Source organism: Tachypleus tridentatus, chromosome 1, assembly GCF_004210375.1.
Source record: "Tachypleus tridentatus isolate NWPU-2018 chromosome 1, ASM421037v1, whole genome shotgun sequence".
Lineage (NCBI taxonomy): Eukaryota > Metazoa > Arthropoda > Merostomata > Xiphosura > Limulidae > Tachypleus > Tachypleus tridentatus.
This window is the reverse complement of record NC_134825.1, coordinates 46,739,637-47,027,994: the sequence shown is the minus strand read 5'-3', so window position 1 is coordinate 47,027,994 and position 288,358 is coordinate 46,739,637. Positions and strand designations below refer to the sequence as shown.

At 32.5% G+C, this 288,358-nt stretch overlaps 3 protein-coding genes across 8 annotated transcripts; 2 read left to right on the top strand and 1 right to left on the bottom strand.

Moving 5' to 3' along the window:
- The first annotated feature begins 23,757 nt into the window (after nucleotides 1–23,757).
- On the top strand, nucleotides 23,758–34,629 carry LOC143247586 (superoxide dismutase [Mn], mitochondrial-like). Its single transcript, XM_076495900.1, has 5 exons — nucleotides 23,758–23,890; nucleotides 29,438–29,634; nucleotides 31,684–31,800; nucleotides 33,033–33,212; nucleotides 34,282–34,629. Exons 1-5 carry the CDS (start codon nucleotides 23,856–23,858, stop codon nucleotides 34,437–34,439), a joined length of 687 nt encoding a protein of 228 aa, XP_076352015.1. The 5' UTR covers nucleotides 23,758–23,855; the 3' UTR covers nucleotides 34,440–34,629.
- Nucleotides 34,630–44,770: 10,141 nt separating this feature from the next.
- On the top strand, nucleotides 44,771–203,026 carry LOC143247576 (glutamate receptor ionotropic, kainate 2-like). Of its 2 annotated transcripts, XM_076495878.1 has the most exons (15): nucleotides 44,772–45,116; nucleotides 120,536–120,691; nucleotides 127,631–127,882; nucleotides 135,749–135,933; nucleotides 153,287–153,340; nucleotides 153,811–153,978; nucleotides 165,640–165,795; nucleotides 170,031–170,135; nucleotides 171,999–172,112; nucleotides 174,880–175,080; nucleotides 176,245–176,606; nucleotides 179,219–179,417; nucleotides 184,207–184,432; nucleotides 200,365–200,630; nucleotides 201,510–203,026. In XM_076495878.1, the coding sequence occupies exons 1-15, from the start codon at nucleotides 45,032–45,034 to the stop codon at nucleotides 201,669–201,671; spliced, it is 2,691 nt and encodes an 896-aa protein (XP_076351993.1). In that variant the 5' UTR covers nucleotides 44,772–45,031; the 3' UTR covers nucleotides 201,672–203,026. The 2 variants fall into 2 exon arrangements, with proteins under 2 accessions (XP_076352002.1, XP_076351993.1); XM_076495887.1 differs by lacking the exon at nucleotides 165,640–165,795 and having other exon boundaries at nucleotides 44,771–45,116.
- A 7,757-nt stretch (nucleotides 203,027–210,783) lies between these two features.
- On the bottom strand, nucleotides 210,784–287,876 carry LOC143247553 (phosphatidylinositol-binding clathrin assembly protein LAP-like). Of its 5 annotated transcripts, none has more exons than XM_076495847.1 (21): nucleotides 287,523–287,876; nucleotides 276,736–276,878; nucleotides 274,184–274,259; nucleotides 272,595–272,697; nucleotides 272,156–272,195; nucleotides 269,265–269,321; nucleotides 265,941–266,052; nucleotides 257,157–257,263; nucleotides 256,584–256,625; nucleotides 251,207–251,289; nucleotides 242,925–243,030; nucleotides 236,082–236,126; nucleotides 231,422–231,722; nucleotides 228,084–228,167; nucleotides 224,776–224,820; nucleotides 219,883–220,764; nucleotides 218,715–218,904; nucleotides 218,052–218,199; nucleotides 216,491–216,586; nucleotides 214,983–215,192; nucleotides 210,784–213,283 (listed from the first exon to the last, which is right to left on the bottom strand). In XM_076495847.1, exons 1-20 carry the CDS (start codon nucleotides 287,656–287,658, stop codon nucleotides 214,986–214,988), a joined length of 3,003 nt encoding a protein of 1,000 aa, XP_076351962.1. In that variant the 5' UTR covers nucleotides 287,659–287,876; the 3' UTR covers nucleotides 210,784–213,283; nucleotides 214,983–214,985. The 5 variants fall into 5 exon arrangements, with proteins under 5 accessions (XP_076351962.1, XP_076351945.1, XP_076351981.1 ...); XM_076495830.1 differs by having other exon boundaries at nucleotides 242,925–243,078; nucleotides 287,523–287,855; XM_076495866.1 differs by having other exon boundaries at nucleotides 220,657–220,764; nucleotides 242,925–243,078; nucleotides 287,523–287,855.
- Nucleotides 287,877–288,358: the final 482 nt, after the last annotated feature.

Below are 288,358 nucleotides of genomic sequence, written 5' to 3'. Positions count from 1 at the left end.
CGGAACACGTGCGTTACCTTAGCAACTTAAACCTCAACAAATCGCTTCAATGCATGAAAAGGTTCGTGATGAACCAAAATGTAGCAATATAATTATTTAAAAAATTATATATTCCATTCACATTGGAAGTTGCGAGTTTTAATGTAGGCCATACGTTATTATTTTAATGAAAGGATAAAAATATTACGTTGTATTTTGTGAAATAATCTAATCTGTAAACGTTCATTTGAGTTTTATTAAAAACACAAACACTAATTTTTTAAATAACCTGTTACATATTCACTTGCAAATGTGATTGCTATAATTTACAGTTTTATTTTTTTTTTAAATGCGTATATTTTATTATCTGTTAATTTGTTGAAAACAAAAATAGCTGTATCAAACATAACTTTTCTTTATCAGTTCAATAAAGATGTGAATCACTTGCATACATTTTATCGCATAAGGTTTGTCAGTTAAATATATTTTGTCTGAAAACTTTTGTGAAAATCTGGTATTAAAAAAAAGTGTTCTCACTTCACAGATGTCTCGTACAAGATCATCATTTAACTGTCCACGATTCGCTTAGACAAGAAAAACCCAAAAGTTATCGGAGTGTGCTGTTGACCAGACCCATTTAAAAACTTAAGACTGCTATGTGGAAATAATCTTTATTTATCTTGTAGCTTCGTCTATTGTTCTGAAACGAACTAATCGTTCTAAATTGAAACTCTTCGCGTTTTCTTTATTGTGAATAGCGAGCAGAAAGTGAGGTAAAACGTTTCCTTTCTGTAGAACGTCTACCCATGGACATCAACTGTTATGACGTGCTGCCATCTAAAGAGAATTATACGTAACTATTATTCACGTCACTTAGTGCATAAATACACTGGTGTACGGGCGCGGATGTGAATAACAGAAGAGCGACTTCATGTATATATATTTGTTTGGTTTCAATAATTATGAAATAAGGAAGGAACCTCGAAATTTTTATAGTTACGTAATAAATATTTAATGTAATTTTACTTCGTTAATTTAAAATAAAACGAGGAATTATAGACAGGTGAATATGTTGTAGAAATAACATAATTCAAGTTCATTGATTTTCTTACGACGTGCGATTCTTCTGCGCCGAGTTTCTGGATAGCAAAGGCATGCGGTCCATACAAGCAAGTGAAGCAGTGCTTCCCCGATATGTGTTTTAAAAATATTTCATTTTTAAGTATCAGCTAAATATAACATTATGAACTTGCAATTGATTCATATGGTTTGATTTGAATTTTGCGCAAAGCTACACGAGGGCTATCTGCGTTAGCCCTCTCTAAATTAGCAGTGTAAAAGTAGATGGGAGGTAACTAGTCATCACCACCCACCATTAACTCTTGGGCTACTCTTTTACCATCGAATAGTGGGATTGACCGTCACCTTATAACGCCCCCATGGCTGAAAGGGCGAGTATGGTTGGTGTGACAGGGATTTGAACCCGTGACCCACAGATTACGAATCGAGTGCCTTAACCACCTACATTAAGAACATTTATAGAAAAAAATTCATTGTTGTTTAGTGAGCACTCATTAACAGCCGTATTAAAACAGAACACCATATTTTATTTATATTTTTACGATCTTTTTCTTGAAAAATATAATGAAATTCGACAGCATTCGAAAAAATGTTGTAAAATAAACTTCGTAATTACGTAGTTGTTACTTATAACAATTAAAATTTGTTCATAAATTACGAAAGAATTAGATACTAAACATCACTTGCATCATTTGGCTCCATAAAATGAAGCTTGTGAACTGGTAAGTACTTTTTTGGATGTTTAAAATGACATAATTAAAAAAAAGGTTAAGAATTTGGGTAAAACACGTTTTATTGGTATAGTTTTGGTCATTGTTACGTGCAGGGGCGTAGATCCTGGGGAGATGGGGGGTATACATCCCTCTCTTCATTTTAGGTGGGTGGTATGGTGCATACAATCATCCCCTCCTACAGTTTGGCCTGTTGAATTGTGTTATTGCATCACAGGCCTACAAATTGTGTGTTTGTTCTTGTGATTCTCGTGTTCTTACCAATCAAATTACATAATTAGGCCTAGATGCAGGCTTTTTCAGTAGCCGAAATGTACATTTTTAATATAGGCGTACTTCTAAGCTTTTCCATCTAAGCGATAGTTCGTAAGTATCAGTCAGTAGGCCTAAGTATACATCAAAATATCGTGGCAACAAGATTACTCTGTGACTGCATGTTTACAGCTTTCAGGTTCACGTAATCAAAGATTACCAATTTGCAAATTGAACAGTCCACATAAGTGGTTGCAAAAATCATCCCCCCCATCGGGTGTAAAAATCTACGCCCCTGGTTACGTAACTATAATATAGAAGAAAGAAGTAAAATTTAGAGATGGAGGGATTCCCTTTCTTTCAGCCTCCAACCATGGAAGACATTCTTCCATTTATTACTTTAACTCTTCAAACTATTCGCTTCTTTCGTCTTCTTTCCCAACTGCTCAGAGATAAGTCTGAAGACTTATAACACTAAAACATGAGTTTCTATATGTGTCATCACATGCTTGCCCTTGTGTGAATTTGAAATTGACAACAAAAAAGAAAAAAGAAATTCTCCCATTTCAAAGAGTCTTTGTTCTGGACAGCATCCGCCGTTTATCTTTAAACTCAATATACAGATTTCATATTATGTATTCAGCATACGCTGTAATCTTCTTCACTTATCAAATTCTAAAGAGCGAGAATACATGAGACCACTTGTTAAAACGTTTAATTGTTAACGTCCTCTGCTTCCTAGCAAACCAGCAATTTTTTTTTAACTACTAGGTGATTAATCTTATGATTGCATTCTCTTCAACGAGACCTTCCTTAGACTTATACAAAAAACAAAACTATTTCCATCACTGTGAACACTCTTAAGGGAGGATGGCAATCTGTAATCATATTCAAAGGTTGAGTAGTTATCTATAAGCATATTCAAAGGAAGAATAGAAATCTGTAATTATGCTCAAAGGTAGGATGGAACTGTAATCATATTCAAAGGTAGCGTTATCAATATGTAATTATATTCAAAGATAAGGTTGGCAGTTTGTATACACATCCTATAGTTTTTAACGACATACCCTAAAAATAGTTTTCAACATTTTACTTCCCAATTTTCCTGAGGAGCTGAACGATGAAAACGCTTTTCCTCCTACACTTTCATATCTACTGCAACTTTACAACAACTGTGTTAAACGTATATGTAATATTTTCTTATATTCTCAACAATAATATTCATCCTACAAGGAAATTATAACCATCAATTTACCATATTTTAAAATTTTCTGTTAAGCGACTTTCATTTGAAGATCTTAACCATTAGGATATCCCAATTTCAAAGTTACCTAGTGATGTATATTAGTTCCCCGCTAGTACAGCGGTAAGTCTATGGATTTACAATGCTATAATTAGGGTTTCGATTCCCCTCGGTGGACTCAGAAGATAGCACGATGTGGCTTTGCTATACGAAAACACACATATACACATTAAATATCGAAATTACTCTCTTTTTTCTACTTTTCTTCATTTTGTTTTGTCTTTGAAAAAGAAAAGACATTTTCTTTCCAAATCACAGCTTCATCCACATAAAAGTCTTCAGATTCGATACACTTACATGACGATTACACGCTATCAATCATGACTCAGAGATGGCACAGTCTTCTAATATCTCAAGGTAAAACAAAAATAGAGTTAGTTGTAGAAGTTTAATATGCTTGATAGGTAGTATGTAAAACTGATACAGCTTCCTTAATCAAACCAGTATTTTTAACGAAAGACTTTCTGTGTATATTTGTCCGATAATAACTGTAGAACCGCTAACTCGAGTGTTCCCGAACCGCGGATGTACTCTACAGTAACCCTTCGAAGTTTAAAAGCCAGTATTACATTTGGATTTAATCCCAAGTGTTTTCCTTTAGAGTTTCTATTTCTTCTTCGCAAGTTGAACGGGTACGTAAACTGGTGATAGAAGTGATAAGAAATAAGAAAGCTGTTTACATTTTCTTTGACATTGACTTGCCCCCCGCTAGTACAGCGGTATGTCTACGGATTTACAACGCTAAAATCAGGGTTCGATTCCCCTCGGTGGGCTCAGCAGATAGCCCAACGTGGCTTTGCTATAAGAAAACACACACACACATACACAGATATTAACTTAGCACAACTTAGTAACTTGTATAAAAGGGCCATAAAAAAAATCAAGTGATTTTAGTCTTCTTACAAAATTTTACAGTTGTATTTAAGTAATAAATAGTTTTCTTTTTCAAATAAATATATAATAAAAATAATTTGTGTGAATGTGTGTTGTTATGGCACATCCAGCCCGAATCCAACGAGGGGAATTGACCGCCTGACTTCAATGTTGTAAAAACTTATTGTTGCTCCATCGTTGAACATAGAAAAATAAGCAATGACTGGCATAATTATTCAAAGTACAATTTGAGAAAATATTTACAAATCACACCTCGTTCAAAAATATTTGATTTATTTCGCATATCAGTATACTGACCTATGATCCATAAAATTAATGTTTGAGCGAAGCCAAAAAAAAACCATAAAAAAGAATGAAAAAACGGTCTTATATATGACAGTCAAGTTTAACGGATCAGAAACCAATATATCATATCATATAAATCTATGCTTTCTGAAAAGGGAAGAATGAAAGGTACTGCGCTTACTGTTGAAGTAGTGAATAAGTTGCCAAAAAATACATGTGTATTTTATAACGAGTATATTTAATGTACTATACTTAAATAACCTATTTTTCTGAATGGTTTAGAACTCTAACTAACTAGATGTTATGAACTCACACTTAAAATTTATCGTTTTTATCTATGACAGAAAACATTTTTAAAATAATCTCTCATTGTGTGACCGGAATTAATATTTACTTTTCTTATCTCTAAATAATTTACTTGCTTAAGAGAAACCATCATTAAATACATTATTTCAGTAAACTGGAATTCAACACGACCAAATGAGCTAAAATTAGTTATATAGTACAGTATCAAGAGATTTCTCGAAGAGACCTATTTTCTATAAGTTATTGTTCTTTTCGCCTCCGATTTCATTTGTATTCTATGAATGTTTGACCAACCATGTTTAACTAGCCATTTCTACTCAAGTAAAGGATTGAAAAACACATTTAATATAAAACTCAACGCTAATATATCTTCATGAAATACACGTTCCTTACTAAACACGGTAAAACTATAAAGGTATTACCGTAGTCACTATCCGGAACGGCACTATAATCTAGAAGTTAATGCAATACAATAACACGATAAAGCAGATTACTTGTAAGGTTTTACGACGTGCACGACGCATAAACATTATAACTGTATTTACTTCATTATAACCCTGTGAGGTTATATGGGCAATAAAAATAGAATCTTAAGTATCGCTGGTGGCTTTACCTTTTTATAACATATTAAACAGTAATACAAGTTGGTTCTATAGTTTTATTAATTAGTTATTAGTTCCTTGGTTTGGTTAGTTTCTTTAATCAACGAATTGAAAAATGTAAGGCATACTTATTTTAGATTTGTCATAATGTTTTAATCGTGATGCTAGTTAGGAATACGTTTCTACTTTTTGTATCACTGAAAATTATTCGAAACGAAACCCTAAACAGTAAGTTAGAGTGTTATGTGAAAATTATCTCAGAAGCTACATTGTTCTTTCAAGAAATACTTCCATTAAAACAGTGTAAAATATAAATTTACATTTACTACAGAGATTACTACAAGAGAATTATTGTAGATGATCAAACAACAAAATAAAAGCTTATAAAAATAAGGGTTTTCCATTTGTTTATGAAGGGTATTTCCTCATATGGAAGTCCTGAACTGCAAGGTAAAAAAAAACATCCCATTTCGTAAGTGCTCGTATAGTATAATATCTCGTATGTTTAAACTGTACAAAAAATGTTTCTAATTTTAGGGATTACTTTATGAATAGCTATTAGTTAATGTGTTAATAGATGTGATTTTAAAAATCAAAATTAATTGATGTGTTTGTTTCATAGCAGTCACTTGATTGTCAATTTGAAGATTTGTACTAAATACGCAAAAGTCACATTAGTGTTACTGTACCTTGAATATTATAAATCCATAACAATAAAATACTTTATATTAAGATAGACTTCTCTTGAATCCGAATTTAAAATTTACTTGCGCCATATTTTCTGAACTTCTGTAAGTATCAAATAATTACATTAAGTAATTATTAAAATATTATCTTGTACATACGAGATGAGACCTTCATTTTTGTTCTTAACTTGGAGGTTAGGGCTTCCGTATTCACATAACAAAGCCAATGGGATTATAACTAGAAAATATTATAACATTACGACAGTAATTTACAAATATTAAATCTCAAAATTGTGAAAGAAACCACACAGAAATGGATAATGATTATATCTACGATTCCTAATTCGTCGCTTTGCTTGATTTACACTGAATAATCTTGATTTAAAGCTTAGTGTTACGTGTTGCTTTAGAGGTAAACATTGATCCCTATCTCTGGAGATAATCAATTTTTACATTTTTGATGTCAAGTCTATACGAGTGCAGCTATAATATTCTTTATGTGTGTAAATAAAAGAACGGCCTTGAGACTTGTGGAAAACTGTGATATGGGAATATTTCACAAAATTACGCTTTACGTATAACAACAATGATTTTACGAATCATTAAAATACTCTTTCACACTAGACTTATAACTTTCACCGGTGTCCAAAACAAGATAAACATTATCAGTAGGCCTGGTGGCTGGAGTAGTCGAATCGATATATGTAGATCGCAGGTTCGAATTAACGTTACCGAATAAGCTCGCCCTTTCAACCTTGGGGTCTTTATAATAACGACCAATCCTACTACGCATATGTAAAGAGTAGCCTAAAAGTTGGTGGTAGGTGTAGGTGGTATTTACTAGTTGTTTTCCCTTTGGTCTTTCACTTCAACAATTAGGAACGGCTAGCTCAAATAGTCATCGACTAACTTTTCGCGAAATTCAGCAAACAAAGAAACCTTACTAGTATTAGTTTGAGTACTAGTTAATTACAGATTGTCTGCAAAAAAACAAACAATAAATCAAATTATTTAATATAACTAAAAAGATATTTGATCTGACCCACCTGTCAACAATCTTCTCTTTTCACAGTTGTAATTTAGCTTCCACCTACAGAACTAAAAGAGTTTCTATGAGTCTCATATAACGAGCTCAGTTTGTTAGTCTGTTGTAGAAATCGTTACGATTCTGTATGTTTCGTGTCATTAACCTCTGAGAGTTGAACTTCATAAAAACCGCTAGTAGTTACATGGCACGGTCGTGAACTAGAAACGACTGAAATATCTGTCGATACATGAGCTATTAAACTTCTGTTACTTGTGCTACTATAGGAAACAGTTATTTTAAATAACAACTTTGGTTTTGTGAACATATACGTTCTTCAAGAAGGTACCAAAATGGTATGAACATAATAATGTTGTTATTTTGTTTTCGGAAACCATAGCAACTGATTTTTTTTTTTTTAACTTCCTCCTTGACTTAGACGTGTATAAAGACTCTTGTTGTTGTGGTGATGAAGTTTACAATAATTTTACTAATATTATCGAATAAACTATAACAATATATATTAATAGTAATGTTGATTTCCTAATAAAAAATACCTACCGTAATAATAATAGCATTCATATTCTACTAACGTTGTTATAACAAGCTGTAGTAACCTAAACGTAGTACATTGTTAATATCTTTAATTTATGATAACTATTTTCAGAGCAAAGTTACACAACAGGCTACTTACGACCTGTCTACTACGAGAAATCAAACTAGGAATTTTAGTGTTGTTTAACCCTTAAACTTACCTTCGATCTACCAGGGAACAATTTGTAAAAAGATCTAATTCTTTTAATAATACAAACTTTGTTTGTTTATAATTAAGTACAAAACTGCACAATGAGCTATTTGTGTTGTGCCCTCCAGGGTTATCAAAACCCTATCCATAGTATTATAAGTTCGGAGACTCACTACCTTGTCACTGTGGATTGTATTTAGGGCTTTCTGCACAAATCAACCGAGCTATCTGTGCTAAACAGTCTATTAATACGAGATAAAAAACAAAAAAGAAATATAAAATACGACAAGACAAATTAAAAAGTAACTAAAACGTGTCAGGCTTATGTTGTATTGTGAAACGTGGTTAATACTCTAAATAGAATTAATGTGGTAAATAACCAGTAAAAAAAAAAAAAACACGATCAGCCTAAACAGTGTTACTACTGCTAATAACATTTTTCTACGTCATATATAAGCTCTGAGAAAAAAAAGTCTAAAATAGTGTCCCTCTGATATTCATAACAATAGCGTGAAAGTAAAATGTGAGCATTTGTGACTTGAGCGAAATTAGAAAATCTGACCCTTGTAAAGGAAAACAAAGAGTGATGAAACCATAACAAAACAACACTCCCTCTCCGATTTTAACATAAGTTAAACGGCCAAATAACAACAATAGGTTTTAGTTGGAAAAGACTTATGAAGTCGCTCACATTAATTCGAGTGCCAACTGACATGAAGCTTTACCTTGAGGATAAGTCTGTAGTCCACATAGGCAGGATTGTAAGAATGTCAGAGCAGACAGATTCAGCTGCGATGTGAGCCAGTCAGGTTTTTATGAGTACTAACACGGCCAAGAATCCAAAAAAATTTAATACATACAGATAAAGAGAAGTGGACCAGTCATTTCTGTACATCCAAGACACTTGGGTGAAAACTCACATTAAGATATTTCAGAGCCTTCAAAAACTAAATGATTCAGAATCGGTAGTACACTTAGTTTCCTACCTAGCATCAACATTATCCAAAACAAACGAAATAGCATTCAACACATGAATGAACACAGAATATATAAAATGGTACCAATGAGCCACAGCAAACTGTGGTAGAGGCCACAAAGTCATTAGATTTCGAATCACCCATAAAAACAGGAGTATGTGAATAATTAAAAAGTCACAAGTTGGAATAATAACAAGCATTGGCAAGATAGCCTGATCATTAGACTCAGATCATCAGAATGTTAGCCCAAATTCAATCACCATATCTGGGTACAAAGATCGAATACACAGAATACTTATTTCCTAAAAACACAGCCCACCAAAGCATGAAGGAACATTGCCAAATGAGATTCTGTGGTAAGGATTGATTATAAATGTTTGAGGTGAAATGCAGGTTCATAGGACTCAGTCTACAAACTCTGGGCTGAGATAGCGCAGATAGCCCTGAGCAGAGCTAAAGACCCTGATAATATACAGTAGTTCAGCATTCTTGAGGCAGAGACTCTGGCTGAACCATATGGATCATAGATCCATAGTCTACCTTTCATCAAATAATGTCAATATAGATCTTAAACATAGATTATCTATCTGTGAAAGAGAGGATTGTAGAGGACAATCAGTGCTCTAGATCCATAGTCCAACTTTGGTCAAATAAGGTCAATATAGATCTTAAACATAGATTATTTATCTGTGAAAAAGAGGATTGTAGAGGACACTCAGTGCTTTTGTACACTTGACAAGGAGCTGCTTAATGTGAGGAATAACTGTCAGCTTAGAGTCATAAAGAAGTCCTAAGAACTTTGCTCAGCCACCACAAAAATAATAGCACCAGCGAGGCAAAGTTCTAAATCAGGGTACAACCCAACTGATAGCAAAAATGCATACAAATGATCTTAGATAATGAGAAGACGAAACCATTAGCAGTGATCCATCCTCACTAGTGCTGCCACTCAATAAACCCCATATTTGATGGCTGACAGTAAATCTGTTTGTAACAGTAGGATGAAGTTGTTCAGTGATAAAATTGATCTTAACCCTGAAAATTATGACACCCAAATCAATGCCATGAGAAACTTCAAAATCCTTTGTGAAGGATTGACACCATCTGTCATTTTAAAATCTTGAATAAAAATGGTTAAATGGCCACGTAACTTACATAAACAGAGATCTTATAATGTGCTAAATCTCCATTAGTATCTTAAGCCATCTCAGTATTTAAAAAAATCGATCAGATAAGCCTCTATCTTGAAAAAGAGTTACATAATTGATGTTGCATATAAAATCTGGAAAGAGCGTTAAACTGAAGATGACCCAGGAAGGTCAAAACGTTGTTCTCTTCTTTTCAGTAAAAGTGTTAATACCAATGCCAGCCGTTCTGAGATACATTTTTATTTCAAGGGGATTTCTCGTCATCAAGAATAATGTTTTGTTGTACAGGTTTGAAAAATCAATTATAGTCATAGAGAATATTGGCTCAAAAAATGGTGGTGATAGTTTGGCTGGTAACTTGATGATCAAACAGGAAAGAGGTAAAGTGCTAGAATGGCCAGAAAAGCACTTCAATTGTCATTGAAATGCAAGATCGAAATATGATGGAAACCAAACTTCCTGATAACCGTTTGAAGCTTGTTCCAAACGATTTTGGAATCGGTGGCAAAAAAAGTACTTGAAGTGAACTTAACTCGAGATTCCTTCTGGTTTTGTCGTTTCACAGATTGGGCATGGACACGATCCTCTTGAAAAGCCATACAATTGTGAAAACTAGAACATATGTGGATGACACCCCAGGTTTCTGAGCCTTCTGTGCCTGTTGGTAGTCAGGGGTTCACTATGAAAGATGATATAGTAGCAAACGTATGGAAGTTTTAGGATTCGTAATAACAGCTGTCAGAACAATACATTCAGTAACTGCTTCCACGTAATCAGTAATGCGGGAATATTACTGACAGCAACATTAAGTTTTCAACGCCAATAAAAATTCCTATATTTTGGGAAGTATATATATAGTAACTCTTTGCACTACAAAATCTTCAAATATCCAGACTGGAAATTTAGAATAGCCAAGGCGAAGACATACTTGTACTTATTGGCATTGAAAATTAAAAGAATATGAAAAGAGACTTGCAAAAATTCATACCTCAGTTATGATTAACAAATCATGACGTAACAAATGAGAATTCAAGAATACAAAGATCGATGACGAAAGCCGTTCTCTTAACCAAGACAACGGTATTCAACGCAACAAAATGGATCTTCGTTTGGAAACAAGACCAATGGTAAGAATTCGCGAAGATAAGACTTCCAGTTATAACTCCTATTCAACCTCTGCAAATTTCAAACAGCTGTAGGATAAAATGGGTGTTAACTACATTTCATACGAAGACGTATCCGTCAACTTGTCAGATGTAATGTCTTAAGATTTCTGTGTGGTTAGACTGTTGTAACAAGTATAGAAAAAGCATTCTCCATGTGTACTTCGTGAAGTATGGAAAGCTATCAGTATATTCTGCAATTCAATGTGATCTTTGAACTGAGTAATAATAGTCTCACAGTTTGCTTAGCAACTCAGTATATTCTGCAGTCATCATTTTTTCTGACTTAATGCTTCCTAAAGAAAGGTTGTTGTTTTAAATTAAGCACAAAGCTACACAATGGGCTACTGTGCTCTGCCCACCACGGGTATCAAAACCCGGTTTTTAGCATTATAAGTCCGCGGACATACCGCTGAGCCACTGGGGGCCCTAAAGAAAGGAAAACATGTTTTTTCTTACTTTTGTGTATGGCTATTTCAGTCTATTAGCACAAAGAAATTAAACATAAAAACGTGTCTGACGTTATTATTTAGTTAGTAAGTATTCGAAGGTTAATACATCACGATCGGCGTAAAGACACAGACTGTAACGACGTAGTAAGACTCCAAAATCGTTTTAACATAACACAGTTAATCTACTTATATAATCAATGATACATAATCATCATGCATATATATCAATGGCTAATAAAATGTTAGATATGCATGTATATGAAAACAGCTTTTGTGTTATTATAAGGGTAAATGACTCCTAAGATACTTACAAAGACTCGACATTTTCTCATGGGAACAACAAAGATAAAATAGGTGTGAACAAAAATAACGACTTGATGAACAAGTCCATAAAAAACGTGCTGCAGCACGTGAAAAAGAAAAGGATACGTTTGATGTAACTATAATCAAATGGAAATATGAAACTCCTAATTGAGAAGTGAGTCAAAATTAGATGAAGCATGTATTTCTTTTTTATTACTTCCGTTAATTAGTTGTATATGATTATTACCCTTGGGTTCTTGAAATGTATAAATCAGCCGACGAAAGCGTAATAAGTTTTAATCTACGGTGAAGAACAAAACTCTGTTTGCATAAGTTTAAAGTTTACTATAGTTGTTTGGTTTTCTTCCTTTGTAAAACTATCGTGTTCTTTAGGGACCGCTATATCACTTACAAAGATTTTACGAGCACTACAATAACAAATTCAACAAAATGTCTTTCACTAAGTGATAAAAAAAACAAAGCATGCATAAAAAGTGGATAAACAAACATGTAAAAGTAACGTGTAATGTACTCATATACTTTATATTTTTTTATGTTTTTACACCAGCAGATATCCAGAACATTTCCCTGGATTTTAACTGATAAAGAAAAAGTACAAATTTACATTCAGCGCAGCCACAATAAAAGAGTGACTGAAATCATGCATAAAACATTTCTCATATCAGAACAGGTCATTAACCCTTTGTTTTTATAGCTTCAATTATGCGATTCACGTCTAGTTTTTTTTTATAGGGTTATCCAATTATTTTTGTTCCTAAAATGTAATGTGTTTATGTATAATTAAGGACAAAGCTACACAAGGGGTTATCTCTGCTCTGCTCACCGCGGGTATCAAAACTTGGTTTATGGCGTTGTAAATCCGCAGACATTCCACTGTGCTGCTGGGATGGCTCCTAAAATCTAAAAAGGTATCACATTACTGTAAACTTTGTATAATATTATGAAAATCATTAAAATATTAATTTCATCCTAACGGAAAAACACCTACTATATCCTTCTTTTTCTCCAGTTTAATTACAATTAAAAACAACAGAGAAAATGGTAAACCAGTTTATATTACTATTCTCCTATAGTCTTCTAGCCTTTTAACACACGAGCAAAATTACTAAAGCTAGAACGAGTGATTTTTCTTCTATTAACTCTAACATAGAATTATTATATTATATTTTATTCGGTGTAGCAGTAAAAATTGGTTATCTCAGAATATTAAACATCTCCATAATCATATGGTTTAGCAGTTATATAGATATACATATATACAGTTATCCTTTTTATTTCAACGCATCATTAAAGATCTCTTATTTATAGTTATTATTTCCGTATCAGTCTTGTTCTATAAGTTGCTAATAATAGCGAGATAATAACGGTTTAAAGAACTGTACACTTGGAGCTGACACGTATTTTATTATTCACTACATTACATGAATTCCGATTTTTTAAAGAAATTGTTGAAAGTTTTATTGCAGCTTTACCAACACCACAGACGCTTGTAAGTTATTATGTTCCTAAATTCTAACTTTTATAATTTTTAACCAAAGTATTAGAGTCCAAATTCACTAAGAATACTATAAATGGCGTTTTTACTATCTATTGGATCATTGTGTGGTTTTGTACGTAGTAATTACAATCATACTGTGTAGTGACATTTGAATATTGTTCTGAGTTTATACTGTTCGCATATCCACTGTATGTTTCGAACCTATGGATGTGTCTCTTTCATTTTCTTCCTGCTAATTCGTGGAATTTCTCTTCTCTGTTTTCAACTTAATCAAATATTTAAGATATACGCGGGACGTTTTTGTTAAATATTCAGTGATCGGGGAGGGAGTGGGGGGGTGAGGATAAAAATATTTTGTTTTTTGTTTCGAAGATCATACAAAGCTACACGAGGGCTATCTGTGCTGGCTGTCCCTAATTTAGCAGTGTAAGACTAGAGGGAAGGCAGCTAGTCACCACCACCTAATACCAACTCTTGTACTACTCTTTCACCAAAGAATAGTGGGATTGATCGTCACATAATGACCCCACGGCTGAAAGAGAGAGCATGTTTGGTGTGACATGGATGAAAACCCGCGACCATCATATTACGAGCCGATCGCCCGCCCTAACCACCTGGCCATGTCGGGGCCCAAAAAATCTTTTATTTTAGTTAATACTATTAATATATTTTTTCTTTTTTATCTATCTGGAAAGAGGTGCGCTATGCTTTAGAGTGTATTCTTCACTGTTGAATTTTGTTATGCATCGACGATTTTCCGATTTTTCATGTTATGTACGTTATGTAGTATTATTTCAAATAATCGGAGATTTGAAGTTATAAGTTAATTAAATGTTAATATGTATCAAATTTGTTATATTTACCAAAAAGCTTGATGTACACAATTTTCTTTTTTAACACAAGTATATATTAATATACAAACAAACAAAAAACAAAAATACAATTTATAATAACGGTTATTACAAATGATGTTTTATATACAAGAGTTTTACAAACTTACAACTAATACTGAGTCATATGTTTGGTCTAGGACTGAATATTTCATCGACGATAAAATGGACGTCAGGTCCATGACGGTCAAATCAATGCTGAGTTGATATTGTTACACCTCGCTTAAGCTAGCTAGCTTGATTGGCCTCACACCACTGACTTTTACTGATGAAGATATCTAATATCTTTGAAGAAATTCTAACATCTGAAGTTAATTCACTGAAGCTGAATGGATGGTAATGTTCAAAATCTATAAACTTTTCTGGTCCAGTTCTATGGTTTCCGATTAATAAGCATTAATTACAATCATACCTACCGAGGCCTATAACACAGTGACTTACAATTATATCTACCGAAGCCTATAACACGGTGACTTACAATTATACCTGCCGAGGCCTATAACACAGTGACTTACAATTATACCTACCGAGGCCTATAACACAGTGACTTACAATTATACCTACCGAGGCCTATAACACAGTGACTTACAATTACAGTGGTGCCTTGGTTCTCGAACTTAATCCGTTCCAGAAGGCTGTTCGAAAACAGATTTTTTCGAAAACCGAATCTGTTTTTCCCATAAGAAATACTGTACATTAAATTAATCCGTTAGAGACTTCCAAAAATTACGCATTAAGGAGCATTTTAAGTAAAAAGAATGCTTATTTATACCTGTATAATAATACTTACATGCATAAAATCAACCACAAAACTATAAACACAATAAAAAAACAATAAATGAAAATTTAACTGCACTTTACCTGTGCTGAGGAGAGCTGATGGCGTAAGTGAAAGGTGGTGAGGAACGTGGAGAGTGGGAGGGTTATTACTGTTTGGAAGGGGAGTCACCTTCCATAAAAACGTCAGGTAACTCTTCTTCTGGGGTTCTTTCTCTTTTCTCTTTGCACCGCTACAACCTGTTTGAGATTCACTGGACCTATTTCTCACTAAAAACTTGTCTTATGAGGTTTGTTTCTGCCTGCATTTTAAAATCTTTCTACAGTAAGGCATGGCATTGTCATTTAAAAGGTTTATGCTTCGGTTTGCTACAGTTTTGTCAGAGTGAAATTTTTCCACAAAACTTTGTAACTCTCCCATTTTCCACACATTTCCTTGATTAGTGAACTACGAACATCCTCCCTTCCCTCCTCCTCATCTGAAGACACTTCCTCAGTTGCCTTCTGTTGCTGGTCCTTCTGAAGGTCTTGGAGTTCTTCCGTGGTGAGCTCAGTGTTGTGGTCTTCCACCAACTCCTCCACATCATCACCACTCACATTCAAACGCATACACTTGCCTAGTGAGACAATATCCTCGACAACAGGCTCAGTCTCAAAGCCTTCAAAGTCTCTATCTGCTACTAAGTCTGGCCACAATTTCTTCCAGACTGAGTTCATGGTCCTCAAAGACACTTCCCTCCAGGCTTTGTCTATGTACCTCAAGCAATGAAGGATATTAAAGTGATTTTTCCAGAACTCTCTGAGGGTTAACTCTGTGTCAGAGGTCACTTCAAAGCACTTTTGAAACAGTGCTTTGGTGTAGAGTTTCTTAAAGTTCGATATGACCTCCTGGTCCATGGGCTGAATGAGAGGAGTCGTGTTAGGGGGGCAAGAGCTTTACCGTAATGAAACTGTACTCCTCCACCAACCCGTCCTCCAGGTGCATTGTCCATCACAAGAATGGCCTTGAGTGGCAACTGTTTTTTCCATGAGGTAATTCTTTACACTTGGGGCAAACACTTCATGGACCCACTCCATAAAAATTTGCCAGGTTACCCATGCTTTACTATTAGCCCTCCACATGACATTTAATTTACTTTTCAGAACATTATTTTTCTAAAAAACCCTCGGGTTCTCAGAATGGTACACAAGCAAATGCTTAAGTTTTAAGACCCCACTTGCATTACTACATAACAATAGAGTTAGCCTGTCCTTCATTGGCTTGTATCCTAGCAGTGACTTCTCCTCCCTGGTGATGTAGGCTCTCTTTGGCATTTTCTTCCAAAAGAGGCCTGTCTCATCACAGTTGAACACTTATTGGAAAATAAAACCCTCAGCTTCTACATAATCCTTAAATTCCCTAACAAGTTTACCAGCAGCGTCTTTGTTAGAACTGGCAGCCTCCTCATGTCTCACCACACTATGTATGCCACTTCTCTTCCTAAAGTTTTCAAACTACCCCTACTAACCTTAAAGGCATCACTTGTATCAGTACTCGTTCCAGGGGTGTTTTTCAGGAGGTCAGCATGCAACTGCTTTGCTTTCTCACAAATGATGGTCTCAAAAATGCTATCACCAGCTAACTGTTTTTCGTTTACCCAAATCAACAACAATTTTTCTACCTCTTCCATTGTTTGTGATCTTTGTTTCATAAGCACTGTTACTTCTTTTGCAGCATCAGCTCCTTTGATGACCTCTCTATTTTTCAGTATGGTGCAGACTGTAGACTTTGCCATACCAAACTGTGTAGCAAGATCAGACACGCGAACACCACTCTCATACTTCACTATGAGATCTTTTTCACCTCTATTGTGGCTCTAACAACTTTTATTTTTGGTTTGCTGCTTTTATTATCCTTCTTTGACCCTATGGTGTCTTATTTAATCAGAATATTTAGAAAAACCAAAACAACGAGAACGTTCACAGCAGATTTTAGCGGGGATGTGGACTGAGTGACAGGTGTTGGGGGTAAGCTTGGCGTGGACCGAAAATGGTTGAAGAGTCGTTTGAGTCATCAGTCGGGTTATTTCGGGGGTTCGGGCCACGACAGCTTGGTTCGGAAACCGAGTTTATATTCGACAACCGAGACATTTTTTTCTCAAACAATATGTTCGAAAACTCAAATGTTCGAGAAGGGAGTCGTTCGAGAATCGAGGTACCACTGTATACCTTCCGAGGCTTATAACACAGTGACTTACAATTATACCTCCCGAGGCCTATAACACAGTGACTGCATCTGACTAATAATAATATTATTATTATTTTCTCGGCTAGCCGCTTTTATACGACTCACGCAAAATTCTAGAAGTTTCAACAATGTTTGAAAACGAGCTTGCGTTTTCGCAAAAAAATATTGTTCATTTTTACTCTCAAGAATCTTCTACAAATTTAGAGAACATATGAGACTTGTACAATACATAGCCAACAATATACATCACATTCAAAAACGAAAACTGCTGAAGCAAATGTAGACAGTAAAATAAACATACAACAATAGATCTGTTACACCTTCAACCTTAGAGAATTAAACATTGGCATTAGACAATTTTTGACTGAGATATTACACACAAACACACACACACACATATGTATACTGATAACAATTTATTAAATGCAATACATTGGCAAAGAATTATATGATTTTAAAAAATCATGACAATATATAAAACAATTAATACAGATAATCTCATGATTATAAAATTACATGGCACGTGAAGTGCTTAAACACAAATATTACACTTTTGGCTTAAAACAATCAGTAATTACACGACTGGGGAGTTATTTGAAAGTTGGAATAGATTTTTAAAGAAGTAACAGAAATTTTCTTATTAGGTTTTCTAGCCAATTGACATACATGACAAGTTTAAAAAAATTGAGGAATATCATGCCTAATATTTGCCCATAATGTCGCATAATTCTGTCACATACCTTGTTGACTTAAAGCGTAATCTCTCATGGGGAATTCTTGGGCCACTTTCAATATATTGCAATGACACGATTTTGGAATAATGATTTGATAAACTACAGCCCAGACCTCTGAAGCTGGTACAGTTGGTAGTCTCCATGAGAACACCATTTTTGAAAAAGTAATAATTTGGAATTTTCTCCATTTCATTTTTTGGAGTGCACATTTAAATAGTGATGATATTTTATAGATCCATTTCTTGTTCATTGGTCAGTTTGCTTCTAGCAAACAGAGCTACACCAGGCGAAACAGATCCCTCATGTTTATTATTATCACTCACCAGTGAATTGTCAGTAGGACATTCATTTGCAAAATCCATGTCAGACCCAAAAAAATGTCTGAGACAAGTCCATAACATCATCCTCTGAACAAGTGTCTATTATTTCTTTTTTTTAGCTTAATTCCTTCGCATGAGCTCGAGTCACAGCACACGAGGGAAACACGTTTGGATTCTCCTGATAAATAATATCATCCTTAGATGAAACAGTGATCAGCTGGCTAACCACCTTGGTTATTAATGTCACAGCCTTTAGTTATACAGCTAATTTTAGATGAGAAATTTCCATCTGGCTGGAAATGTATCAAAGTATCTTTTAAACACTGTAACAGTTATTAACTTTAAATGTGACATTACCAGGTAGCTTAAAATCTAGTCTTGATTTTAATATTTAAAGTCAGTTTTAAACTGTAAGTAAAGTGTACAACTGATTTAGTTTACAAATATTTTGTAAAATTTCTAAAATAAAAAAATATTATTTGTTAAGCTGAATATTCATTAGAGTTTGCTATTATAAAATTATTATAGTAAATAATATTAAGTATGTGTATAACAAGCTCTAACTTGTATAATTCATGTTATCAAAACTTTAATCATTTGGTCCTTGTACCAAATAGCCAATTATTATAAAATAGACTTGGTCATCCTCATATATATTCTTAACCAAAGTGGTCAGAGGCTGTGAATATTAAACACGTTGAATGGTCATCTTTCTCTCTTTTTCGGTTATTTTAAATGTAGACGATGATGGCGCCAGTATTTCCATAATTGTTTTCTGTGTGTATTTCCGACCATTGATGACCTTTGTAGTTCTGTATCTAAATTAAATGCGCGTGAAATAAAGTTAAACATTATCAAGGTTTGACACTTCTAACCTGATGATTTTTCTAAAATTGTATATTTCTTAACTAAGATTGTCAGTGACCTGCAGTTATTCAGACTTGGTAATGAGTAGTGTTTCAAAATGTAATTGTAAAAGTAGCTTGAATGTAATTTATTGATCCAAACTGTTGTTACTCATGTTTTTGCTCTGGTTATGAAGCAAAAGAAAAAATCGGAACTGCAAAGAAGTGTTTGTTTGTTTTTGAATTTCGTGCAAAGCTTCACGAGGGCTATTTGCGCTAGCCGTCCCTAATTTAGCAGTGTAAGACTAGAGGGAAGACAACTAGTCATCACTACCCACCGCCAACTTTTGGGCTACTCTTTTACCAACGAATAGTGGGATTGACCGTCACATTATAACGGCCCCACGGTTGAAAGGGCGAGCATGTTTGGTGTGACGGGGATTCGAACCTGAGACCCTCAGATTACGAGTTGAGTGCCTTAACCCACCTGACCATGCCGGGCCACAAGTGATAAACTAGTTTACAAACTCTAAACATACCTGTTTTCCTTTTATTTCAAATGTCCCCGGCGTAGTCAGGTGGTTAAGGCACACGAGTCGTAATCTGAGAGTCGCGGGTTCGCATCCCTTTGTACCAAACTTTCTCCCTCTTTCACCCTCGAGGAGCTTTGTACGAAATTCAAACTATTTGCCGTGGGTACAGTTTTTGAATTGGGAGACAGATGAACGCTCAGACAAACACCGTGGTTCAAAATATATGTATGTATGTGTACATACTCATGAGTATTAAAACGGCACGATAAAACTAACACACTTATTGAGGAAATAGATTACCTTTTGTACAAATTACAGAAAGTCGTTTTTCTGATAATCATATTAATGCTTCATATTAATTGTCCTTGCGCTGAAACACCAGTAATGAAAAACCACTTTTCAAGTATTATTTGATTGTACGCAGTCCAAACCATAAATAAAAATATTACTTTCAAGCGTAATTAATAATAATATAAAAATTTAACAGAATGAACATTATTAGAATATCTTAGTAAAATATAATGTCGCTTTCTTAATTACAGTAACTTTCTAGAACTCGTTTCCATGTCTTTAGTGTCAAATTGCACAATAACCTATCTACGCTCTGTACATCACAAGGGATCAAAACCTGGATTTGTGCGTTGTAAGTCCGTAAACATACAACTGACTCACAGTGAACAACTTTATTCTATTCAATACGTTTTTACGAAAAAAAATTTGCATGAATAAGCTGTCAGAGAAATGAAAGCTAATGCACTAATGCTTTTTAATCGACCTAAATAAATTGCTTAATAAATGTATTAAAATATCTCAATACCTCATCTTTATTTCCTGCTTAACCTTGACAAAAACTCACACCAATCATGATTTTTATAATAATAGTGTTTACATTTTGCCTTTAAGTTTGGCCTCCCTCCGTGCTAGTAAAGGGGTAAGTCTACGGATTTACAACACTAAAATCAGGGTTCAATTCCCTTTGGTAGACTCAGCAGATAACGCGATGTGGCTTTGCTATAAGAAAACACACACGTTTTTCATTTTAAAGTAGTCTGTGTTACAGCGTATTGTATTTCCTAGAAATAGTAGATACACTTACATTATTTGTTATTATTTTAAATTTCGGGTTTATACAATTACAGAGAGGGAAGATTTTTTTATCTTTCCATGACTTTTGTTCTCTGTTGTTATTAAGCATATGGATGCACAATGGCATATCTGTACTGTTTCCATCATAAGTATAGATACCTAAGTTCTAATGTTATAAGTCACATAAGACGCTTTAACAAAACCAGAAATTTATTCACTGTGCTGCTTGTTCGTCTGTGGTCTATGGACTGGGATCGTGGTTTTTATGTTATTGTAATGAACAACATTATAATCAAATAAACTTCGTCAGAATGATTCTATGATTTAATGTTAGAAAGAGAACTTGGCAATTAGTTAGTTTCTAATTATTAAATAATGATGTATTTCAGTGGTGGAAAAATATTATTGTATCACCTAACTTTTTTCTTGGTTCCTGTAACTTTTTATAAGATTATATCTTGTGTCGCAACAAATCTAAAACAGTTATGAACATTGTGTAGTGTAAACTAACTCAAATTTTAGTCATCCATACACTTGTATGCAACGTTATCAACAGAACAACCGTGAGAAAAGTATTAAACCAGATGTTCATCAAGTATTTGGCAAATGCGAAAATGCTCTCAGATTTAACCTACATTTGAAGATCACTCCATTATTATAATTGACAAAAAAATGATCACAGAATCTGTTTCTTGTCTTAATATGTGACTGTGGTCCCTCTGGCCCTCATGACTGCTTGACAGCGCCGTGACATAAAATATACAAGGAAATGATGTAAGTAGAGGGTGAGTTCATGATGTAATGTGTGGATTAAGCTTTTCTATAGATCTAAGATAGTCCTCAATTACTTCTGTTACACTTACTAAATTATCTGTTACCTTCTAATGTTTTTTGTTGGGGTTAAGATCTTGGCTATTACCTGGCCAGCGTATCTCTTTGAAGATTGTTCTCCAGCTATATATAGTGCATGAATATTGCTAACCATTTTAGCCTTGTTGCATGCAGCAAAGTCATCCTGGATTGTGCACTGGTCAGATCTATAGAATGGATCTCGAATTGTTGGCTTTAACCGGGACTTGAAGAACTCGAAATACTTGTAGGCATTAACAGTGCCTTTCACAAAATACAGACGTCCCATACCCTGACCAGTACTGCATACCTTTATCATCTGGCCCTTTGAATGCTTTACAGTTGCAATCAAATACGTTAAATGAAACTCTTCTTTACACTGACGTTGTACAAAGTGTATCTCATCATACCCGTGCAAGCTGGACTTCGAGACGATCCTTTTACTCCACATGACCTCAGTCCAGTCAGCATGCTCTTTGGCTCAGTTGAGCCTCCTCTTCCTTATTTTGTTGATGAGGAAGAATTTCTTTGTTGGCCATTTTGCTAGGAATCCAGCATTACAAAGGCGAACTCAGGCTGTATAAATGATTAAAGTGACTCATGAAGTTTTCTTTCGAGAGTTGTGTTCGACAGTAGACGATCTTGCAGACTCAAGCGTTTTAGCTGCTGTGAAAGCATTCTTCCTACCTCTTCCTTTATGCCGCTTCGCACAGACAGTCTCTCTATATCTTTGCAGCCAGAGGCTTACAAGAAAATGCCTGAAATTAATTTCTCTATCAATCTCAAAAGCAATGACTGTTTGGGTGGAATTTAAAATCTTTGACCATGGTAGCATTACACGCATCTTAAGGCAGGTAGACCTCTAAATTGAGTTTCAGTCAGAGCCTCTATTTATAGCCAGACAAAAAAAAGGTTGATGTAATACCCAGAGAGCCCGTAAAGTTGCTGATGTAATGATTACACAGTATTTGTATCATCAACGAAACACGTTTGCAGACACATGTATTACAGCTTCAAAACAGACGACGATTCTGAAGAAAATCGCAAACACATTAGGTGATGCAAAAAAATGTTCCGCCTCTGTAGCACTATGTTTTATTGAAATTATGTATTTATTATTTAATTTTTCACTATTGTATCACATTTATTTCACTTAGTTGATTTTTGTATTTGTACCTATTGATGAACATAAAGGTATGATTATTGTTTAAATATCTCCTTAAGTGCCAGTTTTTTACAGTATGGGTTAGCTTATTTTGTTAATTTAGAGTTTTCATGAAAAACTACACATCAACCAATTAAGTCTTTGTCTGTATGTGTGTGTGTTTTTTTATAGCAAAGCCACATCGGGCTATCTATTGAAACCACCGAGGGGAATCGAACCCCTGATTTTATCGTTGTAAATCCGTAGACTTACCGCTGTACTAGCGGGAGGTGGACTTTATGTCTCGTTCTGTTTTGTGTTACGGCCCGGCATGGCCATGTGGGTTAAGGCGTTCGACTCGTAATCTAAGGGTCGCGAGTTCGAATCCCCGTCGCACCAATCATGCTCGCCCTTTCAGCCGCGAGTCCGTTATAATGTGACGGTCAATCCCCCTATTCTTTGGTAAAAGAGTAGCTCAAGAGTTGGCGGTGGGTGGTGATGACCTTTCCTCTAGTTCTACACTGCTAAATTAGTGACGGTTAGCGCAGATAGCTCTTGAGCAGCTTTGCATGAAATTCAAGAAACAAGCAAACCGTTTTGTGTTTTGTAATATCGAGCTAATAATAAAAGTGATGAACATACATGATGGAAAAGGCTTTAGATGATTTTTTTTTTTTTACATCCACCGGAAAATGAGCTAAAAACAATGATTACTTGTTTTATTTCAGAGATCTTTAAGAAAAGAAGCTTTCATGATTTCTAATTTCATTCAATTTATGATGAATTAATTCAACTAAGTTTTTTAAACATTTCGCTTTTAAAGTCTAACTGAATACTGATTAAAGTTTGCTTCTTCTTCCTTTTTTGCCATAATTTTAATTATAAAAGCGTCCTCTAATGTTATATGCCTATATTTTAAAACATAACAAATCACGTGCGTTTAAATATTGTCATAGGTGAATAGTGTGTAAGACGTGGTTTCAGTGTATTGAAGTAACATCATGCTGGCGATAAGAAATTTAAGATTATTTAAAAGGTAGTAGTTTTGTTTATTAATATTTTTTCTGAAACAAAGAATGTTTGATATATAACTGTACATGTTTTATAATTGTTAAGTTACAATTTTTAATGGACTTTATAAATTATTGTCGGAAGACTTGATCGTGCACATGACATTGAAGAGAACTTTCAATTTCACGCAACGTTTTTCGATTGTACATAGTAGAACTTTTGTTTGCTTTGTTCACAACGTTTCACCAGATTTACTGGCATCATAAGTTGAAGTGCAAAACTACAAGAATTTAAGCTAAAGTGTTATTTTACCTGATGATGCCAAAGAAACGTGGTGAAACGTTGTGAACAAATTAAAAAATTTTACTGTGTTAGTTGTATGTACAACCGATAAAAACTTGTGCGAGTGAAAACATAGATGTTTTAATTATTTCATCCGTTTCAAGCGTGTGTGCAAAATCAGATAACTTGTATATTACGTATAGTTGTACTGCTCATTACAGTGTAGCCCTGTACCATGGACATATTAAATCTAACATGACTGAAACGTAAATTTAGTACCTTTAGTCCTTATTACAATTCTGAAGTAGCTAAGCTACCATTCGAATTTATCCTCGAAGCTAGTCAAAAAATCATGTGGCTAGCTTTCCACATTGACCATCACATATTTAGTTTATAATTTAAAACTGTAAATTTAGCCATTTCATCAGTGTGAAGTAACTATTTAATATTGTTTTAAGTCCCACATTAAGACCCTATCAGGAGGAATTTTACATGAAAACATTTTAAGTTTAGAAATAATTAAGATATTATAACTTAAAGCCAACATTTATACTTGAAAAAAAAATGTATTGAAATGAAAAATAGGGAGACATCCATTAATTCATGATGACAAAAAACCCACTTGAAGTGAAAATGTATCTCAGGATGGCTGGTATGGGTATTGACACTTTTACTAATAAGCAGATAACAATGTTTTGACTTTTTCAGGTCATCTTCAGGTAAAGAAAGTCAAATGCAAACTGCCTCTTTGTTAATCTGAAGATGATCTAAAAAGTCAAAACATTGCTCTCTGTTTTTTTTAGTAAGAGTGTTAGTAACCACACTAGCTGTTCTCAGATACTTCTCCATTAAAGTAAACGTATTGTATATGTAGTTTTGTCATGTCTTAGGGTTTGCTGTATTTTGTGATGCATATTAATAATAATTCATGGTATTGCTAATAATATCAACTTTCTTTCTTCAGACTTTTCAAGTATAGTTTGTTGTAGACCATGCAATAGCTGCTACCTAGAGAAAGTATTGCATTTATCTGCAAACTGTACCCATTCTGCTGCAAACATTTTGTACTATTAACAATAAACATTTAGATATGGGAACATAACATACAGCAACGAACAATGTGGTCTTTCAAGACTGTCTGTGCATACTCATTCATGAGAAAAGTAAAAATTAAAAACCTCCCTTTATTTTTTGAGAAAATTATTGATTTCACTTCTAATCTCCTGTATAGTATTGGCTTCCATTGCTTCTGATGGCAAGTAGTTCTGTGAGTCAATTACCCTGTTAGAAAAATAAAGCTGTTTTAACTGAAGCCTAGTGTATCTTTTCTGGGTTTTAAAGTTGTCTTCTATTTTCTTCATAATATTGTAGAAGTAAATCAAAGGCATTTGTTCTGTTAAACTCCAGATAATCAGATAAATTTTAATATAAGAACACCTGTTTTCTTCTCAAGTTAAAATAAGTTGAGAAAAGCTAACTCTTTCACACAACATCCAGTCTTGGAATCAGTCTAATAGTGGTATCCCTCTCTTTGAATTTTTATCAATAAGTCAATATCCTTTATTAAATAGAGATGAAAACTGTACATGATATTTCATGTGAGTCCTACTTAGTTTTTTTGTAGAAAAAGGTAATAAACTCTGTTTTATAGTCAGTATGTTGGAAAATCTATCCTAAAATTCTTTTAGCTTTACCACTAAGAACATATTGGTTCAATGGCTTAAGTGACTTATTCATCACCATTACAAACTCCTATTAATTAATTGCACTACCTGGTAGATTCCTATCTATTTAAAATATTTAACCTAAGTTATGATAATCAAAATACTTAACCTTATTACTGTAATTAAAGGTAATATCTCAAAAAGGACCAATTTATTCAAGTCATTTTAAAATATCCATAATCTGCAATACAGCTAAGAATACCCAAGAGTTTAATATCATTAGCAAACTTTAATAACTCACCTTTTCAATATTGTTAATGAAGATAAGTCAAAACAAAAGTCCAAGCACTGATCTCTAAGGTACTCTACTAATAACAAGAATCCAGTTTGATTGGTCTGTCCATCCCCCATTCCAATGTCAACTGTCTTATAATTCAATTTACTAGTATTTCCCCAACTATAGATAACATAATTTTCTTTATCTTGTGTGGCACATTATGAAAAGCATTTTGAAGTCCACTGAGTCCATACCATTTTCATCATCAAGATGGCATCTTTGAAAGAAAAGGAAATTGGTTGGTAAGAGAAGATTTATGTTTGGTTAATCTGTTTCACCTCCAAAAATCAGTTTTTGCTGCAATCACTAGATGGCAGTAGCTTTTAATCAGTCAACATTGAATGACAAAGAACATTATTAATCTTAAAATTAACTGTTTCAGCTTACTAAAGTGTAAGTCATCATAAGGAGAAATACAGAATACATTTTTATTTTAATACCCTTCAAACTTGTGTATACGTTTATACACTCAATGGGTTTCAATATGCTGAAAAGTTAGTTTTTGAGAAGATTATCAAATTAACATAAGTGTGTAGGATGAAAAGAAGCCTTTATAGATTGGGGACAATGTGAGGAGATAAGAATGGGGAAACCAAAGAAATGTGAAAAATTATCATGCGTCAAGAACACAGTTGGATAATGCTTAAAAATTTGTGATTATAAATAGAAAATTACAATTTATTCCCTTGAATTAGTATAAAACAGTTAATATTTTGTAAACATAATTATAAGTGTTTTTAATACATTTATATTTTAAACATCTGCAGAACAATGTTTTAGTGGTTAGTTGCATGCACTGTCAATGCTTGAACATTGACAGTCAAGTTATGAAAGTATGATGTTTTAATAAATACTAGACTACAAATAATTATTTATATTTAATATATTTACTAAAACATTTAAAATATCACTTCTTAAGGTATGCTAATACTAGAAAGTAAACATCATTTGTTAAAATGATCACTTTACATTTTTAGCAAATATATATTGCCCTGTTTAATTTGTGTTGAATTTTTCATACATCAAAATTAGATGGTGTATTTTGTATTTGATTTTACAAGCAATTATTTTTTGCTAAACTTTTCAAAATGAAGAACTTCCATTTCTTAATTTGTTACTGTGTTGATACATTTCACTTACAGCAGATTAAAATGAAACTTTTAGTTTTAACCACACTATGATACTTGTCAAGCCACAATTTAAGGTTTGTAATAATCATTCACTAAACTGAGTTTGTTGATAGATATACACTGTATGAAAAAATAAAAGGATAACTGGAATTTATAATTCTAAATTCTATAAATATGAAAAGGTTATACATTGTTATACAATCCACTGCCTTAGTTATTTTTTTAAGTAAATGAGTCTTAATGGTTATTTAGTGTGTATACTTGTAAATGAGCAGTTTAAATATACAAGTGTTGCATTTTTATAGTACACAATATTTCAGTACAAGTCATAGTCATCAGGAAGGTTGTGTGCAGCTTGGTATTATTGGTGCATGGTTAAAATCAGTGTGTTGTTAAGTTGCTAAGTTAGGCTTGATCAGTCTTCTGAAAAAAAAAACATTTTGAAAGCTTCTTTAGCATCACAATCACTTGATGGAATGAAATGAGAAATCTGAGAGCTTCCCACATATCTTAAATCTGGTAAGAATGAAGGTAGCACACACTTTAAAGATGTTTATTAGTATGGCATGTTTGAAATCTTTATCACTCATTAGGCTGAGATCAAGGTCATATGCATAAGCTTAAGGTAATACAGAGTGGATCATGTGATAAGGTCTTATATTCTATGCTGTTTTTGATACTGTTATGCTACTTGTAAAGATCTGCATGTCTTCCAGTGCTTAATTTTTCTTACCATATTTCTACCACAGCCATATGTGACAAATATCTCTATTAAAATTGCTTGGATTTGTTTCTAGATTCTGTACAGACAAGTTTTAGTATTACCTGGCAACATGGTGATGTTTTATTCATTTATAAAAAAATAGTATTAATTTACTTGTTCTAAATACCATGTTTGTGTGTGAACATGTATAGGCTCAGTTGTCAATCATTTGCACTTCAGAACATGCAACTGTTCATCAAAGGACTAATTTTCATAACAAGAACTGGGGAATAAGATAACTAATGGTATATTATAAGGATTTAGTTGGTACATAACCAACAAAAAGTTCTGTACATTGTACACTCATGGCCCTCCCTGAAAACTAATATTTTATATTAATATTGCATCTTAAATATTTAACATAATGCATAACTAAAGGGGGGGGGAAGCTGCTCATGATAGATTAGTCTTAATTTCTCATTCACAGCTACACATCTTTTTTTGTTTTCCAGGGCCTACATTACTGTGCAGTACTAAATCATTTAACACACAATGGTAATTTCTGTTATCCTTTTAAAAATAAGTTATTTTGATAGACTTGGAAGCATGTGGACCTTTCATGGTATTTCTACTAAATTAATACAACTAGTGTGGGTAGAGCTTCCCATTTAAAATCTTAACATTTTTTTGGAACTACTCTTGTCATGTCATACAAATTGTATTAGATACAAAATAAACATCAGTTAGATGTGTTACTACAGCTAAGCTTTAGTTTGTGTTGAGTTGTATCTCAAATTGGCCAATTTTGCCTTCTAAAAAGCTATTAATATCATTTCTGATTTTAACTTTTTATATTGTAGAATCTTAATTTTAACCAGGTGTGTACAACATGGTCTAATAATTTATTTGAAGAAATTTCACTGGCTGTAAAACATTGTATGACACATCCTTATAATGTACTGGTAAGTTGTGTGCAATAAGATATTTTTAATATTTGGTATACAATTAAATTTCATTTACCATTCTGTACTAAATCATTTTTTACACCTGGATATAAAATTCTAGGTATTAAAAGTGAATTTCTACAGTGTTCATTTTAAATTATTTTATAGTAAATTTTAAGCAGTTTGATAGACCATGAAGTATTTTAAGATCTGTATTTAATGAAGGAAGTGAATAAATAGTATATGGTTAGTGACAGTTATGTTTAAAATATACCAAGATTAAAGGTATGATGAAAACTTGGTGAACAGACATTTTAAGAGTCAAAATATTTAATAACAAAGCACTTTAAGAATTTATAAATGAGGATGTAGAACGTGTGTTGATTTGAAGGTAACTGAATAAAGTTTCGTTGAGTGGATGATAAAGGTCAAAGGTTATCCAGGTCTGACAACTAGCATTTTATGCACAAGTTTTTAGTTTGAATTATTACTGTATCATGTTTTTGTTTCAGTGGTTTTAGCTTGGTGTCAGCTGCTTGTGGCCAACACTGTGCAAAACACACTCTGCCAGATTTGCCATATGATTACAATGCTCTTGAACCAGTGATTTCAGCAGAAATAATGCATCTTCATCATCAGAAACACCATGCAACATATGTGAACAATCTTAACATTGCAGAAGAAAAATTAGCTGAAGCACAAGCTAAAAGTAAGTATTTAAGTTTTCAGTGAAATAAGGCAACAGGTTCTTTTTAATTTGATATCTGGATTATATAACATTTTGTGCAAGTGTCTGCTAAGAAAAATTTTGTAAATGACATATTGACATACGCACATGAATTTTCATTAGTTTCTGGTAAAGATCCATAAAAGTGCACTGAAAGGTCACCATTAAAATTCTGAAACAGGTTTTTCTATCTGTCATTTCATATATCAAGAACTCTATTTTAATTATTAAAACTGACAGTTAGTAGAATTGATAACTTATTTGTCAGGCTCATTAGTTTTTTATTCCCATGAGACTTGGATAGTTGGAATAATGGAAAAGTGATAATTGAAAACTAATTTTAATGAGTTGATTGTTTATTGTGAGTCATATTAAAGCTAAACAATCTTCAAATAATCAAAAATAAGAAATCGTAATGTCAGTATTTTAATTGTAACATTGAATTAATTGATGTTTATAGATTCTGTTAATTGAGTTAATTACCCAACTTTATTAATAACTGTTGCTAATGTTTGCTATCAAATGTGTTCTAAAGAGTTGGACTGTTCCTTGTTTAGTAAAGGATTGGTGATACATAAAAGGAGTCTAATTGTAAAAGACTGGTGACAACTATTTGTTAAGTTACATTCATAATTTAAGTCCAATTTATCTTAAGACTAAAATGCATTAAATCATTTAAATATAATTTCTATTCCTGACTATTGCATAAGCATTAATATCAATAATGCTGTTAAAGGGTGAAATTAATGCAAAACTTAAATTTATTATTTGCTTTTTGAAAATTAACCACACTGCAGTGTTTTCTTTATTTTTGTGTGCATCTTAAACATAACCATTCTGTAGCACAACTGTGCTTCTTTGCCTTTAAAAATTTGAATACTTATCAATTAATACTGTAAATCTTCAAAGTGGAGTGAGTAAAGTACCATGACACTGTCTATAAACTGGCTAGGTGTGCAGTTAATAGTTGTACATAATTTGGTAACAGGTGTGACATCAATATGTTGATGTTGAAACCATGTCAGTATGACCTTTTTTGTAATATTGATTTCCATTTTATGGTACTTGAATAATGTATTGGATTTTATTAAATTGCTCCCTAAAAAGTGAACTGTTGTTGTTGTTTGTTACCCTACTTGATGATATGCCTCAACTGTGTTCTGTTCCATATATATATTACCTCTCCAGTTTCATTTTACAAATTTTTCACTGTATTTCTACATTTTCCTCCATACATTAATACAGTTGTTTTGTAGTTGTATGACAAACTTGTTTGCATATTCTTTTTCTTTATTTAAGAGCACCGATCTGTATTTGTTTTTTACTGTGATTTTTGAGTATCACACTGTTTTTGTGTAACATCAATAACTTATCTGGAGGACCAAAAACTTAAAAAAAAATAAAAACTCAGAAAATCTGTTAATTATTAATTCTTTGTATCCCAGGCAACATATTTTATTTAATAAATATTGGCATCTGTAAATCTACAGATATTTTGAAATATAGTTTGAAATTCAAAAATAGTTCACTGCAACATGTGTAGTCATCTTGTTTGTGGATTATGGTTTCAGTTGTATGTAAAAATATCTTGGTTTTGATGTATTGACATATGAATGTGAATTTGCATTAGTTTCTGGAAAGGATCCATAAAAGCAATATTTGTGGTTGCTTTCTGATTCAGGTAATATAAAAATACATAGGAATATGCTTTGATCATTTTTAACAAAACTACAAATGTTTCTTGAGAAATGTTTTAGAGCCACATGAAGTGGAAGAGGATCAGGATGAGTGGAAGAAAGCAGTGAACCAACGAGTAATATACTGTGATTATTCTCTTTCATTTCTGTATAAATATACCATTTATTGTGGTAAAGAATAGAAATGCTTAAAATTGTATTTTCTCAAGTCTTGTCTTTTGACATGCTCCTTGTATTCATAGTTGTGCTACGTATAAAATATTTGTGCTTTTCCCCCTGTAGGTATTCTTTGATTATATACTGAACTTAAAACAATTTTCCCCTCCTAATGCAGGTGACATAACAAGCATAATTGCTTTGCAGCCAGCTTTAAGATTTAATGGAGGGGGACACATCAACCACTCCATCTTTTGGCAAAATTTGTCACCAAATGGAGGAGGTGAACCAGATGGTGAGGGAGTTTTCTCAAGTTTCTTGTTTGCTAGATTGTATATTTTAATTCATTTATTTATTTTGTTATAATTAGCTTTAATGTTTTCACTCTCAAAGTAATGTTTAGTCCCTATATAGAAATTTCTTTTTGTAACATTGTTTTTGCTACATTGCTTCGAAACCACTAAAACAAGTTATTTATGTCTTGATGAAATATGTTTGGTAAGTGCATTTACCTTTCTGTAAAACTCAAAAATAATGTGTGAACAAGATATTTAGGCTTACTGCATCCATGTATATTATTTATTTATCTTAATATAAGTATGTGAAACATACTTTACAGGTGTTAAGTATTCTCCAACATCCATTGTTTTAACTTTTCTAGAATATTAGAGAGAAAATCCTTTTATACAAGTAAAAGCATAATTTATACTAGTTCTTCCTTTTTTGCAGTTCTATGTGAAGGGTTAGATGTGAATATATAGCCAAGGAAAATGCATCTGTTCCACATTATTGAGGATTAGTATATACTTTTGTTCTAAGGCACAATGTACACATACATCAATCATTATTTTTGTGTGATATTTTTGTACAATGTAATTTGATGTATGAAACAATAAAAATTACAAATTGTATAATGTTTTATTTCATGTTTTAAAACATAAATATACCATTATAATTATGAAAATGTTTCCATAACAATTGCTGAGTTATTCCTTCAAAGGGTTATCAGTTTCTCCACAAGTTTTGAGGTACTTAAAGTATAGTTTATTTAGATTTGTAAGCTTTTTTTCTTTCATCAATCTGACCAAAATGGTGGAGATTATATAGCAACAATGATGTCCATCCTTCTGCAGCAATCCATTTTGGTGCTGTAAATAGTTTAAAACAGAAGGTCTTACTCAAACTCAATAGGTCACTATTTGAAAAAACAAATTTTGTTTGTCAAAAAAAAAACAACAAAAAAACTTAATTGTCAAATCCACATACTCATGAACTGTATTGCCACACAAGTGTCAAACTAAAAAAAGTAAATTGTTGGGGATATGTTTTACTGATTGTTTTTTATAATGTGTGTTGAGTGATTTATAATGTTGTCTGTAATTAATGAATTTTGGGACAAAAAATATTACAGTTGTTAAAATTGAGTGCTGTTTAAACCTACAGAATGCCTTTAGTTGTTACAACATTACTGTTATTCTAGTGGCTGAGCAAATTGTTTCATTTTCTTATACCTCCGATATTTTGTAGGTGATTTGATGCATTTAATTAAATCTGATTTTGGAAGTTTTGAGAACTTTAAAACTCGGATGTCAAATATGGCTGTGACTGTTCAAGGTTCAGGATGGGCATGGCTTGGTTTCAATACAATCACAAATAACTTACAACTTTCATCATCTGCTAATCAAGATCCACTCCAGGCTACAACAGGTATCTAATTATCACTTTTAAGGTGTATCTGAAAACATTAATTAAATGAAAAGATATTTAATGTTTTTTAATAATTGATAGCAATAAATTCAATTAATTATTATAAAGTTTTCCTCTCTTTACATGTGTTTCTTAGTGCCCTAACTTAAAATTGATTTGGTGTAGGTAAATGTTTTTAGTTATTCTAGGTGATCATGAAAGTACAGGATTGGTAAAAAATAATCGTATGAGAAACTTTAAATTTCACTGCATATGTAAGCCTTAAATGCTTACTGTCATCAAAATGGTTATTTCCTGAATGAAACTGGTATCTGTATAGTGGAAATAGTTTTAGATCTAAATGGTACTACATACATTACATACCCTACTGTGATCCAGTTTTCAGTCTGCATATCTGCAACAAATATATTTTAACATTTAAGATGTCAAATTATATATACAACTTTTTGTAACTAAACAAACGTTTTGGAATATTATTATACCTGAAATAATACCAAGTGAGGTTTAGTAAGGAAACCTTTACTTTGTTCAAGAATTGAGCTAGGAATGTCTGCTCTTTGTCAAACTATTTGTTTTCTCAACTTGTTTACTCAGGGCTGTAGGTAACTGTAGACTGTATCCTATTAGTGTCATATGTAATACTATTAAACAATAGCTGTTCACTCAAAAACTGCTTAGCACAGCTTAATCAGTGTTTTAGATACTTTAATATGAGTAGTAATGTATATTGCATCACAAAAAATTATTTTAAGTTTACAGCTATGTTACATTTATTAGAGGTTTTGTTGAGTGGATACACTCCTTGTAATTTATGTGGCATAATATTTTTCTTAAAGTGTTTCTAGTGGTTAATAAGAGTGCATGTCCCATGTTCTGTTTTATGGGTTGCATATGATCATAGAAATGGATTTTCATAAAATATTTTAAAATAATTCCATATCATTCTTAAAACCATAAGTAGATGTTAGAATGTCTCTTACTCTGTTTTGATTTCTTTTTTTAGTTTTCTTCCCTTGTAATTTTATTCTATTTAAAACAAGATTTTGAAGTAATTTTTTTTCCTTAATAGGCATAATACCTCTGTTTGGAATAGATGTATGGGAGCATGCTTATTATTTGCAGTATAAGAATGCCAGACCAGATTATGTAAAAGCTTTGTGGAATATTGTCAACTGGAAGGATATTTCTGAAAGGTTGGTTGAAGCTCAACGGAATGCTGGAGTTTAAAGTTTGTCAAGATGGATGGTATAAAAACATTGAATATAAACATGTTTACTTAGCAGGTGTTGCTTCTAACTATCACTTATGTACTTTAAAATTTGTTAAAGTTGGTCTTTCCACCAAAGGCATCAATATGTGTACTTAAGAACCAGAATGATAGTAAGATAACATGAATAAAGCTGTTTTTAAACATTTAGTGGTTTCATTGGATAATGTTATTTGCTAAAAATGAGATTTTCTACAGTACATCAAATAACCCTAAAGAACCAATAACAACAAAAAAAGGACAAGTGAAAATACTTATTAGGTTGTGAGAAAATATTTACTTATTTTAAAACTTCTAATAAATTAATATATAAATATAAAAAATTATAAATGTGTATATTGTTTTAACTAATCAATGTAAGACTGAATGGAAGTTGATTGACTAGAAAAAGTATTTTGAAAACATTTTTTATTATTCTATTGCAAGAGTTTTTTAAGTTATTGTAGCTGTAAAAAGCTTTAGATATTTTGCATGTTATTTGTAAAAATTTTGATATTGTCACTTTTTAGATTTACATCAGGAAAAGTTTTGCAGTCACAAAATTCCAATATGGTTGAGTTACAGACTGTACCAAGATATAATAGCACATTCACAGAAAAGTTTTAACTAAAAGATGCAAAATCCATATTTAGATTTGAAATTCAGTTAACTGAATGAGCATAGTCAGTCCAGTGTGACTTTCCAGCAATTTGGTTGTTGCATCAATGTTTCATAAAATTAGTGAAAAACAAAAGCATTTGATGTGCTTTGTATATTTATATATTCATTTATTTGCATGTATTTAAGTGAAAGTTATGATTTTTTTTATTTATTTCATTAGTTAACAAATATAATTTTCAATGAAAAATCTATGAAGCCATCTTTGTCTTTTGGGTCCGTTTCATAACAATGTCATTCATATGTGGTTTCTAAAAGTTGTTTATAATTAAACTACAATATTAGAAACAATTATAATTTGTAATATTATCTCTCTCTCAAGAGTCAAAGTAAATGTTATACAAGGTTGATTGCCCACTAAGTTAATTTTTACTCAAAGGTAGCATCTGATAATGTCATGTGATCTGAAATGCAGTGGGAGTGAGTATTATCCATTCATTTGAAGTTACAGCCAATTGCACCAGTTTTGTGTGTGTAACAGTAATGGTATAGTATTAAGCAGGATGCAGGTGAGTTGGATCTGGTTTCAGATTCATATCTGGCAGCATGGTGAAGTACAAACCATCTGTAACAAGAAAATATTGCTTGACACTTTATCAAATGTGCAAGTCTTGGCTAATGGCAGACTAGTTTTATGTGTTGATGTTAATCTATTGCATCTCATTATTCATCTGGCACAGAGACAAGCATGCAAAGTCTGTAACAGTCTACTCTGCAGCTACTCCTGAATGCCATATCAAACATCTGAATTGTTTTTGGAGCAATACTGTATGTTTGTTTTAAGTCTGCTAGTGTTGTTGATTATGGTCTTTCTTTCATAGATGTTTGAACTACTTCATTACTAGGTTAGAAAGTATTGTTCATTTGGTAAATGTCACTCTAAGACATTTGTTGTCAATTTTCAATATCAGTTTGTGGTTATCCATAAGATTGGAATATCCAGATATCTACTCTGAGGTACAGTCATAGTTGATGAATAATTAAGGTCACATTTAACACTTTTAGTTTGAAATGACAACAGAGACAAAATTGTAAGACCTTTATATAGCGTAGAGTGAAACCCATTTTTTTTCCTTTTCAAATCATGTGCCCGATTATTATAACAAATAAACGGTACGACATCGACATTAAATCAAAACACTTGTTACAGCAATAAAATTACAGATTTCATTTGTCCGAATTTTGTTTCAGAAAAGAATTAATGTGTAATGTTTTCATTGAATTCTAAGATTGCTAAAACCAAGTAAATTTAAGGCATGGTGGTTAGGGCATTCAACTGTCATCCTGAACAACATGTTCACCCTTTCAGCTGTGGAGGCATTGTAAAGTCGCAATCAGTATCACAAGTCATAAGTAAAAGAGTAGCCCAAGAGTTGATGCTGGGTGGTGTCAACTAACTACCTTCCATCTAGTCTACCACTGCCAAATTGAGGAGGTAAACCTGGAATAGCTTTGTGCTAAGTTAAAAACAAACCAAAAGTAAAATTAGAAGTACCATGGTTCAAACACTACCATTAGTAAGTGTTTAATGCTAATTGTTGAAAGCATGTTTATAATTTCGATTCACTTCTAATTAAATATCGCAGGAGTTTTGGTCTTTCACTGTTTCACAAAATATCTAGTACCCTCTCTACAACTGTTATTAAAATGGCGTCACCTTAATAGTGTCTACACATTCTCAAGAAAAAGACATCCTATCTTGTTAGTAGTGAAGATTTCATTGAATTACATTACACATCATAAACACCTTTCAAGTCTTGTTTTTTTACGTACAAAGCTGCACAACTATCTTGATTGCCCTAACATTACTGCAAGCAGCGTGAAAATCAAAAACGTAAAACCATTCTATAACATGTTTTTATTTAAATTAATGCACATTAGAAACAATATGTAATATAAAACTGTTGCCTTTGTGGTTAAGACACTCGACTCGAAATCTGTAGGTCGCGGGTTCGAATCCCCGTCATACCAAACATGCTCACCCTTTCAGCCGTGGGGGCGTTATAATGAGATAATCAATCCCACTATTCGTTAATAAGAGTTTGCGGTGGGTGGTGGTGACTAGCTGCTTTCCTTCTAGTCTTACACTGCTAAATTAGGGACGGCTAGCGCAGATAGCCCTCATGTAGCTTTACACGAAATTAAAAAAAACAACAAAACTGTTTTTAAAGTCGGATAGCATCACGGATTTCTGTTACTAGGTATAAATCTGATAAAACTGAAACCTGGTAGATATTACATATTTTTCAATATTTTCATACAAACAGTATAAAAGATATAACTTGATTCCAGAATAAAATTAATCAATTGAATAGATGAAGGCAAAATAAATTAGGTAAAAATTAATAAATAATTATGCGAGGTAACAACTTGTACACGTACGAAGCGTGTTAAGATTTAAAGTATTTTTCCAGCGTTTAAGAAAAATAGATATTAAACGCACGTCTATGTTTTAGGTTAGATATCGATTATTCTCGCAGTACTACCAAATTTCTATAGTCTATTTAAAAGATCATTAGCAAGCCCTCATGCCTACATCCTTACGGATTATAAACACCACAGAATTGCTTTTAAATAGACCATCCTCCTATAGTCACACAGTCGGGAAGGTCGTGAGCAAACCACCACGATTACATTCTTACAAATTTTGTATCGCCCTTGGAGTGGTGCCAGGATATGAACAACGGTGGTTAACTTTACACTAGTTTCTAACTCAAGTCAGAATCAGAGAGTTATGGACCGGTGACGCTTACTTTTCTCACTATAGCTTGGACAAGACCTTTAACTTTGTAGTCTGAGGAGGAAGCCGTCTGTATGCAACGGCAATTTCATGGTGTGAAAGTATGCAACGTGCGATTGAATTTGGAGCACGTTCATCTTAGTGGTTAAATTCTTTAAGAAACCCATAAATAACGTATGACAGAGAACCCTACCGATCATTATGAAAGAGGAATTTTTAATGAAATAATCTTCATACAAGATAGTATTACTATGCACAGACGATAAAAATATTTCTTGAACACACTTACAGCGATCGAGCTACCAAATGACATTTTTATACGTACGACCAACTCGGACTTCGTATCTCACCTTGTTGATTTTTTGCCATGAAATTACTAAAATGAACGTGAAATGCTCTTATCTCGTCAAACCTGAAAAATAATACTAAGTAAAGCGCAACTGCTCAAAAATTTTCGATACTGTTTAGCTGTATATCAAATTCTCTCACGAATGCTAAGTGATAGAAGACATGAATGATGACTATATTAAACTGTTAACATGTTTGTTTTGCAAGCATTATGATAAACGCCATTTGACTATAATTATGTTTTACACTGGAGAAACATTTTCAATCGTCTAATTTGTTTATCTATCATATATCATAGCCCTCTAATAAGTAGTTTCTAAACTACAGACGCAAAAACAGGCCAGCTAATTTTATAGTAATGAAATAGAAAAAATTACATTTAAGAACAGCTATGTTGTAAAATCACTTTAAAAATGCGTGAATTGAAAAAAGCCTTGAAGTTTCCAATATTTGGTAAAATTAGTGAAAAGATACAATACCTTATATAGAGTATCATGTTCTGTTGTTGTCCATTGCTGATTTTAAAAAATAAGCATTCTCTGCAATGCTTTTATCCTCTTCCATGATTTATATCCGTTTAAGCAGCTGTATATGCGTCACGCAGCTGTAGTATCAATCGGATATTCATGCTATTGCATAAATATAAATTGCTGGTCAAATCTTTTGGTACAGTACCTGTGGATTTATACTCCATTGAATTGTTGGAGTGGGCGCTGGGATTACGCCATCCGCTATTTACACTAAATAGATGGACTATGGAAGGCAGAAGCCATGTGTGCTTTGGACATGACACTTGTATAACGGAACCTTTAGCAATAGAAGGTATGGTGTAGGACTACTATCAAGTACATGGTTGTCAGATAAAGCATAACTGGACGTGACGACATGGATTGTAACAACATTGTCGAGATACAAATTAATTTTGATATAATGTACTCAGCCTTCTGCTTAACTATAAACAGCAAACACAATTATGTTGTACTTTAAAATACGTTTCTTCTTCATTTGTTACGCTTCACACAAAGCTACGCGAGGGCTATCAGCATTAGCCGTTCGTAATTTTGAAATGGTAGAACAGAAGGAAGTCAATCAACATGATTTACCGCTAACTTAAACCGAATAGTGGCATTCGAGAGTCATTCTTATAACGTATACACAGCCCCAAGTAGCGGAGTGCCGTCTTCTTGCTTTCTTTTTTAAGAAAACAGGACACAAATCATGAAACCTCAGTTCCGTCGTCTGGTACGCTAACAAGTGAATCCATTAGGCTCAATATATTAATATTTGAACCAATTGTTTGTCAGGCTAAGTCAGTTTTTCCAAAATCATTTTACAGAATGACCTAGATAGCGCTTTACAATCTTTAATATAGTTCTTAAAATGTATTGATATTCAAATAAAAAAATACTTCTTTTAGTTATTAAAATGCATATTATTCTCATTTTAAAAAATCTCTTTTTTGGCACCAATCGAAAGTTAGATGATTAGGGATCGATCAGAATCCTTATCTTTCGATTCCATACGTTATTCTTTATAATGGACAATTTACATATATATATATATATATATAACTTACGTAAAGTCTTATGTACTTAATGTTACGTACCGATGCGGATGTCGTTACTCATCTGCTGTTAATCACAGTTTATGACAGTAGTAAATGAACAGCATCCTATTTCTTGATACGTAATTTTTACTTTATTTTCCCCTTCGTTAGGTTATATACACCTTGGTGTTTACTGTATACTAGGTTTTCTTTTTAACAGGCTCTTACTTCCTTTCTGGTATAGTATCTTTATTGCTCTTTTCTCAAATTATTTCTCTTGTATGAAACTAACACCTAAAATACCAATAAAGTCATTATCAACTTAGATTCCAATGTATTTGATTGAAAACAATACTTTTATTTTCTATTCGCACCATTTAAATTTATTTAAACAAGTGTTTATTTCTTGTTAAGCACAAGGCTATGCAATGGGTTAACTCTGCTTTGACTACCTCGGGTATCGAAACCCGATTATTAGTGTTATAAGCCGTCAGACGTGTTACTGAACCGCCGCGAGGGGACTGTTTAAACGAATAATTAAGAAATAATTATTATTAGGTGGTAATATACAGAAGATGCCAATCTACAAAATATTAATGCTTTGTCAGTTCTAGTTACAGCTGTGTTGTTTACTCACAATCATTACAGATCCTTTGATCTGGTTGTTTACTTGTATTTATCAATCATTGTTGTGGATTTATTGAGCTGAGATTTCTTCCAGATTGCATTCTTTTTAATGTACTGAAACTCACCTCAGGTTTTTCTGACACTGAAAGCTGTCTCAGAATGTATTTATAATGAGCAGTATCGTGTATTTACTGGTTTGGTACTATCAGTAATTTTTCCATACATTTTTCTGTTGAAATACCCAAGAGTTCCAGTTTGGTTATTTTGTACTTTGTTTCAGAATGGTATTTAAGTCTTTTTATAAATCATTTTGGAAATGAAAATGAATGGTAAAGTCTAGGACTTACGAAATATCGTTAAACGTGGTTAATTTCAAGAAATATTGTAAAAATAACCATCATTGTTATATGCATACAAAAAAACAGGAACTATTTATGCAACCTAATAAATATTCTATAGTATTTATGTTATATTGTATGATATATTTGCTATTTGAAATAATAGAAATAAATTATTATCACAAAAATATTTAATTTCGTTCCATGTTAGGCGCGGCATGGCGGGTAGGTTAAGGCGTGTGACTCGTAATCTGAGGGTCGCGGGTTCGCATCCCCATCGCACCTAACATGCTCGCCTTTTCAGCCGTGGGCGCGTTATAATGTAACGGTCAATCCCACTATTCGTTGGTAAAAGAGTTGGCGGTGGGTGGTGATGACTAGCTGCCTTCCCTCTAGTCTTACACTGCTAAATTAGGGACGGCTAGCACAGATAGCCCTCGAGTAACTTTGCGCGAAATTCAAAAAAACAAATAATCGTTTCATATTATTTATATTGAACGTTGGTCTAAGTGTGTTGAATTTTTTTTCCTCATATCATGCCAGTCAGTTTTAAAATAAAATTGTCCCAGATTTACAGTAAAGACTTGATAAGATTGATTTTATCCAGCATTGATCAGTTTTGTTTTTACATATTCAAGGATATCTGAGACTGATTATACATAACAGATTCTGAGAGCTCATGACAAATACGCTTCTCATGTTGTTAAAGTGAAAATCAGTCTTGCCAGTGTTTTTATTATAGGTTTATTTTTTAGAATACGTATTTGTTATATATCTTGCTGTTATATATAAATTAACTCATGCAACATTGTCCCCACTTACTTCCAAAATAAGAAATACCCCTTTTGTTTGTCATTTTTTACTAGTTGACTGATCGCAAACTTATGTTTCATAAATCGTTGAATACAGCTTATTCTAATTTCTGTTTTATGTCTGTATATAATTATTTAGCTACATATATTATCTCACACTTTGATCGAAATACCCAGCGTATGAAAAATCGTGTTTATTTATTGGTTACGTTATCTACAAAATAAGCAAAGGCAGTTTACAAGATATTGTATGTAGTGTTTTGTAAAATGTTACGCAATAATGTTTCGGTGCGCTCTTCAGTTTTGTTTTGTTCCAGAATAGCAAAACCTTTGCTAAGGTTTTATTGTCTCCTGGATAATAGGTGGAAGATAAAATAAGATAAAATATTCTAATTATTTCATATTCATATTGCTTTTGCGCCTGTTAGCGAAATATCTATTAGGATTTCAACAAATCTCAGTATATCGTTTCCTTTACTTGAAAGACGTGTTTGAAAAGAAATTCAAGTTCACAGTTAGCATGTTACTTTATTTACGTATTTTCAAACTTAGTAATAGAGGAATATTACTGAGATATGGAAGCTGCTACAGGGCGAGAGATATTGGATGAACGAAGTAGGCAACTGTTTGGGGCTGCAAAGTAAAAATGATTTTAACGATGAATTCATTCGCTCAGATCGCTGCGCATTTATAGTATCATTTGTTGTTAAAATTCATGTTGAATTTCATCGAGCTGAAAATCACTGCTCTAAACAGCCAAGGGAATAGCAGAGACGTAATGTTTACTTTCTCGTCCTATTTTGTACAAATAAACAATTTTTGTTCTTTGGAGAAAACACAGAATAAAAATATTCTTGGAATATTTTTTTAAGTTTGTAAAAAGAAACGTAATTACAAAAGTAACAATTAAAACAGTAGTATAGCAAGATAAGTTAGAAGTGAACTTAGGGAAAGTGTGAACAACAGAGAGCATCGTTTTTCTATTATTCAAGTTTGTAAAAGGAAAATAGGAAAAATACAAGGACGTCTTATTAAACGTTTCAAAGATCTTTATTAAAAGCCCACTACTACATCCTGCCATGCTGTACCTGAAACCACAGTTTCTTATGACAAAGACGACAATAAAGAGGAGAGGCATATGCGAAGCAAAATACACTTCTGTAATTGACACGTGTAATCTAGTCAACTGCTCATAAATCAATTCAAGGCTGGAAAGTTGTTGGTAAAATAGGCCCAGTAGTGGTAGGCATCATACTTTATCAAAGATGGTAAAAGTAGGAAATTCACAACGTGGTACCACATACGATAACTTGTCAACTGAGGATTGTCAAAATCGTTGTCAGTAATCAATCAAGAGCGATTCAGTGTTTAGTTTTCGTTACAATATTTTAAGCATAGCTATCTTCACTTTAGTCAAACTAAAGAAAGGACAGGGCATTTTTGTCAGCACTTTTAAGATGACATTATCAAAAGTCATTAAGTCGCCTAGAAGCTTTCAGCAATGCAAAACTATTAGGATACCAATTGAAAATCAATCAAACCATTTGCTATAGAAAAGCAGTGCCTGATTAGAAACAAGAGACAAAGGCATTGGTGATAAGCATTTGAAATATTTACTTCCTTCTTAACAGTTTATGAAACTCAAAATATTGGATATGTTGGAAGTAATGAGAATTTCTTTACACGTAGACGTTCCTTGTAATGTGTGGCCAAATTTGAGTTTTTCATGAAGTTCTTCTTAAAAGAATTACCAATCAATACTATTTCAAAGCACTGTCTGAGAAATAATATCCAGAATGATTTGATCCAAGATTATGCATCTGTTGACTGCTACTAGAAATGTTAAGTATACTCAATTGTATCCGGATGTTCTTCAGATGTAAGTTATACATAATAATTTGGTTTGCCATGACCATTGAGGCAACTGCGACTGAAAAAGTTAAGATCAGAGTCAAATATATTACTTTGTATTTTTACCACTGAAAGCAGCACCAGTTTAACTACAGTTGAGTTCGAGATGGGTACTGAAGTTTTCTTAGGGAGTAAAATATGTAACAATGAGCCTGTAATACCATCAACAGAACAGTTTCTAAACTGTTTAAAAATCATAATTATGTCTACTTTGAAAGTTAATAAACATTGTTTCGACAAAAATGAATTGTACAAACAATAGTTTGTCTAAAACAAACCTGTTTAAAATAATTCTGTAATCGTGAGAGACATCTTAAGATATGGCAATAACCAGTTCTCTGTAAAACTAAAAATGCTATAAAAGTGAAAGAAATAGCAGATTATTACTAACTCGTGTACATGTATATATACCCTTCTGAGATTTCCAACAATCTATCATCATTTCAAATCGATTCACGACCGAGAATCTAACAGACATAAAAGAAACGCGAAGGCCACTAGAATATACAAAAAATACATGATCATTATAACATACGCTTGCTTCCCAGTTACACGTCAAACTCTATAAAAAATACATGATCATTATAACATACGCTTGCTTCCCAGTTACACGTCAAACTCTATAAAAAATACATGATCATTATAACATACGCTTGCTTCCCAGTTACACGTCAAACTCTATAAAAAAATACATGATCATTATAACATACGCTTGCTTCCCAGTTACACGTCAAACTATAAAAAATACATGATCATTATAACATACGCTTGCTTCCCAGTTACACGTCAAACTCTATAAAATACATGATCATTATAACATACGCTTGCTTCCCAGTTACACGTCAAACTCTATAAAAATACATGATCATTATAACATACGCTTGCTTCCCAGTTACACGTCAAACTCTATAAAAAATACATGATCATTATAACATACGCTTGCTTCCCAGTTACACGTCAAACTCTACTACCAAAATATTAGTTAAATGATGGCAAAAATACAATAGGTGAATACATCATTTAAAAAAAACCGGTAGTTTAGTAGTATAAAACAAAAGAAAATATGCATGTTTAACATCTTACAAAACTACATTTCGATTATACTATGGAAATTCGTGGGTTTAATATAATGATAATATTTCTTAGTTTCTGTGGCTCGTGTAAATGAAAGCGTTTCGGTCTACCGTAACTCGTTGTTCTCGCCTGTTATTTTTTCTTTCCTTTTTTTTACTGTGATCCTGTCTGCATGAATTCCTGTTGCGACTCCGGCGCGTGCTGGGAACAGCTGCTGTGCTATCTTGCGGTTCGCTTCTTGTGCAGTTGAGGAAAGAAGCGCGTGTGGCTCGCGTGCACGTGAATTTTCTCGTTCATTTGGTGTTGAACAATATAGTTCTGTAAATCATTTTCTCTCTAAGCGTACAGTCATATCTTCGCGAGTTAACGTATTTGTTACTAATGGCAAAATCATCATAACAAAAACGTCAGAGAACCAAACCGAAGTTGCAAGTTCAAAGGGCTGAATGTTGTCTTGATAGCATGCAAGCACAGAGTCAAACGTCTTTCCTCCACTAATATGCGTGCTAACTGGGTAATTGTGTTGACGGCGTGGTTATCTTCATTTCTTGGTAGCAAGGCCCTACCGGAGGTAATCAAATTAGGTAAGGTTGCTTTCACTGCATTGCAGAAAAGTATCATATTTGTGTTAAATTTCAATAAGATTCAGTTTTGTTTTATCACAACGTTATTTGTGATGAATAAGGTCTCTCAGACAAAAGAATTATAATAATACTAGTATTTTTATTCCCAACCCCCTAAAGAACAGCGGTTAGCGAAAGAGGATCGTTAACAGTGAGATACTTGTATTAGGAAAACTGTAAGAAGCGATGCATATCAGGCCTAGTAACCTAGATTATATTTCATAAGACGTATAGTATAGCGCTTTTTCGGAAAAAAAAAATAAGTTATTTAACACTCTAAGGTTGCTAAGTTACAAATTATTTTATTCTATAAAAGTTTAACTAGATATTAACTTAAAGAAAACTACACTGCAAATACTGGTATAACAAACGTTTGCAGTTCTAGCAAAAGAAATGAGTTTTGACGTTTATTTTAATTTATAACAAATCCGTAAAACGCATTGTTCTAAACACCTGTAAGAATTAGTTGTCATGCTTTTATTAAATGTAATTCTTTCTATCACAAAGCTCTCATATAAGATAATACACTGCACTAAACAAAGAACGATTGGAACTTGAAATATTCCAGTTATGATGAGGTACAAGTATTGTTATAAAATTATGTCATCCACTACCACTCCTTCAGTTCCTTTTCATCAAAATTGGGCACTCGAAGATCCTCCAAGTGATTTAAAATGCAAATAATTTGTTGTCCAACATCAACGAACATTTGGTGGAAATGACTTACACAGGTACAGTTTATTAAACTTCAATTTATGCGGAATATGTTTTTACAAACTACCAAAACGCCAAAGAATCGCTGCTCTGTGGTTAAAATCAGAGTGTATTGATAATGTCCTGCATATTTTCGTTCAGTCCTCTGAAAGAACTCTTCTCAATCATCTTTAGTGACACTTGATAGAGTGCAGTGTGTTTCCTCAGATCATCCATTTTACGCCTGATGTGAATGAAGACCACAGTGTATATGCCACTTCTTTTGGCTAGTCTTATTCGAGCAACGTGCCGAACGGTTTAGCAGAGGAATATCCATTATCGTTCATTATGCTAAAGTCAGATACGCTAGTAGGGTTCCATTTGCCAGTATGATGTTTGTCCAGTTTCCAACGCTGAATAACTCTAACAGTATATTTCAAAATATACAACGAGTTAACAGCAGAGAGCATTGCAAACAGTTCAATATCAACAATAACTAAAACTGAAGTGATTATCATACAGTTAACTAGCAAGTCTGTAGAAAATAACCTCTGGGTACTAACAATCCATGACAGATAGTTCGTTCAAAATGTACAGAAACAGCTATGCATTCTCATTGTATGTGACATAAAATGTAATGTCAATTTTACATAAAGTGCGAAGATTGATGATAAATTTTCATTTTGAGAAAAGTGTACCAAAATAGATATATTAAAACAATGTATACAAAATAAGTTCAATTTTATTTTACCAGTTTCAAAGAATCAAACTTGCATAAGCGAATGAATTTCTAAACATCAAGAATAGATGACCCAAGTAGACTTGTCTTATAGATGGCTACTTTTTTTTAATTAGAAATATTAGATATTTCAGTATGTACCATACACTGGCTCGGCATGGCCAGGTGGCTAGGGAGCTCAACTTAATCGGAGAGTTGCGGATTCGAGTCCCTGTCACACCAACCATGCTCGCCCTTTCAGCCGTTTGGGCGTTACAATGTGACGGTTAATTCCACAGTTAGTTGGTAAAAGAGTAGCCAAAGAGTTGGAGGTGGATGGTGATGATTAACTGCCTTTCCTCTAGTCTTACACTGCTAATTTAGGGACGGCTACCGCAGATAGTCCTCGAGTAGCTTTGCGAGAAATTCAAAACAAACAAGCAAAATACTTTGAATTCAAGTGTGTTACCTCATAATATCATCAAGACAAATGAAACATACAAACTCGTTAACTATAATTTGACGTTTTGGATACATAAAAAACCACTAAAATCTTCTGGTCCGAATGTTTGCAAATAATTTAGGAAATACAGGGGTAGGTTAAGTTAAAAAAAAAAGACTCAAAAGTATTCAAATATGGGGCACTTCTCGGTCAATTTTTCCCCACATAGTTGCTGTGACAACGGTTTGCGACTATACTGATTTGTCAGTAAATATTCTGAGATGATGAACACAAAAAACATGAATTAAGATAAATTTCAGGTTGTCTACTGTGTCCACCGAGGGGAATCAAATCCCTGATTGTAGGGTTGCAACTCCTTAGGCTTACCGCTATTCCAACAGGGTGCATTTAAATATCTTACTACTAAACAAACTTTTGTATTCAATAAATCTTACGACTCCAGTCGAATGTAGGTGTGGTATGAATTTTGAGCAAAGCTACACGAGGGTTATCTGCGCTGGCTGTCCCTAATTTATAAGTGTAAGACTAGAGGGAATGCGGTTACTCATCGCCATCCACCACCAACCTTGGGCTACTCTTTTACCTACGAATAGTGGGTTTGAACCGTCACATTATAACACCCCCACAGCTAAAAAAGCGAGCATGTTTGGTGCGATGGGGATTCAAACCCGCAACCATCGGATTAGGAGTCGAGTGCTTTAACTACGTAGCTACGCAGTCGTATTTATGCTGATGGATAAGATAATAGAAATTGTATATATAACATAGTACAAAGTAGCTAAATCGATGAATTTAAAAGTTTGAAAAAAGGTGAAAATAAATCAAATTTACCCCAATAAAATACAGAAGCATGGTTAAATTTGAATAATTTCAAAACTTATACTTAATAAAACTAAGCAAATATTTTTTAGAAGTTTGTTTATTTGTTTTTTGAATTTCGCACAAAGCTACTCGAGGCTATATACGCTAGCTGTCTCTAATTTAGCAGTGTAAGACTAGAAGGAAGACAGCTTGTCATCACCACCCACCGCCAACTCTTGGACTACTCTTTTACCAACTAATAGTGGGATTGATCGTCACATTATAACGTCCCCACGGCTGAAAGGGCGAGCATGTTTGGCGCGACCGGGATGCGAACCCGCGACCCTCAGATTACGATTTTATTTATTTATTTTTAGGAAATACATGTTATATCTTACTGCTTTGACATAGTTAATACTTGTTTTTACTATTAGGAAAACAACCACGACTACTTTCTCGAATTCAAGATGCTTTAAGAAAAATATAAGTTTGATGTACTATATATCTGTAAAGAATGATCTAAGTCGATCTTCTCTCGCATAATCTATTATGGAAACGAAAAGTGGTTCATCTGCCACGTCGATATCACAGCCGTTGCGGTACCGATCGATATGCAACTTGCACGAAACGACATCGTTTTCTGTCACGACAAGCAGGTTTAACTTTTTGTTTTTCAACCATATATATATATATATATATCAAACGTACGGTGCGCTATTTTGGGTGTATAGTTGGATTTGAGTGAGGGTAGGTTATTAGCGATCGTGATGAGTAATAACGTGGAATCGGGTATGCTCGCACCACATGTTTGTTAATTCTGGCTGAAATTTCACATTACGTTTGTTTGTTTATCAAGGAGAAACGCTGACGCAACATCACCCAATTTTGTCCAATCGGAACCGTCGAGTACTACTTCAAAACAACCCGCTTGCTTTACCCGCAACGCATTTCAGTTTTTAAAATACCAAACGAAAGCGCAATTCTTCAGTTCAGCAGGCTAACAAAGCCAAAACCAGGAAGACAATCCAAAGAGAACACCACGAAACGTAAAGTTCACTGGCTTTATCATCATCATAAGTAATTTTCAGTCATGCAGGTGACCAAGCAGAAACACGCCTTTGATAATCAGTTTTTTGCATGCCTCAATTATATAAATTTGTTAAGATGATTAGTTTTGTTTGTGTGATTAAAGTTACGCACAAAGCTACACAATGAGTTCGTGATGACAAGAAACCAACTTGAAGTAAAAATGTATTCTCAAGACTAGTCGTTTTGAGAATACATTTCTACACAATGGGTGTTCTGCCTAACTCGAGTACAGAAACCTGGTTTCTAACGTTGTAAGTCCTCGGACAAACCACTGTGCTAAACGAATATTTGAACACAGCTTAAAAATAAACACAAGTGAAACTGCTAATCAAGCAACACTTAACCAAATATACGTAAATATGTTGTTTTTGTGAAGTATTAGAAATAAGATAATCATTCTCTATACATACATTGTCACTGGATTATAATTATGTTTTAAGTTATACGTTTATATAATATAGTTTATATAAAAACTACGTTTTTGAGATCGTATTCATAAAAAACATTTATTTAGGTATAATTTTGAGAAGTAAAATTGGTCATTATTTCCCGTCATATGATGAGCATTCGGCTTGTTCAGTGATAAAATTATTAGTTATTTTAAACTTATATTTAGGTTATGATTATTATGAAACAATATATTCTAGAGAAATATGTTTGTATTGTTTTCGAACACTGATCTTTGATCCTGTGTCATCAAAATTAAATTTCCTGATCTCTTTGCGAAACTCAGTTGTTCAACCAAACTTGGTTCAGCTCTGTTTTTTGAGATGTACATTCAAATATGTTTTACACTTATTTCGCTGACGCTTCAAGGCCATCAAACACTGTTAGTTCTAACTTTCTCTAATATGTACTGCTCTTTTCACCTAAATAGTTTTATTCAGAAGTTGAGTAAACAGACATACTGCCTGGTCTGTACCGAGAAACTGTAGATAGACTCATCTCGCGATGGTTCACACCGTAGTGAGTCCACTGAAATCGTTTATTCAACCGTAAAATACAGAGACTTGAAGTGTGCTCTAGTTATTCAGGGAGAAATATCCGATAAGATGTGCTGGAATACTTGAGTTTAATAGGTTTCAAGCTACATAATCGACAAACATTACACGTGTGAATGGAAGCGCATGATACAAACATTCCATCGGGATGGCGGTCGTTCCACCAAAGAAATGTTATTCGGAAATTGAAAACATATTATAATGAATCTTGTAATAAAAACTCCAATATGTTCATATACTGAAGTATATTTTACTCATTATATGAAATACAAAAATATAAACGGGCTTTTGTAGTAGTTTTTAGGAATCGTGTCAGTTGTAGATGTAATTTTAAACCTGAATACATTTTGTGGTAAAAAGACTAGACACACTATCAGCTATAAACTACAAGTGTTCGTTTAATATCCAAAGTCCAATTCTATATTATATTCATCATGTACCAGATTGAACGTATTTTAAGTACATTCTATGTAGCAACTGTTATGTATAGAATTATGAAATGTACTTTTTGTTTATCTTACTTAACCATATGAAATATCTCTCGTGTAGTAAATATCATATCACATAACTATAAATTATCTAAAGTACTTCTATGAACTTAGTATTAACCAAAATATTGAAAGTAGTTTCTGTGCCCAATATCTTATAGTTAATTAAGATGTATGTAATATATTGTCTATCTAGAAACTATATTATTTGTTACTTAGACATTATTCAAATTAATTTAATTATTATAATTATAATCTGTACCAGTTAACCAGTACGAAAATTGCCTTTTACATATTATCTATCTTATTAATATCAACCTGAAAGTATCCAAAGTACATAAAGTGTACCAAGTATCTTACATAACCACCAAAAAGTCCACATATAACTAATTATGCATAAAGTAGTCTGTGTAACTACCATAAGATCCACATACAATTAACTTTGCACCATCTATTCTATATAACCACCAGAAAGTTTGTATAAAACTAATAACGTACCAAGTAGTCTGTATAACCACCAGAAAGTTTGTGTAAAACTAATAACGAACCAAGTAATCTGTATAACCACCAGAAAGTCTAGATAAAGCTAATACCGTACCAACTAGTCTATATAACCATCAGAAAGTCTAGGTGAAACTAATAATGTATCACGTATCACGTAATCTATATAACCACCAGAAAGGCCACATATAACTAAGTAGTCTATATAATTACCATAAAGTCTACATACAATTACTTTTTGCACTACGTATTCTATATAACCGCCAAAAAGGCTAGGTAAAATTAATACCGTACCATGTAGCTTATATAACCAACAGAAAGTCCAGGTAAAACTATAACGTACCGAGTGATCTGTATAACTACATGAAAGTCCAAACATGACTAATTATTTACCAAGTAGTCTATAAAACCATAAGAATCCACACATAACTTACTAAACATTATGTATTTTTATATAACCACAGTAAGGTACATTCATCATAGTCTATATACCAATGATTAAAAGTTGAAAGTTGAAAATTCACAAATTACCACCTATTACCTGCCACATTAGTTTACTACCTAAATATTTTATTTTTATTAACTGCTACTGACATTTTATCTAATTACTAGAAGTCCAACGTTTTTAGGTACGTATCAGGTATTATATCTAACCCTAGAATAATCACACTCTGTCACCTACATATGAAATATTTTATCTAATCAATAGCAGACCCACACATTGTGAATCACATACCAAATTTTGGATCCAAACTCTATAAAACCATTCTTTTAACAATTACTAAGTTTGTATCTAATTACCCAGAATTCCCCAAATCTCTACTTACATTATCAAGTCTTTTAGCTACCCTTGATAAGGTCCACTTATTACTACCTGTAAACAAGCTGCTATCTGCAGATAAAATATTATATGTAACCGCCAGAAAGCTGACATTTTACCACGTATGAACTAAGTATCGAACCTAACTACTAGAAGACTTACCATTACCGCCTCTGAACCAAATATTATATTTAACTATTAGGAATCCATACATTTTCATATTCATGCTGTATGTCAAATTAAATTGCCAATTTGTTTATTTTATAATTTCTTGCTAAGCTGCACGAGGTTGATCTATGGTAGCCGTCTTTAACTCTTGGGATACTTTTTTACCAACGAATAGTGGGATTGGCTATAACATTATAACACCGCCACAATTAAAAGGATAAGCATGTTTGGTGTAACGGGGATTTGAACCCGTGACTGTCAGCTTACGAGACGAGCGCCCTGACCACCTGGCGATGCCGGGCCGAACTGTCAGACATACAGAAATGATGAAATACATGCTAGATGATACATATAAACATCATATATGAATTTTTAATCCCCAAAATTATTTTTAAATTAATTAATTCTCTATTAATTATGCTCTGGTCCACTTGTGATACGGTATAAGTTCACCCAGTCCATCTTTTGATATGTAAACGTTACTTAAGAACATTCTAGCGCAGATTCACTACTATGGTATCTAGTAGCATCATTTATAGATTTTCGGTTTCCCTGTTAAACACGCTAAAACTCAAGGGACGTGAGCTATGAAAGCACACGCACATTTATAAATATATATTTATATAAAGAGAGATATGGTAAGAGACAGCAAGACTCACGTCCTTTACGGTCTCTCTTAACTTGTTTCCTTTGAGTCTTATGTGTTTAGCATTAACAAAGTAGAAAACACACACAGTGGTATAGATATAAGTTTTCGTTAGCAGGAGAAAACCAATAAGTTATTTTAAGGAATTAAATAAAAAACAATATCACCATTCAGGAATAAAGACCAGCAATATGTTGACATTTACTTTAGTATTACTGAACAGTTTTTAAATATTTTACAGTATTCTTTTTTACATTTCCAAACACATATACACTATGTTTTCCATGTTTCATCATCAGCTTGAAAACATGTGTTCACTTTTTATTGATTGATTATGAACATAATATATTAATATATTTATGATATATATAACATATATATATATATGTGTGGACATGGATATTTATAGTATAGAAATATATATATATGTGTGTGTACATGGATATGTATTATATATATACACATATATATGTGTGTACATAGATATGTATTATATATATATATATATATGTAAGTGTGGACATTTCACATTCTCGTGATGGGGAGCATGAAAATAAAACTAATTTTAGTCATATAAAAAACACATAAAGTACTTTTAACACTTTTATTTTAAAATTAATTTAACATTTATTTGATCACACGTGATGAGGACGAAGTGTGTTTTTCAGCGTTTCTTTAAACCAGTTTATCTTAATAATTAAATATTCTTCAACCTTTTGTTTCTGATTCTGACTGGAACAGTAACTTCTCACAAGGTAGAGTCCATGCTATTTGTCGTGTCTTGTTTGTTCTGTATTAAGATTGAACGGTTAATTTAAAAATATATATATAATCATTATTGTTATTGCTGATTTTATTGTCGATATTTTATTTTTCAATTTATATTTTTAATTAAGTATGAAGTCTGTTATCACAAACCTTAAAATTTATTAAAGTAATCTGATTTCCCGTATTGATAGTTCTTTGTACACATATTACTGTGAAAGAACTTGTAATGTGAAACCTTTCTCCAGCTGGAAAAGCATGATCATGGATGTCTTATAAAATAAGTTAATTATCAACTTCCCAAGCACTGATACACGAACTGTTGAAGGTTTCATGGGAAAAATAACACAATCATTAATTCATGAAACGCAGGTATATTCACGTTGTACTTAGATTTTACAATCTATTTACTTTGTAACTATATTCTTAAATATTCAATTTTACATTCATCGTTTACATAGTTCTACTAATAAATACGTGAAACATGAGAAAGCAAAATATTGAAAATAACATAATTTCATATTCCGTAATTTATAGATGGCCATACTCTAAATCTAAAAAAAAAAACACTGTTTTTATTTCTTTTCAAAAATACTCAGTATTTCCAAGTGTAGAACAACCATTTCGTAGAGTAAATTTGCAGTCTTGATTTGGAAACAAATTACGTTCATTATTTCAGTAAAAAGCAACGTAAGAAGAGGCAAATAAAATTATTTTATTTAAAAAGTGTATGTATGATAATAACATTGTATATCTGAATGCACGTAAAGTGAAATGTGTTGAAGATTTGAAATAGGAAACATTATATAACCAACGTCGACACGAGTTCAGATTATGTGGGTATGGTGTCATCCAGGAAAATAATAAACTGTTAGAATTTCATGTATTGGCTGCTATTAAAAGTACGAGGATAAGATTATTGAAGTTATTTGTACTAATTGGAACACAAATGGTTCGTCTATTGTGTTGTATTTTATAAACATCAAGGCTTTTGTTTTTGGCAAGTGCTTCAAGATTTAAGTTAAAAAAAATTATGATTTTATTTTCATCAGTTAATTTCCATAACAATGTTTATTTTTCTGGTTGGATTGTGAATCTCTATTTCTGTCTAAACTTCTTACTGAAACTATATATATATGAACTTGGAATTAATTTTATATTTTAAACACGTTAATATAAGACAGAGAATTCCAAGGCGCTTGATTATTGAACTAATGGAGCTCAAAGTGAAGAATTCGGTTTCTTTCTTTAATGAAATAGTTTTATTTTAGAGTAATTATATTATATTATATTATTATATATATATTATATATATTATATTATATTATATATATATATTATATAATTATATTATATTATTATATATATATTATATATATATTATATAATTATATTATATTATCTCCTACACTAGCTCGTACTTTTGTTACCTTAAACAAAACTTGCTTCAAGAACGCCCTCAGATTTATAGCTCTTATATCATTCCAGAATTAATTAATATACTATTGTAAATAATGTTGAACTTATTTGTTTCTTTGAGACAACAATAAAACATAGTATTTTTAAAGGATGTTCTCCAAACCTTAAGACGTGCAAGGCGAAAAATCGAAGTACATTTGTTCTCTCCCCGTCGTACCAAAACATACTCGCCCTTTCAGCCGTGGGGGAGTTATAATGTGACGGTCAATCCCACTATTCGTTGGTAAAAGAGTAGTCCAACAGTTGGCGGTGGGTAGTGATGACTAGCTGCCTTCCCTCTAGTCTTACACTGCAAAATTAGGGACGGCTAGCGCAGATAGCTCTCATGTAGCTTTGAGCAAAATTTAAAAAAAACAAACACTTGTTCTCTTCATCAACTGGATAATCAGACATAACCTGTAAATAAAGGTTAATTATATGTATAACCACCTAAGTATTGTCTTCGAATAAAACTAACATTTTCTAATATCACCTAACTCAACATCGATTGACGTCAGGCAGGCATTAAGGCACTGTGATATTATTCAATCTATATACAGGACGATCAAAGTCACCAGCTTTAACATGAATGCCTTTGTCCCTAGTGACACAGCATAAAGCCTGGTGTAGCTTTGTTCTTAATAACTAACAAAGAAATCTTTAGACAGAAAGCGCATCACTTATTATATAGTAAAACATTATAACTGATATATTTCTTCAGTAAATCGTAGAGAGAAATCGACCATTACCATCTTCTTTATTTTCACGTGCACATGAAACTATTAAATAAGTAAAAATGCATGTTAGTTTTCATGCTTTGAAACAAATTCTGCTAGTTTGTTATAAACACTGTACGATAGAGTGTACGACCTTCATTAATGGTATAAAGTCAACTGGAGAGAACCATCGTATTGCTATTCCTTCACTTTAGTTAATGACTTGATTTTGTGGGCGTTCATTAACTGGACTAGAACAGTTGTTCTCACTAGAACTAATGCTTGTGAGGTTCTAGAACTATAGTTAAGTGACCTGAACCATCGTCTTCTATCTTTTTAACTTTCACTTGCGACTGTAATATATATGTAAATTTAAGAGAACAGAACTGACCTACATTCTTGACCCCCTGTAACGACTGTCAACCAAACAGTGACACTGTCATCTGTGTCAATAATCCTTGTTAGTGATTATCTACAACAAATAAAAATACTTTAACCCATATTAACTTTTACTAACAATATTAATAGGCAGAATTATTGTGACTTATGTCGTTAACCTTTATTATCAATTGTCTAATAGAACAAAGTACTTATATCTATTATGCTTTTGGACTTGGCTAATGAAATTCATTTTGGTCAAACTTTTAAAACGTAAATAATTAGCTAAAACAAGTAAATTGACATTAGCCTACACTACCTTAATTTATTACAACCAACAGAGCAATAATGACTTATGTTATTTATTTACATGAACTTGTAAAAATTGTGTCCATCTATTGTAAAGTATGACTCTAAAATTTAATTATGTTGCACACGATAATATATTTATTTAATCGTAAGACTGGTAATATACCATGATATGATTTTTCATATCTTGTTTCTCTATAAACAAACTTAATTGATCACACATTGTTGTGTTTTCACACAAAATAGAAAACAGCAGCCTAATTATTTAACAAAACAGTTTCACTTGCTGTAAAGCTGTGCTGTTCCAGTTTGGTTATGTTCGAATAGTTTTAATGCTGAAAGTAGAAATAGAGAAATATGCGTAATGGCCGTTCTCCCCTTCTACCCTGTGACAGAAGAACCTAATTGTTTTAATTATTGTTTATACTCGTTTACTTTCATTCTTAATATTGGGTTTAATACTATCTAATTACATATAAAAAGATGTGAAGAATTTGAATAAAACTGACTACGTTAGTTACCTAGTAGAATGTTTCAACTATAGATGGCCCTTTATTTTATTTGTCCCTAACCAAAGAGTATTTTATCATATGTAAAATTAACATTCCAGAAATGAATAACTTTAATATAGTCCGAGATATGCAGATCTTTTAATTAAAGACTAAATCGAGAAATGTTATACACTAAACTAACCTGACATTGTATCACAAACAGACGTGTGATGCAACATGAAATGTAGATTGAAAATCAAATTCAGTTTATCCGAAACATGTTTAAGTATTTAAGATGTTTGGCTTCATTATGAAGATGGTGAATTCTAGATGACGGCGAGAAACTTTAGTTCTCTCTTACCCAACTTGTTAACTTGATTTTTTACGCCCACTAGTCGTGTGTGAATTGTTTATTTAAGTCTTGGAATATATTTTTGTTGTTTTTTTCTTTGTTTGTTGGTAATTATTATACGTGAAACATATCGTTGTTTACTAAATCTGAGGAGTTGGTTTTATTTAATGATGAAAACATTTCAGATTGAAGCAAAATCATAAAAACTTTTGTACCTGTTACTGTGTTTTCAAGTGATGGATTTGGAGAAACCATAAAGATGTCGCTGGATGAAATAAATCTAACAACATATCACTATATATCACTGTTAAATAAATCTAACAACATAATATATCACTGTTAAATAAATCTAACAACATAATATATCACTGTTAAAGAACATATTATCATTCATAAACAATACTGCTTCCTCTTTTCATTTGAATCTGGATTATTGGTAAGTTTACGAACTTACAATGCTAAAATCTGGGGTTTGATTCTACCTGGTGGATAGAGTATAAGTAACTCATTATAAAATTTTTGCTCCAAAAATACGTAACCAAAACAATTTTTCATAACGTGGGCTAGAATTTCGATTCATTTGAGAAGTATAGAAAATCAACATAGTAAAAGAGCAATGTAACTTATTAAGATAGAGTTTATCTCCTTCGTTTACGTTTTTGTTTATTTCATATTACTTATATTGAAGTTTAATGTTCACACTGTTTTCGCCTTACACATAATGTACAATGAACAACAAGGTAACGGATATCTCTTCACTTATATATTTTTATTATTTCTATCTCCTTTAATATAACATTCACTTTTTCACACTGTGAACATTTGAGTTATGTTTCTGAATCCTTTTTGTTTTCCAGCAGTTACATATAAATTTGTTGTTGGTGATAAAATGATAAGTACTACGAAACCTGTTATTTAAAAACAAAATCTTTCAAAAACCAGCTGTGCTCATAATGGTAATTAATTGGCTGCTTTCATTAAATATGTGAGAACTATCAGTAATGAGCACTATCTCCATATGAAAAATAACCTTTATAGTGGTTCATTAGATTCTTTTTTACAAGAAATCCCAGCTGCATTTCGTCCTTTCAATTGACTTTAAAATTAAGTGTTAGAATGACAGGTTCCTGCAAACCACAATAATTTTATTTAATTTAGAGACCTGCAATGAGGAAATCCTTTATATTAGCACATTTGTGAACACCTACTAGAGGCTAAAACATCTGCAATTGTACAATATTATTTGAAATAATGTGTTGTTTATATGTTGTACTTTGTTCAACTAAAACTGCCATCAAATATTTGGTTTTATCCCCAAAGTAAGGTTATATATGTTTGTTCAAGCCTATTGGTACTATAATAACTTAGTAACAAGTCGTTTGAATATTACACACACATTTATTGTTAAACACTACTGTATCTTTCGCCAGTATCCTGATAATATGTTGTTTAAATGCCATACATACAAACACAAAAACATACACATATTTATATATGTGTGTGTGTGTGTGTGTTTGTGTTATAATGTGTAACATGCGTCAGTATCAGTAAAATATTACACGTCACATATATTTCTGATAAATCCTGTCACAGTATTCTGGTAAAATATATCTAAGCGTTACACCTGTATTCTGCATTAATATCCCGACAAAATCATATACTTTTACTCCTGCAAAACACTGTGTGTAATGTACCCTGATAATAAAACGCCCACATATACAAGAACATATAGTTCCCTCAATATCTTTAAGTTCAGATTTTGATATCAAAATGCCATTTAAATATTGGTCAGAACATACGATCTGAATATATATATATATGTAAACTATTGACATAAAACAACGAAAAATCATTCACATATGTACTTGAACTTAGATTACCTACATGATCTATTATCTTGGTAAAGCATAAATTGAAAATCGTAAAAGCATGTGCATTCTAATTCTTGGTATATCATCGGTTAAAAGCCAAGCACAGAAACAATTACCCAAATCCTATACGTATAACATCCCAACAAAAGTCGATTAACATTCACACTACGTAACAATACACATGGCTGTGCCAAAACTTGTATGCGCCCTACCTCGACATGATAATAATTAAAATTCATACACTCGAATAGACTCTGAAATCCTGTAGACATAGTATAGTGATAAGTCAATTAAAATTTACACAAACTTATAATGCTGTCAAGACTTGTATGAATAATATTCTAATTAGATAGGAGCTATTAATGAACACATCTAGACTATTGCCCATCACTTTCGGTTTAAATCTCATACATACGCGTCGCAATTACCTTATGTAATTAAGCTCAGGCTTCTGATTGTTTAATCTGCTGAAGGCAAACATGAAAAAGAATAAGCATTCTGTTATCCTACATGAATTAATCTATTACTCTATGGGATCTCTGACAACATTCTAAGCTGGGATTTTGTTAAGAAACAGAAGTCCTAACTTGACGAAGAAAACAGCTTCGTTTCGGTAAAGCTTTCAAATAAGGCTTTTGGTGCGACGTTCGGAGCTATTAGAAGTGATCGCTGTCAGTATACGTCTTGTGAAAGTGAGAAGAGCCGCATGTTGAAAAATAATTCAAAATGTTATTTTTCTTCTCTGTTATTTCATAAATTAGACTACAGATGCAGTGAATAGTTCAGCTATCAACGAGTTAATCTAATCAAACGCAAAATATGCTTTAAGCACCCCAATGTCTTAAAATATACTGTCAGTTAGATGCCATATCTGGACGTTGTTAGCGCATCAGACTTGGTTAAGAGAGTTAATACGCTGGACTATAGTCGTGTTTGTTCTGTATCGGCCTTTGTGTGAAACATAAAGTGAAACGTTTTTGTTGTTGTTCTGAATGAGTGGACCAACCAATTTATGGAGAGCGCTTCACAGAAACAAATTAAGGCAGTACGTTTTACATGTTTAGTTATTTCCTAACTTTTCTCGACAAATTTCAGTCTTACCTTCGTAAACTATGCTACGAAAGAAACTGTCCTTATAGGATCCTACTTTAAGAGAAACAGCTAGTTGGAGTTTAGAATCATTATTAGAACTCCGCTAAAAAAGTGGTTGATTTGTATGTAAAATCAGTAAAAAACAAAAAAATTGAGTTGTACTTTTACAGAGTTTACTGTAATTCTCTTCTGCACTAAATACCTTATTAGCATTCATTTGGTCTGGTCAAAATTTGCTCTCAATTTATCGACTTTGTATTTATCCGTAAACTTCTTTCTAATAAAAAAATATTACGAATACATTTAAAGATAACGGAATGAAGTTTTGTTAAACGTGTCTTGTGATAGGGAAAACGTCTTCACTATTAACATTGGTCTGCTGAAAGTTTGAACACAATTTGTCGACTTCGTAGTTATTATTAAATATTTCCATAAGAAAAAAGGTGACCAAAATTTTAAAAGACGACAGATTGAGGCTCCGATAAACACCTTTTGTGACAGGGAAAATTTCTTTCTTTTTTTTCAAAATTTAATTTCGAATTACCTCTAGGTTCTTCAGTTTTCATTTATTGTTTAAAATATAAAAAAAAAAAACATTTTTCTTCAAAACTTTTACTATTCTGTTGCTACGATAACTTTGACATCACTTTGTTACGATTGTGTTATTCTTATAAATTCATAGCACAAAAATATTACGGAATTATTTCAAAGGCAACAGACTGAGTTTATGATAAATACGTTTTGTACCAGAGAAACTTCCTTCTTCCTAAATATCATTTTGAACTTCTTTTAATTTTCCAATTTTTTCTTTTCTTGGTTAAAATAATAAATTATATTTTCACTTTAAAACTTTTATCACCCTATATTAACCTAAAAATATTTTTTGTAGTTTTGTTTTGATGTTGTAATTATTAAAACAACAACAGTTGAGCAGCTAGACCTTTTTTCCTGAAGAGTCAATTACGGCAGTTGGTATTATTTTTAGTAGATGTTCATTACTGCCAGTAGGAGGGCAATTGTTCCAAACCACAGATTCTATGAGGACCCTCACTGCTTTTTATCGTTGTTGTTTTTTCCAACCGGGACTTATCTTAGGTGATGTTAAATCAGACAGTTGGATTATATTAAAATTTGACTTGTTACCACCACCATCACTACTAGCGCCACAGACGATAAAGAATTTGTAGTATGTAGCAAAATAATTTAAACATGTGTGGTCGGCCTTAATGAAAACCTGCTTGCAGTCAACCGTTAAGAAAGATCCTCTACCTGATGAACAGAGACATGATTCCCAGTCTATCACTTACTGAGCTCCTAAAGTCTTCCTTGGACACTAATGCCGGAATTATGCTAAACCACTAAATGACTCGGTATTGTATACTGTAGTGTTGAAATACAGCTATTCATTGTTACAGGAGACTCAACGATTTGTTTTGTTTTTTGTCTTCATCAGATTCGCTCCGGTACTCACTGTCCCACATGGTCAAGTTGAAAAATACTGGTGTTATCCTTATAAATAAATAAAAAAAACCTATTCCCACTACTTCTCGCTCCTCTGCATAACATCTTGAAATGGCCAGGATCTGTACCAGTGTAACAGTCCTTAATAATATAGTTAGATATACAACAACGTTTTTAATTTCTCAACAATAAGAATCCTTTTATGGTCATAAATAACACGCAGCGATAAAGTTGAAACATATAAACACTTTTAAGTTCCAAATATTTAAATTAAAAACGTGTGCGATTCTGAGAGTAATTATTTAGAAATGTTCTACCTAGACCTCTAGCTTCTTACAGCAAAACGATAATGTTATTTTATGGAACAATAAATTCTCTGACTCGTTTTTTAAGAAGTAAGTACAAAGCTACACAAAACGATATCGGTGTTTTGCCTGGTTGTTGGCAGTATAAGTCCGCAGACATACCGCTATGCTATAGGGAGGAGGCACTCGGTTTTGAGAGATGATAGCTATATTAAGCACTCTTACCTACACAGTTCTATAATTAAATTTCGAAATTAATTTTGGTGTAAAATATAACTTTGTTTTTTTGTAAATAGATATTATATATTATAATTGATTATGTCGAACTGATTAAAAATTATTATCCAACATCAAATGGTTTGGTTTGTTTTGAATTTTGCGCAAAGCTACACGAGGGTTATCTGTGCTAGCCGTCCCTAATTTAGTAGTGTAAGACTAGAGAGAAGGCAGCTAGTCATCACCACCCACCGGCTAATTCTTTGGCTACTCTTTTACCAACATCAAATGAATAACGTAAGTCTAGTAAAAAGAGCATGTAAACCTGAGAACGTGTTTATGATATAGTTCAATTTTAAAGTTTCTATCGTTGTTATAAACTGAAATATCAGTAAGGAGCAAATTGAATGCAAACACGTATAAGAGGTATCTATTCAGAACACTTAGAAACATAAGTCATCACCATACACCATACACGAACGTTTTGATTCGTTGTGTATTTATTTCTATACCCCAGTACTGTATACTGAGCTGTGATGAAACAACCACGTCACACACGACATTAGAATAGATTCACTGTTTTGACAACTGTGAATATAGATTTATTGTTTACACGACATTTGATATAAGAAATCCACCAACTTTTACTCTATCTTGAAAGTCCTTATATATTATAAGGATATAACTACCAACATAGATGGTTCCGTTAAAGAACAGTATGACAATGTGGACGTCTAGTTCAAGCCCCCCACATTTTTTTTATTATTATTATTTCACCACACGATCTAATCATGTAACAAGGGTAGCTGGATGAGGTAAAATATGATTTCTGTTTTCAATAGATTGAAGTATTGATAATTTAGAGAGGAATCTTTTCCTCAAATGTATATGTTTTTATGGACGTGTATAACTGAGACTTATCACTATTCAGTCTGATGAGACTTATCACTATTCAGTCTGATCAGATTTCTCTCTCTTCCGTTCATTGTTACAACTTACAACTTTCGTGGTGGATATGTTCTGTTGCATAACAAATAAAAGTTAGTTCGTCGTAGTAATGATTATATCAAGCCAGACACTTTGAATTTGATAAGTTAAGAATGAGTATTTCTAATATGTTTCTCTTGTCACAGTGATTATATGAAGGTTTCAGTTATTTATGGTAATTTATTTATTTCTAAAATTAAGTATTACTTGTTTTTTATTAATCACAAAGCTGTATATGCAGTAGTCATTGCGGGCAACGAAACCCGATTTTAGCTTTATAAATAACCAGACTTAGCTAGTCGAGCCTGAAATTATGTGTATATTAATGTAATTGATAATTGGTTCACAAAATTAGAAAGGAAAGGCTACTTCAAGCAGTTGGACTTATCACAATTTGCCTCTTACTATTACTTAATCATTCGTTTTGTGATTTAATTAGCATATACCTTTTCTGAGTGGGGGCCCGGCATGGCCAGGTGGGTTAAGGCGTTCGGCTCGTAATCTGAGGGTCACGGGTTCAAATCCTCGTCACACGAAACATGCTCGCCCTTTCAGCCGTGGGGGCGTTATAATGTGATGATCAATCCCATTATTCATTGGTAAAAGAGTAGCCCAAGAGTTGGCGGTGGATGGTTATGACTAGCTGCCTTCCATCTAGTCCTACACTACTAAATTAGGGACGGTTAGTGCAGATAGCCCTCGTATAGCTTTGCGTAAAATACAAAACAAACCAAACCATTCTGAGTGGGCACTTTTAGTTTATAGTGGACCGGAGACTTCTAAATCTATAATTTTTATAAAGTGATTTCCACTAATATAGATGGAATTTAAATTTTCGAATAGTAAGTGTATTTCTAGTATAACTATTAATAGGTATAATCGTTTCACTTTATTTTTTATAGAGAAAAAGTTATGTTTTAAGTGTTAAAACAAATTTCTCGAATAATGTAAAACACATAATGTGACATCTACGTTTAGTAAATTTTAAAACATCTTTTTCTTTCATTATTTGAGACAATGTATACAATTTAAAAAACAATTGTTAGTAAAATAAAAACTAAAATTAATCGAACGACAAGAAAGAGAACATGTCGCATTGAAATTTTATTTGTCAAATTTCGTGCGAAGCTACGCGAGAACTGTTTTCACCAGCTGTCCAGAATTTAGAAGGGATAGGCTAGAGATAATGAAGCGGATGAACGCCTCCGATTCTTGGACTACTTTTAACCAGCGAAAGGTGGAATTAATTGTAATCTTTGAACCGCCCTATGGCTGAAAAAATGAGCACGTTCAGTGATGGAATTCGAACCCGCGAATTTTTATTTAAGTGCACTAACAACAAGCCCTCTCACTGTTAGAAAAACAATTCAGTAAATTAGATTGTACTCATTTGTTTAATTAGATAAGTACATAAAATGATAAAAGAACTCATTTATACCAGCATATTAATAAATGAGATGGTAAGTTTTATGAAAATAACAAGGAAGAAATGCGATTTTCTAGGCATGTGTTTCAAAAACTCGTGAGATTTGGCATATACTCTATTCTTCTAGTTAACAATAACCAAGTTGATTTTTTTGTTGTTGCGAGATCTGAATTAGTTTTTTTTTTAATTTCGAACAAAACTACATGAGGGCTATCTGCGCTAGCCGTCTCTAGTTTAGCAGTGTAAGACTAGAAAGAAGGAAGCTAGTCATCACCACCCGCCGCCAACTCTTGGGCTACTCTTTTACCAACGAATAATGGGATTGACCGTCACATTATAACGTCCCCACGGCTCAAAGGGCGAGCATTTTTGGTGTGACGGGGATTCGAACACAAAATATTCAGATTACGAGTCGAGTGCCTTAACCACCTGGCCATGCCGGGGCTCTAAATTAGTTCGGTCATTCACTAATTTATTCCTTTGTCACCAATGTGAAAAACGTTTGCTTGAAGAATGTCTTTCTCAGTTTAAAATGAATTAATATAGGAAAATAAAAGAACTGTTAAAACTATCCTAACATTAGACTTCTTAAATGCTAAATTCACTTTTGAACATAAAAGAACCACCAGCTTCTTTATAATAACATTGGTAAACTTGGATGAGACATTTTCATAATAAGACCTTCACTTGTTTGGATTTCAACGTGTACAGTTTTATACCGGCGTCTCTTACGAAATATCTGGTTGAAATATTGGTTCATTGGATCTGTAAATTCATTAGTAAGTACGATTTATTTCACGTTATTCATGACCATTTAAACAATAAATTCGTTATTTCTGTACAGGGAAACAGACAATGTTGATTAGAAACTAGTTACGAAAGTTATGTCTTAGTGAATACTTTCATGTTAAAACGAAATGTGTTTTTGAATCTGTAATGTGGACTGCAGAATTCTTTTTCAGGTTTATGGACTGAATACCGAAACTTTTAAAGTGGTACACTAATATCAAAGTCTAAATATTTTTTATTGTGTATTGGGCTCACTGCTAGTTGGTTAGCAGTTCCTGTACAAAAAACATTCAAATTTAAGGCTTATCTCATTTTCAAGCATTAAAAAACGTGTGCTGCGTAAGTGTAAAGAACGATTTAAAATCCTCACAACAAGTGACACGGAACTACGTAGTAAGGAAATTGTAGTGGTCAGTATAGCTAAATTAAGATTGAATGGACAGAATAGTATAGTTCTTATAAGATATATATATATATATAGAGAGAGAGAGAGAGAAAATGGCGGTAAAGTCGTAATTTTTTTAAGAAAACCAATTTCACGTAATGTATTTAGATTAATAAAAATTAGTTTATCATTAAACACACATTTATTTCAGTGGAATGCGTTCACCCACAACGAATGTTTTTCCTTCACTCGTGATCATTTATCTTTCCATTATTTACGCATGAAAAGTCTCATTTTTAAAATAAACGTAAAAAAAGCGATTAAGGACGTAAATGAGAAAGCTTATCTTAGTCAATACAAAATAAAATTATGTTTACTTAACGGATGAGGAAGAGAAACGATAAGGAAGAAGAACCCAAAAGTAACGGGTAAAGGAAAGAGTAAAGAAATCAAACAAAATATTGATGATATAAAGATTATAATTAAAAATATAAATTAGAACATAATGTAAAGAAGAAAACGAGGGCTATGGGATGAACAGAAATTAGGATAGGTGAAAGAGAAGGAAAGATGAAGAAATTATATAAATAAAATAGATCGAAATGGAAGAAACACATAAAGAAAGGAAAGGAAATGATAAGTGCATGGACTAAAGAAGGAATGAACAGATCATAAGTGAAAGAAAACTAGGAAATAGAAAGAAGAGAAGTTAGAAAATTTTAGATAGAGGAATAAAATATAAGAATAAAAAGAAGGAATCGTAGATACATACGAAAGACAGAGTGATAAAAGATACAACTCGGGCAAGACGGTAAAAATAGGAAAAAAAATTGGATAGATGGAGGAGGTAAACGATAGTAAATACATATTTGAAGGGGTAATAAAAAATACCCTAACATAAAAGGAAACAGTATTTGACAATAATTTATGAAAACCAGAAGTAGCAGATAGTAAATACGAAAATACATGTAAGGTAAATAAATCCTGCAAGTGAACTGTGAACAAAGAAAGAAGTGGTAAATGTTCTTATGGCTACTTGTATCACCGGTCGAAGAAACATTATCAAAACCAGATTTACCGTAAGCCTTACGTAGCAAATACAAAAACAAACAAACTATAGCTCGGAGCAAACTTTTGTGTCGAGTTTTTCAATAACGTTGGATTTTTTTTTTTTTTTTGTGATCCTGTAACTATTCCTGCATGGATCAATGAGTTGACGATACAAGACGCTTAAGATTTAGCCTATGAACATTTGGACAGAAAGAAATAAAAGGTACGCTATACAGAAGCAGATTATAGTTGTAGTATTCAATTTTTAATCAAAACATTTAGACAGAGAATATATTTTCTGGTGATAATAATGCTACTGACATCGACAAAATATAAAATGCAACCAGTTGTTTCCTTATCTTATGGACAAAGAAAAGGAATTTGTCCATTAACTGGAAAATAGATATATGAATGTACCATGTAAAAGAGAAAGTTTTGAGAAATATACTCAGAAAGTTAATGAGAATAACAACGTATGGTATTTCTAAACAAAAGAAGTGATGAATCTGTAAGTAAAACATGGTAAATACAGGTGTATCTGTTTAACTTGAGGCACACAAAATCGTTTTTCATAGGGCAGTATGAACTATCAACCATCCGAGGACAGTGCAGTTGAAAGCAATAATTAATTTCAACAGACGACACCTTGAAGCTGCAGCGTATAACAGGATTGTGTATGCATAAAAAAGAGGGAAGGTGAACGATCTGACAGAAGATAAAAGTGGAACACAAAAGCAGAGACCTTAAAATTGCCAAAGATGATAACCAGATGGCGCTTTCATATTAGATTCTCTGTTAACGTTTACTTTCCACGGTGAGTGGAAGCTCTACACATTCGCTCTCTGAACACGTTACTATTTTAAAAAGTGCTGCTAATGTATATATGCACTTACTTGATATTTGATGATCAAATTGAACAGTTTTCTATTTTAGTTGCTACACGTTGCCCTGCTTCTTATGACGACAAAAAAGAGCTTTATTGGAAAGTTAAGATTCTGAAAGAAACTTAAAATGTTATGGCAAACGTACTAGCAAAAGGAAAACCTAAAAAATGAAAATCAGTGCAGAGTCTAATTTACTTAATAACCTCAGAGAATGGGAAGGTATTATATCGTTAACAATGAAATGAAATTTTTGAGTATTTTTTTAATAAAGAAACGAAATTTTATGTCTCTTCTGGGGAATAAAAGGCTCAAATCCAGCGTAATGTGTGTTAATCTTATTGTTTTCAATGTTTCCCAGCTTATAATGTTTAACACTGCTACAGTTTTTTCTTATTGCATATCAATTAAATTTCAACAGAATTTTCAATCTTCAAGAGCCCGGCATGGCCAGGTGGTTAAGACGATCGACTCGTAATCCGAGGGTCGCGGATTCGAACCCCCGTCACGCCAAATATTCTCGCTCTTTCAGCCGTGGGGGTGTTATAATGTTACGGTCAATCCCACTATTTGTTGGTTAAATAGTAGCCCAAGAGTTGGCGGTGGGTCGTGACGACTAGCTGCCTTCCCTCTAGTCTTACACTGCTAAATTAGAGACGGCTAGCGCAGATAGCCCTCATGTAGCTTTGCACGAAATTCAGAAACAAACAAACTGTCTTCATGATCTATCAGTAAATTGTGACAAGTACTAGATGAAGATGAAATACTGTTTTTACGTATCCCTAATGTGAAATATGTAACATTAATTAAGAGGAGAAACGGAAAAAAATATCTCAGAGCACAGCATTGTTAAAACTAGGGCGTTTTAGATATGGAATTTGTTATTTATTTGTTAAGGAAGATAAGGATTCATAGTTAGTGGGAAAGAAATGGTAACACCTGTTATGGTGGCATAAATCTTATAGTTAGTTATTCATGTACTAAAGCAATAACAGAAACAAAAATGGCTGTTACAGAAGTAAAATTGGTTATTTGTTTCTTTGGTAAAAAGAACAAAACAGAAAACTGTCTTATTACTAATATAATAATATATTACTTATGAAAACAGATGAAAAGATTGCTTCATGTAGTGTCTTTCAGATTTTGAAAGATTGTTAACCTGAAGATGATCTAAGAAAGTTGAAACGTTGTTTTATATTTTAATTAGAGTGTTAATACCAATACCAGCCGTCTTGAGGATACATTTTTACTTTAACTGGGTTTCTCGTCATTTCGAATCAGTACTTATATTATGCTTCACATTGATGGTAAATGATAATGGCTTTTATATACACCATATCGTCTATAAAATTATTCATAAACAGTAAATTTATACTGACAATACCCTATACATAAAACAGAGTGCATGCATATACAAGTTAATACTGTTCTTGCTCACTAGAAGTATTTACATAAAAACTATCCTGAACAATATTATTATTATCTAACTTAATTTTTAAAATGTAACAACAAGGAGTGGAACGAGTTGGAAGACATTTTAAGACGGTAAAATGCCTAAAGAATTTGATTTGCTTTTCTTCAAATAATAATAAACTACAACTAATAAACAATAAATAACTGCAACTAATAAAATGTATGATCTTCCAATACGTGTTTTATTTGTTCCGCCTTGTAAATTAGGTATTGTAATTGTTCATGTGTGTGTATATTTCCACAACATTTATTCAGAGTACATATTTTACGGTTTACACATTTATCAACACGAGTATATTTCTGTTATTTTCAGCTCTGAAAATTGATAAACAGTAATATAATTACTCTCGATATCAGGAATAGAATCAGAATATAGACTATTCTGTAAATAGTGCAAACTGGTAAAAATATCTCACTGTTGTGTGTGTTTTCTTATAGAAAAGCCACATTGTGCTATCTGCTGAATCCACCGAGGGTAATCGAACCCCTGGTTTTAGCGTTGTAAATCCGTAGACTTACCACTGTACCAGCGGGGGACATTTTCTAATATAATTTCATTATAAACCTATTTCTGACTTCAAACTGTATGTGTACTGTTGTTTTGTGTTTTACACAAGATATTATCATCGTGATTGACCGAGAAGTTCTAATAAACAACACTGAAATACAAGTAGAAGAGACCCAAATAGGAACTTTGTCAATTTTTAGATGTTGTGATGGACCACATATTGGCAATGCCTGCACGTGCTCATCATCTGAAAGAGAAATAAATATACCGCAGCTCAGAAAATGCAGCAAATGAGTCTCATCAATTTGATGAGAGAAATAAGCTTGGCCAGAATGGAGTATGGAACCCACTTGTGATTATCAGTGACCAGTAATGGCCAGGTTACGTAATGAGGAGGAAAAGGTCAGAAATAGACAGCACAACTGAAGTCGTGAAATAGATAAACGAGCAAAGACAAACACAGATCATAACAATGAATACCTCATTCAAGAAAGATGTGATTGAATGGACAGGATTCTAGTAGAGAGATAGACAACTAGTTCTTAACTGGTCTGTAGCAAAAACTAAGCGATTAGTTTTATTCAGAGCCGTTTTGAAACATAAAGAGTGCAATTTTTGATTGACCTATCATAATGAAGATCATGACAGATCCATTGTCCTGACAGTCTACCTAAACCTAGTTAGAAGACTGTAAGCAGATGTTGTCCAGAGAATATAGGTAAAGCAGTTGAAATGTTTAAAAGCTCATTTAATAACAACCTATTTTCAAGGCCACTACGGTGTATCATTCAATGAGAAACTGTACCATCTAGATGGTCTGGTAAGATCCTAGAATGATGTCATAAAAGAAATCGAGTGTAGACTAGGAAACAGGAAGAGATGACCAGATTTCATACTTACAAACAGAAATAATGGGAAATAATATGGAAGAATGGAAAAGAAACGAGTACGAATGTATGAGGGAAGTACAAGTGCTATTTAAATGAGATCGAATTGGGCCTTATAACTAGAATAACATCAAGAAAATAATTGGAAGCAAAAGAGCCTGTGCCAAACATCCAAAGGGTAAAATAGTAATGAAAGAAACATTAAAATAATCTTATTTACCTCGGTTACCTTGAGTTGAAGAAAAAATAATAATAATAAGAATAAAATTAGTACACAATGACTATTAATAATAAGGAATAGAGTAAAAGAAGTTTCTAACGGACGATTACCTTTCTGTGGTTGGGGGTTCGAACGTCGCAACACTACTTTGTATGCTCATTGATAAACGTACTGTGATGTAACCACGCAACTGCAAGGAGTGGGGTCTTTGCTTTGTACAATATCAAACTCCCTTAGGTCCAGCATGGCCAGGTGGGTTAAAGCGTTCGACTTGTAATCTGAGGGTAGCGGGTTTGAATCCCCGTCGCACCAAACATATTCGCCCTTTCAGCCGTGGGGACGTCATAAGGTTACGACCAATCCTACTATTCGTTGGTAAAAAAGTAGCTCAAGAGTTGGCGATGGATGGTGATGACTTACACTACTACATTAGGGACGGCTAGCGCAGATAGCCCTTGTGTAGCTTTGCGCGAAATTCGAAAAGCAAAACAAAAAGCAACAAACTCTCTTAGCGTGTGAATAAACAAACTATATTATTAACATAAATATAATTAGTAAATTTTGAGTTTTGTATGTTTCTTCTAATCAGAAAAAAATATTCAGGAATATCAAACCAAAATTCTTCTGTTCTGATGTTTGTGAATATGGATACTGTGCAAAAAGTCAAACATTTTTTTCACATTTACATACTAAATAACGAGCAGTACGTTTTTAAATTTGATATTAGTGTCTAAGTGTGCACTTTCTTAGTTGTGACTGTACTATGTGTTTAAGTGTGTATGATGTTAGAAGAGGCATTACGTTTAAAAGTGTTCTAAAACAATGTAAATGAAATATGAAAGGATGGCCTTTAGAAACATATCAAAATATACTAATAATTGTTTGTTGGAAGTGTAAAATTTGCCTAAAAATATTACACTAATCGTAGTTAATTTCTTTCCATTGTCGACGAGCAATTGTTGCAATTAGAAAAATAGACGAGTTCCATAATAATTTTCAGAGTGAAGACCATCAGACATGGTCATTTGACATAGACTTTATTTGACAAATAAAATACGAAATGTACAAAATCGTCTGCAAACTCATGTTATGCAGGCAATGTTGTTAAAATAATATGGATCAATATAAATAATACGTCAAGTGATTAAATCTGAAGATGAAACATTAATTTTCCAGTTCCTCTACAAATAAAATGACATTATCTTTATCAATATCTAATACTATTTTAAAACTTGCAGAATATTGATCATCTAAGTTTGATTGTAAAAAATTGCACTAAAGCTGAGCGCAGAAGTAAATATCCTATTACAGCAATTCAAGTTACTAGCGACCTCTACCACAAATGTGTAGTGCACTAGAGGTCGCAATGCCAAAAGTCCCCCTAAAACTTTTTAATGTTCAAACCTTAATGTTTTACAAACTTCTTTTCATTTCTGTACTTAATTTAAATATCTCTTTGTATATACATGTGCCAGAACCACTGAATGCTTGGCACTGGACCTGCTGGCTGCAACTAAAAAGTAATCTACGTCCTTTTATAAAGGCCCGGCATGGCTAAGCGTGTTAAGGCGTGCGACTCGTAATCTGAAGGTCAAGAGTTCCTATCACCGTCGCGCCAAATATGCTCGCCCTCCCAGCCGTGGGGGCGTTGTAATGTGATGGTCAATCCCACTATTCGTGGTAAAAGAGTAGCCCAAGAGTTGGCAGTGGGTGGTGATGACTAGCTGCCTTCTCTCTTGTCTTACACTGCTAAATTAGGGACGGCTAGCACAGATAACCCTCGAGTAGCTTTGTGTGAAATTCAAAAACAAACAAACCTTTTATAAAGCTATAAAATACATAGTGCTGTATATACACACAAACACGCATATATATATAATTCATGATCCTTTAGAGATAATGGATAAAACAAAGTTTGAGAAAGTGATACGTATTAAATACTTCCCACTTGACCAACCAGGTTATTAGTTTCTTATAGGAAAAGTGCTTTATAACCTTTTAAGTATAGGTTATCTATTCTAGATCAGTATCGTAAGTTACAAAGGTGAGAACGGAGGCTGAGAAAATAGATGAATTTCTCATTTTAAAGCTGATAAGATAATGCTAACAGGCAATGCTATGTGTTAGATTGGTATAGAACCAACATGTAATGGATTTTAGTGGAATTTAGTTTTGACCACTTTAGAATTTCTTGAAGTTTTAAAAGACTGTAATGATATATTTGTTATATTTAAAACAGTATTAGAGGTCCGTGTATCAAGTGTTTGGGATTATACTTTCTACAAATTTCTGTTGTGTGGGCATAAAAAAAATGGCTGGGGCTTGTATATAATGAGAATGATGAGATAAGTGTTCTTATATACTATTTTTCAAAATACAAATTGTGTTGCAAAGGTTTATTTAGAGGTTAATCACCATTGTTCCATCTACGTATTGAACTGAAGGATTAAAGTATTGAAATAAGTGTAAAGTTAATTTATGATACTTGACATAAAATAATAATAATACTTTTGTTTCCTACTAGCGTAGGTACTCAGAGAAGGAAATATATAACAATGTTTAAGGTAAACATGGATAACATTGAGTATTAAAAACGCAGATTCTTCACAACCTTCAGGTATTTATATCATGCCGTGTTCAGAATCGTATACTCCTAGATCTCGATTATATATTGGGCTCATATGTTATTTAATAATCCACAACCTAATGAAAAAGTGGCCAGTATTTTAAAGTTCAGGAGCTGAAAAGACGTAGTTCGTAACTGACAAAGAGATACTAATTCCAAAACTATTAGTAACCAACAGTAATGATTCTCGGTTTCATTTTACCTTTAACCACGTACGTTTAACTGTTCAACGGTTGACCCATCGGTGACGAATACGGCTCTGTCACATTGCATTAAAACGAATGGATAAAAATAAACAAAATAGGTACTGCCTATCCCAGGAAGTAAACACATTCAAGAGTCGTTAAGCAACTACTGATCGAGAGTTACATTTCGCTCAGGAGATAACAATTGGTCATCTTTGGATTCACGTTTTAAAGAGTAACTAAGTTTTTGTGGTACTGATTTTTAAACAAATTGAAGTAACTTGTAACACGTTTGTTACAGTTTTACAGTAAAGTTTTTCCGTCAACTGTAGGGATAACAATATCTTATTTCTTAATCAGTAATAACATCAGCTCATCAACAGGAAACAAGGTTTAGGAAGTTTATCGAGAATGTAATTTTTCATGCGTAGACACGCTTCTCAAGAGCACAACCTTCAGATACTTCAGATTAACTTGCTTTCTCATTTGGTAAAGTAATAGAAAATTTTCAGAAGACAAGTAACTGGTTTATATATCGTTTTACTGCACCTTGTGATATGATACTTTTAAGCTGCCTCACACATGCTGTTTTTTAACTAAGCCCATCATCGGAAGAGTGAGATGATGTTTATAGAAAATTAACTTGGTTCACCTTTCAAACTTTATTTATTTTCTGATTTATCATACCCAATTTTGGGGCTTTGTTCGCCTCTCAGCTTTTGTATTCTCTGACTTATCACACTCATTCTTCGGGCTTTGTTTACCTATCCGGTTTTCTTTATTCTCTGATTTATAGCACCCGTTTTTAAGGCTTTCTGAATGAGTTTTCATCGATATATTTATCCACTCGTACTGTTGTTTTCCATTTATTCCTCTGCGTTACCCCATTACTACTCTGTAGTAATGACTTTTTTGCATAATCTTAATTCTTTATTGATTTGTTATCTTAAAAAGGAAAAATTCATTGTAAATTGTTTTCTTCTAAGTGTTGATCAAGTCGTGTCACATATTTTTACAAGTATCTGGCATCTCTGTAAAGATTTAAGTTTGTTGTTTTTGTTCAAAATATTTCACGTGAGTTTTTTTTCGGTTTTGCTTGACAAAAATTAACTAATCTTCAGTTAGATTAGATTTATTTCTAAAACTTAAATTCAAGAGTTCAAGATATTAAGATCGACGCTTTGAAAGTTGAACGTACAGTGAAATTAAATCTTATCAATATTTTTATTTCATTTAAAAAGTCAAAACTTAGTTATGACATAAATATTATTTAACATGACTGGTAAAGATATGTAACAATATCGTTTTCATATTAACGCCTAAAAAAGAAGAAATTAATAAGTTTTATTTCATTTTAATATCAACACAATGTTCTCAAGTTTAGCCTTAAGTTCGGTGGTATTGTTGTTTTTATTATGATGGAAAAATTTACAATTTTCATCTTGATGCAATCATAATCAAACATGTACTTAGTGACGCTCTTGTAGAACTAAACGACATAGTGCTGATATTACTTAGTAACGTCTTATGCATTTCTGTTGCCTTTCCGAGAATTTCAAAGACAAATCGACAATTACATAATATAATCATGATTGTTATGTTCCGGTTGATCAACTGCAAGTTTACTTACTGTCTTACAATGTTAAAATCCAATTCTCGATCCCTCGCGGTGAATAGAGGGCAGGTAGTCCACTATGCTGCCTTGCGCTAAGAAAACTACACACAAACTAACCACTGAGTGAATCAATTTTAAAATATATTTGATGAGGAATCATAAGGAAGTTTCGATTTCTAGCTGAAGAAAAATACACTATTGGCAATAAATAAATGTATTAGTATCATATTTAGTTATACTTCATAGTGTTGTCATGAGTAATGATTCTTAGTTATAGAACAAAAGATGTCCTTTACTACAAATATGGCTAATTTCAGTTTAATTGAGCTTATGCTGAAATAATTAACTGTGTAGGAACGTTATTTAAATGATATAATGACTTTGCAATGTAATTACAGGAGTTCCTTCGTCTTAGAACTAATTTGTTTAGATACAAGTTCCAAGTACGAAATTAAGTGAATGGATTGGTTTATTTGGAATTTCGCGCAAAGCTACGTGAGGCCGTCTCTAATTTAGCAGTGTAAGACTAGGAAAGGCAATTAGTCACCAACACCCATGTCAACTCTTGGGCTAATTTTTTACCAACGAATAGTGGGATTGACCGAACTTTATAACGCCCTCACTGCTGAAAGGGCGAGCATGTTTAGTGTGACGGAAATTAGAAATTGCAATCTTAAGATTATGCCGGGACATATAAGTAAATGATCGGAAATAAATTTTATATTTCGTAAACACCGTATACATTATGCATCACTGCTGCTTCATTTGAAAATAAACATAAATAAATAAACATAACCCAAAGTCATGAAAATCTAGCAGTTTTAAGACTAAATGTGGTTTGATATCGTTCCAGCAGTTACTCTTCTCAGCCAATACCTGTTTCATTTTTATTCCATTGCTGGTATCAGAGTTTTGCTTCGACCTGTTGTTGCTATGGAGAGTTATGTCAATGGTAACAAAAGAAGGCTTAGCTGCAGGATCATCAAACGTAATTTCTGTCATATGAAAACTTTTATCTCCCAAGAGTATAAGTTAATGTCATTTCACAAGACAAGAAATTACATACAGAATAAAAATGAACTGTTCTTTGTGGTCGTATGAGAAATTATTCTTACTTGTACAATGTTTCAGTGAGAGGATAACACCAATTATTACGTGGATATATTAATAATGTAGCACATCATTATTGAAAAAAAACATACCGTTGTTAACCTGAAGATGACCTAAGAAGGTCAAAACGTTGTTCTCTGAAATAATATATGGAATGTAATTACCTAGAATAATAACAAATGTACCATGGTCTGCTGTGAGAAAGAATCTGAAATAATATATGGAATATAGTTACCAAGAATAATAACAAACGTACTATGGTCAGGTGTAGAAAAGAATCTGAAATAATATATGGAATGTAATTACCCAGAATAATAACAAAAGTATCATCGTCTGCCATAGGAAAGCATCTGAAATAATATATGGAATGTAATTACCCAGAATAATAACAAAAGTCTCACGGTCTGCTGTAGGAAAGAATCTGAAATAATATATAGAATGTAATTACCCAGAATAATAACAAAAGTCTCACAGTCTGCTGTAGTACCTGCAAAAAAATAGGGGGACGTAACAATTCAAGGAAGTACTGAATGAAACTTGAAAGATAAAAAAGATCAAAGTAAAGTTATGAAGAGAATGAAAGAACAAAACTAAAAGTGGGAGAGAATTGAAAGAAGACAGGAAAGAGTTTGAAGTGCACGCAGTAAGCAGACATCGATCGGAAGAAACACAAGAAAGATTGGTATATAATATGAAATAAATATGATATTGAAAGTTCATATAAGTTAAAAAAAAAGAATTGTGAGAGAATCTACAAGAAGAAAAGACAGATTGAGAAACTGAAGGAACTGTAAATAAAAAATGTAAAGAGTCTGAACAAATAAAAAAAACGTTTGGTAGACTTTCCGAAGATCACAGATACAAGAAAGATAATGTGTGGTATAACAATTAGTGTTATAAATATTGAAAATTCTAATAGTATTTACAAAGAATTTGAAATGACACACACAGAGACGTATAAAGTATTAAAAACAACAATAGTTAATCTTAACAAACACAGAAAGGCTAGACGGAAGTACAACAGGACAATAGGATATGTCAGGAGTCTAAGACGAATATCAGATTTATAAAGAGAATAAAAATAACCTGAAAGAATACAAGAAAACTGAAAAATTGTTTTAAAAATAGAATCAGTTTGTAACTTATTTAATTTCTGAAGTAGTGTGAGGAAGACATTAGTACTAGAAATAAACAACCTTATAACCTTAACAAGGGTTAACTAAAACACAAACTGAAATTGACAGTAATAAACTTGAAAATGTGTTTTAATGAATACTCCTGAAGAAGCTTTAAAGCAAAACTTTGAGCGTCTAATTAAAACAACAATTATTGGTGTGTTAAGTAAGTTTATTTCCAGTTTGGAAATTGCCTAAAAGAACACATAAGAAGGTTGAAAAGTGTCTGAAAGAACATATAAGAAGACTGGTAAGTGTCTAGAAGAACACATTAGAATACTGGTAAGTGTCTAAAAGAACAAGCAAGAAGATTGAAAAGTCTCTAAAAGAGTACACAAGAAGACTAGAAAGTGTCTAAAACAATACACAATAAAATTGCAAAGTGTCTAAAAGAACACACAAAAAGAATGGTACGTGTCTAGAAGAACACAAAAATACTGGTAAGTGTCTAAGAGAAAACACAAGAAAATTGAAAAGTGTCTAAAAGAACACACGAGAAGACTAGAAAGTGTCTATAAGAACACACAAGAAAATTGGAAAGTGTTTAAAATAACACAAGAAAACTGTAAAGTGTCTAAAAGAGCACACAAAAGGATTGGAAACTATCTGAATGAACTCAAAATTCTTCTAAAACTTTCTAGAAAGAAAAGAATATTAAAATGATTTGGAACACAAGAAGGTAGAAAAAGTGTAAAAGAACACAAGATGATTAGGAAAGAGTCTGGAAGACGCAAATAGTTGGGGAAAAGTTTGAAAGAACGCTAAGATGAAAGAAGTGAATGAAAATTTACAAATAGGTTGGAAAAGTGTTTGGAATAATACGAGAAGATTAAATAAAGAGTCCAGAAAGAAAAAGAATGCCAGAAAATGTGAAATGATTTTGAAACAACAAAATAACAAATAATACCATATATACTGCAGTTGTAATAAGAAAACTATCTGTAATATAATTAACTGAAATTCCACCAGTTTTAAGTTCGTTAACTCAGAATTCTGTTTAAAAAACGCATACAGCGTTTGGGCAGCACGGCAGCTATTATCGGGTGTAGAATGATTATTCTTACTTCTAAGTTTCTTTCAGTTAGCTACGACATGGCCAGGTGGTTAAGGTGCTCGCAATCTGAGAGTTTCGAGTTCGAAACCCTGCCACACCAATCAAACTCGACCTTTCAGCCGTTAGGACGTTATAATGTGACGGTCAATCCCACTATTTGTTGGTAAAAGATTAGTCCAAAAGTGGGTGATGATGACTAGCTGCCTTCTCTCTAGTCTTACACTACTAATATAGGGCCAGCTAGCGCAGATAGCCCTCGTGTAGCTTTGCGCAAAATTCAAAACAAACAAAACCTTTCAGTTGTTCAGTGCTTAGTTCTTATGAGAGTTAACGTCGTTTCTAATTATCGACCTTAATTAATCAAAGTATAACAAATGTTGCTAAGAGAAAGATTTTCTAACAATTCAAAATGTAAGAGTATTTATAAAAAAAGAAGCTAAAGCTATAGTTCTGTGGCTTAATTAGACCAAAATGTTGGTCGTATAGTTTCCGGAGTACACGACACGTCAGGTTCTAGTTACGCTATCTAATCCTGGAACACAATGTTTCGTTTTTGCTTTCGTCTATAAACTTTAACAAGTGTGCATTAGATACGTAAATACTCCCAGCATTGCATTTATATTTCGTGAACTTGTTTAAGCTTCTAATACTATCTGTTTTTGTTGCTGTTATTTGTCAGAGTATTCTTTATTTGATAAAAAGTATCTCGATTATTATAACGAAAAATAGAAAATATCAGCAGAAAAGTAGCGCTTTTATCGAACATAATAGCAACAAAATTGATAAATCGCGACAGTGAAAATTTTTGCTGTGTATTCTACTCTTTATTTTCTTCCTAACTATATCTTTATCACCTCATTCTTTCATCTAACATGGTTAATTTTGACCCAGCTGTTATCTTTAAGGGGCTAGCAGTTGGTTCAATGAAAAACTATATATCAATGTATATTATTAACATCGATACAATATAATGAAAATTTTAAAATTCACAAGTAATAAAATCAAAATGCTTTATTTATTTGCTTTGTAAGCAAATATACTTGTAGTAAAAACTATTAATGTACATTAAACAAAATCAAACCTTCAGGCCTATGAGATATTTGCCTACTGTTCCCAAAATCTCTAAATATTGTTATCTGAACGTTTTTAGTTTCCTGACGAGAAATAAATTATAGTTTCTTGTTGCTGTTTTGTGGAAAACAAGCAGGGACGAGTGATGTGTTTCAAACATGACAGATTTACGACGAAGCCTTTTGCAATAGAAACTACGCCTCAGAGCTATCGTCAAGATACAAGGTCGTCGGATAGAACCTGACCGAAAGTGTAGACATAGATTGTAACGTTGTTCTAAGGTTCAAAATCGTTTTAATATTACAAACTCAACGTCTGTAAAGTAACCATAGACACATACAAGGTGAAACTATGGAAGTCTTTGACACAAGCTCCAAGTTTTTTATTGTTAAACTGTCATACTTGCTACTAGCTTTCGTGTCATATCTCACGTGCAATATATTTAGAAAATATTTGTACATTTTTCGTCATATACTCACCGTGCACTTCGATAATTGTTAAAACTTTTACTCAGAATAACGCATACATATATTCCATTCAAAATGTTATAGTTTCAATTTTAAAAAAATCTATGTTTAAAATTGGATGGAAAATCTTTAATAACATTCATTTAATTTAATTAGTATAATTGAAACATCTTGATAATAAATACATAAATAAAATCAACTTCTTCACAGACACTACATCAGCCTCCAACAGCTGATCTTTAGGGTTTTTCTCAACAATCTCATGTACAATTTTCTTTTATTGGCTGTCGTTTCTGTAAAATTATACATGACATTACTAACGTTAATATTTTGTTCTCTGAGTAACACTACTAATGGGCTCGGCATGGCCAGGTGGGATACGGCGTTCGACTGGTATCTGAGGGTCGTGGGTTCGAGTCCCCGTCACACCAAACAGCCGTAGGGGCGTTATAATGTGACGGTCAATATCACTATTCGTTGGTAAAAGAGTAGCCCAAGAGTTGGCGGTGGGTGATGATGACTAGCTGCCTTCCCTCTAGTCTTACACTTCTAAATTAGGGACGGCTATCGCAGATAGCCCTTGTGTAACTCAGCGCGATATTCAAAACAAACCAAACACTACTAGTAACGTTCCTGTACGAATTATTTATTCAGTGTATTACTACAACATTGCTGTAATTTGACTCGTGAGTTTTCAAAAACATATGTATCCGTTTTCTAGTACTAGCGGTTCGTCTAATACATTCAATATAAGAATAATAATGGTGTGTAAAAACTTGGTAAACAGTGTTCAGACACTGGCTATCGGATCAGTAAGGCATTTCCCAAGCTATTTATACAACACTACCAACCACTTTTTGTTACTTACTGGTTATTCAGTACAAAACATTACAATAGCTTAGGTTTTAATGTTTTTCGAGGAGCTGACTTAAAAATGACAATACTAGCCGAATAATTTTTGTAACACCAATACAACAATACAAAAATGCCAAGCACTAGTTCTCTTCAACAACATATGTACTTGGACACAAATTATCTTTTGGAAAAATACACTTCATTAAAACTTAGGTAAATGATCATTTTAGTGGCAAAAGTAAAAATATTTTAAACTGTAAGATTTATTATTTAATTATTTATGACAGAAGCTCAAAGTGTAAACGATATAGTGCCTTACTTTAACATGGTTTACTTTTACATTTAAAATGCATTCATTTATATATCTTTAATAAAACTTTACTTAATTAAAATTTCAACACAAAACACTTACGATAGTATACCTTTTTACATTGTAAAACATTACGAGAAAAATTATATTTATTGCGGCAACACACACAGTTAAATGTAATTTAAAATGGACAGTGTTCTATCTTTAATGTGAAGCATAACTTTGTTTAGAATGTATTAAATTAAACATGAAGTTATTCATTTGATTTTAGAAACTAATGGTTGCGTAGTTTTTTATGGTGAGATAGCTGTCGATATATTTAGTTAAATTAGATAATTTATCGTGATACTTGTATTATTTTATAAAGAACAGTTATTGATTAGCTATGAGGACAACAAATGATCTATTGACCAAAATTATTAGTCAAGAATTATATAATTCGTCCCTCTTCTATTCTCGTGTTTTCAGTTTAAATGAACAAATTTAAGTGATTATACCGTCTACCACGCCCTCCTTCCCGAACTTACAGGTAAGTCTTGAATCTTAAGATTTCATTAATGGTTTTCATCACATTTTAAGAATTAATAATAAATCAATAACATTTAAAACTTGTTTAATTTTTATTTATCTGTAGTTGAGTACAAATCTATTCAATGGGTTATTTGTGCTGTGCCCACCATTGGTATTGAAGTTCGGTTTCTAGTATTGTAAGTCTGCAAACAAAGCGTTGTACCACTAGGGATGTTTAGTTTTAAAAATATGACAGCTCATCATTGTGTGGTAATACCAACAAATGTGGAAAGTATGCACGTGTTTAACTTCAACAAAAATGTGCTTAGAAGCCGGTAAGACTTTCAAAGTTGTCTATAAGCGAGACCTAAATGAATCAGAATGTTTTCACTGTGCTGTAATAAATTATCATCTACAAAGTTGCACTAACCGAATGACTCCACAGCTCTTCATTTGTGAGTAACTGGAATCTTATGTCGTAATATATGTCCGTATTCATTTTATGGACTTGAACTATTGCTGTAAGTATAATCTGTCATTTTAAAACCATACTAAATACTCTCAAACAAATAATATAATCGTAACAGACACACCCTTTTCCATGTTTATTTTTATGATTATTTTCAAATGAAGCAGCAGTTATGCATGATGTATAACATGCTTATGAAATATAAAATTTATTTCCCATCATTCACTTATATGTTCTGGTAAAATCTGAGGGTCGCGAGTTCGAATGCCCGTTACACCAAACATTATCGCCCTTTCAGCCGTAGGGGGCGTTATAATGGGATAAGCAATCCCACTGTTCGTTAGTAAAAGAGTAGCTCAAGAGTTAGTGGTGGCTGGTGATGACTAGTTGCCTTCCCTCTAGTCTTACACTACTAAATTAGGGAAGGCTAACGCAGATAGCCCTCGTGTAGCTTTGCACAAAATTAAAATAAACCAAAGCAATTCTATACTTTATTTAAATAAAGTTTTAATACCCACACCAGCCATCTTGAGAATACATTTGTACTTAAAGTGGGCTTTTTTATTATCAAGAATTTTAAGATCAATTTAAAATCAGCTAAAAATAACATACTTTTATCAAAGTGTATTGGTTAATGAAACCTCAAACGTCCAAAATGAAATCAAAATCAAAATTATGAATTAGCGAAATTAAATTTTAATTTTTTAATTTAATTACTGATATTTAAAAACAATAGTTTTTACTCGGAAGAATATTTTCAATATTTCATTCATTGTTATCGTCCCAAAACTCATCAGTTCTTCATATTTTCTTACAATAGCATATATAATACAACCTAATGCACTTCGGTGTAACAAAACAAAAAGTACAGTAGTATACACAGTAGGATTTGCTCCACCAATTGTGTTTATTAATTAATTTAAACGAATAAGATTAATTCCTTATTTATTTGATCCTTCCGTATCCAGTGTTTATTAAGCCTAAAAGTAAATGTGAATTGATTCTAGTTTAGGAAAAATGTTCCACACGTAGATAAAGTCGGAAAAAAAAACACCTAATGTTTCATTTAGTTTCATGCTCAGGTCACTTCAGTTATGTTGTTGCAACATTCCAGAACGAAGAGAAACTACGACGGTCACATTGTCTGTTAGATTTTCACATGTTTTTCAGACGAGACCCAAAACCCGAGTGCTTTCGAAGAATTCACCATTTTACTTTGTTATTCTCCTGAAGAAGAATAGTGAACTATTCTTAAGAGCTGGCGTTCTGGATCCTGTTAGAAAACCATAGAACTTTTAAATGTGATCACATTTTCATATACTTGTGGTTGCATTTGAATACAGGGTGCTGTAAAGAAATCTATATTTGTTGTTAAAAAGTAAAAAAAAGGGGGAACTAAAATGTTCTTCCGGCTCCTAAAATAAGTGCCGGTTCAACGTTCCGGTGCGTTTCGCTACGACTAGAGCACTGAATATTTAAAACGTAGTATGTAATATAATGGAATTGTGACTGCCTGATAAAACGCAAACTTACAGTAAGAGGTAACCGTATTTGAAATACCAATGACAACAATATTTGAAAAACTGTACCCTTTATTTATAGTTATCATACTATAATTATATTGTTATCTACAAGTATAATATTCAAAATGTATAGATCTGCATGTAAAAATATCATGTTGTTTATTCCCTTTATATTTAGTACCGAACCTTCTTGCTAATTTATTTAGTACAAAGAATTATGAAAACAAAAACTGAAATTATTGAAGAGAAACTTTCCTGCAAGACCCCCAAAACCAATCCTGCAGTTAGAGAGCACATAAAAAACAAAAAAAGGAAAAGAGCTGAAAAGTCTCGTGTCATTTTAGTTTATATATCAATACAAATGACTCACACTCAGTTCACACCTGGAGGCAAAGCGCTTCAAGTGTATTGTCTCTTATGCTGATATGTTTACTTGAAGGAGTACATATATATGTACGTGTTTTAATTGTAAATTACACAATCATTATTTTTCACTTGGTCGAAGCTTTCTATAAATTTTCGTCTTTCTACTTGCACTTTATTAATATTACGTTTTTTTCTTCCAGTGTGCATACTTTGTTACACTCTAATGTTATATACTTAGATCTTTACATTTGCTGCGACTCATTTTTGTGTAAAGATGTATCCTAAATCAATAAATAATAATGCTCGTCAAAATAACGTGTTTGTATATAATAAAGATACTTCCTTTTTGAAAGTGGACTAGTGTTTTGAACTGGGCAAGGAGCTAGTATTTCAATAAACGAAGTAACTAAATGTGTATAGAGGAGCCCCATAAAACGTAAAGATCTCACGCTCCCAACAACGTTAACCCATTCCTCGATGTCAGCCACATAAAGAGGAGAAACATATATATGTTAAGGGGACCAAGTTACATAAAATTGTAAACCCTCTAAAGATGTTGTAAAAGTGGATAAGTTAAACAATAACAAAAATTAGGAATATTTCAACTCCTTTTTTATTACAACTGGAACAAACAATGTATTCCCCAATGTATTCCCTTTCATATAATTTGACTCTTTCATTTATATGATACATTATATGGCTGACACCTTTATTGTAACTTGGCTGTTTACTTACGTGTGAACATTTTTTACCAGATTACTATTGCAGAACAATAGTTGACTGAATTATCGTCAATAGAGAAAAGTGGAAATAAAACGTAGAGTATTTCTCCTGTGTGTAAAGTCTCCTTCAATTCAAGTAATTATTCAGTAAATCAGTTAATTTAGATAATAACTGAAATCAGAGTTGCCTCTCTGGAGCTTTATATGCTTAACAATACAAATGACATAAAAATTTAATCTATTATATAAGTTTTTTTCTAATTAATGTAAGTAACAAGCTCACTCTAAAGTAGATATATTAAAATCACAACTTTTGAATGTAAAAAACAACAACATATTAATTTGGAGAAATGTTTCAGACTAAAGAAGTTAATATTAATATCTAAACGTGGCATGTTCAGTTTCACTTAGTGAATTATATTGTTCTATTACATAAAAACATGGTTCTGGGAATGTAACATCAGTTAATATAATAAAACAACTTAAATTTGTTAAATATGTTGTCATTATAACATACAAACTTGATTTTTATTCACCATTTACATAGCAGATGGCATTATAATATTAATCATTATGCATGGGACAAAACATGATAGAACTTACTAAATATATCATATGCACGTGGTATACAGTGTTTTTGTCTCCGTTTGTTACTGATTTTTACAGATTATATTTAGAAGGAAAAAAAAGGAAATCTTATATTTTCAGTCGTAAATACCTTTTTTTTAATTTGTATCGATTTTTAAGGGTGAATGTTTTTCTTACAATATGGTGAGGCATTGTAATAACCAACTATACTTGTCGCAAGATATTATGTTAGATCTATTATTTTTAACGTTACATCCTTAATGTAGTCCCTTAGGGCTTTTTAAGAACTTTCTATAACTTTCTATACTTTATTATAATGATATTTCAACACACTTTATTCGTCGTAACTATTATCCACTATGCGTTTCGCTCAACTCAGAGATTTTATATTCATGCTTCAACAGCTTGTAAAAGGCGTTCACGATATAAGATTTCTTGTTATAAAGAGTGTTTATGTAAATAGTATTCCAGTCACTACTCAGTTAGTCGTAAACCAGCCAAACTGAAGAACACCTAGACTGAGGGAAACGAGACGTTAGCAATGGATATGACAAATATAGTGTGATTGAAAATACCGTTATTATACTCTCTTCTAATTCTAGAAAATTCCTAAAGGACTAGATTAAAATGTAATGTTAAAAACACAATAGACCTAAGATGGCGTCTTCTTACAAGTTTCTAGCACACACAAAATATACATTAAAAACTAATAGAAGAAAAGTATGGAAGCATTTGTAAGAAAAACGTGAACACCTCTTTTTTTATTTGTTCCTTTTCACCAATGACTGTAATATACGTAAAAAACCGAAGTTTTTAAACACAGTTAAACTTCTAAATACCACTAAATTTCGAACTTAAAAAGAAACGTTTAATAAAATTGTAAGTTATGTTGAATTCTAATCATTCATAATATTAACGCTGAAACAGTCCTAAACGAACGTTTTTAGCTGTTCGGTATCACAGGTTATTAAAGTGTTAAATTGTTTGTTTTATTTTTGAATTTCGCGCAAAGTTACTCGAGGGCTATCTGCGTTAGCCGTCCCTAATTTAGCAGTGTAAGACTAGAGGGAAGGCAGCTGGTCATCACCACCCACCGCCAACTCTTGGACTACTCTTTTAGCAACGAATAGTAGAATTGGACAAAACATTATAACGCCCCAACGGCTGAAAGGTTGAGCATGTTGGGTGTGACGGAGATTCGAGCCCGCGACCCTCAGGTGAAGAGTCGAGAGCCTAAACCCCCTGGCTATGCCGGGCCTATGTAATAAAATATTGTAATTCATAAGGCATACCGTTAAGCACACATTCGTAAGTGAGACATAAAGTTTTCTTTTAAGCAGAGATATGGAGAAATTAGTACTTACAGTAGAATCATAGGGTTCGACGTAACTAGTTGAAAATTTTCATGAAATGGAGTGGACTAAGATTCGATCCTGGTTTTTTTTATTAAAACAATATAATGTGTTATCAGCTCATTTTAATATACATATGTATATCAAAAGTTTAGTTACATTTAAGTATTTTTTTTGCTTTGTTTGTTGTCTGTGAATCATACATTATTAAATTGTGGTTTTAAACTTTTAAAGGAATTATAATGTTTCTGTATTGTTGAGCGCCTTCCTCAAAACTATTTTAATGCATATAGCTGCATGTGGAATGGTGACGTATATTTCTAGAATAATCGATTTACGTTTCACACTTTATGCCCCTACTCACTGTAGTTCCACGATAAGTCTTGGAGCATGTAACATTATAAGTCAGGTTTCAGCACTCACTACGGGTAGAGCGCAGCTTGGTCATTGTGTACTTAGTGCTTAGCAGGAAACATAGTTTATGTTCATTGAAACTAATTCATATTGCACTTTATTGTGCAAATCAAATTGTATGTCGACGATCAAATATTTAAATAAGAAGATGTTGTTTTGAATTAAGCACAAAGATACACAATGGGCTATCTGTGCTCTGCCCACCACGGGTATCAAAACCCAGTTTTTAGTGTTATATGTCCGCAGACAAACCGCTGAGCCACTGGGGGGCGTAAATAAGAAAAGAAAAAGGGAACAATTCACTACAAATGATCAACTAGTTGTAAACGAGTGTTCTGACGAACCAAACATTTCAATAAGCAGAAACAGAAACGTAAATAGATACAGAAAACAGATCACTCTTTGTACTGGTTAACTAACTTTTCCTCGTGTTGACAAGAAACACAGCTGAAGTAAAAATGTATTCTTAAGCCTGCTGGTATTGGTATTAAAACTTTCGTTAAAATAAAGTAGATAACAACATTTATTAACCTGAAAATGATCTATGAAGGTCGAAACGTTGTTCTCTAGTTCATTTTAATTAAAGTTCTAATGCCCATACTAACCGTCTTGAGAATAAATTTTAATAGTCCTCAATACAATAACTTTAGCGTTCGAGTCGAATTCCAGCGTTTTGGTAATTCTTCAAGTGTATTTCACAGACACACGACAACATCACCTCAAGTTTTGTCAAGGAGACAGGTCCTGGCTTGCAATAGAAAGATTAACTCTATTTTCTTTTTCGCTACTGCTAAAACAAAGAAATGCTTTGGAGAACAGGCACATAAATCGTGTCTGAAAGAAACCTAAAAACAAAGGCTAAAATGTACAAGTTAGACTGTAAACCGAATGTGGTGTTCGTTTAGAGAAAAAAACAAAAAGGTTCTATGGTGTACTGTCACTTAAGTCCAGTATATATTACTAACACTGATAGGAATCCGTATTATTTAAAATAATAATAATAACAAGCATATAGTACGATGTAGTATCCTCAGCAGATTTAATCATTGTTGGCCCAGCATGGTCAGGTGTATAAGGCACTTGACTCGTAATTTGAGGGTCGCAGGTTCGAATCTCTGTCGCACTAAACATGCTCGCCCCTTCAGCAGTAGTGGCGTTATAATGTGACAGTCAATCCCACTATTCGTTGGTAAAAGAGTTGGCGGTGGGTGGCCTTCTCTCTAGTCTTACACTGCTAAATTAGAAACGGCTAGTGCAGGTAGCCCTCGTGTAGCTTTGCGCAAAATTCAAAACAAACAAACATCACCTTCTTTTCTTTGTATTATTTTGGTGGCACCAAGTTCTCACATAAGTATTCTAAGACTTGGTGGATTGTGAAAACAAATTACACGGTAACTTAACGGAATCTGAATCATTTCAAGCGACAAACATGCCTTTGTGAAATATCAGATTAGTTCAACTGATAAACACGTTATATATTTATCTACAACCATAGACCTAATCAATAATGCTAGGGAAAATGTTTTTCTATTTTTAGATTTATATAACGCCCATCATAAGCTTGGGAATGAACAAAACACGGCTTCATAATTGGTTTTAGAAGACTACAATGTGTCTCATGGAGTAATACGTTTAACGTGTCATGTAATGCATTTAATATAAAGCCACCTCAAAAGTCAGTTATCTGGTCTCACTCTGTCTCTTCGATGTCCAACTATTCTATAATCTGGAAATGGTGTCAATATATTTCTCCTTTTTTTAAAATATTGTTTAAACCTTAAACTTATTTGTCAGCTGTTAACTTGTTACTATATACTCATTTAAACAAAAGGGAATCTTCAACAGCCGCGTCACTTCAAATTCTTGTAGGTATCGTTAGAGGAAATTAATAAACCTAAGAAATTTATATGCAAAAACGGCTCGTTTGGGTTGAGAAAATATTTTACATAGAAGAGCGAACAACGTTTCGACCTTCTATGTAAAATATTTTCTCAACCCAAACGAGCCGTTTTTGCATATAAATTTCTCAACAAGTGGGTTTCTCGACATCACTGATTGAAACCTAAGAAATCTTTGTTTTCCTTCTTTTTATTTGGTATATTTTTGTGCGCTAATAATACCAAGCGTTATGCGCACGTATGTGAGACTCGACTTTATTACTCATTAAGATCTATATCAGGTACCCTCGAATTGAAATTATTTTAGGCAGGATTAGAGTAAATTAGTTTATTAACCCTTGGGCATACATTAATCGAAAAGGTTTGACCTCCTGAGTCCAAAACTGTCATTAGATCTCAAATCGGTCAAAAGGTGTAGAAGATATGAGCTAAAAGTTTGTACTTCCTATGAGCCGCTATGCCGCAGCTAAAATAATTTAAACCTTTCAGGCAAGACAAGTTCAATATTGTAAAGTTGAAATAATTATGTGTAATTACTGTTCTTTATGTTCTCCTCTGGTATAGCGATAAGTCTACGGATTTGCAACACTAAACTCAGGGGCTTGATGGACTCAAGAGATAACTCGATGTGACTTTGCTATAAGAAAAACACAAAAACACACACTGTTTTTATAGCCACTATTTTTGACCCCTTTAAAAATAATCAAAATGAACTTGTTAATCGTGTTAATATCAGGTTTTGTTTACAAATATAATACTCCAAATCTAGCTGTATTGGCTGTAGCGTTTTCAGTATTTTTAAACAAATTCAACTATTGGTGCAGTGTTCTTAACAGCTTTGTTAAACTGGGGCTCTGATAATGTTTGTCGGGGTTTAGTTTTAGCTGTGCTGTAGTGATAATATATCGATGGATTTTTTGTTTCTTTGTTGTTAAGCCCTAAGATTGCCCACCACAGGTATCGTAACCCAAATGTTGGCGTGAGGAGCCACCAATACGTATTTACCAGTGAGTCTGCTTGTGTTGATATAGATAATTAACTTGCAATGCGATTTTCGTTTTGTGCTTGTGGGTAATATTAAACAAACAAATAAAAAACATTCTCCCAGTATTTAAAATGTTAAAATAGCTAAAATGGGATAGAAATACATCATTTAAAGAATAACGTTTCGGCACTTTTAACGTGGCATCATTAGATACACCAGATACTTGATGATGCCACGTTAACAGTGGCGAAACGTCATTTTTAAAAACACTTTTAGGTTAATTGTTTTTGGGTATGCCATTATATGTATATTTAATTTTGCTATACATCCTTTTATATTGTCTAGTATATACAAAAGAACCAGCAAATAAAACCAAATTTACATATATTTTAAGCATCAAGAACAGACAGACCTGTGTAATTACGTAATCAGATTTTACAGCTCATTAAATAAATAACAGAAAAAAACCTACATACGTCATTATATACTTTTATGTAAAATATAGTAACAAGTCACATTTATCAAAACAAGATAAATAAGACGCCTAATTACCCCTGAACACTAGAATATTCTGATATAATGAACTGATTTTACGGAAGACTGACGTTAGGTTATCGAGAGTTGAAAAAGACGCCCGAGTGATTTAATCTTCTTTACGAGAAAAAATAAATAAACAATCTAATTAAGTAAAACAACTTTATGGTAGAAAATTAAAAAAAGGATAAACAAAAGATTCTTCCCTACCCACCTACCCCACGGTCGAAAACCTAGAATGTAAACGTATATTCATTAGGAGGTTATTGTTGAATCAGTGTTGTCTTTCTTCGTTGATAAGGCTAAATATAAATATTTTCTTACTGAACACTTTGTTCGCACTGAATCGGACTCTTCCTTATTAATCTACATAGTCACATTATCATTACACGTGCTTATTAAGTTTAATGACGTCGGAAAGTATATTCCACTAATGTATCTTTCTTCGATGTATTCGCAAAGTCTCTTTAATGGTTCAATTATTATACACATTTTAATTAAAAGTAGTCTTTAGCGTTCATCAAAAAAATAAACAAGAATTTTCAACTCTAGCACATAAAGCATCTAGAAGAAAATTAGGGTTCGTCTAAAAGAAATTAATTAACATTTATGGTATATAAAATACTATTTCGCTTTAATTTAAACATATACCAGTTTATTTTTTTAATATTATTGACTGCCTTCTTCTTTTCTTGGTATTTTTTTTACTTCCTTTAGTACAACTGAAGATGGACAGTATAACTGGTTTCAGGAAAGATGGGATAAAACACACACCATAACTTGTAAAGTGGTTCTAACTGATAAAGACGAATGTCAATTAAAAAAAAAAAATGAACCTTTGCTTTATTATAACTGTCATTTCCTGTTAGATCAAAGGATACACTTCTCGTGATTAGGGCCCGTACACACATGTAGTTCTATTATTACTATCATAGTTGATTTCTAATTTATTTAATTATTTGAAATTAATATGAGAATAGGATTTAACCAAAATTTAAAAGTCATGTTGCGGATTGAAAGTTTTTCACCATTAATGTGAAAAAATAACTTAATACATAATTTCACATGAATTAAATAATTATCAAACTGACCATTTCGCTATTACAGCTTTACAAACGTTAAACATCAATGTAAGTTAATAGATAAACATTGAAAAAACTATTTTAATTAGCTGATGTGTATTTTTTTATCAACACAGACTTTGATCCAATAAACGTGTTACTGTTGTTAGTTGCCAAGAATTGTTTTTTCTCACGTATGATGCAGACTTGTATTCTAAACAATATGATCCGGAATTACAATCGTGAAATGGAAACATTATAATTATAAAAACCAAACGTCGGTTGGTCAGTCAGTAGATCACGCTCGATTTCTCCGAATTTCGTAAGTTACAGGAATCCAATTTCACCTTTCTCTTATGATATTTCCTTTTTCATTACTTGATCCTATATTACTTGGATTCAACCGCTAACACAGGTGTAAATAGCTTGTAAGTTTCGGTACTTCCTTCTGCTACGTAAAAGCCTGTCTGGGTGGGAGTTTTTATACAGTGTATTAATTTAGCACCGAGTGAAATTAATTTGCCGTTTGTTATGAAGAGAAGTCTTAGAACGATGATTGAGTACTGGCATGAGGTGCAGTCTCAACAGAACTATTGTGCTTATTTAACTGATGTGATTACAATATAATTCTGATTAATGAGCGCTGGAACAAAGATCAAGCTGAGAAGAGACACTCTTTTACGTAAAGGAAATATTGCTCATGATTGGCTCTGATTTTCCGAAGCAAGAAGGCCATTTATTTTCTTATATCTGTTTACAAGCGACAAGTTGTAGATACATATTGCAGAATTCAAATATGAGAGGCTTTGGTTTCCTGTCATTTTTAACAGAATTTTATACAGGTTTAATTACATCATTTGGTCAACTGTGTTAGGCGATTACTGAAGATATTTGAGGCGCTGAGCATAATCGTTACTGGAGCTCTGTAATTAAAATTATGCGAACCGTTGTATTTGCAGCACTTGTAGAGGGTATGTATATTGTAATATCTGAAACTTTACGTTTGAGTTTTAGTTAATATGTCTATATTATATTCTTGAGGTCTTCCAGTAAGTCAGTGGAAACTTCATGAAATTAAAATGATATAATCCGAGGTTCGATTCCCCGAAGAACTCACAATGTAAAGAATCATGAATTAGAGTTTCTGTGGTGGACATAGCATAAATAGCGCACTGTGCAGTTTTGCGTTTAAATGTGATACACTTTGTGTTAAAAACGTAAAAACATCGAGTTTAAAAAAAAAATAGCTCGAGTTTCTCAAGGAAATTTGGACTTCTCGTGGGATAACGGTAAGTTTTTCGATTAACAACGCTAAAATCCGGGATTTGATTCTCCAAGATAGACAGGATGCATTTAGGCCGATGTGTTCCATCGCGCTAATAAATCAAGTGTTCTGGGGGTTCAAGAAAAATTAGCAATCGCTGTCTTATAATAAGGTCAACATCTTGCTCATATTATGTACATGAGGTGAGAACCCGGCATGTAAATAATATAAAGGTGAACTTGTTTTTCATGTCGTAATATGAATTCTATATATCCCTTAACTTCTCGAAAAAATCTTATATTGAAGCAGTTTTAAGAAAGGTCTATATATTTGAGATTTTAACGTTTTTATTACATTATATTTTTTATTAATATCCTACAAATTCTTTCATCATAGTATGATTTAACAGGCAACTTTTAACAGCTTTTGGTTATTATATCTACTCTAGGATTAACAACAATCTCAACGAATTTTAATTTAACAGTTGTGTGAGCTGAACTGTACAAAAGCATGTTACTGGTATAGTTTAGGAACGCAGTCCTGTTAACATTCATTTTTATACATCTGTATCACTATACATTTTCTCATACATTCAAATGCTCTTCCATACAGTTATGTATCCTGAGAAACTTCTGACCAGTGTGATGTAAAAACAACAGAACTTTAATTTCGTTTTTTTTCTCTATTGGTATGTATTCGTAAAATCATTTCGGAATTACCTGACATGAAAAACGTTTCCGTGCTAAATATATTACAATTATCTGGATTATATTATTTTCCTCTCTGCTGGTTATTCTAAAACTTTCTTACTTACGTTCTCTCAACTTGTTGTTCTGCAGCTGTCTTTCTCTACTTGTTCTTGTTGTTCTCTCTATTTGTTCTTCTACAGCTGTCTTGTTATGTTCTCTCTACTTATTGTTCTTCAGCTGCCTTTCTTATGTTCTCTCTACTTGTTCTTCTACAGCTGTCTTGTTATGTTCTCTCTACTTGTTCTTCTACAGCTGCAGAACAATAAGTAGAGAGAACATAACAAGACAGCTGTAGAAGAACAAGTAGAACAGCTGTTTTGTTATGTTCTCTCTACTTATTGTTCTGCAGCTCTTTCTTATGTTCCCTTTGGTGGTTATTCTACAGCTGCATCCTCTCACTTTTTATTGTTCTGCTGGCTGTTACTGTACTTCTGCCTTAGCTATGTACATCTCTCTATAGGCTACTTTACAGCTATTTCGTTTATCTTACTCTTTCTGCTGGTCATTTTATATCTCTCTTCTTTATGTTCTTTTCCTTTCTACTGACTACTCTAAAGTTCTATTGTTTATATCATTTCCCTGTCTTATGGTTATTCTACTTTATCTTGTTTATGTTCTTTCTCTTTCTCTTGGTTATTTACAAGTTTTCTTGTTTATGGGTGTTTTGTTTTTCTCCACGTACAATGTCTTATAGTTTTACGAAGATTCTCTCTCTGTTGCTTCTTGAAAAACTTTGGTTTATAATGTTTCCCTCCCTACTGATTATTCTACAGTTATCTAGTTTATGTTCTTGCTTTTACTTTATAGACCTTGCTTTGTTACAGGTCTTTCTATAGTCAGTTTATTCAAGTTCTGTTCTTCTTTATTAGTTATACACCAATTTATTAGTTTACGAAGATAAACTTTCTCTATTATGCAGTAAAATTCATTATGTATAATCTCTAAATTCTCAAAAAAACCATGTTTTCATATGTTAACAGAAGCAGCTGTAATTTATGTAAGTTAATTCGGTTTCAGTCTATTTGAAAATACGAATAATATTGAGTTTTCTTTCTATCTGGTTTGTAACTGAATATTTTATCGATGAACAAATTAATTCGAGTTGATATTGCTACAGTTCGCTAGCTAGCTGCTTCACTATGCACACAAGTTTTTCACCATCGAAAATATTTAATGTTCTCGTAGAAACGCTAACGTCAGAAGTTAATTATCTGAAGTTAAACGGTTTATATTGTTTAAATTCTACAAACGTCCCTGATCAACTATCTGTAGTTTTCCGTTTAATAAGCGTTTGTCACAGTTATGGTTTCCGAGGTTTATAGTGTACTGACTGCAGCAAATCAACAATATTAAAACTGTCTCTCCGCTTTGCGTCAGTTACTTTTTATAAGCTTGAGAAGACATTTTCTAGAAATTTCAGCTGAAACAACAATACTGGTAGTTTACATACACAGATAGTACATTGTTAAGTCTTACGCGCTAGAATCTTTTACAAATTTTGGGAATAAGTAGAAATTTCGCAATACACGATTAACAGTATAAGTTATAAGCATTTCTAAATATATATTAAACTGAAATAAACATAGCTAATAAAATGAATATAAAACAGTAAAACCTGTCTAAGCCAGAAACTGCATAAGGCGAAAACCTGAAGAAGCCGGAAACATAAAAATTTGGAAGCATAATCTTAAGATTTCCCTTATAAAAGGCACTCTATATGGCAGAACCTGCACAAAACGGACGGAAAACTATCTTTCACCTACCTCATCTATCAACAAGTAGGATTAGAACCTGAGTAAGGTGCAAAAAAATGTTTTTGATTAAATATTAGTTTCTTATTAAATTAATAATTTCTTTAAATATTAATAAATTCTCGGACATTTTGTTATAGTACGTATTGGTTAAATATACTCTGTTATTTTTTTCTGCCGCCATTGTTTTTCAGTTACATTAAACAAAAGAATGGAACAAAAAATAGGAATATTCTACATTTCCTAGATAATGCAAGTTGTCACCCAAAAGTTCAGCTTTCAAATGTTTGTTTAGTCTTTCTACCTCTATGTAGATCATTAGTTCTACAGCCACTAGATAATGAAATTATACAGTGTATAAAATTGAAATACAGAAAATTGATGCTTCAGCATATTATTGCAAACATGGACAACTGTCAGAGAGCATCTGAAATGACCATGAAAATTGACGTGTTAGATGCAATTGCATTTTTATTTTAAGTCATTCAATCAAATGTGTTAAAGATGAATGCGTAATAAAGTGCTTTCGAAACTGTGGATTTAATTTTGATAATGGCGGAGATTGTGGAGAAGTTGTTTGTTATGACAATTCTAGTGAAATCCAAATTTTGATTTAGAGGATTGATGCAGATGATTCTCTGAACGCGGAAAGTTTTGTGAACGTTGAGAAGAATGTTTTAACAGAAACTGATGAAATTGATTTTTAAATCTATAATAGAATGGAAGATGGTAACAGTGTGAGAGATTCAGAAGATGAACAAAATGGAAAAAAATAGTGAGGAAATACAAATTTCTACTTTCACAAGTGTTAAATCATATTAACGCAAAAATGAAAGGGGAAAATGAACTTCATGAAAAGGCCGTAGAATTGGTGTTCTCTTTTAACCGCATGAGAAAGCCTATTATGAAAACAAAACAGTTGAAATTGCACACTTTCTTCGAATAAATGTTATTAAGATTTTGTATACTTATGTATATTTTGAATGTCTATTTTTGTTCTTATTCTAATAAATATAGCATAAACAGTATAATAACTTTATTTACAAACGTCTTATTTCCCTTGAGTCAAACAAGTATAATGTTCAGCCCAAAATTTATGTATAATTAAGGAACTGCACGTTCACTGTGTCTAAGCCGGAAAACATGCTTTAGCCGGATATTTTACTCGGTCCCTTGCGATTCCGCCTTATACAGGTTTTACTGTAGTAAATCCTTACATTGTGTTTATAATACTTTCTAAAGCTAGTATATTTATGTTTTGTGCTCTTCTATTAGTTACTTATTTGACACTTTCTTAGTGTATATGCTTATAATACTTTCTAAAGCTAGTATATTTATGTTTTGTGCTCTTCTATTAGTTACTTATTTGACACTTTCTTAGTGTATATGCTTTTCCCTCTACTTGTTAGTTAACAGTTCTGAAATTTATAATCACATAAATTTCCCAGTTTTTGACACTTATCCGGGTTATATAATTCATTAGTACCGGATATTTTATACCCACTTCATGTGTGTTTATTGTTTGCCATCTATTTGGACTGTATTCGCTTCATCTCTCCTTGATACTTTACAGCTGCTTTTTCATATTTACCAAATGCCTGAAAACTGTATAAATATAGAGATGACTCATCACATTGTATTGTGTCCTCTTTAAGTGGACCATTTCATATGGATCATTCAGTATTCATCACACTCTATGGTAATCTCTTGAAAACCGAACTGATCATTAATATTCAGGGCCACCTGCATATTTCAGCAAAGTTAGTCATAGTTTTACTGTATTTCACTAACTCTGAATACACTATCACAAATGTCATTCATAAATCACCAGCTAATGCTACATAATACTCGATATCTCTCAAATAACTACTTTATGGAAGAGAATCTGTGAGAACTCAGTAATCTTCGTAGACCTTACTCAGAGGCAACCATCTTAGAAAAAGAAAAGATTGTCTTCTTCCTTCGACTTCAAACCGCATTTCCAGAAGTTTTATTATAGCGTGAGTGCACATAAAAGTAACATTATTGATCTGAAATAACACTCAGAAAGTAACTTTACCAGAAGTGTTACAATGACAGTGTGTTGGATACCATTAAGCTCGAGTCCAAGTACGTCAATATAATAACTACCTATTTTTCCGTAGGAATCAGAAAACTCGTTTACCGACTGAAAGACAAATAAAATATGGCATTTATCTCGAACTTTTAAACTAAAATGAAGTATTTATTATTCTAGAGGTTTTCTTTAATTATAATTTAAAATAAACTTCAATCTTAAACTCTGCCCAGCTTTATATCTCCGACTAGACAAATACCCGGACAAACTAAATATGATTTATTTGACATTTATCGGCTTAATTACTAAACAGTTGTTTTTATGTATTTTACTTAATATCGATTATTAATGACAGTTTCAACAATGCTGTCAGAAAAAAATAAATTCTAAAAATGTTTTAATTAAACACATGAAAACGTGTTTTTGTGAGAACTATATAATTAACTCAGCAAAATGCCTCAATGCTTCTAAGTTCGTTCAATTTATTTTAGAACCCAAGCCACATTGGACTCACTGCTGTATCTACTGTGTTTCAGCGTTATAAGCCTTCAGACTAACTAATTAACCTCTGAAAGAGAAAGTAAAAATGATTCTAACCTTTATTTCACCCTTTGTTTAATCATGATGCACACGTATATTAATTTTTTTTCTGTGATGAATTGAGTTTATCTAGTTTATAAATAAAGGATATAACAATAAGAATCTCACAACCTTCTTGGAAGTCACAGCTTTCCTATAAAACAAAAAATAGAAATTAATCCGTTCATTTTTATTTTCAGAAGTATTTCTAACAAACGCAACATACATATTAAACATTTGGCTATGCAACGAACGCAAAAATAAAACAAAACAAAAAGAACACAACAGTGTTTTCTGTTGTGAAGTATGTAAAAAAACACAAAGAACATACATTGTAGATTGTCGATATTTGTGTTTACAAGCTAAAGTTCAATATTTTTGAGTGAATTTGATGAGGATAAAACATAGATTCATAAGGGTTTTCTTATTACTTACTTGGTACACAACTTTAATGTTAAGTTCATTGTTATTCACCTTCTTCTAAGTTATAATTTCTATTCTTTCTCTCTCTTATAGTTATTTGGGTGTTAGTGTTAATATACCCAGGAGGGTCAGGTTTAGTTGACCTCTTTCTCCTTCCTTTGTATTTGTTTCAGCATCTGTTAAGTGTATTTATACATTGTACACGAGGTCCAGAGTAACCTGCACTTACTCAGCCCCCTACCAGGGCAATGTTCATACACTATCTACATATACACTTGGTGTAAATATATAATTTCTCTTTATAGTTCCATAACAATATGCACTATCATTAGATAAGTATATACCATAAAACATTCACTTCACATAAATCCCTTTCAATGTTTATTAGTCAATCCCTAAACTAATGTGGAGTCTAGTTTATAGGTGGCCATTTTGTTTTATTTGGAAATATATATTTAGTGGGGAAAGGTGTTTAGGACTATCCCCATCATGTATGCAGTACCTGTTTAATTCGCTTACTAGTTAATTTTTTCTCTAATTTTTGTCAAAATAATGTATCGTACTATGTTGGAGTCTATCTGCTATTGTTTCTATGTTGGCATATTTATGCAGAAAATGTCCCATTTTTCTTGTTTTAATCATTTAATTTCTACTCTGATTTGGTTTATTATTTTATTTATTTGTGTTTTTAATTCTCTGTTTCTTGTTTCCACGAATTGTCTTCTCAATTGTCATCTTTGCGTGATTAATGTTATTAATTGTTTATGCGGTCTCCATGCATTATTTGAGGTTTCATGTTGTTGTTTTGGTATTGCTTTATTGGCTGCTGTTCGAAGGTACTCCGTGATTATTTGACAATATTTATCAATATCTGTTTTATTTTTAGCTGTTTTCATAATTTTGTTTGGTAGCCGATGGTCTAGTTCTTTTTGGTATTCCTTCCTATTTGCATTTTTGTTGTCAGTTTTTTCTTTTCTATTTTTATGGGAGGGGGTTAAAGGATCACTGTCTACATCTTTTCCCACATTAAATTTTGATAGTTTTTGGCTCATATTGTACAAACTTAGACATATGTCTAGTATGCCACTAGTATATTAGTGGCATACGTGGTGTATACCATGATGGGCGTGTCATCATTCAAGAAGCGTATGTTATATTCATCTATGAATTAGAGGAGGAGTCTTCCATTTGTATTTGTGGAATTGCATCCAAAGTTCATGTGTTTACTGCTTAAATATCCTAACAAAATTGTGTTTTGATTGTGGAAAAAGATGATGTTAAATGAATTTAAGTCTATTTGTTTTGTGGGTGAGCAATAAATTCCTGCTATTGTAACAGTTGAACGATTATTTAACAGAATATTGTCAGCTATATATATATTTGTTATTGCTCCTGATTTGACTTTCTCTTACAATGCTAGAAATAGGGCTTCGATACCTGTGTCGGGTAGAGTACAGATAGCCCATTGTGTAGCTTTTTAATCACAAAGTTAAAAAAACATACAAAAATACTATTTTCAAATTTATGGGAAGCTGAATTATTAAAAAAAATACAATAAGAGAAACTTTTAATGATTTTATTGTCTTGAAAGTTGTTATATGTTTTACAGTAATTTCTTTGAGATAAATCCGAAAATCTATGTCACATACAGATTTCTCACAGAACATCATACGTAATTTTACATAAGTGAATCATTTTCATCGAAATCGCGTCACATTTCGTTATGCTTAAAATGTTGACAACCAATGGCTGTATATTTCTCTAGACCAATCGCGACGTGAGAATCTTATCGATCATTCTTAAATCCACAAAAAGCTTACCGCTAACGTATAAGTGGCTAACGGGCCGCGTGATCTGTCATTTCTGGATAGTATTTGTTTGTGCGTGCACTTTAATATTTTTTTTCTTTTCATTATTTTATATTCGTCATTATGACAACAAAACGTTGTGTAAATGATCCAAATATATTCTGTTATATTCATTGTAAATTTTATCTAAGTAAGAGTTTCTAGTACTTTTCCATTTGATAGAAAAAAATGAATATTATTTTCGAAATCTGTATAGCTGAATTATAGAAAATCCGTCATTAAAACTAAAACAACTTTTATGAAGATTAAATTCACAGGCCCATGTAATCAACCTACAAGATCAGTAATCTTTAAAAGTATTATAGGTTCAAAGTATAAAGTTTTATATTAACAAAACAATAACTATATCAAACCCAACTGGGCCCAGTGTGGCCAGGTAAGCTAAGGCGTGCGACTCCTAATCTGAGGGTTGTAGGTTCGCATCCCCGTCGCACCAAACATGTTCGCCTTTTCAGCCGGGGGGCGTTATAATGTGACGATCAATACCACTATTCGTTGGTCAAAGAGTAGCTCAAGAGCTGGAAGTAGCTGGTGATGTCTAGCTGCCTTACCTCTAGTCTTACACTGCTAAATTAGGGACGGCTAGCGCAGATAGCCCTCGACTAGCTTTGCGCGAAATTCAAAAAACAAACAAACAAATCCAATTTTTCTTTTTTAGGCTTCTAAATTAGGCTTATTAGGTTCTTAACAAGCGTAATATTTAGAGCATTGCAACAGGTATCATTCTGACCTGTCCCCACCTATTACAGCGGCAAGTTTACGGATTTACAACGCTGAAATCAGGGGATTCGATTTCCTTCGGTGGTCTCAGCAGATAGCCCGATGTAGCTTCGCTATAAGGAAACACACGCACACCATCCTGACATGTTTCTTTTTTTTTAGTAAAAACGTGATAGAGATAATTTAAGAACGGAAAAGGAAAAAAAAAGTGTTAAGAATTTCTAAAATAATTATAGATACAAACTGTATCAGTGTCAGTCCGTTTTATTCAATAGGCATCGGATTTCTGCCCCTCTCTTTTCTCTCTAGATCCTATTGTGGAGACCTTAGTCAATATATTTTAATATTGCTCGAAATAAACCAAAAGTTTCAGTGTCTGTTAAGTGTTTTTTATAGAATTTAAATTTTATACATATGTAAAAACGGCTCGTTTGGGTTGAGAAAATATTTTTCGACATCACTAAATTTTATACAGTACATTTTTTTAAAAATGCCATTGACCATTTAAATATGAAAAACAAATAGCCAATTTCAGTAACGAACACGTAGCTTTCTACGTTTATTTCAAGTAATTTGTGCAATGTTATTTTTATGTTTATTACTTCGTTAATTGGTAGAAATCTTTGGATTACAGTCATATCTGTTTTCAATTTACTTGATACGCATGTTGGTAGACAACCAGACATTTTTATCAAGCACTTATACAAAATAATAACCCAATGAGCATTTATTATATATATTTATAGCATTGAATTACTTTACAAAAACATTTTTGTACAACATTATGAAATCAGGGCTCAGCTACACGTTTTTTAGATAAAATCAATAGATGTAAAACTGAATGGTAAACAGAGTAAATCATAGCAAACCCCCCAATAAAGGAAAACAAAACAATAAGTAACACAACAGTCCTTTCTTCATGATTAAACTGCACTTACGTTTAAAGTTATAAATGTTCAAAATGTGAACATTCGATCAAACAAATATACTCACAGTGATGTCGAGAAAACCCACTTGTAGAGAAATATATATGCAAAAACGGCTCGTTTGGGTTGATAAAATATTTTACGTAGAAGAGCGAACAACGTTTCGACCTTCTTCGGTCATCGTCAGGTTCACAAAGAAAGAAAGAGGTAACTGACCGGAAGCTGACCACATGTTTGAAAGGGGTTGTGTAACTAAGTGTCGGAATATAGAGGGCGTGCTTAGATGTTTGATTATTTTTATTAATGTAGGTATAAAGGTGAACCTGACGATGACCGAAGAAGGTCGAAACGTTGTTCACTCTTCTACGTAAAATATTTTCTCAACCCAAACGAGCCGTTTTTGCATATATATTTAAATATACTCACACAGAAAAGTCACATGAAATACAATAGGACTGGTATCATTAGTATAGTAAACGATGTTATGGTCGTTATTTGGTTCACCCTGATATCTTGTTTTAATATTTTATTAAATTTCATGTCGTAATATATATATATATATATAATTTCTTTACAGTAATTAAATAATGTCCTATAATGAAATATATAAAGTTTGAAAAATTATAATTAATTTCAGGAAACAATAGGACAATACTTGCAGACTTGTTCTAAAACGTCCATTGTGCTTATTGTATTTTTAAGTACAATGATCTTTATCTGATCCCTTAAAATTTTGAACAAGAGCATATAATAATAATATTTTAACCACACTGCATTTTGTACATCCTTCAGATATGTATATTTATAGTGCTGAAATATTATTATACAAAAATAAAGACTAACAGGCAGAAGCAAACAATCACACACCCTATACTAATATGACGTACAAACCATCACACATCACCAAAGTAATTCATAAACAGAAGAAACCAGACTTGGGCAAACAAGATTGGTTCTTTGTAAGATTTAACTGTGTGTGCGTTTTAACAGTAATAGTCAATATCTTAGCATGGTTGGTGGGTGATATAGTACTGCTAACTAATAGCTTTCCGTATGACCTGTAGTTCAAAACTAAGATAGCAGAAGGAAGCCCTGCCAAAAATTCAAAATATCAATAAAAACAAGTATCGAACAAGCACATGTGTATCAAAACTAAGACCAATTAGAAACGAATGTGCAACAAAAACATCGCCTAAACATAGAGGTTTGAATATTTGAACCAAATAATAGAGCAACGTTCACTGTGAAGTCATGGGGATTTCACCATGCATTTTCCCCTTCTCCCGGGGCAACAGCGGTAAGTTTACGGAGTTACAACTCTAAAGTCCTGAATTCGATTCACGCAGTGGGCATAGCAAGTAGCTCGATGTGGTTTTGCTCTAAAACAAACAAACAAACAAAAATGACCCAAACAATGGAACAACTAGAAAACCAAACTGATATGAAACAGAAAAAGATCTTACACCAGTAAATTAGCTCAGACAAAGTTGGGCATTCAGCAAAGTTTAAAAATATAAAAAGGTATTTCATGTGAGAATATGCAGTGATTCCACGTTTCAATAGGAATTGTACGCAATCTTTTGAAAAAAACAAATGAATTAGGTACTGTTCGTTTGTTTGTTTTTGAATTTCGCGCAAAACTACACGAGAGCTATCTGCGCTTAGGTACTGTTAGTAGTAAATATGGTAAAGATAGAAAACCTGAAACTCTAAAAGTAATGTTAAGTAGATTATAGTTTGTTCTGTATGAGAAAGACGACAATCGAGTACAGATCTTTCCATTGACCTTGCTATATAAAAGGGTTAATCTTACCTCGAAAACATTAAAATACTAGTACGAAGTGGTCACGATGGACATGTTACAAGTAGAACACTGTTGCTGCAGACGTAAGTAGTTATCAAACAAAGCGAAATGACTAAATCTGGATTAATCTAAGTTCTAACAATCAGTACAAGTTCTGGACTGTATCTCAACCAATGGTAACGATGATCTACACAACACTGATGGCACCTTGAATGCTGACGGGTAGATTCTGTTTCATTATGTCATTCCTTGGAGAACACTACTCGCTAGGCGAGATTTCATCTTTTAGCAAGACAGCGATCCCAAGCCTGTAGTAAATGATGTGAAAGAATATCACGACGGTAAAGGGTAACATGTAACACATGCAACCCGGGATTAGCCTGCACAAAGTCTTAGTACAAACACTCATAAGTTTGCAAGTGCTTACATAAAACTGAGAAGGTCATCATGCATCTTTAATTAGTTATGGCGAGTGTTTCAGGATATTTGAAACCATTTTCATGAATTGTCCATTAACATTTTTTTATGACAGCGATGAAACAAGGTTTAATGATATCTGTGAAGTAAAAAAATTACATATGTAATACTAGTTCGTTACACAAAATATATTCGATTTTCTGTAATAATGTTTCTATACCACTAGTACATTTAACACCTACCTGTCATTAACTTCTGTGTGTGCAACACTTGAGCGTTTCATTATTATTTCCATTACTGTACACGGCTGAAAGTCGTAAGTTTATGTCTTTCATAAGTCATCAGGAAAACGCGTAGGTTGAAAAACTCAAGGACAAATGCAAGGCCCTTCAATTCGAGCGCTTTCAAAAGGTGGACCTTTCTTCACCAAGGATAAACTCATTAAGAAGAATCTGTCTTTCCCAGATTGCTCTTTTATACTTGTCTTCAGTAAAGTAGGAATATAAACTTGCTGATAATTTAGTCTCCACAAACAGATAGTTTTCCTAGTGTTTCATTAGTGCACGTTCATAAATAAAGCAGTTCATTTTGGTATAGCCAGCAAATTTGATGTTTTATCTAATACAGAATTTTATTGCCATCAGATAACTTGCTGGCACAGCATGTAAAGAAACTTAATATTTCTTAAAAGCAATTATTCTGCAGTGTGAATTTTTTACTTTTTACCAATATCCCATCGAAACAGTTTAAGAGCGAAACAGTAAATAAAAAACATAGTTTATTTTTTAATAACACATTTCGTATTTCGTTTACAGGTGAAATTGCTATTAAAATATTTTATACCAAATTAGTTTACAGATTTAGTAAAGATCTGAAGAAGGTAAAACAATGTTAGTAAGTTTCTTGTTCTTCTTTACTTCCTGTAATAACATTTTGACTTTCAACTTTCAACTTGCTCTCTATCTTGGCATGAATGCATAATTCAGTCTTTTCCAGTTTTCTTTATATTTAGAATCTCTTGTTTTACTTGTATTTAAAACAAAACAAAACAATAACAACATTAAACATGTGTAAATACATTCATTGTGTGTATGTGTGTGCATGCAAACTCTTACATGAAATAGTTCAGTTGTTTAAAAAATTGCTTTTAAATTTATCGGTGAATGCAAAGCTACACAAGAGCTAACTGTGCTAGCCGTCTCTAATTTAGCAGTGTAAGACCAGAGGGAAGGCAGCTAGTCTTCACCATCCACTGCCAACTCTAGGGCTACTCTTTTACCAACAAATAGTGAGACTGACCGTCACATTATAACATCCCCACGGCCAAAAGGGCGAGCATGTTTGATGTGACGGGGATTCGAACCCGTGACCCTCAGATTACGCGTCGAGTACCTTAACCACCTGACCATGCCGGGCCGTATCTTTCAACACCTACTATTTTTCAATTGTACCATCGCACTACAATTAAAAATAATTAGCAAGTTATACCAAGTGATTTTTTTACTTATTGTACAGATACGTGTGTCCTTACTTCGTAACTTCTAGAACGTAACTCTCTTGAAGATAGCCAATGGTAGGGAAGCGTATAAAAACACACACTGACTCGATGTGGATATTAAAATTTCTTGTTCTCTGTTATTTACAACGTGACTTAATAAATTATAAGCTACATTCTTAAGCTTTATTAGTCGTAAACACTTGGGAATTTTTTCGGGGATTGAAAATCTGGAGAACGAGACTTCAAGTGATAAGTTTGACAAATTAAATGATGCGTTCTGGAAAAAAGTTTCGCAAAATTGTAAATTTATGAGATTTTCTGAAAGCAGTTTGGATACAAAATATGAAGTTCATGATAAATCAATATTTTTGATATTATCAAGATTTCACGGTTGTTAGGAAAAGAAACTGTAAAATTACATTAATTAACAACCAGCATAGCCAGTGTTGTGGCCATCAATATATATAAAGTAATCCAACGAGAGACACTCCACTAACGACACAAAAGTGCATTACTGAAATAGGACACTTGGTCTGTAACAATACCAATTAGAACACCTAGGATACTTCACCTGAAAACAAAATGAAATAAGATTACTCAAAAATGTTAGTCCATTATAACCTTCTCATAATAAACCATAATTAACGTTATAAAAGATTGTGACATGTGCAATTTGATCTTTCTCTCTGAAAAGATTAAGTCTGGATAAATATACAATAATTATTTTTGGATATCGGAAAAGGCACAGATAAAGATAAATAACTAAAACACAATGAGAGCCGTTGGAAGTCTAGTGTGCGTCACATGATTCAAATAATTTTATCACACCTCATTGGCCACCATGTAATGAAACAATACTTCAGAATCACATGTGCCTGCATTCGTTGAATTCCGGTACGTTTGCTCCTTTCTCTTGTTGGAACCTTCTGAACAATTCGTACTTGTTTATTTAAATACTCTGAGACTAAAACGTGGATACCACTTCCTAAAAATCGATAACATTTCGGAAAACGCTTGGACGTGGATTTATGATTCTGTAAAAAGCAAATGAAAACAGACAGAAACTCTTTCAGCAGTAACAGTGTACATCTACTCAGTAAACCTGGGTGTCAGTAAATCTTTCACCAGTAACAGTATATATCTATTCAGTAACAGTGTACATCTACTCTGTAAACCTGGCTGTCAGTAAATCTTTCACCAGTAACAGTATATATCTATTCAGTAACAGTGTACATCTACTTTGTAAACCTGTCTGTCAGTAAATCTTTCACCAGTAACAGTATATATCTATTCAGTAACAGTGTACATCTACTCAGTAAACCTGGCTGTCAGAAAATCTTTCACCGATAACAGTATATATCTTTTCAACAACCTGTCAAAGGGAAGTTCTAAGTCGTTTTAGATTTAAACATCAGTTGTATTAAATAGATTTGGAGTGCTAATGTTTAATCACTACAGCTCTAGGGGAAAATTACTTTTTTAAATGTGGAAGATCACACTTGTAAATACTATTTTAAAACATTACATCTCACATTTGAATGTGTGGATTTAGTGTTTTGTAAACAAAAAGCTAAAAAAATCGCTCTTTGTTAAAATGTTAAGGTAACAACGTCATTTTTTACAACAAAATTAATACGTTTTGACTCTACACTTATAACTTACTTTTAACTGAGTTATTCAGTTTCAAACGTTGGTATATTCTGGTATAAATCTCTATCAAGAGCCGAAGCGAAGTTCGTACAGTGGAGAGTACCGACATAACGAATTTACTGGCATACATTGATAATGAAATTCTTTAATTAAACTTGATGTAATAACATAAAACGGTTGTTACATGTGAAATTTAACCCTTCTATATGAAAAGGTTAAATTTGGATAAAGAGATACAGTATAAGTAATTATTTTTGGATATTTTTAATCGGAAAAGGAAAAATAAAGATAAAAAACAAAAACTATCAGAGCCAATGAGAGTCTGGTGTGAGTTATATGATTCAAATAATAATATTATCGCCTATCGAAGGACATTTCCCGAATTTTTCCTTGCTTGTCTAAATATTCGTCGCAACAATGGTTTGTTAGTTTGAAGTTAAGCACAAAACTACACACAATGGGCTATCTGTGATCTGCCTATCATGGGTAATGAAATCGGTTTCCAACGTTGTAAGTCCGCAGACATGCCGCTGTGCCACTAGGGGAGATCAACGATGATTTAGATTTGGTGTATCTGGATTTTACAATAATTATCTCTTTAGGTGTGAGGGATAACGTAAGATAAGTTAGTAAATGAATTGAAGAGTGACTCGATGAAAGAAACCAGAGAGTTGTAACAAATGAAGTTCAGTGAGACTAGATTAATGTCACAAGTGGGATACCTCGGGGCTCAGCCATAGGACATTTACTATTTTTTTTAGATTTACATCAATGGTAGTTGAAGGAATAGTCAATAAATTACTTAAATCTTCTGATGACATTAAGGTTTTGGGTGTTGCTGGCTGTGAAGATGATGATGCTGATTTACAAAAAGATTTACAGTGCTGTGCAAGGGTTAGAACAAATTCAAAAATTAGATTTCAGATTACTTTCAAAGAACAATGGAAAGTAAATCACAAGTTAAACATCAAAATGTTATTAATATCCATATTTAGAAGAACGGAAACTCAGTGGATAAGTGTAAGTTGAGTAAATATTTAATATTTTGTGTGGCCCCTTCTGCAGCCAGTCTTTCAGGCATTGTTGCAATACATTTAATCAAAGTATCGTTTTAATACAGTCCCAAAAAGTTTCTGTGAAAGTAACTTTTGATTTGTTAAGTGTTTTGATTTATTAAATCCCAGATCTTCTCAATTGGGTTGAGATCAGGGCTCTGTGGGGGCCATTGTATCATACGAATGACTCCAGCAGCTTCTTTTTTTTCTGCATAGGTTGAATGAGTGTTTGGGGTCATTTCCTTTTTGGTATACCATGACGCGTCAGTATCTAATGGTACTTGGAATGGTACATTATTCCATTTATTTTACAAATATCTCCTGTCGCCTTTGCATAAAACACTTTAAACCATCACCCTGTCGCCCCAGTGCTTCAGTGTAGGTGCTGTGCATTAAGGTATAACTTAACTTTCTTCCGCGCGATATAAAACCTGCGCTTTAACCAAATATTTAAATTTTAGTCTCATCCATCCACAACACACTTTTCCAATCATCAACAGTCCGGTTTTTTACCTTTTATCAAGTTTCAGTCTTTTGACAATATTAAGATATCAAAATAAATATTTCTTAAACTGCTATATAACTAAATATTCCATTCTCATTAAGTCTTCTTAATACTGTAGATCTGGACACTTTCTGTCATTTGGTACAGGTTTGTTTATTTGCTACTTGAGATCAGTGACAGACTCCTTCTGTCCTGAAGTCTCCATAAACGAAGATATCTAACATTAGTATCACACAGTTTAGGTGTTCTACCTCTTCCTTTCCTATTTTTAAATTTACCTGTCTCTGTCTCACGATCTATGATGTACGTGACAGTGTTTGAGGAGCATTTCAAGTCTGCAGCCATTTGCTGAAGAGTCCAACCAGCATCACGTAAAGTTTTCATGCGAACTTCAAGCCATACTGACAATTCTCTACGCTTTTTTGGAGGTGGCATGACAATAAAACTTAATATACAGTGTTAAACACTGTCTTTGCTAAGGTTTATTTGTGGAGTAGTATTAAACTGATTTATTTTAGCATAAACCAGTGGCATATGCTAGCTCCTTGCTTGCTTCTTTCTTTATAATTAAGACACTTCACTGCAGTTATTTCAAACCCTACATTTCATCAGTATGTTCATTCAAAAAGAACCCTTGTGACATGCTCTTGGTAAAGGTATATGAGAATTCTAAAGAATGATAAGTATTCTCGTCTTGGTTCATTTAACTGCCAACAGAGATCATTGAAACATTACCATAATGTTGAAATTTACATTTAGTAATGATATGGAAGAATTAGCTCATAAAATGGAAAGAATAACAAAATATTCTCTTGTCCTAATACTTTTATACAGTAATGTAGATCATTCAATTAGTGAGGAAAATAAATGGCAGGAAGGTTTTAATTATAATAAATGCAAACTAATGTATGTGAGCTATCATAATTTGAATTATAAATGTAACTTTGACAGAGAATAACCTTGACATGTCACGAAAGAAAGTGATATCGGTGTAATAGTTGATCAGTCCGTTAAACAATCCAAGCTGTGAGCTGTTGCTAGTGGCAGGGCAAAAGGGTTGTATCTACGGAAATAGTGAATACAAATGTAAAGATATTATAAATTCCTTATATAGTTCGTTGGTTAGCCCACATTTGGAGCATCATGTTGAATCTTGGGCTCCTTAGCTTACAAAAGACGGTGAACTGTTGGAAATGATTCAGAGGAGGGTTACCAGAATGTTGCTTGAGATGGAGAGGTTATCATATAAAGAGAGTCTGAAATATTTTAAATTGTTTTTCTTGATGTAGTTAAGGTGTTTAATATTGTAAAGAGGATCGATAGTGTTGATGCATCATATTTTCCCACACTTAACATTGAGAACAGTAGGACTATGGGACACAAATATACATTGTAGCAGAGTAGGAATTACCTTCAGCTAAGACAGTGCTATTTTTCTTACAAAGTGATTTGCCTCAAGGATCGGTTTCGTTCGCATGTCATAAAGGCAGTAAATTTAAGTGAGTTTAAGAGAAGTGTTGATAATTATATGAGTAATAAGTACAGGATTTAAGATTTGTAATTTATTTATATCATAGTTTTAGTTTATTTTTGAGGAGGAGACAGCCGAGATGCGTCAATAAGCCCGTTGTTGTCTCTAAACACTTTGTCTTGTTATTTTTCTCTACAGATTTACCTAAGAACATAGATAACTACCTGCCGACAGAGTATATATGTCTGTGTTTTTCTTATAGCAAAGCTACATCGGGTTACCTTCTATGTCCGCAGGGAATTGAAACCCTGATTTTAGCGTTGTAAATCCCTAGACTTGCCTCTATCCAGGCGGGGGACTTTGCCAACAGAATTTACAGAAAATGGAATATTGGGGTGCTGTACCCTCTGAATCCCATCCTTCACTACGTCCCTGATCTCGTCTCGTACGGAGTTGACGCATTTGTCAACTGATGTTAATATAAACAACTCCACATTTTTATCTGGGATACATATTTATAAAGAGATAAGAATTAAAGCAAACCTTTTGCTTTATCTAGAACTTATATTAACAAACTGGTGATAACTAACGAAACTCGACTGATTTATCTAGAACTGATATCTACAGACTAGTGACAACTTAAGCAACCCTATTGTTTCTTCGTAACGTACATACATTTATAAGCGAATGGTTCTTACGCTTCTAATATGGCTTTTATTTAAACAATGAAGTTAATTGACTGCTTGGTCTATTTATCTTTTCTAAACCTATGGGTCGCGACCCAATGTTGAGTCATCACAATCTGTGAAAGAATCGTGAATATATATATATATATATTTATTTATTTTTTGAAAATAGAAAGTAGTTCAATTACATATTTAGTAATTCAGACGTTTTTGGTACCAAACGTATTTACTAGGTCACGACAGGTCATCAATGTTTATAAATGGACAGTCGTGACCTGCTCGAGAATTTCATCCCAGCGTGACAGACATGACAAGATGGTTAGGGCAATGCTTTTGCAAGTAGCCTTTTATAGGTTTGAATCCCGTCATCAAACATATTCACACTTTAGGTCCACTTTTCGTTGATAAAAGAGAAGCCCAAGAGTTGGAGGTTTATAGTGTTAACTGGCTGCCTTCCTTCAAGTTTATCACTTGTAAATTAGGGACAGCTAACATATACATAGTCCTCGAGTAGCTTTCCGAAAAATTCCCAAATCAAATATTAACATCTAACATTAATAAAGGTTATTTGTTCCCTTGTTTCATTATACTTTTTTTTTATATATATATATACTCTTCAAAAAAAGAAACTCAAAAGGCAAAATATGAGACACATTGTTAACAATGTTTATTCCGGGTAGTTCTGTATGACATGTGTGAAACTTTCCATATCCACTGCTGAACATCCAAAGTCTGCAAAGGCGAAGTCCACGCTCACTAGTTGAAGTTTAACGTCACTCAACGTCAATAACGAGTATGCTCCCCGTGAGCACCAATAACTGCTTGGCATCTCCTGCCAATGGAAGCGATGAGATGACGAATCACATACTGTGGAATGGCTGTCCACTCAGCCTGCAAAGCTGCTGCAAGCTGAGGTAGAGTCTGCGATTGAGGTTGTCGCCGTCGCAGACGTCGGTCCAACTCGTCCCAAAGATGTTCGATGGGGTTTAAATCTGGTGATCTGGAGGGCCAGGGAAGAACGTTGATGTTATGGTGTCTCAAGAAGACAGTGGTGAGTCGGGCTGTGTGAGGACAGGCGTTGTCATGTTGAAAAACGTCGTTGACGTTCACCATGATGGGTTGCACATGGGGCCTAAGAATCTCGTCGACGTATCGACGGTCCGATCGGAAATCCTACGCAGCCCTGGTATGGTTGAGGCAGTAGACGTCGCAGTGGTTGTCCTATCCCGAAGGTGACGTAACCGGATGTTGCAATTTTGTGCGGGCGTGGTCACACGAGGTCTGCCAGATCGTGGACGGTCACAAGTTAATCCATATTGTTGGTGACGATTCCATAGCCTTGTGATGGTGCTTGGGTGGACATTCACAGCTCTGGCAACATCTGATCGAGATTCGCCTGCTTCCAAGCGACCAATGGCGTTGTTGTGTTGTGCTTCAGTCAGTCTTGGCGTAACTGTATTGCGTGTTGGTGGCTTAACACTGAGCTATGGAAACCGAGAACCCGTCACTTTTATAGGGATTTTGCACATGTTGCAGTTGCAGAACATGCAGATCTCTCAAACAATTTTATTGGACACGAATGCGTTTTGGCGAAAAATCCGATGTTTTCCTCCGTTTTCAAAGTGCACAACTTTTATTGTCATTTTGGTCTGACAATTAGTGCCTTAACACGTGTAACATCACATATTCTGAGCTTGTAACGTTATTACGTATATTTCTCTATAAAATAACAAAAATATCCCTTTTGCGTTTCTTTTTTTGAAGAGTATATTTCAGTATCGATCTGTTTAAATCAAGCTATGTATTAAAAAAAACCGATTTAACTAAACTTTATTCCAAGACCTTTACATTATCTTGTTGATGTATGTGTACACAGCAGTATAGGCGGTTTGTTGAAGAGTTACTGGATCAAACGCTTCTTAGTTCACAAAATGAAATTCTACGCATGTCAGTCTCCGAAAGTTGTCAACACTGAGGTTTTCAGATTTTCAGTAGCTATCTGAGCGCCATCTACCACGATATCACCAAGGTTACACTGACATCAGCAGTAGACTTTATTTTGTTATTCCTTTGATAATCTACTTAAACATTCTCGATTAAAGTTATTTTTATCAGTGTACATTGTATCAGTTCAACCTAATGCTATAAAACAAATTTTAATTTTATTAAAATTTAAAAATGATGCATCTTTATTTTATCCTTACCGCCTACATTGTAGATAAGAAATGATTCCGATTAAAAACGTTCACAATTTGTAATTAGAGAAAGAGATGTAGGGTTAAAGAAGTGTCTCAAACTCTACAGCTTTTATTGATGTTTTTTACATTCGTGGATTTCATTAGATTTAAGATTATTTTTTTTAAATAACAAAATTTATTGAAAATATAACGGTTTGTAAAGTGTTAATTTAGTATCCTGTTTGTTTGTTGAATTTCACACAAAGCTACATGAGGGTTATTTGCGCTAGCCATCCCTAATTTAGCAGTGTAAGACTAGAGAGAAGGCAGCTAGTCATCACCACCCACCGCCAAATCTTGGGCTACTCTTTTACCAACGAATAGTGGAATTGACCGTTACATTATAACATCCTCATGCCTGAAAGGGCGATCATGTTTGGTGCTACGGGGATTCGAACCCTTGACCCTCAGATTACTCGTCGAGTTCCTTAACCCACCTAGCTATGATGGACCAATTAGTAGCCTGACTAAATTATATTTTATTAACTTGGAATTTGATAAATAACTAGTTGGGTCGAACATAGCTTTGCGCTTGCACTTTGAATTTGAGAACCTATTGTTCAAGTCCAGTCATTGCAAAAAAAATGTGCCTTTTTCTTGGGGCCGTGGGTATGCTTTAAGAATCAATGGTAAAATTCCAGTGTTCGGTCAGACAAGAGTAGTCCCTGTGTTGAAAGTGCAACATTACTTACGACTGTGTTTAGAAAACGTTCAAATTATAGGGCCAATTGGCTTGGCTTTAATATTACATTACTACCTTTCTTGCCATCAAAGCTGCTTTTTGAAGGGTGGTTTCATTTGAAAATTAGTAAAAATCAAAACAAAGATCAAAATTATCAAACATAAGTTGATGCTTGTAAGAATAATATAAATAACGAATAATTCTGAAAATAAAAACATTTTATTCACTTTAAATTATTTCATTTAGAGTATGTTTGTTTCCTAAAATTTCGAATAACTAAATTTGTTAAGTTTATCAAACTTTGAACTCGAAACTAAGATAAACAAAATAATAGGTTATCAAAACAGCTTGCCTTTCGAAACGCACCGGTATGTTTGTCTTCCTGTACTGTTACATTACTAAAAATTACGGAACTCAGAGAAATAAACTAAGAACAAAATAAATTATTTAATTATAAAACTTCTCGTGCGAATACCTAAGTATTTTAAGCTTAAATTCACTAACAATACTGAAACACGCTGTTTAAAACATCATGCCACAATAATAAATGTATGCACGTAATACCCAATTATAGAGCTAATAGCGCTTATTTACGAAACTCTGTGATTCAAATTTATAAGTATCAAATGTTTAGAGCAAAATTAAATACAATATGATAAAAATGTTTGTTTGTTTTTCAAAATATAACCTCATGCTTAAAACTTAAAACCAAAGAACCACTGTCAATAAAGACCTAAAACTGATCTTATCAGAATTGGATGAAATTGTAAGTTTACCATGTTATGTCTTCACCACTTGAAAATTTCCAAGATAGCAGTAATTATCGAGTGGAACACTACAGACTAATTACTTTTGAAACATAAAATCATACATATACTTATTGAAAAATTCGATAATATATATTGGGTCACGTCATCAGATGAAGTCACATCCACCATCACATGAGAGCAAAACAAACAAGTGAGATGTCAGTAATATTAGCTGTACATTATACGACATCCGCAGCATTTGACCAAATCATCCTTATCATCGACATGTGGTTGTTTGCATCTTGTGCGTCATTCTCTTCAACAGAAACACAGTCATAATAGTTGCATCTAGTTCATACTACCTATGTAGTATTTGATGAAATATGAATTTGTCTCCTGATAAAAGTATTGAAGTGTGGATAACAAACAGTAGATGAAACATTGTTACATTTTTCTTGTAATACAAGTCTCGTAGTGAATGACAAACTGATGCTCTGTCAATAAAGTTCTATAGCAAGTAAATTATTTGTTCCACATGCCGTAATTGCAATGTGATATATAGAAGATTAATGTTCTTTTTATTGCACTTAAGATAAGGTAGTAGTGATGGAAACTACTTATTATCATGGTAAGTAACTTGTTAGCTTATACGATTATCTAAGTCTAATTACTAATCACTTACTAATATTTCTTAAGGTATGTATAGACACGTTAGTGGTATATATGTGTTTGTTATCGAATCACAGTTTTCAACAAATTTCTCCATTAACAAAATTACGGGCCCGGCATGGCCAGGTGGTTAAGGCATTTGACATGAAATCTGAGGGTCACGTGTTCGAATCCCCTTCACACCAAACATGACCACCCTTTTAGCCATGGGAAATCTTTATGTGAAGGTCAATCCCACTATTCGCTGGTAAAAGACTAGCCCATGAGTTGTTGGGGGGTGAGGAAGACTAGTTGCCTTTCATCTCGTCTTACACTGATAAATTAGGGACAGCTAGCACAAATAGCCCTCGTGTAGCTTTGTGCGAAATTTCAAACAAACAAAATTACAACTTCATTGCGTTTCGGGATATTTGTGTGTCTCGCACTTCTCGGATTAACCATATAGAGGATATAATGAACCCTACTGCAGTTCACCTCTAGTGTTTTGCCATTAAATTTGTTTGAAATCAAACTGTCTGCAAAGTATTGTACCCCGAAAGCCAGGTTAAAAATTACGAATAACCCAGAATTTTTGTTTCCACGAAACGGGGAGACTTATGACCGCATCTGTAAATGCTTCTAGAAACATCAATCGATGCCAATTATGTTAATGAGTCTTTTATGAACGAAACCGTAAACCTCCTCAATGTGTTTGCACTTGTTTTGAGACAATATCGTTAAGGAGTATAGAGTTGAAACTTGGCACCAATTAAATCATACCTTTTGTTCTTTACGAGTTACGTGAGAATAGCTTTTAAATATATTACATACGTGTACGACATGCTATTATTTATTATAGATGTTCAAGATTACCTCCAATGAATATTTTCATCTAATTTTAGTTTCTTAAGATATCCATTCTTTACAACCAAAACTTGAAACGCTTAATGACATTCCCAAATGAGCATAATAAAAAATGGAATATTTTCAAATACATTTTATATTAACAGCTCACATGATGCAGTTGTTTAACCTTTGAAAATAACTTAAAACGTCAACATGCATCACAGCACATGTATCTTAATTTCTGAAAAATAAAGATAATTAACAACCAGAAAGATGAATTTCACAGAGAATTATATGAAAGTGACAAATAAAAAAAAATTAATACCTTCATTTGATTTTTCCTTACATCAGAAAGACACAACACGTAAAATATATCGGCTAAAGAACAAAAACAAAAAGAAACAACCTTGAGTATCTGTTGGGTGTTTTGTTGTTGTTGTTGTTGCTGTTCTTTATGATTATCTTTGACGAGTTTTCTGGCCTGTCAGAAGAAACAAATATAATAATGCTCATTAACTATTTTGGCCATTTATAATGGAATTCCTTTAGCTATTGTGTAAATAAATATATAAATGAAGTACAATAAAAAACAATTTCACAACGCAGTATTCGTTTAGCACTGACTTTCGACTTTATATGTGATATTTTTTTCTTTCATATTTCTATGATATTCATAGAGAACTACTTTCACAAAGATTCCATCTCTCATAAATGAGCCTCCCTTCAATAGCACAGCGGCATGTCTCTAGACTCCCAGTACTAGAAGCCGCGTTTCGATACCCGTTGTTGGCAGAGTACCGATAGAACTTCTTGTAAGTTTGTGCTTAACTACAAACAAATAAGCCCATAAATGAACAAATATTCAATCATTAAATGTGATTCTTCAAACCCTGGAAGAAACAGAAATTATATTACGTTACAGTAACTTTATTAGCAAGTTTGAATCCTATTTCAGATATTCTGTTAGACTGATGATGATTCAAAATTTGGATCAAAATATTGATATTAAAATACTTTCGAACTCGAGTAATCCCCTTTCTATATATCTTAATACTAATCCAAAATTTAGTTTGTAAAATGTGAACCCTGTTCCTAAAAAGAATTAAACTTAACTAACTAGTGACAGAAAAATTCACCTAAGAAATGAGATGCATGGGACTCCTCCAAATTCATCAAAAGATTCGTGACCAATCACGAACAGCAAGAGTAAGAAAACCCGAGACAGAAGCACACAAATGACTAGTTAGAGCACAATGTCATAAAACTCATATCATCTACCAACAGCATTCTATAATACCTGCAACAGTTGTAATGTTTGTGTAGTACCTAAAGGCGATATACTAGCACATTTCAAATATTCACAACACAAAGTGACTATATATATAATGACAAACATGAACTCATATTTGTCTTTTTACAGATAAATATGTGCTGTGTTATTTTTAAACACATCATTTTCAGTTCAAAGTACAAATGCTGACGCTGTTTAAGTTTTCTACTAAATAATGAACAAAAACAAGTACAATGTGTGTGGTTGAGAATTAAATATTGGGTACAAATTTGATTAAATAAGAGGAAATGACTCCAGTTATATGAAATCTAATTTTCTGTGTACGAAAGGTATAATATAATAAACTGCTAGTAGCTCACATATTTAGTATATCTCAATATTTTATAATATAATACAAAAATAACAAAGCTTTGTTTAAAGCAATGAAAAGATAGCAAAATGAAGTTGAATGTACATTATTTTCACTCTATATTTATACCTATGGAGATAAACTACCTAAGGGTCTTCGTTTTCCGCTTGTTAAAATCTGTGAAAAAAATTATAATAGATATACATATATGTACTTATAATCTTTAAGAACAAGGTATAATGAAGATAAATTATATATCAAAAATGTAAAGTATGTTTTTCAGTATTACAATACATCTTCCTACCCTTCCTATCATTCTTACTGAAAACGGTAAGTCATTATATTCAAAGTGTATGATAATCTTGTACAGAATTATTTGAAAATTAGAGATTTAAGTGCTTTTGATTGTTTGAGAAATCATTAAATGTTTTACCTATTCCACATACAATCCTTGTATGCCGTACAAGTTTGCTACAATTTTTAATAAACTTTGTTGGATTTAAGTACACAGACACACTATGGGTTATCAACCTATAGAAATACAGTTTTTAGCATTTTATTCTGAATATGCATGACACATTGTGACGATACAGTGGTAACTTGAAGAATGGGGCCCGGCATGGCCAAGCATGTTAAGGCGTTCGACTCGTAATCCGAGAGTCGCGGGTTCGAATCCCAGTCGCACCAAACATGCTCGCCCTTTCAGCCATGGGGGCGTTATAATGTTACGGTAAATCCCACTATTCATTGGCAAAAGAGTAGTCCAAGAGTTTTCGGTGGGTGGTGATGACTAGTTGCCTTCCCTCTAGTCTTACCCTGCTAAATTAGGGACGGCTAGTGCAGATAGCCCTCGAGTAGCTTTGTGCAAAATTCAAAACAAACAAACATCTTGAAAAATGTGTCTGTGTGGATGGTTTTAAATGTATTCTGCTTGTTTATCTATTTTGTTAAATGTCACACAATAATAGCCTTTCACAAGGTTTAAAATGGTTAACGTACTACGCACAGACATTAATATAAGAGCTTTTCTTAGTTTGTTTTAGAATATCCTCGAGAAAGAAATGGAGTTTTAAAATATAAGAAATATTTTATTTTTTGAATACATGAAAAAACAATTTGTATAATAAATATATTGTTAAAATTAATATTTGTTATTTTTTTATTTATTTTATTTAGCTTCAAATTAGAAATAACGCATTCAACATCATTCTTGTAATATGAATAAAACATTTTTGAAAAGTAAAGGAGAAAAAAATCATCTGAGATGTCATTGACCTGGTTGCGGTTAAGAATGTATAAAAAAACAAACCTCTATTTCGTATGTAATTATTTACTTATTTATAACGTTTTCTACTTCAATGCTTTCTTGAAAACTAAATACAAGAACTAAGTTGAATTATTCATGAATGGTTTTGTGCAAACGTGATGCTTTAAACTTCACGTTAACTGGTACAATTGTGTGCATTTTTAGCACAAGCCAGTGCGTAAACAAAATTGCTAGTTAACTATGAAAAATGGTAGTAATAGTGATAAGTTGATTATTATATAAAAATTCTTGTTTTATACTTGGTATTCTGTATACCTATTAACTAAATTTATATAAACTCTCACATTATAGTTGTATATTATGGATTTTATGTAATTTAAAATAAGTACAAATTTAATGAGAGCTCACTTTTAACTATACGAAAAGATATTTAATTCACAATTGCGTTTTGAGTGTTGTGTCTTATGATAAAATGTAAATCCAGATATAAACGTAATTTCATAAGTATAGGAAAAGTAAACTCTTTATGGTTGAAAGTGATGACGTGTCTGATGTCGTCATATGCGAGTGACTTAACCATGACAACAGTAGATGCATTTTAAAAGTTACGAAAGATGACAAAGAACTGAAAACCAGTTTGTTTCTCGTTTCTTTATCACCTTCCTATTAATTTAATCATTTCGTTTGTTTGTTTTGAATTTCGCGCAAAACTACTTGAGAGCTATCTGCGTTAGCCGTCCCTAATTTAGCAGTGTAAGACTAGAGAGAAGGCGACTAGTTATCACCACCAACCGCCAACTTTTGGGCTACTGTTTTACCAACGAATAGATAGTGGGATTCAACATCACTTTATAACGCCCCCACGGTTGAAAGAGCGAGAATATTTGGTGCGACCAAGATTCGAACCCGAGACCCTCGGACTACGAGTCGAACGCCTTAACACACTTGGCCATGTCGGGCCCTTAATCATTTCATATTCAAAACCAAACATGCGTAAAAATGTCATTTCAGATCTATCTTTTGTCTTCAAAAGTTTTCTTGATTTTAATGTTTCAAATAACTAAATACAAAACGTCTAAACATGCCTGTTTAACCAATGTGGCAAAACTTAGGATGTCGCTATTTTATATTGACCAGTTTTCTAAAGTAGTGAACAATTAGTAAAACATACGTAGTGAAAAAAGTATTAATCAGATGCTAGTTTTGAATATTAATGATATTTTTCTGAAAGCTAAAAAAATGCGTTGCTTATTAAATTAGGCAATACAAATATATTTACTTGATGAAATGGATAAAAATTATTTTATTAAGAAGCTGTTTTATTTAAAATAAACTTATTTTTCAAGAAATCCTTCGTTGACTTCCTAACACCAAATCACTAATTTTATACGTTCTGTGAGTTTCGTTAAGAATAGCTAGTATTTTGAATATCCTTACGCCATTCTTCTTTATTTTTATAATGTTCATATTTCCTTTGGAAGCCTTTTATCAAGTTTTAAACAATGAAAATTAATAATAAAACCTGGTATTTTAAGCATCCCTACAGCATTGTTTGCATTTTTTATGATTTTCTTTTTACTTCTTTAATTAGGAGGTCTTTTTGAATCTGGGAACGAAGTATTGCAGTCAGCATTTCGTTACGCCATAGACCGAATAAACTCAGACAATTCTTTACTACCCAACTCTCGGCTTTCTGCTAACGTCCAGCAACTCGAATACAAAGACAGCTTCCAGGCGTCCCGCAAAGGTGTGTGCAGTCTCAGAGACAATTAAACTTAAATCGGTTAAAAGGAGTACATGTAATTACTTTTCTGGAGTTTAATTCTTGCTATAACTGAATAAAAATAAATATTTTAAGACACCTCAGCGAGAGTTTTTAAACAAAATAAGGTATAAAGTTTCAATCGTAGGGTAGACTTTAAACAAATTAGTAAATTCCATAATCGAAAATAAAATGAAATTATAATTATGTCCATTTATAAAATAACGTAGCTTGTTGGCTCAAACTATGATATTATGTGACAGTGGTTTCCGATCTGTTTCACTCCAGAAAATCTTTACAAAACTGTTACGGACTGTTAGCAGTGTAAAGGCTTACAATATAGAATACGACTTCTAAATGTGAAATACAAAAATGTAGGTAGTTATACAAATGGCTGTAAATATTAGTTCGTAAAGATTTACAATTTTAACAAAGAGAACATTTATTCAAAACTACAAAAACGTGTCCTCGAATAAAACCAGTGGTGTATAGTTTATCATCAGCTCAAACAACTGATTGTCCATTTCTTTCAGTTGTCTCTAACATCATCACTTTTAATAACTAATCGAGTATTTTGTTTTTGCTTTCTCTTTTTGAATACGTTTATAATCAATACAAGAAAAAATATATCTTGACTTTTCTTCATTTATAAAGCGTTCATTAGTCGGCGTTTTATGCAAGTTTTAGTATTTATCTTCATAAACTCAGTAACTTATGATCCGTCCTGTTGATTTCTTTTCCCAAGATTCATAAATAGTAAATATATTATTAAATATGTATTTATATCCAGCTTCACTTTCTTTAAAAATGGCTTCGTGCATCTATACTAAACACCGCTTACTGGATTGGGAACCAGTGGCTTAGCGGTAAGTCTAAAGGCTTATAACGCTGAACACCTGTTTTCGATACCCGGGGTAGGCATAGCACAGATAGTTTATTGTGTAACTTTGCACTTAAAAACAAACAACCGGACAAACTAGAGGAAAAAATATTAAATATATTTGTGATGTGTCTACTTATTTTTACAATAAAATATAGATCCCTTGTGGATGAACGGGAAAATTTCCGGACTTATCACACTGAAGTCCCAAATTTGATTATTCACAATGGACAGAGAGCACACTACCTATGTGTAACTATTGTTAAAAAAAAACATTGTAATAAACTAGAAAGTTACTACATTTTCAATTGAAGAAAGAAAAAGATGTTCTCTTAAAAGTACATTATGTGTCTTAGAGCTATGTAAAATATATTTCTGTGTTAAGAAAGAAATAACTGTACATAAAATATGTTTTATAGTTCTATCAATAACGATTTTCTCTTCTGTTTAAAAATCTTGGTCATCGTTTATGTGTAGATATATATGTATGATCACATTGATGGTGTAGGTATGGGTTGTAACTGCCTCCCACTTTTATAGTTTTTTTCTCTGTGAACATAAAACAACAAAGCTGTTAGAATTTTGTCCTCCCAAGCCTAAAAAAGAAATAAAAAATTACCAACACAAAAACACAGAGTATTACAGAAATGAAAAATGCAGTTCTACAATTCGTCTATAATAGTGTTTGAAATACTTTTGAAAATATATTGTAAAACGCATATGTACTCCTATTGTACTTATGTACAAGCTAAACATGTACATCCACGTCAAAATAAAACATAAACTCAAAAATCTTCACGCTGCAAGACATTCGTATGATAATTGTTAGCTATTTATTATAAACGTTTATTGAAATGTTTCGATCATTTCTTCATAGCTATAAATCGTCCAAAAATCGATAATTTATAAAATTGGCTAAAAATTGTGTGTGTAAACCTTCCTAATATAACCCCACGTACCTTTTTGCTAATGTTAATGGTGCCTCCTTATATAGTATAAATCAATACTACAATATATATATATACATATATATATATAATGCATACGACTTAATCAAATACGTAACGAATTACGTCATTATTTACAACACCGAATACAAAAATAGCTATAAATTCACTTCTGATCCTTTGTTTAACTTATGAGCAATTTTAATTATTCAATTAATATATTGTATATAATATTAATCCAATTAATGGTTTTAACCCTTGGAGACAAAGCTGGTTTAAATGTCTGTTTTCTTCTACCACATTTCTAATTTATTTGAAAATATATTACTAGTTTTATCGTGCAGGCTCATTTCTTTAAATTAGCACTTCAAGTGAGCTTTTCTTTTTAGTCCTAATATTTTGAATATACAAGAAACATGCATTAAAATTAACTAAGAATGTTTAACTTAAACTTTAAAAGGTACGTTTGACTCATATTGTGATTTTAGTTTTCACACTTTAAAATATTTCATTAACGCTGCGCGATTAAAACGGTTTAACTACCTTTTACTGGTGAACTCGCAAACTGTGGAAAACGTTCTCGTCCTGCTAAGTCGAGGAATTAATGTTAGATCTATGTATTCGGCATTTTCAAGTAAGTAATTAATCTAACGTTTTATAACGAATAGAAAATAAAAATCACATATTTCAACACGCGGCTAAGAGAATATTCTTGAAAACAAAGTATGAAGACTGATAACATTGTCAATGTTAAAAGCTAAGATTAGTCAGTCGACAGCTTCTCACAAAGCTAATACAAAATCTAAAAGTTGTGAGAATATTTTTCGAACTACTTGTTCAGGACCGAGAGCCACGTAACTGACATCTACAGATGCTTTAACTGCAGCTGTAACAACACAGTCTAAAAGATAAAGTGCTTTTAGTGTCACTACATACTGCTATATATGAGCATTCAACTAGATTTTTTTAAGATTGACACATGACGTGCCGATCTGTTGAGTTGAAAAATTGATGTAGTTGCATTTTTTTTAATATTTTGAAACCATTTGATGATTTTCGTCCAAATAATAATATTTTATATTAAATCCAATATAAATTGATTTTTTTTCCAATTTTTCACTTCTGTCTAATTACATTGTTCGCAAATGCTGCTGAATTTACTTATTTTCACTTTGGAGTTATGGGTCTTTTTAAACGATGCTACGATTTTATCTTGATGCATTGTATATATAATGGTTAAAATTCGCATTCAATGAAGTAGATACTTAGGTGCTAAACATATAGCACCGATGTAGATACACCACTAGTAAGCTCTGCATCTTACTACTTAAAGAATGCCGCCTCACGCTGATTGGCTGCCTCAGGGTAGGGGAAAGAGGATAGGCGACTATAATGGATGATTACATAATAATCCCACAAAGCAGAAAACGTGTTTCTAGGTCATTATAAAGGCAATCATGACTCATACAATACATGTTTTATCATGTGAATAATCAATCATTAATTACTTAAATCATTCCAAAAAAGAATGTTTATGTTTATTCATTAATTCATATATAATTAATTCGTCCCGTAAAGGACACTTACACTAATTCATTAGTTAATTAAGTCGTCATAAAACGACACTTAATGCTAATTAATTATTAAATTAAACTTCCTGTCCTGAAAGAATGATGTCTTAATTAAAACTTACTATTCTAATTATTAACCACGTGTCTCTAGATTTTCAGTGATATGATATGTTTAAAAATTATATAATTTACTTTTAAATATTAGTAATTAACATACAATGTACATACATAGAGTTTTAGACAGTCTGAAAGTTGCGATATGTTAAATAATAGTACACTAAGTAAATTACTCATTTATTGTACTTAGTGGTAGGACGAATAGTGGTTACATTATAATAACTGTGTCATTCAAATAATATGTATGATTTGTGAAACATTGAAAGAAGTTATGTATTCCATGCTTTCAATGTCAGATAAAAATTGTCCAAATTCTAAGACAGATGGTACTGATATTTCTTTATATGCATAAATAATTACACCTTCAAAAAGTTAGGACTGTGTGTCTATCTTTTTATTTTGTGTTTAAACGACAAATATGCGAGTTTCAGATCGAAACTTAGTACAATTGATGTTACAACTTATTTCGGTTGTAAACAAACTAGATTTATAAAACATGAAAAAAAGTATGCGTTATATTTTACCATAAGTATAAAGTGAATGTTTATTAAAGTTTATTATTATAGTAATCGATGTTTTTGTTATAAACACTGAATTATTATCAAAACTTTAATCACGTTTTCCTTGGACTAATTATGTAGCATCGTCAAATATTTTGTTCTTTTTAGACTGATTTTCTCAGTGAGTTGTAATCTCATTCAAACATTTCACATTAAATAATGATTTTGACAACTTATTATATCACTGACAATCTTTAAACGCCTGGTTAATAATTAAAATAGTAAGTTTTAATTGAGACATCATTATTTTAGGACAGGAAGTTTAAGTTAACGGATGTATTCACGTTAAGTGTCTTTCATTATGACGATCTGATTGACTAATGAAACAATGTTGTGTCATTTTTAGGATGAATTAAATATAACTCTTCTTATAATGATTTAATTATAAACCAGTTAGTGTTAGCATCATTCTTAGAACGAAGTAATTAAATAATGAATTTTTACAATGTACTTTTTATGATGATTTAATTATGAATGATTTAATAAACTATCGAATTATTGATTAATTTTATTCTTCTTGAGACATATATTGTATAAGTCATGGCTGCCTAGAAACATGTTTCTACTTTGTGGTATAATTATTTAATTAATAATTAATGAACTAGTAAATTAGCATTCATTCTTATTTTTAGGATTAACCAGTTAATTGATATTAAGCGTCCTTCTTGGAATGATTTAATTATAAATAATTTAATTGTTTGTTTGTTTTGGAATTTCGCACAAAGCTACTCGAGGGCTATCTGTGCTAGCCGTCCTTAATTTAGTAGTGTAAGACTAGAGGGAAGGCAGCTAGTCATCACCACCCACCGCCAACTCTTGGGCTACTCTTTTACCAACGAATAGTGAGATTGACCGTCACGTTATAACGCCCCACGGCTGAAAGGGCGAGCATGTTTGGTGCGATGGGGATGCGAACCCGCGACCCTCAGATTACGAGTTGCACGCCTTAACACGCTTCGCCATGCTGGGCCTGAATAATTTAATGAATTAGTCTGAAGTATCCTTTTTAGAAATGATTTAAATAAATAATGATTAATTATCGACATAATGAGAGGTATTGTGTGAGTCATGGTCTCATGTCATGGCAATCTAGAAACACGTTATGTACTTTGTGATACAATTATGTAATCAGTCATTGTAGTCGCTTACTTAATATGGAACTATAATTTCATCTCTCCATAAGTTTATTTGTGTCCTCTGGTGAAGTATTACATAATGGCCACCTATCTTGACGCCCTAATATCGCGCCCCTGACAACGAGCCCTCCTCTTTATTGCAACTTTTGAAATTATGACTTTTTTTTTTTTAATGAAATCTCTCTCTCTCTCCAACATCTTCCCTTGAAGCAGCCAATCAGCGTGAGGCGGCATTCTTTGAGCAGTAAAACACGAGGTTTACTACTTATGCCACCATATACTAACATATACAAATTGTTGTTATTAACTAATTAAGTTTTGTTCGCAGCAAATTTACGATCATCCGACAGCGTAATATTTATGGCAGAAATTATAAGCAACATCCCTTGCTAGGAAAAATATTCGCAGAGCAGAGTCTTAGGACAGAAAGGGCTCCAAAACTATGGTACAACCTGGGAAAATGGCAAGTTGTAACCTAAAAATTGAGTCTTAGTCATTTATTCTGATACCATTAACAAGATAATAAATTTTTAAAGTTGAAAAAAAGTTCACAAGCCAAAAGTTCACGCATTTCCAGTCGCACCGGAAATTAACAGTAGTTTTCATTAGAAAGATAGATGGAGAAACTGAAAACACAGAATCACGTTCGACCACACACCTGTTCAATCGCCTGATGTAACTCAAATAGGTTTTGTGCCTCTGCTGTACCGAATCGTGGCCTTGAAAGCTGATATCCACATATTACAATTCAATTATAGATACTGTGATACGTTTCACACTCCCTCTTAAATTACCTAAGACTAACAAAATCAAACTTGTCCAAACAAATCTTTTGTATTAACAGTTTGCGGGGAATAGACACTTATTTGATTAGCAAATCATGTGTTGTGTTTAACGGAAAATAACAATGAGTAATGTTTAACGTCTCTTTTACCTAACTTAATTTAATTTTATAGAGTATTTTATAGTGTCCAAATAGGATTTTATCTTCATAATTAAGTTCAACCGGTTCTCTAAAATACTAGAGATTTTCTCAACTAATACTTCCCTAAACCTCATGCTTCTGCAAAGAGATTTTTACCTTCTTTTGTAAAATGCAGCATGAATTTAACCATTAGTTCCAGATGACAGTTTTTGCAGAAGCATAAATCTACATCTATTTATAACAAGTCAGTTTTGGATTTGTGAACGTATAATTATACGTTTTATTAAATTTCTAAACATGTGTATTACTCCAGTTCTCCAGCTTTATTTTTTTCCAATTGAAAAGAACTTTTACTGTTGTAAGGGACATTTCTCACTGTTTACAGCTGTTAAAGTAACTACATCAAGTCCCAGAAATTTCTTCTCTCAAACTTTATTTCAGGAAATCCATGTTAAATACTTTACCCTGCGACAAAAACATGAAAACGTAAAACTATCTTTTTAACAGATTCTTTGTAATTAATTTTTACATCTTTATAAGGCAATAAAAGTTATTTAAATTATTATTTTATTATACTGCAGTAAATCTATATATTTAAAATGGTATCTTCAATGGCAATTTTACATGTTATAGATGTTATTTTACTTATTTATGAAGTAACAAACACATGATTTAAATTATTTCTTTAACTTACAATCTTAACTTTTCTCAACCAGTAAACTAAAGCTATAGATTTACATACTGTTTGTGTAAGAATACATAAAGTAAAATTTTCCTTGATCCTACAGCTTGTGACCTCCTAGACCAAGGAGTAGCCGCCATCTTTGGACCACAGTCTATTGAGCCAAGTGCAACTCTACAGTCCACGTGCGGCGTACTAAACGTGCCGCACATAGAAACACGCTGGGACTTCAGAATTCGACCGGATAATCACACTGTTAACTTATTTCCCTTTGCTAACAGTCTTAGTGAAGCGTATCGCGATCTTATCAAGAGTAAAGAATGGAAAAACTTTGCGATCATTTATGAAGAAAATGAAGGTAAACATATATATATATATTCTATTTACTGCCTACCTTCTTCCTTTTCCATGGGAAAGGGAACAATAGTAATTTTCTCTAAACACATCCCCTCCTCTTCTTTTAGTAGTTAAGTAATTTATTATTTAGTACTAATTATTCTGTTAAAAAGTAGGGAGAATATTACGAATGGCACTATGCGATAAAAAGCATAAGGTTATAGAAAATATTTTCTACACGCAACAAAAGTATCCAACTTTAGAACGCATGGCTTTATTTATTGTAGTAATGTGTATTAAATATTCATTGTAGTGGTCAGCAATACCAAGATTCAATATAACTCTAAATGAGAATTATATAAAAACTTCAACTCAACTGTTCGAACTTGATTTTTCTGTTGAAGTGTTCTAATAAGTTAATTTGCCAACGTGATTAATCCTGTAACTGAGCGAACGGTTGTGTTGTTTCATGTGTTTTTTGCTCATTTATTGAGTTAATATGTGATGAAACCAATATAAAAATATTTTGTATTATTTATTTGAGAGTATTTGTTGTGGGATTGTCCAAGCGAATTGTTATCGTCTGGTTTATTGATAAGTTAATTTAGGAAAACGTTACGGCATCAGTTTTAAACGTTTACACTTTTTAAGTTTTCGTCGATTAATGATGTTTTCTAAATTAGTTTTGCTCCTGTATACAGTTATTTGTGTTGCTTATGTCCGTCACTTAGATCTTTCTTAAAATCCACCCTTAAAGTAATTGAAAAATATATTAATTTCTTCACTTATTTTTATTATACAACATGACAGTTGAAAGTGTTTTTAATAACTAAACGAACTTGGATAAGCCAGCTGTTTTCCTTTGACTATTTCTTTGTTTGGATTATCACACTATGTCGTCTTCAAAAAAGTTTACACTTTGTTACAATACATACACTTTTCGAGGATGTATCATATAATCTAAACTATTTCTAAGTTTATTGTTTTTAGAAAAGACTTACTCGTGTAAAATCATTGCGTTCGGAAACATGCTCAAGCAATAACAAAAGTCAAAGGTTACCTTCAACTACGACTTTACAAAAATATCAGTAAAAAAAATCTTTGAAAAAAAAAGGAAATTATTTTTTTCAAAATGCACAAATTGCAAAATGGTTAATTTATACAGTAATATATAATATACTTGCAACGTAAAAATTATATATTTATATATTCTATAATTTGGTCTTTATATTAATTGGCTTTTTAACTATCTTTCTTATCTCACTAGTGCAGATAGCCAATTATATAATACCTTTGCGCTAAATATCTCACATACACAGATAGTCCATTAAATAGCTTTGCACTAAAAAAACACCAGCGTGTTGCTATCCAACACTTACAAAACGTTGGATTGAACAACTGTTCTTAGCTTTAAACTATCTTATCTCACGAGCGCATATAGTACACTGTTGTTTTTCGTTAAAAAAGAACAACTCTTATCTAGCATTTGCAAATAACTCGGTTAAACAAACGGTGTTGGTTTGAAATTTTCTCTCAAGTTCCTCTTAAACGTAAATATATTTCATTAACCAATAACTAATATGGAAAAGCATTATACAGAGTATGTGTTTGCAAAAAAAATCTATGAAGAATGTCTTTAGGGTTTTGTTAGAAATTATTGTTTTATGGGTTGCTTATCACCATCATTCTAAGTTGTTTATGTTCAATGTAGTTAACCCCAATATTAAAAAAAACAGTCAGGTTAAGGATATAGTTCTTTCTCCAAGTGTTTAATTTTGTTTAATAGATTCTCTAAAATATACCTAATTTGGTTATTGGTTACTGTTGATTAGCTACGTTACCTCATAGCTCAGGAATTTGAATTACAAGTTAAATCACAGATTAATAAGATAGGGAATAAAATTTTAACAACAGTTTTATAACTATAAACGAAACTACAAAATAAGTGTACAAGAATTCGTACACTTTTTACGAGTGTTTATGTATATTAACTGAGAAAATGAACTTTATGTAGTTGGATTTATATTTGGATTAATTTGTGCTTAATTCAAAACAACAACAACAACAACATTAATATACAGGGAATTAAGTATGCTACTTTAAAACGGTTCTGAATAAGCAGATCAGTGAGTCACGTGACAAACACACCAATATCAAGTCGCAATTGAAAGGTATGTATCAAAATTATGTTTTGACATTGTTTTAAGTTAGGTAGATAGTCTGTTGTCACCAAAAATTGATCGCACAAAATATTCATAAAGATATGTTCAGGCTATGTGCTTCCAAAATAAGGATATCCATTACAATTAACGAAACTGAGATATGAATATAAAGGAAGTGGACGCACCACGAGAGTCTAGAAAGAGATCTACAGGAAGTCATGGTCCAGTTGAGACAAGCTTAGTGCGACACATTGTAACAGGTGAGAATTCATGAACACAGAAGTCAGTGTCAAAAGTCGTCCAGGTGATTAAGGCAATATTACGTAACATCTTGAAAAACAATCTACATTTGTAACACTGGTACAAATAATGTGAATATAAGTTTCTCCCACAGCAAATCCAGGAAAGAAAGGGCAACTATACAGGGCGTCCCAAAATAAATATACCAAGAGGAAAGTTGAATACATTTTTTATTATTAACAATAACATTCAGAACAAAATATCTTTTGAAGACGTCTAACTTTTATTGATATTGATGATTATTGTTACTTTTTGTTTGTCTTTTTTAATTTCGCACAAAGTCACACGAGGGCTATCTGCGCTAGCCGTCCCTAATTTAGCAGTGTAAGACTAGAGGGAGGCAGCTAGTTATCACCACCCACCGCCAACTCTTGGTCTATTCTTTTACCAACGAATAGTGAGATTGACCGTTACATTATAACGCCCCCACGGCTGAAAGGGCGAGCATGTTTGGTGCGACCGGGATTCGAACCCGTGACCATCAGATTACGAGTCGAACGCCTTAACCCACCTGGCCATGTCGGTCCATATTATTGTTACTAGTTACATTATTTATAATTATTATTTATGAACGTGTTTTATTGCAAATTTCAGAACTGGTCCTGTTCTTGAGTAAAATTACAACTACTTAAGAGTTTCCCAAGTTCATCCATTTGTATTTTTATTTTGGAGATATTTGAAAACAAAATATTACCATCACAAATCATGAGAAACCGAAGTTTCGTATCCGTGTTGCTCTTATGCTGTATTTTACATTCCTTCAGCTGTATTGGGAAATGTGTTCTCAAAATTTCAACACAGAATTAAATTGATTATAGCCTATGATGAAATATATGTAGAAGTTTAACAATTAAATAACATGAAGTTTACAAGTCTTCACAAACATTTTGTTGCTCCCCCAAATAATACAAATGTTATTCAACTTTCTTTTCTGGTATATTCATTTTGAGACACCCTGTATAGAATTGTATGAAAGTTACTTCACACCGGGGAAATATTGCAATACTTGGTGACATTCATGAAAGTGTAGTATACCTAGGTACACTGTAACAGGCATTGTGCTACTTTATGTCAATAAATGAATGGACAAAAATTCCAAAGTATTACATGGCCTTTCACAAAATTTGTCGAGGAATTCATAATCATTGCTAGATATGGAAGTTAGGAATCATGAGAGAAAGTGTATTTAAGACCAAGAACTTTACTTGCTATCGAACCAACGTTCTGTTCTCTTTGTACCACAAAGAACTACAGACTTTGTATATAAACGAGCCAATAAGATGTCGGTTCAACTATATAAGGTTACCACAACATATCTATTTAACTGTTGCATACTCCTCAGGCTGGTGAATCAAAATAGGTATTCTTGCTATTCCTTAAAAAGACAAACTAATGAAGTTGCTGGAACTCACCGTGTATGGATTTCTGTACGATCAGGATGCTGGGAAATCGTAATTCCCATACAGTATATCCAGGCTTGACCAAAATGTTTGTGTATTTTGTAACAATTATAATCTTTATAAGATGGAATGAAAGTACATTTAGCACAGAGAAGCTGATAAATACATGCTACATTAAACATTTATATATGTAATGTGTATAGACAGATTCTATGGATATCTTAAAGAATTTATTAGAACCGCAAAAAAAAAAAATTATCAGACACCTGTTTATTTTTAAATTTCGCACAAAGGTTCTCGAGGGCTATCTGTGCTAGTCGTCCATAATTTAGCAGTGTAAGACTAGAGGAAAGGCAACTAGTCATCACCACCCACCGCCAACTCTTGGGCTACTCTTTTACCAACGAAAAGTGGGATTGACCGTCACATTATAACGCCCTCACGGTTGAAAGAGCGAGAATATTTAGTGCGACGGGGATGCGAATCCGCGACCCTCAGATTACGAGTCGCACGCCTTAATACGCTTGGGCATGCCGGGCCATATCAGACACCTATAAAAATAATGTGTAATTCCGCACTTCACCTAACACAATAAAACCTTACCTGAACATACATAATGTCAAAATATAATCGGGCATCGTGTTTTGTCTGTTAGGTTATTAATATAATCTATCTTGATTTAATCCCAACATGGCATTAGGAGGCGTTGGTTTAGGTTCGTTGTTAACATTTTTCACTTTAGTTCTGCCCAAGATTTCTCAGTAACATTACAATCTAGAGACTTTGTTGGCCATGCCAGTCTGGTAACGTCCTGCTTGTCGAGATAATCCTAGGCATATGCACACTGTGGACAGTGACACTGTTATCACTGAACACAAAGTTATTGACAAACCTTGCTATAGCATATGGCAACTATCATCTCCATGTGATGCCTGTAGGAAACGTCACTGAATGTTCCTCAGATGATATGAAAATTAATTCTCCATCATGATGAATAGTTGCTGAAACATATACAGCACTACCTCTGGTGTGTTCCCTAAGGAAAGACAGTCTCCCCTCGTCTGTTTTCCAGGTAAATGACGAAAACGAATCCTACCATCATTTTTAACAAACCTCACAACTCATTTGAAAATATTACTTGTCGTCATGCCTTAATTGTAAGTTGGCATGTTGTCTTACCCAAATAATATGGTGAATTATGGTTAATATCGGTTTAGAGATAGTAAAATAACATTGTTTGGTTAGTCTCCTGTTCACTGTTCTTCTTTATATCCTGGAATGAATCTGCTCAGACCCTGAGACCCTATCAAGTGATCTCAAATAAAATAACTCTCGTCAAGGACATTTCTTTTCTAACGGTAAATTGTCGATGAAAATAGAAACCATCTACAACAATGAAACTATGCGTAACACAGCCTCTTCAAAAATGTATTTTTGAGATAGCAACATCGTACAGGAATTTCACTGACTTAACTAAATTTCTACTGCTAAATTACCCAACACACCTACATTGTCGAAAGGTGTTGTAAGACTTCTTTTGACCTAAATACGTTAGCCTAATTGAAACACGGGAAGTAATTTTTTGGTGGCTACCAGCAGACTTTCTTGGAACAACATCTGCTGTAGTCCAATGACGTTCAGGATACAGTACACTTGGGGTACCCTATTGTTCAGGTCCGGCATGGCCAAGTGTGTTAAGGCGTTCAACTTGTAATCCGAAGGTCGCGGGTTTGATTCCTTCTCACACCAAACATGTTTGCCCTTTCACCTGTGGAGGCGTTATAATGTTACAGTTAACCCCACTATTTATTGGTAAAAGGGTATCCCAAGAGTGGGCGATGAGTGGTGATGATTATCTGCCTTCCCTCTAGTCTTGCACTACTAAATTAGGGACGGCTAGCGCAGATAGCTCTTGTGTAGCTTTGCGCGAAATTCAAAATAAACATAACCACACCATACTGTTCTGTCAATGTCCGTTTGCTTCACACTATTTCTGAACTGTGGAATAATTTGACGCCCTATAACTTCTGGCGCCTGATGAGACATGGCTCTAAATCAAGTACAGAGAATTTTTTAAACAAAGCATTGACCTGTTTCGGAAAACATTATACCAAAAGAAAACCGTTTTATACAAAACAAGTGTACATGTATATTTTGAATAAAAACTGCTCAAAACAACTAATACAAAATAACAACTCGTAACATGTTTGTCTAATGATACGCTACCTTCTCTGTTACTAATCAGGCATTTACTCAATGTAGACAATAACATCAGTATAGTACAGTATGCAAATATTTTGGCCAAGACTGTAGATAACTGAAAATAAGCAGGGAAGAATGACGTGTTTGAGACATGACAGCTTTACGACGGAGTCTTTTTCTATGAGAACTACGTTTAAGACCATTGTTAAGATGTGTGTTTGTGTTTTCGTATGGCAAAGCCACATCAAGCTATCTGCTGAGTCCACCAAGAGGAACCGAACCCCTGATTTTAGCGTTGTAAATCCGTAGACTTACTGCTGTACTAGCGGGGGACCATTCCATTGTCAAGATGCACGAACGTCAGATTAAACAATGCTTGACACGGTAGTATGGAGTGTAATAACATTGTGGAGCTCCAAAATCGATTTAGTATGACATATAAACTCTCTGTATTTGTATGAATATACTTAATTAGTTTGTCCCTCTGATTTTATTTTTAGAAATAATTATGTATAAAAATACGATTTAACAAATATTTTATATTGAAGCTATATTAATGTATCAAAAATATGTATCCCAGTCATTCACATGAACAAATAATAATAATAGAGTAACTACTTTTAAATGAACCGTTGTGAAAGATAACTAAACCGCTTAAAGTGTTTCGACTTTAAAACAGAATAAGATTTGTTAACTGCAAATAAAATATCTTCCAATGAAAAAATAAAGCGTGACTTGGTTAATATATCGGACTGGGGATCCGAGAGTCTTGGGTTCGAGAACGTGATACCATCAAATGCCTTTTGCCGTTTCAGTTGTGGGTGTTTTATGAGAGTGACAATCAGCCTCGCTATGAAGTTAAGAGTAGGCACTTCATGCAACGAATGATGCCAGTTGGTTGCCCTTTCTTTTGTCCACAGCTCTAAATACGGACCACTATACCACTTAGCCTATTGTGTGTATAAAGTATCGGTCAGCTAAACAAACTTATGACAAAATAAATAAGATGAATCAGAATAGAAAAACAGAAATAGACTTAGTTGTCTTGTGATATTAGACACTTCTAACCATATGTTTTTTCTTAGTTTAATAACTATGTCATCCCTCTATAGCCCCTCACAACTAGCTCTTTCTGAAGGTCATTTGATTTAATGGTCATCAGATGGCTGTACCTGCTCATGACAAAAGAAAAAAACTTTTGCAAAAAATTAAGGCACATCTTTCATCCCAGTGTAAAGTCAGTAGTTTAGTGAGTTTTAGTTGTTTACTGCTGAATAGTTTAATTTGCCCAAAATGGAATTTCCGGTTAAAGAAAAAAAAAGGAATGACTTACTGCTAGATACAAAAGTCAACTGGAATGAACATTACTTGATAATTAGTAGATGATTTTTAAAGAAGTAAAGCTTGACTTTTGACACACTGTATGTGAGATAGGAAAGTTGAAACTTCAGTAGCCTTACCACCTTTCTTCATTTATAAAGAATTAAACTTTCTAATTGCAAAGTAAGTTTTGAGTCAACTGTCACTTTCCTCAAGATGAATCATGTATTATGATGGCATGATATGCTATACCACCAAAAATATCAAAAACATACTTTGTATTCATTACCAGTGAATGAATATTTTCATATTTTTATTTTAAGCATTCAGAATGCTTTATTATAATTTTTTTAGATGTCACTATGAGAAGAGCTGCAGATTGCATCATGGGTATTTGAATTTTTACTGAGGCTTTGCACGTGATACTCTTTATTAATGTTAACGTAGCAAATCCTTTCTCGACATCTTTCATAACACATAAGATTTCCGTTTCTTATACTATAGCACTAATACGCCTTGAAGAATTACTTAAAGATCCCCTAATGCGAGAAATAAAGCAAAACGTACTTGTCAAACAGCTTGTGCCAGGCCAGGAGTACCGAAAACTATTGAAAGAAATAGGAAAAGCAGGTGTAAAGAATCTTATTGTAGACGTTCCGACAGAAAACATTGTCAGTCTCCTTAAGCATGTAAGTACGTGTGGTTGTTTGTGATATAATTAAATTGAAGAATGGTTAACCTCAGAATTTAGTGTTGTAGTGAATCGACGTGAACCGTAAAGATAATCGTATACATATGTTAAAGATTTCTTTTCTTTTTAAACTAACATTATTACACAGCATTAATCATAAGCCTATGTTAATTTAGTTTACTATATGGTGGAATAAAGCGAAATAAAACCTTATAAATATTGTAAAAATAATTATTTTAAATAAGGATGTTGAATATACTATTTCTGTCACTGATTTAAGCAATTAGGTTGTTTTGAAAAATCTGTTGGTGGTCAGCTATATAAATCTAAATCTGAATAGTTTAAATAGTAATTTACATGAATTTAAATTTGATTACCTCAAGCAAGTGAAATAGTAAGTGTGATAAGCCTAAATTTATTTAGTTCAAGCAGGGAAATGGTAATTTAGATATGTCTGAATCATAGTAAATGTGACTAGTTGAAATGAGTAAAATAGTGGTTTGCATTAATCTAATTGTGATTCAAACGATTGAAATAACAATTTTGTGAACCTAAATGTGATCGGATCAAATAATCAAGCTTTAGATGATAAAGATGAATTAAATTTAAGGTTCACATGAAAAATTAGTAACTTCATTCATCTTGGAGGAAATGAAATACGATTGATTAAGAGTCATCAATAATGATGGTTAATTTGCTTCAAATAAAACTAATAATGTAGGATGCATGATGGATGCTGTGAAGATTATTAATTAACGATGTCTACTTGTATTCATACTAGAAAAGTTTCGGGTTGACTTGTAGATGAATTACCTATAATCATGTGTAATAAGCACCACGGGGAAATAGGAAATGATAGAAGAGGAATGGTTTCTATAGTAACTGAATTTTTAATAGCAGTAGCTTCATCTTTATATGTTATGTATTGTTAAGTGTCAGAAATAAACATACAATTAATTTGATTTATTACATGTGTTATAAACAATTATACTTCCTAACATATATTACATTTTGTTTTCTGTATATGGTCCGTTTAATCAGATAGCTGTAGCTGTCATTTCATTTGGTAAAGAAAACAATGATCACAAGGCTTTCTTTTTCTAATTTAATAAATGTTATTTATACATGGGCAAGATTTGAAAGACGGTATTTTAACATTTAGTGTTATAATGAATGAATATCGTTTTTAAAAATATTATAGGAACTCGTAACTTTTCAATTTAAAAATTTCTGTATACCTAATTTCAATTACCTAAAAAATAATAATTATCTTACACAGTATTTGAAATAATTTCTTCTTGGGTCGTAACTTTTCTGTCTCGAATCTGTGTTCTGGTAATATTAATCTCTTAATTCGACTCAGTAATCTAGTTTTTTTGTTCTTTTGTTATTATTCTCAGTATCAAACTGCAGTAAAATGAAAACAACGGCTCTACACAATATTATATTCAACAGTAGTCATTTGTTCTCATTTGGCAAGCTGCCAAAAGTGTCTATCGCGTGAATTGTTGAGAAAATTGTATGCCGTTAGATACTTATATACCGATATCAGTTTTGTATGGAAGCTAATGTTGTCTAAACTTTTGCTTTTGAGATTCTCATTTGAAATCCTTTGCGAACAGTCAGTTTTTATTTATTTACATTAAATTGAAGAAAACTTTAAAATGTTAATTTCAACTTGGTTGTAAAATATCTTTTTTCAATAGAAGTAGGTAGAAGTAGGAATACATGTCTTATTGGAAATAAATTAAATAACTTAAGATATTTAGATACGTGTGAAAGATGTATATGCAAATTAAATAAAAAGGAAGCAGCGTCTTAAGTATGTAAAAGCACGTGTTTGTTAACAACCTTCTCAGCTCGCTACTCAGGTCTAATCTAGCTACTCAATCAACATCTCAGCCACTAGGTTAAAATTTGCTGTCATTCATTTCATGAATAAACCTCAATATCGCAAGTAGAACGAAGAGAAACAAAAATCTCTTCACATTCCTGATTGTCGTTCAGGTCTCTTCGAGGCCGGAAATATATAAAACCAAAATATTTGTCAAAGATTGAATTGAAGAGTACGAGATAACTGTTAGTTGTTGTTGTTATTGTTTAGTTATAAAAAACTATAAAGACAAAACTGCACAATATCATCATTATTGGTATTTCTGGTCAATAAGTTACAAGTATTAATCAGCACGTTTACGATTAACAATAACCTGAAAACAGTGAAAAAGTCCGAGCTAGGAGCTAGCTAAAAAAATTACCATCTTACTTTTAATGTCACTTGTACCGCTGAGTAAAGTTCTTTATACCTACTTAACGAATCATTTCGTTTTAAGTGTAATAAAACTGTGCTCCACAGCCTTAAAGCTTTCTATATCAGTGTTTAGAGTAAAACCGCAAAATATTGATACACAGTTTCCTTTCTTAACATAATTGTATTTTAATGCGCAAATAATAATACAATTTATAATAACAGTTATAACAAATAATGACTTATATACTAAACGTTTTGCAAACTGACAAACAATACTGAGTCTTCAGTCTGGTCTGGAATTGAATATTTTATCGAGGAACAACTTGCGTAATATTTGGCTATAAGAAATGTTTCATAATTTTTTCACACGTCTTGTTGACACCTATATGATCTCCCATAAGTAGTTTATTGATCACTTTCAATATATCAGAAAGATATGCCTTTGGAACGTCGATTTGATAAACCACAGCCCAGGCCTCTAAAGCTGGCATATTTAGTGATATCCATTTTTTCATAAGCATTTTTAAAAAAATAACCATTTAGAACTTTCTCAAGTTCATCTTTTGGGAGCGCATATTTAAATATTGAAGGGATCTGCGAATCCTTTTCTTGCTCGGTGATCAGCTCACTTCTAGCAACGCGAACTTCACTAAATCCATCATTGTCACTTACCAAGGAATTTTCAGTAGGACATTGATTCACAAGGTCCCTTTTAGATACAAAAAATGCCTCAGACAAACCTATAATGTTGTTCTCTGAACAAGTGTCTATCATCTCTTCTTAGCTTAACTTCTAAGCCTGAGCTCGAGTCACAGTACACGAGGGAAACACGTCTGGATTCTCCTCAATAACAACACCATCCTTAGATAAAACAGTGATCAGCTCTCTAACTATTTTTGGTTCGGCAACAACATTTCACTCAGCCAAATCGTTTCCCAATATTAATTATACACTCTTACCTGGCAGGTTTTACTCCAACTACAACTGGTCCTGCAGCTAGGTCTGATGTTAAATAAATGTTATGAAGATGAACATTAATAAAGCTACCCTCAACACCCTGAGCAATAACAGTGGTAGGACTCGAATCTAAGGGCAATATGCCCTCTAACAACAATGATTGAATTGCCTTATTATCACGTAAAATGTGTATGTGTATGGGATTAGCAGTGCCATTCGTCAAAGACACAAAATCAAGAGACACAAAAGGTCTAAGTTCCTCCCTAACTACATCAATCTTTATCAGTGGCTGAATCAACAACATCGGGTGATTTGGTGAAACTACGTCCTTATGTGAACACGAATGTATTGGGTGTTGTCTCCTTTTCTTTTTTTAAAAAGTGACGAACACGCTTTGATGAAGTTTTATACTGAATGACTGAATATTTCGAACTATAAAAGCGGTATTTTTTAGAAGAATTCTCAATTTTATTAGAATTTACAGATACAGTTTTTTTGCTGAGATGGCAGAATTTTTTTATGAAAGTTGCTTTATGTGTTAAAATATAATCATTGGAAAGAGTAGCTGCTCCTTGTAATGTTTCAACTTTCTTTTCATCCAAGTAAGTTTTAAAGTTGTCACTTGTACAGCGTTCACATTCTTCAACCAGATATAATTATCTCAGTTTATCGAGACTGTTAGTCATATTTATAAAAGTACACCATTAATCAAAATAAACCTCTTTTTTGTGGGTGAATTCCATATAAATTTGACTATCTTACTTGGGATAACTTCGAAACTTTTGGCGATAAGCTTCTGGTATTAACTCATGTGTATGCTTTGAGAATAGCTGTTTAACTTTATCATAATCCAAACAATCTTCTATAGAGAGAGTGGCATAAGCTTCTTGTGCTTTATCAGTTAAAATACTCTATAATAATGGTTCTTTTTTGGTTGGTTATTCCATGGTTTAGGCAACTTTCTTAAAATGTTGGAAGTATTTGTCAAATTCATTTTCATTAAATAGCGATTCTTTGATATACCGATTGAGTTCAAAGTTGTCGTTTTACCTTGGCCAATCAGAGTTGAGTCTGATTTCCATTTCTTTCAACCTAGCTTCTTTCTCAGCTTCGATACGGACTTGTTCAAGCTCAATTTGTATGAGTTTAACTAGATTTCGAACTTATCTTTATCACTTAACTCTGACTGGCTGGTGGAGACTCTAGAGTATTCTCATAATACTTCCTCGTAAAAAAAGTCATCGTCGACTATTATTTCAATAAAATGCTTTTTAATATATTTTTATCATTAATTCCCTAACCTCTAATTTTAAAATTTTAAACAATTCATTTTTCTTATAACCTTAATAACCAAATATGATCAAATCTTGTTGGCACTGATAAATATAAATTGAATAAGCATTTGAATTTTAGTTTATATCAAATTTTTGTCTCTGATTCAGATCTCTGACACGAACCCTCAGTTTATTATGTTACATATTATAATTTATTATATCTCGGATGAGTGTTTGATTTGTTATTTTATGTACGTTACGTCTTACAATTTCGTATAGCCAGAAATTTTAGGTTAGAAGTTAAGTGAATGTTGATATGTATATATTTTATCATTGATACATACAATTTTCCTTATTAATACAAATGTGTTTTAGCTTTCAAACAATAATACAATTTATAACAACGGTTACTAAAATAATTTATATACAAAAGTTTTACAAATTTGCAAACAATACTGAGCCTTTTATCTGGTTTGAGACTGAATATTTAATAGACGGCTCACGAGGAGCTAATTAATTCTATGTTGATACACAGGTACAATTAACCTGGCGGAGAAGCGAGCTGGCTGCTTCACTGAGAACATTTAAGTTTTTACTCACGCAAATATGTGAGGTACTCGTAGAAATACTAATTCCCTGAATTCTCTGAAGTTAAACGGCTTTTAGTTTTTTAAAATCTGTAAAGGTTCCTGGTCAGATAACTGTAGTTTTACGATTAATAAACGTTTATCATAACTACACCTTCCGAGGCTTACAGCGTACTGACTGAAGCAAACCATTAATATTATTAAACTGGCTCCTGCCGAGCCGATTTATAAAACTTAGCGAGGTTCTTGAAAGTGAAGCTGGTCCAACAGTACTGGTATTTATGTACATGTATACATTGTTGATTCTTACGCTCGAGAATCTTCTACAAATTTAGAGAACAAGCTAGAAATTCAGAGTACACATTTAACAATGTATGTTACAAACATTTAAAAAAATTTAACTAAAACGAACATCGATATTAAAATAAATATATATTAGTTAAACCGTTAAGTGAATACCAATATAAATGAACTTCATGACTGATACACACAATTTTCCTTCTTAATACAAGTATATTTTAGCATACAAACAACAATACAATTTATAATAACGATTACTACAAATAATTTTGCTTTTGAACAAGATGTAATATTTAATTTATCTATATAATGTTAATTTTGCTTTTTTTGAGCTTTGAAAACATTTATTTAAACTTTTTCAGAATGTAGTGTCTTAAATTTTAACGAGACTCAGCATGACCTACCAATCGATACTCTAATCATCAATTGTGTTTAGAGATTTCTGAACGCGGTCTGCTACTATTAGCAGACTTATTGACACTCTCGTCAACTAAAAATACTGCATGCACGATAGAATATGAGAAGTACCCCACTGTTACAGCGAAAAGCTTACGGATAACAACGCTCAAATCAGCCGTTCAATTCCTCTCGGTGGATTAGGCAGATAATCCGATGTGGCTTTATTATAAGAAAACACACACAGATGTTATTAGGGAAAACCCACAGGTAAAATAAATACTGGGTTTAGATTATTTTAAATGGTTTTGAATTTTAATCAGATAAAACTTGTTTACCCTTTGGAAGGACAATGAGATTGACTTTTGCCATTAAATGTAAAACTGTAATATACTTAAAATGTATAATACTAATTAAAGTCTAGTAAAATTAAATTAACCAAACAGTTCAACATAAGACATACAGTAAAGACTGACATCAATGGTTTTATACCAGTATAACAGTTTAAGACTAGTAATATACATGTGGGACCGGCATGGCCTGGTGGTTATGGCTACAACTATGTGAGTTACTAAAGTGTGTATAATATACGGCATGTTCGAATCCCCATCACACCAAGCACGCTCGCCCTTTCATCCGTGTGAGCGTTTTAATGTTACGGTCAATCCCACTAATCGTTGGTAAGAGAGTAGCCCAAGAGTTGGCGGTGGGTGGTAATGATTAGCTGCCGTCTCTCTAATTTTACACTGCTAAATTAGGGACGGCTAGCGCAGATAGCCCTCGTGTAGCTTTGCGCGAAATTAAAAAACAAACAAGCCTAATGTACCATAACAGACAAACAGATATATAGGTATAAAGCATTACAGACTCGATTTTAAGAACTGTATCAGTTAAAAAGGAGAAAATGTAGTGGCTACGACAAAATCAATATCACGTAAGTGTTCAACATGTCGCCATTTATATTTCTTGAAGCACATCACAAGCACGGAACGAACGTATAAAAATATGCAAAACACTTTTTTGGGTGTTTTTCTTCTTATAATCTAAAGCTAGTGTTTTAGTTGGACTCTCAACTATTAAATGTAATTAATGTTTTTTTCTTAAAATTTAAAGTTAGTGTTTTAGTTGTACTCTCAAGTTTTAAATGAATTTAATGTTTATTTTTCTTCTAATCTAAAGTTAATCTTTTAGTTGGACTCTCAAGTTTTAAATGTATTTAATGTTTTAATTACAGTATGAATTTTTGAAGTATGGGTGGCTGTAGTATTTTAGATATAACCTAAAATTTATTAGTGTTTTAATTATAATCTGAAGGACTCAAATGTAGACGGTAGTTTAGTTATAGTCTGGGGTGTTAAAGTATAGCTGATGTTTATGTTTGAATCTGAAGCTGTGAAGTATAACTAATAATTTATTTGAATTGTTTTAAGTTGAACAAATGCAATCAACATATTTTAATTGTATTAAATTGTCTTTCGTATTTCACAATGATGCTAAGATATTATTAATAGCATACGAAAAACTTGTCGAATTTAGTCCATATATTTTTAGTGAATATTGATCAAACTATTTGAAATTATCCAAGTATAGTATAACTTTTTTTCAAAATGATAGGACAAATATTTCAATCTCTCAGAGTGGATTAAACGTTATTTAATTTTCGTATATTATTCTAGTAACCATATATCATAATTTACTACAAAATAATTTTCAAACACAATACACGTAACTAACTTTTCCTTTATTGGAGTTTCTTCACAATGATATTGCTCTTCATATGCGAGTTTAATTTGAAAACATACTCACTGACAGTTTAATTTAAATATAATTCTTCTATGTTTTTAGATGTCAACTTGAACGTTTTTAGGTACAATCTACCCTAGGCTTAGTGAATAGGAATAGCATGTTCTTAAACTACTTTAAACAAGAGAAAGAAAGAAAGAAAAAAAAAACAATGAAAATATTTTTAAAAGGTCTCGATGAGTTGGTAAAAAAAGGACTAATTTTATTTCCCTTAATTTGTTATTTATATTATATGATTAAATTACAGTGTTTTTACATCTCTAGAAGTCCTGTGTGATAGTACTTTCTCTTGTCACCTGACTTTGTGAAAAATATAAAACAGACATATCCAATAATCAAATAATCTCAAGCTTTTGAACTTGCCACTTAGAAATTAAACCAATTGGAGCCCTTAAGCTAATTATGTTTGCAAAATCATTTACAATAGAACATGAGCCAGATGGAAAAAGTTTCTTAATGTTTACCAGTATTATTTAACATAGTAACTTAATGTTTACCATTATTATTTAACATAGTAAAACAGTGTATTCCCCAAATAGTTTCTCAGTGTTGCTACTATTCTCTTTTTACCTCTGTGTTGTAATATGAAGTGACCTCTCATCACGCTCTCAACCTGAACGCACTCTGTGTTGTAATATGAAGTGACCTCTCATCAAGCTCTATACCAACCTGAACATACTCTGTGTTGTAATATAAAATGACTTCTCATCACGCTCTATACCAACCTGAACATACTTTGTGTTGTAATATGAAGTGACCTCTCATCAAGCTCTATACCAACCTGAATATACTCTGTGTTGTAATATAAAGTGACCTCTCATTACGCTCTATATCAACCTGAACATACTCTGTGTTGTAATATAAAGTGACCTCTCATCAAGCTCTATACCAACCTGAACATACTCTGTGTTGTAATATAAAGTGACCTCTCATCAAGCTCTATACCAACCTGAACATACTCTGTGTTGTAATATAAAGTGACCTCTCATCAAGCTCTATACCAACCTGAACATACTCTGTGTTGTAATATAAAGTGACCTCTCATCCCGCTCTATACTAGTGGTTCCCAACCTTTTTTATGCCCCGCCCCTTAAAAATTTTAATATGTTCTCGCACCCCTCACAGTAATTATTTATTTTAGAATAAAGGTGAAGGTGGCCAAAACAAATGTTATCTCGCACCCCCTGGAACGCTATATCGCACCCTTGGTTGGGAACCACTGCTCTATACCATCCTGAACAACTTGTTAATAATTCATGAGTGTAAAACACTTGCGAATCATAAAACAAAATCACTCATACAGTAAAAATAAAACACTGGCTGCGCAAAGTATATATGTTTTCATTTTTACTAATGTCCAAACGTTCTTTAACTTATCTCTATGGCAATATCCAAAATTCGGTAACATTTATTGACCTTTGTCCAAGCTAGAATTCACTGAACGATGTTAAAATCATATGTTGATAGTTTCGCTTTCTTAACTTACAGAAGTATTTAGCTGCTTTTAACCTCGTATGTTCCACTTCCAACTTGACTTTATACTTCATCCACCTATTTTTTCTTTGTCCATATTCATTGTTTCTTCTCTCAATTAACTATTACCAAGTTAATCCGCATTAGTTTCATCTTATTGTTTTTCTCTCAATTAACTATTGCCAAGTTAATACGTGTTAGTTTCATCTGATTGTTTCTTTCTCAGTTACTATTACCAAGTTAATCCGCCTTAGTTTCATCTCATTGTTTCTTCTCTGAATTACTGTTACCAAGTTAATACTCATTATTTTCATCTCTTAGTCTCAGAAGATCAATTACTTTCAAAATACATTCCCTAGCTGCTCTTATCTATTCTCTTGTAAAAACGTTTGTAACTGCTCTACTTCTCATAAAATATACTGATACAGACTGATTAAAAACTAAATGCTATTTGTCAGTTAACGGTTAAGATAAAATGTTATATTTTAAAACAATTTCTAAATCATTCTTTTATTTGTTACGTATTATAACTTATCTTGGGCAAATCTCCGATTTAGTATGTTACGTATATTACGTATTACGATTTCAAACGACCGAAAATTATATATTAAGTTAGAACTTAGTTAAATGTCGATATATATTAAATGTATGATATTTGCCAATAAGATTAATGCACACAGTTTTATTTCCTAACACAATATATTTTAATATACAAACAACAACACAATTTATAATAACGGTTATTACCACTAATTATTACAATTTAGCATTTATATACAAAAGTTTTATAAACTAACAAACTATATTAAGTCTTCTATCTGGTCTGGAACTGAATATTTTATCGACGGTTCAGGTTCACGACGAGCAAATTAATTATATATTGATACACAAATGCCAGCTAACTTTATTCTTCACATTCTTCCCGGCGACTATATCTTATGTCCTTATAGAAATTGTTTGTTTGTTTTGAATCTCGCTACATGAGGATTATCTGCGCTAGCCGTCCCTAATTTAGCAATGTAAGGCTAGAGGAAAAGCAGCTAGTCGTTACCACCCACCGTCAACGCTTGGGCTACTCTTTTACCAACGATTAGTTGGATTGACCGTAACATTATAACGCTGAAAGGATGAGCATGTTTAGTGTGACGGGGATTCGAAACCGCGACCCTCATATTACGAGTCGAGTGTCTCACCCACCTGGCCATGCCGAGCCCCCTCATAGAAATAGTTAAGTCCGAAATTTTTTATGTTCGAAATCTATAAACGTACCTGGTCAAATATCTGCAGTTTTCCAATTAATAAGCGTTTGCTACAATTATAGCTTCCGAGGCTTATAGTATACAGATTGTAGCAGCCAAACAATATTCTTTTACAGACTAAGGCGTGTCGATTTATATAGTTTAATGCGAAAGTCTCGAAAGTTCAACAATATTCGAAGATACGATAGTGTTTTAGTGAAGCACATATTGTTAATTCTTACTTTCAAGAATCTTCTACAAATTTAGAGAACAGCCGGGACTACGTAATACATATTTAACAATATAAGTTATATACATTAAAACTGAAACGTAGATATAAAAAAGGTATCATATTAAGTATCTCACATATCTTTAAAAAAAATAAACAGGTCCTTTCGTTTATGATACTCGACCTAACTATTCAATGAAAACCAATAGCTTTCAACTCTGTGATCCTATAATAATATCTATTCTAATAATAATAATAGGACGTGTTTCGTTTATGTATGTGTAACCGCCGTATCTCCAAGAGGAAAGAACCTAGAAACCTGAAATTTTGCACCACAGTGAGTTGATCCTGAGGATGTGAACCTGTATATTATTATTTATCTTAATTATGCGTATTTTTAATGAGACAAGTTAGTGAGAAACCACACAGAAAAAGAAGTGGTTCCTTATATTACAAATAAAAATCACAAACAGACACGTTCTTTAATTATAGACGCTGTTGTATATCAGTTACATTAAATAAAACTTTCGCCAGGTTTTTATATATTTTTATTTAAAAAGACCGCTATATCGAAACATTATCCTTCTTTAAATAAGAAAATATAAAAACTTGGCGATTGTTCATTCCTTTATTTGATTTTTATATTTTCATCGCCGATGAGAATTTAACTATATTTTAACTATATTTCTCTTTTAATTATATCAGTTAGATTAACAATTTCTAGCCAGTACATTTTGGTAACAATGGTAATACCAAAAAATATATGGAATCTACACTCATTAACGAAACAAAAAGTACAAAAATGAAGAGAAACAAGGGGTTGTACATGTAACTGAACTGCCATTCAAAAAACAACACATTGTACCAATACACTTGACACTATTAGTTTAACACCTGCGTACTCTGGAGTATCGTACAATCTTATAATTTGATTTTAACACTGCTTATATGCTTTGTATTCTTTCCACTTATTGTTTCTTAGTAGTTCTATTTTCCGACTATGTATTTTTTTAGTTAATCATGAAACATAATGTAGTTATTTTTATATATCATAAAATATAGTTATATATGTAATATATTAGTATAGCTTAAAAGTCAGTATTATAACTATACTACAACATTATAAGAATTATAAAACAGTTATAACAATTTACGTATTATAGGACGAACGTTACGGCAGACTCGACAAATAAAAGGTTACAAACAGCTTTATAATTTAACGAATATTTCAATTTAAAACAGTATATTAACCCTGAGGAAGCCGCAAAGGCAAAACGTTGATTGTAATAATAAAATATTATATATCTGAAGTCTAAAGGTAATTATTTTTTTAATATTTTACCAACCCATATAGCCCTCGGCATGGCCAGGTGGTTAAGACACTCAAATCGAAATCCGAAGGTCGCTGGTTCGAATTCCCGTCGCGTTAAACATGCTTGCCTTTTCAGCCGTGGGGGCGCTTTAAGTTTGGTCAATCCCACTATTCGTTGGTAAAAGAGTAGCCCAAGAGTTGGCGGTGGGTGGTGATGACTAGCTGCCTTCTTACACTGATAAATTAGAGACGACTAGCGGAGATAGCCTTCGTGTAGCTTTGCACGAAATTCCGAAAAAAACAAAATGTATAAACAACCAAACTGGAATGACACTTGTTGATTTGTTAATTTAAAGTATCCGTTGATTAAAGAGGTTTATTTTTAATTAAAATTGTCGCTGATATAACATAAAATATCTTAACTCTGAAACGTTTTATGTTTAAAACTATATCGACATTTTGACTTTCATGATAAATTTTATGCACTTGCTAAAATATAACAGTCAAATAGCACGCACGAAGCCGAGTACTTTCGCTAAAATGTAATAAGAATGAAACAGAATCGATCCATCAATATGATCAAAATAAAGAACATAAAGTAAAGTCGTCAACGTGACGACTCTATATATATAATAAATAAAAGTGCGTATCTAAACTTAACAGTCGGTACGAGATGTACCTATGTACAGAAGTTTTACTAACGGTTTGTTACAAAGTCTGATACTCTTGCCTGTAATTTATTATCTATATTACTAATACTGTTTTATTTAAGTAATTCACGCTTTACAGTGCTCTTTCAAATTAGCCAATAAGCGAGATAGAAATACTCAGTGATATCCAGTTGCGTTTTTTTGCATTATTTCTTCTAATAATTACAAAGGAAATGATGTATTTGATATTCTAACACTAATTGTATGCATGTGCATAATACTCACTCAATAAATTAGTTGTTCCAACCTGCGTTTTTAATCACTCTAGTATTACTTTAAACGAATGAGCAAGTTATGTTGATTGATTAATACTAATTTCACATTAATCGTAAAGAATAAGAAAAGGGTTTGTAATTTGTATTTTTGTAAAAAGCCTTTTTTATCGTATCTGGTGCCATGTTGAAACTATTCTCTCTGTCTCACTTGTGTTTTATAGCTGAAAATATATATTCTGGTAATTAATCATGACGGCTTCTCTTAGGGCTGTCACTACTTATTTGGAAATCTATCTATCTACTTAACTGGGGAAGTACTGTTTGTTTGTCTGTTAGAATAGTTTTCATGATGTGCGTTAGAATTACACCTACGGGAAGACGTCTTGGCTATTTGCCAAGTCCATGACTAGAACAGTGAACCAAGTTGTCACGTGAAGGCCCTTTAGCAAGTTTTAATAAAATCTGTTACTCCGACATCAGAAGTTGTCGACGTGAAACAAATAACTCGACTCTAGTTTAGTAGTTGTCAACACTGATTTTTCTTACACCTGAACTGAAAACTGTAGTGATCCGAAATTATTCAATAAACTGCAATGATCATGAAATGGGTGAATTTCTTGTTAACATTAAACCAAAATGATCAGTAATCATGAAATGGATTGCGTTAAATTTTGATCCGAAATGACTCAAGTAAACTGGAGTGCACCGGAGTGTTTGTTTTGTTTGTTTGTTTTTGAATTTCGCACAAAGCTACTCGAGGGCTATCTGTGCTAACCGTCCCTAATTTAGCAGTGTAAGACTAGAGGGAAGGCAGCTAGTCATCACCACCCACCGCCGACTCTTGGGCTACTCTTTTACCAACGAATAGTGGGATTGACCGTCACATTATAACGCCCCCACGGCTGAAAGGGCGAACATGTTTGGCGTGACGGGGATGCGAACCCGCGACCCTCAGATTACGAGTCGCACGCCTTAGCACGCTTGGCCATGGCACCGGAGTGAAAAGGGTGCACTTGTTAATATTGAACCGAGATGATCAAATAAATTGCAGTGATCGTGAAACGGGTACTCTTGTGAACTTTGAACTGAAATGATTAAATAAACCGGAGTAATTGTGGAACTAGTGCTATTCTTAACTTTGAACTGAAGTAGTTCAGAAAAATAGAAATCAATGTGGAAAAAGAAGAAATGGAATGATATAAAAACTGAAAACTTCTGACCAAAAAGAAAACATGCCACACATGACAGTCTGTTTTTAAGAAAATTGGGCTCTACAGCTTTGAATATAATTAAAGTTTATTTTTTGCTATTAAACCAAAAACACGTTAGTAAATAAACATCTATCAGCTTTATAAAAAATATCTGAAAGATAACAATTACTGCGTGACAAAGAAAAGGTTACTACGTTGCTAATAGATGAACATATTATACATATGTGTATCTATCCATATATATGTATGTATTAATTATATATCATTAATGTTAAGAAGTCTATTTGCATTTTGTATTATTAGGCCTAAAGATTAATTAAGCCTACAACAGTGTCATAATGAACAAATTTCTATAAATTTTATCCAGAGTTTCTGCATGCAAGACTTTTTATCAGATATAATATACTTAACACCATGTAATATACATTTAGCTAATAATTCCAATTCTTAAGAAAGGATATATTAGAAACAGTATTTACTTATTATATATCAAGTAATAGAATTCTAGATGAAAGTTTCAAACGTTAAGATAGGTTCACTTCATTTGATTAGCAGTAATATTTTAATTAAATGTTCAATCAAAATATAAGTAATATATCAGTCTATTGATTAAAACTTATTTTTATCGCAGTAACAATGTTTTTCCTTAAATAGACATAATAGAACCTCAGTACGACCAACTTTTGAAGGACAATATATTTATTGTCTCATATTAGCCAAAGGCGTCGTTAGGAGCTAATACACAGGACTCGTATTCCGATTCTGTTTGATAGTGCCCGAATCCCCAGCTGATATCTTAACAAAATCCGAATAGTTTTTTTTATTTGTTTATGAATTTTGTGAAAAGCTATACCAGTGCTTTCGATTTGGTTTGGTTTTGAATTTCGCGCAAAACTACATGATGGCTTTCTGCACTTGCTCTTGGGCTACTCTTTTACCAACGAATAGTGGAATTCACATGTAACGCCCCACGATTGAAATGGCGAGCATATTTGGTGTTACGTGGATTCGAACCCGCGATCCTCAGGTTACAAGTCAAACTCCTTAACCACCTGGCCATGCCCGGCCCAAATTTGATTTAAAAACCATGATCGATATCATACTGAAACGCTAAAATTCCCGCGCCTATGGTCCAGAGCCTCAAATCTTTTAAAACCCTAGCTACGCATCTGATATGAATAATATGTTTTGTTTTATTTTATTACAAACTGTATAACAAACTCTTTCAAAAAGTAATGTTTTTACTAAACACCACTTATCAGAGTTTTACCATTTTACGATCATAAAAATAATAATGAAGTATCTATTGAATACCAGGAAATAAAGCTATTATTATTAATATCGGCAAATGTCAAGGTTTGGTTTGTTTTGAATTTCGCATTAAGCTTCACGAGGGCTATCTGCTCTAGCCGTCCCTAATTTAGCAGTGTAAGACTAGAGGGAAAGCAACTAGTCATCACCACCCACCGCCAACTCTTGAACTACTTTATTACTAACGAATAGTGGATTGACTACCTTTTGTTAGTTCGTTGTTAATAACTCATAAATTTTAGAGTATACACGATTTTAAGAAAGCTATGGCAAACGAAAAGAATTAAAAACTAGCAACAATGTATATTTATACAAGAGTTTTGAACCTCAGTAAGGACCTTATATTAAAAATCTCGCTATCATAGGATACGGTTAAACAGTCTTTAATATATTTATGAATTATATGACCATAAAACCCATGAAAAATATTCTGTCGCTTCTAAATGAAACAAAGGTATAAGTTACCCTTACATTACTTTCATGGAGATCAGATTTTAGAGTGTCATAATTTGACTTAAATCTACCACTGATCAAAGCTATTTTATTCATTCAAAACCGCTGAAATGATTTTATGCAAACTAAGCCAATTTTGTAACATTTATAACAGATTACTTACTAATATTCAAGTTATTGTAGCTATCGAAAACCAAAGAATCTATTTAATCAGAGCCAGAGAATTTCCATTAGTCGCTGATATAGAGTTTCACCGAGTAGTATGTAGTTGATTTTATTAATCTTACTTAAGATGATTTCTTATATCATGAAAATAAAATATCACTTCATTATATTAGATGATTCTCTTGGAAAGGAGAAGTACCAACAGGAAAAATAATAGAAATATTTTACTTAGTATTTGTTTTTTGTCATTTTAAAATTATTTTCTATTCATTTTCAATACTACTTTAGTATCTTGGAACCAGTAGAAAGAGTACAGGTTGTCAAAACGGGATTAAAACATTAACAAAATTACAGTCATAAATAGATATAAAATTTACAATGACACATTCATACACAAAGTAGATAGTAATATAGCTTATATGTTTAAGGATGGCGATTTGGATATTGCTAAAGAGGCCTAAGGCTTATTCATTCGTACACTATATTACAACATCGAGAAGCTTTTCTGTCGTATATTTCTTACAAACTGAAGTAGATTAGTTAAAACTTGCGGTAAAAAAGTTTATAAAACTACTTGTTTAAAATCGCTGCCAAATTTTTCGAAAAAGTCACTTGAAACAAAATATTTTGTAACAAGTGACTTTTTCGAAAAGGTAATAAAATGATTTCATTCTTAACAGTTGCGAATAGCATTAAACATTCAGTGACTGATGTTTAACAAAGTAGCATTGATGATGTATATATATAAACCGTAAATAACGTGTCACAAAAAACGGTAAAGGGTAAGTAAGTAGATGTTTTTAACGTTTACAATTCTCACGCTGCGATTTTAGCCACCAGAGGAAGAGTGTACCTGTGTGAATATTCTGTTTTTAATTTAAATGTTCCTTATTGGGTTTTATATACCTTTCATTGTAAACATATTACCTGTCCTTAACAACTTAGGCCCGGCATGCCCAGATGGTTAAATCACTTGACTCGTAATCCGAGGGACGAGGTTTCGAATCCCCGTTACACCAAACATGCTCGAACTTTCAGCCGCGGGGGCGTTATAATGTCTGAATATCAGACTCAGTGCTGTCAGTATCTTATAAACCACCTGGAAACTCAATTTTATTTCCATCATGCTTTACTGCTGGTTACAAATACTAAATCGTAAGAATTCAGCAAATAATCTAAATTTATGCTCAAGTTTGTTATCATACAGATGGAATATTCTATCAACTATTATATAATTGTTTTATTGAAATACTCTAAGCAAGAAGAGGAGTGTTTTTTGTGGGTAAATTGCTGAAAATATAATTGGAGAATATGGTTGTAGAATAATGAATTAAAACAAGTCTCAGGATAATATTTATTGATGGACATTACGTTAAAACGTTTAAGTTTTAATATACACATTTTAGTATAACATGAAACATTCCACAAACAAGTGCGAAGACTGATTACTATTTTTCTCTTGATATTAGGCCAAAGAAGTGGATATGATGTCAGAATATTATAACTACTTTATCACATCTTTAGTAAGTGAAATCAAGATAGTTCTTAACACTTTTAGGTATTTAAATTGTTCGAATACTAGATTAAAGTGATATTTTCTGTGGTAATTATGGTCTTAGAGTAAACCTTCCAATAAATTTTAAATTCTTTACAAATATGTCATTTAAATAGAACAGGACTAGACTTAATACCTCCAATTGCAATATATATGTTCCCTGTTTATGTCGTTTAACACCAATGTATATATTAAAATCGTTAGTTTTATATGTTTAGCCATCAAATTTTACTGCTAAGGTTTTGTTTTACATCTTAGAGTCCCAAAGGATAACATGTGACTAATTTGTGTTTGACTTAGAATTTCGAGGACAATTTTAACATCCAGAATAATTCTAATAATTTTGAGCTTATGTGACAGAACTCCAATAGTTGTATTAGCGTCTCTGAAATTTGTAACTTTTTTTAATATTCCCCCAATTAATTATTTTATTTGTAGGATTTGCATACCATTGATTTGGAAGAATTTCAATACGGAGGAACAAACATTTCAGGATTTCGGCTTGTGGACGACACAGCTCCAGAGTTCGAAGATATTTCACAAGTGTGGTATTCTGGAGCTGTAGGTTTCGGTCACCGTAAAACAAGAGATAAAACATATCTTAAGGTAAAAGTAATCAAATTTTGTTTTGTGGAATATACTATACACACATGTGCATACAAGATTTAACATCTTCCTAGATTTGTTTGTCTGTTTATTAATTAACGCATCTGGATTCAGCACACTCACATAAGAAACATTCATGTTAGCTCTTTCATAATTAAGTTGGCGTACACCTCACTTACGGAACACACAAACATCCTATGGTTTCTGTAAAAATGGCTCGTTTGGGTTGAGAAAATGTTTTTACGTAGAGGAGCGAACAACGTTTCGACCTTCTTCGGTCATCGTCAGGTTCACGAAGAAAGAAAGAGGTAACTGACCGGAAGCTGACCACATGTTTGAAAGGGGTTGTGTAACTGAGTGTCGGAATGCAGAGGGCGTGCTTAGATGTTTGAATATATAATTTTATATTATTTATTTTATTATTAATATTTATTATGTATCTATATATGTATAATATAGATATAAAGGTGTTCCTTTGTATTGGTTTATTTTGGGCTTCAGTTGTTGTATAAGTAAGGCTTCTTTAATTTTGCGTTTGTTTATGTTTGTTTCTTTATTTAGTATTTGAGCGTTTTCTATGGTTATGTTGTGTTTATTTGACTTGCAGTGTTCGAAAACGTGTGAAGGTGACTTTTTATGTTCTTTGAATCTGGTTTCCATTTTTCTACTTGTTTCTCCAATATAGAAGTCGTGGCAGTTAACACATTGTATTTTATAAATAATGTTGGTGTGGTGTTTGTCAGTATAGTTTTTTACATAGTATAGACCTCATTTTGTGCCTGGTTTTTGAATAAATTTGGTATTAACTAGAATGTCATATTTTGTTTCTAGTGTTTGCCAAATGTTGGTTATTTTTGTGTTGATGTCGGGAATATATAATATGCAGCAGTATATGGTTTCGAGATTTTTTTATTCGTGAGATATATTTACTTTTGTTGGTTGATTTTGCTTTTTGTCTAGGTGTGTGCGTATAATGTTTTCTACGGTTTGTGGAGGAAACTTATTGATGTTGATGAAGTATTGTTTTATTTTGTCTAATTCATCGTTAATTTTATCTGGTAAGCATAGTTTTATGGCTGTGTTTATTTGGTTTCTTAGTATGTTGAGTTTTTGTTTTGTTTCATGTGCTGAGTCCCAAGGAATGTATAGTCCAGTATAGGTGATTTTTTGGTGGATTTCTGTTTTAAATTGTGAATCGGTTCTTGTAATTTTGAAATTAAGAAATGATATTTGATTGCTTTCTTCTTGTTCACATGTGAAGTTGACGTTGGGATGTATAGCGTTAATGTGATTGAAAAAATTAAATGTATGTTCTGTAGATGTGAATCCCCGCAACCGTGTCATCTACATATCTGTACCAGTATAGTGGTGGATGTAATGCTGTGTTAATTGCTTGTGTTTCAACTTGTGTTATAAAAATATTGGCTAGAACTGGTGATACTGGGTTGCTCATGCTTAGGCCATTTGTTTGTATATAGTTGTGGTTGTTCAACATGAAGTTTGTCTTCATCGTGGTGAATTTATGAGAGTTGCTAATTGGTTGCTGGGAATGTATATAGATGGGTTAGGGTCTCGGATATAGAGTTCTAAGGCTATCTTGCGGGCTTCAGCGGTTGGAACTTCTGTAAAGAGGGATATAACATCGAAACTGGCCATTAAGGCTTTATGATTAAGTTGATTAAGATTAGACTTGAAATTAAAAGAGTCTCTGATGAATGACCTGGCTGATGTTACATATTTGGAGAATGTCCATGCTATGTATTTACCAAGATTGTAATTAAACGATTCATATGTGGACATTATTGGTCGTAATGGACAATCTGGTTTATGAGAAAGAAGACAACTTAAACAATTTTATTGGCATTTAACAGCCAAACTTCCCAGGTAAAATTAAAAATTTATTTTTTCCAGAAACACCTAAAAACAACATCTTAAACGGAAAATTAAAGAAGCCTTACTTATACAACAACTTAAGCCCAAAATAAACCAATACAAAGGAACACCTTTATACCTATATTAAATATATATATATATATAATAAATAATATAAAATTATATATTCAAACATCTAAGCCCGCCCTCTACATTCCGACACTCAGTTACACAACCCCTTTCAAACATGTGGTCAGCTTCCGGTCAGTTACCTCTTTCTTTCTTTGTGAACCTGACGATGACCGAAGAAGGTCGAAACGTTGTTCGCTCCTCTACGTAAAATATTTTCTCAACCCAAACGAGCCGTTTTTACACATATATATTTCTCTACAAGTGGGTTTTCTCGACATCACTGATCCTATGGTTTATATTATTAATAAAACAACTACAGTGGTAAGATCTGGCAAAAACAAACGTAGACAGAATTAAGAGTGTAAAAGTTCTAGTTTTTTTTTTTTTCAAATTATTGGGGCTACAGAAGATAAAACAGTACAATTTTGACTTCATAAGTCGCTTTTACAAACCCTTTTCACAATTAAAATATTATATAAAATCTCTAGAGACAAACGGGATATGTTATATCAAAGTACACACACTTTGTATATTACAGATGCTGCTATCATATAAAAATGAACCAAAAGGGATTTATTGTATTACCTATACATCTTTTTGATTTACATACAAGAAGGTTCGTTCTGTGGTCTACACATCTTATTATCATTATTACAAACGTTATCCATTAATGCATCAAGTGCGTAGACGTAGGAAAATCTATTATACAATCTACACTTCTCAAATTTTGTAATAAAGAAGTTATTATTTTACAAAATATATATAAAGATAGGAAATTAATTACACTCTGTACATATTACACTCATATCATCTTATTAGCAACAAATACAGTTATATAGAAACTGTAGAGACAGGAAAGTTCGTTGCATTATCTATACATTTCATTTTATGTATTACAACTGTTACTGTTAAATCGAATCTACGCTTCTCGTCTTATCAACTGTAGATGTTATTGTTATATGGAATCTGTAGAGATAAGAAAGTCCATTATATTGTCTATAGAGTTTATCTTGTCTACTACAGATGTTATTGTTACAAATACTCTACACCTTTCATCTTTTCTGCTGCCTTTGTTATTGTTACATATAATTTATATATACCTACACATCTTAAATTAGTTGATAACAATGTTATTGTTGCATAGAATCTGCACATATAATCTTATCTTAAAACCATATTTAATATATATATTATTTTCACTAAAGGCGAAATAGAAAAATGAAGCATAATGCATTCTTTGATTGTCCGTATTATCAAGTAAAACGGACTCAAAACCGCATAGATATAAACACACATTGCATTAATTCTGGTTAAAGAATAAAATAAATTCTGGTTTATCTTTAGCTGTGATTTGGATTTCCTGTTTTGTAATAAAAAGAGCTTATTAATCAAAAAAATTCGTTTCATTTGTTTTCTAACAGTAATTGTACAATCTATACCTCAATAACATGTGTGTTTTTTTAAATATATATATTTCAGTAGCTACAAAGGTTTCAGTAGGAATTTTATTTGCTTCAAGTTATACGACAAAAGTTTAGCTGAAAAAGCATGATTTATGTAAGCTAGGCCTTAATATTGTATCGAAGTTTGATACGAAATTAATCTTATAAGTTTCAAGACTTATCTAAGCGAAACTCAAAGAAATGTCAGGTTTGTGTCATGTACAAAAATACGAGTTTTAAAACACTTTAGTATTATTACATATTTTATACTGTTTCAGTAACCTAAATTTCATTATGAAGAAAACAGGAATAAAAATAAAGTTTAAATAATGAAAATATAAGAGCTTTAAAATTGTTGAAGCTTAGAAATTATACTAAGGAAAATTACATATGTTTCACAAAATCGGTTGAAATAACTATTACTGATGAAGATAACAAGTGCATGATCTCAAGGTTTTGTATGAAACCTCAGAGTTCGTTAGGAATAGCAGTTGAGACAGGACTTTTTTATTTAGACTATAGAATGAAACTACTCTTATACTATAAAATGAAACTTGTCTTGTAGTATAGAAAGAAAATACTTATATACCATAAAATGAAAATACTAGTCTACTATAGAATGAAACTACTCTTATATTCTAAATGGAAAATACTCTTCTGTTATAGAATAAAATCAATCTTATAGAATCAGACTGGTTTTATTTGTCAACATACCACACCCTTCATTGTTACTATTGGGAAACATCTGAAAATTGAGAGATTCACAAAATTATTATTTAACAAGTTTTTCCTTGTTGTTTTTAATTAGTTTTTGTATAACATAATTTAATGTAAACTGCAATTAGGAAACTTCGAATAACTACGTAGTCTAAGTTACGTATATAATCTATACCATTCTTACAAACGATATAGAAACATTAGGATTTGAGTGAATTAGTTTTCGATCGACTAACTGGTTCGTTTATTTCATATCAGGCAGATTCGGTGGAAAAAACATTCTATCTAAGAAAACTAATTGTATCATGAGGTTTAAGTTCATCAAACCATAAATATGTTATTTATAAAAACTATTTATTTATTAGCGGACAACGAAAAAATAAACGATAACAACCGTCGCCATGACATCAAGTTAATAATATTTCAAAATCCCTAAAAGCGGTTTCTAACCAATGAGTTAATCCGAGTTTGATAAGCATAGTGATGGTGAAGTTTTAAGTTATGCGTTTAGTGAAGAAGTACTCGACACAAATGAAAATGAAATAACTCATAACTCCAGAAAACAGGTGCTCGAATATCCAACGTTTAGCTTTATAGCTTCAACTACAGCTTGTGTATAGTTTGGCGTTATAAAATCTTATCTTATTTCTATATCTTGCATATACCACATTCCACATTGCATTACATCAATCAATTATCATTAATATTTGATTTGTAAGCGAACTGCTAGGTTCCAAATTTATCTCGAGAAATTCATTGTTGTCTTTTTTTCTTTACTTCTTAGAGAAATGTAATAGCAAAGTTCCAAAACATCATTATCAAGGTAAAATAATGCAAGTTTTTTTCTTGTGCAAACAAAGAAATATGTGCCAAATATCATCCTGCGTAAATCCTATCTGTTAGCTTGTAACACGTGTGCGTGTGATATAAACGCGAAAATCGTCCAAATTCCATTCCTTTAGTTATATCTTTCTCACTGATTTCGCGTGTTTGACACGATATTTAAGACAATATTACTGAGTTTTTATGGAGCATGATCTACAGATTAGTTCTCTTTCATTCTGTAGTCTTAAAAACTGCGAAGAACAGAAATAAAATTTAGTATCCATAGTACCAGTTAAGACAGGATTGAAACGGTAGATAAGGTTTGATGCTACACGAACTGGTTATATGTGATCATTTAAACAGTCTGGGTAAAAAGCATTAAAGATAGTAAATGAACTTAACTGCGTTACTTCACCTATAACTTCAATACGAGGTTTTAAACTTTGTTATCATATATATTGTAAACATTAAAATGTTTCCTCATCCTTATAAATTTACAATTTCTAAGTTTTTAACTCAAAATTGAATGAAAAAAACATCAAGTGAGAAACTGTAAATTTGCAAAAGCTAGAACGTTTTGAGTTTTATTTTTGTTGACAATACATTCATTCCAAGTTTGAGTTCTTACTGTCTATGGACATTATTATTATCATTATATATATAAATTTACTTCGCCTTTAACTTTATTTGTTAATTTAATATTGAGTTACTGTTACGTAGTTTGCAGTTGTTAACTGAATTTACAATAATTTGTTAATAATGAATTTCTTCTTTTACATGCTACGTATGTCCTAGAATATAACGGTAGGTCTTTTTTATGACGTGATTTTACGTTAAATAATGTTTGTGGTGATTGTAAAATACTATCTAACTTCATTATGTGGATCTATTAATGTATCATAACTTACGATTCAAATAAACAACAGTTACAAAAAATAAAAATGTATATATTACACCTCATAGAGCATGCGTGTCAGGTAGAACAATTTGTTGGTTTGTTTTGGAATTTTGCACAAAGCTACTCGAGGGTTATCTGTGCTAGCCGTCCCTAATTTAGCAGTGTAAGACTAGAGGGAAGGCAGCTAGCCATCACCACCCACCGCCAACTCTTGAGCTACTCTTTTACCAACGAATAGTGGGATTGACCGTCACATTATAACGCCCCCACGGCTGGGAGGGCGAGCATGTTTGGCGCGACTCGGGCGCGAACCCGCGACCCTCAGATTACAAAGTGCACGCCTTAACGCGCTAGGCCATGCCGGGCCCCAGGTAGAACAAACACAACTATATCCGCCTTCTTTTTTTCAGCACACACTAAGCATGAATATAAAGTAAAACTAGAAAACTTGTTGTACTGGAGAAATATATTAAAATACAAACTGTGTTTCCTGAACAATAAAAATTTTAATAATGTAATTCGTTGTTCAGTGCTATCACACTTTGCACTTGCTTCCAGGTGTGGACTAAAACTGTCTCTGTCAGTATTCAGTTTATTACCCAAGTTTAAAGACACATGAGGACTTTCTGGGTTCAAAGCTACTGATATTTAAAGACTATCTAATGGTACACATGAGAACTTTCTGGGTTCAGAGCTACTGATATTTAAAAACTATCTAATGGTACACATGAGAATTTTCTGGGTTCAGAGCTACTGATAATTATTTTTGCCTTGTCGGGTGTGTCGTTTCTTGAAGATGATCTGAGGGGGTGGGAATGAATAGCTAGTTTTCTTGCACTTAATTGTGTGATAGTGTCTTATAATTTTATTTCTTTATATATATATACATATATAAATAAATAAGTAGAGCGAAATGGGAGTACGAACTGTCTTGTTACCAACAAATAAGAAGTTCACTACTTGTACACTTTGTCTCTTTATTTAAATTAATTATCTACAGTAATAAATTATTGTAATGTTCTATTCAGTGAGATTGAACTAACAAGTCAAAAGTCTTCAGCTTAAATGAAAATGTTTATACTTAATTGTCCAAAGTTATGGGTCAGAAAAATGTTATATAACACTTTCAGAACACCCAGAGAAGTTAGTTGATGTACAAAGATAATTAACAATAAGACACAGAGAAAAGCAAGCAAGCGTAAACAAGTACAGCAAACATTCAGGGAACATGGCTGGATACATTACAGTAGTTGTACTCTGTTTATGCATCACCTACGCTTTGCACATACTCACGTTCGTATTATGTATTTCATTTACTGACAACACTGCTCATATAATCAATTCTATTCACACACACAAACGCACAAATATGTAAACACACAGAAGTTGTTTCGTACTTCTTCGAGGAATTACCAAGTTGGTTTTTAGCCTAACGAATCACTGAGAGAGCGAAAATGGTTTGAAGAAGATCTGCGCATACGTGTTTCGCTCCCGGTAAAACATCTTGTTTTGTTTTTTTACCAAAAAATAATCCTTTTCATCCGTTCTGATTTATGTCTGTGAACGAAGACTTTGTAGACATGACCAGATTGAAGTAGTTTTTCATCCTAGACAAACTTTTAAAATGTCCTACCCCGACGTAACCCTGCAGCATTGCCATCAATAAACGTGTATATAATATGTGTCACAATTTCTAACACACTTTTACTTCAACAGATCTGTCTGTGTTTTACACCAAACTTTTAACATTTAGAGGAACTTTAACTTCCTTGTATTTTCTTTGTTTTTAGCTGCAATGGTGTGAACTACGTCCTTAAAATCTGGTTTGTTCGAATTAGTACAGGCTTCTTTTATATTTAAATTGATTAGTTTACAGTAGTTGTATCTATGGACACAATTTCCTGATGAGCAAGAGTTGGTAAATGATATAAATCGAACGCTAGATAGTAGATTCTATTGAAAGTTAGGTTAATATTAAAACTAGTGTATTGATTTTGCCACCCGAGGCGTGTGGTTGCAGGTGTTCCTTTTATGACCTCCGATCATTGAGAAAGCCAGTTATTTGGTATAGGCATATAGATAATCCACTATATTAAATATAATCCACTATTTGGAAAGTCTCAAACGATTGGGCGTGACTTAATCGTTAACGTATTGAGCTAGGGACTTGAGGATCTCCGGCTAGAGACGTAGTGCTAAAAAATACGCTTTAGGCTTCCAGATGCGGGTGCGTTATAAGAATGACAGTCAATTTTTCTGTTCGATTAACTTTGTTCTGCTGTTGTTGTTTGGAATTTTTGCACATAGAGCGTAGCCGTCCCTAGCTTTCAATACATAGAATAGTAAGAATCCAACTAGTCAACAGAATCTATTGTCAACATCTACTCTACTCTTGCCCCACTGTATAATGGAACTTGATTTCTTATAGTTCACCACAACACTAGAGGGCAAACGGCATTTCTCGGTAGTACACTGGGAAGAATGAAGTCTTGGATTCACAATCCAAACAAGAGAAACACTGACCCATGTCCAGCTTTATTTATTTGGTTATGAATATCCGCTTTAGAAAGCGAGTTCTATCAACTGGATGACTTCCCTCTGGTTAACAGTTAAATATTAGGCTACGCCTAAATCATAGAAGTCTCCGTATGCATATATGTTTAGGTGAACACAAATACTGTTTGCAAACATGAAACAAAACATGTCAACAATGAAACATACCACAAATATTCGCATAGAAAATGTTTTAGGAAGTTGTGCTTTTGACTTGCAGTTTCTACACACGTAAAAAGGATCAATTTTGCTCATAGCAAGCTTTAAACATTCCTTGTTTTTCACTAAAGTCAGTTGTTTCAGATAATTTTAGACTTCTAACTTAGATTATTTTAGCTAATTTTCAAGTTAATATTCTTACTGACAAAGAACTGAAAAGATGTGATAAAGGTACTAAACTTAGCTTTAGAGATTTCAACACCGCCATAGTATTTTAAAGCAGTAAAAGCATTCAAAATCGGATTGTGTGTATCTAGTAAGAATACCAAACTGATGGTTTATATAATAGGAAAAATATTGAACTGATGGTTAATTACTACACACGACAACTTTTTAACAGTCAAAGTGTCAGGTGAGCGCCATTTTGTAAATTACTTGATTCTTAGTGATCGTTTGCTGTTAAATTCTCTCTTCATCACTCTCATTTACGTAAGCCTAGGATAGCCTGGTAGTTAAAGTGCTCCACTTTAATCTGCGGGTCGAAGTTCCAAATCCCCGTTATGTTCGTCCTTTCAGCCGTGAGAGTGTTATAATGTGATGGTAAAATCTAACTATTCGTCAGTAAAAGAGTAGCCCAAGATTTGGCGGTAAGCGATATTGATTAGCTGCCTTCCCTCTAGTCTATCAATACTGAATTAGGAACGTCTAGTACTCGTGTTGCTTTGCTCGAAATTCAAAACAAGCAAATCCATTTACGCAGTGACACGAAATAACTTCAAAATATTAAGTTAAATTATAATACAGTGAGAGTCCCTTCTGGAAGAGCGGTAAGTCTACAGATTTACAAAGCTATAATCAGGGGTTCGCTCAGTGGACACAGCAGATAACCCCAGGGGTTCAGTTTCGCTCGGTAAACACAGCAGATAACCCCAGGGGCTCGCTTGGTGGACACAGCAGATAACCCCAGGGTTTCAGTTTCGCTTGGTGGACACAGCAGATAACCCAATGTGACTCTGCTATAAACATACAATAAAATGAGCATTATTACAAGACACCAACTACAGACTAACCAATATCCGTTCTTCATGCTTGTAAAAGGCCCTCAACAGAGTGAACTGCAGAAACAAAAAATACCTCTACGAGATTCCATATATAACAATCACAACCAAACTAAAATAACGATACACAAAAATCGCTTTCACTTATATATATATATATTTTTTAAATGAACACAGTGCTTTCTTATCCTATCTGTTTGTTCCATCAAATGGGGTATAAGGATTTTATAATTACTAATACATGATATTAAATCATTGTAGTATCACTATCAGCGGTACTTGTGTGTTTTCTACTGCGGAAGATTCAGGTAAGGTACTCTTCTGATATTAACGCTGTGTATACATACGTCCTATTTGTCTTAACAAATTTCCATAATGCACAGGGCCTAAATGTTCTTAATTCGTTACTGCAAGACACACATATAGAAATTAAATACTTTTAATATGCATCAATTTGTTATCATTTGAAAGTTAATGTAGGAAAGTTCCGGCTGTACGTTACGACTGCGACATTCACATTTATCAACGATATTCATACGCACCAAATCTCATAACAACGTGCTACCCAAAGATTGAAAGTATTGCATGAACAACAATTTTAATAAGTACGTATAATGAGTATAGTTTTGAGAACTCAGTGTAAATACGTTGAAGATAAAGTACTATCCATACTGTTTGTTTGTTTTTTAATTCTGCGCAAAGCTACACGAGGGCTATCTGCGCTTGCCGTCGCTAAGTTAGCAGTGTAAGACTAGAGGGAAGGCAACTAGACATCACCACCCACCGCCAACTTGTGGGCTACTCTCTTATCAACGAATAGTGGCATTGACCGCCACATTATAACGCCCCCCACGGCCACGGCTGAAAGGGTGAGCATGTTGGGTGTGACAGGGATTCGAACCACGTCCCTCGGATTACGAGTCGAGAGCCTTAACTCATATGGCCCTGCCGAACCCATGTATCTATACTGTTGATGACCTAGAGAATAACAAGGTCATTCACCTTAGTCTTTCTGGAAGTACACGCGACTGAAACTTCGTTTCTGGGTTCTGAGACGCAGAATGGACTAGTCTTACATTCTCACGCTCACATTAGAAAATCTAAAGCAAGATATAAAATACTATGTTAACATATTACGTAATGATATGAAGTATTATGTTAACATACTAAATAATGATGTCAAGTATTATGTTAAACAGTTTTTACAATAAACTGTTCGCACAACAAGTATACTTTATAGAATAAACCAGATAACACCTGATAAACAACTGAATAACCATGTAAAGATTTTTATGGATAATTAATATAACCTCCAATATCACCCTTATCTTGGTTCTTATTTTTAGTGTCTGGGAGTTACTTTCAGAATGTGTCTACTTTATAAACTTTGTGATTCTTCTTTATATCTAAAAGCTCCCCGCTGACTGAGCGGTATGTCTGCGGACTTACAACGCTAAAATCCGGGTTTCGACACTCGTGGTGGGCAGAGCACCGATAGCCCATTGTGTAGCTTTGTGCTTCATTCAAAAATAACTATATCTAAAAATATACATCTAAAAGCGGTAAACATGTTTTCCTGTTTATTAAATTCTATAAACGGTTTGACACTGTTCAGCATGCTGTTTAATGCATACATAATAAACATACTTTTCACGTTCGTCAAAAGAGTAGCCTTCAACTTCTGTTCTGATTTATAACTAAATGTACAAAAATTTATGTTAATTTACTCTAAGCCTTAATACATTAATTCCAAACGTTTTACATACAGGTTGGTTAATGAAGTTCAAAACATTTTATGTGTAAGCTAGTTAATGAAATTTATGTAGTATTAAAATAAACCACTAATATATGTCAAGAAAGCTTTAATATTTATTACATGCAGCATTTCATTTGAAATTACGTAACAAAAAGTTGCACGTGTTTACTATGTAATTAAGAAAGTATTTAAGCAGTAAAGATATGAACTTGTTTCATTTCCCCGTTTTGTAACGTTCCTCTGTTGTAGAGTGAAGTGGCGCTGATGTACGATGCAGTCAAGCTTTTTGCATTTGCTCTTCATGAAATAGACAGAAGAGGACACCATATTGACTTTCCCGCCATCTCTTGTGAAACAGAGCAACCTTGGCGTCAAGGAAACTTCATTGTAAATTACATGCGGACGGTATGCACCCTAGTTATTAAGGATCACGACACAGTCAGTACGTTTGAAAATAAAATTATTTGTAATAACCAGAGAAGCAGTTATTTTTACCTACATTTTTAAAATTCTTTAGATGTAAGAGCATGCGAAAACAAAATATCAAAACACGCATTGGAAAATAGGCCTATTAAATAGCAAATAGATTTGTAATTTAATCTACTGGTTTCAAAATATGAATCAAAAAACAACTAGTATATATTTTTTCGCCTTAGATATAGCAAGTAACTAACTTTGTGACTATCTATGTCGTTTTTTGTGGGAGGGGTCAGAAATATCTAAGCTTATATAATGAACTAATAAAAAAACTGTTGTTCAAATCAAATTGTCCCTTAGTAAATAATTGTGTTCCCAGAGCAGTTCCGTAAAATACTAAACTATTGAAATACCTTAATAAAAGTTAATATCTTGTGGTATCAACATTTTAGTGATGTGAACTTACACTAGAATTTTCCTATAAACCATGCAGTGTCCTCACAGTATGAACAGGCCATGAATTACTGTATCTTATAGATAGCCACTCCAAAATGCAAGATGAAGATATAGACTTTCAGTTCACCATTTAAAAATAATGTTTCTCCGACATAACTACGTTAAATAATTGCAGCCTCACTGTTCTCTGAATCATAGGTGAAATTCTAAGTTGTATAGGGACCAACAAGTACTTATATGCGGGACACTATATTGTTACGATGCCCCCTGCTAGCACAGCGGTATGTCTCCGGATTTACAACGCTTAAATCAGAGGTTCGATTCCCCTCGGTGGGCTGAGCAGATAGCCTGACATAGCTTTGTTATAAGAAAAACACTTGTAGCGATTATTAGAAGTTATAAATTTGCAGTGCCACACGCCTCAAATAGTTGTAACATGAAAAAGATTCTGGCGAAATAAGTACCTCAACTGTAATTAGAAGTTATTAAGATAAGATTTCATATCTCAAATTATTATAACATGAATTTGGTGAAAAGTTACTTGTAGCTATGATTAGTAGTTGTAAAGATAGTGTTTAACACCTCGAGCCCTTGTAACTTAACCATGACTCCGGTGAAATAATACTTGTAGCAATGGTTAGGAGATCTAAAGATACAGTCTTTCACATCTCGAGCAGTTTTAACTTAACCATGACTTTGGTGAAACAGTACTTGTAGCAATGATTAAGAGTTGTAAAGATACAATCTCTCACCTCAAACAATTGTAACATAAACGTGACTTTGGGTGAAATACATACTTGTAAATTAGAACTTGTAGCATGTATAGTATTTCACACATTGAGCAATTATAGCAACCACTTGGGATTGTAATATATATATATATATATTATTTCAGTTATAAGGAGTTATAACAACAGTGCGACATTGTGAGTCATAACCAATCATTTTCTAATTAATATTATTAGAACAAACATTGAAAAGTATAGCGCTATTGTAACCAATAAATTAAAGGGTTGTAACATTTGATGTGAATTAAAATGATAGTGTATTTTATATCAACTAATGGGAGTTGCGAATTAAGCTGCTAATACAATTCGTATGAAGCACGTGACAACATACTCTGTAGAAGCTTCGAGAAAATTTCTGTTTAAACCCAAAAGCCTCGGTCTACTCTTTCATGTCCAAAGTTTACTAAACATTTAAAACATTCTTCAATCGCATTTGCGTCTTTACAATACTACGTTACCTACTATACTAATACAACAAAATTCGTAGCTATTTTGATTGATTTTAAGCTATCTTGAATTACAAATGTTATAGCGACCACAGCTCAAAGCAGTAAAATCATTCCTCATCTAAGGAAAATTAGTAGCCAAGCGCTGGCACGTCTATGTGAGACACTGTCTTTCACGGTAATGAAATACTTAGGCGTCTAACGTAGTATAGACGTAAACGCACGTGATCTATGTCAGAGAAGAATATCTTAAAATACCAAAACTCCGGACATTCCTCCACATCTGTTTCTTTACTCATACGTAATTCAGTATTCTTATTTTCACAAGTTAATTTAATCAATAATCTCATAAAAATCATTCTTATAAAAACAGCAAATAGAGGTGGTCTTGCAAACAAACAAAAATAACAACTGTGAAAACGGAAATTCTATTTGCATATTTTATCCATAACTAACAATTCTCTACCACTTCCCATTTGTTGCTGTTTTTTACTGTTCTTTTCACTCTACAGGAAATAAATAGTGAGTAATAATTTACGACTATGTTAACAGCAAGGGTACGTAACCGACAAAACAATGCATTCTAAAAACTTAAACGTGAGAAAATAGTATTTAAACAATTATACTCACTATCAGGTTACTTTTTATTTTTGCTCTAAGTAGTTAGTAACAGAAGTTAGTATTAATTGCGTCTCATCAACTATCTTTCTCCAATATTATCATTTAATTATATTTAAACATGGAGGAGAGCCTAATGTTTCCTATTTTTACTTTTCATTTTACTCCGTTTGATCTATGTAATGACTTTTGAGACGAAAAGAAAGACAGGATATTAGCAGTTTCCGTTACCTAAATAAAATATGTCATTACTTTTATTTTCAAGTGAGAATGATAAATGTATTTCCCTATTAAGTATGTGTAAAGTATGATAGCATAAACATATTATTACTCATTACTTTTTTAGGTACTGATAGAAGGTTCAATGCTATAGTTAACGATTTTTTCGTCTACGCATTCTCAATGAGAATAGGTGATCGAACAGTAAAGAAAGACAATAAATTCTTATTTAGTGGCTTTTTTTATTGTACTTGTAATTTCTTGTTTTATATTTTATTCACTTTTGCCGCGTAAAATTATCTTCCATGGAGTCGGTAGGCTCTTTATGTACGGATGGACAGGAAACTAAATAGGCAAAATACAAATATGCACGCTGAACATAAACAATGACAGGGAGTTTTACTTTAAAAGATGATTGTCATTCACTTTCATTTGTTTCTCTATTCAAGAAACCCAAAAACAAGGCAAGAAACCGTAGCTATGATACCAAACCAGAAAGTGACCAACCAACCAAATTGTTCGTATTTCTTCTTGTTTCAGTTGTGATAACTCTACAACTATTTTATCGTTAACGTCAGTTTAAACCTAAATTTAGTCTATGTGTTTCTGAGAAGAGCACAATATTATCGCTTAGGCGTAAAAACTAGTAGTAATTTTTTAAAATATAATTGTAGTGTAAACGATGTTATCATTACCCATTGTTCTCCTCCCAGTGACACAGAGGTTTGTCTGTGAACGTGCAACACTAGAAACTTGGTTTCGATAACCATGGAGAGCAGAGCACAAATAGACTATTGTGTAACTTTGTGTTTAATTACAAACAAACATTAGGACTTTGATTTAGGTTCTTTTACAGAAATCTGATGTTTATTTGAAACGTTTAAGTATAGAGTGAAAGAAGAATTACCAGCCAATAATACATGAGCATTAAATAACTTAAACATGTAGAATATTCAATGCTTTGTACACTATACAATAAGTGTCTTTAGGGAGCTAAACCCTATATTATATATGAAATGATGGACTTAAAAAATCCGTATTAAATAATATTAAGTTTTATTACACACATTTATACAATACAATATCTTTCAGTCAGGGTCAAAATGACACAAAATAAGTAACAAAAACATTTCGTTAATGTGAAATGACGGTAATGCCAAAAATAATACAAACAAGAATATTGAGGTGACACAGCTATACTTAGATCATCACGATATAACTTTCAATATTAAATTATAACGTTATACCACTATAAAATGTATACTTCACTTTAACATTATTGCAGTTGGAATTTATATATTTCTGAGTGTTGGGATGCAATTTGTTTATCATAATATCACGGTTATCTTAAGGTAGGCATCAATGTAGTGTAACCAAGAACTGACAAGTGTCATAAACATTTTGTATGTACTCTTGCGTTTTACAGTTTAGCGTTAAATTTTAATATTGAAAGTTATGTAGGGATTACCTATGTATAGCTGTGTTATCCCTGTATTCGTTTTTATATTCTTTTTGGCACTACAATCCTTACATCATTTTACGTTTACAAAATGTTTTTTATCACTAATAGTTACATAAGTCAGGAATTGTAACTACTCAGGATAGTGTATAGGTTTTTTGTACAAGTATAGTTAGCTTATTCTGCATTCTTGTCAGATTGTTCTTTATTTCATGACAACCTGTGCATTTGTTTTAGATTGCTGCTAGAGGGTTGACTGGAGAAATAAAATTCGATAAGTACGGATTTCGTTCAGAATTTAATCTGAAACTAATTGACCTTACCCATGCAGGTCTTCAAGAGGTAGGAAAAGTCTTATATTTATGCTATTGTTTGTTGTTTTTGAATTTCGAGCAAAGCTACACAAAGGCTATCTGCGCTAGCCGTCCCTAATTTTGCAGTGTAAGACTAGTGGGAAAGCAGTTAGTCATCACCACCCACCGCCAACTCTTGGACTACTCTTTTACCAACGAATAGTGGGATTGACCGTCACATTATAACACCTCCACGGCTGAAAGGACGAGCATATTTGGTGCGATCGGGATTCGAATCCGCGACCCTCAGATTACTAGTCGAACGCCTTAACCCACCTAGCCATGCAGAGCCTATATTTATGTGTTCCTTATCCCAGTGCGGTTTTTCAAAATTTTATTTTGCTCAAATGAAGAACAAAACAAGCACCTGTTTCTAGACACAGTACATTGCAATTCTTTATTATCAACTATTATTTCCTATATCAAACAGCTACAAAACAATCAGGTGTTTCAATTCGAAATAACTGTTGCACCAATGAGAAATAAGTAAATGTATTATAAACTTGAATGCGCTAAAAGGTCAGTTTAAAGAAACTATTGTTCTGACATGGATGTTCCTGATTATGAACTATAGATTAGAGGATCATAAGTGGTCGATTATTCTTAACTTAATAGTTAAATTGACTGTCATTCCTATAACACTCTCACAGCTGAAACAGTTAAGCATATTTATCACTGACATGTCTCGAAACTGAGACGCATGACTCCAAAGTATGATACACTAACCATTAGATGTCGCTCGAACTTATACGTTGAAATACTTAAATAACAAACAAAAAATAATAATTTTAAGAAATCCTAGCGCTTCTTCAAAACAATTGTAATTTACTTAAGTAAAGTAAGGTTTTAAAAAATTTCAAACCGAACTTAGTAAGGTTTTCTTTCCTATTATTCTGGCATGGCGTGGAGATTCAGGCGCTTGATTCACAACCTGTGGATTATGGAATCTAAACAATAGTCAAGCAGACTCACCCTTTCAGCTTTGGGGGTGTTATAGTGTTTCGATTAATCCCACTATTTGTTGATAAATAGTAATGCAAGAATTGGCGGTGGGTATTGCTGTTTAGCTGCCTCCCTTCTCGTTTGGCACTTTTAAATTAGGGATATCTAGCGTAGATATCTCTCGAGTTTTGCGTAAAATTCAACAAAAGTACAAAAGTTACTTTTCTGTTTAAAGTTTAACTCCAATTTAAAAATAAAAGTTTATGTCCAATTCTGATGCGAAAACGTGTGCATATACTACGTTTCTCTAGTTGAAAATAATTACTACACATTAATTAAAAACACTGAAGTGTTTTTGCAGCAAAAATTATTTAAATGTAAATGTATTAAGTTATACAGCTCTAACCTCTTTCAAAGTTGTCACTATATATTTGTACATATGATTTTTAAACTTCAGTAAATTTTAATGTTTCTGAAAGAAACGTTCGCCTAAATATAATTACTCTTCTATATTTTATGTATTATGTAGTAGGCATATATTATAAAATTGATGTCTCAGTATAGAAAATGGCATTGAATATTATATTTTGAATCTTAAACGACTCTATAAGTGCGTAATCCCACTTGTACAGCAGGGCCGATTTCTCTTCACATACGAATAATTTCTCGATAATTTATTTTTACATTTTGTTATTACTAATATAAGATAGTTACATACATTTTACTCGTTTCTTCTAGTTTGTCAGGGAATGTTTTATAATTAGTTTCGTAACAATTTTTCTCATATTCTATATTAGTGTATACTTAGTAAATGAGCATGGTAAAATTTTGATTAAGCCTAGTGCAGTGAAATGTTTCACTATATAATTATTGGTTGTCTGGATCCTTGTTTGTCTCACTGCTTATTTAGGTCGGAGACTGGAACCTCAACGTAGGAATAAGAATTACTGGAAACTCCACTAAAGCTTTCGAGGAGGTCAAAGCTTCATTAAAAAACAAGACTTTGGTTATAACAACGTTAACAGTGAGTTGTTCTTTAAAAACAAGATAAAAAATAAAGTATTTAGATAACACTCTTTGTGAGCTGTACTCTTTAAACAAACTACTGTTAGCTACAGCTTTGTTGGTTTGTTTTTGAATTATGTACAAAGCTACTCGAGGACTATCTGTGCTAGCCGTTCCTAATTTAATACTGTAAGACTAGAGGGAAGGCAGCTAGTTTTACACTACTCTTGGGCCACTCCAACGAATAGTGGGATTGACCGTCACATTATAACGCTCCCACGGCTGAAAGGGCGGGCATGTTTGGCGCGACGGGGATGCGAACCCGCGACCCTCAGATTACGAGTCGCACGCCTTAACACACTTAGTCATGTCGGGTCACAGCTTTGTTGGTACTTTTATTTCTTGAGAGACAAAAACCATAGCTAGTACATTGTTCTTAGATGAAATAATAAGTGTTCTGTTTACATTATGAGTGTATTGCTCTCAAGAAGATCCTCTTGGGACAAAATTGCTGATAGGCTATTCTATTATAAAATATATATATATATATTGTGAAAATGTTGCAGCCAAGTTGTTTCTATGTAAGTTATGAGAAATTAGTATATTTTTCTTATTAGACTGTAATCCCACATATCTCGTTTCGGTACGGATAAAATGCTTGTTTTGTTTCTACAAGTAACGAGTATAACTAATAACAAAGCAAACTCCACTTTGATATACATACCTGGCATGCGGTTGATTTATTTTATTTTTCTTCAGTACTTTATTGTTTTATGCTAATTTCAAGTCAGCTTTTGCTGTATTACCAAGATGGACAGAGTCTGGGGAAGAACTACATGAAATTATTTACCGTTCACACATTTATAGTATAGCATTTTACACATGGACGTTTTGGAAAAGCTTTCTAACAAACGGATAACTGTTCAATTAGTGAAGAAAAGACAGAAGACAAGCGAACTTTTACACGAGTGAGAAATTTGACTCGTCTGTCTTAGTGGTAGTTACAGCACTGATTACGTCAGCAGAACTGGTGAAAGCAGATGAGTTATATTGTGTGTAGAACACAAATTCTAATTTATGTTTCAACGTAAAGCTTTCTCTGGTGAAATTTAAAGGTAAATCATGTTGTAAAAATAAATTCATAAAGAAAGAAAGAGGTAACTGACCGATAGGTGACCACATGTTTGAAGGGGGTTGTGAACCTGACGATGACCGAAGAAGGTCGAAACATTGTTCGCACCTCCACATAAAAAAAAATTTCAACTCAAATCAGCCGTTTTTACATATATAGTTCAAAGATTTAATTATACTTCTATATATCAAGGCATATTTTAACGAAGGCAGCCACTGCTGTGTACATTAAACATCATTGTAGAAGAAACTCGTCATTTAGATTCAGACATGAGAAATTAATGTTTATATTATCCAGACACAAATAAAACACCGTTGCTGTTAATTAGATCAACTCAAAATAAAACGCAACGCGAGTTATAACAACAAAGAGCCTTTCATAACTAAGCTCAACATAAATGCAATTGATCAGTTCATTCTTGATCTTTTTTATAATGATAGTTGATTACTTTAATTGCTGTCAATTTTCTGTATTGCCATGTACTATACGTTACGCTAGTGATGGTCACGTGCTACCATTGATCAGGAGTCAGATGCTAAGTTTATGAAGTACTTGCCTCATTGAAGGAAACACTCAATGATCAAGAACAGATGTATCCTCACCTAACTGGGATCTTCTCTCCCAGATCTAAGCCTTTATCATCGTTCTATTTGAAGCAGTTAAGCCTATCACGAGTCAGATATAAACCTAATTAGTTAATTACATTCAGTTAAAAAGTTTATATCATCGACCTATCTGAAGCTTACTTGTTTGTTTTGAATTTTGTGCAAAGCTACACAAAGGCTATCTGCGCTAGCCGTCCCTAATTTAGCAACGCAAGAACAGAGGGAAGGCAGCTAGTCATCACTTCCAACCGCCAACTCTTGGGCCACTCTTTTACCAACGAATAATGGAATTGACCGTCACATTATAACGCCCTCACGGCTGAAAGGGCGAGTATGTTTGGTGCGACGGGGATTCGAACCCACGACCCTTAGATTAAGAGTCGAGTGCCTTAACTACTTGGCCATGCTGCGCCCTTTCTGAAGCGGTTAAAGCTATCGCAAGTCAGATATAAATCATTAGCTAATTATATTTAATTAAAAGTACTGACTGACATATCTCCCTAGTATTGTGACTGATAAGTACTTCAGAGGATGACCCAGGATACTGGGTGTTGATGGAAATATTGAAACCCCCCTATGGTACCACGGTTATCTGCGTACTTACAATGGTTGAAACTGGGTTTCGATACCTGCAGTAGAAAGAGCACAGATAAATCATAGTACAGTTTTATGCTTAATTGATTGTGTATGTGTTTATGTTTTCTTATATTAAAGCTACATCAGGCTATATGCTGAGTCCACCGAGGGGGATCCAACCTCTTATTTTAGCGTTGTAAATTCGTAAACTTACCGCTGTATCAGCAGGGGACTTACGCTTAACTACGAACAATCTCAATTTATTTCTCTTGTCAGAAATCTTTTTTTTTTTTTTTTACTTTAAGAAAATATGTATTGATTTAACACTTATTGGAACAACACTGTGTAGAATCATTTTCGTTAACAGTTTATATAAATGTGTGTGTATAAAATAAAATAGATAAAACTTGTTATGGCGCTAAATAAATCTTAACTTTTTATACGTCTAAACAATTTTCATTTTTATCTTCTAGAATCCGCCTTACATATCACTAAAAGAAGGTGTTACTTTAAAAGATAATAACCGTTACGAAGGTTACTGTGTTGATCTGATCGAAGAGATTGCGAAAATTCTCAGGTTTAAGTACGTATTTCGAGAAGTGGCCGATCGCACTTATGGGAAGAAGAACGAATGGGGAGAATGGAACGGCATGATTCGCGAGCTAATAGAAGGGGTTTGTATTTAAACATCGCTTGTTGTTTTTTATACAGATTTTTGGTGAGTTCTTAATTATCTATATTGACAAAAATATTTCTAAACTCAGGTTAAACTCGTTTGTCAAAATGACAATGAACAATAAAAATAATAAAACGATTACTTTTGTCAATAAATCTGTGATTGAAATAATTCATTTACTTACTCTAGATATAATCGTGGTGTTGGTCTAATATTTTTTTCAGAATTAAACACATTTTGTTTGTGAAAAAGAAGATGATTTGAAACGCAAAACAACTAACTTTTCACCAACGATGAAGTTCGACTGAAGAGCCTCACATTAATGTTTTTTTTGTTTTTTAAAATATGTAAATTGTTACACTTTGACAATTTCCCATATTTCTTGATATGAAGATTAAAGCGTGTTTTATTCTTATATCTTGATAGTAATAAGCATAACAGAAAATTGATTTATCATTAAGTTACAAGAAGTTCATACTGCAAACAGTAAAGCGAAGTGTGGGGTTTCAGTATACACCACAACTATTTGTAACTTCTTTGGTATATTTACGTGAAGCCATTGACTTTCAACATGAACTAACTAACCAGTCATTTTCTTTTGTATATTTATGTAAAACCATTGACTTTTAACATAAAGTAATTAACCTTTCATTTTCTTTGGTATATTAATGTGAAACCATTGACTTGGAGCATAAAATAACTGATCTTTTACTTTCTTTGTGTTTTTTAATATGGAACCGCTGACTTGAAACATAAAGTAATTTATATTTTCTTTGATATGTTTACGTGAAACTGTTGACTAGGAACATGAAGTAGCTAATTTTTTGTTTTCTTTAGTTGACTTGTAATATAAAATAACTTTTTTCTTTGGTTTATTTATATGAAACCGTTGATTTAGACATAAAGTAACTAACCTTTTACTTTCTTTGTTGTTGTTTTTTCATATGAAACCGTTGACTTTAAACATAAAGTAATTTATCTTTCATTTTCTTTTGTATCTTTACATGAAACTATTGACTAGTAACATAAAATAACTAACCTTTTGTTTTCTAAAAAACATTGCATAAATTTGGGTCACTTTATAAAATTTCGCGTTATTAACTATTCTCCTATGATAGTTTATTGAAATATTATGTACCTCTATATTTTTTTCTGTCTTTAGAAAGCAGACTTAGCAGTAGTAGATCTGACTGTCACATACGAACGAGAAGATGCTGTCGACTTTACCATGCCCTTCATGAATTTGGGAATAAGTATCCTTTTTAAACGACCTACCAAGAAAGTCCCGAAACTGTTTTCCTTCCTGTCCCCTCTGTCTTTGGAAGTTTGGGTGTACATGGTGACAGCTTTCCTTGGAGTCAGTCTCTTTCTCTTTGTTGTAGCCAGATTTAGTCCATATGAGTGGACGAATCCTCACCCCTGTGACCCTCACCCTGATACCCTGGAGAACCAGTTTACTCTGCTCAACACTTTGTGGTTCACTGGTGGCTCTCTCTTACAGCAAGGGTGTGAAGTCACACCAAGGTGACAAACTAGATGCATTTTTCCAATGAAATTTTTAGTCGTGTAACTATTACCGTAGCATCATATCTATCTAAGCATTTTATTGAATCAAGTTGACAAAAAGCAAAACAAATTAATTCGACAAAACACACAGAATTTAGTTGTTTCTAACTATTTCAAGTTGAAATTACCTTATACTATTAAAGTTAGTGGTGCTTAATTATTTCTACTAATAAGAAGTTATAGCTTATTAGACAGCATTAACATGTCGTTTGTTTCTGACAAATTAATTTACTTTTATGAATTGTTATAAAATGGCTATACGCTCTTATTTATGTGAGAATCTATTCTAGAAGTTTTTTAACATATATTTTGTTTTCAATGTAACTAGAAAACATTACTGGATATTTTATTTGAACCATTTCAGTTATTTATCACACGGTGCTACATCATTACATTAACGTGTTTTATTAGAAACTGTTTTGATTCGTTTTGTTGTTGTTGTTTTTTTGCGCACATGAATTATCTGCGCTTTGTCCATTATGAAAAATCAAAATCCGGATTATAGCATTATAAGTACGTAAACTTACCGCTGACCCACTAATTAACATTTTTAGAAGCAGAAGGGTTTATTTTATTGTCTTCCGTTTCACTCTACTGCGATATTCGTTTTACTATTGTTCTGAAACGGTTTTACTGCATCGTTCTTACCTTATTATACTGTATCAACAAAACCGTATTTTATCTTTAGACGTTTCACTTTGTTTTCATCAAAGTTCTGCTGCATTGTAGTTTTAACTAGTCACCGCAACGTTTACTTTATTGCTCTCAAACAGTTATTATATTATTACTGTGAGTTTAACTAGTATCCTGAATCAGCTTTACACATCGTCCTTTGACGATTTTTACTGTATCAACAGTCAGATTTCCATTTTATTATCAAATATTTCACCTTATTGTCGTAACATCATTTTGTTGTCATCAAAATCGTATTGTATTACAATCAGTTTTATTTTGTAAGGTTGTTGTTATCGTACTGTTTACTTTTTACCATTGAGCAGCTTTCTGTGATTATCAATAGATGGAATAGATGGTTTATTTTACTGTCCTCAGTTTTACTCTACAATCAATAGTTTTGTATTGTTATCGATTCCTCGTTGTGGTCAAAGTGAAACACAGCCAATTATTTAGCTTTGCGTAAATAAATTAAAAACTTAAAAGATGTTTTTGAAATTCGTTTTATTTTCCTTAAATAAAAATATTTAAGCGAGTTAGTTTACAGTCACTTCTTTATCAACAGCGACCTTAAATATCGAAATTAGTTGCAATTAGAAAAAAGAAACTGTCAGAAACATTTGAATATTTAAAGCTGTTAAAATATTATATCTAGAAGTTAGAATAAATAAAAATGACGATTTCTTGTGTTCGATTCTTAGTAAGTTTGGCTAAAATAGGGATAATTGGATTTCGTATAGGATGGCTTGAAGGAAATCACATACCAGAGTACTGTTGGTAAAAAGTAGTTGTTTTTAATGTTTCTAAATGTCAACTCCCCTCTGGTTAATTTGAACTGTTACAAAAAAGGTTTTGAGTTTGTTGCTATTCTAAATCTGTTTCCTCTTTTAGAGTTAAAAATTAGTTTAGAAAAGTCTCACTAGGAAAAATGCAATTCAAGATACATTTAAAATTGAGGGTGAACTGACACTGGCTACTCCACTTCTCCATCTGTTTCCATTGAAATATCTAGATTTCTAAACTCCAACAATAAATATTAAATTAATTATTTGACTTTCTGTGGCTCTTGCATACGCGCACCACCATGATGGATAATGGTTTCAAATGGTTAAAATTCTATTGTGTTTTAACTTGATTATTCTTGTTTATCCTGGTGAAACTCTCTGCTTTCTATTCTTTTTACTTTTCTTGTATATATCTAAATAAAGATTCAGATTTTCACCTGAAAAACGTTTAGTGAATTTTACTTAAAGTTCAGTATGCAGTCTATTTTAGTGTTTTCAGAATGTCCTCACCAATATAAAGAGCTAAGCAAACATTCAAATAACCGACATTTGCACTGCTGTTATTAGACAGTTCGAAGTTATTTTCATGAAATGGATTGAGCATCAAAGGCCGTTATAACCAACAGATATTTTAATTTTATTATCCTTAGATAATTTTAATTTATTTTTGTCAGCCAATTTTACTGCATTGTCGCCAATTGTACTTTAATGTTACCCATTTTACTTAATCGTCTTCAATTTTATCTTATTATCTTCAAATGTGAAATTTACAATTTTCATCAGGCAGCTTTAGAGTACAGACATACAATGATTGTATGAGTGTCTTACTTCATGATAAATAAACAGTTTTTTTTGTCACCAAACGGTTTTGATATCGCTGAATAATTCACTTTGCAATCATTAGATTTGATGATTTTATATGTTTATGAATAAGCATGTTTGTTGTACTATATAAAACAAAATTATTTAAGTTCATTGTTATTTACTTGAGAATCATCAAAATTGTTAAACAATATTTTATTGTTTCTGTTTCTCTTTAACTTATTAAGATTAATTGAACAACATAACAGTAACTTTGGTTGCAACATCTAAATCCAAAACTGTACTATGTAGGGCTATGTCAACAAGAGTAGTTTCCGGAATCTGGTGGTTCTTCACCCTCATCATGGTATCTTCGTACACAGCTAATCTTGCAGCATTTCTAACCGTGCAACGAATGACCTCACCAATAGAGAGTGCTGAAGACTTAGCGAAGCAGACATCCATTCAGTATGGCTGCCTCCGGTCAGGATCAACACAGGCATTCTTTAAGGTAAATGACTGTGCTAATAGAGTATAAAAATATTAATTTACAAGTCAAGGGAAAATGTAGTTTTCCACATGATACATTCGTTTTGCTACACTTTTGGTTCCTCAATAGCTTTTATCTTTTTACTCAAAACTTAATTTTTTGCACTTAAAGACAATCTCCTCAACTTTACTTTCAAACCACACAATTGAACCAGGATTTGACTGATACTGCTGCTCTTACTGTCCTTTAAGTAAACACAAGTTTAAAAATTATCAGCTGATTAAGTCAATCAAATGGCCCAGCATGGCCAAGCGCGTTAAGGCGTGCGACTCGTAATCTGAGGGTCGCGGGTTCGTGCCCGCGTCGCGCCAAACATGCTCGCCCCTCCCAGCCGGGGAGGCGTTATAATGTGACGATCAATCCCACTATTCGTTGGTAAAAGAGTAGCCCAAGAGTTGGCGGTGGGTGGTGATGACTAGCTGTCTTCCCTCTAGTTTTACACTACTAAATTAGGGACGGCTAAGAGCAGTGGGCTAACAACCTACTCACTTAAAAAAAAACCTGTTACAGAAACCGCAATGATTGCAGCCCTATGTTCCTTAAAGGAATCGAGTGGCAGATGTCAATCAATGAGGAGGGTGAAAAATCAGTGGCTAATTTTTTTTTTCCAGTTATTACTGCCAGTGGGTTTTAAGTTGTTAACAAAGCCTGGACAAAAATAATTATTTGGTATAATTAAAACAAAATAATGATGAGGTTCACAATAAATATCTCTTATTCTGTATCATTATTTCGGAAACGTACGGAAAAAGTTAACTTTAAATGATAATTGTATGCTGGCTAGAAACAAACTTATTCTTGTTTTGCTAAGACGAATGAGCTTTGGTGCAGAGTCTGTTTTCAGGTTCAGTTTAAGCTAAAAGTAGTTTAAGCATCACCTACTCGCTGGTCTCTTCGCCTTGTTTTGTTGATAAATTAGAAATTTTTATTCGTGGCTACTCTTTTACAATGATCCAAGGATATTTCTGAGTCTTTTAAGTAATGAATAGCCATTCGTTTCTCTAACACCTACTGAACAATTTTTACAAGCCAGGTGGTTAAGGCACTCGACTCATGATGCGAGGGTCGCGGGTTCGAATCGCCCTATACTCGCCCTATAATGTAACGGTCAAATCCAATATTCGTTGGTAAAAGAGTAACCAAAGAGTTGGCGGTGGGTGGCAATGATTAACTACCTTCCCTCTAGTCTTACACTGCTAAATTAGAGATGGCTAGCGGAGATAGCCCTCGTGTTACTTTTCATCAGCTAGATATCACATACATATACTTTTAATGAATATACAAAAGTGATCAAAGTAATTCAAGGATAATCGGTGTATTTTAAAGCCACGTTATGGCAAAGTACGCCTTGCTGTTAATAAATCATGTCACTGGAACAATCTCTGATTTCATATTTATTTAAAACTAGTATCAGATAATCAGTCCTCTAATTTTATATGAAAATTACTGTTATTAGAGTCCATGCCCATAAATATTGCTATGTTATTAAAAACTTCGCAGGCTTATGAATCATCAGATTATAAGAAAACGTTTCTTTATAAGCTATGTGTAGCCTGGCATGGCCAGGTGGGTTAAGGCATGCGACTCGTAATCTGAGGGTCGCGGGTTCGCATCCCCGTCGCACCAAACATATTCGCCTTTTCAGCCGTCGGGGCGTTATAATGTCACGGTCAATTCCACTATTCTTTGGTAAAAGAGTATCCCAAAAGTTGGCGGTGGATGGTGATGACTAGCTGCCTTCCTTTTAGTCTTACACTGCTAAATTAGGGACGGCTAGCGCAGATATCTCTAGAGTAGCTTTGCGCGAAATTCAAAAACAAAATAAACTATGTGCTAATATCGGACACAAATACAACTAATGGATGTGGTATGCTTAAAATGGGTGGATCAGTAACCGACTGGGATATACTATAATTCACTACTCTATCACAACTGCCTTTATTGCTCCAGTACTATTTGGAGGGGAATTGCGTGCTGCAAGTGTCTTACCAAAGCATCACTTACATCTTAAACTAGACTTGACTCTAGTGAGCATGCTTACCACTCCATTATCTTCTGATCATATACGACAGTTGTAATGGTTTTCAAACACGTTTGAAACTATTGACCCATTATCTTCATACCCTCTTTCTTCAGAAAGTTTTTTACGAGTTGAGAATGACGAAGTCATGCGTTATCATTCACTAGACGCAATTTTGGACACATGGGCTGGAACAGCATGCCATAAAAGTCTGTCTTTTTTTTTTTTTCGTGAAATAATTTTGGCTACTCTCCAAATGTATAAACGTTTCGTGTTTAGCTGTATTGTGAAGTGATTTGTCCGCCTTACGTTTTACCAACCGATATGTTATTCACATCAATAGTCTTGCACTGCTATATTTTTGATGTAGCAGTGTAAAACTAGAGGAAGGCAGCTAGACATCACCACCCACCGCCAATATTTGAGCGACTCTTTTACCAACGATGAGAAATCGAGGCACGTCCAGTTCGGTGAGCTTATATTTCAAATATCAGTCATCATGTAGATCTATGTCGACAACTCTATAGGATGACTCTATATATCAGTCATCATGTAGATCTATGTCGACAACTCTATACGATGACTCTATATATCAGTCATCATGTAGATCTATGTCGACAACTCTATAGGATGACTCTATATATCAGTCATCACATAGATCTATGTCGACAGCTCTATAGGATGACTCTATATATCAGTCATCATGTAGATCTATGTCGACAACTCTATACGATGACTCTATATATCAGTCATCATGTAGATCTATGTCGACAACTCTATACGATGACTCTATATATCAGTCATCATATACGGTTGTCGACATAGATCTACCTTTCCTCTTCTCCTGTGCTTTAAAAATAAGTTAGCATCTTAAATAACCACACCTTGTGAATTAGTCACTCTAATATTACTTGTTCTTGACTGACGTTTCGCCAACTTGTTCCTTTCAGCATGTTTCGCTGTCAGGCTGGAACTCTTTATACACACATTGCTGTTTTTCAAGCTGATAATTAAGAACGCAATGTGTTTTCTTTATTTATGTTGACAACTGAAATAAGTATATCAATTCACATGACAGATCACCTGACAGTTATTTTGAATAACAAGGAACACATAGGTGTTACTGACGTGAATGTAACAACAGTAGCGTTTGAATTCTGTTAATAGTGATAGTTACAATCATGTAGACAATGAAAATTATAAATTAAAATTATTAATCTTAATTTTAAGCTTCATGCAATAATACTTACGATTGCATAAAAATATTTATATGAATCATGCTTTAGTTTTGAAAATATTTTTTACGATACACTTTTCACAAGCTCAGGTAGCTCTCCGAGTTCTTAATTACACTTCAATCTATTATTTCTCAATTTTTCATTCGATCACAATAATCTAGAATGAAGACCTCTTTACACTTGAACTTCTTTAAAGCATCATTTCTTACTGTTCTCAACCGAAATCACCAATCACTATATTTTTATCTTACAACTACTAAAGATTCGATAGATTAAACTCATCAGTTCAGGTCTAAATGTTTTCAGTCAAATTATGAAATGACTTTAGTTGATCGTATAAAATCATTATCAAGATTCTTTTTAACTGCGTTCACTATAAATAGAGCTGCAGGATAACACTTAATATTTCACATTTTCCCTAAGTGATATATACATAGCTACAGACTGAAAATTAAATGGCCAATTGTGACTTGCTGAAATGTATTCTTCATACTACTTTAAACAAGAAGTTAGATTACCTCTTGCTAGTGTTACAAAGGTTGAGTTTGTTATATTAAATATTAGAACCTCGCGCGACGTTGCAGTCCATATTGTCACATCACTCTCTACCTGACAGCTGTGCATCTTCACAATAACTCTGCAGCATCCCCCACTCCCCATTTCAAGACTTTGTTGTAAGACTGTTGTGTTCAAAGTACGCCATTTTTCCAGGTAGGTTTTTCATGATCCATCTTGTGTACGAGAATAATAGCAGCATCCTTTTCAACAGTTCAATTACAAAAAAAAAAAAATCAAAGGTGCAGCATTCAGTGACTTGACTGATATGTCTTCACGTGGAATAACATAAACATCCATTTCATTAAGCAACTGAAAATATATATTGCAAAAATTGTGTATACGTGACTTATGCCACTTTTTCAGACAGAGATCTTTCTGGATTATGTTGCATACTGTTACCTAACACACATTTTTCATGATTTCTGTGTTCGGGATTTCTCACAGTTCCGTACCACAGTTAGAGTACGACTTGCTGAATGTTTATTTCTGGATAGTTTGGAATCCCCCAAGTAATCGATATTCCATTGCTTTTCAGTGTCATTAAATATAAAAGATACCGTAAGCCTTAGAAATTTCTAATGTCCAGTCAGAGCATATATTTAACTTTTAAGTCAAATATGTTAGTCTGAAAGATATTTTACAAAGCCTCAATTTTCGGTGGCATCATACTATCTAAGAACGCTAAGCAATGTCAAATAATAATTATACAATCCTTTCAAATCACAGCTGTATATCGGTTTTGTTTTTCTTGTTGCTTGCTGAAGTGTGTACTAAAATCGTTTATATCAGTGTATTCAATCCTCTATTACAATAGGCAGCTATCTTATACATGCGTTTTGATGACGTAAACTGAATAATCCATTACATCTAATATATTTGCTAACTAATTATAAAAGGAAAACAAAAATATAAACATGAAAATGTTATTGTGCAGCATTCAAACTTTCCAACTTTCAAACGAATGTGGAACTACATGGAATCTGCACGGCCCAGTGTATTTGTAGATTCTAATATGAAAGGTGTTGAGAGGGTAAAGAAAGGTAACTACGCTCTCCTGATGGAATCCACCAGCATAGAATACATAATTGAAAGAAACTGCGACCTTATGCAAATCGGTGGACTCCTGGATTCCAAAGGTTACGGTATTGCGACACCTTCAGGTGAGTGATTTAGAAAGATTTTTGCATTTATAAAATATTCGTTGATCGTATAATCATACCACCATTTTCTGAATTTTCGTTAAATAAATCAGTAGTGCAAAACATAACTGGAACGTGTTGTAGATATAGTACACCAGTCTTATATTTAACTTTTTTTGTTTCCAAGAGAAATTCTAGTGCAAATGCCTATAATTTTGGAAGAAGTTTATTTATATTGTGGTAAGAAACGTTTTAAATCCTTGAAGAGAATAAGTTTTACTTACAACTCCTGCTCACCACAAACTTAAGATATAAACCAAAAGCCGTACAGATAAAATTACACTATTACAAAAAATGTGCTGGTGGAATATATGTTCGATTGTTTGAAGGTATGTTTTTTTATTTGTCTTTTGTTTGTTTTGAATTTCACGCAAAGCTACACGAGGGCTATCTGCGCTAGCTGTCCCTAATTTACCAGTGTAAGACCAGAGGGAAGGCAGCTAGTCATCATCACCCACCGCCAACTATTGGGCTACTCTTTTACCAACGAATAGTGGGATTGACCGTAAATGGTGGTAGTGGTAGTGATTTTCCTATCATCCAACCTTGATAAAACGTGGTATAATCCAATGCCTAAACAAGAGAGCAGAAAGCATTTGCGACAAGACATCCATTGAAGCAGAACGTCAAAAGATTGTAGAGTTTTAAACAAATTGGTTACACCTCCTCCTTCATCAAAAATTCCTTAAAGATGACCACGACAGAAAGAAAATATCAGAAAGTCACCACCACAACCACCATTTACCTACCATACCTACAACATTTCAGTGAAAAACTCAAATTCATAGGCAAAAAATTTAACATAGAAGTCCGATGGAAATCATACAATATCTTAAGGTCAATTCTGGCAAAAAACAAACGGCGACCTACCAAAGAGAATCTCAAAAACGCAATCTATGAAATTCCGTGATCCTGCAATGACACATACATTGGAAAAACAGGAAGAAAACTCGGGACAAGAATAACAGAACATAAAGATAGTACAAGACTCATGAAAACACAAAATTCACCCATTGCAGAGCACGTCACGTCAACTGGACACAGAATAAACTGGAAGAAAACTAGAATCATCGACACATACAAATTCTGGAAGACAAGAAAAATCAAAAAATCATTTTATATTAACACTATTAAACCCTCACTAAAAGGATTCCTAATTAGAGGTGAGTAACCTGTAGCTACCATTGGTTGAATCTACGGGAAATCTCTCATCCAGTCAAAACAGTGATAATCCAACCAATCATAACACGCTCTCCACAATCCACCAGGACACTATAAAAAACCGACAAGACTTTTAGTGAGAATTTATTACAGACAATCAAAAGATACCGATGAATTTGGTGAAAACATTTTTAATTTCAGGCATACAGATTGAGAAATGCTAAAGTCAAAGTATGAGAGAGAAAGATTTTTGGAAACTGTTCAGGATCGCTTTCTTTACCAATTAGTCAAGGTACCTACTAGAAACAATCCTATTTTAGATTTATTGTTCTTTTTTATTTTGTTAGAGGGTGTTTGGGTGGGAGGACTGGTTAATATTCAGCTCTTTTGTTGTTGAAATATCTGCATTGAAATCAAACAAAATATTTGCAAGTAAATCTACCATATATCTCTAATATAGAAACAGTTGAAAGGGTAGACATCGAGGAACATTTATGTGCAATTGATCATTGCTCCATATTTGCTGCATGTGGAGATAAGTAACAATGATATTTTGGTAAATTTCCAAAAAACAAATTTTAAAGGGATGCGATAAAAATTATCTGTTGTAAATTGGGCAGCTGACTTATTTAGAGAGAATAATTAATTTGAAAAAAAAAAAGATTAAAATAGTGTTTTAAATATTCCATGTAAACATACCCTTAACGAAATAAAAAGATAGCTACAAATAAAAATTCAGGATGACTCACAAAAAGTTTAGGAGATATAATTAAAGAAAAGCATCATAAATTTAAGAAAGCTAAATTGACTAGTATGACAGGAGACTTAGGAGATTACAGAATATCAAAAAAGCTGGTCCAACAAGAAATTAAGACATTGTAAAGGGATGTGCGAGAAAAGCTTGGCTGAAAATGAAAAACCTAACAGTGAGGATTTCTTGAGATAAATTAATAATAAAAAAAATGTTAAAGTTGGGATTGGATTCTTGAAAGATGATAGAAGAACGTTTATTATCTGATCATTATGGGATGGATGGATTATTAAATTTTGTTTTTCTTCGGTTTTTACAGTACATAAATAGAAACGAGATCAAATAAGTAAACTGCATTAATTCTGAGCTGGTTAAGAAACATTCGGAAGTTTAAAGAACGATAAAGTTCCTGAGCTATATAATATTTCCCCAATAATTTTGAAGGAGGTTAAAGATTGGAAATGTAAGCCACTTACTATTTTTTTCAGTACTTGAACGGTGTACAAGAAGCACGTAACTCCTCTTTTCAGGGAGGTGATAAAAATCGTCCCAGTAATTACAGGCCAGTTAGACTTGCATCAGTTATGAGAAAAGTTTAGGAATGTCTGTTAAAAGATGCTTTGGAAAGATATTTTAACAAAGTTTAGAATTTTTATCCGATAGTCAACATAGTTTCATGAAGGGAAAATCTTGCCTTACAAATCTTTTAACATTCTTTGGAAAGGTTACTGTCTATGTAGATGAGGGTAAGGGTGTAAACTTGGTGTATCTGGATTTGAGAAGATGTCACATAAAAGGCTTGTACAAACTTGTCTCTATAGGTGTAAAGAATAAGGTAGCAAATTGAATATAAGAGTGGTTGGACGGAAAAAAGCAGAGGGTTGTTACAAATGAAGTTCAGTCAAACTGTATTAATGTCACAAGTGAGGTACTTCAGAGCTCAGTCTTAGGACCTTTGATCTTTTTAATTTACGCCAATGATATATGAAGGAACAGTCAATAAATTACTTAAATTTGCACATGACATTAAGGTATTTGGTGTTACTACCTATAAAAAGGATGCTGATGATTTACAAAAAATTTAGATCACTTACTAAGTTAAACAAATAAATGGCAAATGGATTATAATTATAATAAATGCACGTGGGTTACCATAATTATGTGTATAATTTGGATGGGAATAGCCTTAACAATGTTATGAAGGAAATGGATCTTGGTGTAACAGTCAATCAGTCGCTAAAGTCATCCAAGCAGTGTGCTGTTGCTAGTGGTAGGAAAAATAGGAATTTAGGTTCTATCTACAGAAATGTTGAATATAAGTTTGAAGAGGTTATAATTTCATTGTTAGGCTACATTTATAATATTATATCCAATCGTGGGCTCCTCACCTTGAGAATTACATCGAATTTTTGAAAAGGGCTCAGGGAAAGGTTAATAGAATGGTGTCTGGAATGTAAAAGTTGTCATATGAAGAGAGACCGAAATCTCTCAGTTTTCCCTTGAAAAAAGAAGAGTTGAAAAGATCTGTTTGAGGTGTTTAAGATTGTAAAGGGAATTGGTAGTGTTGATACATCATATGTTTTTCACATTTAACAATAAGAATAATAAAACTATGAGACACAAGTATATAAACTTTGGCAGGGTAGGAGTCACCTTCAGCTAAAACAATTTTATTTTAATAAGGGGGTAGTTGGCCTTTGTAATAAGTTGCCATCAGATGTTGTAGTGCCAGTTAATTTAAATGAGTTTAAGGAAAACTTGACAAGAATGTGAATGATAAGAGCTGGTTTTAAATTTGTTTTTAATATAATTCATTTTAAGGTGTGTAAAACCGAAATGGATCAATAGGTCGCTTGTTTTCCCAAAACGTTGTTATGTTCCATTGAAGATATAATGCAATATTTACGAACACTGATCTAAATGCAGGTGGAGCTCTTTTGATGTTTTCCCTGATGTGGGGGCCCGGCATGACCAAGCGTGTTAAGGCGTGCGACTCGTAATCTGAGGGTCGCGGGTTCGCATCCCCGTCGCGCCAAACATGCTCGTCCTTTCAGCCGTGGGGGCGTTATAATGTTTCGGTCAATCCCACTATTCGTTGGTAAAAGAGTAGCCCAAGAGTTGGCGGTGGGTGGTGATGACTAGCTGCCTTCCCTCTAGTCTTACACTGCTAAATTATGGACGGCTAGCACAGATAGCCCTCGAGTAGCTTTGTGCGAAATTCAAAAAACAAACAAACAATTCCTGATGTGGTAATTACTAAAGTAGCTTCTGAAGTTGTGCCCTGGCTCTTCTGTCGCATGTGGAAACGATGACAGTGCTCACTAGACTATAAACAGTCTGTGAGACTGACACTTTAGTTATGCATTGAACTGATGTCTGTTAGAAGGTTCACTATAATCCTTTGTGTTTAATAGGGTGTGAGGCAATTTACAAGTATCAAGGTCAGAGAATTAGTTGGGAATGTAGAGTTAAAAGCCACAACTAATCAGATCATAACCCGATCCTGTATTACAAAATTTGCCCGATACAGATCCAGAGAACATGCTCTATTTTACGTCATTCTTGGAGAAAGTACTTATCACTATGACGTCAGAAAACGTTTGTTCCAAACGCTAGAGAATATGCAATCGACATGCTTTTGTATGAAACAGTGTATGGACAGTTACGATAGCCAGACTATATTGCACCTTAGCAACAGTCACCAATCAGCGAGTTTAGCTATTCACATACCCAGTTTTTTCAAATATTTTTAGTTATCAAAGTAAGACAAATTACAATAATAAACTTTACAAACCAGAATCAGGCCAACAACTTTACAATGGTTTTGCAACTTTTCTGTTCATAATTCTAACCCGCCGGCTGTTGTAAGTGAAATGTATTCTAAGTAAGCGAAATCATGCCTGATTTAACAAATTATTTCAGGATTATATTCATGGGATTCACACAAATGTCACGTTATAAGATTATAACTTAATATAGTTAACATGAGGTTTTGGAATTATGGATTACCGTCTTCAGTCAATATCAATATAAAGTTCCAATAATAGCTGCAAAGTCGAAGAATAACCCTATATATACTAACCAAACAAATTTCAGAATAAAAATTACTCAGAAGCAGTACCTATGGTATGCTTGAGAAAGGGTAGCCAATATAGATCTAGAAACCGTTCTGTGCTTTACGTCATCCATAACCTACGAACATCTCAGCTACTAAAACTGCAAGATATTTCTTCAACATCAATGAGAAGAATGGGTACACCAAGTTCTTAGTTCATGTAATGTAATTCTCTAATAACTATGTGTCTTTCCATCTGTGTATTTCGCATGCTGTTAAATATTTCAGTTTGGGTCCAAACACAAAATATTATTTTCCTGAATTAACAGCACACAAACCATTTCATGTTTTTATTTTAATATGGTCAAAGTCAATCACTACAATTCCACCACATGTATCTCAATGTTTCAACTCAATATTATTTTTTTGTGTGAATAAATCTAGGACATTTGTGTACACAACACATACATAAAATGGTTTAGTATGTACTTGACAATCATGAGTATATTACACACAGGTTTTCATCTCAACTTTTATATCAAAATAAAAAACAAAATTGAAAAATGTTCCAAATTTTGTCAGATTTATGTAGTCTAAATTAATTTTTCATATTATGTCAGAGTACATCTTCGTTGCACTTCAGATTATAAGTTCACTCAGGAAATTCCTACAGGCATACACCCTCCAACATCATGGCTTAAAATATCATGAACAATGATAGCACCTAACTGCTACAACAGTACACTCAAAGCTTTATAGTAAGAACATACAAATAGGATACTTAATTAAAAATAGTCATCACCAGGTTGAATTTTGACTTTGCTGTAAGTAGTTAGCTTGCTCTGATCGAAAGTTAATACTAATTCAAAGCAAGGGGTGCAAAATAGTTAGTCTATTTGTCAGGATCTCTAGTTATCATTAACAGTATAATTAAGTTTTCTTCAACAGTGGTGGATCTAAGGTAGATAAAAAATGGGGGTTAACAACAATGACTCCCAAGCGGTTATAGAGGGTCCGGATCCTCTCAGGGAAAATTTTTAAAAAATGAAGCGTATTTTAGGTCATTTGAAGGTAAACGAACAATTATTTGAAAAAAAAAATAAAAGTAATATTTTATGTGACTCGGTTTTTTTGCTTTCTGCTTAATGCAGGGCATTTAACATTTCAATAAAAAAGGGCATATAATATTGATGTTTAGTGGCTGATACAGATAATTTGTTTTCACAGTATCCCAATTACTTGATTAGGCATGGTAAATGTAAGAGGCGAAAAACTATAAAAAACGATAAAGATTCACTTGTTTTCATTCCAAATATTAAATAAAAAAGATAAACATTAATAACTTCTTATATTTATAGAAACAGGCTGGATAAAACAATGGGTGCTTTTGTTACGAGATGCTTCTATTGTGTACGTATAGGCTAAGAGAGTATAGTTCAATGAAATGTCCTTGTGAATATAAATAAAAGTAGATCGTTTAAACGTTGCTCTGTCATAGTGCTGACTAGGATCAGTCTTTATATAGCTTAGAGAAGAATGTGATGTTTCTTCAGAAGTAGATGTTACCCCAGCTACAAATAAAATATGAAGAATACCGTGAATGTTGGAACAGAGATATGAATTAGTAGCGTGAAGAGTTTCTGGTAGCGTTGTTGGTAAAGTCTCAGTTTTCTTGCAATGTACAATCCATCTCTTGGTGCAGAGAATTAGCATCAGGAATGCCACTGGAGAATGTTTTCTAGAACTTGTTGATTGTAGTTTTGAAATGTTTCAATATATTTAGGAAGAAAACAGAGAATACTCATTGCTGTAAATGATAGTTGATCAAATCTTAACATCAATACCCTCACTAGATCATTTTGAAAATGGTTTCTTTCTTTGTAATTAAGTTCAAAGCGGCACAATGGACTATCTGTGCTTTGCTTACCATGGGTACCAAAACCCAGTTTTTATCCTTGTAAATCCGCTTTCATTCTGCTGTGTCACGGGGGTTGGGGTTGGCAGATGGAATTAAAATAGATCGCGCGCCAAATCTCTTCTGTTAAGTCTGATGAATGATTCGACCGACATGTTTTAGTACCGCAGCGACATGAAACAACTAAATGTTCTCCGTGGAGAAGCATCTTTGCTCCATTGGCTTCTCGAAAGATTATCTAAAATCGTGTTTGACCATCATTATATGCAGATGAAATACATGTAATTATACCAGATATTTCATGATAAATAGGAAGTACATCTTTGCTTTTACCCTGCAGCTGTTTGGAAGGTTTTTTGCGAATTCAAAGAAGTAACGACAAAATATAATGCAACCAAAATATCAGAAGTTTCGGTTATGCTGAAAACATCCCATTTTACACTGTTCTGAATTTATGACATTCACTACTATATTATACCTTATGTTGGTCCACACTCACAGGACATACATCGAATACATAATCATACATTATTTAAACCTACTGCTAAAATTAACAGTTACGTCTCAACATAGTTAACTTTTACTATTTGCATAAAAATTATTGAAAGTGTAAATATACAGCTGCAATTAACATTTGCCTAGTAGGACATTACCTATAATATAATATTAGGAATACATACATATAGTAAATTCACATAATCATTAATACATTTATCTGTTATTATCTATAAAGTGGTTTTTAGTCAACCAAAAGATGGAACAAAATCGAATTATTATTGTAACATTACTTAATTAGCTTTTATCTTGTGAATTTTAAGTTTTAATGAGACTAGTTCCACGTGATAATTATTTCAAATATATTAATTGAAATTTTCTGTTCTATATAAGTTTCTTAGAAAGCGAAAAAAACTTAAAAGTAAACGTTTAACCGAGGTACTAGTCACCGACTTTATTTGGGCAAAATACGTAATATATATATATATAGGAATTACCTGTTCTCGATTTATGAAGCTCATTTCGTTTTGCATTGATGTGTTCTTCAAGATTGTTTTGAGAGTCTGAAACACCAGTTACGTAACAGGACATTTTTCTCTGTGTGCAAAAAAACTTTTTAATGTTTGCTCTTTCTCTCTTCATTATGTACTACTGTATTACAACACTTATTGAAAATTTATGTCAAATTTAATATTAGTCTACTGATTGAGTTTCAGATATGTAAGCCTCCGACACCATAGTAGCTGAAAAAGCCCCAAAACATCTTCTTCAAGGGATGTTTTACGAACTGATTGATATTAGATTCTCGAAGTTTCTCACCTGGAGATCTGCGAACATGCAGACTTCTTTTACCCTGTACGAAGAAATGAGTCTCGTCACTGAATAACACCTTCCTCCATTGTTCTTGCGTCCAGTTCTTGTATTTCAGACCCCATTGATACCGTTTTTTCTTCGTTGAGTTGGTAAGAAGTTGTTTTTTGACTGGTCTCCTTGCCCTTCTAACGCAATTTTGAATAACGTAATATTCCTCAAAATTTCGTCATATATCCCAAAAATAGATCGACCGTACTGTAAAACATAGCTAATGACGCCGTCTGTGTGAAAAAATGACTATTAAAGGAAATCAGCGGATCCAGCGAGCCTACAACGGCCGCCATGCTGAAAATATTGTAAAATGACCTTTTGTTTCAATTAATTTGCACAAGGGTGTATATACTTCAAAGAGTTTGTAGATGAAAAACACGTAATCTTCAAGATACATGATAGTAAATGTTTTATGTGTTTTCCTTAAATCATCTCCTTGAGTGTCTATGTTTTTTTTTTTAGTCCTCGCCTTTGGAATTTTAATTCAATCCTATAAGTCCTTCATTTTTCCAGTATAAATCGTTACTAATTTTGTATTAGTCACTGAGTAACTCTTCATCCAAATGCTCTAGGGCAATGAGCGTTGGAACATCTAAATTAAGCACTTAGCATTGCACCACCTATCCTTTATTCTATCTATTTGTGAATAACAACTCGCTTGAACATTTGAGAAACAGTTCAGGTACACCTTTACTGTTTCCTCGAATACTAGCATGTCTATCTGTGTTAATTCTCATCAAGAACCACTTAAAGCTTCAACTGTCATCTTCCCTGCTAAAATCCAACTGAGATATCCCTGAGAGCTCTTTATTTTCTTCTTGAAATCCAGATGTATATGAATCCTGATGAATACAGTTTTCTTGTGTTAAATCAATAGTGTGACTACTCTACATACACTAGCACATGAATTATTACCATAATAATGAAATAAGGTAGCGTACAACAGGTCATTATTACATCTCACGGTTTCTTCAGCTACCAGATGTGATTTTCGAGCATTGTCAGTATGTTTATTCAAGCTGAAGTACTCCTAAATAACTTCTAATTCCATTGTATTGCAGTAAGTTGCTACTTGTTTTGTATTATAGCATTGTTGTTAAGCACACAAACTTTGTCCAGTGCATGCATCTTCATTTTATCAGCCATTGATAACATCGTAAAGTGCCATGCAATGCTATGACTTTTCCACAACCATCTTGAAGTCTCATACAGACTACTGCAGTAAGTAGACTTCAAGTCTAAAAATATTCAGAGCACTCATTGCAACCACGATCCTTCTCTACTACCATGTTCTGCAAACTATGAGAAATAACCATCAGATGTTTGTACCAGAAGTGCCCAGGATTGCCCACTGAGGTACTCTTTTAAACTCAAAATCCTGAGGACAGATTGATGGTACAGATAACTCTTACTCTTACTCTTACTCTTACTGTTATCACCTAAACTTCTGGATCTAAAAAAGTGCTTCTCCTAGTCCTTGCCGCTTTCCTAGATTGATTTCTCTCTTCAGCAATAGCTTCCTTTTTTTACTCATACAATATAAATGCTCTTTGAAAGTGCACTAGATCATCTGAAAACATTACAGTACCAGAATATTAAATCAAAAAAAGAAATGTATTCAAAATAAACCCCACAGTAACAAACCCTTTGGTCACTGCAGAAAAATGTTGCTTTCTAAGTAGTCTGTTATTTGTTTCAATATATTACCTTCTTAGAAATCCATAACAAAATTTGTACATGCTAGTTTTAGACTATAGTTGAAGAACAGAGGCTGCACTAAGTATCCTGTACCTGTGTAAAGGAATTAATGCGTTTACAATCTTGTAACATCTGCTCAGTATGGATGGGATTAACTTCAAATAGAAAGAGCATGAAATTTTGAGAATACTGCGAGAACAATTTACAGCAAAGTAAAATCAGTAGGTGGTACAGTTTAATGTACAGCTTGTTATAGATTAAAAATAATCGAATTTTTCGGTTGTTTCATTTTCATTATTTTCTAAATCAGGACAATATAATATTCTAATTACACTGATCTCTTTCAATCATGAATAATACCCCTTCTAACTAGAAGTTTGGCAGAGTATGTATTGTGGGTTGATATTTCTCACTTGACTACCTGAGAAAAGAACCTGAACACAAGTTTAGCAGTAAAAAAAACTATTTAATCATTCAAAAAAGAAACATAACTCAACCAAGAGTCATGTTTACGAGATGAGAAAGCAATGTCACTTAGAAAAAAGTTAAATCCAAACTTCTACTCGACCTATATTACTGTAAAATACATTTCTACAGGCCAAAATAATACTCCACTGTCACTTTCCGTAGGAAATTTCAGAAACAACAAAGCGAGAATCATGGTTAGCTCAAGAATATCACTATATTTCAAAGCCGATTATGTGCTCCCTACACTTACTAATGCTCTAAGTGTGAAAAATTTTTAAGTTCAGAGGAAAAAGGCCACCTAGTATGTTTCACATATAGCATTTCAATTGCATCTCTTTATACTTTATTGAGCGGCAGAGTCTAACTGGGCTAACTTTGAATTTGAGGAAATTAGGTTAGTATGGCACTTCCTTTTTACAATGAATGAAAACTTTAACCCTAAAATACGTTTATAAAATTTAAGTTGTCTTTTTTTGCATTTCCTATATAATAACACATTCAATCTATCATACCATCTATTGAATTATGAAATAAAGGAACTCGCTTTTGTAAACATAAAAATTCCTCAAATACCACGAAACATAAAAAGATTTTCAAACACGTTTAAATGTAAATTCACGCAATACCTCTTACATTAAACTGGCAGTTATAACATAAATGCTATACGACAAAAAAAAAAAGTAATAGGCCGAACCCTAACTAGCACATTATGAGTATAGCATGGAAAGAAGGCTAACCAATGAAACATTTAGGCCCAATCCTGGTGTATTAATTTAGAAAATAACAAGGTTTAGTAGCGTCTAACTTAATATATTATTTTAACATGTTAAAATGAGAAATGAAGACCAAAAGAAACCTTTTAAGCTATTAAAACTTCGTTTGGACAAAAAGATAAAAATAAAACTATTATATGTTGTCCGATCTAATGATTATTCCCTCTCAAGTTTTCGGATAAAGAATTATAAAAGCGCTTGAAATAAACAAATAATATTTAATAGCATTATCCAGCAGTTAAATGCATCTGTTGGAAATTTAAGACTAACCTGAAGTACCTAAGTACCTGGTCGTTATACTCCGTTTATCCTGTATCGCTACATTCGAAAGCATTTAGTAACAATAAGAGAACATTACGCATGCGCCTTTCTACAAGTATACATATTTGTGATTGTTAATACTACTAATGAAGGATCTTATAGCACTATAGTTATTACTTTTCTTTAATTGAAGACCCAACGTATCATGTTGCAGCATTTTAGGATCGTTCCACCAAAACACAAACCTGAAAGGCTCTAAAACGAAAGGTTGAATGTCCATTAAAAAAATAAAAGCTTCTGGTGTTATAAGTTCGTTTATAACTAATATAAAATATTCTTTATACATTAACTATTCAACGGTAATTTTCCTAAAGTAGTGAGGACTTAATATAAAATGTGCGGTCAACCCAAACCTTTCGATCAAAGGATATATGTAATATGATCGTATAATCATATAATGGGTCGTTTACAACCGTCTTTTGCCATTACTTGAAATAATATATTAATAAGGAAAATTACATTGCATATGTTTTTGAGCAAAGAAGATTGACTGCAAGGCATCGTTGGTGAAGGTGTTTGGATTTCGCTATAATGGATACATACAGCAGAATAGAGTGCTCATGTTTGCTAAGTAGCCGCTGGTATTTCTTTCGTTGGTTGCCACCGTGTTATATATTTTATTGAGCGCAAGAAAAAAACTGCTACGAAAATGAGCGTTTTTGCGAAAGTTGTCATTTTTACCAAAGTGTCAATAGGGAGATATTCAAACGAAATCAATTTATTTGACATGGTACAATAAAATAATGCGTGTATGTGATACCGATATATAAAATGCAATTATATATATAAAACGAATAACAAAATACTTGACTATAGCTGACTATAGAAAACTGTACTGAAACAATCGTAGGCACTAAATTAAATATACAACAGTAAATTTGTTACAGTGTGAATATTATATTACAAGAGTTATTTTTTAAAGCCTTTTCTTAGTAATTAACCCAAGAATTATCCATGTTTATGAAAACTATTCATCCCTATTTCCCACAAACAGGTAAGCATTATAAGAAGTTTTTGAATTATGTGGTAATAAACTATAATTCGTCAAGTAAATGAAGTGAATTTATCTGAATACTTTTATGTTTTATACAATGCTTGTTTGTTTGTTTGTTTGTTTTGAATTTCACGCAAAGCTACTCGAGGGCTATCTGCGCTAGCCGTCCCTAATTTAGCAATGTAAGTTTAGAGGGAAGGCAGGTAGTCATCACCATCCACCGCCAACTCTAGAGGTACTCTCTTACAAACGAATAGTGGGATTGACCGTCACGTTATAACGCCCACACAGCTGAAAGGACGAGCATGTTTGGTGCGACGGGGATTCGAACTCGCGACCCTGAGATTAAAAGTTGAATGCCTTAACCCACCTGGCCACGCCGGGTCTTTATATTGGGTTGAGGAATAATTCGTGAGCGTTTTTTCAAGTTAAAAAAACTTTCGCAAATTATTTCATGTTATTTGGTAAATAATTTTTTGCTCTAATAGATGGTGTGTTTGATTTTCATATGTCTTTAATTTTTGCTTTCATTTTCAGCTCATTAAATGGAATGTCAAGTGGATAAAATCGAGCATTTTCGACACCATCTACTTTTCGCTTTTAATTTCTTGCAATTTCGTTTACAACAATGCATACTATATACCTAAGTATTACATGAAATAAAGTATCATAATAAATGTTTTGGGTGTAATGTGTTCATGCATTGAAGTATTGTATAGTCTTGCATGTAATGCTTGAATGAAATTATTTAAAAACGCTCACGAATTATTCCTCAACCTAATAGAATGCAATATCTAATTTTGTCTCAATATTTCAGAACTTAATACGGGGCAAATAAAAACAATCTACATTTTTATGTTTGTTTGTCTGAATTTGGCGCAAAGCTACACGAAGGCTATCTGCGCTAGCCATCCCTAATTTAGCAATGTAAGACTAGAGGGAAGGCAGCTAGTCATCACCACCCATCGCCAACTCTAGGGCTACTCTCTTACCAACGAATAGTGGGATTGACCATCACATTATAACACTCCCACGGCTGAAAAGGTGAGCATGTTTGGTGGGACGGGGATTCGAACCCGCGACCCTCAGATTACGAGTTGAATGTTTCAACAATCTGGCCATGCTGGACCTATTATTTTATACCATATGGCAATCTTCTACAGTATTTGAGATTTTTCGAAAATTATTTTTTTACTGATTACTAAGTTGATATTCCAAAAAAACAGGGAACCAATCCTGTAACGAGCATATTTTGCTTATGACACACATTATAACCTTGAAAAGCTTTCACTGTGTCGTTTTGTCAACGGATGATTAGCGATATACAAAACTGGAGTTGTTGTCACTAGTAACTCAGTGTTTAAAGATCAAATAGTATGTTAATCTCTTAGGTTTCAGGGATTTTCGATTATTTATTGCAGTAAAATATAAGAGACAATCACCTTCAGAATAACTGCGAACATCTAATACTGTCGCTAACAGTCCGCAACTATATATGGTTGATGTTATTTAGCTTTTGGGTGTTTTCCATGTTGTATTTGGATACCATTTTTCACTTCCTTTTTTTAATGATTCATTTAATGAAATATTCAAGAAATGCTGTTTACAGTTTTAGGGCAAGTTGAAATATAAATAATTTCATCTTTTATTCTTTAGGTAAATAAAGAATATAAACGCTGTCGTAACCAATTAAGCTTATTCTACGCATATTTATTGCTTTTTTAAAAATATATCCAAGCGCTTATTTGCAACTAGACATAAAGCAGCACAATGGGCTATCTGTGTTCTCCCTACCAAGTATAGTTGATTATATCAAGAGCAAAATGTAGACATACCTCTCAGACCCATAGTTTATACGTGTAATTCTCCCCTAACTCACTTATCGTGGGTTTTAGAGAAGGTAGTCAGCTATTTCTAAATTGCGTTTAAATAATTCCCGTAACTTCATCAACAGATTAAGGAATGATGACTTTCTTATCAGTCCTAGCATTATATTATTCACTCGAGATGTTATTGCCAAGCATCACTCTATTCCTATAGAAGACAAAATAACGCGGTTATGAATGTGAAATCTAATTCTTCCTCACTTGAATCTAAGTCTAATGATACTCTTCGCAAAGTATCGTTATGTTATTTCTCTCGCTACACTTTTTGTGCACGCCTTTAAAAGCTCTGTAATTTTGCAGTAGGAGTTTGAAACAGGATAAAAACCTGACATTGATAATATTTTCAGCATTTGGAATCCTGATACCATTCCTCTGTTGAAAATAAGAAACTTGTTACTAAAATATATCAAAAAACCTATGTCAAGCCACGAATTTTTCATTTCAACTCAAATTATCCACCTAATTACTGGACAACTTTAAAAAACTGATAAAATCTGCAACAAAAACGACTGTAAAACTGGATTTCAGAATTTTATTAAGATCTCTTGCAAACAGAACTGAACAAAAACAATTCAATAAATCTCACAGACTGGAAATGTCTTCTGGACTCTACCCATTGTAGATGACCCCTTCCATAAAACTCATCGAAAAACTATAAAAAACCTGGATAAAATATCCTTGTTATACAAAACCCGGGAGATTACACTAAAACAAATACATGGTCATTTAGTATTCAATAAGAAAGGTAACTATAAAGCAAAAACCTTGTATTTCTAGAAACAACAGGCTGGATGACTGTTTTACATTGTGATATTTTAAGGTAAAACCAATTTTTCGACAGATTGGTAATTCTCCTACTTTCGACAGAATCAGTCAAGAAATAAAAAGTGCTCTGTCTTTGATACCTTGATTGAGTTTCTTTAAGTGTGAACTAAAGAAGCGCACCTGAATTCAACAGGTAGACTCTTTTTCCTTGTCCATTCAACCGTGTTATCTCGTGATATTTCCTGACTGAGGACATACAATGTAAGCAACTATAATAAACCAATATCAACGACTTTCTGGACCACATGTTACCATTACGGTATGGAAGTTAAATAATCGAAAAATTATAAAAAGTCCTTCTTTACTAAAATAGGGCTGACATGGACAAGTGGATAAGGCGCTCGACTCGTAATTCGATGGTAGCGAGTTCGAAACGCTGTCGCATCAAACATGCTTGCCCTTTCAGTCGTGGGGACGGTATAATGTGATGGTCAGTCCCGCTATTCGTTGGTAAAATAATAGCCCAATAGTTGGCGGTGGGAAGTGATGACTAGCTGCCTTCCCACTAGTTTTATACTGCTAAACTAGGAACGGCTAACGCGGATAGCCCCCATATAGCTTTGCGCGAAATTCAAAGACAAACAAAACAATTTTTTGTATGGATCTTAAACTGAAGTTAAGGGTTTAAGTTTTGAACATTAAGTTTTTCACTTTCCATATATACTTCTTTATTTATGTTCCTTTAAGGTTCTCCGTACAGAACGTTATTGTCAAGTGCTATTCTTAAGCTTCAAGAAGGTGGCGTTTTACAAATGCTGAAACAAAGGTGGTGGAAAAACGAAGAAAAATATTGTGTCATGGAAGAAACCAGTCATTCCGTTTCAGCTAGTGAATTAGGATTGGACAATGTGGGTGGTGTATTTCTAGTTCTATCTACTGGATTATGTGTGGCGTGTTTAATCGTTATCCTGGAATTCACTTGGAAATTACGAACTATTCCCGTTGAAGAAAGGGTAAGACATTTATCACTATAATAAACAGCTGTCAAATATTCGACTTTTAAATTCTAAGGAAAATGGTCCACAACAGAGTAAGGAAGTATGTAATTATTCATAAACCAATAAACTAGAATATAGTTATAAGATAAAGCACAATGCTTAAGCAGTAGCACGTACAAAAATCAGGATAAAAAATTGATTCCTACCTGTTTTAGTTTTACTTGCAGAAACTCAATTTTTCACCTAAGAAAAGATTTAAGACTATTTGAAACTCATAACTCCTAATATTTCAAATTTATTTTGTTTACGGTCGGTAAAATGATTTATGAAGTCTAAAATGATATTGATTAATATAAATATAGACATATAAATATTACATGTATATTCAAATATTTTTATATGTACAGTTATTCAAAACTATACCATGACCCGCAAAACGGAAGCCAAATTATCGTTTAGCGACTTACAGGAATCGATAAGCACAGTATTTCATAACAATAGAAAAGTTCAGATTAGTATGGTTCTGAACCTCGGTTACCATATAATGTTTTGTTTAGAGAAGTGAGAAACGGGATAAAAAAAAGTACACGATAAGAGGGGGAAGCAATTTCCAACTGTAATTTTAATTAAATGTTATCGAATATTGAAAACATCTTTGTATTATCAGTACGGAGGGGCATAAAAATTTTGCGCTCTTACAAACTACCACTGCAGAAATTTAGTTTTAACTAATTGCTTTAGGGTTAATTTTAGTTTCAAATAACGTTTTTTGTTTGTTTGTTTTTCAAATGGATAAAAAAAATAATTTAGTGTCTGGTTTCATTTTCTAAAGAAACTGTATGTTTTTAAAATGTACCACGAACATAAATCTAGTTTTGTTTTTCGTTTACTAAGGACTCTTTGTGTGTGGAGTTGTCCCGTGAACTAAAGTTCGCCATCATGTGTGGTGGAGACAGTAAGCCAGTGAGGAAGGAGTCGTCGCCACCATCTAACGACTTGTCATTAATTCAGTTCAGTAGCCTAGGAAACTTCAGTTCGAAAGAAGCTGTCTCTTGACAGCAAGATCCCGAGATGCTGGAAACTCCCTTAGTGGAAAGTAATGACAACTACTTCCGATATTCCCAAGGTGATGTCAACGGAGAAATATAGAAACTCTTCCCAATTCGAGTCACTCTCTGATATAATCTTCCCGTGTATTGTTTGGAATGTCTTAGTCTAGAAATAGGTTCCTAGCGGTATGCGTATGCATCGTTGGACTATTTTGTGATTTTTCTTGGTATAATAAGTAACAGATGTTTCTCTTATATATGCTTCAATGTATGTGGTAGTAGTTCTCTTAGAAGAGTTGCCGTAAAGGTCAATATTTCAACGAATTCCGAATTTCTATCATTATTGCTCGTATCTTTGTGGCTCACTTTTATTATATCGACGATGCTGACTCAAATCTCCTTGTGTTTTACTTTCTTCACTTACACGAGTGAAATATGTCCGGGACTCTTGTCTTTGTGTGATTTTTGAAGGTCAATGGCCATTACTTTTAAATCTCAGAATATTTATCTCTGTTTAAAACAAAGCACTGTTGTTAAGTTTTGCGTTAATGTGGTCGGTCACAACATCGAATACTCATAAACCAATCGCCTTTTTAAGAATTAAAACTATATTTAGTTGTCAATTTTTCACTATGTAACATATAGATGACATGAGAGATTTCTTTAAAACTATCCATACTTACAACTTTACGTAGTGAAATAAAATGTTAAAGAGATTAAAAATATAAGGTAGTTTGTTGTAGTGTTTGTTTGAATCACCAAGGTCAAAACTAGGAATAAGCTTTCTCATGTTTCAATACACTTATAGTACATTCTGTGAAATATATTAACATTTATATCTGTATTTCATTATTTAAATTTATATATAAAATGTTAGAAAAACTAACCTAAGAAACCTGTCTGTGCTTGTAAACATTTGCTTCCTTGTTATAAACGGCGATTATGTAGCTTAGAGCATTCAAAGCCTAAGAATAACGAACAAGTTCGTTTTGAATACAACATGCTTCCATAAGCTATTTAAGTTAGACTTAGCAGCTAAGCTTTAAACCTACCAATAATCATATCACTTCAATAATACAACTAAATATCACACTGATAATTAATCTATAGTTACTTCTTACTATTTGTTAACTTGTATTAGCAAATTTATGATCTAAAATGTTTTTTTTTATCAGCATTCTCTTTCTAATAGAAATTGTAAAGACGAATTGATATTAACCAGCTGCGGTTTATTTCATATAAAGGTCAACGTACATATTATATACAAAGAATTATAAATGAAAAATATATGTCGTAACTACAAACAATAGTACCATATTACTTTGCATCAAATTGTTTTACATGCAAAATAAACTCGAACATGAATAATATTTGTTTATTTGTTTTTTTCTTATTACAAAGAATACAACAGACCATCTGTACTACTGCGACTGCTGAAACGTAATTTCTAACAATATAATCCTTTAGACTTAACACTAAGCTAGTGAGAGGGTGGGAGCAACAATTGTTGGATAGGTCAGGGGCAAGGCTTGAGATTTTTTCACAAATATAAAAAGTATGTAGCGTGAACAAAACCGAAGTGACTCTCATTTTATTCACAATACGCGCATGGGGTTTATTTCCCATAAATTATCTTCATACCATAATTAAAGTGACAATAAGAAGTAAAACACAGAAGGTTAGAAAATAAAAAGTTTTTCTATAATTGCGGATTCCCTGCTTTTCTTTTTTTCTTACTCCTAATCTAAATATAAGAAGTGTGGTTTAGGCTGTACCATAATATATAAATATTGTTCGTTAACGTACAGTAATAACAAAGTAGTAAAACCATTGCCTAACATTTTGCTCTTCGCAACTTTTCAATAACTATCCTTTGTCAAGAAGCTATGTTGAATCATCTTGATCGTAAAGTTTGAACAGACCATGCGCACACTCACGTGTAAAAGATAAGTAATGCCGTGGTTCACACCTTCAGTATAAAAGATAAGTAATGCCGTGGTTCACACCTTCAGTGTAAAAGATAAGTAATGCCGTGGTTCACACCTTCAGTATAAAAGATAAGTAATGCCGTGGTTCACACCTTCAGTGTAAAAGATAAGTAATGCCGTGGTTCACACCTTCAGTATAAAAGATAAGTAATGCCGTGGTTCACACCTTCAGTATAAAAGATAAGTAATGCCGTGGTTCACACCTTCAGTGTAAAAGATAAGTAATGCCGTGGTTCACACCTTCAGTGTAAAAGATAAGTAATGCCGTGGTTCACACCTTCAGTGTAAAAGATAAGTAATGCCGTGGTTCACACCATCAGTGTAAAAGATAAGTAATGCCGTGGTTCACACCTTCAGTATAAAGATAAGTAATGCCGTGGTTCACACCTTCAGTGTAAAAGATAAGTAATGCCGTGGTTCACACCTTCAGTGTAAAAGATAAGTAATGCCGTGGTTCACACCATCAGTGTAAAAGATAAGTAATGCCGTGGTTCACACCTTCAGTATAAAAGATAAGTAATGCCGTGGTTCACACCTTCAGTGTAAAGATAAGTAATGCCGTGGTTCACACCTTCAGTGTAAAAGATAAGTAATGCCGTGGTTCACACCTTCAGTGTAAAAGATAAGTAATGCCGTGGTTCACACCTTCAGTATAAAAGATAAGTAATGCCGTGGTTCACACCTTCAGTATAAAAGATAAGTAATGCCGTGGTTCACACCTTCAGTGTAAAAGATAAGTAATGCCGTGGTTCACACCTTCAGTATAAAGATAAGTAATGCCGTGGTTCACACCTTCAGTGTAAAAGATAAGTAATGCCGTGGTTCACACCTTCAGTGTAAAGATAAGTAATGCCGTGGTTCACACCTTCAGTGTAAAAGATAAGTAATGCCGTGGTTCACACCATCAGTGTAAAAGATAAGTAATGCCGTGGTTCACACCTTCAGTATAAAAGATAAGTAATGCCGTGGTTCACACCTTCAGTGTAAAAGATAAGTAATGCCGTGGTTCACACCTTCAGTATAAAAGATAAGTAATGCCGTGGTTCACACCTTCAGTGTAAAGGATAAGTAATGCCGTGGTTCACACCATCAGTATAAAAGATAAGTAATGCCGTGGTTCACACCTTCAGTGTAAAAGATAAGTAATGCCGTGGTTCACATCTTCAGTATAAAAGATAAGTAATGCCGTGGTTCACACCTTCAGTGTAAAAGATAAGTAATGCCGTGGTTCACACCTTCAGTGTAAAAGATAAGTAATGCCGTGGTTCACACCTTCAGTGTAAAAGATAAGTAATGCCGTGGTTCACACCTTCAGTGTAAAAGATAAGTAATGCCGTGGTTCACACCTTCAGTATAAAAGATAAGTAATGCCGTGGTTCACACCTTCAGTATGAGTGCAAAATTTCATGTGTCACCGTAGTCTGCAATGAATATTGTGATACAATTTTTTCACCATTTCCTTCTGACCTAGTACCTTTCCTCTGAAACATGAATTGCCCCCTCCCCCAGTGACACAACTGCAGGTCCGTAAAGCGGGAAAAGAAATTGATTTTTGACTCTATTATTTTGTGTGTATGTGTGTGCTTATATGTTTATGTATTTTTTTCTGGTGAGGGGGTCCATAGCTTTCAAATTAGATTCTCAAAGGGGTTTGTTATCCAGAAAAGGTTAAGAAATATTGCTTTAGGGTGATTCTCGACAAAATTATCTTCAAGCTTACGTTTTATGTTATCTTTTTCATTTCTTAAGTTATTTTTATTCTAAAAATATGTTTATTATTTAAACTTCGATATGCTGCGCTAAATCGACGAAATCAATACCTAACTTCAGTTTAAGATCAATATAAAGAATTGTTTGTTTTTGAATTTCGTGCAAAGCTACAAGAGAGCTATCTGCGCTACCCGTCCCTAATTTAGCAGTGTAAGACTAGAGGAAAGGCAGCTAGTCATCACCACCCACTATATTTAGTTGCGTCGGGGTTCATCATGCCTTTCTATTGATTTTTACCCATAGTTTTTGGTATACCATTGATAATTCTCTCTAACACATATATATATCAAGACAACCTGTATTATTAACAGAAATTATATTTCAGCGATTTATCCATTTTGTGTATCTCGGGCAATTGCAATCCAAACTATCACATGCATTCAATGGATGAGCTCAACCGGACTCTTACTTCACATGCCAAAGTTCAAGGTAAGCCATACCTGAGATAAATACATATAACATCTTCAATTTTTGTTGAGTTTCTACCTTTTTTTGTCATTCAATCAAAAATACGAAAACTTTATTTGATAGAAAAAATACTTTCATAGATTTATTTTCAAATTTGGTACACTGATAGACCTTTAGGAGCTATGATAAGATGTCAAATTTGGTGTGAATGTAATAAGGCATTTGTACAAAGTTATTGAACAACAGCTTCTCAAATTTAATGAAAAAATTTGTGCATGCCCACACAAAAAGTTATGTGAGTTATCGATCTAACATTTTAATGCAGCTTCAGCTAAGAGTAAAAGTGGACCACTTTTAGTTTCTTCTTATACGGATTAAAAATAGCTGATTTAAAGCAGCAAAACTGTAAAGTGAAAGAACGTGCTGGTACATAAGAATTTAGTGGGTCAAGCAAATTAGATCAACAGTTTCTAGCTCAAGTTTTCTAAAGAATCATACAGGTAGACAGACGGTTATTATTGATTATTCATTACCAACTTCAATATATATCTACTAAGTTTTATGAAATTATTCTAATTAAAGAGCATTTAGCATCATGTGATATTATCTTAAGCAATCAGTATAAATAATGATGTTTGATACGGCTGTACTAATTGCAAGTGTGTGGTGACAAGAAACTGTTAATCTAAATTCCATGGCATTATTTTAAAGGAAGCTATTAACACTATTTTAGATAGGACGATGCCGTCATATATATTTTGAAGAATATATCGGTTCTTTAAAGAAAAGTCAGTTCCGAATAATAGGATTGCGATCTTAAAGCTAATGTTAGTTAATATCGCACACCACTTTCTTATTTGGTGCAATTTGTTGGTGTGTATCGATAAAAGGTCAAGATAGCTAGTCAACATCACCTTAGGCATGAAAAATAAAAAAGCTGCGGCCAAAAGAATGATTCAGCGTGCCACATTAAGGAATAAAGTCAAAATTGATAGCCAAACTTGTACCTACATTTATAACTCTTAAACATTTCACAGCAAATATTCATTTATTAGTTAGTTATGCCGCGTATTTTGTTTTACCCATGAACAAACCCAAAGTTCAATAAAAAATGCAAACTGGTTAACTAATTAATGCGTATTGGCTGTCAAATTCCTATCAGTACTGTAAGTTGAGCTGCCACTTTTGATTTCATTCCTTTAAATCACACACTCAGTCTTTTCTTGGTTGTACCTTTTTGTCACACCCAAGGTGTTTTTTATTAGATACATATAAGTATTAGAAAAGCACCTGTTGCATTGAAAATAGCATATTACAAAAGTGTGTAGAGAATGTGAATCGAGTTTGATGCGCTTTTAAAAAAATATGAAAATAAAATTATATAAATTACATAATATAAAAAAAAATCTAGAATTTTTACTCTGTGAAAAATTCCAAACAATACTATGCGGCATGGCTACTGAGTCTCTGACCTAGTCGTTTAGCCCATGTGTCGCATGAAATTCTGTTCAGGTTGAAAGTACCAAATATTTATTCTAAACTTTCTAAGACCTGATTTTATGTGATTTATAATTAACTGAGCATAAAGTTACAGAACTGAATAATATTCACTATTATTACGTATTATACTTTATTTCGGACGAGTCTTCGATTTATTACGTTACGTATTACTATTCTAAACAACCGGAAATTTGAATTTACCAGTTAATTAAATGTTAATACGTATCAAATTTACGATATTTGCCAACAAGATTGATACATACAACTTTCTTCTTTTAACAAAAATACATTTTTAATATTCAAACAAAAAATGCAATTTATTATACCGGTTATTACTAATAGTTTTTAGAAATGATGGTTTATATACAAGAGTTTTAAAAACTTGCAAACAATACTAATTCACCTGGTCCAGAACTGAATACTTTATCAACGATCCAGGTCCACTGCGAACAAACTAATTCTGAGTTGATACTGTAACACCTCGCTTAAGCTAGTTAGCTTGGGCCCCCAAGCAGCACAGCGGTATGTTTGCAGACTCACACCGCTAGAAACCGAGTTTCGATACTCGTGTTGGGCAGAGCACAGATGGTCCATTGTGTAGCTTTGCACTCAACTACAAACAAACAAGCTAGCTTGGTTGGCTTACACCGGTTACAAGCTCACTTCTTACCGAGGATGATATTTAATGTCCATGTAGAAACGATAATGACCGAATTAATTCGCTGAAGTTGAACAGTTTGTAATATTCGAAATCTATAAACGTTCCTAATCCAATGCTGTAGTTTTCCGATTAATAAGTGTTAATCACAATTATAGCTTCCAAGGCCCATAGTACACGAACTGTAGCTGACTAATAATAATCTTCTATTACAGTCTCTTCGTTAGCTGTTTTTATTCGAATCACGCGATTTTCTCGAAGTTTCAACAGTATTCGAAAACTCGCTAGCGTTTTCATAAAACTAATATTGTTGATTCTTACTCTCAAGAAGCTTCTACAAATTTAAAGAATAGGCGGGACTTATGCAATACACATCAAATGCAAAAAATAAAATTATATTGAAACAAGCGTGGGTATTAAAATAAACGTACAACAGTAAATCTGTTACAACTAACGTGTAGAGTTGTTGACAAGTAATACAGGTTATTTGCTCGAAAGAATGAACAATAGTTATTGAGTTATCAGTCAACCAAATACGCATTGTCGGTTAACAATAATGATTCGTACATATTAACTGTAATCGAATTGTTATTGTTCTGTATAGTTTAGTGTTTCTGCCATTTAAAGAGCATCCGAATTAATGGGAGTGATACGCTGATGACTCTCAAGTCAGAGTTGGTGCTACTAAACTCCAACACGAGGTTCAACAGAACTAGTTTCGCAGAGATAAACAGGCTGGGTGTGGCATGATGGTTAGTATGTCAGACTGTAAATTTCGAATGTCAGTGGTTCGTGTACCATTGCCGCACATTAGGTACATTTTAAGACTGCTGGTCAAGTCCCACTATTCAATTAGCGTAGAGTTGGTAATGGATGCTATTTATTAGCTGATTTTCTTTTATACTGTCATTTCAAATTACGCATGGCTAGTGCTGATAGCCCTCATGGATCTTTGCTTGAGTACCAGAGAAACAAAAACAAAGTTAAATCTGAATTTTCTTACTGAATATGTTACAAGTTGGCAATTTAAAACAAAATTATAACGCTAAATTGTGAATATACGAACAACTACATTTCAGCAGAAAGTGCGCACTGAAGGAGAAACAGCACCGCTCTAGGTGGAGTGAGGACTATACGATCAGTGTATATATATATATATTGTAAATACGTTAACGTTCCCGAATGCATTTATCGCCCATACCATTTAAGTGTACCACATATAAAAGACTACAGAGATATTCCAGATTCCTACTACAAAACACTCTATACAAGACGGAGTTCTTCAGTGAAAAATTCGACAACACAAAAATAATGGAGCTAGCATCTGCAATGCGAGATTAACTCAAGAATAACATCAAAACATTTTACAGCCAATATCTCACGTTAAACACGTGTGCCAGATTCTTGTGAATACGAAGTTTTGAAAATTTTAATGAACAAGAAATTTCACCTTTCTAGGCTGAGCAATAAATGAATTACCATAATCTTTCATCATAAATGTGTTTATTAGCTCACTGGGTAATTTACGTACAGTGAAAAGTGTCAAGTTATACCGTTTTTACACAAAGAATATCTACCCATACTATGCTGGATTGATACGCTAGACAAATGATCTAATAAACGTTACCCACTGCCAACTCTTCTGGTATTTAGTTTGATCAAGTTTTGACTGTCACTTTTATAATGCACAGACGGCTTCAAAATATCAAATGGGATTTTTCAATTCAGTGTTAAGATAAAACGCTGAGACGAGACATGCCTGGTCCAAGAAATATTGACCATTTTTACAATTTCTGGAGTATCAAATGGTTCTCTTTATAAACTGATCTAGGATACATATATCATTACTCGAAGAAATACATGGAACATGATTCTGTTATTTATGCTTATGTTCATTTTCTTTCGTCCATGTATTAAGTGAACCCTAACTATCAAATTAACCATCGATTCAAGTTTTAAAACTTTACAAACTTCTGAAATCAAAAATAAAGTATACGTATTTATTCACCGTAAAATGTATGACTTTCCAAACATCATTTTTTGTTACACAGCTAATAAAAATTATTAGCTAGTTTGAAATTAGTCTGTAGGTTTATTTTCGTTGAAAACAAATTATAAAATGGCCTTTAACTTTTCTGTACATTTTTTATACTGTTCCTCACACCTCACAGGCAATTGTTCGAAGATTTTAAAATATATCAATTTTTTAATATAAATAAAATTATCGTAAATAACCAGTTTTCTCATAATGCGTGAATATAAAAAAACTATTCCATTGAATATCCGTATTTATATACACGCGTATATTCCCATCAAAATCATTTAATTTTTAATAAAGGTTTAGAACTGAACTGAAATAAAAATTTTATAGGTTATAATAAACATATTACAAGGTCCTTTCAATACTCAATTGACCAACTCCAAGGTTTGAATTTCAATGTATATTTTTTTACTTTAAATACTTTGTTACACAGCTATAGTAAACCAAGCCTCAGTATCTTTGTTCTCATTGTACACTAAATATCTCGAGCATTAATAATGGTCTTTCCTGGCATGATATGACCAAAATATTTTAATATCTTTTATTTGATTACTTATATTAAACTAGCTAGGAAATGTTGTTAATTTCTTTGCACATTAAGTGTTTAGGTGTGATGCATCAGCATTTTGATTTGATTACTTATATCAAACTAGCTAGGAAATGTTAATTCCTTTGCACATTTCAAGTGTTTAGGTGTGATGGATCAGGATTTTGCTCAACACAAAATTCATAGAGAATGAATTAAAGCCTAGACTTTCAGGAGTCAAAAGGTTTATTTACTGATTCTGACTTACAATAACAATGGATACACCAAGTTTTGCTGAAGAAAGAAAAATATAATATATAGTTCACGTACATAGTATTGCTTCTGAGAAGTAGATAGACAAGGAAATGAGAGAAATAATAAATACAGCTTCAACATTTCCCAAAGCCCAGCTTTGTGCAAGTTTGTATATAGAGTAAATAAATCTCAACAAAATATTATACAATGGAATGTGATTTTTGGCTAAGAATCTGAAAACATAAATCCTACCTAAGGAGCAGTGTGTATACAGTACCAGATAAAGGCTTCCAGATGATTTCCCTACAGTTTTTGACTACTTTAGGAAAATCAAATGCTCTATTGCCATTCTTTCATGTTGATCAGTCATCTTCATATCAAACTTTAGCAACTTCAAACACAGTTGAAGGATCACACCAGAGTATGACACAGTGTAGCACTAAATGTATTATCTCTCCAATGATCTAACAGTATTCCACCTAAAATTAACACAAGAGCATAGCAATGCTCAACTATGACTTCTGATTGATTAGAAAGAGAAGCTAATTGCATAATATACCTTTTACGTATACATACAATATGATGTTCCCAGTCATTCTGTGCTTCCCCAGGTAAACATTTTGTTAATTACTGACAAACATTAAAATACACTCATAAAATTTTCAGTAAGAATTTACAAAACTGATCGTTATTATACAATAACTGTGATTGAAAATGTTTTGCACATCTAAAAACAAGATTTGAATTGAAACGAATCTTGCTTCTACTTACGTGTAACAAAACAATATAACAATTATGCTTAAATATCACCTCTCTTTACATGCATTATAACAAAAAAATCTACTTCATCCAACTAATTAATCCAACAACTTTGTGCTCTGCCAAGTTTATCAAATATTCACACAGTAAATATTAGTGTATTTGTTGTATACAGTACGCTTCCCCACACCAGATTTTTCTTCATAATACATATTGAAAAAGATTAATATCCAAATGTCAAGTTCACAATCTGCAAAACTTACACTCAAAGCTGTAACAATGTCCTTTACAGTTAAAAACATTATACATGTGCCACTGGAAATATTCTGTGATCTGCCAACCCTACAATGCTAAAGAGCTCATTTTATATAAGCCATCATGTTACAAAAATGCTGCTACATGAAAACAAACATGTTATCACTGACAAGCTCATTTTTATATATAATGTGTCCCTTTTAACTGTGTTAATTTTGTATGATTCACAACTGTATTTTAATAGAGAAGCTACATTTAAAATTTCTTTCAGTTATACAGTAGTTGTGAAAGAGAGCCAAATTAATTACTCCAAAAGCTGTGTTGTGTGTCAGTATTCACATAGGATAAACCAGCATTCCTCTTTCAATACTAGTGCCTCCACCTATTTACAATACAGAGATGGTTCCTCCTTTTTCCATAGTGTCCATTTAAAATGAACTGATTTACAAAACATATTTCACAAGTTTAACTCAACTCACTCTAGAAAAAGTATTGAAAAACTGAATTAAAACCACATTACTACTGAGAATTTTGTTTCATTTTACAATACATGAATTAAACTTTTCTAACATCAGCCACAGTTTAATCCATGCTTTTCATAAGTTTGAGAGACAAATTCCTGGATTTACAGAAGTCTGGTGAGGAAGGGTCACTGTGTACACAAATCATTATTAATTATACTTTTTCAAAAACAAAGTAAAAGAAAGTTTAACAGTTTAACATCTATTTGAGAAGTCACTGACATTTGCTTCTGACAATCTGCATTTAACATTATTTCTAAAACACCATTAACAAATTTATTTTAACAACAAGCCTTCTCTATGAATGTCTGAAATCAAATAAACTATTACAAAATAAACTTTCTATGACATATTCATTTAACAAGATCATTAAAAGTGACGAATCAGTAAAACAGATACATGATGTCCAAATGAAACAATAATAGTGTCCAACAATAAATACTTTTACAAATTATCTGCAAGAAAAAAATTCTGCCTGCAGATTCTTTATATGATTTTATAATTATTTTATAGACATAACTATTATAATGGCAAAACTACCAATTGTTTCTTAATATATAATCATAATTCTAGTTTCACAAAAACTCCACACTAACATCCAATTTTGCATAATTATGGAAGTGTATGTGAAGACACAAGTAGCTGATGAGAAATATGGCTGTCTTTTTTTTGTTATATATTTAATACATGGAACACACACATCACAAACAGATACTATAATAAACAGCATACAACATGACAACAATATTAACATTCTGTTCTTTTAAGTTAAGACACTCCCTTGGTGATCAAACACAAGTAAATAAACTGATGAAAACCATTCTTTGGAAATGTTCAACTCTACGTGTACAAATCTTCCATGAGGACAATGACAAAGACCTACATAACCTCAGAAACAGGCAAGGTTTTCTCTATGCTCCAGTTCAAGCTGTACATATCTGTAAATATAGCCAATAATATATCTCTTTCTCTCTATTACATTCATATAAGTAAAGACCACAGTTCAATCAAAAATCTTTTCAAACATATACAATATAAATTAAAATCATTTTATATTAGCAACATAATTTGGACCTCTCAAACACCTATTAAAATTGCTGAAAATGAATCTTAAAAACTTGTATTTACTGTGTGATAATCAGAAATTAAAGAATTATGAAAACTTTTACTATGTTTTTTAATGTTTACAAGTTTTCACAACAGTTAACCCTCTGTTATCATGCAGAATGTCAATGCTACTGAAAACTAAACACACACCTTAATTAAACATCTTAATATAAAAAACAATAATGCAGGATCAAAACATGTTTAAACCTAATACAAACTTCCACAAAACAAGCCTTTTAAAAAGTTCCAAGCCACAAAATTATATTACACAATACATCTGTGATACCAATAAAAGTCAACAATGTTATTGTACACAAATATCTGAATTTTCTTTCAAATTTCATGCAAAGCTACATGGGGGCTATTTGTGGTACCAGTCCCTAATTTAGCAGTGTAAGACTAGAGGGAGAGCAGTTAGTCATCACCACTCACTGCCAACTCTTGAGTTACTCTTACCAACAAATAGGGAGATTGAGAGTCACATTTATAATGCCTCATGGCTAAAAGGGTGGTCACATTTGGTGTGACAGGGATTTGCCTTAACCACCTGGCCAAGCTGGGTCAAAAAACGACAGGCTTTAACTTTCATATACAGAACTCGCAGTTAATACATACATCTTAAGAAACATTTCTTTTTATACTTATATTCAAACAAACAGAAATAAAGGTAAGACTATACCACTACTATACAGATTTTTAAAACTAAGGTAATATCAATATTTTAATAATACTATACACACTGCTACAACCATTGCAAATTAGTACCATAGCAGAGAACTTCAAAACCACATACAGCCCCACAAAAGTTTTCCATATAAAATTTTTTAAAGCTTGCAGCCCCAAAGATGTTTTTACAGAAAGAAAACAAAAAAACAACAACTTAAAACCAAACCCTGACCTCAATATTCATGTGTATAACTTTGAACATAAGGAAAAGCTTCAGTGTTTATATACAGGTTTTGAAAGTATAAGCTTAGTTTCAAGAGTTATTTTCACTACTTTAAGCATGTCAAGAGATTTAATTGTGACTGTACATTTTTAAACTTGAATTACACGTACATGTGTACTGCAAAAACAATAATGCATTTACGGATTTTTTTACACTTAGTGAGGTTTTATCCTTCTATAAAACTTTAAACCCAAAACAAAGCCACTACTGAAATTCAAGCTTTTACACTTAAGTGTAAAGTGTCATACAGTAAACACATTTAGAACAAGATATTTTTCTTATTAAACATAAGTGATGCTAGGACACATTTTTCTTCATGAAGCAAAGCTTTACTTGAAAGAAATAAAATGAATTTAATACATCCATTTGTTAGTTATAACAATAATAGATAAAGAACTAAAAAATAAAATGTAGACTATTACCCAGCACAACAATATGTATTTAATATTTAGGTTTACCAGTCCCGACTATATATTCACTTAATTTGAATAAAGTTTCCCTCATTTCTTACTTTTGAAAGGTACACAGAAAACTTATTTTGAAATTAAAAGCCTTAATATGAATGACAAAAAAGTACCTACCATTCATAGAGCTCCAAACAGATCAATGGTATCAGATGATGGGGGCTTTGAGGAAGTCTGCAAACTACCCATGGGTTGTTGGGGTTGAATTCCCCCAAACATCCCCAAAGGTTGCTTTGGCTGAGTGACTCCCATTCCCATAGACATACTCATTCCAGTACCCATTCCCATACCAGATGGTACTATTTGAGGTCTCATTACCCCTCCCATCTGTAACAGTCAGTAACAAATAATTATACATATATATATAAAAATATGAAATAAAAACAAACAAATATCATATATTCAATAAATAGTTTGTTGTCCAATTTCAAGCAAAGCTCCTTGAGTGCCATCTGTACTAGTCATCTCTAATTTTGAAGTGATAAGCTCAAATTTATTGAGCTTCTCTTGTAAGTCCAAAGAATAGGATTTAACAATCACTGAAATTCACCTACAGCTCCTAAATGCAAATATCAATTGTATTTATTTCTCTTTTAATGATAATAGAATTCAAGTCAGACTCTCAGATCCAAAGTATTGTATATTAATCAACCAATGGACCTTTCCCAACCCTTTTAGTAAGTACAAATGACTATGAATAATAATATAAACTTGACTTACTTATTTTAAGTCCGGTCAACAGTAATATGACACATACACATAACTGATAAATCATTCCATGTTCTAAACTTTAACATAAAATTTTCACTTACAAGTCATTTCATTATTTTCCTTCTTTAAAGTTTTTTCCCTTGAGATTTCCTAATATAAAACAATACTTCTCTAGTTATGATATATAGGAAATTACAAAAATGTGTATATCTAGACTGATCTTCCCAAAAGGGGGCCAAAGGCCACATGGAAAGGTCACCTGTTTTAACCACTTACACCAACATGTAGCAGTGTGTTGTTTGTTGGTCAATCAGTAGACAATAAAATATTACATAAGGAACGTTTAACGCTGTAATTTTTACTACTGTGACATCATTAAAACACTTGTCATGAATAATGAGAATAATTATCCACTCTGTAAGCTACATCACAGTATAACATGAGCTTCAAAAGTAAGAAATAAAGTTATTTGTTAATCTTAATTTTGGTTTTGTTTACTCTTGCAAAAAAATAAAATAAAAATCAGAGATGCTGCATAAGTACCTTTAATATATAATTTTGTATAAAATTCTTTCATACGCACTTCATATTACTATAGATTTGGTTTTTCTTTTATATCAAAACATAACATTAAATGAAGTTTGGTTCATTTTTGTTCAGATGTGAAAAAATATAATGGTCAACTGACAATAATCTTACAAGACAGATATCGAGCACGTCAGACAGAATAGTTACTTAGCACGAAAAAATAGTAAACATCAATCAGTGGAAAAATATTAAAATCACTTCCTAAAAACTTTTATTAATTGTTGTAATTGTTGTCACTGTTGCTATTGTTATTGTTGCTATTGAGTATCATATCCTTGATTTAAATTTTTTACTACAGAGTTATGGACAAATTATTATACACTTACCCCAAAGTTCTGCTGTTGAATGTTAGACATAGGTTGCTGTGGGAAAGAATTACTCATCGTGCCAGTTCCTCCACTTCCAAACTGCCCAGTACCACCCTATATAAACAACTTGTACTATTTACACTATCATTGAAAACCAGCACAGAAACAGGATCACTATAAACTGAAGTTTTTAGTATTTTCATCAGAAACTTCAAGGGAAAATATTACAGTCAAATTTAAGTTAAAAACTATATACATATGACATTTTAGGCTTTTGTGTAATAATAACAGTTCTGTTAGTACTTTTTGTAGATTATCTTAAAAGATGCATACATTTACACTCAGTTATTAACTTAAATATTTGGGTAATACACAACTCAGTGTACAGGGAAGTACTATAAACAAATTCAGTGAAATGTGTCATTTGTGTTTTAAGCACATTATTCATTTAGCCAAATCAAAACTGTTAAGTAATATGTTATAATTTACCATACGTAAAAAGTTGTAAAAATACTGAACAGACAGATGGAAAACTGATCATTTGAATTTGAAACCTATGTGGTACAAGTTTTCACTTAAAGAAAGTAAAGTAACAATTTTTCATGGCTCACAAAATTTCTATAGACATTCAAAATTTGCAAATCTATCTATGTCTAAGAATCAATTATAATTTCTGTAATAAACAGAAATAGCTGCACTGATTTTTAATTATCCCTACCAACACAGGTTTTCCTATGGTCATAGGTCACAAATCATATCATTTGTAAACACTTTTAAAATTTTATTGAACTATTGTTTTATGAATGTATTTCAAAACGTTTGGCATCAAATTGTAGAATGTAATTCAAATTTTAGTATTATACATTGGTTAATTTCTTAATTTAAAAGTAAATATTACAAACAAATTCTAAATATTGATTTTTATGTCATGTGGTATGGTGAAAGCAGCATTGGTTTAAATTAAATGTTTGTGATGTTCAAGTGTAAAGTGTACAGCATCTTACAAATTAGATACTCAAATTACTGAACTGACAAGCTACCAAATAAGAAACAACTATCTTTACTATTTTCTGAGATATTCATACATTTATTAAATCAACCAAAATGGCCCTGTCCACCTCTTCCATTTTTGGAAAAATTAGTATGTACACCTACTTCATTCAATGGTATGTGTAACCAATCAAAAGCTCAAAATATCCTACAAGGGAATTTCTCAGCTTCTGTGAATTATCTGCATGGGAAACTTTTTTTCATGTTAGGTTCCAAGTGGTAAAATTTGTTGGTGAGCTCAAAGTCTTTTTTCTTTACCCATATACAACTTAATTACTAAATTTGATGTATCATAGTAAAATTATGTGGTATCAATGTAGTAATTGATGATTTTATTTCAAAATACAAAATCTAACAAAAATTAATTATTTTGAATTTAACTTGGAGCATGCAAAATAATGATGTAACACTAGTTGAAAACACTTGAAATTTATATTATGAAACATACAAGATAATCTGAAACAAACATACTAAAATGATATTTACAAATATTTTTCAACCTTTTCCCAAAGTCACAAAAATAACTTACCATTGGCTGATAGTTGTGTTGAGGAGATCCCCAGCCTGCATTAGCTGACATACCTGATGATGGACCAACCCATCCACCACCACCAACTGTACTGGCAACACTAGTTTTTGAGGATGGTTTTGGAGATCCCCACTGATGGCCTCCAAACCTACAAGTTACAATATTCAGTAGTCACTTGTAATAGCAGCTTTCAAACTAATAGATTAATCTTTTTTTTTCTCCAGAAGAAACAGTATTAAGAAAGGCACTTACATTATCCAAACAATAAAAACAAGACAACTTTTATAACAAATTATTGTGGAATTAAACAATCACTGGGTTGCATATTTTCAAAAAGATATTGTTCTTAAAACTTTCTATATTAAAAGGCAATATAATCAGATTCAGAGTACAAAACAATAAGCATACAAAATGTTTTCATCTAATATACTTTCATTAGAAAACTGCACAAATTGTTCTGTGTTCCAAGAGGTGATTCTAAAAACCAAACCATTTTATTTTATTGATCAATAGGTTATGTTATCAAAACAAATTTTTGTTAAATGTAACTTTTTATCATGTGAATATGAAAATCTTCACTTTGGAAACAACTTGGACATTTGTCTTACTTGAGCAGGATCTAACAGTTTTCTAACTTTATCAACTGATAATTATCCAACTCACTTCTGTTGTTTACTAGGACCACTAATATCCAAATTCTGGGCAAGACTAGCTAAACTAGAATCTAGGTCTCCCTTGACAATTCCTTTAGGAGGTGGCTGTGTTTTTTTTGTTTCTGGAACTGTAGATTGTGGAATCCTAGTTCCACCAGCCACAGGCTGTGGCTGAAGTACATCTCCAAAAAGATCAAAACCTAGATAAAATATGCCAATTAAATATGGTATATAACTATAATACCTTAAAATAATTTCAAAATATTCATCTGGTATATTCAGATGTTAATTTCTTTTTTACCTTCCAGACCATAACCATTTCCATTAAAGTAAGAACGATAAACAAATCATAATTTACTAATAGTTGTTGAATTACATGCACATATTTTACAAGTTATTTAGTAATTTCTAAGAAAAATGGAAATTAATTAAATTTATACTTTTACATAAGAAATAATGCATTTCAAAATACAGAGAATAAATCAAATACTTTTACCAATTTATATAAACAAATTATTTTTTACATAGAGTTACTACATATGCATTTATTGTTTTTGATTAAATAATTGTTTATGTTTGATAACCATTCAAAGTTAGGAAAAATTCCATGAGGGAAAATTATACAAACACTTCCCAGGGAGAGAAAATGACATACAAAACCAAAATAACCAAGTTTTACAAATAATTTGAAATTTTTCTCCAGTAAGTTTGGAAAAACAATTTATTAACTAACAAGTTCAAGTGTTGTCTATTTGTTGCAGCATTTCTTTAAAACTAACATATATATCAGTGCAATATCTTTAGCAATATTTATCCTTAAACCTGCAAATAAATGATCTCACTGTAATTTATGTCTGTTTTAAAACACTTAAGTTCTTGACACTAAAGAATACACAATGTTATGCACATAAAATCTACAAGTTAATGTCTTTTATAATATGCTCAACTAATATCAAGAACATAAACGTGCAAAAACATGCAAAAAATATAGGTGTTATCACAAAAACATTAACAGAAGTGGTGCTAATATAAAATAAGGATGTGAAATACATGCAAACCTGGGATTCAAATTGTATGACCTACAGCCTCTAAAAGAAACAGACAGCATCAACAAACCAAACCAAATCTAAAGGGAAGGAACTCCTAACATAATTCAAACTCTGTCAAATCATTGTCACCTGATGCTGCAGACCCTCCTCCTGTAACAGATTTAGCTGGAGAACTCAGTCCTGAGGGTGGGGTAGGTGAAGCATGAGCTCCAACTAATCCAGGAGAATCCAAACGGGGCATGGAAGAGCTGAGTGGGGATCCAAAAATAGGACTGGCTACTATTGGTGAAGCAGACTGGGCTGATGGTCTAGAACCTCCCAAGAAAGGAGATGAGAGACCAGGAGTTGAAGATGAAGCTGCAGATGGTTTACTCATGACATTTTGGATAGTAAAATTCAGATCATCAAGTGCTGAAGATTTTGTTGACTCTTGAAACAGGGAGGAAGTAACTGGCACAGTGTGAAGAGATGGCTGGCTATGAACATCCACGTTGGTAACTCCACCACCTGTACTAGAAGGCATATCCCAACTTCCAAATGGAGAAGGAGGTGGAGCTGTTGGTGCTGGAGTGGTAGTTGGTGTTGTATCCGTGATGGGAGGAGGCTGAGAGGTTTTATCTCCAAATCCAAAATCAGCATCATCCATGCTAAAGAGATCAGCTTTATGCTCTGGCTGAAAAGATACTTTTGTAGCTGCCATGGCAGCAGGAAGTGAGGAAGAAGGTTCAAAGGAAGTTCCAAATGGATTTACATCAGGAGATGGAGAAGGCCTACCAGGTTTGGTGCTGTCTCCCCAAACCAGATCTGCTGACATACCAGCTTCTGGTGCAGAAAATTCATCTAAATGGTCAACTTGTTCACCAAATGCTGGTTCAGGTGGATGAGATAAAATGGGAGTAGTACCTGCTCCTTTCATTAATTCTGCTGTTGGAGAAGGAGATGCTGATCTTCCATAAGTATCTGCAACAGGCAGCATTAGCCCACCACCCTTTGTACTGTGTTCAGGTGAGGCTATAGTTAAAGGACAGCACAAATGGGTATAATACAGGAAATCTTGTCAACAAATTTTAATCAGTAAATGTTAAAAAGCCCTGTTTGATATCTACAGAAACTGAACTGAACAAACTAAAATTGGCATGTTTATAAACTTAAGATAAACATATTAGCAGTACTACAAGTATGAAGTCATTAGTACACTATCAGAATAAAACATTTTGCATTGTTACAAAACTTGCTGTAAATTTTGTGAGTTGATATTATCAATGTCACAAGATTGAAAATATTATTAGAGAATCAGAATAAAAACAGTAGTGATTTTAGTCAGAAGGTTAAATATTTCTTACAATGTTTCAATATAATGATACATTTCCTACTTCACATATGTGAATATTTACCTAAAACTGATTATTCATCCCATAACAGTTCTTAAAATAATGTAAATTAATATTTTTTCTCAACAATAAGTATCTGAAAACATACTCTAGGAAAATAATAAATGCTATAAAATTCACAATGTCATTAATATGAATGATATTTGGTTTCTTGCTTTCTGACCAGATTGCAAATAAAATCAAAATTTTTTCCATTATTCAATAACAACCAAAACAGTTTTAGATACATGTACTCATTTTACATTTGTTCTAGGTGTTTAAATCTCAATACCTTTAGTCTAGAAATAAAACTTCATTCAGTACATTACATTTTCATAGTATTTTCCAAAATTCTTACTTTAATCTTCTAATACTAATCACATTACACAAAACCGTATTATGCCTAGAATCATATATAAAGTACAGAAAACTATCTGAGTAGCTCATGTTCACTGAAGCCTAAGTAATTTTTCTGAGTTAGACAATTATCTCTACTGCAAATCCTTAATGCTTCAGAAAACTGTTACAGTTGATTACAAGATGCTCTTAAACAAGTTAATGAAGTAGCATAAATATAATAATCCCTTAGAAAAATACTACATCAAGTAAATTAATTTCTTGTGTGCACACTGATATACAATCACCTTTTTTTTTTTTTTTTGTATAAGAAATAGTCACAGTTAAACAATGGTTTAAATATAGGTGGTACATGTTACACAACAATAAAATTCTATGAACAAATTAAAGATGTAATTGTGATGTATACATGTAAAGAAAGATATATATGCACAAAAGACTTATATTCGTTAATCAAAATTACTAGAAACTAGCTGTGATTCACAAAACATTTTCGGTGCTTTTCATGCTCTTCACTTGAATTTTTTCTTATTCTCTGATTTTCACAGATAGCACTTAATCTAGAATTTCTTGAAGGTATTGTTTGTTAGATCAACAAATCCTAATGTATTTTTAAAAAGTTTACACATTCATATGAAAAACTCGTGTGAAAAATTATTTAATAAAACTACACATACTGTACATAACAGAATATAGTAGTAGTAGTGGCAAAGTGTATGAAGCAGTTATTAGCATTCAGTTTACAAGTTTTAGAAGTTGAAACAAAAAGTAAAACCCATACAATAGAAAGTAGTAGCTGAAAGACATTTATAGCTGTTAATGAAATGAACCAAAGCCAAATTACTGCAAAGTCAAAAATATAAAGTTGTAATGAAAGCAAATTTAGCTAAACATGCACAACTGACGGAATGCATGTTCACAAACTGATAAGCATATAATTTGAATAGTGTATATGCATATCTTAGGCCTAAATATGCTGAAAAAGCTCATGGCAATTGTATTTAATAGTTATTTTTTCACAAAATTACACGCAGTACATGAAGGTTAAGTTTGGTTGTGCAAAATACTTTTCAAATAAAAAAAGCTAAAGTTGAAATCAAAGCTAGTCTTGTAATAAAAAAATCATTATGCCACTGTTTTGTTTGAATAAATAAAATACAGGGAAGGTGATTCTGAATTGAAAAGCCATCATGCAATCCAGACTACTTGGACAAAGGCCTTTATAATATGAGATCTGTAGGATTTAAACAACAAAGAGTGGGATTGCTCTCTGTGACAGTGCATCTTTTCCAGCAGTCAAGAAACCGTCCACCAAAGTGTCCTTCTACACTTTCAAATGGATTCTCTTCTGCCCTTCCAAAATGTATTTGCAGCTTCTCCCAACTTTTTCCTTTAATAATCTTAACCAACAAAAATTTCATTCCCCAATCATGACAAATTAAGAAAATTTAAAGTCAAGTGCCTTTTAAATCTCAACCACACAGATGGGTGAAGAGAAACAGGCTTTTCTGACCACCCCTGGTTATATTTCAAACCCTGAAAGGAATGGAATAAACTTTCACCTAAATAACTGTCATGCTATGTTTTTGTTAAGATTTGAACAAAAAATTTGTGACAAAAGTTCAGGACAGATAAACACAAGCATATTATTTATACAAATGCTTAAATGAATTTTCAGTAATTTACAAAGTTATGAAAACTTTTCCCATAAATCTATAACAAAAACCAATGATAATAAAAATCTTGTATCAAGATAAATATCACTTAACTATGTTTCATAATACATGTTTGTCAAGAGGGCAAAAACAACCCTGAGGCTTTGAAGTTCAACTTTTGGATTTACATGGAAGCTTTCTTGCACCCAACTCGACCATAAGAATATGATTTGACAACTTAAAACAAGGTATTCCAAAATGTTACATGAAAGTGTAACTAACAGTTCAAAGTTTCACTTAAAAGTCAATTCCCTTTATATCATGTGAACTGTGTGAATGCATCATTGCATTTGTTTGCACAAGAACTATCTTCTCAACTTGCACACAAAGATCTCTTATTTGTGACATTTTCTACTAGGTTTAAGCAAAAAACATCTGACACCACTGATTTTATTTTTGGACATTTGTCAGAAATAACTTTACAACTTTCATTTAAAGAATCCTCTCTTTGTAAGCTCTATTTTATTACCTGAAACTCAATTATTTAACTTTAGTTTTGTGATTTTTTGTGATTAAAGAAATTCCACATTCATGTTTTAGTGACTACATCATTTTATCATTAACTGTATATCTGCCCAATCCATATAGTTTTTAAGAATTAAAAATCACTTCTGCTGGATCCATTTAGTATGCTTGTGGATAAAATGTTTAAAAAGGGAGTACTTATTAATAAATATGATAACCTGTTAGAAAGTTAATAGTCTCAAATTTAGGTAACAAGCAATATATTACTTCCAAAATGAATGGATTACTACCATCTTCAAACAAGAAGCAAGGTTTACTAGTTAGAATGCATACATGGTTTATTTACAGTGGTTATACATATTCTCAAAGTAAACTTTCACAAGTATATTCAGTAATCATGCTATTTTCCAGCTACTGGGAATTCATGGATATAACAAAAAATAAGATACTAGTAAATCAATTTGGTGAAGTTTATCTTACATAAATATTTTTCAAAAATCAGTACAAACTTAAAAACAATTCTGAAACAAGTGTTTAATTTCTTAGTTTATCATATACAGTACACAATATCCACAAAAAAGTGATATCCAACTAATGGTTAAGGTCACTCAGAACCTCCTTGAAAATAATTAATTTACCTTAAGAATAATTCATTGATACTTTGAATGTCTACAGCTCATCCCTTGAGTACATTAATGAAATGTTCAAGACAACCTGAATCATAAAACCATGAGTGTACTTTTATCATTTTCATAAAATCTTACTGGATATTATACTATTGTTTTTGGTTTGTAATTAAAATTATCAAAAGTATGTAGCCATTCTCATTCTTCATTTTGTTCTACTGTTAGAATTTAAAATAGGCTAGTCCTCAAACAATTTGACAAGCCTAAAACAGCTACTGATTTACAAAATAGCTTAAAAATACAAATAATTATTACATAATAATCTTGAAACTACCTTTCATATATTCTACTCATACGTTTAATAATTATTTTACAGTTTATCTAAGAATACCTCAAATCACACAAAAAAATCAAGTTTCCTCACAATAACTACAAGTTTTAGTATGAATATATCAAAAAATTACAGGAAACATCACATGATACACATACCTGTGGTAATGTTTGTGGAAACAGGGGCTGCTGCTTCTGAAGAGGCTAGTAAGAAACAATACAAAGTTGCACTACTAACTGATACAGAATTGTTCCCATTGTTATTTGTTCTATTTTTCCTTTTTGAATTTCATAATACTGACATCTGTAACATTTACTTACAATATATATATTTCAATTCACTCCAGACAGTAAAACTACAAAAGGTCAAATTATAACTAAGTGAACTGTAAGCTATGAGGCATAAAAACCAGATCATTTCCGAGTTGAATACAAAATTTCCTGCTAATTCAAGCTGTACTCTGAACCATTATAAGACAAAATCTTGTGAATAAATAAATTCAACCAGTATACAGTAAGCAAGAACTTTATCAATAAAAACATGACTTAGCAATATACCTAGAACTGTATTAGTTGTACAACTAGAACATCCTAGTTAATAAAGTTTATAAATATGTACAACACATAGCCCTTTTGTTATGGGCTCAGAATAAATTATACGTATGAAATATGTATGTATGTATATATATTATTACTATCTACAAATAAATTCTTAACCTTATTTTTCTTAAAACACAGAACAGTAAATAAAGTAGTATAAAATATAATTATCTCTTCTAGTTAAACTTTGTGCATGTCTGCTGCAGGTTGCTAAGCCTTATCATATTTCATACATGGAGGACATAAAATAAAATATTTTTAGGTTTCATATATATACATTTTAAAATGACCAAAAATCATAAATTACTATAACAATACTATAGAATTACACAGTAATTTATCATGCTTAATCACTAATTTAGTAACTTCAAATCTACCACAAAAAGAAAGTTAGATACCCAATAACTATGCAGAGGCTGAGAAAACCACTAAGAGGTGTTCCGAGTCTTCCATTGGTTGTATGCAAGTGAGAGGTAAGTGTACATAAGAAAGTATTTTTAAAAAGTAGAAAAGATGGGTAAGGCCCCCTAGTTGATGCACTAAATATTAAAGATTCTCATCTTATATTTTAGCTTACCTATATCAGACTTTGTATTTGGACATCAGACATCTATTTTCAATCAAAGTTGCATTCAAAATATCATCTGAGAGAAATCAAGATTTATGATTTTAAATATTTTCTTTGTAAGTCATTAGAAAGCCAGTAGGGGGAATTCTGAGCTTTTGGTAATCTATTCACATGCCAAACAGAATTAGATGTATGCAAGAATTTCCAAAAATAGAAAGATTTTGGCAACGACACTGTTTGATTCAACAAATGCAGCGATGTCTCAGTAAATAAAAAAGATAGGAGGTTCTTATTTTATATTCTGGCTTGTCAATATTGGTAACTTGAGTTCCTAATTCATACAGAACAACAGACTTTGCATTTTGACATCAAAAACATCTAATTTAAACCAACGCTGCATTCAACATACCATGTGACACAAAAATTGATATTTCTTTTAATATTTACTTTTAAATTAAGAAATTAACTAATGAATCATTAATTTTGAATTGAACTTTAAGATGATACCAACTTATTGATATAATTTTATAAAATAGTTTTTTTTAATAAATTTTGAATGCAAATCAAAAACATGACGACATGACCTTTGACCCATGACAACAGGGTTAATTGCGGAAAAAAATTATTTCATTGGTTTAAATGGTACAAGGATAACAAAAACTGCAAATCTAAAAATATTTGCAATTTGTAATTATCTTCATATTAAAATAAAAACAAAATGTTAATTAATAATATCTTAAGATTCAACAAAACAGTTTCAATCTGAGACAAGAATTCATTAATATAACTACTACACTATCTCTGATCAATAATAACCAATCAGTATTCACATCTTACCCAACCAAACACTTAAAGTATCTAAAGAGATAAGCAGGCCACATATTTGTACTACAATTAGAGATAAAAAAATTAGCCAAGCATTTAACTTACTATTGCCTTACTGATCCATTTACTGATAGTGTTTAAAACTTGATAACCAAAGAATGTTTAAACCGGTCTAACTGGTTGGTGTCTAACAGCAAATATAAAAATAACAACTACAACAGAAAACAACACAAGCACTAACTATCACTTGAATGGAAATTAATCCCTTGGAAATATGCTTTTCTTCCCTGCTTTATGCTGATGTACATTTCAGAGCCATTTTGAAACTGACATATAGTATGCACTTTCATAACAGAACTAATGTCATTAATTACAGGAATGAAAACAAATTTGTACCACATATTGATTGTTAAACATCACACGTTAAGTATAAGATAAGAAGTTTGAATCTTTCACTGCAGAATCAGTGCTCATTTCCTACACATAGAACATTTATTTTAGAAAATTTTATGATTCGAGTTTTTGCCACAGTTTTAAAGCTACACAAGAATCCTTTGTTTGTTTTTTTTTACATGATAATTATTCACCTCTTATAGCAGTAACATTTTAGGACTACTGCTATCAATTACAACTTATTTATATATGAACATGCAGTGCACACTTTACAGACATTCAGTATTCAGAACTTATTTGTGATAAATCCTGAGGCCTCTACAACAATTACTGATTTGATTTTTCTGAGATGATAATGAGTAAACCTCTTGTACAAATAAAAGCATACTTCTACTCCTCAATACATTTATCCTGGTTAAAAGGCAACATACAGCTGCAAAGGTAAAGCAATACATTATGGAAAATCCTGAAAATTTATTTGGAAACTTGTGTGAAAATGTTATCTTGTTGAAGATACGTGGTAGTCACATCAACTTTGCTAAGTAATCTGAGAAATATATAACCGCTAGTAAAACTTGTAGATTACCCTGAAACAAGTTACTATAGCCAGAGCAATAACATGATCTAAAGTTATCATTTCTATTAATCAGTTTTATTTCTAATAATCCATTTATTAAATCTACACCCTAACCACAATTCTGGAATTACAAGTGAGATTTTCTTCTTGATTTAAAATTAAATACATATTACACTGGTTATCAATGCTTTATAAAAGTCAGGTATCATAAATAAACAAAGCCTCAACCAAAAATCAGGACTTACTAGAATATTTACACAAATATGTTAGTGGCAGAAGTTTCTGTTTAAACAAGATACAAGTTGTAATAATATGAATAACATCTTTTTTATGCTCTCTTATATCATGTGCCATTCCAATAAATACAGCTAGATAGACACAAGACCTAAACTGTACATCTAGTGAAACTTCAAACATTATTATATGACCAGGATATGCTGTATCAACAAAAGTTGTTTTCCAAATAACCAGACAAAAAAATGGTTACTTATTTTAAAAACATACCCTTTCCAAACACTGCAGCAAAAGAATCATCAGTTGCAAATAGATCAACTGAAGCAGAAGGAGCTGTTGTTGATGCTGATACACCTGGAATATTTAAATCATTTTAAATTAAATTCTTGCATTAATTTAACAAAATTGATTTAAAAACCCACCAATAAATGATAATATAGATGCTTTTGTAAAAATTGTGTAACATATCAAAAGGTAAAAACACCATATACTACAGATGAAATAAATGTTCTCTGACTTTTAAAGGTAACTTTTATAGAACCAGGACATTACAACAAACCATCAGATTTTCTTGACATTTTGCTAAATGAACATAAAGGTGTTTTCAATGTCTTGCTGCAATCAAGCATAGCCCTTCAACCTTTTCTTGTTTCATGAAAAAGTGTGAGCCACATCAATGAATTAATTATTTCCTGGGCATGCTTGAAAAATCCTTTAATGAATATATGAAAAACTAAATTGACTGAAAACAATAAACTTCAAAAGACTACTTACATTCAAAACCATGTTCCAGACTACAGAGAATTTCTAAAACTATATTCACTGATGCATTGCAAAAACTTCTATAAAATTGTTATGCAAACATGCAGACTCAGTTCACCCATAATAAAAAAAAAAAAAAAGTCTTGCAAAAAAGAAAAACAAAGAGTCTCATTTTGGCAGATTCTGCAGAAAATTGTAGCAGTGTCCATCAGTATGCTGTACAGTCAATACACTGAAGTAACCTGCATGGTATCAGCCATTTTACCTTACAATAGAAAAGAGGACGGCCAAAGGAAGTGTAATGAAGACATGGTGAAAGACAAGTTTTGTTCAAATTTCAGATATTTTCGGTCATGAAACTGCAGTAATATTTTTAGAAGTTGCTTTCCTAGTTATCAGGAAGTTCATGATAATCTACATATCAGATGGTCATGCTGTGTAGCATAAAGTTGCTAAAATTATTGCTATTTCATGTCATTATCAAGATTTAAACAATCCTGCTGAAATACATTTCTTTTGCTACCTCTCAAGGCAAAGGACCAGATAATATAACAATGTTTAGGGACAACAAGGAACCTGTTGATCCACCTCAGATGTCTCATCCTGTAAGCCAAACTAAAACTATTTTTAAAAAAAATTAAAGCCAGCCCTTATCATTCTCATATCTATTACTTTTCTTCTAAACTCAAACTTACTGCCTTCCACAACATCCAAAAGCAACCTATTCCAGAGGCCAACCACCCTATTTAAAAAAAAAAAAACTGTCTCAGCTGAAAGCAGATTCTACCTTGTATAAATCTTGCTGTTAAGTATGAAAAATGTTAATGTACCAACATTATAAAATTCCTTTATAATATTAAATACTTCATTCAGATCCTAACTTTTTTTTGAGAAAACAATTTCAAGGATGTAATCGTTCCTCATATAAAAACCCTTCCATCCCAGATATCAGAAACCTTTCTCCATCAGCTTTTGACTAACACTTCCTCATCAGCATGTCCAAAGTTAAAATCATCCATAATTATGACTTCATATCTTAATATCTCACTGTAAAGTTTCTCATTAATTTTATCAATTTTATCTCATAGTCTGTAACAAATTTCTACTAATATTTACCACTGATATAAATTAAAAAAATCCCTGATGGATTCAATCTCCTTGCTGTTATCCTTAATATTCAACTTCAACAAGATGCAACTCACATTTTACATATAAAGCCACTCCTCACCATCTCATTACTACTCTGTTCCTATTAAATAACCTAAACCATGTATTTCAAAGAAATTTCTATCAAAATAACCTACATTTAACCATGTTTCAGTTATTCCCATTACAAACTTTTCTGTTTTTACCTGTGCCCTAAAGTCAACTATTTTATTTGCTATACTTCTAGTATTAAAACAGTAACAATTAAGCCTATTCTTATTACTACTTTTATACTGATTTCCTATGCAAAACTTTCCTCTACATCCCAATTTTATTTCATTTAGTTTACCTTTGCCTTCACCACTATCTAATCTGAGTTTAAAACTTCCCTTACAGCTAAGTTAATAGCCCTTGCAAACATTCCAGACTCTTTTCTACTTAAGTGCAATTCATCCATAATGAAGTAGAAAAAAATTGAAAGAACTACAAGCTAAAATAAGCCTTTAAAAGGCCTTACCACCAACAAATAATCACACCACATTATCTGCATCAGTTTCAGTGCTCTGACATCAAAGCAGATACTTTAATTACAACAATTTAAAAATGTAGGAATAAGATGTTACTCCTTAAATTATGAATTAATACTTCACAGACTATTCAGCCTATTTCAAAGACGGTGAAGTTAGTGAATTATAAGCATGTGGTAAAAAAAGAGGAGGCAATTTTAGTTCTAGATAACATCTACGAATTTGGAGCCACCTAAAATCGAGCATAGTTGAATATGATGTCCACTGATGCTTAGCCTGCATCATAAAGGCAATATCATAGCCAGTGAAGTTGAAGTGAGTTTCTAGTGTACTAATAATCCTTCCAATTCCTACTGATTCCCTGAACACTTTCAAAAACCTTGTATAGCAAGTAAAACTTGAGTTTTCAAAGGAGGAGGCAGATGCTATTACAGCAGATTCAAACTGAAGATTATTAAATATAACCTTTTTATATCGAAAAAACCCTACTGATAAACATCTTAGATCAGTTGAACAAGAATAAAATTCATGAAAGCTTTTCATCAATGCTGCAGGCTCACCACAATCTACTTTCTCCATATTATTGCAACTTACAAAGTATTGAAATGCCCACTCTAAAACTTGCCAGAGAACATTAACAATAAAAGTTATACATTTTACTGTGTACACAAGTAAATGTGAAAGATCAACTCTGAAAATATTTTTGATTGTCAGTTTTGATACTTTTACCTAGAAATAATTTTCAAAACAAGAAAAGACCAGCTTTAAAAAAAAAGTTTTAAAATGGTATAAAGAATTATCTTCCTAGGCACATCAGAACAGAATATATGACAAATTTAACACTGCTAGTCAGTAAATTTGGGTTCCATTTTAATGGCCTACAAATACAAAATTATAATACCAAGCAACTCAGTTTTTGTTCCAAGCATACTTCATAGAGCATAAACTGTGTGTAATGTTAATTCATGAAAAAAATTCACCATAAAATGCATTAATTTGGCATTGAATGACCAAATACTTTTGTGTTAGTGTTTAACTAAATGCATTTAAAATCAGAAGTATCATACGTTATTACCTTGTAATTCACTATAGTATTGTAACAAGAACTTTTATTCTAAGTACCAAAATAAAGAACAAGATATCCATATCTTTAACTCATTAACAAATCCTTACCGTTAGTTCCAAATGGTGCAAACAGAGAATTCTGTTGACTTTCATTATTATTCATTAGGCTATCTGCAAAAGGATTGATGCTAAATCCAAGGAGTTCATCACTTGCTTTTCCAAGATTAGATTCTGAAACAGGTCCATCCGTTGTTGAAAAAAGATCAACTATTTTTTCATGATCAGATGTAGGAAGAAGAGTATCGGTAGCTGGGGATACTAGGAATGGGTTAGTCTTGCTAGAAAGATTCGGTACTGTACCATTTTGTGTATTCTTCCAGTTGTCAGCTGTATCACTATCTTTCCAGTCCTAACAAAGTTTCAAGTAGTGATTAAAATGTAACATACTTTTTTCAAATAATCAAAAGAACTCAACAGAGCTTAGAATTTTTACAATAAACAAAGGTTATTTATTACAAATCCTATGCTGAAAGTTGTTTTATTCTGACTGTATAATAAAGCTAAGAAACACAAATTCATGTTTTCAGATATTAGCACAAGAATACAAGATCTTTGTGCTAGTGATCCCTAATTTTGAATTGATAATACTAAAAGGAAAACAGTCAACAGTACCCACCACCAACTCTTAGATTACTCTAATCAAATAATGAAAACTGTCTTAATTCCCCAGTTCTCGTAATGAAAATAATTAAGAGGCACAACCCAAATATAGATAAGTTGCAACAACAGTGTCAGTTTTGTGGCCACAAATTGCAGAATGCAGCTCAAGAACAATAAGACAGCATCTACAAGAGAAAGGCTTTAAAAACCATAAATGTCTTCAGAAGGTCATGCCTCCTTCCACACCATGAAACAGCTCAGTTACACTTAGCTTAGAAGCACCAAACATGGGACATAGAAAAGTGGAAGAAGGTTTTGTTCTCTGATGAGAAAACATTTAACCTGGATGGTCCAGATGGCTTTCAACATTACTGGCATGATAAGGATATCCCACCGGAGACATTTTCTACACGACACAGTGAAGGAGATTCCATCATGATCTGGGGTGCTTTCTCCTTTCATGGAACAATGGAGCTTCAGGTTATACAAGGGTGTCAAACAGCAGCTGGCTACACTGGCATGTTGGAGAGAGCATCCTTATTGACTGAAGGCTCTCGTTGTGTGGAAATAACTGGATCTTTTAGCAGGACAATGCTGCAATCCACAATGCCCACAGGACAAAGGACTTTTTCATGTCAAATAAAGTGATTCTTTTGGACCATCCAGCATGTTTGCCCAAACTGAACCCCATTGAAAATGTTTGGGGGTAGATGGCAAAGGAAGTCTATAGAAATGGACGTCAATTCCAAACAGTGCATGATCTTCATAAAGCCATCTTCACCACTTAGAATAACATTCCAGCCAGCCTCATGCAAATGCTTATACTGACCACGCAAAAGCGAATGCTTGAAGTTATTCTCAACAACGGCCTTGCAACTCACTACTGAGACCTCTTGTTGAGCATTTCCTACCCTGTTTAGGACTTATTTTTGGTATGGTCTTAAACTTTTGACCAACTATTTTTTTTTTTTCCTTTATGTTTATTTGCCAGATTTTGGTCAGCAGTGTATGTAAGAAATATCCATTTCACCAATATATTTTTCAAACTTTATAACAACTTTGTTACAAAATGAAGAGAATAGAAGCTTTCTTTAATAATTAATTTCACAAATTACCAAATTTGTATCTTTCCTTATATTTAGATGCATGGATGTACACATTTTGATATGAATTTTAAATCAAAAAACAGAAATACACTAAAAGCATAACTGATCTATATACCCTGTATCTGGAGTAGCATCAATTGTTTTCTTGATACAATCCTGAAAATAACAATAGTTAACTAAAGTCACCAATTTGGCACTATCTGTTAATAAATCTTAAATTTTCATTTAAGTAACAACTAGTGAGGTGGAGCAAAATTTTTATAAACCAACAAGTAATATACAGCATGGATTTATTCTTCATTCAACAGTTACTACATATTGAAATATGTACAACCATTTATAAACATCCTCTATAGGTAAATATAAAAATTAACCAAATCCACATCTTTCCTTAAATTTTATTAAGTTCACTCTCATACAGGTTAAAATGTTTCAGTTTTAGTATTACTTCTCAATCAGTTATATCTGAGTACTTTGAAAATCAAATTTTTAAACATTAGACTTTTTACAATTAGATCATGACTATGTCCAGAATACCATTTTCTTATTTCTTTGATCAGAAGAATATGCTTCAACATATGTAATTTTGAATTGTACCTTTAATGAAAAAAAAAAATTAATCACACACAGTAGAATGCTCTCACAAATCAGTTGGTGGTTAAGCAAAATATTAATACATAAATGCAATCTATAAATTATTTTAAAAATTAACAAGTTACATACTTAAAGCATGTTAACAGAAAAACTCTGCCTAGCACTTAGTAAATACAAGTTTTGATTTGTTAAACTCTGATTACCAGTTTCATAGAAAGTTTTCACTGAAAAATTCATTATTAATTGTTTGCTCATTGTGAAGCACAAAACTATACAGGATATCTGTGCACTGTCTACCACGAGTATTGAAACCTGATTTTAAGCATTATAATCTGTTAGACTTACTATTTACGTCCGGGGAGAATGGATTAAATGAGCTTTGTGCTTGTTTTGAAAATAATATTCTTTGGATTGAATGTATTAAATCCATTTTAATACAAACCAATTAGTCAAAGTTACTATGGGGTTTCCTTCAATACTAATCTGCTCAATGTTTTTATGTCTAAAAATGAAATGAAAACAATATTATAATACACCTTCTCTTCAACTTTAACTAGTAAATGTAAATGCTTTGCCTGTCATCAGAATCAAAACTCAACTAAAATATTATAAGTCTTCAGATTCAATGCTGAGCCACTGAGAGCTAAACTGCAGATAAAGCCTTTGATTCAAAAACAATTATTATGGCATTTTAAATAAAGATTTTGTTTGAAAATTTAATATTAATTTATAAAAAAGAATTGACATAAAATATCTGATAGTCTCTTAAACAAATTTTGCCAGAGTATAACTTACTGGATTTAAATCATTTACATGTTAAATGAATCCATGATTTTGAGTTTATTCTAAGGCTTATATGTACAAGGCAAAATGTCATTCACCTCTAGGCAGATATAATGCATGGAAAATGTAATATGAATTTATAAAGTAAAATATTACCTGATTTCACAAAAATGAACATTGTTAAACATTAATTTCTGAAAAGAAATTTTAGTTGGTAAATAAGTTTCAAAATAACAGTTTCAGTGATTGTAAATACTTAATACAATGAAGCTGGAAACTTTACAATCATTTACAACTAAATAAAATATAGACATAACATGTTCAATAGTAGCAGTGATAACACATCAAATCTACATGTTCTCTCATAGTAAGAAGAAAAATCTTTTTTAACCTATCTTAATTTTTTAAGCAGTATTAATCCTCAAATCATTACACTTTGAATACAAAGAAGCCTGAATGAAAAAAGTTGCAAAGGAAGACATCATATATAGCCATTCTGAATAACCTGAGCTAGCATTAAGCTTATTTCACACTTGGTAATGAAGCACTGCAGTGCCACAGTAGTTACCAACTCAACTTTTCTTATACTAATGCTGTAATAAACATTGACACTAAAAATCTATATTTATAAAGTTTTATTACTGAAGAAAATAGTAACTATTAACATTCAAGAAAAATGAGTGAAAAGCTATATTAATTAATCTTTTTTTTCAGTATCTTACTCTAAGTGTTATTTAACTTCTCAAACACTTCACAGTACAAATAATGCTGAACATTCCACTTATGTTTAACATATGATAGATGAATGAAAGTTGCATTAAACATACAGCACAAGAGTGTGAGCCACAAGTTCTCTTAAAAATATACAACAATTGAAAATTATCAAAAATAAATAGTAAAAGGTAAGTCACAGAAAAAAGAGTAGTGTTTTTAGCCTGCAACTGAGCTAGTATTGGTCTCACTAAATATCTTTCACAATTTTGCTGTAAAACAACATAGGTTGCAAAAATAAAATCATTAAAGGCTATCAAATTTTCATTCACTATCATCTAATGTCAAGCACTGTTGTATGATCAAGAGATTGGGAGTGGGCAAAATGTCATAGATCAACTTTATCAGTTTTATTACATTTAATATAGTAACTTTAGTGTGACCATGCAAAATACAGGTTGAACAATGTAAGATATTTTAATCAACTTGCTGCATTAAATGTATGTTTAACTTATTTCCTAAGAATTTTAAAAACTTTAAAAGGTGTATGCCACAGTTCCAGATTTTTCTACAATTTTCAGGCTCAATGCAAACCCAATAAATCAAATATATTTGAGTAAACGATATTCGATAAAAGTTGTAGATAAGAATTCTGTACATTTTATAATTTAAAAGAGCTATTTAGATCTAAAAATGCATATAATAACAAAAAACTAAACATCACAACTTCAAGATAAGTTTATCCTATCATGAAAGTTACGTTTTTTACACAATTACACTGCTATGTTTATATAAATTTTTGGGGAAGTAAAACTGATCTAGAAAGTATTCAATAATTTTACTTAATAAACAATAAACTTTCTACATAAGTACTTAAAAGAAAATATTTAAAATGAAATAATAAAGTTACTAACCAAATCAGTCCACCTTGGCTGTTCCCACATAAATGGAGAATCATGCTAAAACAGAAATTTTAATAAAACCAAACTAAAAAAAATACACAAGTAAAACCAAAAAATAACAAATATAAAAAAGAGTCCTTTTAACTTTTTTTTTTTCTTTTTTAACCTTGTAACAGGGGTTGGGGGTTCATTACCAACAAAACCATTTTAACCTTCTCACTGTCATGAGCACATATATTTTCCCCTTCAAAGCATTGGTACAACCACAAATAAAGGACACCCTACAATTTTGTTTTAGACCTGAAACTGTGATACTAAAAATATTTTCTCAGAAACAGGTGTGCAATAAAACCTACAATGTTCTTATATATTTTAAAACTTCACAAATACTGTACACCTGCAAATTTTGAAAATAAATGTAAATATTTAGAAATAATGCTTCTTACAAACTACAAATAATCTATAAATCAAAATATGGCATGATATTCTAGTGATTCTGATAAAGAAGGGCCACAACAACTTAATACTAGAAATGGAACTAAAACTTGTGTATACTATTTACATTTTTTGTTCCTTTCTGGTGCAAATCGTTCAAAATAACTTGTATTTAAACATCCCTTGATCAGGTACTTTGTATTTTAAGGAAGGAAAATTAAGAAGTTTAACTAAGCTTCAAATATAAAATATATCATTAATCTATTTTATATTTTATTGAAAGCAGGTCATAAGTTATGCACAATTTGCTTCAGAGTGAAAAACTTTATCAAAGCATATTCGCATCACCCCTGAAACAGCAGATGTGTATAGAAAATGCCTCTACGGTGGTCAAAAGGTTAACAGTATTTAAAATATGTTTACATATATATACAACCATGAATGTACCAAGATATAATTCAATTAGAACTAGAATTAGTATTTTAGAAACACTAATTGTACACTATCTTACAAGCATATAGCTGAAAACATGGGAAGGTTCAATGTGACTAACTGTTTAAAGACAGTTTTAGTATGAAAGATTTGTATCTATACAACTCCTTCTAAACCTGTATCTTGACATATTAGATGCACTAACCATTCACTAGTATTACTGGTGATAGCAACAGTTCAAATCAGAATAACCAAATATTAATGACTTCATACTTTTTTTTTTAACAGCATATGCATAATAAGGCCAAGTATATATGAACTTAATATTTCATTCAAAACTAAGCATAATTTTCATGCTAAGTTAAAAGAATGACATTAATATAACTAGCCTTACAAAAAAGTTTACAACAAGCCAGTTCTTCCAGTACCTAATGTCCAAATTTAGTTCTACAAATGATCATGTATAAAAAACAAATACACACAAGAATTTGGAAAGATACAACTCACTGCTGAAAGAAGCCCAGATGAAAGTATCTGGACTTATCACTCCCAGTTTGCTCCTGAAGAAGAAAGGTCCACCTTTCATAAGGGCTCAGGTTATAGGGTTTATATTTTATTTTTACACTTATAGTGATGTATCTCAAAAGCATTTAATGTATCAGTGTATAAATGTTGCACCAACAGAACACAGAGTAAACAGAATAAAAAAATATACTACTACAAATAACAAGTATAAAACAGTTAAAAGCCAATTCTGTTTTCACATCTCAGCTTTAGTTCTGCTTCTTTTAATACTGTGTTTATTTTGGTAATATTGTCATAACTTACACATTCACTTTATGTTCTGCAATTAGTAAATACAGTAATAATACTTAACCTGAATATGAAACTGCTACATTATCGAATAACTAAAACTAAAAATATTTTGTAGTTAACCAACAAGTTGTAAATGCTGATACTCTAACCAATATTAACTTTGACCTGCAAGTTTCCTACACTTCTTAAGCTAACACTACACAGAAATTTAACAGTATTTTATAATTTGTGTATGCTGGTGCAGTAGTCACAACAGATTCAGATGCAAGATATGTCCAAGCAACATGTTTAGCACCTTTATATCTGGTTCACAGTGATTTATGTACTTGACAGTGCAATATCAATATTAATCAACCTATGGTTGGAGTAATGTGTGCCATAACTCTTTCATTATCAAGATTTTAAATAATGTACAGTCAAAAGACAATAAAACCTTAAATTGTTCTCCAAGGAAAAAGAAAATTACCACTTAAACAGCAAGAGAACTATGCAACAAATCAACCACAAGCAATATGCTCATTAATACAGAAAAGGCAATAAAAAAAATAAGAGAACAGTCCAACCTCAAAGCCATACCAATAAAGTTTGGCATACCTTCTTGAATACAGACTTACTATAAAGTAGGAGTATTCTACATAGAGGTCAAAAAAGATAAAAAACAGAACATAGTTTTGTCACTCTGAACTCTGACAAACTTTATTTTAAAAGAAATGACAAAAATAAAAAATATAAAAAACTGCAAACTTAATTTACATACTAACAGTGATGGAACAAGAGCTAAGTATACCATGTTATCTAGAACACTATTCTCATGAAGTTAATCATCAGTAAAACACTTATTATAAATTTATCAAATGTACTTACTATAACACCACTACTTAAAAAGTTTGATAAAAAAAATTCTACATTTCAATTTTACTTATCAAGAATCTAAACAAGTGCCACAAGTATTGTCCCCAACACATAACTGCATTTATTAAATACTAAATTAATGTCTGACTGTCATTATATTTCTAAACTACCTCTTGTACCCTCACAATTGTTTTAGATCACCATAAAAAATGCTTTATGAAAAAAACAACAAAAACCTTGTGATGACTGAATTTTTCTGTTGATCATTTGTGATAGACACAGTTATAAATACAAATATCTGTGTGTGTATAACTATAACAATATTTTAACCTATACCCAACCATGAAATTTTTTTTATGCAAGATAACTTCTTGCTTAACTTTCTCATGATGGATTCAGTCAACTTGACCGAATTTTTCACCTGAAAGTTAACATCAGTCCTAATACTATAACTTTAACGTTTTTTGCATGTTTGCAAAATTTGGTAAACTTACAGAAAAATCCAAGTGAAAACTGTTTTTTGTACTCAGATTAACAATTTTTTTTCTCTCCAAAATTTGTGAAATTTTATTTGCATCATATCTAAAACCTCCTACACTTTTATTTTAACTTATCATTTTTACCCTAACTCTACATCAGGGGTTCCCAACCTTTTAGCACTCGTGACCCCTTACCTAAAAGTTTGAAACCCATGTGACCCCCTACTTAGGGCTTACTATCAGCAGCTTAATTTTTCTTTTATTTTCTGTGAAGGAGAGGGAAAGAAACGTCTAAAAAAAATTTAAAAATTCTGTAATTATTTATTATCATTTTAAATCACGTTGGTCCAACCTGAATTCACAAAAAGAACATATATTTCTTAAAATAATATTAACATAGGTTTCAACAGCTATCCAACCCAGCTAGTGAGATGCCTGATGTTGCATTTTAGCAGCAAGCTTTGAAATTCGTGGCTGAGCGTTTGTTAGAGCCAGTCTCATGTCATCTCCAACATCCAATCTGTTCCAATTCTTTGTTTTTATATTTACAAGAGTGGAAAATCCTGCCTCACACAAGTAGGTAGAAGCAAATGGAACAAGGACACGTAAAGCTATCATGCTGACTTTGGAGTATGACTGATACATAGCTCACCAGAACTGAGTCACAGATTTCACCTTGAAGAGATCACGAGCTGAAAAGTCGTTCCTTAGATCAAGAAATTCATCTTGGATATCATCTGGGATGCTGGATACATCAAGTTCAGTACAAAATGGGTTCCTTACCAGGGCCTCCTGTTCCTGTGATAGCTCAGGGAAGTAACGCTCGACTTCCTTTTCTAGAGACTGAAGATGTTCGGTAATCTCATCCTTGTGGAACTGATCCAGTTGGATCTGAGACTCATCCGTCACTCCACAAAGTTTTTCAAACATATCAATGTTTCCAAGATTGGTTTTCCGACACCAGTTCTGCAGTTTGGAAACAAAGGCCCGAAGACTATCTTGAAAAAGGAGAACATGTGTTTCCCTTCTTTGAAGCTTCAAATTGAGCTTGTTCAGCTGGTCAAAATGTCGGCTAGATGCATAACCCTTTTATTCCATGCTTCATCTTCAAGTGAGCTACAAGATCTTTCCTTTCTTGAGTCTCCAGAAATAGCTTTATTTCATCTTTCATTTCAAAGACACGATTAATAACGTTTCCTTTCGACAACCAACGTACTGCTGTGTAGAAGAGAAGGACTTCGTGGTCAGCATTCATGTCTTTGCATAGTTCTTTCAATAGGCGAGTGTTGAGTGCTTGAGTCTTCACATAATTTACAATTTTGATTACAGATTCAAGCACTTCCTGCAGAGAGGCAGGGAGAGTCTTACTGGTGAGAGCATATCGGTGAATCATGCAGTGAATGCCCTTTGCTTGAGGTGCTAGCTTCTTCACTCTTGACTGGAATCCTGATTTCGATCCCAGCATAGCTGGTGCCCCATCCGTACAAACCCCACACACGTTTTCCCATTGAAGATCATCATCTTGAAAAAAAGTTGAAACTTTTCCATTACATCATCAGCTTTTGTTGTGGTTTCAAGTGCACTGCAGAATAAGAATTCGTTTTTGATGTCTCCTGAATTAATGTATCTCACGAAGCCAAGCAACTGAGTACATGAACTTACATCTGTTAACTCGTCGAGCTGAAAGGAGAACAAAGGGGAACCCTTGATTTCAGTCAAAGCCTGTTCCTTCACATCCAGACATTTTAGAAATGAGCCTCTGTATAGTATTATTTGACAGGGATACTTGCTGCATCTTCTTTGCACTGGCTTCTCCAAGAATAAGATTTACTGCTTTCATCATGCAGGGTTTAAGAAGTGTTTCTCCAATCGTTTGAGGCTTTTTTTTGTTTAGCAATTTCAAATGCAATCTCATATGAAGCTTCCACTACGGCTGCACCCTGCTGCTGAAACGACCCACTTCTATCGATTCTTTGGCTTTTAAGACACCGTTCATGCCGTTTGAAGAAATCCAAACCCTTCTTTGCATGTTCTGGATGTTTCAAAACACACTGTGGTTTCTCGATGCCGTCATTGGCGAGCACAGTGGTGAAGCCAATGTTGAGGTAGCATTCTGAGTATCTGTGCCATTTAGCCATGGACACAACTCACCTCTACTGCTTACTTATCTCCTTGTTAAAATAAAATAAAAATGTTGAATAATGAATGCTTTGGCAACTGTAGATCTTACACTGACTACTTGTGGGAGTGCAGGTAGAGTAATGATGGGGTAAATATTGGGAGGGAAGGGAGCATGGCCAGTCGCGCGATTCGTCATCCACCAATCAGCAACGGACATGTGACTCGCGTGTCAACAGCGAGCACACACACACACTTAATCACAGCTAAACAGACACACAAGCATACATACATGTGCGTGCACTCACATACTCGCTACTCACTAGTACACACATACATACAGTTGCAGACACATACACATTCACACAGGCACGCATACATACACCCATAATATCACCTAATGACATTGAACTAACGTAGCACACGTTTTGCTTTGCACCAAAACAAAAAAAATGTAAGAGCATGAAAATGTAATTGATGAAATAAAATTAATGTTATCCCAAGCTACTTCTAACAAGGCTATGCGGCTCCCATGCCAAGGCTTTGCGACCCCCCAGGGGGTCGCGACCCACTGGTTAGGAACCCCTGCTCTACATCCATTAAGTCAATTTGACTAACCACCATAAAATAATTAAAAATGAAACTAAATTACCCTAAAATGTCATTTGAGAGACTAAAATTTGGCTTTCTATTGATTTAAAAGAATATAGTTTAAAACATCAGAAAAAATACACTGACAATTTGTGCAAGAGAGAATATGTTATATAGGCATGACAAGTAGGTGATTTTCAAATTTATAGTTCCATAAGCAAAAAAGATTGAAGGCTATAAAAATTATGCCTTGCCTGAATAATATCTATCTTATAATGAATTATTTATATTAAATTCCACTTTTCAGAGGGGTGATAAATAAACCAGAGAAATGGGAACACCTTGAGAGTAAATGTCACAATTCTCATACTTAGATAGGTTGATGACTTAAAATATTTTCTTATAAAATTAACTGGAAACTTATATAATATTGAAATTTGATTTATTAACAACATTTGATACCAAATTTATTTGTATACAATGATAAACTACTTTAATGAAGTTAATTTAATTCTCAAAAGTTGTGACATGTCAGTTTTAACCTGCCTGTAGCAAGAAGGTTAATTCAACAAAACACAAATCACCATCCATACGTTTGAAACAAATTTTCAGTATTTTATCTTAACACATAAATTGAATACTCAAATGAAAATTATTATTGCAAACATTTCTTTAAACTTGTAAACTAACATTATGTTTGCTTGTTTCTAGTCTTCTTCAGACAATACACACTGTTTAGAAAAGTTTCCTGCATTACCTAATATTCCTTTTTCACTATGTGAACTTGTGTGACATTTCAACATAACCTGTTCCTTGATATTTTTGTCAATATTAGTGTTAAACTAAAATTCTGATATTATCACATCTTTCAAAGAATTTTAAAATTTTCTTTTCAGTTTTTGAGTATAAATTAGAAATATCTTCAAATTAATTCTGTTTTTCTAATTTTGAAATTTAATTTATTTGAGAGGAATGATACCTATGTTTATCTTGAATATTAATTTTTAATTTAAAATAATCTTAAATCAGCTAACTAAAGTTTCAGTGGCCACAGTCAATGTGGCAATGCTCTGTCAAGACAGTTTAGATATAATTCCGTGTAATCATAGATTCTAAAACTATCTTGTCATACCTTCAAAGCAGCTACTCCTTCTTCAGCAGTTTTACGAAGATATTCGTCTGGTTTGAATCCATTTACTTCTTGACCTTCAGTTCCCCCAGCAGTTCCAAATGCAGTGCTAGTGGATGAAAGAGCGAAGACTGCGTTTTGCAGATATGTGTTTAACCTAAATCATAATGGGGTAATCGGGCAAGAGAAAGGTGGTGAAAAAAGAAAATAAAAAGAAGGTGGGACAATAGTAAAAAATAAATATTGGTAGAAAACAAAATAATAAAATCATAAAACTAAATAATAAGCATCTTCTCATGCAAGATAAGGGTAAATTAAAACCAAACTTTCATATTGAAATACAACTCTTTAGTTTTACTACATTCACACTCAAGTAAACAATCATGGCATGTAGTTGTTACACATAAAATATGATTTATAGCAACACATTATTATTCATCAAGGACTTGTGATTATAAAAGTAACAGCCTCTCACCAGCCAAAAACAAAAATGTATACAAAGACATGGGATTCCAAACTTACTCAGTAAAAGGCTTCACAGATCATTCTGCATCCTGACTGACGTGCCCAACCAAGGAACCAATATACAATACAATAATAATATTATATATTTTGATCATGTACTATGGCCCCCCAGTTTCAGAACTACTGGACCAGGTTACTGTATTACATACTCTAACTTTTACAGAAGTATTAAAAACCAAGTGAAAAATCAGTTTTGATTTAACCATTTACAGTTCAGAAAATATGTATGAACTGCCCGTTCTTACTGAAGTGTTAGACTAAAGGGAAGGCAGCCAATCATCACCATCCATCAACTTGTAGATCACAATTGTGAAAAATGAGTTGTGGGATTTAATTATCACTCCTATAACACATTCATAGCCCTAAAATGCTGAGCAGACGTTTTTGGCTTTTTTCAGTATCAAAATAAACTATAGAATTTTTGTTCCACATGTGCTCAGTTAGGAGGGATATCACCAATATTCTCTGGTGTTTTTTCTTTTTCTCACAATGGAAATATTCAACCAAACTGCAATTAAGTACAAACTCACAATAGTATTTACACAGTAGTTTCTCTCATTGAGATTCAGATAACCTGATTTAATATTTCTATCACTTTTTGGGTTATGATATTTACATAATTCTGTTATCAGACACTGTTTAAAAAATAAGCTACTTCCTTTTCCTTAGAATTTCAATTATTTTGTTGTAAAGCATCAAGCTATGTTTTATTTATTAATATTTATCAACACACTTTTGATAATTTATTTTACCATTTGCTGTAGTCACCACTTCCAGCTATTAATTACAAAAAAAAATTACAAATCTAAAGATTTATGAATGATCCACAATTTCACTTCCCAAAACAGCATCACTATTACCTTTGTCAGACTAGGCATAACAAAAATTTTGTTCACCATATTTGAGATTAAGAACAATTTAAGTGATAAATATAGTTCCTATTAAATGAATATTTTACTTTGTTCCACTGCTTGAATACAATAAACGTGACAATAATATTTAACAAGATACAAGTCAGTGGAATATCTTTCCATTGCCTACCATACTTGCTAAACCTAACTTAGCTTACATGATGTCGCTTGTAATAGAAAAAAAATCTTTGAAATGGATTGAACTTCACACAAGTATTTTCCAAAAAAAATGCTTAAAAAACTTATAAAAAAACAAATTACATATCTGAAGTTTGTTCCCAGATGTCCTACATTTCCTATTAAGATTCTTTTTTGCCCCTTCAGAAGATACAAGCAGCCAATATCTCATGAAGCCAAAACTTATTTCTCAAATTTTTATTATTTACTCTACATTGATTTAGATATATTATAATGTGCTTTATCTATTTGTATTTAATTACTGACTAGCAATTTTAAGTGAATTTTATTCATAATTCTTCAGGCAACATTGTAAGTGTAACAAAGTACTGTAGTAATAGAAGTAATAAAATTGCAAATAAAAAAGGTAAGTCACATGAAAAAAAATATTACTATTATTATAATATTTTCAACAGATAACAGTTTCTTGTAAATATAAGCCTATAATTTGCAACAGGAAGGAGAAATAATTTCATTAGAGATGCACAAAAATGAAAAATTGAAATATTTTTGCCATTGTAGTTTTAGTAAATTAAAGTAAATATGAAAGAATTATAAAATATCAATTCTAAAGATTTTTAAGTTAAAAATTGTCAAAATAGTTGGAAGTATTTTTATATAAATGTTAAAAAATCTTACAGGCATGCACTCAACACCTGAAAGATGTTTACTAATTATAATAGTGTTAAACCTGTCCTCATATCCATGTGCATAGGAACCTGATAAGAGAATGGTATTCATACATTATTCTTAAATTTAAATAATTTCATTCGTTTTGTAATCACCATTCATAGTTTAAATAAGTAATAGACAGTTGGAAATAATATATTAAAGTTCTAAAGAGATGGGAGGCAGGAAGCAATTCCATTACAAGTTTTATAAACAAGATTTAAGCAATCCAATCAATACAGAAGTATTGTAATTATTCAGTGAAGAAACACAAACAAGAGCCTTGATAACTTGAACAGCAAGAAAAATGTTAACAACTGAAAAATAAAGTACACATTCCAAAGATGAAAATCAGTCAATTACCAAACTTTTTTTCATAAAATATTTAAACAGAGACTGCATAAAACTGTAATTGTAATTATTATACATACTAATTACAAAAACAAATATTAAAGTAATAGTTCTAAAACTCACTTCCAAATAGATAAACTACTGACCAATCATTTATAAACTGAGTTTAAACTTCCTTACTTAGTGCTTGATCCCAGAGACCTACCTCACACCCATTTTGAGCTTATAGTTTATGGTGTAATTTTTAATTCAGTAAGCATAATTTCACAAAAGTTTGCAGATTATCAGTACATATTGCAAGGCTTTCATGTACAAAATACCAGATTTTTGTATCACATTTTAAGATTTTTTAAGTAATGGTTTGCCCACACATCATACATTTTATTCTTTTTGAATACTGACTATACAGCATGCAAAGTCATTTTAATTAAGGTTTAAAATACTTCTATACACCAGAAAAATTTCAAATTTCTCATAAGAAATCATTATAGCCACCAGGTAATTAATACGTTTTTTAAAAAAGAATTTAGTATTTTATCTGTTATTTTCACTGTTGTATCTCTGTGTTTAGTCAATTTGATCAATCTCAACCACTATAAAGAATTAGAAAGTACATATAAATTATGCTTGTTTCATTCTGAAATAACTACAAATTATAAAAAAAACAAATGTTTAGTCTCAATAGCTTAAATCTCATAGCACCACACATCTATATTTCCATTTTACTGATCTTTCAGTCATACATGACTAACATTACAGAAGTTGCAATGCTGTGTTGTATGTGCACTCATGTAACTGTATGCATATAAAACTGGCCTTTACAAAGTGACCTGCCTTGGCTGTATTCTAGTAGATCAGTACTTTGTAAAGTAGTCACAATTCAGTTATAATACATTACATATATACACACACATTTCTATTTACAAACAAGTTCTTAACTTTCAGTTATTTTCCTTCAAATATAGAACAGTAAATAAATTATAGAAAACAATTGTATCTTCTAGTTTTAAATTTTATACTTGTTCACTGCTTCTTGCAAGTTGTTAAGCCTGATAAAATTTTGAGTGTGGAAGATGAAAAAAATTTTTAGATCTTATACACGTATTTGTACAATTTGTATGCATTTAACAACTATTTTATCAATGCATTTTTGCCAATGAAACATACAATAAAGTGAAGGCAAATAATGCATTATATCAGTAAAACAAAAGTTAGCTGTAACGGTTTATGTTAAATATTAATGTCATAAAATAAATGCATCATTTCATAAGATCTACATACTCTAATTTAACACCAGAGATCATTTGGATAAATAAAAAATGATACACATTTTATAAAACTGATAGTAGTACAGGGATCTGTGAAGCTTAATACACTTCTAAACTTTTAACAAATTCACTTTATTATTAAAAACAGTTTTAGAATTTTATCCTGTACCTGTTCTCCACCTTTTACTGGATCGTATTAATCTCTGATCAGTACACAAAAATAATGTCTTATGAAAGACAAACTTATTCTATGTAATTCTAAATGAGTGAAAAGTTCACACTATGAAGACAGATGTCAAAAGATTTAAAGCTTATCCCTATTCTAATCATTTTCAATCATCTGCCACTGCACTTTGAGGAGTTTGTAAACTTCCAAGGTATTCATTTACCTTGAGAGCTCTTCAAAAGATATTTTGCAACTGATCAGACATTTGTCAATTAGTCAACTGAAGTTAGCTTCACATATCAATTTCAGTATAGCAAATAACAGATATAGCAGCATCGCACCACATGTACATGTACTAATATTTTGTTTCCATCCCCACTATAACAAAAAAAATCCTTTTGTCAAACCTGGCAATGAAGATCTGAATACAAATGCCAGAGGTAAGAAGCTACATACTAACACAACATAGAAAGTGCTAGCAAGCAACTTGAATGTACATTTCTCAACAACTTAATAATCCAAGAAGCATGTATTGCAAAACACAGCTAAACATTTCTTAAAAGTAAATTAGTTCCCAAATTGTTTTATCTTCCCCAAAAAAATTAACAGAAGATTCAAATTTTCACAGCTGTCAACTCATGTACACAGATTCTACTGTAAAGCAATAATATAAATAGTTTGTACAGTAAACTGGCCCCAGAGATTATGGGAATCCAAAGCATTTAACTCTCTCATCCCAAGTATCCTTTACTGTGCGTGACAAGGTTTTACTGTCTCGCATTCAAAAATTCATAAATCTACTTTTTATTTTTATTATACTAATTGGTATAGAATAAAATATCAGCCAGTAATCCATAATTTAATAGTATATGTATTAAGTTCTTAATTTTATAAGGCAATACTTAAAATAAAACAAACCTGAATATTCCTTGGTGTAACACACAACTCATTTTATCTAGGTGTCTTATCTATTTTATCCTCTCTGCCCCATAAACTATACAATTAAAATGTGAATTATTCAAATCATTGCTGCTTAGACAAACCATAATGTTTGTAGCCTTCAATTTGATTTGGTTACACAGCTATCAAAGAAAATCAGACCCCTCACTATACACCCACCTGTCACATTCTCTATTTCAGTATTTGTTGATAGTTCTTTCTTATGTTTAATTATATATAACCTATAACCAATAGAAGTTCATATGATGCATTGTATAACATTGTGCTCTGCACATAGAACATTCAGTTTAACTTCTAATTCAACTTCAGTTACATAGGAATGACAAAAGATAACTTAGATGTATTTTTAACATGATGTAACACAAATTTTGTTTCTGGATAGTATGTGTTACTTATTAAGTTCTTATGTTGTAGAAGTACAGCAAATGGCCATTATTCCCTTCAAACTTTGCTTTTGTGACCTGGATAATGAAATTAACCTATTTTCTATGTAAAAACTGGCACATTTTCATTTAAATAAGGTTTGAATAAAACATAATTTACATGTATTTATACTAAAGTTATAAAAAAATGAACATAAAAGATTTAGAAATTAGTTTTTTTTTAGATTTGTGACTAATGTAAATCACTTTCATGTATCAGCCCCAAATATAGTCTCCCATAATGTTTTCATTATACGCTCCTTGGTAGCAGTGTTGAAAGTCCAGTATATCTTAGTGGAATCACTCACCTTGCTCCTCTGAGTATGCTCTCATGTTCTCCTTGAATTTATCAAGATGGACGTTAAGGATATGGACTTTCAGGGACATCCTGCAGCCCATTTTGCCATAGTTTTTCACCAGATATTCAACCAGATCCACATAATTTTCAGCTTTGTGATTGCCCAAGAAGCCCCAAACCACTGCAACAAAGCTACCCCAAGCTTTTTTCTCTTCCTACTGAGCTTCTTGGGAAATTCTGTGCACTCCAGGATCTTTTTTACTTGTGGTCCAACAAAGACACCTGCTTTGACCTTTGCCTCGGACAGCTTAGGGAAGAAGTCTCGAAGGTACTTGAAGACTGCAACTCCTTATCAAGAGCTGGGAAAAATTGTTTCATAAAACTCAATTTTATGTGCAATGGTGGAAACAACACCTTCTGGAGGTCCACTAGTGGACCACACTTACATTGTGCCTTCCCCAGAGAATTAGTTCCATTGTGGCCAGTGCTTCTTGTTGTAGTGTGCAGCAGTGTTTCTGCTGTTCCAAAGGCAAAGATAACAGGAAAACTTGGTATAGCATCCTTGGAGACACATCAGGAATGCCACCATTTGAAGTCTCCAATAACCTCTCAGCCATACTCATCATACTTTAAGGCTTCTGGAAGGTCATGATGCTGCTGTATTCCTCTTTGAGGTGCAGTGAATTTTAAAAGGTCTAAAATTTGTATAATATAAAATCTTACTATTCAAGCCAGCAAAAATTATCTGTCTTACCTTCTAGTTTTTTGCAGTGCTAGCAGGTTAAACATATGCCAAGGGTTTGTCTTAATCCCCAACAGACATGCCAAATTATGCTTTGTAGACTTCACACATTTTAGCAGATGCTGTCACAGAGTACTTTTTCACTCTTGTCTTGATAAATTGGCCACATACATAGCAGAATGCATCTGGAGAATGCTTGCAGTTTCTTGATGCCATCTCTGATAAAATCAGATAGGTCTACAAGTCAGCTTAGGCAGCTAGAACTAAACTTAAATGGTGAGTGGTGAGCCACTGTTTTTATTATATATACACACACACACACACACACACACACACACACAGTAGCTCACCACTTCAGTTGGTCACAAGTGAATATATATGGAAAGTTCTAAAAAATTCTAAAAGATTCTTGAAAATTCTCATACATTCTATAACATTCTAGAAAATTCTTGTAAGTTAGAGAAAATTCTCTATCGGCTACTCAGCACTGAATCTACCTGAAATGTTGTGGGAAACAGGTAAATTTGAAAATTTCATTATCCAGGTCATAAGAGCAAAGTTGGAAGAGAAAAATAGGTATTTTCCACTTACTTGAGGTATAGCAACTTGGAAATAACACTTTGTGCCCAGGAACATGAAAAAGTAAAAATTTTGTAACATAGCATAATTGCTAATTGCATAATTAAAAAGCCAGAAAATTTGACTGCTAGAGGAAAGTTTCCATTTATTGCATGTTATTAGTCTAAGTTCAATGGTACATTATTAAATTAAGTAAAAATTATTTAATGCATTTCTACCATTACTTTAAAAATGTAGGGTTAACTGTCACTAATAGTTGAGAGCAAAAACAAACTCAGACAAGTTCATTTCTTGCTTTTTCTTTACTATTATTATTAATATAAGTTACTAAAATGTAAGAACAGCAATCTCTTTAGGTTAAATAAGGTTAGATCAGGTAAAACAAACAATAATAATACAATAAAAATATTTCACAAAGCATGCATGCAAGCAGCTCGAAGTAACTCATAGGTTATATAATGTAATTCGATAGTGCATCAAAACCTGCACATTCCCGAAGTGAATTACAAGTTATAATGATGTGAATGGCAGTTATACATGATTCAAAGAGCAATAAAACAATAACATTTTAATTATAAATAGATGTATACTGTTATGAGTTTAAAGCAACTTGGGATAAATTAATGCAGTTTCATTCTACATCTAAAGACATTCTTAAAAGTAAAGGAGGGCAATTTAGACTGATATTTTTTCTGGTGGTCACAAGGTCAGTCAAACTGACCAACCCTGTATAGATTTGGAGAGAAAATAACAGATAAAAATAGTTTTACTGAAAACATTTGATATGTATTTGGGAGGTATTAAATATTACACAAATAAAATTTGAGGTATGTGAGATGAAGTATTGTCAATCTTAACATGAAATCACTTTGTACGTGAATTGTTCCAGACAAGTACTCAATATATTCAAGGACAAATATTTTGGTTTATTAGACACGTTTATTGTAAGTGAAAGGTTTATGATGTTTACTGAAAAGAGAGTTAACAGAAAAACAGAACTTGTGCATGCACAAACTGTTATGGCATAAACTTGCCTACAAAACAAAACTGCTCTACAAAATTCTAAAACAAGATTTTCTTAAATCTCAAAATAATTTTAAAATTTATCAATAATCAAAAAAGCTCAATTCTTAGTACATGCTTTGGAGTTACACTAAAAATATGCTGTTTGAAAATCTCTGCTAAGATTTTTTAAAAATTAATTATAATTACAATACCTTGTCTCTCCTGCTGAAGAGGTCTTCTTTCCTTCAAGAGTGGCAAGATGCTGTTCTAGAGATTCCAAAAGACTGCTTGGAGCCTTAAAGCATAACAAGACCATATCACTCACCATAAAATTGTGCACTCCCACTAAAATGATTACTTTAACAGTTCATTAGAGGCTGGTTATATATAATTTATCAGTATAACTAGTAATACTGTGTTCTCATCTTTTAGAGGAGTGTCAGTTTCACATAAGTACACAACTGCATCTGGATATATGTACATGGTTATTTATCAACTGAACAGATACCAAACTTTTCTTCTCCTCTGGAAAAACTTTATTCCCCCACATTTTAAAAGATGGGAGTTAACTGTTATCAACTCACATTTATTAATTTATTACATGCATAAGCAGCATTTAAACTTTCAATAAACAGAACATTTTCTGTCTGAATCAGATTTAGAAGTATTTTTTCATATTTATAAATAATTCAATAAGAAGACAGAAAAGTATGTAAAAACTTCTAGTATTTGTGAAAGAATTACAAAATATTATCATGAATCTCATTCATTCACTTTAGGAGGATTATGTTGAAAAACTAAAAAGAGAAGAAAAATGGTGTGATAATAACAAAGACAGTTTATTGCCCAACTTCAAGCTGATATTGCCAGTGTTGCTCAATGTGATGCTGTGCTTATGTTGTGTGTTTTATAGTACCTAGGTTTCCTCTGTCAACAGGACAGATCCCTGTCAAATCCAACACCACATAAAAATGTTTATTTGATACAGTTGCTAAGAACTGTGATTTGGTGACGGAAGTGATGTACATGATAAATATTATTAAATTTTCAGGTCTGTTATTTATTCAAGTGCAGGATCAACTGCAGAAAGTTAACACCCATTTCAAATAAATATATGTAATGCATAAGAAACACAATGTCTCACTTTATTGTATAAACTACAATGAAACAGTAAAAAATTTCGATTTGTCATCATAACTAATATACACTATCACATAACACATATTGCTTCTTTTTGCACAATTACCACAGAAAATACTCAGTTGACATGCACATCCAACTGCATTAACACTCACCTTTCTTGAAATTATAATAGAATAAAAATATAAGTGATCTTTCATGCCTATCAATATATTTGAACATTTTCTCACAAATCCAACTTTAGGTCATTTAAGACTCACAGTTCTTTCATCTGTTAGGTTTGAGCATTGTTTCCTTTTTTAATCTTTTTTGAAATGTTGCAATGCCCAAACCTCAAAATATTGTATTCTACCTTGTCCCAAAAAAATGTATAACATTACATATTTGGCATATATAACCAAAAGGCAGTTTAAACTATCAGTACTTAACAAAAACAAATAACTTGAATTCAATTCCAACAACTTCAGACCAATCAGTCTCCTTAGCTGCCTGGGAAACCTTCTTGAACATATCACAGACTTCTTTTATACTGCAAAAACAGTGATATTAGGAATCATTCCTAATATTCACAACTTCTCATGTATGGGCAGAAAAACAGTAGATCTCACCAGACTAACAGAATCCATCCACAGAGCATTTAATAATAAGCAAGTCAATACTGCTGTATTCCTTGATGTAAAGAAAGCCTTCAACTCTGTGTGGCATAACGCCTTCAGATATTGATTACACCAGATGAAAGTAAATGACAAAATGCTCAGATGATCAAACAGCATCTATTAAAATCAATACCACCATCTTTCAACATTACAGCATGAGTCCCATGAAACTCCTCCATCCTTTCACCACTCCTGTATATTCTCTTAGTTAGCAACATCCCCTTACTGGACCCTAATGTTACACATTCTTCTTACAACATGCAGACACTATTACTGTTTGGAGACTCTCGAAAAAACCCCTTATAGCTGCCAGCAGAATTAAAAAATTCCTAGATGCCATAATCAGCTGGTGTAATAACTGGAGAGTAACTCTAAACCTATTTAAAACTAGAATTATATTTCTGCATAGCCTTAACAAACATTTCAAAAATCAAACTAAACAATACTGAAGTGGAAACATGCCCCACAGTCAAATACCTAGATATAACCTTTGACAGCAGTCTTACACTTCAAGCACATACACAAATCCATCAATAAACAGATTTAACATTTAAGAACAATCAGACAAGGAAATAAAGGTTGTAAACCACAAACACCAATAAAAATCTATTCCAGATATATGGATCAGGTCACCAAGTAGCCTTGTTAAAAGGACATCCAGTGAAACGTAAGTTGTTAGAATACTATTGACTTGCTTCTACCCATCAATGCCATGACACGAAAGCCATCATCATACAAAATAAAGAAAAGTATCTTTCATTTTGCAATAAGTGATTTGTTTTTAATAACTTTACACTGATGAATGGTCCCAGCATGGTACAACCAACAGTTTATATAAAGCAATTTTTACATAACTAAAATGATTTCAGCTTTAACTTATGCTAAATCTTTCACATTTTGTCATTTAATCAACTAAACTCTTAACACTTTCACTACATCTGACACACACACTTCCCAGGTCTTCCAATCCTCACACTGGGACAAATGTTTCTCACTGTCATTTAAAATTGCTACAGGTGGCATATGGGAATAAAAAGAATTGAAAAGTATTTATTGGCATCCCACCTAATGTTAATATATGATTTCCCTCAATGGTTTCCATTAAGCTCTTTAGTAATCAACAAGATACCAGAGTAGAACGTAAGAAAACTGTACGCCGACCATGGCCACATTGCCTCAGTGCAGAATAATAACCCTAATTATCATGCAAATATGCACGATACACTCAATCCAAATAGACTGAAAGACAGTGAAAGTGGGTCAAGATGAAGAGGCAATGAAACAAAAGGATAATAGCTCTTCAACAAATGACAATAGTCAAGATGATGAAACTGGACCCAGTAATTACCTTTATAATAACACAGAATACACACGAAAAACAAGAAATAAATATTTACCTAAGTCTTTTTTGGTTTTTGCTGTCAACTGTTGATGATTTGTTTTTTTTATACTGATGGTAGTAAAGTCACTAAATTATTTTCATTTAATTAAGTAATACACAAAAGAATAGATAAATAACATGCCAAAAGTAGACAATCTAACCTAGCTCTCAAATGTTTCCCAACTTTCTAACTATGCAACAAGAGCTGTTACAAACAAATCCAAGTTAGCTGTTACCTCTCCCATGTGAGAAAAGCTTGCACTAGCACAGAAATTGATGATTTTCTACGTAGAAAACAAAAAAATACAATACATAATTTGGTAAATAAAATCCTCAGTTTTCTATTGATTATATTTAATATACAACTAAACATAAGAAGTAACTATTAAGAAAAAATTGAAAATGAGGATGTGACAGGTTGCTGTGGCAAGAGGGGTATGACTTGTTGTTTGATGGCTTTGTAACCAAACAAAATTGAAGTCTCTAAAAATTATAGTTTGCCTGAATAATGATGATTTTATAGTGAGTAATTTATGTTAAATTTTATACTTATTGAAGAGGTAGTGAATAAATTAAAGAGGGGATACCTAGAGAAAAATAATTTCTCACACTAGGGAAAATTCAGGATTTTTTAATATTACTTATAAAATTTAGAACTTAAAATTTATATAGATTATTAGCTATGATTTTTTGCTATCCTAATTGGAATAATGTAAACAAAAAGTAGTTTAATAAACTTTTGAATGCAAATCACCAAAAATCTTAACATGGTCAGTAAAAAAAACCCACGAAGAGTGTTAAATTTTTATAATGTTTAAATAACACTGGATCACTTGCAGGATGACCTCACACAAGACTGTTTCAGAACCTCAAATTATGAAACAAATATTGCAAATACCATTGTAAGGGTTATCATAAGCCCTGAAGAAGTCAACTGGATGTACTGTCACTAAAGTTAGAATGAACCATATTGCAGTGTATCATATCTTAAAAACAACTAAATATGAATAGTACAAAATGCATGAAGATCCACTCAATCACAGATACCATTCACAAAATCAGCCTTGAAACAATAAAATATAAACTCAAGTTACAAACTACACATCCTGTCTCTGGTGAAGTAATATTTTGCCTCCACAGCCATGCTAATAACAACTAATCAAATTCAAATACTGATCTCTTCTACCAACGAATGAGAATTTGAAAGAGGTGGTGTAGAATAATATCCTTGGAACTAAACTGTTGGTTTATTCTTTCTGTGGAGTACTTTAAAGACCATCTCAAACTTTTGGAAAATATTTTAATGCCAAAGCTACCATAAAAGATTAATCCACTTATTTCAACAGGAAAGAGCAGCCCACCACTAAATTAAATGAATTAAATGAGTGAAGGTAAAGAAAAATGTATTACATTAACCAAACTAGATACCTGCTACATCCTGTACCAATGAAATATTTCCCACAGTATAAGGACTCATTAGACTAGCTTAGATACTGCAAACATAAATAATCAAAATGCTATCTATTTTATAATTTACTTGTACAATTTCTGGTGAATGGAATTACATAACCAATTGATAGCTAAATTCAAGATTCATTTACTTTGCAATAATTAATTTTACTTCAATGCCTTACCAATGCAACGGTCAGTATGCACTCATCAAAACTCCTTTCACTTTAAAGGGTCACTAATATATGTGCTAATCAAAATATTTCAAAAGAACATCTTCAATGTATTTATATAATGAAATTGGATATAATTTAATGAGAAACTTGTTTACAAAACCAAATGGAAATCAAATCCAGGATTTTGTGTTTAATATTAAACACTCATTTTTGTATAACATTCTACAACAAAAAATTATATTCTTAACAAGATCAAGCTAAAATTCTGAATACAAACAAAGAATTACACAAGTGTCCAAACTATTGCATACACTTATGCAAATTCTGTATCTCACAAACAAGAAAATATTTCAGAACAAAGATCACATAATCTTCACTGATTAAGTTTAAAACACAACAAATCTTCATACTTCTACAAAGAGTTTGTATCATCATCTTTCAATAATTATAAATGCTAAATCAATTGGGGTATTAAATGAAGGACTGTCACAAGCTTAAACCCTGATGTAGAATAAAATCTACCAGTAAGTTAATACAAATGTTAATGAATGAGATATGCCAAACAAGTCATCATTTAAATAGTTAACAGCATCTAGTTTAGCAACTGAAAAACATTTTATAAACATTAGTTCAAGAATGTAAACTAAAGTAAAATTAGTGTTATGTAGAAACAATAAATTGAATGTAACAATACTTACAATCAAAGGTTAAACAACAGTGAGAAAACTATCATAAAGAAACCATGAACTAAATGAATAAGCAATTTCTAATTATACAACTGTCTTACCTTTGTAAGGTCTGGTATATCACCTTTATCAATACCAATGTTCTGAAATAAAATTTTTTAAAAAACATACAAGTTCAATGTATACAATCATTCTAATACTTTTGTTTATAGTTTTATATTATAAGTTCTCCTTAAATACATTTTTTACTTTGATATCAAATTAAATGCGATTTTAATTAGTTAATAGATTCATATGAACAAAACAATATTTCAATTTTCTTCAATGTTATAAACTGATTTTCAAAGAAATAATGCTTTTCTTCTTCAGCTTTCTGAAATTACTACTAGATCTTCCTAGTCTTAAACGGAATGAAATTACACGACACATTTAAAATGCATGCTGATAGCTACTTTAACATATACACAGGTTCTGTATTAACACCCTAGTGAAGTTAAAACTAATCTTATTCCTTATAAATAGTTCATGTCTTTCTTGACAAATTTCTAAAAAAGAATTTTTTATTTAATGACTGATTGTCTAGAAATTGATTTCTTGGATAATAAGCATGTTCTTCTCTTATGGTTAAATAATCTAGTTCTGTGGGTTTTTTTCTATGTATAAAAGAAACAAACCTCTGCAACTTTTAAAAATTCTGCCACTCTATCCATACGAATCAAAAACTTTTTATAAATGTCCAGAGCTTCTCGGCAATGTTTCTTGTTCATGTCAAAGTATTTTTCTGTGGAAAGTAAACATAACTTTATGTTCAATATTCAAAAAGTACAAGTAATTCTAGCTAAGACCCATAAACAGTTAAAGAGCACACACACATCTGTATAATTATCCATTTATTTTTTGCAGATGCAAAATTCTGATTAAAAGATTTATCTAGTAACTAATCGAACCACATAAATGCAGATGAATGGTCATATCATTAGTTTACATAGCAACAGGTAAAAGCTAGGATCTATCCAAATTTCAAAATGGTATATTTGTGATTGCCCATCTAGCATGGACATCATTATCAAAGACCATCAACCACATATTCAAAACCTTCTGTAAACAGAAACTACCAACTTCAGCAATCAAGAGTATACATATTTAGCCAATCACTGGTGAATGACAAAGGGTAAGATTACTGAACATGTTTATTAAGTTCAATAAATGCCAGAACATACTTCAAGTGACTATTACTTATGGTAATGGTCAGGATTGACTTTCTCCAATTACACTGTGTAAAGAACATTTCAAAAACTATAATATGGTACTGAAAACACAATGTGACACAAATTTTGTTTCTGGATAATGTAAAAGTACAGAAAATGACCACTATTCCTTTCAAACTTTGCTTTTGTGACCTGCATAATGAAATTTAAAAATTAACTTATTTTCTATGTGAAAATAGGCATATGTTTAAAAGTTAATCGTTTTTTTTTTGATTAATGTGATTGTAATGTAAATCACCTTCACATATCAGCCCCCAAATATAGTCTAACATCATGTTTTGTTATACTCTTCTTGTTAATGGTGTTCAAAGTCCAGTATATCTTGGTGGAAGCACTCGCCTTGCTCCTTTGAGTATCTTCTCATGTTCTCCTTGAATTTATCAAGATAAGCATCAAGGATATGGACTTTCAGGGACATTCTGCAGCCCATTTTGCCATAGTTATACACTAGAGCCTAAACCAGTTCCACATAATTTTCGGCCTTGTGATTGTCCAAGAAGCCGCATACCACTGTGACAAAGCTGCCCCAAGCTTTCTATTGAGCTTGTTGGGGAAATTTTGTGCACTCCAGAATCCTCTTTATTTGTGGTCCAACAAAGACACCAGCTTTGACCTTTGCCTCAGACTCCTTCTCAAGAGTTGATAAATTGTTTCATAAGACCCAATTTTATGTGCAATGGTGGGAACAACACCTTCTAGAGGTCCACTAATGACTCACACTTAGCATTGTGCCTTCCCACAGAGAACTTGGTCTGTTATAGCCAATGCTTCCTGTTGTAGTTTGCTGCAGTGTCCTTGCTGTCCCAAAGGCAAAGATAACAAGGAAACATGGTAAATCATCCTTTGAGACCCATCAGGAATGCCACCATTTTGAAATCTCCAATAACCTCCTAGCATACTCATCATACTTCAAGGCTTCTAGCAAGGTCTTGATGCTGCTGTATTCCTCTTTAGGTGCACCAAATTTTAAAAGGTCTAAAATTTGTATAATATAAAATCTTACTATTCAAGCCAGCAAAAATTGTTCATCTTACCTTCTAGAGTTTTTTGCAGTGCTTGTGGGTAAAATGAGGTGCCAAGGGTTTGTCTTGATCCCCAACAGATATGCCAAATTATGCCTTGTAAGCTTCACACATTTTAGCAGATGCTGTCACAGAGTACCTTTTCACTCTGATCTTGATAAATTGGCCACATACATAACAGAATGTGTCTGGAAAATACCTGCAGCTTCTTGATGCCATCTTTGATAAAATCAGATAGGTCTATGTGTTGCAAGTGGTGAGCCCCTGTATATGTTACTAAGGAAAGTTCTAGAAAATTCTTTTAAATTTAAGAAAATTCTCTATCAACTAATCAGCACTGAATCTGGAATGTTATGGAATATGGGTAAATTTGAAAATTTCATTACCAAGGTCACAAAAGCAAATTTTGAAGAGAAAAATAAGTTTTCCATTTACTTCAGGCATAAGCAATTGCCAAATAACACTCTGTGCCCAGGAACATGAAAAATAAAAATTTTGTTACATAGTGCAATTAGACCAAAAACTGTTTCTTTCAGCTGAAACAGGAGAGAACAACTTTAGTGATAGACAGAACATAAACAGCAAATAGAGGATAACTAGAAGTAGTGATATGATCTAATAAACCACATTTCACCCTTTTACGTACTCAAGAAAGTAGAATAACAGACAAACCAAAATAAACACAAAACCCGTTTGTATGATTCTAAGAATGTGTACTGCATATTCTTTTAGTGCAGGTTATTTATTCCTTCCAAATGGTAAGTCAGATTTAGTATAACTTAAAGTTCTTGCCCAATGATGTCCATCTCAAAATACATTAACACCCTAATAGTCAAAACTCTTCCTCACAAATAACACAACCAGAACACAACTATTATTCTGACATGGTTTATGTTGTATCAAATCCAGGTTAATATCACATTAAAAACTTATCCAATCAAATATCATGAAGTCCTATTAAATGCCAAAATAATGCAAGCATAAGAAAAATAATGGAAAACTAAATTCAGTTATTCTACAAAGGTTGAGAATATTTTATTATTGGAGTATCGTTACATCATCTCAGTTCATGTCTTGACACAATGGTCATGCTCTATACTAAGAGTCTTCCTTGACATTAAGCCTGTAGTGTAGTTTTCATTTCAAATCATTCCAACTGAAGAAATACGTTCAAGGCACACCACTAATTCCTGTAAAATTTCTATAATCAATCTAGTGTGCTAGGACAATTGTTTTTCAGTAACCTTTTGAATAATCCAATCATAGGTATTATTTCTGGTGACATGTCTTCATATGAAATAGTATGAATATCCAATATATACACCATATGTTTCAGGAGTACAACAGTTGGAGGAACACACTATGGAAGTTACTTGCAAATACATGATTTTTATTGCTTTTTTAGCAGAGTATAAGAAGTTGTAAGGTATTTACTCTAGCAAAAATGTAATGATCATAACCCACCAGGAAAACTAACAGGTAAGTTCAAGAACCACCGTCAGTCACCTGAAGTTGGTCTTTCAAGTCCTGGTTCCGGGTTATGTGTCATAGCAACCAGTATCAAAATGTAAAAGAATAGAAGTTTTAAAAGATACATAGCAAAATTGTAACAATGAGTATTAAAACAAAGCCAAATGTCCAGTAAAAAAAGATAAAGTTAAGTAAATGGAGTAAAACTTGTAAAAGTAAATGAAGGTAAAAAAGTAAAACAGCAATTAAAACAGAAAATGGTGTAAAACCAATGGTGACATCCAGTCTTCAAAGTTGTAAAATATTTACTCTAGCAAAATGGTAATGATCATAACCCGCCAGGAAGACTAACAGGTAAGTTCAAGAACCACCGTCAATCACCTGAAGTTGGTCTTTCCAGTCCTGGTTCTGGGTTATGTGTCATAGCAACCATTATCAAAATGTAAAAAATAAAAGTTTTAAAAGATACATAGCAAAATTGTAATAATGAGTAGCCAAATGTCCAGTAAAAGATAAAGTCAAGTAAATGGGGTAAAATTTGTAAAAGTAAATGAAGATAAAAGCAAAACAGCAATTAAAACAGAAAATGGCATAAAACCAATGTTGACATCCAGTCAACAAAGTTGTAAAATACTACCTGTAGCAGAATGGTAATGATCATAACCCGCCAGGAAGACTAACAGGTAAGTATAAAACCACCGTCAGTCACCTGAAGTTGGTCTTTCCAGTCCTGGTTCTGGGTTATGAGTCAATATGGCCAGTACTAAAAAGTAAAGTAGTAAAAGTGTGAAATGATATGCACCAAAAGTATAATAACAACTCGCCAGGACAACTAACGAGCAGTTCAAACAGATAGTTCGAACAGTAGCGTTAGTCACCTGAAGTTGGCCTTTCCAGTCCTGGTGTCGAGTTATTTAATGTTCTGGCCATTGTCCAATGTCAAATTGAATGAGAGAGATTAAAACTGTAAAAAAGGAACCACAATTAAAAAGGTGTAATGAATAAATATGCAACAGTTAAATGAGATTAAAAAGATTAATGGCCATTAAAAAATTAAAAACATTATCAAGGTGGACAGAGTCACCATCACCAATAACTCTGTCCAATGTTACAGACTGACCCTGGGAAAAAAATATGTTTAAAATATTGCCGTCGTTGAGAATTGTAACGATGGCAAGAAAGTAAAATGTGGCTGATAGTGATTTCAGTGTTACACAAACTACACATTGGTGCATCAGTTCCAGATAAAAGAAAATGATGAGTTAAAAAACTGTGACCAATGCGTAGCCTAGTGAGAACAACTTCCTCCTTCCGAACTTTACGGAAGCTAGATGGCCAAAGTCCAATTTTGGGTTTGATTTGAAAAAGTTTGTTGTCGCGTTGCTCACTCCAAGTGGACTGCCAGCTGGCACGGAGCCGAGCCTTGAAGATAACACCATAGTCCATGTACGGAATAGGCATAGGAGTGATAGTGCTGAAGCAGACATATTTAGCTGCCATGTCTGCAAGCTCGTTCCCCGCGAATACCAACATGGCCTGGTATCCAGAAAACTGGATTGAAGTAGCTGCTAATGAGAAATGGGCCAGTCGGTTTCGAATATCAGTGAGAATAGGATGTGAGCTAACGTGTAGCGATACCAAGGCAAGTATAGAACTAAGCTAATCAGTATAAATAGTGCAGTTGGAGTACTGCTCAGCTGCAATATGATCCAGGGCAAGATATGGCATACAGTTCAGCAGTGAACACAGAAGCTGTAGAAGGGATTCTGCGTGCAACTACTGACCCATAGCAAACCATAGCAGAGCCCACTGAATTACCTGATTTGGAACCATCTGTATAAATGGGAACTGAAAGATATTCATTAAATAAAAGACGGTACTTCCAATCTGGAGTATCTGCCTTTTTTAGGTGACTGAAAGAAAGGTCACATTTGGGGGCTGTAATAAGCCATGGTGGGATGGGCCGACCTGTGGAATCTGCAATGTTATCCAAGGACAGACCCAATTCATCCCATTTTGCCCGGATGCGAAGGCTAAACGGAGCAATGACAGATCGTCTGTTCTGAAAAAAGTACTGCCCACCGAGGAAGGAAAACACATTTCCAGGTGGGATGCTTCGGTAAGGAATGAAGTTTCAAAGTATATTCTAAAGATAGTTGCAAACGGCGAAGGTGTAGAGAAGGTTCATGAGATTCAATGTATATACTTTGAATTGGAGAGGTACGGAAAGCTCCAGTGCAGAGTCGAAGTCCTTGGTGATGAATGGGGTCCAGCATTTTTAAGGCCGAGGGTCTGGCAGAGCCATAGACCATTGATCCATAATCGAGTGTCGATCTAATAAGAGCACGATATACCTTTAACATTGAACAGCGATCTGTCCCCCAACTGGTAGAAGAGAGAACACGGAGGATGTTCAGTGCTCTTAAGCATTTGACCCGAAGCTGCTTTAAGTGTGGTATAAAGGTCAGTTTACGATCAATGATAAGCCCCAATAACTTGGTCTCTGGGACCACTGGCAGCAAAACTACACCGATATGAAGTTCAGGATCAGGGTGAATACCCCCGTCGAAGGCAAAAGTGCATGCATACAGTTTTGGAGAGAGAGAAATTAAAGCCGTTGCCAGAGTCCACTTCTGTACACAATTGAGGGCAGTTTGTAGTTGCCGCTCAATATATCTCATGTTTTACGACTGACATGAGATGTGAAAGTCGTCGACATACAGCCCATTCGCAACAGTGAGAGGTAGTTGTTCAGTGATGGCATTTATCTTTATACTGAAGAGTGTAACACTCAATACACAGCCTTGAGGGACTCCAAGTTCCTGTACAAAAGAACGAGAAAGTGTCGAACCCACACGAACTTGGAATCTCCTGTCCATTAAAAAATTTTTAATAAACATGGGTAGATGGCCACATAACCCATATGTATGGAGGTCTCGCAAAACGCCATACCTCCATGTTGTGTCGTAAGCCTTCTCTATGTCAAAGAATATTGATACAAGATGTTGGCGGTTGAGAAAGGCTTCTCTGATAGATGTTTCAAGACGAATTAGGTGGTCTGTGGTGGAGTGCTGTCGACGGAACCCACACTGGGTGGGCGAGAGGAGGTTGTTTGATTCAAGGAACCAAACAAGACGAGCATTAACCATCCTTTCTAATGTCTTACAGAGACAGCTCGTCAAAGCAATTGGACGGTAGTTTGAAGGAATCTTGGGATCTTTCCCTGGCTTAGAGAAAGGTAAAATAATAGCCTGGCACCAGGCATCAGGAAAAACATTCTCCTGCCAGATCCAGTTGCCAACAATCAGAAGGACATCAAGAGAAGCAGGAGATAGATGGTGCAGCATGTCATAATGAATATCATCAGGTCCAACAGACGTACTGGCAGACCGATGAAGGGCCATTTTTAGTTCCACCAGGGTAAAGAAACAATTATAGTCAAAGAAACAGTCAGTTCGAAAGGAAAGAGGTGATCGCTCTGCCCGAGTCTTGATGGCCAGGAAGGTGGAGGAACAAGCAAAAGTGCCAGATACCCGGCAACAGCTTTCACCTAGAGTGTTAGCAATGTTCCGAACATCAGTCACCTCCTGACCATCAGAGAGTAAGATCGAGAGGGGGACAGAATTGTAGTGCCCATTAACCTTTCGAATCCTGTCCAAGACAAGATGTCTTTGAGTGGTCGAATCTCTGACATTGGAAACATCAAGAGGGTTTGGTATGTATGGCGAACCCTGCAATGAAATAACCTGCCTTGATGGTGGCAGGTGCACGTGGTAAAGTAAATGTTAAAACGAGGGTATTTGTTGGCAGTGTAACTCCATCTTTGCGAGTGGAGATGCGCCTCACTGCAGAAACTCCTTGAGTGGAGAGACCAGCGAGAATCTCTGAGTCGGGAACGTTCTTCAAATCCCTTTCAACAATAACTCCTTGTGAAGAATTCAAGGTAGCATGGGGTGTAACCTCAATAGGTATATCCCCAATTGCCTTTGAATTCAAGAGGAGTTCACTGTGTTGGGATGTGGATGTTTCAACCAATATGTCACCAGATCGAAGTTTCTTTACTGACTTTGGAGAGCCAGCAAGTCCCTCTAGTCCCTTTTGAATAAAAAAAAAGGGGACATTTGCACTAAAGGTTTTCCAAAGAGAATGTAATATAAGAAAATGAGGTAACGTGTGTTACTGATGTTGAAGATTGCTGTTCTGAGTATTCAAGACGTGGTTACCCATTGACTGTTTTTTACAATTTTATTTAAATGTTTTGGAGGATCCATAGGAAAAAGGAAAAATTTCGGTACCCACTGACCCCAACCACCATGTAGCCCTACAAGGGGATGCACTACAAAGTCATGCAAGGACAATGCAGCAATGCCAGGGTTTCGTGAGCATTATACCCAAACACCAGCATCAGGCACAATGTCCACAACACCCGTTGAGAACTTCCAACACTGGTACTTGGTTGACTCTAGCCCAAGTGGACCAGCCGATTGACCCAAGGGGGCCACCCAAAGGCCGCCCGTCTACAGGAATTCGAGGCCAAAGTGGTGTGTTAGGGTTGGACCCCTCAACCACCAGGATACTCTCCTCCCCTTCATGGGTCGCCACGCACGGCAAACACGTGGGTGGATGTTTAGATCCCAGAGAAGGTAACCAGATAGAACAGAACCTTCCCTGGGAGGTCCCCTCACCACGTACAGGATTCCACACCGAGGGGATAAAACTTATTCTGGAAAAATAAAACATACTAAAACAAGAGAAATAAATACAAGCCAGGTTTTTAAAAAATATAATTATAAAAAAGTTTTCACAAACAGACTGAATATGTTTAACCACAAATTGTCCATAAAAGAAAGGCTGTTTATTTACAAACTCAGATTTGGATCATTTTCACCATAGAAAGAATGTAATAATTATTTCATTACTTAACACTTAATCATAAGGCTTAGTTAAGTTACAGTTCAGTTGGACCATGAAGTACAAGCTGTATTAGTCCACAGAAGAAAAAAATTACTAAAATTTCAAGATCCACCTTGAGCACAATACCTTGAAAGTGATAATGAAAGATAATTAATACATGGCAAAACTGAATATACTTGTGAAAAAAATATAAAAAAGCAAAAACAAATTGCAAAAAGAACTAGAAAAAATGAAAGATGCAATATAAACACAATAAACATACCAACTGGTTGAAGTATCCAGAAAACATTATGCTTTTCATAGGCTTAAAGATAAGAATATCAAGTCTTGGGATGCTGAGATTACAACAATTACAACAGAATTTTGGATCATTTTTCTAGCTTTGTAGAAGAACTTACAAAATACTGTACTTTTTGTTTTAAAAAACTACAATATGCAACACGACTTTCTCCTCGTAGTAACAATGACTTGGATTGCTTAAGTTCCTATCCACAACCTGAGGTTAAGAAAATCTTAATATTTTTCAACATACACAAACAACAAGACAATCATATTAGATTAAGGTAACAGTCAAGTTTTTGTAATGTATGAAAAATGTAGCATGTCTAACTAAAATACAAAAACATACAAATTAGGTAACCAACACAAGAAAAATGTAGCATGTCTAACTAAAATACAAAAACATACAAATTAGGTAACCAACACAAGAGCTTTCATACTCCCCCAGCTGACACCCATTTTACAAAGTGAACAATGTCTATTTCAAAAAGAGAGAGGAACTTACCTAATAGATTAATAATACCATCATTATAACAGGCAAATAGACGTATTAAGTCTCGGAATAGAAGCATGAAACAAGCCTTAATAACTGGGTTGATTAGATCACTGGATGTGCACTGGAATTTAAAACAGATTTTCAGCATTTGTACTTTTCTTGTGCACCATTTTCATTGTATAAAAGCTTTTACATAATAAACTCCACCTTTAATGCTTATTCCTGAATGTTAAAACAAATTATAGATAATACTCTTCAATGAAATTCAGGTATAAACTTAACCCAACTAAAAAAACAAATCAAATTAAATCTGATTTTATGCATAGTGCCAGAAAAAGTATCTTTGATAGTCACAATTCATTACTGCTAAAAGGAATTATTTTCCACTAAAACGTTTTGTTTGTTTAGAAGTAAGGACAAAGCAACACAATGGGCTATCTGTGCTTTGCCCACTGCAGATACTGAAACCCAGTTTTTAGGGGCATGAGTCCTCACTGTGCTACTGGGGGCCATTAAAAAGATTTCTAACAATTTGTAACAACAGTAATGCTTTTATAGATGTTAAATTATTCATAAATAAACTGAAAAATAATGGTTATCAAGACTTGAAAATCAATTTTTAAAAATGTGTAACAAAATTAAAAATAAACTGTCAATTATTGAATTACCAAGTTGAAAATGCAGACGACATTAATTACTCAAGATCATCCTTGACTTAAGTAACTAACCAAAAAATAAAGGTATTTGTTAAACATATCAATTTTAGTTAGGTGAGCTTGTCTCAGCTCATGCAGTTTATACCTGAACAATTCTGAAGAGAAAGGGAGGAGGATGGAGGCTTTAAATCTATTAAAATAAGGGTTTTCAGTTCTGTTTCAGATCCTTCAAAATTATCAAATGAAAGGGAGGTAGAGTGTCTCAAATATTGTAAAAAATTTAGTATAGTTATTTCTACAAGAACATTTTGGCATATTTGTTGGATTGATTTGCCTTTTTGAACATCTTATAGAATTACAAAAAAGGGAGAATGCTGAAGTTTTACACTAATATTTTTGGGTGATTTATTTACAATTTAAGGTTATTTAAGTATTAAGGGTAACTGTCTCCCCACAACTGGCTGCAGATAGCAAAAACCAGGAGTCGAGACATTGTCGATTCAACACTCAACTCCTAACTCTTAACTAATTCTCCATAGTGACTGGTTAGTTTAATATCTTTGCCTGAATCTTATGTGATAAAATGAAATATCCCCAATACATTTGCTAGCTATGGTCACATTTTTAAGGGTTAATGATAACAAGGACTGGTAATGGAAAATGTTCAACTTTTTTTTTTAGTCTCACTGTGGACATTTATGTACATATACTATCTGACTACTCACATATAATAGTCAGTGTTAATTACTTGTCCTTTCAAAAATTAAATCTTTAAATCTAAAATGTGTTATGAACATGTTTTCTAAAAATTAATTATATTATAGTAAAATATACCTACAATGAAGGTTTCTTTTTTCTCAATATTTCATGAAAACAATTTGTACGAATTTGGTCCCCTCCTGTAAACTGTTCTTGATTATAATACTGACTTGTATATATTTATCTCTATGTCCAAATCTTCTTAAAAAAGCCTTTTAGACTGAGTTATGCAAAAAACTGGTTCTCAAAGAAGTATTCCAAAATGGTCAAATATTTAATCGTATCATTTATCAAATGTGATGGCAAAAGCAATGAAGTTTATTGTGAAATGCAAATACATGAAGGTATAGCCTTTCCTAAAATATGCTTATAAAATTTTGAATACATTTTTAAAACTTTCTTACCTGAGTTGAAAAACACAATAACAATCTATTGTTGCATCATCTATTATGTTGAAGATATTTAAAGTTGTTTTTAACACATGCAGTCACTGCTGTTTATCATGGGATATGATATTTTTCTTTATTTAATCTATAACTGTATTCCCATTTTCCTAAATCTTCAGAGAGCTTGTGCTTGTTTTCAGTATGATAAATAAAACTAACATAAGATCCTAACTTGACAGATCCCAAGATATATCCAAAGTGACAAAGTTTTTGCATTTTAATTTAAAAAATAACAACACGATAGTTTACAAAAGGGATTTGAATTATTTTTTATCTTAATTTTATTCGTAATATTGTAGTACCTTGTTCTAAAAATAAGTTAATAATTAAAGAAAAAGTTATAAAACTTTAATGATGCAAAAAATAAAACTAATACAATAAAACAATTTTCTGTTGCACAATTTCTCAAGTCAGAAGAACAGTTCTTTTTCCTTATGAAAGTTATAACATTTAAAATCCATACAAAGTAAAATCAGCAACATCCAATCTAAACTGACTGATAGTTAAGTTTTTCTAAATTAGACATCTCTATACCTTACATCAAAAACTATTTTTTGCTTTTTTTAAAAAGGTGCAATAGCATCTAAGGCAAAATATGCTTGGTCAAATAGCATTCTGTCAAAGTACTATTATAATTTTTACATTCCTTTTTAGTGCTGGTATACTCTGGAATCACAGAATGAATTCACATCCACATTTCATATATGGTAAAGAATTATTTTAAAACCTCATAGATAAGAACAAGGAAATGTTTTATTAACAGTAAAATCAAGATTAGCAAAAACCAATTGTACAAAGGCATTTGTTTCATAGTCTGTATTAGTGAGATATTGTCACACTGTGTATACAATCAGTATTAAGTGATCTTGTTTGACTAGAAACTATCTTTATAAAATAGAACTACATTTTGTTTAAAGCAATACAAAATACCATATCAGAACTGTAAATCATTATAGGCACCATAATTCCAAAAAAGTTAATGTACAAACCTTAATGATTCATTACACAAGAGTATTTGTTTATACAGATTTATATTTTTGTTTAATAGGAATAATTGCTTAAAAGATCCCCAAACAATTTCTTTTTAAAGTTGTGTGCATTAAAATACACAGTAGCATATGGAACTTTTTCAAACAGAAAAATAGCTAAATAATCATTATAAAACCAATATGCACACCTGTTCCTGTTTAACAACAATCTCATACAAACTGAGCTGCAGTGTTTGCACATTGCATATCATGTATATTGTAAAAGATATAAAGAACACTGAAATTCTATAGAATAAATGTATGAGCTGAAACCAAAAAACAATGTCTACAGTATATTTGTTTTTACTTTTCTAGTACTCAACATACTAAGATATTGTTCAAACATTACTATTACTTTGGAATATAGAAAAATTAGTTTTCTTCAATATGAAACTTAAGATGTTGCCAAAGTTCAAAAAAGTATAAAAAATGGGGAACACTCACATCAAACTCCAATAATGCATCCAGCTGATTCTGAAGAGCAGGAACAGTTTTTAACAGCTGAAAATAGAAGTTTATGTTCTTATATAACTGAAATCAAGTAAAAGTGAATGTTGTAATGAAAAACACATGCAATCCTTCTATTAAAAAGTTCATAATTGAAGATATTAAAAATTAAGTTTTTTGAATATAAAAATTGAACTACTCAGTTTCTCATGGTTATTTAAAATAAATAGACTAAAAAATTAAATATTTCAAAATATGTTAATATTAGACCTTCATACCTTGTTCTTCTGTTGCATTCACTATCATGTAAATCAATTTATTACATGACATTAACAAAGAAAGACACTACATCAAGCTGTAAAACAACCAACAGACATCAAATGTAAACCTTATTGAAGCTAATTATTTAACCCTTTCAACCCAGGTATCATTTACTATGCATGACAGAAAGTTTTACTATCTTACATTCATAATTTGATTAAGTTACTTTGTTTGTTACATCAATTAGTATAACAAAATATTAACTGATAATCAATATTTCAATAAAAGGGTCAATTCAGATTTTTCGTGGTTATGAGGTTTTGTGAAACAGTAGCGAGAAATAAAAAATAAAGTTTAATTGCAAATCACATTTGAATCGTATTTAGAAGCTTCTAGGAATTACACGCAAGAAATTTAAAACTTGAGATAAGGAAGTATTTTTAATCTCACATACAAAAATTACTTTGCTTTTAAAATTTAAAATTATTTAAAATTAAATTTTGCTCATAGACTATTTAAAATTACTCCATATATTCATGGACAAATCTTCATTTTAATAAAAGTACTTAACTAAACAATATTTTCTTTGTATGTGAAACACTTGATGTTAACTGAAAAGGGCAAAGTTTAGCAAAAATAATAACACTATACTGAAAATTAGAAATACTAAATCGATTAAGACTAAGTGAGTACATAGAGATCATGTGGTTGGTCAGTTTATTTTTTTTACTATAATTCAACTTTATATGACATTTTTCCATTTAAATAAGTTATTAAATAAATTGTACTTTTACAACAATGTCCATGTGAGCATTACTGAATAACATGCATTCAAATGAACACAATAAACTTATTTAAAACAGAATTTAATAACAGTTTTAAACACAATTAAAATAGTATACTTTAAAAAAAAGGTGATAATGCAATATACAAACCAAAATAATCAATATTTAATTTTTTCAGAATAAGATTGAATAATATTAAAACTGAATTTGTGGCAAGACCAGTACACTAAATGTCTAACAAATGACAAAACTTATTCAAAATCTTAATACATAAACACTACTATCTGAGATAGGACTCTGGGACGCCACATATGTTCTATGTTCCCAAAATACCATTCCCTTTGCAATTCATAGTACTATCTGCACCCAACCATTGGTGGCATTTGTATATACCTTTCTCCTAATTTCACTTTATGCATAGTTTAACGAAGTTTAAAAACCTACTCGCATACATATGCATGCTACTCTCTTAATTACACACATGTTAGCAAAAACCTAAGAATGAGATATAAACCTTATTCAGTCTTAAACTTTCGTAGCTCAGTTGGTAAAGCAATGGTTTATTAATTTACTTTACTGGATTTTGCACAAAAGTAACCAAGAGCCATTCCAAACTTTGAACTGACAAACTAAAATATGCAGCTTTTTCACATTACTCACTTTAAACTCTTAAGATACTCTTGTGAAAATGGAATGTGACCCAAAGGAACATTAGCTTAACCATCTAGCACATTAACCACTGTATTCTGTTTGACCATAAAATAATGGACCCAAAACACTGGCACAAGTCAATAGAGCTGGACCCATGGCCCATTCTGGGTAGATTTACTGATGTCACAGTGAATCCTTATAATAATGTTGAAAGTAATGGTCAAACCTTCAAAATAATCTGAACCAAATAGATGGTACAACAAATGATCTATCTGTATACTTATTTTTGTGATTATTCTGATACTACATGTTGATGAAAAGAAGAGAGTGATGATAGACCAGGATTTTTGTGTTGTATTACGTTGCAGTTTGTTGAATCATGCTGTGTGTGTTTTCTTCTAGCAAAGCCACATCGGGCTATCTGCTGAGCCCACCGAGAGGAATCAAACCTCTGATTTTAGCTTTGTAAATCCATAGACATACCGCTGTACTAGCAGGGGGTACCAGATGGGAGTGTACGTATTGTAAAACTAATAGACAAAATGGGTATTTGTGTCTGAGACTTGAGCCTTAATAGCCCATTAGTTTGATATGGAATTCTTAATAATGGAAAATTTGTGTTGTATTTCATAACCCTGCAATATGAAATTAATCACAACTGAATTCTTACAATACACACCTGCAAAGTCAAGGAAGATAACATCACTCACTTGCATGTCTGTGTGTTTTGCATGAGAAACCCAGTTTATTTTGAAACAACTTTTTGGAATTTCCATTTCTATTTGAGATGATTTGATTAATACATGTTTTGGAATTGTGCTTGATTTTTTATTCATATTTAGAAACTGCATGGTAATTTTATTACTTTTATACACAGTATCATCTACAGATGTACGATCAAAATTTCTATACTGACGTTACAAATTCCACGTTTGTTTTCAGAAGCTATAAAGAAATTTGCATGAACTAATAATATACTGGTAATTATATTTCTACAACAAAATAACTTAGCTATAAATTCATTATACAACTTTTATACATTGAAATACACTAATAAATGCTTTTGTTCAGAGAAGTCATGAAACAATTCAAGGAAAGTCACTCAAATTATCACTTAATCACCACACTTTTGTTTATGCTGCCAAACATATGACTCTTAAATAAAAAATAAATTATATGACCTCAACACACCTTTTCAGCATTCATGGTCCTTAATGTCCCATCTTCTTTGCTAAAAGAAAAAAAAAAAAAGATATTGGGTAAAATAAGTACTCACAATGTGGCATTTTAAAATAAATACTACTTGAACATGACAGGGATACTGTACACAAAGGAAGATGTTTAGCAACTTAAATCATGATATCCATTAAGAATCTCATATTACTAGCTTTAACATGAAATCACAGCACTGACTCTTCAATATCGTACTTTATACACATTAACCTTTTGCAGTATGCAAGATCTGCACAAAATTTTAGAATCACAAGCATGTGATAGTAAAGTAGACATACACTCTTTCCACTTTATTCTTTACCAAAAACAGTTTCTTAGAGAAAGAATTTGATTCTAAACAAGCATTTACCCTCAAACAAAAATTACAGGTAATTAAATGAAGAAATATTGTACTTACCCCCTTTTTACCTTACAAAAGTCAAAAGCGACAGATCTATAAGCTACTGCTTTTTCATTGAGATATTTGGAATATCGTCGGATGAATGTAGACATATCATAACCTTCAAAAAGAATGAAAAACAGTAAATAAGGAATCAAAGAAATAAAAAAAAAAATCAGCCACTGTACACATCAAAATAAAAATACTTAGAAGTAACTAGTTTCAAATTCTGTTACAACTAACTTGATCTTAAAATTAAACTTCAACTTATGGCAGCATAAAATCTGAGACAGGGAAACTACATGCTTCAATTATATGTTTTAGTTTTTATCCACAGTTAACAGAAACTCAAATGTTAATATTAACTTCAGTGCTACCTAACAGCTTTTCTTTTTTTTTTAATTTTTATTAATTTTAATCTAGTATTTTGGATATGTACAAAATGTAGTTTTGAATTTGCAGTGGATTTTTTTTTCCAATTATTACAAAATTACCAGTGAGTACACTCAACATTACAATAATCAAGTCAAAAGCTATCTGCTATTCATTTGGTTTCTTAATTCAAAATGGACAGCTAGTGCAGATAGTCAGCACCTCTCACCACCAACTCTTAAGACTACCCATTACCTACAAAAATTAGAAGCAACTGTCACATTATAATGCCCTCACAGCTGAAAAAGCAAGTATGTTCAATGACATGATCCAAACTTGCAACTTGCATACTGAGAGTTAAGCATCATAACCACCAGACTATGCCAGTCCAATCACAAACCTAGTCTGTTAAAGTTAGGCCAATTCAAGTATTTTTCCCTTCCCCATTTGTCTATAACAAGAAGATTATATATCTTTACACACTAAAGCAAACTTCAATATCATTACATGCTGACCAATGATACTTTGACATTTAATATTAAATCATTTGGCTAAAAAGCACAAGCAACAGTTTTTATTTATCAATATGTAGGTGAATTACATATTTCAAATATTAAAAAAAGCTTATTTTATACTTAACTGGAAGCAAATCGATATCTCCTTACCCCAGAAATTAGCAACAAGTATTGTCTAAATATTAAGACACTGCATTCTGAAGATGTCAATGCCTCTTGAATCTCAAGGAATGTATGTGCATACTTTTGTTACAATTAGTTTATCTTTACAAGTTTGCTTCCTTAGTGCATGTTGCTGACATTGCCCCAAAAATTTTAGACACTATGTTGACTACAAAATCAAACTCCTAAGTTTAATAATGCATGTGCAGATAGATCAAGTTATAAGATGATTTTTCTTGATTATTACTGTTTTACTTTCATTCCCACAACCAGAAAACTGTATAAGCTAAAATGATTTAAGCTTCTTTCAGATAAATTGGTTTGTGGTGAGCTTCACTTGTCTCTAAGAGATTCCATTCACACAAGAAATCAACAATACAGTTAGGAGTACAATAACTACAACTTAGATTTCATATAACTACCCTGGTCTATTGGGATTATTAATCATTCAAGTAATTTTAAACAAAGCACTTTATATGAACACAAGACAAATTATTTTGCTACATGGTATTTCATAAAAAAGCGATATAATATGAATACTGATGGGAAATATCTTACCTTGTGCCCCACTTTTATCTGTGAAGTTACTAAGTTGAAATGTACAGTTACTGGATGCAAAGTACTGGAGAAATCTCTATTAAATAGAAAAGTTCATAGTATGCTTTCAGAAAAGGGTTAGAAGCCATACATTGATGCCCATAAAATGTATTTTGCGAGGAACTTTGTCCAATCGGAAATCAAATGACAAAAACAAACTTAAAATATAAAAAAACTTGCATATTATGTCACTAATACAAAATGTATTCCTGTATAAAATCTATACAATTTGTTTCTGGAAAAAGAATGAAAAATAGCAAATTTAAATTAGTTGAAATAACGATCCATGTTACTGATGTCAATAACAGTTAACTTTGAGAAAACAATATTCTAACAGTACAAATGCATCTAAAAACCTAAAATAGCCTCTTAGTTGAAACATCTAATGGTTCAACAAATCATAAAATGGCATTATGCAAGTGTGCTTTTCACAGTTGTTTTGAAGTTAAAAGTTATGGTTCATATATATAGTCAAAAAATAAAGACACGTTATTGTATCATGTGGTAAAAACCACCTGATCAGGGATGCACTGTGTTATTAATGGGTGTGACAGTTTAGTGATAGTCCACCTTCTCAAAGATCTTGCACTGTGGTAATCCAAACTGTAACATTTTCAATGGATGTACTCTACTGGACTGTTATTTCACATACCAAATTTCATGACAATTCATTATGAAATACCCAAGATATAAAATCTCCCATTTTGATTGATTTTTTTTTTTTCTCTTTCTCACCAAAAGTATGGAAACTTTACTTAACAGATAAACATGCTTAACTTTCATGGATTTTTTTCCCAAATTTGGTACACTGACAGATCTTTTCAACCTACAATTAGGAGTCTCACTTTGTGTAAATGAGCAGATTTTGTTGAATAACTTTGCAAAGATTTGCCAAAAATATTTGTGCATGCCTACACAATATCATGTGATCTATCATAACATTTTTAATATGGCTTTACCCAAGAGTAAAAATCGACCATTTTCAGTCTTTTTGTCATTCAGATTGCAGACAGCAACAAACCTAAAGTGAAAGGATGTACATATGCATAAGTAGAGATTAGGGCAAGCAAACTAGATTAACAATTTCTAGCTAAAGTTTCCAAAAGAATCATTCTGGTGGATGGTTATTATTGATTATTCATTGCCAACTTCAATACATATTTACTAAGTTTTATGAATTATCCTAATTAAAGATCACTTAGCATCATGTGATATTATATTAAGCAATCATCATAAATAATGATGTTTAACATGGCTGTACCAATTGCATATGAGTGGTGACAAGAAACTGTTAGTCTAAATTCCATTATGTTACTATAAAGGAAGCTACTAACACTGTTTTAGACAAAAAAAAACTACCACCACATATTTTTTAAAATCTGATAGGTTCTGTAAAAGTTTGTTCCAAATAATAGGATTGCAATCCCAAAGCTAATGTGGGTTGCTATTGAGTGGCACTTTCTTATTTGCTGTGGTTTGTTGGATGTACACTGACAAAATGCCATGATATCTAATTAAAAACACCTCAGGTTTGAAAAAAATGGAGAGGTCAGAAAAATAATTCAATGTGTGACTTAAAGGAATGAAATCAAAAGTGGCAGCCAAACTGGTAGTTACATTTATGACACTGATAAGAATATTACACAAAACATTCATTCATTAGTTAGTTATGCCACATTTTGTTTTACCAACTATCATGTCCCATGTTGAACACAAAACTTGGCCTGGTTAACTAATAAATAAATATTTGCTGTAAAATTATTATTAATTGTAACAACCAGTTTGGCCATTGATTTTGATTTCATTCTTTAAGTGCTATAATCAATCTTTTGTTTTTGCTACACCTTTTTTTCACACCTGAGATATTTTCATAATATACAATACCAAAAATTTAAAACTTTTGCACACAAAAGTTATTACAAATTTAATCTGCTTACTTAAATACTTTTGTTTACAATTTTTGACATAATTTATCTGAGCACTTTTAGTCAAAAAAGATACTGGCACAGACAATACCCTACGAGCAACTGTTTGCGTTAGTAATTACTAATTGGTACTCATACCTTACTGATTTGTCTAGGAAGTAATGCATAGAAAAGGTAAAGATTTTACTAATATAAAGTATATTTTTATATATTAAAAGTTAGTACTCTTTATTGAAAAAATTTTTTTTTAAGAACTCCATTTCTACTAGTATATTTACAAATAAAATAAAAACAGATATACTAAAACCTTCACATGAAGTCCTAAACTCACATTCTTGTTGTAAGGAGTACTTTATTTAAAATTGTGTTCATTGATGAAGAAATGGTTGTAAGAGATACTGTAGTTATTTTTTTCTAATAGTTTGAAACTTGATTACCAAAAGTGTGAATTTTTTTATGGATACTTGTTTGTTTTGCTATGAGATGGACATTACCACATTGCATTTATTTTGATCGCATACACAGATACACACATTACATCCATTACAGTAAGATTGTACATGGTTCACACTATGTATATACACCAACCTCATTTCCATAACACATGAGATGATGAACAGTGACCAAAGCTTTGAAAACTACTACCCAAGATGAATGCTGTGTTCTCTCAATAAGAAAATTTGCCATCTGTGGAATGGAGACATTGGGTTCATTTGTACACTGCAGAAGATCTGAAAGAAGAAAAGCATTAAACTAACACATTAATAGTCTAACTAAGAGTTCCAAGTTATATATTATTCATTTGTTAGTATTTCAGTATAGATATAACCATGATACATTATGAAACCAAAATCTTACTTTACAAAAGATCAGGATAACAGAGAAGTATCATAGTAACAAGATTTTCTGGCCCCTAGATCCCCTTCAAAACTTTAATCATGAACTCAACTTCTAACAGACAGTACGAAGTAGTAAATGTATGTACATATTGCAAAAGAAAATACATAGAAAATATAACAAGTGAAACAAAAATTATTGATGACGAAAAACCCATTTGAAATAAAAATGTATTTCAAGTTGAAGATGACTCAGGAAGGTCAAAACATTCTCTGCTTATCAATAAATGTTAATACCCATACCAGCCATTCTGAGAAACATGAAAATGTTATACATTGAATGAAATGGAGTTTCTCAATACTACAAGCTGCAAAAACATGCTTTGCAGAAATATCATGAAAACTACTAAATGTCAAAAATGTTATACATTTCTTAGATTCTACTGCAAAATAGATTTTACATGGATTTATTATGATAGCTCTGAAATTTCAATGTTTTGAATTGCATATAAAGCAATAAAAAGTACAAAGTTTATATTCACTGCCAAAGTTTTTTCCTTTTGCATAATTTACTTTAACATTTTTGAGGAACAAACAAGCATAATAGGCTGAATGATCTCTTGAAAGCAAAATTTCTTAAAATCTTATTCAAGGTGCACTGGAGCATTGTTTTAGCTTTAACATGCTTAAAAAGAAATTCTGTTCTAACAAAACTGATTAAAAAGCACCTACATTAGTAATTTTTTTAAATTCAGTATTGTATCAAGAATAATGTTTAAGACTGAATTGATCTCTTTTGAATTGTGTATTTTAGCAACCTTTACCTCACACACAAACTGTATTCCACTGTGTAACACACTGTTGCCTTCCTTTTTTAGAAAATTTCTAAAGTATGATTAGCACGGAATATCATATAGGTACATGTCATATAAATGCACTCTAAATGAAGTACTGCTTAACACTAGTTTAGATCAAAAAATTCTAAAGTTAATACTTGTATCCAGTAACATATTAAGATTATATAAGAACCATAAAATATTTTCAAAACAAGTAAAGGATCTTGGATTTGATTCTCAGTGCTACTAAATTTACTCACCATGTCTTTGTTACTACACAATAAAAAGTTTATTTTTATTTTCCTGAAGTCAATGCAACTGAAGTTTAAATCAATTTGGTCACTGCCTCAACCAATAATTTATTATTTCTTAACAAACAACAGTAATGTGAATTACCAGTAATGTTAACAAAAGCCTAGCTGACTTCACACACACCCTGTATTGTCCATTATGATTAACAGTTTCTCAAAATATTTCTAACATTTAATATAATTTGAAATATTCATGAATCATAATTTCAAAAATATTTAACACACATACTTTATATATTTGTCTATTTTAATTTATAAATGTTAGTACTGTTCATAAAATATCATGTATTCATTTTTGTGTGTCTTAAAAATTATATTTCTACAACAAAATAAGCAATCAACTAACTTACACACAATGTAGGCCTACTGTTGGAGCTACTTTTTCTTTATTTTTGATGCTCTTAGCATAAACATTCATCAACATTACATAAAAATTTATTGTGTGAAAGTTGCATGAAGTAATGTGTTTATTTTCATCAACAAAAACAAATCAGTAGTTTTATAACTGTAAAATTGTGATAATTTGTAGGGAGAAACCAGTAAAACACTATTAATTGTATAATTTTCTGGTGTTTAAAATTTTGTACCATTTTACATGCATGATGTATTTTCATGTACAGCAGTTTATAATGAAGAAAATAAGTTGCTCCTACTTTACTGCACTCCGACAAAATTTCGTTTTAGCTTTTCATATATTTTTGCCATTAATTTTTAAGATAATTTTAATTCATTTCAAAAATATTTCAATACTGATATTTTGTCTTATGCTGACAGTTTAGTGCAATTCATTAAAGAAAAAAGGTAATATATATTTTTATTTCTGCACAGCTGTAAAGAATTTTGTCTGTAAACAAAACAACTTACTTGTCAGTTTCTTTTTAGAATTTTCCTACCCATCCCAAAAAATATCAATCTTTGCTAAGAACCTGTCACCTCTTGAAAATATTTCTTGATTTAAGCATTTCCCTTAATTATTTATACAGACTTTGGTTTAAAACTTACTATAGAGCTACATCAAGTCATCTGATAATTTATAATAAAACAACTTTGAAAACAACCATAAAGAGAGTTTAAATGTGATTGACATGAGCAAGAATTAGTTGAATTTATTGTAATTTGATGGTGATGAAACTACAAACATTATTGAGGAAGACAGAATTTCATGTTCAGTGGACTACAATACTTAAAGTAAAAAAGTCAGTTTTAGTTCATAATAAGAATTAGGTCAGTGTAACCACTGGCATATTAAATGTAGTTTACATATTAGAGTTCCAAATAATTGTACATCTATGATTATTATTTTCAGGTGCTTTTCACCTTGTACAATACTTATTTAAAACCGTACAATCATCAGATTTTGGCCAACAAGCAGGAAAATCTGCTGGTATCACTTGAGAGAAATCTTGACTACTTTGCTTCCCTGCTGAATCTACAAGAGAGGTTGGGAGGTAGGTAGGTATTTCATGTTTATTAACACAAAGCTACTAGGCTATCTGTGCCAAACAAGATGTAGTATACTATAATGGTATATGGAAATTAAGGTAAAAATATGTAAAATGAAGACCTACCAGGAAGACTAAAGCATTAAGTTCAAACTTGCTGTCAGTCACCTGAAGTTGGCCTTTCCAGTCCTGGGTTCAGGTCAAAATAAAAATTAAAACTGAAATAGTGATCATGCTAAAACAGTATATACTCCAATAAAAACCTTAAATTAAGTTAAAAAGAGTATTGGCTCTTAAAAATGTAAAAAACATGAGTGATGCAGCCAGTTTCACCTATGACATGGGCTTAAAAATGTTTAAAATGGCGTCATCGTTCTTGGTTGTAACGACGGCATGATAATAAAATATGTATGATTGTTACCCGAGTGCCACACAGACTACACATTGAAGAATCAGTACCACATAAAAAGGAAGTAGCGAGTTTAAAAATCTGACCAATGTGTAACCTAGCCAAAACAACTTCCTCTCTTCAATCTTTACAGAAACAAGATGGCCAAAGAGCTAAAGAAGGCTTCCCACTATAGTTGTGGAATGAAGTGCAGCAGCATACATCTGAGATAAAGTGATGGACAGCAACTTTTGAGCCTCAGGGTAAGTAATTTTATGAATTGTTTTCAAATACTGCACCTCTTTCTTTCAACCATTTAGGGCAAGAACAAAAGTAGAATGGGTGAGAGCCATTGTAATGGATGCAATGAGGGTCTGTTTCACACTCACAAGCATCATGGTCCTTGCCACTGGAACAAGCACACATCAAGGAACCATGACATGACATCTTTGAGTGACAAAATCGCAGACACTAGAAGCATTAAAGAGGGTTTGAAATGTATGGTCATACACTGCAATTAAGATAACCTGCCTTCATGATGGCAGGGGAATGTGGTGATGTAAATGTCAGAACGAGGATATTGGTCAGCATCATAATTCCATCTTTGCGAGTGGAGATACACCTCACTGCAGAAACTCCTTGAGTGAAGAAACCAGCAAAAACCTCTGACTCAAGAATGTTCTTCAAATCTCTCTCAAAAATAACTCCTTGTAACAAATTAGTAGTAGAATGAGATATATCCTCAATCACCTTTGAATGTAAGAGGAGTTCACTGTGTTGAGATGAGGATTTTTCCACCAATATGTCACCAGAGCAAAGTTTTTTTGACTGACTTTGGAGAGCCAGCAAGTCCCTCTAGTTCCTTCTGAATGAAATAGGGAGATACCTGCCCTAAAGGTTTGTCTGCAAGAGAATGTATGTAACAAAATGAGATACAGGTGTTACAGATTTTGAAGATTGCTGCTCAGAATCTTCAAGATTTAGTCGTTTACCTATAAACTGATTTTTCACTGTTTTATTTAAAATTTTATTTGGAGGATCTATAATAAAAAAAGAACATTTCAGTGCCCACTAATCCCACCCACCATTGAGCCCCATGAGGAAATGCATTACAATGCCAAACAAAGATACTGCAGTAATGCCAGGGTTTCGTGAACACTATACCCAAACACCAACATCAGATACAATATCCACAACACCTGTTGAGAACATCCCACACTGGTACTTCGTTGACCCTAGCCCAAGTGGACCAGCCAATTGACACTAGGGGGCCCACCCCAAAGCTGCCGTCTACAAAAATTCAAGGCCAAGGTGGTCTGTTAGGGTTGGACACTTCAACTCAACCACCAGAATCCTCTTCTCCCCTTCATGGATCACCTCGAGCAGCAAACATGTGGGTGGATGTTTAGATCCCAGAGGAGACAAAATGAAAGAACAGAACCTTCCCTGGGAGGTCCCCTCACCACGTACAGGAATCCACACCAATGGATTACAGTAGTACCTCGGTTCTCAAACTTAATCTGTTCGAAAAGGCTGTTCGAAAACCGAATCAATTTTTCCCATAAGAAATACTGTAAATTAAATTAATCCGTTACAGACCTCCAAAAATTACGCATTATGAAGCACTTTAAGTAAAAATATTGCTTATTTATACCTGTATAACAATACTTACATGCATAAAGTCAACCACAAAAACTATAAACACAATTAAAAAAAATGAAAATTTAACTGCCTTTACCTGTGCTGAGGAGAGCTGATGGTGGAAGTGAAAGGTGGTGAGGAACATGGAGAGTAGGAGGATTATTATTGTTTGGAAGGAGAGTCACCTTCCATAAAAACGTCAGATAACTCTCCTTCTGGGGTTCTTTCTCTTTGCACCACTACAACCTGCTTGAGACTCACTGGACCTATTTCTCACTAAAAACTTGTCTAATGAGGTTCGTTTCTGCCTGGTACCCTCTCCATGTCTCACCACACTATGTATGCCACTTCTCTTCCTAAATTTTTCAAACCACCCCCTACTAGCCTTAAAGGCATCACTTATATCAGCACTCGTTCCAAGGTTGTTTTTCAGGAAATCAACATGCAACTGCTTTGCTTTCTCACAAATAATGGTCTCAGAAATGCTATCACCAGCTAACTCATTTACCCAAATCAACATCAGTTTCTCTACCTCTTCCATTGTTTGGGATCTTTGTTTCATAAGCACTGTCACTCCTTTTGCAACATCAGCTCCTTTGATGACCTCTCTATTTTTCAGTATGGTGCAGACCATATGAGATCTTTTTTCACCTATATTGTGGCTCTAACAACTTTTCTTTTTGGTTTGCTGCTTTCATTGTTCTTCTTTGACCCCATGGTGGCTTATTTAATCAGAATACTTAGAAAAAAAAAGGAAACTGAGAACGTTCACAGCAGATTTTAGCAGGGGTGTGGACTGAGCAATAGGTGCAGGTAAAATGTTTTGGGCAAGCTTGGCATGGGCCAAAAATGGTCGAAGGGTCATTCGGGTCATCAGTCAGGTTATTTCAGGGGTTCAGGCCACAACAGCTTGGTTCGAGAACCAAGTTTATGTTCGACAACCAAGACATTTTTTCTCAAACAATATGTTCAAAAACTGAATTCTTCGAGAAGAGAGTCATTCGAGAACCAAGGTACCACTGTATTTGATATGAATTAGACCATTGATCTATTTGGACACACAGATCCAATATGAAAAAATTTTTTATATAGTCAATATAAACATATTCCTTACAGAAAAAAAAAATGGCAGATGCAAGTGAAAAGCCAGGTTGGCTCACAAAGGGAGCAAGAAATAAAATTTAAAAGTCACAAATTTAAGAAACTGAGTGGTGTAATGACAGATTTAGAAAATTACAGAACAAGAAAGTTAATTAAACAGGAAATTAGAACATCAAAAAGAATTTATAAAAATGTAAAAAGAAATCCTTTAAATATCTTATTAGTAACCAAAGTGTTAGGACTGGAGCACCATGATTTACCAGCATTACTTTCAATTACTTTAAGGTTGTTCAATGTCTTAATTCATGAACAAATAAACCAACAAATCAAAATGTTTCCAATTATTCAAACTATTCTAGACTAAAAGGAATAATCATTTAATAGGCCCAATAATTGATTACCGAATTCTACTAATCATCCAGCTGTCTTGATTGGTATAATTCAGTTAAATATTCCTTGTATTAAAGGTAATATTTTATATTTTTGCATTTGATATTTACTTTTAGATGAGTATCTTAGAATGTTATGTACTGGACCAAGGTGTATGCAATAGCCAGGTAAGACATCCTGAGGTTCACTTTTCTTGTAAACATATTTTGATCAACTTTTCTTGGGTTTCAACCACAAGTATAATACACTTATTGACTAGAAAATTATCTAAAGCATGGTCACTATTTTTATCATCAGAAATACCCAAAAAAGGCTGCAAAAAAGAATTATGTATTTAAAAGTGGTCATAATATTTTTCTTCATAATTCTTTAAATAGAAGTCTAGAAATGCACAACTTTTCTGTATCATTATGCACAGCAAAAAACTGTAACACAAGAGACTTCCAATAACTTCAAATATTTTATCCACATTAAATATTGTAATGAAAAAATATATTTGGGTAGTAATAGTGACATTTAAAAAAATACATTCATATTCTTGGAAAATGGGCTTCTCTATTAAATTTGCATAAACTAGACATTAATCATGCTGTGAGACTAGGAGCATTCTGCCCCAAAAAAGAAACTCTTCCATTGATTTAAGAAAATAAAAATCATCCTTCCACACTTTTTTAAGTAGTTCAGAAATGAAATTTATTCAATAAAAAAGATTTTTAATGATATACATAAAGAAAAAAAACTTAAAAATCATAAATTTTGGTTTTGGATTGATTTTTAGCAAGCTCCACATAAAATCATTAGTGTCTGTAACTTCCTTAAATTTTATTTCCATAATACTGTATTTGGAAAGAGAAAGTCAAATACTTTTGAACAAAACAGTGCCAATTTAGATTTTAAAACTTTAACCCTTTCACAACAGATCACATTTGTTAACTTCCATTCAAAATTTTATTGAACTACTTTTTTATAACTTTGTCATTTGGAATCACATTGCAGACTATAATTCAAACTTTAATATTATGTACAAGTTAACTTCTTAACTTAAATGTAAATATTAAAGGAACACTTCGAGATATAGGTTTTAGTGAATCACACAGTATGTTGAATGCAGCACTTGTTAATATTAGATGTTTGTGATTACAATACACTAATTCTATAATTTCATACAAATTAGTAATTATAATTATTAAAATTGACAAGCAAGAATAAAAACATATCTTTTTATTTGGCTGAGATATGGCATATACACTGAATCAAACAGTGACCCCATTCACTTCTTTTTCATTTTTGAAAATGGTCCTGTATGTAGACTTACTTCAATATATGACATATGAATAACCAATCAACAGCTTAGAATGTTCCCACTATTTTAATCTTTGAAAATGCTTCCATCTTCTTTTGATCCAAAATTTCAATGACTTTGGTTGTGTTCTTAGTCTGCTCAAAATTTTGTATTTTGTAAAATCTAAATAAGTCTTAGTTAACATGCTTAATAAATTATAGTGGAATTCTATGGTATCAGTGTAATTATGATTTTTTTGGTTATTCAACCTCATAGATAAAACCTAAAAAACATTTTGGTTGACACCCTCCACATGAAAAGTTTAAAAGGCTTAGCAACCTATGTCTAAAAGCAATCAAATACAAAGGTCAGAGGTAGAAAAGATAACCCTTTGCTTTACTTCTTGATTTATTGTTATATATATTTTAAGAACAATAAGTTTAATAATTTATATCAAAATAGTAATAATTTACATACACACACACAATGTATAATAATTGAAATATGACTATATATTAGAAAACACCAGTCCATTAAAACACAACCAAGACAACGAAGACTAATGATCAGTTCTATATTACTAGAAAATTTAACCTGAATACACATGTACCACAAGTTGTGTAATCTTAGATAGCTGTGACTGGAAGACCAATATAATAAAAAATAAATATATATGTAATATACAGTGCTACAAGACCTAAGCTACTTAGACTAAAAATCTGTATTTTCATGTTATAAATATGAGGTCATTTTATAAAAAACAAGCATAACATTTATTCCCTATTTTTTTTTTTATGATGGTTAGAAGGTTGGTTAAGTGAAAGACACCACATAGAAAATAACATTACATAGTCTCACTAAAATCAAATGTTTGAAATATATTTAAGAGGTTTTAGATATTATGCAAATAATATTTGAGATGTACGAGATGAATAGTTTTTAATCACAACATGAAACCACTTTGCATTCAGACAACTACTGGAACAGATTTTATTTTCACAAACAAATCTTTAGCTAGAATATTTCATTAATAAAACTTATTTTTTGTGAGTACAAAAAGCTTGTAATCTTTACTAAAAGTTTATCATATTTTGTGAAGATACACATGCTGTATCAAATGTTATAATGCAAATATTTAATGTGTGCAAGCATGTAGATGAACTTGTGTATATTACACCAAGTCCTTTGGGAAAGGTTTAACACAGGATTCATCAATTTTATTTAATCACTGTTTCTTAGTGTCAGTTGCTGTGGTATGATAATTGACTATATCTGAGGTCTAATAAGTAATAGACTTCTAATGATTATTTTCTGACCATTCTTTTCAACCATATAAGCCAATATGGCTTCCAGTTCAGCCAAGACTCCACGAGAAATCAAAACAAGTTTAGCTTGGTAAGATAACACTGAAAGGTATTTTCACTACAAATATAATCCTGATTTTTCTTTAAAGTTTAGCGAAAAAAAACTACTTGACCATTGAACAATATAACATAGGCTTAATTAGATAATTTGTTTGTGTAACTGCTTGAATTGAAAATAAAGTGGTCAAAAAAAAGATATATCCATATATGTTAGTATGCATACACATATATACATAAAACATGGGTTTAAACTTCATATACATATTAAACGTTACACCAAACTGGCTATTTCACATAAAATCATAAAAAATTAGAAAAATAAAGCACCAAACCCATTACGATCAAATAATTTATTTGGTATGATTAAAAATGTTATTTTTGTCATACTTCAATGACAATAAACAGAACAATTGTGCAGTTTTTTAATCAATCCAAACAAACTTTACAATTATACAGAACAAAAAACATGTGAAAAAAACTTAAGATCATAGACAAATGCAAAAATTAATGATCAATATGTGACAAAAGCATTTCAAGTTGTTTCTTATTTTTTAAAAAACATTATTATAAAATGTTTAACTTTTCAAAGCTGTAAATTCATATAACTATCATTTTTCATTTTGCAGAATCTTCATAATCTCTACAAAGTTTATACAATGTTTCAAATAATTTCATTTGGGTGCTTTTCTTTTGACATGCATTAAAATCATAACAGATATATTGATGTATCCAGCAAGAGTTAAAGCCATACATGCACACCAACACTTAAAAAGATTATAATTTCAGTGTATGTATTGCTAGTTAAGCCACATTTAGAAAACTGTAGCCAGTTTTAAGTGCCTGACTTCAGGAAGGATACTAAATTGCTCGAAAGGATTCAAATGTCTTCTAAAATGACAACCAAGATGGAAATACTGTCATTCAAAGATAGATTAATCTTCCCAATAGATTGATGTGTTTAAAATAGTTAAAAGGGTTAATGCATCTTTTTTTTCTTATTTAACAGTAACTATGAGTAGGATTAGTGGAAATAAATATAAATTTTGATTGGATGTGTCATCCTCAGCAAAAACAATTTAATTTTTCTAACAGGGTAGTTACCATTTAGAATTTGTTTCCTTCAGATGTTATTAAAGCAGTAAATTTACAGAAGTTTAATGAAATGCTTGAAAAATATTTGAGTGATAAACATTCTCCATTTTTTTTTTTTAATAGCTTCATGGACAGTACAGCTAACACGGACTAACAGGTGGCTTGTTTTTCTTAAATGTTAATATCTGTGAATTTACCTTATTCTGAAATGTGCTGATTTTACTAGCAAGGTTAACATCCAGCTTAACTCTACACTCACTGAACTTAATTCCTTTAGTTTAAGGAAAGTTTTAACTTACAATACCATTCTATATTATATCTATTTTTCAATTTCTCTTTAAAAATATTAGGCCTAATACTAATAGAAATATAGTAATACTACTAGAATAATTTAATGCAGTTGTCAGTTACAAACCCAATGCTCAAGATGCATTGCTTCACATGTCTACAGTACTAGTGTCATTCTCAGAGTATTTTTACCAGGAAAAGTACTACGATTTCTAGTATCGACTATTAGTACTTTCACAATTCACATGATCATCTTCAACTTTCTCAAGTTAAAACGGCAATACTGGAAATACGATGACTATAATAATTACCAAGTTATTCGATATATATATACATATAACAAACAGTTATATTAATGTACGGCTCCATGTTTAATATAAAACTGAATATAAAGCCAGACTTACAATCCAAATGTTTTTTTTTAGGAGCAATGGGTTCTTCAGTTGCTGCTTTGCACACAATCCTTGCCAGCCCTTGACCTGCGAGAGCGTATCTCGCCGCAACTAATCTATCCTGGAGGCTCTGACCACCGTGCATCATCTTCAACCGTAATACTATGTACAATTTTTACAATTAATAAATATCACTGCGAAAAATTGTCCTGAATGTAACTCCACAACCCCGGCGTAGAGATCGATTATCAAATCACCGGTGTTCTTCCTCCTCCAAAATAACAGAGTTCAGTCACTGACAAACCAATACTAATGTCACTATGGCGTATCACACTCGAAAGAGTTGAGTCAACAGCTAAGCAATCCAATCAAAGATGCAGTAATTTTAGCAATATGTTTAGTCACTAGAGGGCTATTGATCAATGAAACAACAATATATTTACAAGGTCATATAATATCAAAATAAAAACGAATTCAATTAAACTATCTTACGACGTGATAATAAAGGCGTTAATGCATTATTTTTAAGATAATTAAGATATATTGACTTTACCCACATTTAATCTTTCTTTGTATATCTATTCAGTATAAAATATCCATTGTAAAACCTTCAATCATCTTTCTTTCTTAACTTTCTGAAAATGTCTTTGAAGAGCTTAGCGTAATTAAAAGTCTTTTCATGAACCGTGATTGTGGTTTATAGTTGAGATCGCAAAACTCTGAGACAAAAAAGCACCTCAAACAACTCAAACGACACTTTAAATCTTTTTCTATTGACTTTTAAGGCTGTATACATATAAAATGCACAAAAAAGCGACCATGTGAGACTTCCAACGAAAACAAAATCA

Excerpts from the sequence above, each read along its gene's own strand:
- LOC143247586 (XM_076495900.1), top strand. The coding sequence starts at position 23,856 with ATGCTGGCGATAAGAAATTTAAGATTATTTAAAAG. Across the intron at positions 31,801-33,032 it reads TGGAGGAGGTGAACCAGATG|GTGATTTGATGCATTTAATT; the intron begins GTGAGGGAGTTT and ends GATATTTTGTAG. Across the intron at positions 33,213-34,281 it reads TCCACTCCAGGCTACAACAG|GCATAATACCTCTGTTTGGA; the intron begins GTATCTAATTAT and ends TTTCCTTAATAG.
- LOC143247553 (XM_076495830.1), bottom strand. The coding sequence starts at position 287,658 with ATGATGCACGGTGGTCAGAGCCTCCAGGATAGATTAGTTGCGGCGAGA. Across the intron at positions 276,879-287,522 it reads TAAAAAAAAACATTTGGATT|ATCTTCTGCAGTGTACAAAT; the intron begins GTAAGTCTGGCT and ends TTCTTCTTTCAG. Across the intron at positions 218,905-219,882 it reads AGGAGGGTCTGCAGCATCAG|GTTTTGATCTTTTTGGAGAT; the intron begins GTGACAATGATT and ends TATTTTATCTAG.
- LOC143247576 (XM_076495878.1), top strand. The coding sequence starts at position 45,032 with ATGCGTGCTAACTGGGTAATTGTGTTGACGGCGTGGTTATCTTCATTT. Across the intron at positions 170,136-171,998 it reads CCCATGCAGGTCTTCAAGAG|GTCGGAGACTGGAACCTCAA; the intron begins GTAGGAAAAGTC and ends CTGCTTATTTAG. Across the intron at positions 172,113-174,879 it reads TGGTTATAACAACGTTAACA|AATCCGCCTTACATATCACT; the intron begins GTGAGTTGTTCT and ends TTTATCTTCTAG.